This window comes from Lathamus discolor, chromosome Z (genome assembly GCF_037157495.1).
Source record: "Lathamus discolor isolate bLatDis1 chromosome Z, bLatDis1.hap1, whole genome shotgun sequence".
In the NCBI taxonomy this organism is placed as follows: domain Eukaryota; kingdom Metazoa; phylum Chordata; class Aves; order Psittaciformes; family Psittacidae; genus Lathamus; species Lathamus discolor.
The window spans coordinates 81,124,610-81,412,967 of record NC_088909.1 but is presented as its reverse complement, the minus strand read 5'-3'; the positions used below and the strand labels follow the sequence as shown (position 1 = coordinate 81,412,967).

The window sequence follows — 288,358 nt, the reverse complement described above, 5'->3', positions numbered from 1 at the left end:
TACGTACTTTCATGTACGTACATAGCTTGTAATAGGTAAGTATCCTTACATAATAAATGCTGTAGTAATTTTGTTTGTGAAGACACTTCATTGCATATACCCTCTATAATTACATGCATCCTACTCATTTCACACCTTTCAGTATTATTTCTTGTAATTGCAGTACTTCCAAAGACCATGGGAAACTCATCTTTCTTTGAAAAAGGTATTTAGAAGAGCAAAAGAGTTAATTAAAAGTCAAAGTAATGAACTAAATTAACTCATGGTTTGAAAAGATTGTCACTTCCATAAACTGGTGTCCTTGATTTGCAGTATAAGAGCTTGATCCATTCTGACAAAAATAATTCATTACAAATAATGAAAAACCTAATCTTTCACCTACTTTGCAGATCTATTAATTTTCATAGAGAAATTAATAAATGGGAGTCTATCAATTTGGTTTAAAAATTAGACTTACCACAGAGTTACTGTTACATTATTTCTTCATAGGAACTTCAAAAAAAAAAAAAAAAAAAAAAAGGCCAACAGAGAAGGATAAAAGAACTCAAAGTCCTGTTTTGTTTTAATATGTATTTACATTATATAGCAATGTATCAAGGATAAGGCATATGAAATAATAATAATAGCAATAACCACCAGCTATAAACCAGCAAAACTGTACTGTATTTGCCTAGCCAGGTGTAAGGTAATTTTCCTTATCTTCTCCTGCCTCTGCTTCATTTATAGGGATCAGAAGACCTTCTGCTGAAGATCATCTGAACCTCCAGTTCTTTGAGCATCTTTCCTGGCCTGGCTTAGTTTTTCTTGATATGTTCTTCTGGGAAACCTTCAGAGTCATTTGGCTCAAGTGAAGGATGACCAGTGAATTACTGATTTTTCTCATTTGGATCCTTTCAGTAGCAGTTCTGTGTCTTCTGTGGAAGGAGAGCACGTGCTTCTACTTTTGGGGTTTGCACCTGCAACAGGCCGATCAATTTACCACAGCAATGATTCTCCCCATCACACACATAGGCCTTCTCTTGGTACTGATGTGCATCTCCCATCACCTTTGTCTTTGCACTGTGATTATCATCCCTTTCCATTTTTTGCGAGTTTTCTGTGTATTGCACTTAATCCATTCAGACTGCGCACCATACCTATCTTCTCAATTTCCAGTTCATCGGCTAGCTTCTTTGTTCCTCCTGCTATCTCATGTTCAGTTTCTGACTGTTTCTTCTCCTGATTCTGTATTTTAAAGATTGCTCTTTGGTAGTATTTCTGCTCCAACTACAGATCTTTCTCTTGTCTTTAGGTTCTTTCATTGATCTCTCTTGTTACCCTGAGTCTATTTTTCCTTTGTTCATCATTTTGTTTCTCCAGCTGTATATGCTTTATCCTGTCTCATTCCTTTCACTGCATCTTACAGACCATGACTGAATTCCACTATGCTTTTTATATCTTTACCAAATCACCGTATTTTAGCTAGAAGTGCTGATGAGACACTTTTGGGGTTTGTATAACTTCTGCCAGCTACCTGTTATCAGACAATGTACGTCCTGCAGATTTTGCAGACGCTAATATCTCTCTGCCAAGTTTATTTCACTTGTCCTAGCTACCAAATTCTCTTCATTCTTAACACATGTGAATGTACAACAACCTGCCCCTACAAACGACTACAAAAACTCTCTTTCTGACCGCCTTTTCTTCATTGCCTTCGCACTTACTGAAGTTTATAAGCGTGGTCCTCTTTATCTGAATTTTATTTTACCCCCGAGCCCCAATTTCCATGATGTTAACGAATAGCAGGGAGCTGACTCTGCCCAGCGAAACCCTGCCGAGAGCTGGCGCTGTCGGGTGTCTCTTGGGAGCCCTCTAGTGGCCATAGAAAGCATCCCATACTTAGGGTTTGAAACTATCCGTGCGCAACCGAGAGCCTTTCGGTGATGGCCTTGGTTTTAATCCTGTTTCACTGATGGAAAATAGCCAGGCAGTACAACTGATCCTTAATTGTGCAAAAATATCCTTAACGTTTCAGGTGCTTCCAGACAGTGCCTAGGCACCCGTGCTTTGGAGCTGCTATACCAGGTCAGATCTGTTCCTGGTGCAACTTCGCCCTCATGTGTTGAGGCGTTCCTGCAGTCTGCTCAGAGAAACCACCACTGAAATAAAAATTCAAGAAACTAAATAGTAAAGGAAAAAAAAACCCTCTTTTCCTGTCCTTTATAAAACATTTGAAATTCTGTGAACAGATGATTTTTCAAAGCTCTAAAAGATAAAGTTTTCTCCAGAAAATTTCGTGCCGGCCATATCAATGATACTCTATCAATAATGATTTTGTTTTATAAATTAACTTGGAGATTCTTATGACGGGGTATCGCTTTCTGCTAAAACACTACACAAACTGCTGTCATGTTGTTAGTTGTGTTCTTACAAGAAATTCAGCAGAACCGTTCTGCAACAAAGACATTGAAATGCTCTTTCCCTTTAAAAACACACATATACTTTGAATGTATTTTAAAATCTCTGCCACAGGGACCTGTGCAGTCATTCCCCTGTCAGCAAGGATCCAATTTTAAAGTCTCGAATGACCACCCCTGTCCCCTGTCTCCTCCAGAAGCTTTATTGGATTTTTTCAGTCCTGTCGATCACCCTGATGTTCCTAACGTATTTGTCTTTCTCCTATTTTGCTGCTGATTCAGCCCCTGTTGCCAGCTCACTCTGTGCACGATATACCCATCGGGCAGTTGTGATCACTGGAGGACTCCTGGCTTTTTCAGGAATGACACTGGGATTTCTTGGACTCAACATGGTCTGGATGTATGCAACAACTGGCTTCCTACAGGGTATGACTTTACGGCTTCATGAATTTCTTTTACCAGCAGCTCAGAGATCTCATTTGAGGGTACTAATGGTAGGAGTTTTAAAATCTGATTTTTATTTTGATTTTATGAGTGACTAGAACCAATATCCCCCCTTAATTTCCCTCATGTCCCACTCTGTAAAGAAGAATTTGCCCTATAAACCTGTAATGACAAAAAAGGTGGATAATCAAATGCTAGTAATTTTCACCTGCATATTATATGCAACCAGAAAATTGAAAGTGTTTTATTTTTCACTTAGAGCCAAGAGTTCTGTGAAGTTTTAAAGAACATAAAGAGTGGTGAAGTACACGGAAACAGAAAGATTCCAAATTTTGTACTTTCTATCAAATAATCTATGTTTTGTACACACCCCCAAGCTTTCAGTTGATTCCAATCCTTTCTTTCCTATAGGCAAAAACGGGCCAGAAAGTTGTCTCAAGCAGCCAGCAGATTTTCCTGGAACAGGAAGCAAAGCTGGCAGGCAATAAAATAAACCATTCCCAGTTCCATGCTGGATGCCTGAGAAAATGTCTGGAATTTGAGCCCTTTGGCAGTTCTGGGCTGCCAAATAGTTTCTAGGGAGCCATTAAAATCACTGTAAGTTAGAGCAGGTTTGAAGCATGCTCAAAGCGGTCGGGCAAGAAAATGAAGTGCAAATAGAGGTAACACAGCAACTTCCTTCACACCCTCCCTCGCTTTCTACCCTGAACACAGCTCAGTTTAACCCAGTGATCTGATCCAGTACCAGCCTTAATTAGGATAGCACAGACACTCTGAGATCCACCTAGTTTCAATGACATAGCCATGTGATTTCTCACCCAGTGGGAAACCTGTCAAACCAATGTTGTTTGGGGTTTTTTCATAATAAGAATGTAGGAGTGTATACCTCATACTCCTGCTTTTTTGTTTGGATGTACAACGTATTCTTATAGAACACACGCCACAAATAGACTCTTACAAATAGTACAACTGAGCTCATGCTCTTGCTGAATGTAAAGTTGCTTTTCTTTTGCCAGTTTTCAACTTTGCTAATGTAGGAGCATTGCTGGATTTAATTTCCACCTTCACAAAATACCTCAACAGTGTCTGACTGCTGCTATTTGTGTTTGTGTTTTTCAGGACTTGGGATTTCCTTTTCATGGATACCAGCTACTAGCATTGTGAGCCATTATTTCTCCAAGAAAAGAGCTTTGGCCAGTGCTATTGCCAGTGCCGGAGAATGTGTCTTTGCATTCATGTTTGGGCCATTTTTCCAGTGGTTGATAAGTCAATATGGATGGAAAGGTGCCCTCTTGATCATAGGTGGCATCCAACTCAATATCTGTGTCTGTGGAGTACTGATGCGACCCCTGGCAAGCAGCTGCCTCCGCGAGGCTAGACGTCATGAAACTGAGAGACCACCTGGCAGTGGTGAATCTAGGACAGACAAAGAAGATAAGTCTCCCACCACGCACAAAACCTTCAACTGGATGCTTCTGAGACAACCGGAGTTTGTACTTTATGCCATTTTTGGCGTATTAGCTGCTATGAGTTTTTTTGTTCCTCCCTTATTTTTAGTTCCACTTAGTTACAGCCTGGGAATAGATGACTCGTGGACTGCATCACTGCTATCCATTTTAGCTGTGGTGGACTTTGCAGGAAGGCTGCTCTGTGGCTGGTATGCCAATCTCCATGTTACCAAAACAGTTCATTTGCTGACAGTGACCATTACCCTGATCAGCACTTCCCTGATGCTGTTGCCGCTGGCTAACAATTATCTGTCCTTGGCAATATTCACTGGCTTCTACGGATTCTTCTTTGGTACAACAGTCGCCATTCATATTACAGTGCTAGCAGACGTTGTAGGCATGCCAGATTTTGACAGTGCTCTAGGGCTTTTCATGCTCATTCGAAGCACTGGAGGTTTTGTGGGACCTCCTCTTGCTGGTAAGTTAAGATGATACTCTGCCAAATACAGTTCATAAGAAGAAAGGGGAATGGTGACCCAAACTGAAAAAATCTGTATCTGGACCCAAATTTCCCCCTTTTATACCTCAGGAGTATGTAGACCAAGAAGTGTATAAAACCAGTCAGTTTAACTCCTCTACAAAACATCTTTCTCCCTTCCTATCTATCTGTGATTTTAGAGATACCTGTTCAACATGGAAGCAGGGAAGAATGGCAGAGCTCACACAGTGGTGTTCCTCCTTTCTGAATCCCACGGAATCCCATTTGGTGGACTCCCATTGTCTTGTTATGAAAGTGTAACCTTGGGGCAAGCAGCAGATCCATACTTTCAGAGAAGAAACTGAGATTTTAAACTAATGATGTTGCATAAATGCTGGTATTGTTGGGAGGGTTTCTACAGAAGGTCAAGTGGAACAGCTTGAAACATGAGGCTATGTGTGCCTCAAGGAAAATATTACAAAGATGCCTGCTGTTTTCAGGCAGTATTTGAGCTAACCAATATAATAAATGGGGGAGGAAGCACACAAAAATAGTGGGAAGAGAAAGCAGACAATGAGACAGCACATGGATTTATGGGCTGGCAATGAGACAAAATCATCTTGGAAAAATGCAAGACAAACAAGCTGCAAGCTGCAGAGACTTTACAAAAGGATGTGGCAGGAAAATTACCAGTGTGATTTGTAAAATGTGGATCTAAGTTCTAATCCGAAGACCACTGTTCATGCACTACAGTGACTTTTGCGGTAATGACACCACTAGTAGGTTGAAAATGGGTTAGACTGAATGCTGGAATATTTTAAGTCACTTTTGAATAAAAACCAGGAAGATTTATAGAGAATTAGAGTCAGAACAATACCAGAAGTATGTTGGGAATATCCGAATAAAATACAAAAGTAACAAGACATTTATGTAATGCCTGGTCACTAGCTTGCGACCCCTTTGTGTATATATAGTAAGCTAAAAAGAAAGTGTGGAAGAGGAGGGAATCCTAAATGCTCCTTGAGCTCTCCTCCCCTTCATTAAAAGTAAAATTGAAAAGATTTGGATCTAGAGCTCCTTGGCCTAACAGGACTGATGTTAGATTGGAATGGGGACTAGGGAATACACTTAATGTGGACAAACTTCCCAATGGGAGACCAAGCAAGCGGCCCTCATGAGCCCACAAATGAACGTGCCATCATGGCCACAGAGCAGTCAATTCTACTACATATGCTGCTGCAGTTCTGCGTTCGGTATTTTGGTTGGCTTAAAGCTACCTAAAACCCAGACTCTTTTTATTAACGTCTGTGACTGTTTGTAAAAAGATGAACAGGAAAGCCCATAATGCTTCAGGCAGGCAACCTCTCCAACTGTGTCTCCCGCAGATGCTTCTTCATTCCTTCCTTAACCTCTCTCATGCTGTACTGTTATGATTCCAAATTACGGCAACTGATGGCAGCTACACCACAGAACACAGGGCTACTCAGATACAAAGCTGCATGATTAGTCTTTTTCTGCCTTTATTGTCTGCCATGGTTTAGGTTGGAAAGTACTTCAAACTGTATAGCGTTTTATTTCTGTGGCAGTTCACATATGCAAAGTAAATGAGATGTGAGTTGTGTTCAAATTTAAAAATGCTGCAATGGGGTGATGTTCCATGCACTCATGATGTAGAAAGCTGATGTAGTCAGCATGTTCTCTTTGTGAGAGGATGTGTTCACACTGCTGAGATAATTCCTGTTAGCCTGCTTTCTATCAACTATATTGCTCTCATTTGTTTCTTTCCAGGTCTAATCGTGGACATGACTGGGGATTACAGAGCAGGCTTCTACATGGCTGGAGCAACTCTTATCCTGTCAGCTATGTTTTTAGTTACTTTAGATCAGCTCCAACAGAGAAAAGAAAAAGAGACCCAGACCAATAATAAACAAGAAAACTCAACATTACCCTATTCTACTCTTCATCTCCTGAAACTTCAAACCAAAAGGTATCAATAACATGATGTAGTGGTGTGACTGTATTGGATATCTTACAGCATTTCAGCAGATACGGAAGTATTTTCTCTGAACTCAATATAAATAGGATTTATGAAATGATGGAAGTTTTGGATCAGAATGTTTGAAACTGAGGAAGAAAATCATTAGCTTACAAGCAAACCACACCAGTAACCATTACCACATTATTTTGATGTTGAAATTGCATTTTGACTACAAGTCTTCAACACAGTCCCCAGGGCTGTGATAAGCAAACTAGGGAAATTGTGGTCTAAAAGAATGCATGACACATATATGCAGCAGATAAAAACCCCAAACACAGACTGCAGCCATAACTATCAAACAGGAAGAGGCGTCATCATCACAGATGTTCAACGCAGGGAAAGAGTGGTCAGTACTTTCAGTAAACAAGTTGGATGTGAAAGCAAGAGTACATGAAAATACGTTTGAGCTAAAGGCAGGTACTCTACAGAGCAGAGTTGGAATCTGAAAAATAAGTAAACCTGATAAGAGGGGAAAGTTACATGAACAATAGAAGTATCAGAACTAAAAAACAATACACACAGACATAAAATGGAAAAGGACTGATGAAAAACAGAGGAAGACATAAGGCTACAGTGGACTTCAAACCAAGTAAGAATCCCAGATGCAACCCTATATTAATAACAGTAAATGTCTTCCTGTGCTATTGTAAGATAGAGAAGATAATGGTGCTTGCCAGGCTTCAACTTAAAGAGGTACATAAATTGCAAAGGATTAAGCAGAATAAGAATGAGAAGGCTTAAGAAAACAGCCTAAAGAAAAAGTGTGAGAAATGAAGTTTGTCTGATTTAGAAGACAAAGGTTTTACAGAGCATGAGAACAGCCTTTGAATCCATAATGGATTGAGATAAAGAAGACACAGTTAATTCCTTTCCTTGTTAAGGTAATTAGTAATTGATAGAATTTGCAGCAAAGCAGAGTTGTGTAATGGGGGAAAAAACTTCACTGTAGCCTGTTAAGCATAGAAACAGGCTATAGGGAGAATATGAAAACAGAGGTGTTAGGAAATAGATAAGATATGAGAGAGAATCTAAATATATTCAGTTGTGCTTCAGAACAGTGGGATGGCCTAGATGACTTCCTGAGATCCTCTTTAGTCCCACATTTCGTTATCCTGAGGCTCTTTGAGCAAATATTCGATTTATGAGATTCAAAAAAGTACTTATCCAAATCACAGTGTTTTGGTTCATTTTATTCCATCAGGGGGAAGAGAAAATGTAGAAGAAGAGAGAAAGGGCTGGGTCATATTGTAAAAAAAAACAAACACCAAAACAGTAAAAGGGAAAAAACATAGCACTTGAAAGCTTTGCAACTATTACAAATACCATAGCTGCCTTAGTTATGAACTTCAGAAAATTTTACCATTGAAACACTTAACATGTGAAGTCAAATTTAACATAACTTACTTATCTAAAATATTGTTTTCTTGTCTCATAAGAGCACCAATTATTTCAAAAATTTAATTTAACTTTCAGGAAAATCACTGAACCACTAATAAATCAACTAACTGTAAGTGTTTGATTGTGGAACACACGTTGGGAGGGACACAACTGGGTGGGCAAAATCTTGTTACAAGGCCCTGAAATTTCTGACAGAACATTTTTCAATCATGTCAATTAAAAACTTAGATTCTTCTAGAAAGTATTATTTTCCAGTCTTCGGCAGCGTTCTGAAATTTAAAATAACTCTTCATTTCCTAAAATGAAATGAAATGGGAATTGTTGGCGGGTGGAGAAATGGAGAGATGTTTGATAGATGCAGCTTCCACCCCTGAGTTTCTGTTAAAATTCTTTACACAAATTATTTACAAGCCCTGCCACCGGTTTCTGTATTTTGCTATGCCCTGACATCTGACACAGTCCACAAAGAAGGCTGGTGGCACCCTGGGCTGTGTGAACAGCGGCACATACAGCAGATTGAGGGAGGTGATATTCCTCTCTGCTCCACAGCTGTGCCTCTGTTTTGGGACCAAGTACAACTGATGGCTATGTATCTGTTTAATAGCACAGAAGTACCACCTAGTGTTAGTATTAAATTGCCAGGTCCCCACCAGTCTGAACAGGCTCCTGTGATGCTGTGAAAGGAGACATAAAAAGTCATTCTTTTATTACTTTTTACTAAATGGAACCGATCATGCGGACACTCCTGTCAGCTGATGTCTGTGTATCTGTTTAATGTCATAGAAAAAGTCTTAGCGTTCACATTAATTTTGGGACTGCTTCTATTTCATCTGTAGCAGCAATATTCCAGATTGAGTTTCACTGGACTATTGCTGTAGGAATTATTTGCAAAAGGCTGTTTTTTTCCAAACTGCTAATGGTGCAGCCAGTGTTGCCTATATTCACTTTCTTCAAAAAAAGAGCTTCTGAGATGGCCTTAGAGACCTAAATCAGCAGCTTACCTGCAAGGAGTTTCTGACCCTAGACCAGTTAGCTGCTCACTGGGCTAAACAGGACTGTGAGGCTTCAGAAAGAGCCATCATTCTCTTGAATCCAGGTATGGCCTCCTGAAATTACATGCAATAAAAGTCGTAGCTCTGCCTCACCGTGATAGTGCCCAACTGCATCCAAAAGGTTCTCACCCATGGTTGGTTATCTTTCGTCTCATGGAAATAGTCCCATAAATCTGAACAATCCTCTGGCCTCAGAACCTCCAGTCAACCATGGACAAACTAGCAGCAGAAAAATACTGCCAGAAAACTACCCAATCCTTTTTCTTTGGAAAAACAAGACGCAGGAACACAGGCATCATTGCATTCATTGCATCCTCTTGGCATAGCTACTAGAGGATTAAGACTACCACTCCTTCTTTACTGTACTTTGTTCAGAGATGGAGCAAAGGGAGATGGGTCTGACACTAAGGACCACAGTTTCACTTAGAAATTACTAGAGGGGGAACTTAGCTTTGTGACCCAGGCTTTCAGGGTGGTAACGCATTAATGGTGTCTGTACCATGCAGTCCACAGGACAACATGTTGCTTTCTGGAGGTGCCTCAGTTGAGGTAGCAGCAATTTGAGGAATAGCTTCTTCTCAAAAAGCTCCAAATCAGGAAGCCAGATAATACCTACTTCAAAGTAAACCACCAAACCATGGAGAAATGAGGACCTACAGCACCAACTGAAAGCATATAGTATTATTTGCTCTTACAGTACTCTGTTACTGTTAATGTAGATTTAGCACTGAAATACTTGAGCCTTTCCATTGAAATTCCCATAAAACTCAAAATTAAAGCACTGACAGAGCTAGCAGCACTGCCTTGAAGAAATAAGGTTTTATAAAAAAACCTGAGATCAGGACTAGGACATGGTATTTCATCTTCTCCATCCAATTCTTCAAAAGCATCATTGTGTATCTACATACCAGATGGCACCGCATATCCATGACAACGTTGTCCCTCTTTCTTCCTTCCTTGTTATACTATTAACAAAAGACTCATTCAGAACACAAAATACCCAGTCAAATATAAAATACTGACATTTTGCCCCATCCCTGCCAGTGCTGGAGGCAAGTATGGGGCAGACAATGATTCTGGTATCACATGGATTTTCTGTAGGTCTGAAGTTTGAGTCGGACAAGAGCAAAAGGTACCCATCATCCTCTCCCAGAAGTGAAGCTTTTTTACAGGAAAACAGTTGATTTATGATAAACACTATAAGATTTTCAGAGTGCTACAGAAGGTACAGTTGCTTGGGAACTTAATAGACTTGATGGCATACACTTACTGTTTTACGGACATGGGTATCTACAGAAACTTTCTCTGTATCTCTTTCACTTTTGAAACTCTATTGAGTTCTTCTGGAATAATATCAGAGCAACAATGAAACATTTGGTCAAATGAGCTAATTTATTCTCCTTACTAATGTTTATCATTCTTCCTCCTGTTATTTTTCCCTCTGCAAAAAAATGTGTTATTGCAAACTTTAATGGGTCTAGAAAAACCAATTAGATCCTTCTGGTGTTAATCACACAGTGACTGAGGTTGAAAGGGCTCTCTGCAGGCCATGCCATCCAAAGCCCTTGCTCCAGCATGATCAATTGAAGCCCATTGCTCAGCACCATGTCCAGACGGCTTTTGAGTATCTCAGAGGCAGGAGACTCTCCAGCTTCTCTGGGCAACCTCTGCCAGGGCTCAGTCACCCTCATGGTAAAAAAGTGTCTCCAGATGTTCATGGGCACCTCCTGTTTCTCAGTCTGCACCCACTGCCTCTGGTCCTGTCACTGTCACCCTGGGCACCACCATGAACAAATATCCAAAACCAGGTCAGATTTTTACTGTAATTAGGCAAAGCATAGAAGCACAAAAATGGTCTGGCTCTTCCTAGCCCTGCACTAGCTAAGAACATTGATGTTAAGACTTCTAATTTGATTTCCTAGGAAAATGGTTGTTGATCTCTCACACTCTCTGTTCTTTCCTGTAAACTTTTGAATCTGTCAGACATTTTCAGCCACATTTGGAGTCAGTTCACAGCTTCAAAGATAAATGAAAACTTCAAAGTTGTAAGTTTGAGTCCTTCAAACTTAAAAAACCCTAGAAAGTGGCCGGAAGTTAATGGTTAATTGGGAAAAAATGGCAAGCATAACGCGGCTCTCCTTTTTAGTTCTTTTAATTTGGCAGTAACTAACACAGTACCCAGACTCAGAATTAATCACAGACTGCCTTTTCTTGCCTGGTATTGTAAATGGAATTACTGCAGCATGAGCACAGACAATTCACAAAAGTGAAGCACAGGCTTCGTTAGTTCTGCAGCCCGTGGGACAGACCCTCTTTTTGTTGCAGCAGCTGCTTACTGGTACAGAATTAAACTGTACTTGCCTTAGTCTAAACACTTTTATCACAGACTAACAGCATCCATCTACAAGTTCTTTTCTAACTATACTGGTTTCCACAGTGTTAAATGGTGCAGAAAGTGTGCATAAACAGAGCTATAGTTAAACACATGTGAAATCACCAGCCCTCTGCCACGAAATAATCACCCCTAAATCAAAACAGATTTGAACTTAGAAGTAGTCAACCCACTGATTAGGGAGGTAAAATGGTGTTGAGCCATTTCTTAGAGGATATGTAATAAATGAAGAAATAACAAACTTTTTGAGCTGCTTATCAGGAGGGAAGGATGCAGACTGCAGGAAAAAAATTAAAAGTTGTCTCCTTGCCTCTTTCATGCTAATTAATGCATTCAGAAGCTGTACTGAGAGGAATTTAAACTCGTGATAGTCATAAGAGAACAGATCAAAGAAGAAAAAACAGAGCAAGTCAAGGAGAAGAAAGCTGCTCATGCCTTTCCGTTAACAGACAGAATACACATCTGAAAGAGGTAAGATTTGTACTTTTTTATTCTATGCAAAATTTTCTGTGTTGCTTCAAAACTGTGCTTCAGAAGAGATAGAACTGTCTCTAAGCAAACTCCGAAAATGTACTGTTTCCTTTATATTTTATATACTTTAACACACTTTTTGTACTTTACTTGTGTAAGGTAGGCAGATAAGCTGGATACTACCAAGTAGGATCTGTTCTGCTCTTTAAATGACAGAAAAAATATTTTTGTAATTCTTCTTCACTGTTTGATCAGTCAGATTTTTATTTGTTCAGACATTTAGCTGGATGATTATTACATTAAGTCTGGAAACTGACATTATAATACAAATTCCCTGCACATCTAACTGTAGATTGTCATCAGACACAAATTAGTATAACCATCCGAAAAACAACAGATCTCTGAGTGTTTATGCTGGTTGAAAATGTGGACCTTGAACATTTACAGGCAATAACAGAAATAAAGAAACAACTTCTTCAACTACTTGAAAGGCCAATTTAATTTCATTTCTTCTGAGTATTTTTTCTTGTCCAGGTAATTTGCCTTTCTTTCTAGATTTCAAATCTAGATCTCTGATCTAGAGAGATTTCACTTCAGAAGTCAGCCATCACTTAGTACCTAAGGAAACCATGCCAAATTCTTCTCAGTTGCATTCAGTTGCAAATGCCTTGATGTCAGTGTAGCTATTCAAACAGACTACAGTTGCAGTTTTGAGTTTGAAATTGAGACAGTTGCATATGTATACAGATCTGCTTGATTCTGAAGATACCCGATTGTCCTGCCTCCCTAGAATGATCCAGTTAAAACAAAAAAGTTGATAATATGCTTTATCATTGCACTGAGGCACTGTATTTCCATCTTGCAGGCTTGGGCAGGACCAAGCTCGCAACATGCCCAGAAGAAACCACCATACAGATGGAAACTTTTTCAGAGGGAAAGGACATGGCTATCTTGCAGCAGAAGAGTAAGCATAAAGCAAAACCTATGTGAGCATGTAAGCTGTTGAAAAACGTTTACATTGGAAGAAATGTACAAAAGAGTATCAGAAAATGTCACTGTTGAATATATATGGAGTACATTTTAGCTATCCTGTAACTTTTGTCATTGCAGAATCATTAAGATCCCTCAAAGATTAAGAAAAATTAGACTTCAGGAATTTAGAGTTTGATCATACGATGATAAGTCTTTATTCCCTACAATAAAATTACCAGGTTTATTGAGACTTATTTAGAACTTTCTTCTGAGGCTGTTGCAAGGTGATCTTTTTCACTGAGTTTTATCTCCAGATCCATATACCTCCCTTCAGGACCTCAAAGGGACATTGTCTCACCCTTAAGAATCATGTAAGTGAAAAGCCTAGAGAAATGGAAAAATATCCTCAAAGAGCAGATGGAGACATCAATGCCATACAAATGTGACCCTCAGGAAATTGCTTCTGGTGAGACTTCACTTAGCCAGAACTAATTCAGGCTAATATTTTGTTAGTTTTGGCTGACAATAAAACATGTTTGGTCTTGGATTATTAGACACACTGTGCCACTGGTGATATATTATTATCTTAGATAAGTATTTCCAATGTGGTTGGGATATGTCTATGTGAAATGTGCTTCTGCTAGTGGGTTAGCGGCCCCCGAACTTGGTGACTTGTGCCACACACATACAGCAAGATAATTGTTTCTCCATGTTCATCCCTGGGCAGAGAGAGAATAATCAAAGGGGAAGGTTCTCTCATGGTCCTTCAGAGTAGTTCAGCTCTCCAAAAGCACTTTCACCTGTAACTGCAATGAATTCCAGTGGCTGCAATTGTAAGCAGATTTTCTAGGTACGTGAGGGAAAAGTGACTCTCCTTCCAGTATCGAAAGGAGCATTCCAGATATAAGCACAGATTCCTAATAGCACAGCTGCAGCTTTAACTGGAATTGCAAGCAATTGCATACATGCTTTTCATACCAGCCCCTTAAGCAGGTGAGGAAGGAGTTAGATGGCATACACAGTTAGAATCACCAACTCCAGAAATGAGATATATCCTGGGGAGTGGATAAACTAAACCTAGAGAGCACATGAAAAGCAGAAAGCACTTTGTGAATGCAGAATGTAGGAAAGGCAGCAGCTGCTTGGAGAAGCAGTCCCTGTAAGTTTTAACTGTGCTGGGAACAGGAACAAAACCAGCGGAGCAGTCTTGTAAGTCAGAAGATCAGCTGCAACACGGCTGCACCAGGAAGCAAGTTGGTGACGTGAGCTATATTCTTGGGTTGAACAGATGAACACAAAGTCTTGAAGGGGCAGGGGCAACTTGCAAGAATCAGGTACTTGTGAAGAAGAAAATCCATGTGGCTCCATAGGGCTTCACGCTTCAAACAGCACTCAGGCAGTTCAGACAAAGAAACAGCCTGTTCCGCCATACATTTCGCTTGCGTCTCCTTTCAGGCGTCTTGGGTCACAAGGAATCACTCCTTCACGAGACTCTGAGTCAGTGAAAATGATAGCAAATAGATATAAAAGGTCTCTGATAAGCCACATACCCAACTCCTCAGTCCCAATGGAAAAGCCTGGCAAAAAAACACCCTGCAGGGCAACTGAACAGACAATATGTAAAAGTGTGTTAGGAAGGGTTTGTCCCCACTCACGTGGTCTTTTTTTTTTTACTGTCCTCTGTTCCCTTTAAGCATTTTGCAGACTCTTCTGTTCCTGAACAGGTGAAGAACAAAAAACGTGGGGAGTGAATTCCATATGTCTTACGAGGGAGGATATTACAGGAGGAGGGTTTTTTGTGACTAGGGAACTTGCAATTACTTTGTCAGCTTGTTTTCTGACAGATAGTGGAACTGTGCTGTGCTACTTCTCACATGTCCCTGGTAAGCAGTGGGAAGGGTGTCTTACAGCACAGTTTGCAAAGCCTAAGTTCCCTAAATGACCCAGTGACACTGGTACTGTGCCTAGTGTGTCATGGAATGAGAACTGAAGAATTATACAGATCTATGGATAATTCAAAGTTTCCTACTCTGGTTTTGAGGTTGTATAATGTTTCGTGTAGCCAAAAAGTCCTCCTGTCACCAGCAGTTGTTGCAATGTTCGGGTACATTTCTCAATACTTGCTGCCTAGAGAATTTAACAAATGAACATGAGCTGTGCCTCTGCAGGTGTGGCATTTATTAATTTCACATTCTCTTCCATTATTGCAATGCAGGGATTTTTCTAGAAGCAGTAGTCGCTGTTACATTATTATCTCCAAACCAAGGAATTCCTCATTTTTAAAATGTTTAAGAGCATAGCAGAGAATTAAGCTAACTGCTTAATGTAGAGACTGGCTGAAGTTCATGGTATTTCGTCCATTTTCTGAGGTGAATTATGCTCCATTCCTTTCCCTGATAAAAGGATACTGATACAAACTACAAACCTGCTCCCATCATTCTTGCTCCCAGATGAATGCACCTAGTTCTGGTGTTATTTTGTTTTGCTTTCCCAACAGAGCCCTGGGTATTGGACTCTTCTTTTTGGTGCTGGCAATTTTACTTATCTTTGGCTGCTGGTATTACAAAAGACGCAGTGGCTACAAAAGTCTACGGGTAAGCATGGCAGCTCGTGTTCTAGTTTGCTATTATTTTGACAACATACTATCGTTATTCGCATTATGTAAGTGCTGAGAACATTGAATCTGTAACAGGACATCATTGTCTCAGGCAATATATACACTGACATATACACAGGTAAAACAACACAATGTGAAACACAGCTTGCCCGGAAGAACTTGCCAGTCAGGCAAAGGGGTAAGAGGAAGCAGGAGCAGAGGGAGATGACACCAGTTGCCCAACTTTGCCCAACACACCACTGGATGCAGCTAATTATAATATTATATTTAACACCAAAACCAAGATGTTTTCTGTGTATTTTCATTTAAATCAAAATAACGTATTCACTACTCATAAGACTTACCGCTAAGTAAGGACAGACACATTTAGAGTAAATCTGGGAAGCAAAGCAGAAATATAACTGTTACAGGTAAGTAAGCCAATACTATGTTAGTGTATGGGCAATGCAATATTATTTGTATAAAAGTCGAAATGCAATTTTAACATGTACAAAAAAGCAGGGCAGGTTTGAGGTTTGCTTTCTAAACACTACTTAGTGTCTTCTTGAAATATATTAAAAAAGGTACAATCCGTCTTGCAACTTCTGTTATTAGAAGTCTCAAAGCTTTATCTTTGAAATTCTGCTCTCTCCACTATGAAAGAGGTCACTTTTAATCTAAGTTGAAAGCTGTATACGATTATATGTTTTACAGTAAATATATTTTAGTTATTCTAATATTTTGGAAAAGATGTGACTATGTGGAATTAAAAATCATACCTCTCATTTAAGTCAGCAAACCCATTTCCTCGCTGTTTCTGATAACTTTGTCTTGTTACCTTTCCAGTGACCTATCTTAAACGTGTATCAACTAGCAGAATACATAAAACGTAAATTTCCATAAAGAAATGTTGCAAAAATTAAGGTAAAAAAACAACCAACCAACCAACCAAAACCCTTCAAAAAGCAAACTGGAATTCTTTCATGCCTGTTTTGTACATCATGGGAAAAAAAACAATCTCTTTTTTAATTCCTTCTCTTTGCATATTGCTGCTTCCTGGTTTGTAAAATCAAATTTTTGTTAGGCTTTTTGGCTAAGGGAGAACTGGTGCAGAATGTACACAAAAGAAATGATGGAAAAATCGAACAGAATAAGGTTGGAAATTAAAGAAAGAAATGGTGGGATAAAAAGGAGATAGCATTCAGGTATGTGAGAAGGTCGGTTCCTACAGCAGCCCTGGACCTAAAACGTTTGAGCCTCATTTTTCTGGCAATGTAACTGAATAATACAGGAGAGACAGTATGTCTCAGCAGAGACAGGAAGAATAGATACTTAGATAACCCCTCTTACTTGGTGGCACTATGTCTATCCCTAACCCTAGATTCTAATTCGTAGTGTAAATGTGCTGTCAAGTATTAAACACTGCATAATTTGCTCCAACTTCACATTTTCTTCTTTCTTTCATCTTCCCCATATTTCCTTATTATTTGTCACAGAGCAAAAGTTCTGGTGTGGGCACAATACGAACCGCAGTAGGTGAAGGAACAACGCTGGACTGCAAAATGGCTCTGCAGGAGTACAGAAACTTTAATTCTGTGGTAAGTTTCATTTATTTACAACACAATAAAACATGGTGAGACAATGTTAGTAAACACTTCATGATTTATTTCTTGGGGTGTGCTCTCTATATTAGGTTTTCAGTGCCTCTACATTAACTTAAAAAGTACTATAATTCTGAACAATTTTTTTACTGGGAAAAGGGTTTTCTAAATCCACTACTGAAAATTCTGCTTTTAAAAAGTCTCTTCTTTCACCTACCTTTATTCTTAAGTTGTATGATCATTATGCAATCTATTAGAATGCTGTAACACCTCATTTCTGAAATGTACTGAGTAGACAAACACCTCGCTAGAGATGTTCCCCTTGCCATTCTGACAAACAACAAATGGATTGTGTCTGGTACACTATACCCTGACAAAGATTGTCAGGGAACATTATAAAGCTTCAAGGTTTTAGCTCCTCTAATCATTACAGAGAGAAGAAGAGTCAAACCCATAATTTTAAAGAAGTTAAAGTAACTTAATTTATAAAGATATACGTCAAGGGGGTATTTAATAGTTTTAGAATAGGGAAAAGGCTAACGTACAACCAATTTTAAATAAGCTGTCTGAATTGTTACCATTTGAAATAAGACAATGTACCTGTATCACAACTCTTAAAGAAAAGTTTCAATATTATTGAAATAATAATTTTCAATGATTATTTTCAATTAAAAATTGAATTTTTCAATTTTCAATTAAAGTTGAATTTTCAATTAAAAAAATTTCAATTAAAAAAATTGAAAAAAAATCCTTTAAGATTCCTGTCCTTTTAACAGGATTCTCTTTGGATGAATGATTCAAACAATATTAATTTAATCTGAATGAAAACCAAAGACCATACTATCAAAGACTAATGTCATAATTTCCTTGTACCTCAATTGTTTTTTCAGTCTTTCACACACATTTTCCTTACCACAGGTACCTGATGCTCCACCAGCTTACGACAAAATTGCTGCAGATCACTCACCTCCACCTTATTCACCATAGTAGGAGATCTTCAACTCTAAACGTACCAATTTGATTTCTTCATGCTCCCTCTTAATTTCCTGCACACGCTTAAGTTTCTTAAGGCTAAAATAATGTAAAAAAAAAATCACATGCTTTCACTAATAGTTGCTGGAATTTTTGCTTCTCAGTTTACAGAACTGGTTCCTGAAAAGCCTCAATAAATCTGAATGTGCTGCTGTTCTAAGTTTTTCATTTCCTGTCACCAGATAATACACTGTGCTCAAGTCTGGCAATCTTGCATCCTTCACAGATCTACCAATAAGTACATACCATGGAGTATCAACCGGAATAGAAAGTGTTGGCACCCTTGTTTTCATCTTTCCCACTTCTTCTCTAAACTATTTCCTACAAGAAATCTGCCATAAAATGCACAAAACCATTTGACTACATGCCCTGTGACAAAGAACAACCATTTTCCCTACCAGCAGTTCTTCCATTAACCAGCAAAAAGCAACTATGTTTGTGGCAGGCTTTTACCTCACATCACTTGTTTATGTACTTGATGAAATAATTCCTCACAAAACATGATCCAGACAATCCAGGAAGTTATGTTTAGAGTCCACGTTATTTTATACTGGTCACTGGGTATAGTGATGATGCTGTTTAGATTCCTTCTGGCAGTCTTGTAAGAAAGTAAAAGAACTTGTCAGATGCAGAGCTTTATGTGTCATTTGTTTCTAATGTGAAGAAACAACAAGAAAATGTGTGAAGCCCATGTTCCTTGAAGAATACAGGAGACAGCAGGCTCCAGGATATCAGTTCTTTCAGGTTGACAGAACACTAGCAGTAATAGTAAACAAAGAATTGTGATACAAACAAATTAGGCTACATACATTTGGAAGTTACTGTTTACTTAGCCTGTTTTGTTATTGTTTACTTGCCAGATTATATGCTGATCAACGCATTTATACCCAAGACCTGATGTCTCACAGCAGGAGGCAGCTAAAACTGAACATTTGTTAAAATGAAAAGTACTTACAGAAGAAAACTATTTTCGTGAACCATTTAACTGCTACTAGTAAAAAATCCAGTTCTTTGTTATCAAATAGGCAAACACAAACACTTTAAAACAAACAAACAAAAAATTAAATACAAGGGAGACTTACTTGCCTTACACAAACTCATGGTGATAAATATTATGGTGATAAACTATAAGACACAGGTTTTTGGAAATGTTTCTTTTATAATAAAAGTTTAAATAAGTTAGTAAAACTAGGTACTTGCTAGAGGTAATAAATATCTAATTTCTGTGAAAGATTATAATAAATATGTCTGGTTTTATAAATTTAGTAGCTATTTGTATTTAGAAATTTGTATTTAGAAATATGAGTCATTTCCAACATACACCTTTAAGGAAAAAATTCTGTGGAGTTCCTTAGTGACAAGAAGAAACATACACAGGAAAATATGCAAAATGCCAGCTTATAACTAGTCCATTCCAGAGACGTAGAACACAACAGCTGACTATTTTTTTGCAGATCTGGTACGCTAATGATCTTTAGCAACTGTGTACTCCGCAACTCTATCCTAGGGCAACATCCTTTCAGAAGACTGTGTGGTGCCACAGTTGAATTGAGCTGACATACACATTCATGGCTGAGAAAAAAAGTAATTTCTATAAAGATTAACTACTATAAAGACATGAAGTACTTAGAGTTCAAAGAGTTTTACTTGATCCCACACATTTTTCAGTCATATCAGCATTATGTTACCAGCCATTCCAGAAGCTCAAGAGAAAGGATAGGTAAGCTCTCTTGGAAACCATCTTTAGTTTTCAGTCTTCCCAGTTTTCCTCCCTATGAAAGCAGTATTCTGTATTTATAGACACGATTACACAGTAGTCTCAGATTTTAATTAGTGCATAGAATAACAGCAGAAATAGAGCTTCATAGAAGTCAGTATTATACAGGTGGAAGCATCATCAGTTACCATCCAATACTCACAGATTCCATTTTTCAAATCTGACTCTATACTGAATGAGGGTACTCTGGAGAGGCTGCCTGCTGATCCCACCAACAGAGGACAGGTCAGAACCTGAAAGCCAGAGACCTGTAGCTGCCAAAGTTGCATGTTGCAAGAACAGGCTACATTGCAATTACTTTTGGTATTACATTCAATTACACTGCAATTCACTAAAGACAAGCTAAAACTTTCTAGGATGGCTGTCCCCTTAAGGAGAAACTTTGCAACTACCACAGATGGAGAATGTAGTATAGAGTTCTCAAATTTCCAGGAAAGGCTGTCGTATTAGAGTCATATGCCCCCAGAGTAACAAATGGTCACCAAAATTTTGATTTATGATTTCTCTGGCATGGTCAGGTACGTACAGAAAGGGTGTAAAAGTCAAAGATCTGTTCCTCCTTTTTTACCAACTTTCCAATCAGGCTGCTATAAGATGCCTTGTATTACAACTATAATTCTCAATAGACATGGTACGTGTGCTTTATTTTCTTCCACCAAATGAGCAAACGAAGAACCCATGGGCAGTTTGAGTTCTCCCCTGGGATGCTGACGAAGTGAGGTGTCTGGTTGTAGCTGGAGAATGAAGCTCTGCTTGCTACTGGTCTGCATTAAGTGCCTTCCATCAGAGAAGTAATCATCAAAGTTTTTCTGTACAAGAGGAGCTTGCCAACATCTACAGCTATGTATGCAACCATCACATAGATACAAGGAACAACTTGAAAACAAGGCCTTTCACGGATACAGCGTGTTTTGGTCAAATTGGTATATTAGAGTGGCAGCAGCAGTTGCACTGTCTGTGTTTGGATTCCTCGAATGATCCTGCTGGATCATCTACTTCCTGATGAGGTTGCAAGCCTCAATTAAAAGACTCCAGAATATCGGTCAGCCATCCCAGCCACTGCACAAAGATAAAATGCAGCTGGTGCTGACAAGTGCAATATTCTGGCATTCTGAACCATGTAGCAAAACATTCAAGGGGCCAAGAGCCATACTGTATATATATACTGCATACATCAGACAGCTACGGTAAAAGAAAGTACCAAGGACTTTCTGCAGGAAGCACTTGTTAATTGGAGTCTCACTAGTCCAGTGTAACAGGATTGGCATATGCAGCTTGTTGACAAGCCAATCTGGTGACATCCATCTCAGCAATTTCTGTTGGTTTAATACCTGCTGCAGTTGGGAATGTAGAGAGACTATCTTGGACTCCAAAACTGTACTAGTATTAACCATATTGCTTGTAATTTTTCAGTTAAACAAAACATTATATTTTGATTCCTATTTATGTCTAATACTGGTAAAATATCCACTATTTTGCTGGTGTATGTCCATGTACTTATGTGACTTAAGAATACATTTTCTTGCCTTTATAAGAAAGTTTATTTTCACTTCTTATGTAAAGAAAGAAGTTAATGAAATCCTCTGTGCTTTGGAGAAGTAGCATTTACTCGTGTAGTTTTCTGCTGACTGCACATTATTGTGCAACAAAACTGAAAGGCTGTTGTACGTTCAACCCATTTCATTGAACATATTTTGTTGACCATTAAATCTGAAAAGTGCTTGAAAGTTTCCCGTGTTGTCTGAACTTTACAGCACTGAACTTTACATACACTAATAAAGTAGCAGCAGGGGAGATTTTAAAAAGGTGTCTACAGCTACTATTTACACAACAACACATCCATGCTGACAGCTAAAAACCAGCCTTTGTGCACCTTTTGGAATTGACCCTTTGTATTCTGCCTTCTCACACAATCCTCCCATTTCCAGTTTACTTCCTTTCCCCAGAAAATCCTTGGCTCAAGGGCTGGCTGGTTTCTAATGAACAGAAATAACTATTACTTCCTTTGCTGCAAAAAGCTAGCTCAAGACATTTTGACCACATAGGTTCTACTCTTGGGCAAATACAAAAGACCACACACTTTTGAGGGCAGCAATGTTCCTAAATGCCTTGTGCTCATGGGAATATGAATGACAGACCTTTGTCCATCTCATCCTCATCCTCCCTGAATGATCTCTCAAATTTACCCATCCAAAGAGAACCAGAGCCTACTGAGCCCTATTCTACCAGGAAAAAAAGGGGAGAATGTAGAATTCAATGTGTCAACACTATTGACACCGAAGTACGAGCCACTGTCACAGTCTTCTCTAGTTCCCCCAAAAACCTTTTGCCATGTGATAGCAGTAAATTCCACTCTTGCTGGAGTCACATGGGCCAGTCCTTTCAAGTAATTAAAAGGTATCATGTGCCTACCTTGTAATAAATTACTCCTTTTTTTGTATCTCCAGAAATCTTCTCCTGAACATTTCTGGTGTTGACAGAGTCTTACATTTGTAATCCCCAGGATATGCAGTCCACATCCTCTACACCTCGTTTTTTGGCCTCACCAACCGCAAGAACAAAAACAGTATTTCACAGCCAATTCCTCACTCAAAACTTACGCTTTCTAGCAGGGTTCATGCACCTCTCCTACCACCGCTTAAACTGCAGAAGCAATTCTATGCTTTTATGTCCTTTTTTTTTTTTTCTGTTCTACTCCTCTGAATTACTGCACACCTTTTTCCAATACCAAAATCCCTGGCTGCAGAATCTGTTCTTTCATGTCACAGACAAGTCCAGGCTGAGTTCACACAGTTCTGGGATTACTCTTGGAGGCTATGTATACATACTGGTAAGACTCATTCACACCTGATATACTTCATGCTCTTTTTGCTAAGCATTTTCGACTGGCCACCAGAGTGAGATGAAGTCAAAGGTGTGGCTTATACAAACACTGGACTGCTGTACCAGCTGTATCACTTGCATTCCACGCACCAAAATAAGAAACTCACTTGAAATATGAGCTATTTTTAAACAAAAGGTTATAGTTTCGCATCAATTTCTTGTGCCACGGAAAGAGGAAAGCAGTTTCAAACTGGTCTCCTGCAAAGTGTTTGCCTATTAATGGTCCTTCTAAGATCACCTTGCAGAATAGTATTTTGAAAGCATAACATGTAGCTGAACCACAGAATACTGGCCAGTTTGCCTCCAAGCAAACTATTGTAATTTTAGTATTGCCATACTGCTGATCTGAATTGATAAGTTTTTTATAAATAGATGTAAACAATTCCTTCTCCTCAGTTACAACTGAATGTAACGCTAAAAATACCTACCTTTTATATATCATTAGTTGATTCCACCATAATTCCACTATTTCCTTATGTGTTTAAAAGGACCATGCACCTAACATACAGACTTAAGCTTGCATTCTATGCACAAAAATAATGAGAAATAGAATCATGTTCAAAATCATTATAGCAGTTTGTCTCTCTACATTTCTCAGAGAGGTAAAGCAAACAGAAGTAGAAAATGTACAGAGGGAGGAGAGTGTCAGACTTGCACTGGTTTCAATAATCTCGCTTAAAGGTCAGGTCTGTAGAGCCATCACATTCTGGTATAGTCTTATACGATGGATTGAATTTACAAATCAAGTTGTATTCGGTTTACAAGTGTTATTTCTATGAAAAAGTTAGTACAGGACTAAATGACAGTCAAGAATTGAAATAATTACTGAGAGAAAAATCATCACAACACTGCCAAACAGATTCATAGTGCTCTTCGAACACGCATTATTTTGATCCCACATCTCATGAATATAGTAAAACTGAAAAAGGTACAAACAGCAATGAAAGTAACTGATTATTTCCATATAAGAAATAATTAATGATGTCTCTTTACTCCAGAAAAGACAACCAACATGGCAAAGGTCTACATAGGCCACATGGAAAAATGAATAAAGAGCAAAAGCTTAATGTCTCTTACAATACAAATATTATTTGCACCAAATGAAACTAGCAGGTGCCAGGTTCAGAAACAAACAGATTTATTTACACACTGTGAAAAGCTCTTTGTCGCAGGAGGCTGTGGATGTAATAGTTTATGTGTTCAAGAAGAATTCTAGACAGCATTGCTCAATTTAACAAAAAATACACACTGAGGGCAATTAAATTGAAAAAAAAAGAAAAAAAAAATCACAACTGTCTGAGGGAGACTGGCTCACACATTAGTGGATACTACAATATTCATGCCTGTTATTATGCTCCAGACTGCTACTGCTGACGGCTTCAAGAGACATAATGGGAGGATAGATGGACCATTAGTCTGATAATGGTGTTACTAATCTTGAGTCAGTAAACTCACTTTAGGTGCATTTTAGGGAACTGGATACATTAAGTTTCTGTGAGCACCTTCTGCTGTTCTTTTTAAAGGAAACAGCCTCATCATAACAAAAAATTCAAATTTAATAAAAATTGTAAGTTTACTTTAAAATCAATTTGGGCTACTAAAATTCTGCACTACTACAAAATATAAGGAAAACCAACTATGAAACAAACTGTAATGAGGCTATGGAGTCTCTTCAAATGCCAGCTTTTAGTAATTTTCTCACCTGCCTACATGAGTCACATAGTACGTTTCTCTTCTCTTGCTTATCAGGAGAATTTCTGATTAATTTTTCCTATTGTACTCTTTTTTTATGTCAGTAATATCAGAGTGGGTTTGAATGACTTGGCAGTAACACACTTGGTTTGAACAGGTACTTCTATGACTCCTACGACTTCACATAAGGAGCCTAATGAGAAGCCTAATTGTGTCTAGCATAGTGTAGAGGGAGAAGCCCGAGAAGAAATTGGCAGCACATGCATGAGTTTGAACACTGAGGCAAAATGAATGTCATTTTCTGCTCAAAGTGATACTATTGTGCAGAATATGTTCGTTCATTTAGGTAAATATCAGAAGATATTTTTTTATTCTGCAACTATAATCTACTTTTTTACAGTTCTTTCTGACCTATAGGTAGTACTATGTATTTGGTCCAGAGAAAAAAAAGATACATAACAAACTGTCAATGGCTATTCGCTTTCATTTGAAAGAAGTTCTTACTCTGACCAACATTTATATTATAGGAGAAGAATGATGGAAAAAAGGAATTTTATTCACAAAAATGACTTAAATTTGTTTTTACAAAATAATGAATCATGCAAACTCATTACATAGCAGTCTCAAGCCTTTCTCCAATAGTATTTGGAATCTGAACATGTGTCCAGTAGAGAATGAAAGTCCATGAAAATTCTAATAAAACTTAATCAAACTCTGCATGTTGCAAAGTTTATGAATCCCAAATTATAAAATATTTATAAACCAATTACAAAATATTATCATACTAATCCAAAAATTTTGTAAGAAATCATTCAGGCAAGTACCTCGAGTTCCAAGTTCCCCCACTGAGCTTTTCTAACTTTTCTCTTTATTAGAGTTAATTATAGCATAAAACTTTCTACTACATTAACACACAGAAAAGTGTCATGCAAGATTTTCTTCTCCAGGCCGCCTGCAACAGTAGAACCTAGTCTTAAGCTTTCCAAACAATATAGACATTCACCCAACAACAAAGAGAAATAAAAATTAAAAAGGAAAATCAGCCATTGCAAGAGAAGAGAAAAGTCCAAGAAAGTAAGTTCAAAAGTTCGACCAGTGAAATGGAAATAAAATGTGTTGCTGGTATATATGGTTTTAGAGTATGTAAAATGTCCATGAAGGAACTGCCATTCTCTACCATCTTCCTCTGCTGGAAAACTCACCTGCAATATTCAACTGCAAAATGCAGTCAAACTTAAAAAGCCTTAATACTGTAAGCTCCAGCAGGCAGGCAGTATTTACTGCCAGGCATCTTCAAAACTGATTACCTTTAATGAGAAATAGGCAGCCTTTTCTAAAATAAAACCAAACCTTCTGTCTCCCTAAAACTGACAGCTTCCATCTTTCCTAACCCTGAGATAAGATGGAGACTGCTGAGAGGCAACTTCCCAATTCAAAGCTTCTAGTTAGTGCAGACAGGAAAGGTACACACAAGCCTTTATTCCCCCCACTTCCACAAAACTCCAGTTAACTAGTTACCAGATGATTACTTTTCAGAGAAAAATGGAGGGAAGCCAACACAGAGGGAGTAAGCTGTGGTCTAATCCTACAACTCAAGATCCAAACTGCCAAACTGTATAGCAAATGGGGAAGGAAGGAGAAAACTCAACAGGATGAAAAGCAAAGCTGAAGCTTCATCTTGATAAAAATCAGTCTAAGAATGCTGCTATGTAAAGGTATGTATGCTTTTATCTCCCTTTAAAGCCATAGCTATTAAAAAGGCAACTAACATTCATGAGGAGTTCTGAAATCTTCCCTTCTAGTGTCTAAAAAAAGAAAAACCACAAAAAAATCCTATACATACAAAGATGTTCAGCCTGAGACTGGATCTCTCAAGCAACTAACAGAGACTATGACTTCAGATTTTAATACAGCACTTCTAAAATCATCACCATAAAAATCATCATAAAATAAGAGCTCCTATACAGGCAGCTAAGTCAGTACATGCTGTCTCAAAAGAAACCAAAAAACATTTCTATTTCCATGAACATTGCAGCAGACAGCTGTGAACTCAGGTGACCTGCAGAAAATAACCCAAAAGTTTTGTCAGATCAAAAGCTGAACCTAAGCCAACAAATACTGAATACAGTGAAAAAATGGGAAGATCTCTGTAATATGTGAATCATTCCCACTCAAAGCACTAATAAGGCCTCTTTTAATACTGTGTGATGTTTTAGCACTATCCTTCCAAAGAGAACAATTAAAAGCTAAACAAAAAAAAAATTACAAATCTAGAAAGCATGACTGGTGAAAAAACTGGACAGCTTGTTATGGCTACATGGAAGATTACAGAGCGTTTACAGTTACCAGACACCCGAAAATGCATACAAGGCTGTAAAAAAGAGAATAATGAACATATCTATGAGCTTTATGACAAGACATGGTAGTCTTAACCAGCAACCACTGTGACTTAGATTGGTGTCTGGGAAATGATTTCTAGCCTTACCACATCACTGGAGATTTTATGCAATATAACCAAACATTTGTTAAGAATGAATGAAGTGTGGGTTATATCCTGCCCTGTATTGGGAGAATCAAGATGGCCTTCCTTCCAGCTCCTACTGAATCATGTGAGATGTAAATAACAAAGAAGAGCAGAAGAAATTAAGTAACTTCTTTCTACCATATTCCAAAGGCTGAGATGCACCTGCTTTAAGCAGGACAATGAGTATATGTATTCTGCCATGGTGCAATAGATACACACATTTTTAAACTACTGCCAACACAAAGCAGTACAGCAACTTGATTTATTATATGCAGATTCTTCTGCATTGTTGCTAAACAGTACACTGGTCCAAAGTTACTAAAATACTTAAAAAACTATACATATGTAAACAAAACATAAATAAGACAGCAGAGTTCTTTGTACATATAGTTTAGTACAGATTGTTAGGAATATTAATGAATATGTACAATTCTATACCATAGACTGCATTTTTACAATGCATAAATATTTTTTTACAGGAACAAATAAAAAATAAATTTGACAAATAAAAAGGAGACATATGCTGTCATAAACACTGGCAAACAGTCCATACTGTATGATGGAACATGTGCAAAAGGCTAGATTTCTCCAAACTAAGACGTTTAATGAATTTGTTACTCATTTCTGACCTTTTTACTAAAGAACTCTGAAAATTCCCAACAAACTAAAACTTTTCTTCTTAATCCCCACAGGTAAACAGGAAAGAACTGTAATCTCAAGTACTTTTTAGTAAATCAACTGTTTCAAACAACATAAGAAATTATTCAATAGTTACAACTTTCAAAGTCAGAAGAATCCCCAAATTTTCAAAGTGGCTCATTTGCAATAAATTCAGGATGCAGCTTTGTCAGGTTTATCAAGGCAAGATGACTGAGATGCAGGGAAGACAGTGGTAGGATTTCTGCTTGTGGATACAGCAACAGGAAGCAGTGCTGAAGACATGGAAGAGACTTTTGATGCTGGAGTATTTATAGCATTCAAAATTGCTCCCTCTGGACTGACCAACAGTTTTTTGATAGAAGTGTCTAAGTGAAGCACCGAAGTATTGCTTGGTAAATGAGAGTTTGGCAAATGAATGGCAGAAACCACAGAAGATGCAGCTACTACATTGACAGGAGATTTTATCACGGAAGACACAGATGGTGTTGCTGCAGACAGTGGGGGACATGAGTTAGCTGGAGTACCAAGTATCTGGGGTGTTGCATGTACGATGGGTAATGCATCTGCAGACCCAAAGGAGTTCACAATTTTTGTGGAGCTTTTCAAATGATGTTTTGATATCTGCCAACTTAATGAATTACTTGGTGCTAGCATCATTTTCGAAGTTACTGGATTAACAACCGGTACATCTTGAGCCTCTTGACCGTGGTTAATAGCTAAAGGAGGAGTCTGTTTTGTATTACAAGATAGAAGAAGAACATGGCTGCCAGCTACAAGGCCTTGTGGTGGAACAACAAAACGAGTACCATTAATCATTATTTGAGTTCCAGGTGCCAAAGGCATACAGGTGTTAATGACTATTTTCTGTTGAATGCAAGGTTCATACAACTGACTTCCTGCTTTGCTTGTTACAGTTGGTGAAGCTGCAGGCATATGAATCATGGAAGCACAAGTGTAAGCATGACTTTGTTTCTCTGTACTGGGAGGCACCTGCTGGCACTGCAGGGAATTAAAACTGGGAAAACTAATGACTTTCCCTGTATTTTGTGATGGAGGGGGCAACACACTCTGAGGTTTGTGAATACCTGCATTACTTGGCATAGCAGCTGAAACTCCTGATGACTGAAACTGAAGCAGTGTGGGCAACTGGCTTTTTGGTACTGGAGGAGGAGCTGGAGCTGCTGCTAACTGAGGAACTGTGCATAACACTTTGTGGGGGGTGGTTATAGATCCAGGCAAGCTAATGACTGGAAATTGCAAAGCAGATGCTAAGTTTTGAGGAGATACTGCTGGCTGTGTTGCTGAAATCAGCACAGATGAAGCAAGATGTCCTGTTTTCACAGTCGATATACCCACAGTATTTCCAGTACTTGATGTACACAGCTGACTACCAATAACTGGCCTTATTCTCAAGGGATCATTTCCACCAACCAAGACAGTGGGTCGTGTCCCAGAAGAAGTCCCACTTGACGTTACTGAAACAGATTCTACACATGCATTTGCCATTGTTACTGTAAGAGCATTTTCAGCTTTTGTTGTAACACATAAAGATTCAGTAACTGACACAGCACTTCGACTCACAAAACTTGCAACAGGAGCCAAAGTATTACTACCTGTCAAAGACAGCACCAAGTCCATGCTCTTTTTGTCTTCTCCCTTAGAAATTGCAGAGTGCAATATATTCACTGGTGGAGCCTGTTGTCCATTGCCTTTGGTATTTACAATGGTTTGACCTATATTTAGTCCAATTTTCACATCTTTTACTTGAGCAATACTTGGTGATGAGTTTATTCTTATTGGTGCGCCTACTGTAGATGGGATCAGAACCAACTGTGGTTGCTCTGTGGCACTAACGAAGGTTTTGCTTACGGATGAAGGAAGGTTATGTTTCAATGACTCAGCAACTAGACTGGTGGTTGATGGGCCATTAGCAATTTGCGTGTTAATGAAAATAAACTTTGGAGCATTAACACCAGTGGATGCTAGAGAGGGTATAATACTGACTCCTGATGCCCCACAGGGTGAGAAGATAGGTGGATTTGTGAGTAATGTAAGTTTCTGGACTGGCACACCACTGAATAAATCTCCAGTTGTTGCTGAGTTAGACTCAGATTGTATAACAGTTTTAGTTTTAGTATCATCTTGTTGCAGCACAGAAGAATCTGGAGTTACAACAGTGTTATTCTGTCCAATGCTAGTCACACTAAGAGGACTGTTTGGAGTTGTTGACGTCAAATTGCTGGCTAATGAAATGGAGGACAGAGAAGGAGAGGACACACAGCTAGAGTTCCCTATTACTTGGCCCAAAGTGCCTCCAACAGCAGGCTGGTGTAACGTCAATTTGATATTCTTCTCCGTTGCCTGGGTAAAATCAGCTGGGAAAGCTGGAATGTTAACAGAAGAAGCTGTTGAGGGATCAAATCCAGAAAGAGATGATTGTCCAGTATGTGGGAGACCAGATGCGTCTGTTGCTACAGACGGAACAGCAGAACATGATAATGATGTCGTTTTTGGCACAAGAAAAGCCTGAAGTTGAGGTGCATAAGTGAAAATTGAATTAGAAGATAAACTAGGTGAAATCTGGTCTGGGTTTGTTCGCACTTTAACAATTCCTGTGTTTCCACCTCGTGTTGTGACCAGAATAGATTGTGATTCTCTTACACACACAGTCTTCAGCTCTTGCCTAGTTTCAAAGGAGTCAGTTGTCTTCTGAGGTGCAAGGTTGTGACAGGCAGAAGTAGTGTTTGCAGACCCACTTAATGCTGTTGCTGATATCAAAGATTGGCTAGCTGTTGAAGGAGTAGGCGAAGTCAAAGACACAGGGGATGTGGCAGCTGAAGCTGTAGCCTTGATTTTGTCAGTTTCAGTTTGACTCACCTTAAGTGTTGATGATAATAAGTTACCTGCTGAAGTTACAGCAGCCAGTGGTTGTGCAGTGTTTAGGGGACCAGTCGTTTGTGACAAGTGGGTAATATCCTTGTTAAAAATTGTACTAGGTGACCGAGTGCTACCATTTGCAGGGCCTGCCACCAGAACAGACGTTAAAGAAACACTGACATTTGGTATTTCTGATGAAGTTGTACAGTGAAGGTCAGATGATTTTTGATGTAATGACTGAATGTCCTTGGACACAATTTTTCCCTCCTTCTGCTGAATAAGAAAATTCTTAGGTAAAATAAGAACTTGTTGCATAACTTTTTCTCCAGTTTTAGGGTCCATCACAGGTTGCATTTGAATCTTCACAGAGCTGTTCTGGAGATCTACTGGTACGCACTGGACATTTGGCATTTTGTATACCATTTGTAAAGGAGTCTTTGAACTAGTTTGGCAGGGCAGTGCTGGTTTTATCAGTGATGGTTCCAGAGGTGGTGAAACTGTCTTTTCAGAAGTAGATACACTTACGCCTGCGGGAGGTGACAGCTGATTTGTTAAGGTCACTTTGTTCCCAGTATTCTTGGCAAGCAACGCCTGGATGGGTTTGGTCCCTTTCAGAAAGTTTGACACTGATGTTGTAGGATCTGTCAAGGAAAATGATTCTGGAGTTGACCCTTCCAATTGTTTCAGCTCAGTCAAACAACTATCTGGCTGCAGGCTACTTTCTGAAATCTGGACTGCAGCCTCATTAGTGCTCAGCTTAGCTTTCTTCCTTGGTGAAAGCTCATTAGTGCTTTGATCCAGACAACTGTTTTGCTTGGACTGTCGTTTAATACATTTTGGCAGTGTCTTCTGTATTTCTTTGGAAGTTGATTCTTTTTTCAGAATTCTGTTTTTTCCTGCAGGTGAATTCATCTCCAATAGTTTCATTTCATCTGCAAGGATATTAAAACAGAAACGATATTTTACATGTTTGTGACCAATTACCTCTATATAACAATTATATAGTGTCTAGTTAAGGCAAATACATAGTTTGCAAGTACAAGGATATGTGGGAAAAAGAATGCCTACTTCTTTGAGGGCATCTGGTCAAGAACCTTTTCAATTAAAAAAGATGGTAATAAAGAAAGCAGGAAATAATAAACAAGAACATGCAAGGACATAAACCTGACCAGCATGGGAGATCGTGAGGAAAACCAAACTTGGTCATTCGAAGTAACTGATGAAGTCATTTGAGAGTGTGAGAATGCTTATTCCAGCAAAGTTATCTTGAGGGGAAAAAGGGAAACACCAGAAAAACAATATACAGAGACACCGATCTAACAAAACATTCATGGAGATAATGACAATAACCAACCTCACCAATCACACCAATTGATAGGCTAACAAGAAACTGCAGGTGTCCCTTTCAGGAAGATTAACCTTGAGTTTGCAACAGATATGGCTCTCCAGGGTACATCTTGGACACTGGGCTGGAAGGGGTGAGGTAATCAGCAGGGCTATACAAACTCATGAAGGGATGTGCAGTGAAAAGGAGAGGTGCAAGGACAGAGCAAGAAGTGCAACCTATGTGCCTAGTGCCAGCTGCTGGGGGATGTCTGTGTCTTCCCCAAATCCAGTGTACATGAGGGCAGTGTCTATTATTGGTTGACAAACTTCAAGACAGATTAGACAGTTAACAGATGGGGCTGGGGCCTGCGCGTATCAGGTGGAGTTCTAAGTGTGTGGGGTCTGTGGGACAAGGGTGTGGGTGCCACATGTTTCATACCAAGCATCAACCATCACCAATCAGTGAGCAGCGGATACATGAAGTGCACAAGAGGGCCCAGGATGCAGGCAGGGGTGCTGGGTGGACAGAGGAGCTGTGCACTGAGGTGTAGCCAAGGTTTTGGCAGCGCAGGGTTGCATGAGGGTCCTCTGTGAGGACAGACCAGGAGCTGTCCTGTGCCAGACACAGCTGACTCCAACAGAGATCCACTGCAGGACATAAATGAGCCTGTCAGCCAAGCTGGTGATGCCTCATGGGAAAATGCTGTGCTGGAGAGTGTGACAAATTGATGTTAAGGAAAAATGAAGGAGAAACAAACCCTGCAGACACCAAGGTCAGTGGACAAGAGGGGAAAGATGTGTTCCAGGCACTGGAACTGACTCCCCTCCAACCTGTGAAGACCCTGGTGAAACAGGCTGATCACCTCCCATGGAGGACCATGCTGTAATAGATATCTACATTGCAGCCTGTTGAGGACCCTACTCCACAGCAGGTGAATGTACCCTGAAGGAAGTTGCAGCCCATTGAAAGCCCACAGCAGAGCAGGCTTCTGACTGGAACCCATGGCTTATGTGGCATCCAGACAGAAGCAGTCTTATCCTGAAGGACTCTAGCCTGTGGAAAGGACCCATACTGGAGTAGCTCATGAAGGACTGTATCCTACGTGTGGGAAGGACCGCACATTGAAGCAGGGCAGAAGTGTGAGGAAGGAGCAGCAGAGACACAGTATTATGAACTGACCTCAACCCCCAATCCCCAACCTGCTTGTGTCACTTGACAGAAGAGAAGGTAGAAGAACTGGGAATGAAGTTGAGCCTGGAAGAAGATGGAAACAGCGGTGTGGTGGGGTGGAAGAAGCTGTTTCAGTTTTTGTCTTTGTTTCTCACCATCCTACTACTCTATTTTCAATTAGCAATAAATCAAATTATTTTTCCCCAAGTGAGTCTGTTTTGCTTGTGATAGTACGTGGTGAGTAATCTCCCTGTATGTATCCTGACACAAGTGTTTTCCCATCTTACTTTCTCTCCCTGTCCTGTTAAGGGGGCTGACAGAATAGATTGGGTGGGCATCTGGCAGTCAGCAAAGTCAGCCCATCATAAACATTGTCCTGGGTTTAGCAGTTTTTCTCCTTCTTAGTAGCTGGTGCAGCGCTGTGGTTTTGACTTTCAGCCTGGGAACAGAGCTGATAACACCGATGTTTTTAGTTGTTGCTAAGTAATGTTTACTCTGACTAAGGACTTTGTGAGTCTCATGCTCTGCCAGGGACGAGGGGAGGCCGGGAGGAAGCAGAGACAGGACACCTGACCCAAGGCGAAGGAAAGAAAGAGGGAGAAAGGCTGGGGGAGTGAGTGAACGAGCTGTGCGACCATGTGTTTAAACCACAACAAACATAAATTTTGAGCAGGCCTACTATGTTATTACAGAAATAATTAAACACAAAAATGGCAACAACCTGCATTAATCAGAATTTTCATCTTGGTCATGTCTGGCCTCTTCTAGTCTACCTCTGTCAGACACACATAATGAGCAATTTTAATACTATCACAGCAGTAGGTAAGGTAGAAGTAACACATAAGCTCACATGGAAAAATGAAGCTCATGAATCAAGTTCAAGCTATAAAAATTCCAGTAAATGCTTACCATTGACAGGGTGATATTTTTTGGAAACTTCCACATGTTCTGCAGACTCTGAAGATTTACCACATACTACTGCAAATAAATCTTTGCCAGAATCAACTTCGCTTTCATCGTTACTCCACAATTCTCTGTTAAATTTATCATGGTCTGGATGTCTTTTAAAGTCATCATAGTCCTTCTTCAATCTAGATCTTGAAAACAAAAAAGAAACTAACAAATAAAGAACCACACCTTTTTTTTTCTGTTTTGTTTTTTTAATTTGTATTTGCTGCCACACAAAAAAAGTTACTGTAGAATTGCCTGCATCCTTCAAAAATTTCAGGGTAGCTCTATCTGCAAGTCTCCACAACCCAGAAAATGTGAAGTGACAATAAAATCCCTTCCATCTATGTCATGGGATCTTACAACAACAGGCCAAAAGATATTACTTGTACTGTCACAGGGGTTAGATCCAGACTAAATTCTATTCCACACAAGAATTCCACCTAAGAATAAAATCTTAAACAATAAGCCAAAAGACAAATATGACCATCACTGTTTTACTACATTCATCTTCTATTTTTTCCTGTAATAAGTATACTCCTTCCTCTCAATGTAACCCTAAACAGAGAATTAAGTAAGTTTTGCATTTCCTACATACATCATGCTTTTGGCCCAGCTATGGGACCATAAGGTTAACTTTCTCTTTTAAGAAAACTTTCCTATCTCTGGGCCATTTGTACAGCTGCTACGGTCATTCCCATAGGCTCACACTCAACTGAAAAATGTGTACATGACAAATACATAGCTGCTTTACTTAACACCATTCAGGAACACACCCATTTACCTTGCTTATCTTACCAGCTACATATTTCCATTATCCCTTCTTCTAAACTATTGTTTATGTGAGATCTAGGGAGTATTTTAATATACAGTGAACTACAGGATTCAGCTAGTGATGAATATAATATCTAGGAAGATTACTTAGTGAATGAATACATTATAGCAATTAGCACCTTGTGTGGAATATAATTTAGTCCGGATCTAACCTGTATGACAGTAAGAATAATATCTTAAATCTACCCATTCTTATGCATTAAAATAAAGTTGTTTGCACTGAGTGCAGCAACGGCCAGCTGCTATCTAAGGAATTAAGACGAAAGAGCCAAGCATGAACCCCATGGCAGCTGGGATGGCACTAGGTGACTCTAAGGTCCTTTCCAACCCTAACCATTCTATAATTCTATGAAGTCATAGCTGGCAGGGCATGCGCCTCACCAGACAGGATGCCATCCCACTACCTCTGAATGAAGGAGCAGAGCAGGCCTAGGGGTGGTAACTGTGCTCAGTCAAGAGCCCAGATCAGCAGGCAAGTTCCTGGTGCTGAGACAGGTCTGAAGTCAAGCTGGGAAGTCAATTTGCACCTTCAGATCAGGATCAAGTTCAGTGATAACCCTAAGGGTCAGGACTTGGTCAAGAAATTTCTGGGAAGGTCCACAGTGATGATACAGGCCCAAGGTCAGTCTGAGGGTCAATCCAGATCAGCAGGACCTGTGCCCAGGCAGGCAACTGTTGTAGCCGAGTGGGAAACTGGTATTCCTATGCCACAGATCGAAGGCTGCAGAATGACCTGAAATGGGGATCCTAGCCATGGGCATGTGACGTGATGTGGACGGAGGCCCAGGTGAAGCTGGTTAAAATCCATAAAGCCTGATAGTTTACTCACAGCTTTGACACTCTCAAAGAGAGAAGACAACCTTGAAGTCTGTATGATTCAGTCATTAGGATTTTGAGCATGAAGCTGAGACACAGAACTACAGAATGAAACTAGGCAACTACTAAAGCTTCTGGATGGGAATTTCCTTTTTCTTTTGAGGAACTTCTGCTGTGGGTCTAGTGAACAAATATCATCAGTGGACACAAGTAACCTTTTCTTTTAAACATTGCTGCTATTTAAATACCATTCAAAATTATACTCTGTCATAGTTTTGAAGACACGGACCTTTCAGAAGGGAAGTAAAAAAAAATTGATTTTGATCATAAAGACTGCTCATACTAATTGAAAACGGCAAAAACGTAAGGAAGGTAAACTCCAGTTTCTTATTCCATATGAGGCCTTCACAGAAGGAAGGAGCTCCGCCAAGCCTTTCACAACCTGGAAGGCCAACATTGTCATTTGGTTAGTAGATGTTAGTATCTGGTTGAGACCCCCTGCAGACACTGCAACTGCAGCCAGACTTTTGGTGGTGCTGTAATTCATACCAGCATAAGCAATCTTTACTCAATTGCTTTTTTCTTTTCACATGATACCTTTATGCACCACCGTAATTGGTGCTACACTGCTGTCTTCCCCCACCCAACTCTCTTTCCTCCCCACAATCTGTAGTGATTGTTATTCAGCTGGAGCTGTTCCCTGGTACACCGTGTGTCTGTCCAAACAGCTGTCATATGAAATGTCTGCCCAAATAGTTATGCTATGAAATACATCAGCTTGCACTGCTGAATAAATCTGCATAAATGATCACCCCGCATACTGGAAACAGTAATACTTTTAGAAAGGATTTCAATCTGCCACATTTCTAAAAGGAGTCTGAACTGCTACTAACAGGAAGAAATAAGTATCTAAGGAAAATGAACAGAATCTCAAATAGCAAGGAACAGAAAAAAGCAGAACTTGTACTTTAGTCCCTTATTTAAAGCAAAATGTTCAACAACATCCTAGTTTTCCAAACAAGGATTTTAATTCATGCACCCTATCGATGGAATGAGCTACTTAGGAACTAGTTCTTAGTAGTTCTATATTTACTGTCTTTGGTGCTTTGCCGGGTTTTTTAAACATAACATGTTTTACACTTTTCATACAAAGTTCTGCACCATGTAACTGTGTAAGTTGCTTCCTTCACACTCAAAATTCAAGCACTGCTTGGGGATGGGCTGGGTATTGGTCAGCAGGTGGTGAGCAGTTGTATTGCGTATCACTTGTGTTTTCTGACTTTTCATTTCCGTTGTTGTTGTTGTTCCCTATTATTGGTGTTGTTATTGTTGGTACTATTTTTACTGTTACTATATTCTACTTTAATTATTAAACTGCTCTTGTCTCAACCCTGGGGTTGTGTGTTTTACATTCTTTGGATTCTCCTCCCCATCCCACCTAGGGAGGGAAAGTTGAGGGTGAGAAGGAAGCTGGAAGGCACTTAGTGACTGGCTGGATTGAAACCATAACAGATGCTCTAGTCTAGTTTTCTAGATACAGGTTTTCTGCACCTCTTAACCAAATAAATAGCAATGTATATCCTAATTCAATTGCAATACAAGTATTGATTGGCACAATTAAGCATTTTAGGGGAAAAAATATTAGGGAGTTAAGCTCAACTTTATTAGTCAGCTATGGAGACTGTACGTATGGAACATAAAATAATTCTTCCAAATAACTGCCAGTGCCTCACTGCTCTCCTCAAAGTATTTTCATTTATTTGAGAAGCTAACTTATTGATTAGTTTTTAAAAGGAGAATTCTGCTGTTTCCTACTCCATACACTCTTGTTAAAAAAATAAAAAAAAAAAAAAAACCCAACAGCTGATTACCTGTTTCTTTGAAATGCTTTCATTAGCTTTGGTTCCCATGGTAACAGCTCATTAAGCAGTCGTATCAATGTACCATGCAATTCCTTTACTGCTTGCTTCCGGTGGTACCATCTTCCCTGCAAATATAAATGACGTTTATTTATCATTGCATTAGACCTGAACCTTCTTATGTTTTATTAGTACCACAATAATCCTGGTTTACTAATACAGCATATGAAGAAAACAGCTGCAAGAAAATACCAAGTTTCACAGTTTAGCCTTAACCTATGTAAGACTTTTCACTTTTTTATACTACAGACAATGTCCTAGTTAAAAAAGCAACACTGCAAGGATGTTCACTTTTTATAGGTGAAACTTAAGCATAATACTAAAAACATATGTTTAAAATTACTTAATTGGGTAATTAACACAGGTTAAGGAAACCATGTATGCATACTGCTAATATAGATAGAATTCCTACAGAAAAGTCTTACCATAATCTCATTTAACATAAGTGATGCAACTTACATTATTGTAATTGTTTGCAAAAACAATTTACTACAATTTTCAGGTAAAAAACCCCACAATTTTTGCATTACATTTTGCATGTTATTTGAAGTTCTCTATAAAGGTTTTTTTTTTTACAAAAAGTTTTGCAAATTGGTCATTTATGAAGCAACAGACTATGCAGAAGAAACCCGTTTTCCACCATTAAAGATTTCAGCTTTTAACTCAAATGTATAATCAAAAATTCCTTTCTTTTCCAAACTGATACATGTAATCTTACGATCTTCAATGAAGAATTCATGTTTTCATAAATCTGGAAAGGCTGAATGTGGATAAAAGACACTGTGAAGTGACAATTAGCATATATATACATACATACATCATAACCATGGTGGCTATAATACTGCAGAGTACATCTCTTTAACACTCCCAGATACTCTTATAAGTACTTTTTTTCCCATTAATTTTTAATCCAGTTTATTACATAGAAGACTGAACAATTCACATATATGTAACAGTCTGAAAAAGAGAAGTGGCATACTCTAGTACTTCTCCCACTTTACTAGTTCTGTGCATTTTAGATAAGTGAGGATTTTATCTTCTGACTTCTCAGAAAGGATATAAGACAATGAAAAGACCTCTTATCCAAGAAAAAGAAGCAAGACTTGGGAACTTAGATAGAGCACATATCTTTCACAGCTTCCTGTGGTCCACCACATAAAAAAATGCAGAGCAGGAAAAGCTGGATGAAGCTTGACACAGCTGCCTTTCAGCAGTCTGCAATAATGATTTTCTTTTGGAGTAATTCCTTTCTATACATTTCAGCAGATCTGTCCAATGTACAGCAAGACCAATCAGTCTGAATGCTTGCTTGAAGAATGGGTATATATATTTTACAGATAATAATTTAAATGTTACATAACAAAATTAATACCTACTCTTATCAATCTTTAATTAAAATTATAAAAGCAAAGATTTTAAGAAGGAAATTATGCCAAATTACCCCTTAATGGTTAGTGTTGAGCACATAAGACAAGCCAGCAAACTACTCTTATCTCCCTTATTTGCAGCCAGTCATATCTGCAGAGGTAAATGCACTGTCCCATAAAACCTGATACTGAGCACTGCAACAGGAAACATCATTTGTATATACTGTGGCCTACGAAAGCATTTGATACCACATCCTCATGTTATCAGTCAACAGAATTAATTGCCAACATATGAAAGAATTGTTAACATATGAAAGAATATTATGCATACAGATTTATCTTTCTTGTAAGACATACAAAACATTTCACAGTTTCAAAAGGATGAATTAATATACTACAAAGTATTAGCTGATTGTATCAAAACAAAAATCAAAATGGCAAAAATAAACAATGCCACCACTATCAGAATACAGAAATGCTGTACATACATTTGATATAGCAAAAAATGAGGTGAGTAAAAGCACAGTATTAAGATATTTATGTAATGACTACAGATTAAGAAAAAGAAATTATTGATTTATGAGATTCATCTTTAAATCAGGCTACTATCTTGGCTTAAGTAGAAAAAATGAGTACTTACAAATCAGGTATCAGACGATCACTAATAAACTTTGAAGTGATAACTGTATCATGCATTTAATGGCCAGATATAAGCAGAGGGTTTAGAGAAGGGCAGACTTCAAGAATTTACTGCCTATATTAACACTTCCCAGAAGAACAAATACAAGTCACTTGTCTTTTTGTTTACAAAAAATGAACAAAACCCCTAACAATTCCTCTGTCCCCCTGTTTAACAAAAACAGTGTCCTCCCTATATAACCTCTGGAAAGCTCAGTATCTACTTCAAAATAACTTTAATACAACTATTACAGCAACATAATTTCACGCAAATGTAAGTGAATTACTTCCCATTATCCCAGTTACTAATTTCTTCAGATAACAAACTTGCCTTTACAAATGTCTGTGTGGCAAACTCTACTCAGTAACACCAAACAGCTATAAACTGATGCTTAGGAGGTTCAGGCTGGACATTTTCATCAGAAACATACAGCACTGGAACAGGCTGCACAGATGAGCTGTTTAATCTCCTTTTTACTTTCCTGTTTTCAAAATTGGGCTAGTCAGGTCATTGACAACTTAATGCAGCACTGACAACAGTCCTGCTTCAAAGGCAGGGAGACCTCCAAATATCCCTTTCAACCACTGACTGCAGGGTACTATGTGATGATAGATAAAAAGCCTCTGACTGACTCAGGTGTGTACTGAGTTATGTTCTTATGCGGTCTGTAATACACCATACCAATACCACTGCTTGTATCTTGAAAAACAGTAATGAGTGCTGTTCCTCAGGGATCAGTGTTGGGACCAGTTTTGCTCAACATCTTTGTTGGTGACAGGGACCGTGGGATTGAGTGTGCCCACGTGTTTTGGTTGATAAGCTAGAGGGAAGGAATGCCATCCAGAGGGACCTTGACACGCTTGTGAGGTGGGCTGATACCAACCTTATGAAGCTTAGCCAACACAAGTGCAAGGTCCTGCACCTAGGTTGGGGCAGTCCCAGCCACAGCTACAGGTTGGGCAGAGAAGAGATTCAGAGCAGCCCTGCGGAGGAGGACTTGGGGGTGTTGGTTGATGAGAAAATGAACATGAGTCAGCAGTGCACACTCGCAGCCCAGAAAGCCAACCGTATCCTGGGCTGCATCAGAAGGAGCGTGACCAGCAGGTCGAAGGAGGTGACCCTGCCCCTCTACTCTGCTCTTGTGAGACCTCACTTGGAGTATTGTGTACAGTTCTGGTGTCCACAACATAAAAAGGACATGGAACTGTTGGAACAAGTCCAGAGGAGGGCCACGAGGATGATCAGGGGACTGGAGCACTTCCTGTATGAAGACAGGCTGAGAAAGTTGGGGCTGTTCAGCCTGGAGAAGAGAAGGCTGCATGGGGACCTCATAGCAGCCTTCCAGTATCTGAAGGGGGGCTATATGGATGATGGGGAGGGACTCTTCATGAGGGACTGTAGTGACAGGACACGGAGTAATGGGTTAAAACTTACACAGGGGAAGTTTAGATTGGATATAAGGAGGAAATTCTTCACTGTAAGGGTGGTGAGGCACTGGAATGGGCTGCCCAGGGAAGTTGTGAATGCTCCATCCCTGGCGGTGTTCAAGGCCAGGTTGGACAGATCTGTGGGTGACATGGTTTAGTGTGAGGTGTCCCTGCCTATGGCATCTGTCTTCATATGGGAGGTGCTCCAGTCCCCTGATCATCCTCGTGGCCCTCCTCTGGACTTGTTCCAACAGTTCCATGTCCTTTTTATGTTAAGGAAACCAGAACTGCACACAGTACTCCAAGTGAGGTCTCAAGAGAGCAGAGTAGAGGGGCAGGATCACCTCCTTCGACTTCCTGGTCACGCTCCTTTTGATACAGCCCAGGATACGGTTGGCTTTCTGGGCTGCGAGTGCACACTGAAGCCGGCTCATGTTCATTTTCTCAACGACCAGCACCCCCACGTCCTTCTCCGCAGGGCTGCTCTGAATCTCTTCTATGCCCAACCTGTAGCTGTGCCTCGGATTGCTCTGACCCAAGTGTAGGACCTTGCACTTGGCTTGGTTAAATTTCAGAAGGTTGGTATCAGCCCACCTCACAAGCATGTCAAGGTCCCTCTGGATGGCATCCCTTCCCTCCAGCATATCAACTGAACCACACGGCTTGGTGTCATTGGCAAACCTGCTGAGAGTGCACTCAATCCACTGTCCATATCAGCGACAAAGATGTTGAGCAAGACTGGACCCAACACCAATCCTGAAGGAAACAACTCGTTACTGATCTTCAGCTGGACAATGAGCGATTGACCACAAATCTTTGCGTGAGGCCATCTAGACACTTCTTTATCCACCAAGTGGTCCATCCATCAAATTGATGTGTCTGCAATTCAGAGACGTGGATGTTGTGTGGGACATTTCTAACTATTTGCACATGTCCAGGCAGATGACATCAACAGTCCATCAGTTCCATAACCCCATAATAGAAGGCCACCAAGTTGGTCAGGCAGGATTTCCCCTTAGTGAAGCCATGCTGGCTGTCACCAAACACTTTGCTGTTTTTCATGTGCCTTAGCATGCCTTTCAGGAGAATCTGCTCCAAGATTTTGCCAGGAACATAGGTGAGACTGACTGGTCTGTAATTCCCGGGGTCATCCATTTTCCCGTTCTTGAAAATGGGGGGTATATTACCCTTTTCCCAGTTGTCAGGAACTTCACCTGACTGCTTTGGTTTTTCAAATATGAGTGGACAGTGGCTTAGCAACTTCATTCGCCAGCTCCTTCAGGACCCACACATGGATTTCATCAGGTCCCATGGACTTGTGAAAGTTCAGGTTCTGAAGACTGTCTCAAACCAGATCCTCTACTACAAGGCCCAAGGTCTTCATTCTCACAGTCCCTGCGTCTGCCTTCCAAGACTTGGGTGGTGTGGTCAGAGCATTTGCCAGTGAAGACTGAGGCAAGGAAGTCATTAACAACCACAGCCGTCTGCAGATCCAGGGTAGCCCGTTTCTCCTGATAGCTTCCAGAGGGGACCTACGCTGTCCGTAGTCTGTCTTTTATTCCCTACATACCTATAGAATCCCTTCCTGTTATCCTTAACATCCCTAGCCAAGTTTAATTCTAACTGGGCCTTAGCTTTCTTAACCTGGTCCCTAGCTTCCCAGACAATGTCCCTGTATTCTTCACAGGCCGTCTGTCCTTGCTGCTGCCTTTTATAAGCCTCTTTTTTCCTTCAAAGTTTCCTTAACAGCTCTTTATCCATCCAAAGAGGTCTCCTGGCCCTCCTGCTGCACTTTCTTCTAGTCAGGACACAACACTCCTGGGCTTCTAGCAGGTAATCCTTAAATACCAACCAACAGTCTTGGGCACCCCTGCCCTCTAGGGCTATATCCCATGGAACCTTACTGAGCAGGTTCCTGAAGAGGCCAAAGTCTGCTCTCTTGAGGTCCATAGCAGTGAGCTTGCTGCACGCTCTTCTCAAGGTCTCAAAAATCTTGAACTCGACCATCTCATGACTGCTACAGCCAAGGCCACCCTGAAGCATCACATTTCCAACCAGCCCCTCCCTGTTGGTGAGCACAAGGTCAAGCATGGCACCTCTCCTTGTCACCTCCTCTATTACTTGCAGAAGGAAGTTGTCTTCCACAGTCGAGGAACCTCCTGGACTGCTTGTGCTGGGCCATACCTTTCCTCCAACAGATAATCAGGATGGTTGAAGTCCCCCATGAGGATAAGGGCCTGAGAGCATGAGGCTGTTCCCACCTGTCTACAGACCGCTTAATCCAGAGAGTCCTGGCAGCCTGTAATAGATCCCCACACTAATGTCCCCCATAGCTGTTCTCCCTTTGACCCTGATCCACAAACTCGCTATTAACTGATCACACCTGTCCCCACACAGAGTTCCATACTCTCCAGCACATCACTGACATAAATAGCAACTCCCCTTCCCCATCTGTAGGGCCTGTCTTCCCTAAAGAGCCTGTAACTTCCCATTCCAACATGCCAGTCATAGGAGCCATCCCACCATGTTTCTGTGATACCAGTTATATCATATCCCCGTAGACATGCACACATCTCTAATTCCTCTTGTTTATTCCACATACAACGGGTGTTTGTATAGAGGCATCACAGCAGTGCAGCCTCACAAGTGCCCAGTACAGGGGGATGATCACTGCCCTGGCGCTGCTGGCCACACTATTGCTGATACGGGCCAGGATGCTGTTCGCTTCCTGGCTGTCTAGGCACAAGCTGAATCATATTCAGCTGCATCAATCAGTACCCCCAGGTCTTTTTCCACTGAGCAGGTTTCCAGCCACTCTTCCCCAAGCCTGGAGCACTGCATGGGGCTGTTGTGGCCCAAGTGCAGGACCCAGCACTTTGCCTTTTCAAACCTCATACCACTGGCCACAGCCCATCAATCCAAACTGTCCAGATCTCTCTGCAGAGCCTTCCTATCCTCCAGCACATCAACACTCACACACAGGTTGGTGATGTCTGAAAACTTACTGATGGTACACTTGTCCACATCACTGATAAAGATGCTGAACAGAACTTAGTACCATCTTGTTCCAGGTAGCGACAAATAAAACACTATTTTCTTCTGTAAATACAATGTAAGGAATTAAGAACAGAACAAAAGAGAATAAAGGCTTGGAGAGCGGACAACTATAACATACGACTTTCAGCTGTGTTAAGTTACAACTAGATTTTAAAAATGCAAACACAATGAAAATACATTTTAGAGATGTGCGGAATGTTTCCATATAAACTCAGAGAGACATTCAACGCATTCTCGACTGAAAGCTTACCTTTTAAAATAAGGTTTCTGACATCCAGAGCAGCCAGGAAATGCTGACTCCACTCTCCGTGATGCCCCAGTATACACAATACTGGCATACTCATCATGGAACCCCAAAGCAGACTGGAGCCAGGATATGGATATATGGGGTAAGGACTGAATTTTGTAGGGGAGTTTTTTGTTTTTAAATGAGCACACACAACCACAATATTATGCAGTTTTATAAGATTTTCTTTAATCTTTACCTTATATCCCAGGGACATAAAATAAATTAGAAATCTTATAAAACCATGCAATATTGTTGAAAAAGGGCGGTGGTGGAGGGAGAATACTTACCTTACCCTTAATATGCCTGCTCCGTTCTGCAGTGGGTTTCTGTGGTATGTGTGACATCACCAGCCTAGCATTTTCTAGTGATGTCACACAGAGAGGGAGTTGATGATCTGCAGCTGCTTTGGACATCAGATACCTAAAGAAAAGAGATTGATAACTTGTTCAATTCAGATATGTTCTTACTAACTAATTTATCAGTCAAATACCGATTTCAGACACTTACTCCAATGGCAGTTTTGAGTGAATAACAGTCCTGACGAGGTCACATGTTCGTACTATACAAAACCATCTATAATTGAAAGTGTTTTCATTTTGAAAATGCTTAGACTTATCTTCTACAGTAAAAGTTCCCAAAACCCAGTATCTTCTGTTTTATCTTCAGCAATATCATCCTGCATACTTAAGTACCTATCAACAACTAACCTCTGATGTTGTCTGAAGACTAATACTGTATTCCTCCTGAATACAGTCAGGAGGAATGAGCTGCAGGAAATGATAAATCCACTTATGACATCTCTTAAGCAGTTTTATCTTTGAGCATTTACCAGCAACTAATGAAAAAAATAACTTTGAGCAGCCGTCAATCTTTTTTATTGTTTTTAAGACTTCAGCTTGTACTGATAATCTGCACCTAGATATCTGATCACATGAAGCTATATGCTAAAATGGCATCTCATACTCTTCTTAGTAAACATTACAAATGAAGTAAAAAAACCCAATCCAACTAAACAGTAAATTTCTCGCTACTGAGAGTATCTTTACCTCATGACTTCGCTCATTACTGTGAAATGACTTTTCATTCAGATATACAGCCAGGTGTTCTGATTTGTCTAGGCAAAATTACCACACAATCATCATTCCTCTGATTAATAGAACACATTAATTTTAAAGATATAAAACACAAAAATACAGGAGGAAGTTTATTGTCAGCATGATCTTACTACCTTTCTGGACTTCAGACCAGTGAAATTATCCAGCACTGAACTGTCACACTTTACTCTTTATTAGAAAAACTTCAAGATATTAACTTAGTTCTGTAACTTATGAAGAAACTGGATGTTACAAAAATGCTGTGTCTTTTAATCTGTTACGAATTTTACTTACATCCCTTTCATATTGTTGAATTTTCTTAACTCTGGATATACAAATATTTCTCTGTTCTTCAGCTAAACATCTTAAAATCAGCTGATTTTGTTATACCTGTCTGCTGACAGGAATGCTCTAAATATTATTTTCAAAGTAATATGCTGACATAGCACTGTGAAATGTTCTCAATACACAGTAGGTTATTGAGTTTATCTATGCCAAAAATGTCCCAGATTAAATGTATGAGTATGCATTAATATCTTTGATACAGAATCCACACTTCCACATTTGTAACTGTAGAAATGTGTACGATAAAATTTGCTTAAGGAAAGTTTCTTAGCAAATGTTTACTGGGGGGGCTAGCCACACAAGCAAAAGCATGAAAAATCATGGAAAGTTAAAATGTATTGTGAACAAAATGGAAAATACAGACAGAAAAAAAATGATACTGGAGGAGCTAAGAAAAATCGGAGACTGGGCCAAAAATGCTGTAAGCTAATGACACAGGTGAGAACTACCAGAGAAAAAAAAGTATTGTGGAGAATATTTCAAAATGTGAAGCATAAAACTGGCATTATCCATTCATATTATACAACGAAACAGCTGGTTGCATTTTCAAAAGCTCAATCTCTCCTCAGAAGTACAGGAAACTGTACGGATGTGAATGTGTAAAACTCAGATTCAAAATTCAACATCTGGGGCTCATATCAGTTTAAAAGATGCAGGCAACCCAGAGAAAAGCAGTGAGATTATTTAAGTACAAATCAAGTTTTTGTGACAAAGAATTGAAAAAGAGAATATTTTAGATATATTACAGATGAAGATGCACAGTAACACAGAACCTAAGCTGAAATTTAAAGAAAATGTTTCAGCTCCAAGACTTCAAGTAGGTCTACTAAAATTCTGTTCTCCTAAATATTTACTGGAATAAGGATCCCCTCATCTGCAGCTTAAACCTGCACACGTGTATGCAAACACAGATTTCTCAGACTATACTATTATTTTTTTGCATGTATATCTATGTAAATACAGTAATATAGATGAAAACAAGTACAACTGAAAACCCCTTACATGCAAAAACCTCAAGCATGGTACATATTCCACTGGATAAGGGGGGAAGAGGCTAGGAGGAGGGAGGAATGGGGAAAAGTAAGCTCACCTCCTGCTAAAAAGTGAATTAGATTTAACCCACATAAAGTTTCCACCAGGCCCAAATGAAAATACATAGGAAGTTTTTCCACTTCATTGTTTGTAAAGTTGAGGTCTGATAACTAAAATACCAGTAAGAGCCCTTACCTATTTTTATGGTTACGTGAATTTCTGCTGAGCATTCCTGAGAAGTCCCTGTACAATCTTGTTTAAACACAGTTTTCCCATCAAACATTTTCAAATATATAGCAATGTTTCCCCTTTCATTACTGTACACAGAGGAAATATTTTATAAACTTCTATTTAGCAAATTATGCCATTTTGCATTATTTTTGCCATATATTAAAATCTTTTAAAATAAAATGCAGCAAATCAATAAAAACCCAGAAAACAATCTCTTGTCTTCCCATGATGAACATAAACTTCCACTTCCTATGAACAAATGTAATAGCAGCAGTTGTTTCAAAAAAACAACCCCAACCAGACAGAAAATACTACGTTCCATTCTGCACCAATATATTCTTGTGGATAGTCTCAATATTCTACAGATGAAAATATGTCTCTGAATTTTCAGGTGCACTTCAAAATACATATTTCTGTAGGTGACATGGATTCAGAGGTACAGAAAATCTCTGTTTATTTTCAGCCCTTCTGACTCACCTCCCTGATATAGACAAAAACATTCATGTGTCTTGGGAAGTACAACTGTCGAATTAAGACCTTCAGGAACAACATTAGAAGATGACAGAACCCAAAACCTTTATAAAGGAGGCTTTCATCTCTTTTGATATGAAGTCAGGAACATCAATGTGTTACAGACAACTGAAAAACAATAGAATCTTCAATACATTTTCTCCAAACCCTAATTAGTTGTGAACCTGGCTGGTATCTTTTGACTAATTCTCCTTCCCTTCACTTTGTCTGACTTCTCTCCCCACAGGGAAGAGTCTAGTCTCCTTCGCAGGAGACTAGACCTTTGCCAGCTTAAGTGTGGGAATCTAGGGCACCAGTCTCCCTTCTCACTCCCCCAACAGTTATGCACTTACCAATCACATTTGCAGGGAGTAATTCAAATCCAATGGCTCTACCAATGTAAATACTTGCATTTCAGTAAACAAGGAATCTTTCAATGTTTATGTTCTCTCCAAGATACTCTATGCTTCAATATAATCAAGACAGGGTCTAGAATTAAGCATCCTTGTCAAAAACCAGTTCGTTTTTCAATAAGCATGCATACTACAAAGTCAGCTTGCAAAACGACATCTGCAAAAAAGCCCGAAGTTCACTATTTGATAGAAATATCCACAATTCCATCAGTTTCATAGTACATAATGGCAAGAAAGAATTTAAAAAACAGTAACAAAAAATTAAGTTCTGCTATGATATACAATAAAAATGTAAAATTGATCTACAGAATGGTTTAACAGTTTCATGCAAAAACCCAATGACTTCAGATCACACAAGACATTGATTATCTGAAAGGGAGGAAAGAGATTTCCATTTACTCTGCAACTCCCACTGACTTTATCTGACACAGGAGAGAAGGAAAAATGTGATCCAAAATGATAGAAACTGATAGCTGTTACCTTGCATACTAACCAGGATAGAAAGTGCTACTTTACTATCCCTTCTCACAAAAGAAATTTCATATAGTGCATAGAAGCCTTTAAGTACACTAAATAAATTGGCTAAATGATTCACTAGTATATATGTTTGTCAAAATTGTTTTTCATCAATACTGCTGCAAGTAGATTTTCAAGTGGAATTAGGCTACTTTGCATGTCTTGATCAATTTGCTAGATCTAGCAAATTTGTAAGAGCTCACATTCAGTTGAACTTCCACACTTACATATGCTAGACAATGCATAGAGCATTAGACTCAAGTCCCTTTTCTGCACCTCCCTCTTTCTGACTTGGAGTCAGGCACTCACTTAACTAGTTAAACAAAGTTATTCTCTCTTTCTCAATGGAGTAAGTGGCAAGGAGGGGAACTGTTTAGTAGCTGAAGGGACCGACTTTTTAGAGCACCCCTTCTTGCAGTATCACAGACAACTTCACTTCCCCAAAAATGGCACTTTTTGTGTCAAAAGCAGTCCCACTTTCTTTTGCCCCCAGATGCTCATTCCTGCTTTTATAAAGACCCCACAAACTGTGGCAGTACACAAGCAAAGGCATTTGTGCAACTGCATGATAAATTTCACTAGAAAACTGATCGGGGTTACAAATACCTCAGCAGCAGTAAAAGTGGTTAAGTTTATCACAGAGTAACCACGCAGTTGAAGAAAGAATTTTGCTATCTTCTCTCATGGGGTGCAACAGAAAATATAAGCTACCAGAGACACAGAGGGTAGGAATTATTTATTTGGCAGTATTTTGGCTTATGTCAGTTGAAAACATATAAGAAATTGCAGACCTGCTTCAGAACTATGGCTGGAGTTCAAAAGTGAAGCGTTCCAGGAAGAGGTAACACTAAGACTGAATTGAACTTCTGTTTAAATAACTGAGGTAAAATTTAATTTTCCTCTCTAAACACTTATGGCAAACTGGCACAAACCAGATCTCATCAATGTTGCAAATTCACCGGTCACCAAGCGAAAGCACAAGACTTTTTAAATAGAAAAATACTACTCATAGCTAATGCAAAAGACAACACAGGTGTTCAAAAGAGTATAGAACCAAACTGTTTCAACCAGTGAAAAACCTTTCCAACAGGTTTATTATTTCATTATTGTAGAAGAAACTGGTAGTAATGCCTGCACTTAAAATTACCTATGACTTTCAATTACATAACATTGTTCTAATTTGCTTTTAACTTGCCAAACAAAACTTTTCTGGGCTAAAAATCTCTCAGGTCATTTTTTGGCTCAAGCTGATGTTCTGAGAAGTGACGGATACAACCGGTCAAACTACCTGCAAAAAATGCAGGAGAACAGTATGTTTATTCATGTTAAAGTAGTCTTACAGCTCAGCTTTTTCATTACAGCCTCCAGTACTTCCAAGTTCTGGAGAAGGAATTCCTTTTACGTACTCTAGAATGGTCTCCTAGGAAACAAAGGGCAGTGAGGACTAAGAAAAAGGTTATACTTCAAAGTCTTCGTATAATTAGACAGCAGTATTTCTAATATGTGTTAGTATCATAAGCGTTAAAGCTTGCCTCAAGGGTTTCTCTCAGTAGCATGTGAAACTACTGAAAATGCAATTACCAAGCAGGTTAGTCACAAAGAGATTCCTATGAGTTCATGTACGTCACCACTGCAATCGAAGATCAATAAAGTTATCATGAAGTAGTAAGAACATCATCACCTTCAGGTCAAAACAAGAAAGGTGTCCATGAACAGCATCAAAATTAACACCATCAAGTTTTCATATTAGGTCAAACTTCCATCACCAAATTAAGAGCAATGTTCTACTTAGTAGACTAGGCACTTCAGACAAGCTGAAACAAACTGTTCTGGATGCCACTGTCATTTGTGTCCCAGCTGAAGAATGAAATTCTGATCTCCTCCTTTTTTTAAGGTATCTAACCTAGTTATACATGGTATTAAGATATCAAAATGAAACTGTAATGAATTCCCTTGCAAAATAAAACCTCATTTTTAAAAATCAAGTTTACTATTCATCTAATATAACATCTATTTGTGTTTTTAAAAGCAAATATGAAGTTTGCTTGATAATTAATTTTTAAAAATCAATACTTCACTTTACTGTTTCCTTACCATCACTTATCATCACAAATTATAGCCTTTTTAATTTACATAAAATTTCTAACCACACAAGTGTTTAGAGACCCAGAATCCTGATCTATAGAAACACACAGAATGATTGTCCTTACCTCACAGCTCTTGAATGCTGAATGAGTTTTATCTTAACTCTCCTGTACTTAAGAGGGTTTTTTTAAGACGGTGCAATTAGAACTAAACATAGTATTCCTGCTGAAGTCATGCAACTTATTTACATAATGACATTATCAGATTTCAGTCCAAAGAGCAATTATGACATATTTAGCATTTGTCTACCCTTGAAGAAGTCTTGTTGGTACGGTTTTACTAGCAGGCTAGAAGTCTCATCTATACTAACATTACTGATACGCTGATGTGTACTCTCATTTTTGGCATTTTCTTCTACTGTTGACATAGCCCTTCTGATAACCTCTTGACAATCTTACCATATAACCAATTTGCAATTTGGCAACTACAAAATAATTTCAGATTGTCTAATTTTATTCCTTTGGATATTTTAACAACTATTATGCTAAGTGTCTCACTGAACGGGGTTCTTAATCTATATTGCTTATCACCTACCATATCTCTGTTCCCCATTTAAATAATTAAACATTGGTTTTGCATGAGACTAAAGACACTCACAGAAATTAGCAGCCTAATTACTAAAGTATAGAAAAAGCAGTATTTTTAACTGCTACTGTTCATAGAAATGCCACAGAAATGCCTACCAAAGGTTTAATAAACAAAACTGCAACGAAAGAAAGTATAATTTGGATGTAGAGGACCATTTAAATGAGTACTATTCACGTATTTGAAACAATCCACCATCTTGATGAGAATCACTGCCTCCTACAAAATCCCAAACATGTTGGGTTCTCTTGTCTAACCGTAATTCATTTGAGGTTTTCAGCTGCATAGACTGAGTGATCCAGTGTACATTGGTAAAATTTGTATCTCAAACGAATATATTACTATCAAAAACCAGATAACATGCTTTCCTGGGTTTTATTCAACCCACTTGAATAAAAATTAAATAAAGCCAATTTGAATAACTTACTTGCAAACAAAAGGAGTTAGGAATCCTAATAAGCAACATAAGAGTCAGCTCACAAGATTTATCAGCACTGCATAAAGAGACATAAGAATTCTATCCTGTAATTGCTTTTTAGGTAAGAGATTGTCCTCAGGGAAGAATGATCACATGTTAATTAGAAATTAACTGCTCCTTCTAAGGTATAACCACTATCCACAGATTTTTTGGCAGTGAAAAGTGTTAACACAATTACAAACTTTACTTACATAAGAACATTTTGAACAGAGCACTATACACAGAAAAGATTAAGATTACAGTCTCCAGGTATGCACCTTATAAGGCTTCATGCAGTTACTGAACAGGCACAAAATGTTCAGTTGACAAGCCACAGCAAACAACTGGCACCGTTTTATACCCACACAAGAGAAAGCTTTTAACATCACATACCGATTTCTTTTTAATGTCCTCCAGATCTCTGAGTTCATTCTCAATCTTTGTGATTAATTCCCTGAGTTCATCAAGATTAGTGCAAATAAGCTAAAAAACAAATGAACACAAACACTTGGTAATGTGGGACTTGGAAAATGCACAATGAAGTTCAATCAAATCCAAAAGCACATGTTATTACTTAGTGCCACCATTTGGTTTTTATTTTTCTTATAGTATTTTCAAACATTAAGAAGAAAAAAAAAAAAAAAGGACTTTATGAAAGGAAGAAAATCTAGTAAGAAAATCATTCTTCAGAAATAAATTCTCAAGACATAAGTCATTCTTTAGACATGGCTCATGTCTGCCTGTAAGTTTACCCTTCAAAATGCAGGTATTTCTTAAAACTCCTGTGAATGACTACCACAAATTTGTCTCAAGTATAGTAATGAGCTGGAACAGGCTTCGGTACCAAACAACTCCCTGGTGAATTAAAGTAAGCTAGCTTTGGACTACAAATAATTACACTTGCTAAAATTTCTTCCTGAACGTATCTTTATGTGCTTACACAGAGTATAACCAAGCCATGTCTGTCAAATGTACCTACCTATGTTTTGAAAAGGTATATTCTTCTTATTCCTGTCTTGAAAAATTGCTTTTTACATTTTCCCTTTCAGAACATGGATATTACTTCCTTCAAGATTTGTCAAACAAAGGTATCTGTATGTTTGGCTTACCGTCATTTAGGGCAATTAAAGACTTAATCGGTTCTTTCAGGTTATTGTACGTTAAGACCTGCTTATTTTTGAACATCCTGAAGTGGAAATGTTTTCATTAATACCAAAACCATGCTGAAATAGTTTCAGAAAATTAAATCCAAGCAGAAAAAAAAGCAGCAAACCCACAAAAATTCTTTTATCATAAAACTACTATTTTTTTCTTCAAGTCAGTAATTCATAACAATGTATTTTTACTTTAATTACACATGCAGTTTTAGAATTGCAGTAAATTAAATATTTTAAAAACTTTATTTTACTATTAAAACACAGAACTGACGCTTTTAGCAAAACACATATATGTCAGAAATGTCTAACCCATACATGCCGGTTATTATTTTCATAATCCTTATGTATTACATAAGTATTTTCCACAGTTTATAGTGTTCCACATGGGTTAAGAGAGAAACCTTTCAAAAGCTAATATAGCATATATTGTCTCCAGCAAGACAGTGCCAATTTCCTTATTTATTTGCCATATATTATGTGTTCATATGTGTCAAGTTTAAAATGGCAAATGAATAAAGATTTTGGCACTGTCTTCCTGTAGGCAATGTATGTAACATTAACTTGCAAAAGGTTTCTCTCTTAACTCAAAAAATAATATTACTATGTGTAACTCTACTAGGTTGAACAGTGTGTCTGTCCAAATACATAAGATGTAAACTGGAAGCCAAATAACGGCTTTTATTTTCCCATCTGGCCTTCAAGAAATCTATGATACTGTATTAATACACAAAAAGGTGCAAGTTAGTCACATGAGGCCATTGACGAAAGTCAATAAAAGCGCAGATAAAGATTTTCCCTACGCAATTATAATCTACTCCTTTGACTATATAACTGATAATTCAGTTTTCACATTTTTTCAGTGTTTTTTATTTTGTCTTGTGAGACATGCTTAATTCAGTGTACCATAGATCAAAAATCAAGCAGAACTATGAACCAAAGAAGACACTGTCTTCATTTGCTAGACGTGGGTGAATTCCTCTCTCAGAACTCACTTGTAGAAAGGCAAGAGTTTGCAAGAAGGGTGATTTCACTATTGTTAGCTTAGTGCTGTTCTGGAACTACCAACTCTACCTTTGCCTCTACCATAAAAAAGCTCCTATACATCATCACACAATTAACGTGGCCAAACTTTTCACAAGTCCCAGTCCTACTTCTCATTTTTGGAACACTCACATGAAATGTAAGGATCAGATCTGCAAAACTGTTAAGTGTGTACCAATCGAAACTACATTAAGTGTGAAACACAATACAAACATACAAAGTTTAGCTGTCTTGGGGCTGGGGGTGACTATAAAAAGTAATGAAATCTTTAAGTCCCAGTTTTCATCAGAAGAGGTGTACGTTTGAAGCTAACATCTGCGTATCAGTTACATGCTGGTAGAACAAGGAAGGCAACAGCAGCTCAGCTTAGAGGATTTATTGTCAAATGAGTTTAGTATTTGAAATACTCCAATACTGTACTGCAAACCACTATAAAAATGTTCAAGGAGAAATACGTATTTCTTCATTCACAGCAGGATTTGAGATGAGGTACTAAAGCTGCACACTGATTGAGAGGAAGCTATTTCTGTAACTTCTCTCACTTGGTTAACATTTCCCATCTTACAGGATGAAGCCAGCATTTTGAAGGAAAAATGAGAAGAACAGTAATGAAAAAGTGTAGTGTATTTTGTATGATAATTTTCATATGGAATCTACCTGCTATTTCTCATAATGAGACTCAATGTTGTAGTGTTCTTTGTTCATGGTTGTTAACTGAATTTAGTAATTCAATTTTCTGCAAACACTGCCTTCCTAAATTGTTTCATATGTTTTAACAGGTAATTTAACATCAAAGCAAAAAGAAAGGTATTAATGTTACAAACTGATCATTCTGTCACATTCTGATAGCTCACTTGTAGTTTCACATACTGCTCTTGAAGTACATGCCTTCTTACCATTTATCATGAGAAAAAGAATAGAAGGAGGAGAATGTTTCCTTTATGACTTACCAAAGGCAGTGAAAAATAGTCCCTGTTCTCTAGAACACCACATGGTAGCTTAAAGATTCAGGTTGTAAATATTTCCATTAATGTACACATCACATAAATAGTTATGTATATACAAACTACAATAAGGATGATCATCAGGCACAGTATTTTCTACACATGGGCTTAATTTTCAGACAATAAACATCCTGTTTTTCAATGGAATACAATGGAAGCTTCAGGTATTCAGTATTCCAGATGACTTTCAAATTCAGTGTTCAGCCTTTCTGTTAGGATACAATTTCAAACCTCAGTAATCTTGAAGACCCTCACTGACTCCTAGAACTTCAAGGAGGAGACAGGAAGTCTCCTCAGACTTCTGTAAGAAAATACAGGGGGACGAAGCTCTATTCCAGCTTGTGACTCTCCCATGATCCATATTTCAGAATTTATAAATGAAATACTTACAAAACCAAATCTAATCTGTGGACCAAGTCATAAATACAAACCTAGCTTACTCTCCAGATCACTAATGCACCACACTTGCCCCCATTTACTTCAGTCAATCTTTTATAGCATAATTTTTCTCACATTTCAGTGAGGTCTCAAGCTAAACTTAGAATCAAAGAATAGTTTTGGTTGGAAAGGAACTAAAGATCATCTAGTTCCAACCCCCTTGCCATAGGCAGGGACACCTCACACTAAACCATGTCACCCACAGATCTGTCCAACCCGGCCTTGAACACTGCCAGGGATGGAGCATTCACAACTTCCCTGGGCAACCCATTCCAGTGCCTCACCACCCTAACAGGAAAGAATTTCCTCCTTCTATCCAATCTAAACTTCCCCTGTGTAAGTTTTAACCCATTACCCCTTGTCCTATTACTACAGTCCCTAGTGAAGAGTCCCTCTCCATCATCCTTGTAGGCCACCTTCAGATACTGGAAGGCTGCTATGAGGTCTCCACGCAGCCTTCTCTTCTCGAGGCTGAACAGCCCCAACCTTCTCAGCCTGTCTTCATACGTGAGGTGCTCCAGTCCCCTGATCATCCTCGTGGCCCTTCTCTGGACTTGTTCCAACAGTTCCATGTCCTTTTTATGTTGAGGACACCAGAACTGCACACAATACTCCAGGTGAGGTCTCACAAGAGCAGAGTAGAGGGACAGGATCATGTCCTTCGACTTCCTGGTCACGCTCCTTTTGATACAGCCCAGGATACAGTTGGCTTTCTGGGCTGCGAGCGCACACTGAAGCCGGCTCATGTTCATTTTCTCATCGATCTGCACCCCCACGTCCTTCTCCGCAGGGCTGCTCTGAATCTCTTCTCTGCCCAACCTGTAGCTGTGTCTGGGATTGCTCCAACCCAGGTGTAGGACCTTGCACTTGGCATGGTTAAACTTCATAAAGTTGGCATCAGCCCACCTCACAAGCGTGTTAAGGTCCCTCTGGATGGCATCTCTTCCCTCCAGCGTTATCAACCGAACCACACAGCTTGGTGTCATCGGCAAACTTGCTGAGGGCACACTCAATGTCAGCGATGAAGATATTGAACAAGACTGGACCCAACACCAACCCCTGAGGGACAACACTCATTACTGGTCTCCAGCTGGACATTGAGCCACTGACCACAGCTCTTTGTGTGCGAACATCCACCCAGTTCTTTATCTACCGAGTGGTCCACCTATCAAATTGATGTCTCTCCAATTTAGAGACAAGGATGTCACGTGACAATGTTGAACGCTTTGCTCAAGTCCAGGTAGATGACATCAACTGCTTTACCCTTGTCCATCAGTTCCATAGCCCCATCATAGAAGGCCACCAAATTGGTCAGGCAGGATTTCCCCTTAGTGAAGCCATGCTGGCTGTCACCAAGCACCTTGTTGTTTTTCATGTGCCTTAGCATGCCTTCCAGGAGAATGTGCTCCAAGATTTTGCCAGGCACAGAGGTGAGACTGACTGGTCTGTAATTCCCAGGGTCATCCATTTTCCCGTTCTTGAAAATGGCAGTTATATTTCCCTTTTTCTAGTTGTCAGGAAATTCACCTGACTGCCACGATTTCTCAAATATGATGGCCAGTGGCTTAGCAACTTCATTCGTCAGCTCCTTCAGGACCCACGCATGGATTTCATCAGGTCCCATGGACTTGTGAAAGTTCAGGTTCTGAAGATGGTCTCAAACCAGATCCTCTCCTACAGTGGGCCTAGGGTCTTCATTCTCACAGTCCCTGTGTCTGCCTTCCAAGACTTGGGTGGTGTGGTCAGAGCATTTGCCAGTGAAGACTGAGGCAAAGAAGTCATTAAGAACCTCAGCCTTCTGCAAATCCAGGGTAGACAGTTCTCACAATACCTTCCAGAGGGGACCTACATTGTCCGTAGTCTGTCTTTTATTCCCTACGTACCTATAGAATCCCTTCCTGTTATCTTTCACATCCCTAGCCAAGTTTAATTCTAACTGGGCCTTAGCTTTCCTAACCTGGTCCCTAGCTTCCCAGACAACGTCCCTGTATTCTTCCCAGGCTGCCTGTCCTTGCTTCTACCTTTTATAAGCCTCTTTTTTCCTTCAAATTTTCCTCAGCAGCTCCTTATCCATGCAAGGAGGTGTCCTGGCCCTCCTGCTGCACTTCCTTCTAGTTGTGATGCAACAACTTCAGGTTTCCTGTGTAATGATTCCAAGTTATACTTTATTTCCTGTGAACCTGCTCTATTATTGCTTCCAGCTCCAGGTGGTTAATGTCCAGATAGCCCCTTTTGAGATTTAATATAAACCATAGCTGACAAAACTGAGACTGTTAAGAACACAGTTAAACAGAAAACATTATGTTGGACCAGTTGCTTAAAATGTGCATGTTCTTTTTTTCCTTAATTATCATACAGGTACATTTATATAGGTACATGAGGGAAGACTGAGACAAAGAACTTTTTACCAATCCTAAACTTTGTAAGTGGAAAAGAAACCTAAAACCCCCCACACTGATGTCCCTTTTGTACAGCAATAAAGTAACTGTCATTTCTTTAAAACATTAATGAATAGTAGTAATGATAAGCTTGTAACTCACAGTGCCTTTTAACAGGAAATAGGCAACAGCCAACTAACTCCTGTTCTTTAAAGATGCAAACTCACTTCTCAAATAATTTCCAAGATATGAAAAAAAGGACTTTTTTTGTGTCTTTTTATTCAGTAGAGAATTTAATTGGCGTCTCCTTATTTTTCGTTTGGTTTGTTTGCTTTGTGGTGTTCAGGCTTTTTGTTTTCTTTTAGAGCAACCTTGAGCTAAGAAATCAGTATAAGGTCTGAAATTACATAAAAAAGGGTGATTTTTTTGGTTAATAATTAATTTTAACATTGAATCACTGCACATATTGGAAGATTTATCAATAATAATTTTATCAGTTTTAGTATCAAGTTATGATTTTCTGGTAAAGGATCTATACTGAATTACAGGATCTAGTCTTACAAAATAAAATGCTCTGTGGTTTTGGCCTTTTTTTTCAATAACATTTGTGGCTGCAAGAAGATAGAACATCTTGCATATTTTCATTTACTTACTTTCTTTCCAAAAGAATGGATGTTTAGATATGAACAGCAATATTCCTATGGTTATACTCTCCCTGGCATACTTCAAGGGGCCTGCATACACTCAAGCTCTCTTACCAAATATTTAAAAAATACACACTCACCTTCAAACAAGGTTATGTAATTTCATAAGGCTTAGCCATCCACATATGTGGAGCAGAGTATCTTGAAGCATACTTTACTAGGCTCTAAAAGTCTGAGTAGTATTTCGAATATATTTTAATATTGGCACATACTTCTAGCAATCATGCCTGTCCTCTTGAAAAAGGCAGGTTAAATTGTTAAAAATTTCCCAAAGAGGATTCAACTGCTCATACTAATAAATTTTAGCTCCACCTAAAACAGATATAACACCTAGCTTTGATCAAAAGAGACAGAATTATTTTGTTACATTTTATTTAACATTTTACACAGGTAACTATAATAACGTTACTTTTACAGTTGGATATACAGATTACCTTGGTTAGACAGAAAGCTGGGCTGAGTTTGAGCTAATGTTTTAGACAGACTAACTAAATACAGCAGTTCAATACTGTAAAAAAATATTTCTAATCTAACCATGTATATCTATGGCATGCAGGTAATATGCTGGGAAAATTTTTAGACACCATACCTGCTTACTGTAGCTGCCAGGAAGAATTTTATTTCCTACCATTAGAATATAGAAAAAAATCAGTGTATACTTAAATATTAGTCCTTTCTCAACATTGACTGTTACTAGCCAATTTTATCACTAGAAATTCTGCTAGCTCCACTTGAAACACTTAATTATCATCTGTGTGAGGTTATTACGGAACAGTCATGACTTAATGTGGGTCCACTGCTCAGAACAGCACAGACTGCTTTGTGAAAAAAAATTATAGCCAAAGGAGAACTTCAATCCAAGATAAATTGTGACTCTGAACTCAAGTACTGTAACATTTCCATCACAGTACCATAAAACCACACTATCATAGTTAGCACTCTTTTCTTAGTGCTCTCTGGTCTAAAAGTCATGTGCAGATAAGGCCTAAACGTAGCACACAAGATGAGCCCAGAAGCTACCAATGTTTTGCAAGTACTTTCAATTCAAGGCCCACAGTGTCACACTTCATACAAAACACAAGTAATTTTATCCCAGAAAATTACATCCACTGTAAAAATTCCATTACTAACTCCTAATTTTTACAGGTTTTGTGCTGTAACAGATGTATCTGGGATCCTAAACAGTACTGTGAAATGGTGTCTAAGCTGCACATAACGAAAACTGCTAAAACTTTCTCTACCAAGAAAAGGTGAAATGCACTTGAAATACACAATCAGATTAGAAAAACTGAACTAGAAGAAGGAAATTCATTAGGATTTCCAAGACCTCTATCAGAAACTAAAGGATTTACTTCACAGACATTCAGATTTTAAGTGCTTAAAATGAAAATCAGAATAATTTACCTGAAATTCTGGTATGGTAGACTTTGTGACACCTTTCCTCTTCTTTGTGATTGCTTTTTTAGATACCGATTTTTTCCCTTGTAAGATTAAAAGAGAAAAGCTTCATAATGCTGCTTGTTATTAATAAAATCAAATTACATATAGACCTGAAAGTTAAACTGTAACTAACAAAGGGTTAGGTCTTAGGCTTAGGACAAGTCATGTAAACATGATGAATCACAAATAAACCCAGTAAAACCAAACATAAAACAAGTATCTGTGTAGAAGAGTCTTTTAGGAAAAAAAAAAAAAAAAAAAAAAAAAGAACAAATCTGCTACAATGCTCATAATATACTAAAAATTCAAGTCAGAAAATAAAACATTTACACCACTGTTTCGAAAGCCGTGAAATTCAGATGTTATGCCACAAACTTAAGAAATATAGCATCTTACCTGCAAGATTTGTTCTCTGACACTGTAAAGTGAACCACACATCTGTATCTTATAGTAGAAAATACCCTCAAAATACTGGCAATATCTAGAAATCTCTCAATGAACAGACTTAAGTTACCAATGAAATCAGATTACTGATTTGTTTTCTCTGGCTGTAGCATAATCTAACATTTTAAAACGAAGCAAACTCCTCCCTAAAATGCCCTTCACAACCACTGTGCTATATAAGAATATGGAGGTAACTAAAAGCATCTTTGAAGGTAAGGCAAGTGCTTTACTGCCTGTAGTATCAGGGTTCACAAGTCACATACACTCAAATCAAGTAGCTATTTCACCAAGCCATATATGCAAGATAATGGAGTTTCTCATATGGTCATTCTATGTTAACATCGTGAATCGAAACAAGCCCATACTCTAAGATTACTGTCACTCAGGAGTCCTAAAACACAAAAAACCTTACAAACAAATCAAAACAAAACAAAACAAAGCCCCCCAAACCCACAAATATGTGGAATTTGTTGTCAAATACAATCATTACAGGTGCTTGCTAATAACACAAACATAGGCAAACCTGGTATTTATATTAATGAAAATATTGGCAGCAATTGCATTTAATTTTTTCCTAATACATACTTGCTTATGTGTGCAAATGCATATATATATATGTATACACACCCCCATTCATAGATGCCTAGCATCTAAATTTTCAGTTTATTACAGCATCCTATTTTCATTTTACTACACTGTAGACTTCCTGAACACCTTATCTAAATCTGAAATAAAATACACTTAAGAGGTAGAACACGGGACTCGATGGTATGGTCCTATAGAAGGGAAGGACCTGGGTTAGAAACTCTACATAAAATTAAAACATTAAAAACAAATAAACCAACCTAGATTTGAAACTCCACATACCGAACACATAATAAAGTTCTAAAAGCCCTCAACTAACAAACAAAAACACTCACAGGCTTCACATTACAGGACAAGTGACAAAACAGATAAGCACCTTTATTAGAATAATGACCCAAACATTTTAACAATGGAAAAAAAGTCAGCATTTCTGTTATGTATTTTATGAATCCAGCTGCATTAAAAACATAATTGCTACTCCTGCAAACAGGACTACCCTCTTAACAAACTAAACCAGACATCTAATATAAGCATTCTTGGCAAACTGATCCCAAAAGAAACCTGATCATATGGCAATTCCTCATTACAGCCCGCAAAAGAATGTTACCTGGCAAAAATGTGAAGGGATAAAAACATAATTGCTATTCCTGCAAACAGTACTACCCTCTAAACAAACTAAACCAGACATCTAATATAAGCATTCTTGGCAAACTGACCCCAAAAGAAACCTGGTCATATGGCAATTCCTCATTACAGCCTGCAAAAGAATGTTACCTGGCAAAAAGGTGAAGGGATAAAAACGTAGGGCAGCTAGACTGTCTTGTTTCTTTACAAAAAGAAAGATTTGAATATGATTAAAATGAACATTTACATTCTACTTGAATATTTCAACATAGAAACACAGAATCAAATAGGTTGGGAGAGACCTTTAAGATCATCAAGTCCAACCTTTATCCCAGGACTGCCAAGACCACCACTACCCTTTTGTGAAGAATTTTTTCCTAATATCTGCTCTAATCTTCCCCTGGAGCAGCTTCAGGCCGTTACTTCTTGTCCTATCACTCCTGCTTGGGAAGAGATCTCCTTTCTCCATCTTCCTTTCACGTAGTTGTAGATAGCAATATGGTCCCTCCTGAGCCTTCTCTTCTCCAGACTAAACAACCCTCAGCCATTCCTCATCAGATTTGTGCTCCAGACCCTTCACCAGCTTCACTGCCCTTCTCTGGACCCACTCCAGCACCTCAATGTCTCTCTTGTAGAGAGGAGCCCAGAACTGAACACAGGATTTGAGGTGCAGCCTCACCAGTGCCCAGTACAGGGGATGATCCCTGCCCTGGCCCTGCTGGCCACACTGTTGCTGATACAGGCCAGGATGCTGTTGCCCCTCTTGGCTGCCTGGGCACAAGCTGGCTCATGTTCAGCTCCATCAGTCAGCATCCCAGGTCCTTTTCCACTGATCAGCTTTCCAGCCACTCTTCCCCAAGCCTGGAGCATCGCACGGGGTTGTTGTGGCTCAAATGCAGGACCCGGCACTTTGCCTTGTTGAACTTCACACCATCGGCCACAGCCCATCGATCCAACCCGTCTGGATCCCTCTGCAGAGACTTCATTTCCTTAGCAGATCAACACTCCCACACAACTTGGTATGTTATTGTCTGCAAGTTTACCAAGGGTGCACTTGATTCCTGGATGCACATCATCAGTGAAGGTACTGAGTAACGCTGGCCCTAATACTGAGCCCTGCGGGACACCACTAGCGACCAGTTGCCAACTAGATGTGACACAATTTACCACTACTTTTCAGGCTCCGCCATGCAGCCAGTTTCCGACCCAGCAAAGAATCCACCTATCCAGGCCATGATCAGCCAGTTTCTCCAGCAGAATGCTGTGGGAGACAGCGTCAAATGCTTTACTAAGCTCCAAGCAGATAAATGTCCACAGCCTTTCCCTCATCAACCAGGCAGGTCACCTTACCATAGGAGATCAGGTTGTTCAAGCAGGACCTGCCCTTCATGAACCCATGCTGACTAGGCCTGATCCCTCCGTTTTCCCACACATGCTGTGTGATCACTCTCAGGATGATCGGCTTCCTGACCTTCCCTACCACTGAGGTCAGGCTGACAGGCCTGCTATAGAAAACCTGGTTGGAAGGAACATCTTGAGGTCACCTAGTCTGATTCCTTGTTTCAAAGCAGACCTGCCATGAATACCAGATCAGGTCAGATGTAACTTGAAGAACTGTAAAGGTGGAAATCTAGTTACTGAGCCACTGTTCCCCTTCTACCTCTGATAATTTTTGTACTGAAATTACTTTACTAGCATGTCTACATGTAGAACTCTTAACTGGTTTATAACTTACAGCAAGTAAAAACAAAGGATCAAGAGGGTAGCAAGCAAGGGTGTGCTAAATTTGAACAGGTGACCTGAAGAGATCATGCATATAAGCTTCCTTATCAGAAATATTTTTTCTTTATTATTTCTTAGGTGTGCTTTCCTAACTCTGATTGCTTTTAGTCAGCAAGTAAGTATATTTGTATATTCAATCTGCTCTGAAAGGTACCACATGCTGCAATTCAAAATTCATCTAGCTGCTGTCAGAAACATTTTCCTTCACTTCCTAAAGTAAATTAAGCCGATTTAAATAGTCTGTTTACCTAAGATTACATGTAAGGAAGCTCTTGCACACCTCAGTGAAGTGGTGTGAGAAGCTGTCATTCACAGCTGATGTCTGTCCAACCCCTTAGTGATTTCACCCTCAACACAAAATCTATGCCCACCTCAACCTGGAAGCTGAAGCTATATGACTACTCTGTAGCAGCATGGATGTAGTGTTTGTATGGTTATGCTACATGTATACATATATATGCTACAAGACCAGTAACTGGTAGAGGCAGACATCCATTACCATTTCTTTTGTTTCTGCTGAATGTGTCAGCTTTTGGTCTAAGAATTTAAACTAGCAAATCTCGATACATTTTTATTTCGGAAATCTGATCCTTGATTAATTTTATTCAAAGATTTTTCTGCTTAAAGGTAAGTGAACTGGAATAAAAACAAACCCAGACCTACAGATCTTTCAAATTTATCCCTTTTAAATAACCACCACTGGAACACTTCTGTTCTAAGACTCCTTGGAGATCAACATTTTATTAGCCAAGAGTCCCTTAACCAGCTTTGCGCAAACTCTTTGATGTTATTTAAGTTCAACAGGTCTAGAAGATGTCTGGCTGCCCTAGGTTTTCCTTTCAAGCCAAAACAAGTTCCACAGACGGGACCAATCCAAAAACACACTGGGGAGATCAGATGTAACCAAACAGAAGGCATCTCAAATTGGTCTTGCCATCTAAAGGTGAAGACAAAGGAATAAATAAATGACATTTCAGATCTCTTCTAGTCCTATTTTAGGCACATAGAAATGTAGACAAATAGAGCACTAAGCCACAGAAATGCTCTTGACACTTGTAAACTACCTCAGCAAAGACAATACAACCAACTTGTAAGTTCTCGTAACACACAATTTTGACTTGAAAACAGGAACATTTTTACAGACGTAGTAAAAGTTTATTATGAACTATGATATTTGAGTCCTTGTGGCTCCTCCTTGAAGAATTAATGTCAATTCATGTATTAAATTGCAAAGTGAAAACAAAACAATTTTTAATAAAAAAATATTTTAATTCTAAATAAAAATGAAATTTCTACTGCATATGCAGTAAAGCCTCATTCATCGATGGGAAACAGATGTTTCTGATAGAAAACACTAAATCAGCAGTATGTGCCATGATAAATTTAAGTTAGCCCCATCCAATTGCAAGAATTCCTATTTTCTTATTACATTCTACCAGCAACTCCACTCATATATTCTCGAATTGAAAAGTTCATATATATGAACATACAGCTTCCACCTCACGAATTTATAAGACACATTTCATGCTTTTCAAAGACTTGGCAACTACTGAGCATGTGCTGTTTTCTCTGTATTCTCCTAATCTTCTCTCCTGCTCCTAACAGTTCCTCTTTTAGAAAATGTAACATGCAAAGATCTGGAAAACGAAGCATCACTAATGACTTTTGAAGGTTCCGCACTGCCACAGAATACGCTTTCATACAGTCAAAACAGCAAAGCAGATCTGAACAAGAGCATTAGTAAAGCCGATTTACAGAACAATGTAAGTAAACCAAATAAAACCTCAGTGATAAATGTTTCTGAAGATACTGACATTGCAGCTTAATGCATTAAGTACATTGTTACAACTTGGTAGAATACCTCACTTAATGTTTTCAACAGGGTTACCAGGCTATTTGTTCTACACCTAGAAGCTAGGCAACACTACAGTGAAGTTTTTTGCAACTCTGAAGACAAAAGATTAAACTCCCAAGCACAGTACATCGGACACTACAAAACTGCTGCTAGGCTGTTAAATTGATTTCTTCACATTCAAGCAATCTTTATTTCACAAAATGTATAAAATATAGCGTGAAACAGAATTTGAGCACGTAGACTGCTATGAATCTTTCAGAGTGTAAGTACAGGGTATCAAATTTACACTAAGGCTCTTCTAAAGCTGTGCACTATATTAGTGTTTTCTACACCAACTGGAATAAAAGAGATTCAACTTAACTTACTTCAACCTCTGCTTCAGGACACAATAGATATTTCAAGCAGTCTCTGGCTGTTTGAAACAGTCCTCCTATTTTCTCAAACCTACAGCTGTTCTGAATTTCATCCAATCACTGTTTCACGCATGCAGCCACAGAATTCTCATGTTTTTGTACTACACCTTGCACTGCATTGCTGTACTCCATGATTTACTTCAGCATAGCTGTCATACTCCAGATCCAAAAAGCCCCTCACCACTGTCACGATCTAATTCAATGACTTATAGCCTAATTTATCTAACACTTAACATTAATGTGCAGCATGCAAATTGTTTACAGAATTACTCTTTCTAATTCTGTCTTTTCACTATACTCAGTACTCTTGTCAGTAGCTGCACAGTATGCTGCCACAGTAATAACCATGACCTTGTTCCAAAGTCACAGATTGAATACAGTGATTGCATTCTCCTTTTCATAACTTGTAAGAAATGCTCATTGATGTGGCTGTGTTCTCCAGTCAGTTTTGCTCAAAATAGTCACAGGAAGTTTTCAGCTAAAATCCCCACACAATCAGTCTATATCCGTGAACAGTATTTTTTGAATACCTCTGCTACAGCAATCAGGATTGTGCAAATTATCTCAACAGGAACATGAACTGTGACTAAAAGTTACACTTAGCTGCCTTAAGAAACCAACAGCCAAGCTTTGTAAAAAAAAACCAGGAAAGGTACCATTTTACATTCCTAATGCTCTCTTCTACTTCCTGTACTTTTAAACAACATTGTAAAGAGTGATTATGGCTATGTGATCACATTTAAATCAGATGCTTTTGTGAATTCAGAACAAATTTTACCAAATTGCTTTTTCTGTTCTACATTATAAGTGTATCTTTAAGCAGAAAATAAAACTGCAGAGCAGCTTTGAGAAACACTACTTAGCATTAAACATTATGAAACATCACAGAATAATAACGCATTGGTATGAATTCAAGCCAATCCTGTCCATTTCAGCCTAGCAGCTACAGGACTAACAGACTTAACAAGCACAGGAAGAAAAGCTTTCTTGTACTACTGCAAAGTCTTCCAAAAATTTTCTCCAGTGACATCAAAGTTTGTAATGAAACAGTAGTCAGAATAAGGGAAATGCCTGAACATATATTAAGAGATAAAGGAAAAGAAAGTACCAAAAGAAATAAGCCCCTTCGTATCATGCCCAGGACAATGTCTGCCACCTGCAGATGAAAAGGAATGTTTTATGCCCTCCACCTGAATGGAAAACACACCATCTGAGCATGACTAGCACATTTGATCCATCAGATCAAGTAAGTAGAGACCCAGGAGAAGTACAAGTAGAGAATCACAGGAACTTCCATGATTTCTCACAGAACAGACATATATGTCTCCATGTGCAGACAGGTTTGCAAAACTGTGCAAACACCAACAGAATAGCCAATAGAAAACTGTTACTCTTTTCTGGATTTCCACCTGCATTGACACATCTTCTTAGTGTCTAAAATCAACTGAATGGGAGTAATGCTGTATCTGCAGTGTTCTCTGATGAAAATATAAATAATTAAAACCAAGTTGAGATGATTAATGGCATCTGATACTGGTCCACAGCTACAGATACATACTCTTAACAAAACTATACGCTAATTATTTTCTATATTAAATTACATCTGGTAATGTTAAGCTTCTTATGACACAATATGGAACTTGAAAAACAGAGGTTCCTGGCATTCTGTTGAATTTACAATTCAGGCATGTAAAAACTCCAAATTAAAACTAAAGTAACTACTGTTTTAATTCTTACAGTTTTAGTGGTATGGAACACTAGCTTGTGTTCCATAAAATCTTTTGAAACATATTTGGTTCCTAAAATACATTCTAACAAAGCTCGGCATAAAGCACAAAGGACAACAATTGGATAAATAATCTCCACCAGTATGCTGTATCAGATCAGCACTACATGAGCCTTAGTATTAAAATACTATAAAATCCAAAGTTTTTTTAGCACTTCAGACAACAAAGCAAACTTATTGCAAGAAATGGAAATCACATAATAGTTATACAGGTCAATATATGCAAACTGAGATAATGAAAAGCCAGGGATTTGTTTTCACTTCAGTATCAATGCACCATCTGCAAGATACAAAAGGAAAACTGACTGAAGGAAATTTATTTCTTGATTAAGTTTTACTAATAAGCTTAATTTCCATTGTGTCAGTTAAAAGACAAGAATACCAAATCAGAGGAACTGTCTGCATTTAGGTATGGCAATTAAGCATATTACAAGTAAGCACTACAGTTTCCACTAACTGTGCAGGATTAGGTCAGGGACCTACTCAAGACCAAAAATTCTTAACTGCTACAGACTAAAAATTAGAAATTAAAAATATGAGCATTTTCACTGTGATTATAGGATATATTTTTATTATAAATACAATCATTCTGTGACAGGCGTTTATGATGCATTTCTGTAAGAATAAAGTTTAAACTCACACTGCCAGTATTTACAGTTCTTCTAAGAGCACTCAAAAATCTGTCTCTTCATCTCTAAAAACACAACATAGATTTTAGCTATAAGTATCTCCTAACATGCTATTAAGAATATCAAAATGGAGGCAAACAGGCAACTTCTTTTAACTTCTGGGTCTTTTTATGACACACGTAAGAAAAGCCATTATCACAGTGAACATCGTCTCTATTAACTTCAAAGGCTACTTTCAAATACTGTCTGTTTTGAGAACAGTGGTTCAAAACAAAAATCTATTAAAAAATTACACATGCTGTTCTATGAGCATTGCTTCATTTATACGAAGTACATTTTTAGGCATGTGCTATAAAATGAGGGTTACAACAAAGACTAAGGCCAACTTTAACTACTTTCACAGAAAAGAAGTCACTTGGTCCCCACTTTTTTTTTCCCTAATAGTTCTATAAATTAGAGAGCCCTTATTTTAAATTTAGGTTATTATTCATTCTGTGGTTGTCTGATTTTAAAAATGGAAAGTGATACATTTCCAGAGCTAACAGTCACAAAAGTGAATGTAAAATAAATTTCTTTTGCTGAATACTGCATCTATGAACTTCAACTGTAACTCTTAAAATTTATGTTTAGATGTGGGCATTGAAATTTTTTGGAGGGAGGAACTTGTGATTTATACGGTAAGACACTTGAGTATTCTGCATAAATATCTGGGATCTAAACATTACTTCTTAGCTTTAAACTTCCATTGAATTTCTAGGTAAAATGCATTGGCATCAATTCTCTGAATTCCCTTACCCTTTAGAAGACATTTTGTTACAGAGATGTTTGGTTTTGGCTCGCTGCTTTTAACTGAAATCCAGTACTTGTCAATCTACACTGTTCTGAAAATAAGCCTGTTGCTTTGAAAAATATGTTTGAAGCAGTCTGCTGAAATCTAGCACAGATAGCTTAGCCCTTGAATGAACAGGATAGCAGACCAAGCTTTATGGTGCTTTATACAACATTAAAATACTACCTGACAACTGGAAATGACTTAAGGACTTCTAACTTCACTCTTCTAAAAATATTTTAAAATTTTCCAGTGAGCTACCTGGAATTTGGATCATGTATCACCTACCTGAAACATTTAACTAGATGCTGCCTACATCTGTAATGCAAACGCCATCTGCATAAATTCCGTATCTCAGTTGTTGGACTATTCAAAAATTTGATCAGGCCTGCAGTCAAAGCAGTACTATTTGGTGACTGGTGACCTAAGACTCCACAGTTCCAGTAGAAATGATTTTAGATTCATGATGTTATGTAATTACTCTGTGTTTCTCTTGTAATTTATATAAACTAGCATTACCAGAAATGGGAGAAGTATTTCCACAATTGCTACAAGACAGCATAAAGCAACTTCAAGCTACACTCTCTGATGCTAACCACTCACTCAGATTAATTTTCCTAGATACTTCCGTAACAAACTCTTCCAATGACATATGTTCTCTAAAGATACATTCTGCAAATGAATCATGGTTTAATCAGATGATGAATCTATTTTACATGCTTGTGTTATTGCAATGGGAAACTTTCCAACTATCAGAAAAATCTAATCCACGAAGGCTGTCCTATTTCACAAAATAAAACACAGACTAATCAACTAACAAAACCCGTATCCTCCTAAATTTACTAAACACAAAAATGCTAACTTACCAGATTTGTGCTTCTTGTGTTTTGCTTTCTTTTTAATTATGAACAACTTGTTCTGGATCTCAGTTTTGTAAGATTTGAATGGATGAAGATGAATCTCACGTTTTTTTTGCAAGTCATCAAGTTTTCTCTGTAGATTTTCATTTAGAATATCCTTCAACTTCTTTTTTTTCTTTTTCTTCTTTTTTGCCCGCAACTTATTTAGTTTCTCATTATTTCGCAGTGACTTCTCTAGTATTGTTTCTTTAGTAGATTCCTGGTAATTTATGTCTTGGTTGTCATTATGAGTGCCATTGACATGCATTTGGCAAGCTTTCAGTGTGTTCTCCTTGAATGGACTGATCTCAGGTTTTATTCTAGCCATTTCGGAAAAACTATGGCCATTCTCCACAGCCTTTATTTCTCCTGAACTAAGGTGACAACCCATACCAACAGTCTCTCCTGAACTACTCAAACTCCCCAAGTTCTCTTTATAGCAACCAGTTTTTTTGATGTCACAGAATCTTGAGGGCTTGATTTCACAGTTAATCTCCTCTGTAGTGACTCTAAAGCTATCTAAATGTGGGGTTTTTTCTGGACAGCTAACAATGGAATCCATACTCTTCTCTCCTTCTGCCTTGGAATGATGTAGCAGCTCTTCTTTACCACCGGAACTAACTTCCCCATTGCTTTTCCTTACATATTCACGTTTTACTTTTTCCAGCTTAACACGTGACACTTTTCTAACTTTGATGGGAGGAGATGGGAATTCAGGAGCCTGAAAAGGCTTTTGTTTGTAAATCCGAACATCTGCACCACAGAACTGTGGAAAATGAACATATGCATTCTCCAAGTAGTCATAACCAAGAATTACTTCTCTGCATTCATGTATAGGCTGACTTAGCACTGCATCCTGAACATCCTTTTGTGTTTCATACACAAAATCACAGAGACCTTTTAGCAGCCACACTTTTTGGTAGAATGGTAGCTCATGAAATGGTTTTGATTCCAAGGGATTAACTTCTCCAAGGACTTTGAAAAACTGGGGACACAAACCAAGTTTTTCGGCAGAGCTATTAGGATTGTCAGTCTGCCCTACAACAGTATACCAGTGTCGTACTTTCTGTCTGAGTGCTGCTTCCCAAGTCCTGTAAGAAAGCGTAGGCCTGCGATGTAATGTAGATCTGCGATGAGGAGGACTTAACAAAGACGTCATTATTTTAGACAAAAAAGCATTACACTGAGGCATCAGAAGACAACGTTCCAATTCATAGAATACTATTTCCGGTAAATTTAAAATCTGTTGTGCTAAACAAAGAAAATGACCAATAGCTGGAATTTCCCACATTGTCTCCATCCTTGTAGGTGCTGCTTGAGCTAAAAGTGACTGTTCCCATTCTTCTATTTCTTTCTGACTAGTTTCTTCTGCTTCTTTCCTTTCTTGCTCTCTCAGCCTATTAAAAGAAAGTTTATGAAAATTGAGGAATCAGGAGAACAAAAAGAAATGGAAGAGAAAAAAATCAGAACCACAGCATGACAAACATACTTGTCCTGAAGTAATAAATAACAATACAGTTCAGTTTGTCTTACTTTGGATTACGCAATGCATCGCTGCAACAAAATGGGAAATCATTACAGTCTTTTATTTCTTCTACCACTAGTTTAAGAAAGGAAGAAGGTAAGAAAATATCTGGCAGATAACAACAGTTTGGGTGGTTTATATATATATTTTTTAAAAATGTACTCCTTTCGCCAATCCATTTTTGGCAGGATTTAGTATTTCCAACAAATATCCATATAAAAATATCCGAAAACAAATTCCAGGTAAGACTTGCTTTCAAATGGTTGTCCTGTGGCTTGTGTCACCTACCTTGTAACTAACTCCCTCAGCGCACAAGAGTACTGTCTACCTGTTAAGTACTTTATTCACATATAAAAGCCATTCTCCCTCCCACCCACAGGCGTGTTACTAGTTGATTTGCAATGGTGGTCAGAAAGGAAACAAATACCCGAATGCATGAAGAATGTGATGGAAAGTAACACCAGAAATAAAATGTCATTAATAAATGGTTTGCCCTCACCTGAAAAACTGTATTCAGTTCTGGTCCCCCTATCTAAAAAAAGGATAGAGCAGAAATAGTGGGTATTCAGAGAAAGAGGTCATCAGTAATCAGAGGCCTGTTAAAAACTTCTGAAAGATCTGGGAATTCATACATAACACTAGCAAGAAGAAACATGACATCAATATACAAAAGTAATATGACAGAGTGGGTACTTCTATTTACTTTTATTTGTAAATTCATAATGAAATTTAAAGGCAACAAGTTTAAGATGAAAAAAATGCTTCCACTTTAGATAATCATTTGTAGCTTACCATCTAAGTTAGTAGGACATAGGATATCTTAATTTAGTTCCAAAGTGAAAAATAGGACATCTGCAGCAATCACAAGAATATCAAGGTTTACCAGTAACAGGATGGGCTCTTCTTTAATGCCTCAATGGTAAACTAACAATTTAGCCTCAAGGCATAACCAGATTTCAAAAGGTAGGATTAGAATACAGCTGTACTTAGAGGAAATCTTTTCTAGAGCTCTTCCAAAGCTTCTCATGTATTTTTCTCACATTTTTTTCTCTGAAGTTTCTGTCACTGACCACTGTTAGAAACAAACACCTGTGTACATCACTTATGTGACCTGTTGCTGGAATTTACATTTCCCAATTTCTAACCTCCACTTGTGTTTCTTCACACACACAACTAGAAAATAAATGTCATGTATCCATTCAAAGCATCAATGCTTTCCAAATTCAGCCAAAGAATAATAGTATATTAAAATCTTTCTTTTGAATATGAAGCTAATAGTGGCTTCTAGCATTAAGAATGTATATTCGAAGCATTAACTATGTATCTCAGTGCAAAAAATGTGACAAACCTAGCTTGGCCAACATTTTAGCATGGATGTAGGAGAAATATGCCATGACCATGAACTTAAAATCTGCATCCTCTGTGTATGCAAAATGACATATAATACAGTAAGATTCCTATGAATGTTTTATCTTATATAATTTAAATAAATGTCAAGGTATTTATTGCCAAAATTTGAATAGAAATGTTTAATACCACATATATGCAACCTTGCTTTTAATGTACCTATCAAATGCAGAAAAGCGGATCCATGTAAAACATAAAATTAAAATGTAAAAGCAAACCGATCAGTAAATTCTCAACTTCACTCTCTCAGCGCACCATTAATTTTACTGTATAATGGATGAGATCTCAAGACGAAACCCCACTCTGCAGCACTGATTTAAAAACATACAATGAATGTGGTCTAATAACAAATGCCCATTTGCCATTCCAGGTGAATAAACCAGTATATTCAACAATACTGCTTGTATAAAGTGAGCATTTTTTAAATTTTGATTTTTGTTATATTTCCATGTGTTAATACTGCATTAATTTATAAATAAATGTAACTTTAAAAATCAAAATAAGTAGCTTCAGTGGGACAGAGGAAGAAATGATATGAAGTAAAAATGAACTTCAAAGCACTCCCAAATCCCATTCCCTCCTTCCTCCTAACCATAAAACATATTTTCAAGTAACCTGCTGCCTCCAAAAGGTGTGAATACTATTAAAGTAGCATGGAAATATACTTAAATATGAATAGACAGTTAGATAGAACATGTGTAGAACAACCACATCAGTATCATTTAATAAAAAGGTTGTAGATCTAAAAATACAGTCTTCACAAGCAGTTTCAACTTCCCATCAATTAGTAACATAAATAAATGTAAAATTATAAATGTGCTTCATAAAATGACAATCATTATACTATTTTAGAAATATTTTTTAAAAGAAAAACTTATCTTGTTCCACTTGCAAAAAGTTTGTGTTTTTTTTAAAAGCTGTCACTTTATCACAGTATCTGTAGTCATTCCATTCTCAGTAGACATTCAAGAGAAAACATAAGTAATTGCACACTTTCACATCTTCCTTATTGAAGTCTTCCTATCAGCTGCCTACCTTTTCAAGGGCATAGCTTTTTCTTGGGGCATTTTTTGTTGGTCTTCTTTTTTGAGAAGGAGGAGGGGGATAAAGTGGGGAGAGGAGGTGCAGCAAGGAAGAAAGCGCAGAGGACAGAGGGAGAGACAGAGAGAAACATTTGATATTTAGGAGGACAACCTTACACTGAGAAATTCTCTGGACAAACATACTTGGCTTTTATGCTGACAGCAACTGTAAAAACCCTTTGTTCATACTTTTATTTACATTTATCAGGAACATGTTTCCAGGCACACATTTTGTTTACAATAATAACACAAGACTGTTACAAGGTTTAAGGTCAAGCTGACACTTCCAGACTAACAGAGGACAAGCATACTCTTATAAGAACATCTGCAGCAGTGGATAAAACCTGACCTTAAAACTCAGCAGACATGCCCAAGTAGAGATATCCCCTAGAACAGAGTCCAGACAACTCCCCACTTGCAATTTTCTCTCTTTAGACAGCAGACACATCTAGCCAGTTACTTCTTTCTCACTTGCAACAAGCGATTTCACTGGGAGGGCAGAAAAGACAAACACTAGATAGTACTTTTCGCCCTGCCCCCAAATTATCACTTCTGAACTACTATAGTATTGAGTAATTTTTCACAGGTAAACAGTATGGTACTGAAAGTTTGATGACCAGGTATAGAGAACTGCTTTAATTCTACAATATTTGTTTCTACAAACTTTCTTTTTAAAATTATACTAGAAAGCTAAGTATAAAAATAGCACCATTATGCATTATTCTAAATTTGATCAAGATTCGATGGTCAGAAGAAACTGAATTTGGAGATGCCCATGTGACCTTAATTCTTTACCTGCAATGTCTCACATCGTATTACAACATACTTTTTTTACATACATTTTCCATAGGACAGACTTCATTCCATGCTCACATCCTCATAAAAGGCTAGACTGACTGTATACGCATACCTCATTCCACAATCTGGCAATTTAAATGACTTACAGCCAGAACTGAGTTCTTTAAATGTTTCAATGAACATGTCTGAAGCTAATCCCAGAGTCATGTTTTCAGAGATGGTAAAGACATAGTTTCGCCTAGCATAATTTTCAACAAATCAAAGTTGTACAGACAGTTATTCACATTGAAATCAACCAGTTAATTACCTGGCATTCACTGGTTGTTTAAAAAATTTCAGTAGGAAACTACCTCTATGTCTACAAATGTCTCTCAATAGGCAAGCATCTCCAATTATACAATAATTCCACCATTATTTATTGTTAACTAATATGGAAGTTGGTATGTCAGTATGCTACTTAATTAACACGTAATCAAACAGCTGAGTAGAACCTCATGGAAATGTAACTGATAACTGAAGCAAGATAGTAAATATTCTGATAATTAGAACAACTGAAGGAAAAGAAAACTAATAAGATTGACAAGAAAAGTAAATCAGATGTCCTTATATACATACACTGGGGGGTGGGGGGGAAAAAGGAGAAGTACTTCAGAAACTATCAGCTGCAAAACAGCGAAATTAACTTTGCAAAGACATCTTCCCAATTTTTACATGTTGAGTCTACCATGATAAATGTATTAGTTGGGGGAGGTTATAACTACTAAATAAGGAAAAAATTGAAATCAATTATGTTGAGGACACATAAAAAGGACATGGAACCGTTGGAACAAGTCCAGATGAGGCCCATGAGGATGATCGGGGACTGGAGCACTTCCTGTATGAAGACAGGCTGAGAAAGTTGGGGCTGTTCAGCCTGGACAAGAGAAGCCTGCGTGGAGACCTCATAGCAGCCTTCCAGTATCTGAAGGGGGGCTACAGGGATGCTGGGGATAGACTCTTCATTAGGGACTGTAGTGACAGGACAAGGGGTAATGGGTTAAAACTTAAACAGGGGAAGTTTAGACTGGATATAAGGAAGAAATTCTTTACTGTGAGGGTGGTGAGGCACTGGAATGGGTTGCCCAGGGAGGTTGTGAATGCTCCATCCCTGGTGGTGTTCAAGGCCGGGTTGGACAGAGCCTTGGGCGACACAGTTTAGTGTGAGGTGTCCCTGCCCATGGCAGGGGGGGTTGGAACCAGATGATCTTGAGGTCCTTTCCAACCCTAACTATTCTATGATTCTATGAAATAGATTATGCAAGACGTAGATAACCTATATCAAAGAAGAAGAGAACTTTCTACAAAGAATACCTAGATAAGAAAAAAAAAAGGGAAAAAAAAAAAAAAAGAAGGATATGGAATAAGATTTCCATTAAGTTGATTAAAGAAAATAAGATAAAAATCACACCTCAGAGTAGTCTTCAAAATACACAGCTGAATTAAAGCTTCTTAAATCAATTTCAACATTCTGGGGGGAGGGGGGGGAGGGAGGGAAATAATCACAAACTATTTTACAAATTTCATTTACTGCATTTCTTTCTATTCATCATAAAACGGCAGTCCTTTACAAGAGTACCTGCATTATTTAAAGCAAAGGATTAGATATTAACTTGGACTTCAACAGGCAATTTCTTTAGGTATCTGGCTAAATTTTATAGAAAGGCACTTATATTTGCAACCTTACTTACCCGGGGCTGAAAGCATGTAACTCCTACTCAGGTGACTAAGCAGTCTAAACTAAGATAATTACTAGCTAGAAAGTATATGTATGCTGAGTGGTCAGCTGGATGGCTAGGAAGTGAGCATTTTTGTATGTTCCTGATAACTCATTTGCAAGTTTTGTAAATAGCAGGTGCTGCCTATCCAAATGCAACTGATGAGCAAGCACACAGGCAAGTTACACAACAACAATGCACACAATTTTATGGGGAAAAACAGCAGCAGTGAAAGAGCAGAAGGAAGGCAAAGCTCAGTAGAGTAGAATTTAAAATCCTGAACAGTTTACAGACTTACTTGATGTGACCAACCCAGTCACTCATAACTATACCCTGAGGCAGGATAGATACCCTGTATTATCACAACAGATTTGGACACTCATTCTTTGACAACTCTGATGAAAGACCAACTAAAATAATATTAATAACCAATAAAATAATATATATCCACTAAAATAGTGCTTTAGTCCTATGAATACAGTTTATAGCATGAATTCTACTGGGATACATTAAAATATGAATTCTACATTAACATTTTCTGGCCTGAAAAAGATGGAGATAATTGCTCAGAATCACATACTTAATTTTCTTTACAGATTCAGCACAAGATTTAAACAGGTATAAATGCAATTTCAGTTCAGCAACTTCATTTTTGTTACAAAAAATGAAGAGCAAGTGAAAGCCATTTTTTAATAAAAATAGCATCCCATCTTAAGTGCTGTAAGTATATGCTTTCATATATAAAACACTCTAAAAAATGTGTATGTGCTGTATGATATGATCTTCACTAAGTAGGCCTCCAAATTTCCAAGCTTTTTTCATAAAATACCTCTACAATGTACTTCTGGAACATCTGCATTGTGGAGAATTGGCAAACAATTAGTATAAAAAGGTTCAAGTTACTTTCAAAAACATGGTGAATCCCACTAGGAAATAAGAAAAGAAGGTATCTGAAGCATGATTATCTGAGGAGATCAACAGAATCAAAGAAATAGTCAACCAGCTACTTGATGACACATTTTTATTGCTTCCTAATGAGTGCTATAGTTCAAAATTTCAGGGCATGAAGACACAAGCTACTTGTGATCTTCTGTTAATGTGTAGAATCAACTACCTGGGGATATCCTTTGCACTGGAACTTTTTGAGTATATCCAGATAAATGCATTTAACTGTTAATTACAAGAGTTTTGCAGGAACATGCATAAACAAGATGTACGACAGCAAAATTTTTATTTCATGAGGTAATTATGTTCTCCTGATTCTATAGGTGAATTAAAATGTCCTTTTTCGTAACTGTTATGAACTTCAGAGATCTAGAACACAGAACTGAACACAAATAAAGAGAATTTTACCAGAGAAATAACAACCCTAATGATTTCTGATATTTTGCAAAGTATGAGGTGGTAATATGAATGAAAATTCACTCATTTCTACAGAAAAATAACTGGTTAACACTCAAGTCAGCCAAAACTGCATCTCTCCAAATCTGCTGAAAATGAAGACTACCTGCAAAGTGACAGTGAACTGGTCACACACAGGAAAATTCTACAAAACTGTAAACTTTGAAAAAAGCTGATAAGATCTTGCTTCCTAGAACTAATACAGTCTTACCATTATGCTTCATGTTCAGACGCAGTCCCCCAAGGTACTGTTAAGAGTATACAAGCTTACAAGCTTTGCTTTCCTCAAAGTAAACCAGATCACAATCAACATTAAACACTGCCTAGAATTAATTACCTCCTAAATTTATGAAAACCTCAAAATCCCAGAGTTAATTACACACATTCTAAATTTATTACTGAGAGTTAAATGCCACATCAGTGAGATAGCAGGAGTGGCAGAGGCAGAGGTAATTTGCTTCTGGCTAACAGTGAGGAAAGCAGTGACAAGATCACAGAATTAGATGGTAATTAAGCATTCTGGTAGTTTTTAATCTAATTCTTGCATGGAGAACAGTCCAAGAAGAGGTGTGATACACCATGACTGAGGTAACAGGAAACTGCTGTATGTTCTTGCAGTTACTATTAGAAGTTTCATAATCCTAAAATAACAGCAGTCTATTTATTTTAAAGTTTACATGACTTTAGAGATTTTTCAAGAATGTGGTACATCAAAAATTAATCTCTTGCTTTGTGGATGCACTGTATTGAAGTCCTAGTCATGAATTTCAGACAAAGAGCACTACTAGATTTATTTACCTAGAAAAGCTTTAAGGAGCTAGTCCCTGTAGAGAACTAGGAAGACATAATTATTTAAAAGTGAAACAAAACAGTTCTTCCTATTACCTCTTTTCCTCTTTTGCTCTCAGGTGTTCTTCTTGTCTTAGAACCTGAACCATCACAGACTCAAACATGCCTGTTGACAAGCCTACTAAATTGCGAGGCATGGAACGACGTCTTGTTGAAATGCATGCTGCTCCTTTCTCATCTTCCAGCCCATAACATCCTCTAGATGTTACAGCTATTGAAGTTTTCTCTCTCAAATGCCTAGAAGAGCAAGCCAGTTCACAATTACAATTTCCCTTATCAACAGCACTTCAGTGCCTACACTACCAAACATATATCAAGCATGTTTACTCAGAAAAAAAAGCAGTTACTTTTCACCTGCCATTTTTTCCACTTTGAAAGTTCCTTCAGAAATTTAAAAAATTAAAACCAACATGCTTACATGAGCTGTATTTTCACATCTGTTAAAAACGGTGGATCTTTACCTAAGTAAATATTATTTGGAGATTTAACTTCCTATATTAATGTGTATAAAAAAAATCAGAAAGAAAATACTTGCACAAGACTTGCGATAAGAAACTATCATTTTTAGAAGACACCTAAAAATACTGAGTGGGGGAGGAAGTGCACTTGTTGATTTGGGTCAACGGGCTGTGTGTTTAATAGCAGTTTTGTTCTGTTGAAAGTTAAAAAAGATCAAAAAGCATAACACTACAAATTTGCCTGTAAAGTTCTATCTTACACTGTTTCAAAGTACTCCAGCAAAACTGGTATGATAAGTAACACTCGAGACACCTCTGAAAACATCTGAGGTGAGGGGACAAGAAAAAGTCCAACCTCCATTCTAAAGTGATTTTTCTATGGTCTGCAGTATCTGAGAGTCGTGCAACCAAACCTGAGTCACTTGATGGGGCTGAGGAAAATACTGCCCTAATGAAACAAGAATGATTATTCCAAGAAGTAGCTCTTGAATTCCATTTTACTATAAAATTATTTGTTAAACACTTCAAACAAATCTGTCTGAACAAAAAATTACAAAAGAATTTTGATGAGATTTCTAGATTCCTTAATCCTTTCTATATCTAATTCTTAGAAACTGTTACCAAGCGAGTGTATACAGACAAAAAGTATTTACAAATCTCTGAAGTTAATATCAAAAATTCAAGATTGCTCTTTGCCTGTTTAATATTTCTTAATATTTATCTGAATATTTATGACTGCATTTGTGAAAGAATGACAACTGAATTTAGTAAATGCATATACTGTGATATGATGACAGTACCTAAATTGACTTCACTGTCTCTAATAAAAAGGCATCAAGCATTCTTAGGTCTTACTGAATCCAAAGAGTAGGCATCTAATTCAACAAAGAGATCTCCACAAAATGTCTATCAATTCCATACAGTTGAGATGTTACAGTCAACAAAACATACAAAGGGAAATTGGCACAAATCTTCAGGCTGCATCTGGTTAGCTATCCAGCAGTAATTCTCTTAAGCCAGCAATTATGACTTTTTTTTTTTTAAATCAAGTTTTACTCAAGCAAACTAGCAATATTCATGCTCTGTTAGATTCAGCTTCTTCCCTTCTAGTCCCACACTGTCCCAGAACTGTTGTTGCACAAAAGCAGTTTCAAACAGCGTTGCTACACCAACCCAGAATACATTCACTCCGGGTTATTGAGTTCAGCACCACACTTCTCAAGTGCTCCTACCAGACAAAGCTAGGTCCTGTTTACCAGCTGGCGGCCAATGCTGTGTCACTAGCAAGTTCAAGGTTGATGGACATGAACAGCTTTATGTATTTCTCAGTACTGTTCCTTCTTCACCTTCACCCTTTGCCTATGTTAAACTCCTGAGAAAGTACATTTCAGTCATGATTTAAACGGGACTTTCTACAATATACTTTGACAGGTTTCCTTGCTTCAGCTGCTTTGGCTGATGAACAAGTTCCTGCCGGAGCTTATACTTACACATACCACAGTTTCCATCTTGCCATTTAAGACTATAGCATGCCAAACACGATCTTTCATTTTAGGATTATTAAAAAGAAAAAAAAAAAACACACCACAAAAAAACCTTGTTATTTCAAAGCAGACACTGTGGCTCAAGAATTATTCCTACTTGTTTTAAAGACATTAAAAATTTCAGACTGTCGAAATCATGATTTTAAAGAGCCACATGCTTAAGCAAAATTTGGTTAGTTTCACTTGCTTTTGACAGAGCAAAACAAAGAAAGGAGCATTTGACATCTTGTCTAAACAAGTCTGCCTTCAGTTCTTGAAAACGCTTCTTTCAGAAGGCTTTCTTACAGAAAATCTTAACCAAAAAATGCTCAACCCTTTTTTATATTTTGGTATTTTTGGGTTTGGAATCTTCAAAGCAGACTGAATTGTATTTGAATAGTTCCCAGCAGGAAACATTCCTCTTTGTGTAAGCATTGAGAGTTCAAGTATTTTTATTGTGGGGTTTGGGTTTTTTTTTTAACCCATGCAAATGGTATTTTTTGCATAAAGAAACACACCCTCCTTTCCTACTTTACGTAAACGGCACGTGGTTGGCCCCCTTTTAGGCTTTCCACACCTACCGGGACAGCAGCGCCAGCTTCTGCTCCAGCATCATCTCCAGCTTCTGGGCCTGTTTGGAGAGCCAGTGATCTACACCATTCAGTCGGTAACAAGTCTCCAGCATTAGCCGGAAGTCACCCACGAAGTCTGCTATCCCCGTGTACTGCCCACTGGAAAATTTTTCTTCCATCTTCAACAACCACATTCCAGCTGGCGACTGCTGAAAGGAGTGACTGCTCTTACGACCCGAGAGGGAGCCAGCTCCTTCTTCCCTGTTGGATGCCTGATCCACAAGGGGCTTCAAAAACGGTGCTGTCAGAGGCCGGTACTTCTCCAGGAGAAACTCACGCAAGATGCGGTATCCCTGCTGCAGCTCGGGATTCAGGCTCTGCTCCCAGGAGCAGCCGCCGCTCTTCCCTCCCTCCTCGTCTCCCTCCTCGTCCGGCTCCTCCTCCCCGCCAAGGCGGCTAACCGCGGGCCGATCCGCCGAGAGGTCTCCAGCCGCGGCGCCCGCGGGCTCTGCCGAGTCCATGTCTCCCACCCCGCTCACGCACGAGGCCTCGCCGGCTCCGGGGTGACTGCCGGCACGGGGTCGGCTCTTCAGCATCACTTAGGGACCGCCGCGCTCCCCGTCGCCCCGCCGGCGAATCGACATCGGGCTCACCTATGCACAGAGACACTATTCAGCCCCTCACCACGCTCCCCCGCGACGGCCTCAGCCCGGCCCCCAGCTACGGGGGGAGGGCGGGCGCCGGCTGCCGGGGCGGAGGCAGTGGCCGGCAGCCGTTTTGGCCCGCCTCTCCCTGGCGCCTGCCTCCCCAGGCCTCCGGCGGGCGCGCCCGGGCCTGTGTGCGGCCCCGCCCGCCCGGGGACCGCGCCCCCGCCTGCAGGGGCCGCCTCCCGCGGGGGACACCAGCGCATCCCGCTCCCGTCCCCTTCCCTGCCCGCGCCCCCCACCGCCATGACGGGGCTTCCCTCCGCCGCTCTCCCGCGGCCTCCTCCTGAAGGGAGGCGCAGAGGCCGCCTCTGGGATGGCCGCTCGCGTCTGTGCGGCGGATGCTCCGCTCCGCTCGCTTCCCGTCCCGGCCCGTCCCGTCCCGGCCTCGCCTGGCAGCCCAGCCCAGCAGTGCCTACTGGGCTGGCGGCGGGGCCGCGTAACGGCCGGCGGGCGGGGGACAGGGAGAGCAGGTCGAGAGAAAAGAACGCAGCGCCTCACCTAACGCGCGTGCGCCCGGCCGGCGGCGCTCGGCGGGGCTTGGGCGCCAGGTGAGTTGGCGTCATCAGAGCGCGCCTGGAGAGGCGCGGGGCGGGGCGGGTCGCGGGTTTATGAGGGAGCGTGGGGCGGGACTGTGACGGTGAGGTATCGTAATGGTCGGGGTTGTTAGTTCGCATGGTGGTGGTGCTGCTGCATGGCGCGGCCATCGGCTTCGCCAGGGCACGAACGGCCCACGAACAGCCCACCGCTCCTATGCGGTGGGTGAAAGAGTCTCTGTAGGAGCACCCACGTAACGGTGTTCCCGAAAGTTGAAGGCGTTGCGTTCAGGACGGTCAGCGGTTAATGTGAGCAAGTTTGCGAGCGCGCTCCGTTCTACCCCCTGAAGCGCTTACCCAAGGCGTTAGGGGGTTGTGAGGAAAGATACTGAAAACTGCGGTGAGCCGTCCTGGGGGTGCACCTGCAGTCCGTTCAGATTTGCTCTTCAGCACCCTCCAGTCCTGATCACCCCCTACAACGACATACTGAGGAGCGTTGCGGGGCTCCAGGGGACGCCACAGTAGTAGTAAGCACCCGGGGGACGGTAATTAGTGGGCCGAGTTTTGAGTTCATCCCCTTAACATGTATGAGTTAAAAGTTTAGGGCACCTGGCTGGGGGGAGGGCTGGGCGGGGGGGGGGGGGGGGGAACACGGGAGAGGGAAACACAGATCAGTTTTCTTTGCTTAAGCCTTTACTTCTGTAGGGCCATTTGCATCCATTCTGCGAGGTAACTTTGTGCAGAGATCACTCCAGAGACCCTGCGCATGACAACACCTTGACAGGAACAGATCAGATTTTTCAAGATAAATGCAGAACCACTCCCCTGTTCTTGCTGCAATTCCTCATTCTAGGGACACTGGGAAATTTCCATCTCCTTCATTCCCATTTGATCACAGTCGGCTTTCATAATTGGTTCTGTCAAGCTGCTTTTGTGGAAGGAGCCTGAGCAGAGGCCGTGGGGATGGTACCACTCAGGTGCTATGCTTCCCTTGCAGGCTGTGCCTACGCAACAGAAGTTTGGGACCCACAAGGTTAGCAAAAGCCCCCTCTAGCCCCATTTTCCAACCCTAGTCTACAAAGTACAGCCTATGTAAGAAGACTGATCCCTGAGGTTCTGCCATCTCTCCTGATCACTTATTGATGTTACAGCTACCTGTTTTTATCCTCCAGAATCACTTGAATTCCAGACTCCAAACACGTGAGGTCAGACACCTCGGTATGCCAGGTGTGGTATTGCAATAGGAGGCTGCAGCGTGCTTCCACACTGGAGGGAGGTGATCCTGCCTGGAGGGCCATTGTGCATTTGAGACCTCAGTGATCTATGCAACAGTTAAGTGAGTGTAGCCACAAACGGGGTGACCTGCAGGCCTGTGTTGTGCTGTAGGTATCCCATGGCCACAGGATAAACTCAACCAGCTCACTGTTAAAGAAGTGGCAGACAGCTCCCATGTTGTACTGGCAATTACACCACTCCATGGTGATGACCATGCCTCTATCTAAAAGAGCAGTGAAAAGTTATTGTGTGAATATTGTTTCTGTTTGACAGGAGAAATGATGAATAGAGTTGTGGGTTTTTGTAAGAAGATCCTCCGATAATTTTAATGGCCATAATGAGGGAGCCTTTTCACAGACAGGGTCTTCATGGTGTGCTCTGATCAGAGGCCTTTTGATGCTGCACTGCTTATGGTTCACAGCATCTGAAATGCTGTAAGGTAGCAGTTCTCTGTTTCTTCATGGCATTAACTCTAATAAGTGGCATTTTAAATGATATTTGCAGAGTCTGAATGCCTTTCTTACTGAGACCACAGTGGACCAGCATATCCTGCTGTAGAAGAGCTGTCTTGTGTTTCCACTGATAGCTTGCCTCAGAAAGAGTGTTCAGCTTATCTAATTCACACTCCAAGCTGAAGGTGGAGGGTTGTCCTCAGGGGAACAGAAGTTGTGGAGATCTTCCTGCAACATTTTTGGAGATGAAATCATAGAATCATAGAATAGTTAGGGTTGGAAAGGATCTTAAGATCATCAAGTTCCAATCCCCCTGCCATGGACAGGGCCACCTCACTAAACCATGTCACACAAGGCTCTGTCCAGCCTGGCCTTGAACATGAGATCTCCATGCAGCCTTCTCTTCTCCAGCCTGAACAGTGATTCAGAGAAATATCCAGGAACTTGCCAACAAAGTTTAAGCTGACAAGCAGGTATTCTTTATTACGGCGCCAGGAGACAAGGGGTAGCTTCTCTTAGCATGTCTCCCCAAATTGCTAAACAAGTTGTCCTTACATAGCTGCTAAGCATACATATTCATTATGTACATACATGCATGGGGCTACTTATGCATTACATCGTTCTTCTAGAAAGTTTCCTCTCATACGTACAAAAATGTGGTGGTGGTCTTTGGAGGTCGTTTACTTCTTCCAACAATCTTCATCACTTCTGACAGTCTTTGAAGCATGCACAGTAGATAATGCTTACACCAGCTTAACTGGTTTGGTAACACTGCAGACAGAACCATCCTGGCCTTCTCCTTATCAGTTAGCTTAGCTGCAGCCCATCCTGGACATCTGCTAGTTTCAGATACTCTTTATCTACACATCCTGTTTTTCTTACACTTATTTTTGTACTAAGGTCATAAGTATGCGATGACATAAGAATGCGATGGAGCATTCACAACCTCCCTGGGCAACCCATTCCAGTGCCTCACCACCCTAACAGGAAAGAATTTCCTCCTTATATCCAGTCTAAACTTCCCCTGTTTAAGTTTTAACCCGTTACCGCTTGTCCTATCACTACAGTACCTGACGAAGAGCCCCTCCCCAGCATCCCTATAGGCCCCCTTCAGATACTGGAAGGCTGCTATGAGGTCCCCACGCAGCCTTCTCTTCTCCAGGATGAACAGCCCCAACTTCCTCAGCCTGTCCTCATAGGGGAGGTGCTCCAGTCCCCTGATCATCCTCATGGCCCTCCTCTGTACTTGTTCCAGCAGTTCCATGTCCTTTTTATGTTGAGGACACCAGAACTGCACACAATGCTCCAGGTGAGGTCTCACAAGAGCAGAGTAGAGGGGCAGGATCACCTCCTTCGACCTGCTGGTCACACTCCTTTTGATGCAGCCCAGGATACGGTTGGCTACATGACTGGTGCCAAAGGCAGGGGTTTGGGTTTTTCAGTCACGGGCTGCTGTATGTGACACCTGGTTTGCTGGTGACAGGCGGGATACACCAGTCCCAGAGAAGAAAAAGGGTTTTGGGGCAGGAGTTAGCAGGGCTTATTGACAGGGCTTTAAACTAGTTATGAAGGGGGGAGGAGATTTAACTGGGCCTGTTGGGGACAAGCCCAAGAGGAACATGCTAGGGATTGAAGGATGGCGGGCTAAGGAGGACTATCAATCTCTTGTTTCACTTGTGGGAAAGGATAGCTTTTTAGACCCTGTCCCGCAGGGGAAAAAGGGTACTATGACTGGCTCCCTGAAATGCCTGTACACCAATGCACGCAGCATGGGGAATAAACAGGAGGAGTTAGAAGTCTGTGTGCAGGCTAAAGGTTATGACCTAGTGGCAATTACAGAGACATGGTGGGACAGTTCACATGACTGGAATGTGGTCATGGATGGCTATGTCCTTTTTAGGAAAGATAGGTCAGCAAAGCGAGGTGGTGGAGTTGCTCTTTACGTGAGAGAGCAACTAGAATGTATTGAGTTCTGTCCGGGGTCGGATGAGGACCAAGTGGAATGTCTGTGGGTACGAATTAAGGGACAGACTGGCACGGGTGATACAGTTGTGGGGGTCTATTACAGACCTCCTGATCAGGACGAAGGAGTTGATGAGGCTTTCTACAGGCAACTGGAAGTAGCCTCGCGACTACATGCCTTAGTCGTCGTGGGGGACTTTAACTACCCCGATATTTGCTGGAAGACTCACACAGCCAGTCATTCACAGTCTAGGAGGTTCCTCGAGTGCATTGATGATAATTTCTTAATGCAAATGGTGGACGTACCAACTAGGAGAGCAGCGCTGCTAGGTTTAGTACTCGCCAACACGGAGGGTTTGGTCGAAGTGGTGACGGTCAATGGCAGCCTTGGCTGCAGTGACCATGAGATGGTGGAGTTTAGGATCCTGTGTGGGAGGAATAGAATACCTAGCAAAGCCACAGTTCTGGATTTCCGAAGGGCCAACTTTGGCCTCTTCAGTCAACTGCTAAGGGAAGTCTCATGGGAAAGGGTACTAGGCGGTAAAGGGGCTCAAGATAGTTGGTTAGCATTCAAGGACCGCTTCTTCCAAGCTCAGGATCGGAGCGTCCCAATGAGTAGGAAATCAAGTAAGGGATCTAGGAGACCGGCGTGGTTGAACAAGGAGCTGCTGGGCAAACTCAAGTGGAAAAGGAGAATCTATGGATTATGTAAGGAGGGGCTGGCCGCTTGGGAGGAATGTAGGACAGTTGTTAGAGGATGTAGGGAGGCAATTAGGACAGCTAAGGCCTCCTTGGAACTCAGTCTTGCTAGTCGGGTTAAAGACAATAGAAAGGGCTTCTTCAAATACATAGCAAATAAAACTAACACAAGAGGCAATATAGGCCCACTGCTGAACGAAGTGGGTGCCCTGGAGACAGAGGATATAAAGAAGGCAGAGGTGCTGAATGCCTTCTTTGCCTCTGTCTTTACTCCTGCAGACTCTCCCTGAGGGCCCCGGATTTCTATAGCCCCAGAAGGAGTCAGGACAAAGGAGGAGTTTGCTTTGGTAGATGAGGATTGGGTTAGGGATCAGCTATGCAATCTGGACATCTGTAAATCGATGGGTCCGGATGGAATGCACCCACAGGTGCTGAGGGAGCTGGCAGAGGTCATTGCTAGGCCACTCTCCATCATCTTTGGTAAGTCGTGGGAAACGGGCGAGGTGCCTGAGGATTGGCAGATGGCAAAGGTCACACCAATCTATAAGAAGGGCAAGAAGGAGGACCCGGGTAATTATAGACCGGTCAGCCTTACCTCCATCCCTGGAAAGATGATGGAACAACTTATTCTTGACTCCATCACTAGGCATATCAAGGATGAGGGGGTCATTAAGAACAGCCAACATGGTTTTATGAGGGGGAAGTCATGTATGACCAACCTTATAGCCTTCTATGAGGAAGTGACTAGGTGGAGGGATGATGGTAGAGCGGTAGATGTAGTTTTTCTTGATTTCAGTAAGGCATTTGATACTGTCTCCCACAGCATCCTCATAGATAAGCTAAGGAAGTGTCGGCTTGACGATCAAGTAGTGAGGTGGATCGAGAACTGGTTGAAAGGAAGAAGGCAGAGAGTTGTGGTCAATGGCGCAGAATCTAGCTGGAGGTCTGTGACTAGTGGAGTTCCTCAGGGGTCGGTGCTGGGACCGGTGCTGTTTAATATTTTCATCAATGACCTGGATGAGGGAACTGAGTGCACCATCAGCAAGTTCGCTGATGACACAAAACTGGGAGGAGTGGCTGACACACCAGAAGGCTGTGCTGCCATTCAGCGAGACCTGGACAGGCTGGAGAGTTGGGCGGGGAGAAACTTGATGAAATTTAACAAGGGCAAGTGTAGAGTCTTGCATCTGGGGAAGAACAACCCCATGTACCAGTACAGGTTGGGGGTTGACCTGCTGGAATGTAGCGAAGGGGAAAGGGACCTGGGGGTCCTGGTGGATAGGAGGATGACCATGAGCCAGCAGTGTGCTCTTGCGGCCAAGAAGGCAAATGGCATCTTAGGGTGCATTAGAAAGGGAGTGGTTAGTAGGTCAAGAGAGGTTCTCCTCCCCCTCTACTCAGCCTTGGTGAGGCCGCATCTGGAATATTGCGTCCAGTTCTGGGCCCCTCTGTTCAAGAAGGACAGGGAATTGCTTGAAGGAGTGCAGCGCAGAGCCACAAAGATGATTAAGGGAGTGGAACATCTCCCTTATGAGGAGAGGCTGAGGGAGCTGGGTCTCTTTAGCTTGGAGAAGAGGAGACTGAGGGGTGACCTCATCAATGTTTACAAATATGTAAAGGGTGGGTGTCAGGATGATGGAGCTAGGCTTTTTTCAGTGATATCCAGTGATAGGACAAGGGGCAATGGGTGTAAACTGGAGCATAGGAAGTTCCACGTTAACATCAGGAAGAACTTCTTTACTGTAAGAGTGACAGAACACTGGAACAGGTTGCCCAGGGGGGTTGTGGAGTCTCCTACACTGGAGATATTCAAGGCCCGCCTGGACAAGTTCCTGTGTGATGTACTGTAGGTTACCCTGCTCTTGCAGGGGGGTTGGACTAGATGATCTTTTGAGGTCCCTTCCAACCCTTGGGATTCTGTGATTCTGCGAGCGCACACTGCCAGCTCATGTTCATTTTCTCATCGACCAGCACCCCCAAGTCCTTCTCTGCAGGGCCGCTCTGAATCTCTTCTTTGCCCAGTCTGTAGCTGTGCCTGGGATTGCTCCGACCCAGGTGTAGGACCTTGCACTTGTCGTGGTTGAACTTCGTAAGTATGCACACTGATCCGGTCCCATAGGAGAATTCACTGTTTCACCTCTGCCTGACATTCCTCCTCCACCTCTGCCTCATCATCTCACATTAGTCCCTCCACCGGTTTCTACTTGTCCCAGAGCAGCCACCATAGCCGTGGCTATAGCACGACTCAGCTTTTTCTTCTTTACCTGTTCCTGGTTCCTATACGCTATCCATGCTTCCTCCTTCACTCCCATCCACATTTATCGAACAAACCCTCAGTCCTGTCTGTGAACACGTCTGTTCCTACCTGTCCACCTGCCCCAGCACTCATCCCACGCTCAAACACAGGAGCTGCGAGCTCCCGTCCTTTCCCCTTGGGTTTTGTTTTAACCCTTTCTGAACTCTGAATGTGAATCTGCTGCTTGTTGCCAGTGACATTCCTCCTTATCAGTATCAGATAGGACAGATGCAGAGGTCTTCCTGATTACTCTGGGGTTTATTTTTGTTTGTTTTGGTTTTGGGTTTTTTTAACTTTAAATATCTTTCCCCAATATCACAGGCTGAACAACATCTCTCCAGCTTAGCTTTCTGTTTTATCCTGTTGTCATGCTTTAAACCCAAACCACAAAGCTTGTTCACTCCTTCCCCCCCCCCCCTTCTTGCCCTCCCCCTGCTCCTGGAGGGACGTAGAGGAGAATCAAAAAGAATGCAACTCCCACGGGTTGAGATAAGAACAGTTTAGTAACTAAGGTATAGCACATATCACTACTGCTACCACCAATAATAATAATGATAAAGGGAAAAACAAGAGGAAAGAATACAACACCTCAACACCAGCCGACCAGTAACTTGCCCCACTCCCCCCAGCCGAGCACCGACCAATACCTCGTCCAACCCTGCAGTCCCCCAGCCCTTCTGGGGTAACTCTTGGTTACATCCTGGGCATAACGTGCTGTGGTATGGAATACCTCTTTGGTCAGTTTAGGTCAGGTGTCCTGTCTCTGCTTCCTCCTGGCCTCTCCTCCTCCCTGGCAGAGCATGAGGCTCGGAAAGTCCTTGGGCAGACCAAACACTCGAGCAGCAACTGAAAACATGGGCGTTATCAGCACTGTTCCCAGGCCAAAAAAATGAAAACATAGCACTGCACTAGGTACTAAGAAGGAGAAAAATGACTGCTGCTGCTCAACCCAGGACACCTGTCCTTTTCCAAAGCCAAAATTGAAGGATCTGGCAGAGCTATATGAATTTCGCATTCTGACTGTCATTCCGGGTGGTTTCTTAAAGTAAAAAACATACCTGCATACATCACTTCATCTCATTTTCTTTGTTGCCTTAAGGACAACATCAATTGTAACAATGTATTATAGTTCAGAGTTCCATTTTTAGGCCTTTTTTCCTGATCTTCCAAAGTATACAAAGGCCACCACTGGTTTAAGTATTTTATCAACATTTTCTTGTTTACCGAGCCCCCAGGAAACCCTCCCAGTTCTTTCCAATGTGCCAAAATACTCTCTTAAGGACTCTTTTTCAAGATTTCTTCACTCTGTTGATTTCCCATTATTAATTTTGCATACACACGCACTAGGGATCCCACAGACACACTCCACACAGTTACAATACTTGAGACAGAGGCTAAATTCAGTCCAACTTCCTCAGCCTGTCTTCATACAGGAGGTGCTCATCCTCGTGGCCCTTCTCTGGACTTGCTCCAACAGTTCCATGTCCTGTTTATGCTGAAGGCACCAGAGCTGTACACAATACTCCCAAGTAAATCAACTGTAGAAAAAGCATGATTGAAGATGATAGAAAGCAGCCAGCCAAGTTACAGTGGCAATTTCTAGTAGAAATTAATTATAACCAGATTAGACTGGCAGCAGGTTTAGCGGCTTTGTGGCTTCTGGGTATTCAGCCAATAACACTCGCTTCCCAGTACCACTGGGTCAATCAAATGGGAAAATTCATCCAAGCAGGATTCTTAGGCCTCTTCCTACAGGACACTCAAGCAGTGGCTTCCCCTTTCCCTTCAGTCTTTGGCCTAACAATATGTAAGGCCAGAAGTCCTCACAAGTTTTGAGATCAGGCCTGCCCTGGTTTAACAAGGGTCAGCTCTTCAGTAATCTTCAAAATAAGGCTCTTTCTTCAGGACTATGATTGTCCTCCTGTATTCCAGCCCCACTGGGACATGGCTTGCTTGCAACCTGCCAGCTGTGTGACCCTGACTTTGCAAGAAATCTGTTAGCCATAGGAAATATGAGAGTTGAAGAAAGCTTAGCAAGGCTATAGAAAATTAAACTATTTCAGCTGGACCAAGCACATAATACTGTAGGAAAGAGGGATTTGCAAGTCCTGTTCTCCTTGCTTGGGTACTGTGGCACTGCAACCCTTGTTAGAAGAACTCTGCCCAGAGTGCCTTCTGTTTCTCTTTGCTCCTGTCCAGACTTCTCCCTGACACTTACATTATACCCATGTACACCTGCTTATGATTGTCCAAAGTGTGGGAGGCATCCTCCAAAGTGCTTCTTTCTCCCTGAAATACAACTTCTCAACAACTAGAAATGGCAACAGTAAAGTTGATTTGGGTTGTCTCAGCTAACCAGATACCAACTCTCCAGCTGCCGAAAACCTCTTGGCATACAGGTGCCTATTATGAATTCCTTGAGGTGGTTGTCTTCTTAAAGAAAGAATAATAATTTTTAGTCTCTGGAATATGCAGTTCTGTGATGAGGAGGGAGACTATAAAGAACTAAAAGCCAGTATCTGTTTTCCAGTATCTGTTTTCCATGGGGTTTTTTGTATTCGAAAAAGTCAGAGTTTTAGTTAAGTGTCAGGACTGAGAAAACATGGATGGCTATCTCATATGCTGCATAGTTAAGTAAATAAGGTCAGTTATTTTCAATGTGTGTAGGTCAGTTGTTTTCAATGTATGTGTAGCTTTCAATTCCACTTACCCTTTGTTGTTGTTATTGTTTGTTTGGTTCGTTGGTTGGTTTTTAGAAGAAGGGCTTGTTTGCCTGGAAGCTCATTTATACTTTTTTTCACCAATACCAGGTAACTCAGTAAAACTTATTGCCATACATCTGGCTTTGCCTTAAGGGAGAGCTTGTAGTCAGAATTCTGCATACAGTTCAAAGACTAGTACCTGGGAAGCCATAAGATGTGATGCCCATTGGTTTTGGTGTGATAACATCTCAGCTATATTCAGGTCTGCCTCAGAAAACAAATCTTTTAGTCTGTGGTGATGAAAGAAATATGGATATCAAGATCATACTCTGAGATTAAATTTACAGTCAAGAATAGGGCCACACATGACAAAACAAGATCATATAATTTATTGGGACCTGTGACTTATTATCACCAGAATATTTGAAAAAGGATATTTTGTCTAAGTATGTGATTGAAGCAGGATAAATGAATAAAAATAAAAGTACCTGAAATGAATTGTAATGGACGACAGAGCATTGTATTCCTCTACAGCAACTTTTATGTGTTATTTGTCTTCTGTTACGAAAAAATACATTTCACATAACCAACCCAGTAATACACTAGGTTCTTTCTAAGTTTTGCCACATGAGTGCACTGTTGAATAAAAACCCTACTGCATCCGTGCTTTAAGTTACAAGGTGGGACTCCATTTCGAAGTAAGCAGGATATGATTGCTGGAGCAAAAGCAAACAAACTTTAGAAAATATGTAACAGTGATAAAATGGACTTGTGTTGTAATCACATTATGTATTAGTAACAGGAGCTGTGACCCACATATCAGAAAAAATAGAGCTGATGCCTTTAATACTTCATTGAGGCTTATTCTGCTTTCTCTCCATACCTCTGAATTTGGAATACAATTTTTGTGAAATGTCATCATATAGAATTATATCTTTTTTAACATAAAAATAGTTGCAAATGTAGATCTGCAAAAGACAGAACATTACACTAAATGAGCCCCTCTGCCTTCATGCTATCGCAAAGATGACAAGAAATTTCACAATTAGATTGTTATCCACAATGTCTGAGGTGGTTAGGGAAAAGGGCAAATGCCTTGTGGATAAAGGTATACCATGAGGTAGAAATTGGAGATATATTTGGGGAAGAATAATCTTCTATATGTAGTTCACAAAGGACTGTACAATCTTGTAAAGGAATAGAGAGACCTGTCAGACCTGACCAGTATCCTTTACCTCTGAAATGAAAGTTGGATGAGGAAACCTTAGCACATCACGGAGATAAAAATCAGGGATCTAAAGTTAAGTGTTCTAAGTTTCAGTTTTAGTTCAGTTTTACACCAACCATGAAAGCATCTGCAATTTCTACAGACACCCACTGCCAATGTAAATATTTAATCTCTTTCTGAAACTTGATACGGGTTTTATAGTGTGCCCTAACCTATACTTTGCCTTTACATTTGGTCTCAAACTGAAATCAGTGTTCTTAGACCATAAGGGAACAGCCAGTGGCTACAAATACTATACAGAGTAAGATGAACTACTGGGCAAAATCCAAAAGGTTTAACTCCTTGCATTACCTGCGGCCATTGCCTATATTTTAGAAGAGATTATATGTTCATTCTCGGAGATTTATATGTATTTCTCAGAAGACATGTAAAATAATTAACAAAAAAATTACTCTAGCCCTCTTAAATACAAAGGCCCTCTGGCTCAAATTGTTGTCTCTCCCAACTTTTTCTAGCAGACTATAGTATTGTAAAAAATTATATCATCATTCCACCGCCCTCAAAGAGTCATTTAGTTGCAGTGTTCCATTCAGCGGAGTATGTCAGCCTGTCTGCTATTCAGCTGCTGATGTTCACAAACCTTGAAAGGATGTTTCAGCTGAGCTTCCTCCTTCAGTTCTCTCAGCGAACTTGATCATTTTCCAGCAGGTTTAAAAGTTATTGGAGAGGAGAAACAGCAGACAGCTGTTTATAAGCTGTATAAGCCTCAGTTCCTTAGAAAATCAGGGTAGCAGGGACTTAGTAATCTCAAGCACTGTACATTTTTACTCCTCCCTCTGTAATTGTGCAACACAAGAAAGACAACCACAGAAGTGCTTCATACGGAGTTAATATTTAATTTTTGCGGAAGATTTTGCAGTCATACTTTAGTATGTCTAATTGCAGAGCTGAAACTTGTTTTTCATTATTCTGGTAGTATAGAAATGGCAGTTATTTCCCTTTCCCATTGCTGAAGAGTGAAGGAAAAAAAAAAGTAGCAGAGAGCTTTTAAGAGAGACTGAATATGGACATTGAAGAGTATAGAGAGGCAGTGTTTAAGTGACTGTAGCATTTTCTCCATCCTGTGCCCTTTCTGTTCTTTTATAATCATTAACTGTAAAGGCCATGTTCTACAGTATCTGAGAAGACGTATCATAGACCAGGGCTAAAACTGAAGTCACCTAGATATGAATGTCTGCTTCTGACAGGCAAAAAGCAAGCTCCTCAGAATATGTTCACATTATCAGCAGTTTTACAGTATGCATTGTGTGTCACTATGCCTGGTGGCTGGTGTAACAAAGGAAGGTCAAACAAAAGAAGCTATGGCAGGGCTTAATCACCTTGCACGTTGAACACACATACAAGACAACACTTGTATCTTACTATACCAGTCCATCAACAAAGAGTGGAAAGACTGGGCAATACTTGAAAAGTATAAATTAAAAAGATGATCTCTATTTCTGGATAACTGCAAATACTGGTGCTTATTCTGGAGGGTTTTCATAAAAGTTGTAGGAATCCATCAGCGAAATTTGATTAAAATTTAACAGTCTTCAGTCTCATCCAACCACATCTGTTCTGTACATCTATTTTGACTCTACATTCAAAGAAAAAACATTATTTCCAAATAGGAGATTTAGAAAAGTCAGAGTAAACAAATCAATCTATATATTCTTCTTAACATTAATTTCATAGTATCACAGGATAGTTTTTGAAACAGACCTCTGGAGGTCTTTTGCCTCCATGCTCAAAGCAGGGGCAACTAGAACAGCTTGCCCAGGGCCTTTTTCAGTTTGGTTTTGAGTATCTTCAAGTATGGAGGCTCCACAACGTCTCCAGACTCTCATTGAAAGTCCCCATTGAAATCATGACAGCTAAAGAGAAAGTTATCTGTTGTGTAACTTTTAATATTAAAACATAAACAGCTGGAATGTCCCTTTACGTTGTGTCACTCCCACTCTTCTGAAGTTAACCATACTCTGCTGTGGATTATAAGACCTAAAGCCAAAGTTAATGTGACTCAATTTTGTATGTAAGAAAGAGAAGCTACTGTAGTCCAAGGACATATCCTGACAGGCTACATGTTCTTCTCTATGTGCAGTGAAGGCACATGACTTAGAACACTGCTGGTGTTGCAGCGTATTGCTGTGCCATGGACCACTTTTCTTGAACCCCTTCTGTGGACATGTGCATCCCCTAGCAAGTGAAGAGAGCACATCTTTTGTGATCTCGGGTTCAAAAGACATCCGTCTATTATTCCTAGAAGCACCAAACATTACGTAAGTGATAATGAGCAGAGAATAACTGCAGTAACATTTAGTGTAAGAACTCTAGACTTTGAGGAATGTTAATAAGTAGTAAAATGTCGGTGGAGCAGACATAGCTTCTGTTTATACAGCACCATTTTTTACTATAGCGTGTGTGCTTTTAAAAGCAGAGGTTTCTTAAAAAAATGGTAAACTTCAGGAGTGGTCAGCATAGACGTTACCAAGTTATTAGTCTTCTGTTGTATATAGAGACACGTGGAGGTTTAAATAAGTGCCTGCTGTTTTGAGTAGTAGACAGCTTCACTGCACAGTAGAACAGAACTATTTAGTGACAGTTTGGAAGTACTGGGAGCAGTAGATAGGCTACAGCAGACCCAGTCCTATAAATGTCTTTGGCATGCCATGTAAACAGGATGTGAAGTATGATACAGTAGACTGTTACATGCTCATGTTAAAATATTCTGAGAATATTAAAAATGCCTACAGTTTCCAAGAAGAAAAAAATGTATCAGGAGATTGCCATGTCAGTTTGTCTCAGTAACCTGCTAAATGTAATCAGTTTGGTATCCTAATGCATTTGAGGGAGGAAGACCCGAACGTAAAGAAAAGGAGGAACTTCTCATCAAAATTTTGACACAATGAAAATATAATCTGTATTCCTGAATAGGAAGTCACTGGATTTTAGACCATAAACTCTGTATTCAAATCTATAGCAAGTATTTTTGACATGACATCTCCAAAATATGAAAATGATATATTTCACATCAGTCTTAATGTTTTCAATCACTTTCATTGAAAATATTTTGTATAGCCTTTCTTTAGAATGTTGCTACTTGTGATCAAACTTTTCCCCAGTGTAAATCTGGCAATACAATGTAGTCAAAATTAGAAATAAGCTTTTATTTCTGATCTTTTTTCTGCTACTGTCCATTGACTATGTTTCAGTTTTGTTCCAGGTTTAGAGACTCTGAGTTAGGTCTCCTGCAAATCGTTTGCAAATCAGCTGGCTGATAAAATGTAGCTGCTGGTATTTAGTGAATGCTCAATGTTATTCATGCAGTAGCATGTGGTACCAGGAAACCATTCCTTCCTCTCAATGCTGCAAATATTGACTTTTTGCAGATGAATACCCTTTTACTTAAAAAAAAAAAAAAAAAATCCAAACAAACCAGTTTAGGCAGTTTTTTTCCTTATTACTTTCCATGCCAATAATCGTACTAAAACTAATTTTATAATTATTTTGCTGACATTTTTCTTAATATGACTGTTTTCTAAAGGCTATTGCTTTTCAAGATAATTTAGTATGAGACACTAATTTGAATTAAAAGAAAAATTTGAAGATATATCCAATGATGGACTGGACCTAGCATTGTAACTTTTAGGGATACAGTTATGAGGGGGGTCCACAACTGGTGAAATACATCCAATTTAATGGTGACGCTAGGAAAGTTTAAAGCAATACAAAACTAAACACACAAGGAAGAAGAGTGAGAGACAGAGTGACAGAGAAAGGAGAACGGAAATGTAGGAGCCAAGAAAGAAATGGGGTGTGGAGGCTGAGAGAGGCAGAGAATGGAAAAAGTTTCCTAGTGGTCAGACAAGAAAAGCTGTGTGCAGGGCTCACCAGATTGGTGTCCTCCCTTGGTTCCATCTCCAGTGGAGCAGATGGTCCTCCCGGTAGTATATTGAGTATAAGTCAATCCCTTTCTTTAGGGCCTGACGTTGGTTGTTCCTACTTTTGATGCTGTTTTTGAATGGGAGTGCACAGTGGTCGGGAAAGGTGCTGCACAGCTGGTTCATTGCTGAGCTTTCTGCCAACAATAAACTTTGGAATACAATAAATTAAAACCACTATTCATTGTTGAAGACCACTAGCATTCTGGATTTAGAAAGACTCTTCAGGTCCAGAAATGCTAGATGACATAGTCAATTAAAATTTAAACAACAACGAAGTTTAAATCAAACTGTAAAGGCTAAGACGGAAGGTCAGCTGCAATGTGGATGCATCCTCAGTATTTACATGGCTTAATCCACCCAGATTATATCAATTATTTTAAGGCTATTTGTGGCTGCTGATTGCATATGCTATTTTTCAGCTATTTTACAGTAGTGTTGATGTAGTACATTATAATGTTCATGTGGTTTGTCATTCAAAACAAAAAAAGATGTTCTGTGGTGTTGTGCTTGTAAGGACCACAAACACTTCACTTAAACCTGGGATGTCACCTCATGGGCCAGGGTGATACAGCCTGTAAGGACAATTCATGTGACAAGCAGTCTACATCTTGCAACCTGGATCCATCTGCTCCTTACCAAAACATGCAGCTGCTGCACTGTCGTCAGATCTTGGCCTAGTGTAGCCCCTGAACAGCTGCATTAAAAACAAATAAAGCACTTTTTCTGCATCAAGCATATTTCATTGCATTTGTCGTTGTTGTGGTTTAACTTGGTGGGTAACTAAACATCAAACAGCTTCTTGCTCACTTCCCTGCTCCCTCAGTGGAACTGAGGAGAAGATGGTAAAAATATTAAAGTAAAATTTGCGGGTTGAGATAAAGGCAGCTTAATAGACAGAAATGGAGGGGAGCTCGTCATCCTTGTCATGAGTTAAAATACACAAAACAAGTGATGCAATTATTTACCACCCACTCACTGAGGCCCAGCCAGTTCATGAGCAGTGGTCCCAGGCCAGCTTTCCCCTAGCTTATACAGCAAGAGTGATGCCATATGGCCTGTAACATCCTTTTGGTCAGTTACTGTCAGCTGTCTTGGCTGTGTCACCTCCCATCTCCTTGTGCACCCCCAGCCTACTCAATGGTGGGGTGGGGTGGCAGGCAGAAAAGGCCTTGACGCTGTGTCAACACTGCTTAGCAACAACTAAAACTCTCTGTGTTCTTACCATTATTCTCCTGCTAAATCCAAACACAGCCCTGTACCAGGTACTAGGAAGAAAGTTAACTCTGTCGCAGCTGAAACCAGGACAATACCCACCCCTTACCCCATACCATTTACATCATGTACAGGTCCCACATTTTCCAGTACATCCTCTCCTGTCTTTTGATATATACACACAGGTATCATTCCCTCAGTCTGTGGGCCATCCGTCTAAAATGTGTGTTGGGTTCATTTAATCCATGACTTTGGGCTCCATCTGTCATAGTGATTATTCAGAACAGAGAGATGGAGTGGCAGTAGATTGTTGCATGCTGAAGCCAGTTCAGTAGTGCTTCTCTGGTTCTATCATTGCTGCACTTTGCGCAGTTTCATCAAAATGTGTTCCTCATTAATCTGGGAAATCTTTACAGTAATACCATTGATATGGCCTATAGCAACTATAGTAGGGGTTACATGCAGTATTTTATTATATTTGACACTGACCCACCTCACAGCCTTGTCTCTAAATTGGAGATATATGGAACTGGTGGATGGAACAGTCAATGGATGAGGAATTGGCTGGATTGTTGCACTCAAAGAGCTCAATACCAAAATGGAGAATGGTGACGTGTGGTGTTCCTCAGGGGTCAGTGTTGGGACCGATCTTGTTCAGCATTTTTGTTGGTGACATGGAGAGTGTATTGATGCACCCTCAGCAAGTTTTTTGATGACACCAAGCTGTGTGGTGTGGCTGACACACAGGAGGGAAGGGATGTCATCCAGAGGGACCTGGACAGGCTGGAGAGGTGGGACAGTGCAAACCTCATGACGTTCAACAAAGTGAAGTGCAAGGTCCTGCACCAGGGTCAGGGCAATCCCAGGCACAACATGGGCTGGGCAGAGACTGGATTGAGAACAGCCCTGAGGAGAAGGACTTGGGGGTGTTGGTGGGTGGGAAGCTCAATGTGACCCCGCAGTGTGCACTTCAGCCCAGGAACCAACCGTGTGCTGGGCTGCATCAGGAGGAGCGTGACCAGGAGGTCGAGGGAGGTGATCCTGCCCCTCTGCTCTGCTCTCACGAGACCCCACCTGCAGTGCTGCATCCAGCTCTGGGGCCCCCAACACAAGGGGGATGTGGACCTGCTTGAGTGAGTCCAGAGGAGGCCACAAAGGTGCTTCAAGGGCTGGGGCACATCTGCTGTGGAGACAGGCTGGGAGAATTGCGGTTGTTCAGCCTGGAGAAGGCTCTGTGGAGACCTTATAGTGGTCTTATACCTAAGGGGGACCTCGGAGAAATGTGGAGTGTGACTCTGAAAGCAAGTAGTGACAGGACAAGGGGCAATGATTTTTAACTGAAAGAGGGTAGATTTAGACTAGATATATTAGGAAGAAGTTGTTCCCTGTTGCACAGGTTGCCCTGAGAATCTGTGGCTGCCCCATCCCTGAGAATGTTCAAGGCCAGGCTGGACAGGGCTTGGAGAAACCTGGTCTAGTGGAAGGTGTCCTTGCCCATGGCAGCGTGGTTGAAACCAGATGATCTTTGAAGTCCCATCCAACCCAAACCATTCTGTGATTCTATATAGCAATTAACATGATGCAAATTCAAATCATTGGCTATTCTTACCCAGAATCAAATCCCCTTGAGGTACACACTGGACTTCCCCATCCTCCTGTATTGCCCACCAAGTGCATCCAGGTCCTTGAGCAAAAGCACTCCTACAAATGGATTTGCCTTTGCCTGAAGCAGGAATAACACAGACTGGTTTCCCCAGCTGATTCTTTACGTGTGCTACAGGAGCTTTATCTCCTTCTATAGAATGTAATAGTTTTGATTGGGCAGGGCTAGTTTGATAGGCAGATCCCCTAGTATTGACTAATAAGGTGGCTTTTGCTGGATGTATTCCAGTGTTTGAAAGCTCCACCACTCTTTCTGAATGATCTGACTTCTGCTTCCAGTATTTCTTTTTCTGCATAGTGGCAACTTACACTGGCACAAGTTGGTTCTCTTGTTCAGCTGCAGTGCCTGTCACTGGGGTTAGAATAGCTGCAGTGCCTGTTATTTTGTCATCAGATCCAGAGACCTTTTCCTCCTGAGGGTGCTGAATAGTGTTGAACAAAGCTTGGTAGATGTTGGCCAGGCCCCAGCACATTGCAGTGATTTGTGTCTCTCAGTGGGAAGCATACTTCTTCCAAATAGTTTGCTAGTTTCCTCTGGATGCTGCACTTCCTCAGGGTGAAATTCCAAAATGTTGGAAGTGACTGCTGTCCTAGGCACTTGCTCATACTATCCCACATTTAACATGCTCAGATCAGATCTGTCATTATTTCAATCTTTTGTGCCCCACACAGTGTGCTACCCAGCAGGCAGCTAAACACCACAGGACTGCTTGATCACTCCTCCACCCCCCAGTGGAATAGAGGAGAGAATTGCAAAGAAAAACCCAAACCCAAACCTATGGGTTGAGATAAAGACAGTTTAATAGGACAGAAATGGAAGGGAAAATAATAATAGTAATGGTGATGCAACAATTACAGCATGGAAAATAAGCGGTGCACAATGCAGTTGCTTACTACCCACCGACTAGGGCAGTTAATGAGCAGCCGCTACTGGACAGCTTTTACCTTAGTTTATACACTAAGCATGATGCCATATGGTATGGAATATCTCTTTGACCAGTTGGGCTCGGCTGTCCTGGCTGTGTCTCCTCTCAGCTTCCTGCGCCCACAGCCTCCTTACTGGTGGGGTGTCATGAGAAGCTTAAAAATCCTTGACTCAGTGTAAATGCTGCTTAGCAATAGCTTTAACATTGGTGTGTTATCAACATTATTCTCTTGCTAAATCCAAACCACAGCACTGTACCAGGTACTAGGAAGAAAATCAGCTCCATCTGAGACAAAACCAGGAAGGTCCTGTACTGAAATGACAGTCTCATGTCGTGACATTTTGAATTCTTCCCACACTTTTCAGGCTGCTTGAGTAACAGCCAAAACCTTGAGATTTCAGAGTTTTGAATTGCTTTGCTATTAAATGTATCTATGGACAAAATATTTCCACAGACCTGATATACAATGAATGTCCAGTGAGTGTGTCCTGGGTTAAACCACGACAGAGTGCTTAACGAAATAAGAGAGAATTTTCCCAAAATTCATGAATGAAACACAGGTTAAATATAGAACTTTATTGACATAGTATACGAATTCTAGATACAAGCAGTAGCTGCTTGATCTAAAGAAAAGTCTGGAAGAAAAAAAAAAGGTCTTTTTTTTTGAAGGAATTGCATTGTTTCAGTGACGTATATAAAAATATGATTCACTCCTTTGAAAATGCAAGGCTTGTATAATAAAACAACTCTAGTGCGTATGAATGAAGAGGACCACTAGGTGAGTCAAGGGTCAGGAATGCACGTAGGTAGATAAATAAAGCCAACTCAACATGCCAAATATGATAATGAAATAGCTAAGTTTTGTATGATAAAAAGCATTGTCTGGGCTTTACGGGCAAAAAAATACAGCACATCCACTTTAAACAAGTTCACTTAAGTCGGAAGCAGTCCAACTATTGCTGTTGTTGCAATGCCTGCGAAGCCCGCTTGATAGCTGGATAAATGTTTAAGCAGTTAACTTGTTTCAAACTCCCTGCAACTGAAGTTACACTTCTAACTTAAATATGTCTATACTACCATAAGCCAAGCATCTGCTCTGGAATCAGCCTTGGCAGAAATGACAGTTACCAAGAACAATATCAAGAACATAAAATATCAGAATGGTATTTATGACTGTATTCAGGCATATTCAGAACTAATGGCTAAAATTTGCATGCAGTTCCAGGAAAAGACAGCTTCTGTGGCATCTTAGAGAAACAGATGGTTAAAAGTTTGTTCTTACCATTTCCAGCACTCCTGAAATGCTAGCAGCAGCTAGAGCCAGGAGAATGTTGGTGTAGTAAGTGAATGTAGAAAACTAAAAAATTGGGTCCACGTCAGATGTTTATTTTACTTGGAGGTCTGGCTTCCTGCCATGCGTTCAGGCAATAAATTGGCTGTAACAGAGCTGCTTCTAGCATTCTGCTGAGTAGAAGTATCCCAGCAGAAACAATAAGAGGCAAAATAAGGTAAGCAAGAGCAGACTACAGCAGGTTTTTAAATAGGCTTCAATTTAATGTTATTTTATCAGACTGCTTGTTAAGATTCTAACAAAAAGTGATTTTTTTTCTCAGTTGACTTTAGAGTTTTCTTCTAAAATCTCTTAATTAGACTAGTTCATTACTATTTTTATATATTCCTGTGTCTAGTTTATAGATTTAATAATGTCAGTCTGATTTGAATGGGATGATAGCCTTATTATTTGTTAGCTAAAGGATGAGAAGTTCATTTTAATCCACTGTTAGATTTTAACAAACTTGGAGGAGTTACTTATGTTCTTTGGAAGAAGAACTGTCAGCTGCAACCCAATACTTTTGACAGAAATTAGACAGAAAAGAGTTCTGATCCTTTAGCAGTCTTAGAGATACCTTGTTATCAATGTACCAAGACAGTATGAGATAATATTTGGATCATATCACCATGGGAATGAACTCCAAAATTTTAAATCCTGTTTCAATGTTCTGAATTTGATCTAATTTTTTGATCAGATGTATCTGTAGCTAAGTGAAAGAGAGAATGATGGTTAAGAACAAATTAGATCGCTAAGAGGGCAAGAGAAGCTATGCAACAGACTTTCTCTGCTGCCTTCATATAAATAAATTGATACAGTCTGTGTATCAGGAAAAAATTTCAAACTCCCTCTGCTTTTACAGTGATCTTGTTGCCATTGGCCACAAATGTGCTCAAGTATATCTGATTTCAGCAGCTGCAAGAGCTATAGCTTCAGTTTTCCTCTTCCCTTGTGCTTAGCTTAGATGTGAGACAAAAGAACAGACCCAAGTTTCCAAAACAAACAACGGTGGAGTAGGTCTGCAGCCAAGAGCAGTATCCAGCTCCTCCTAGCCATCTTCAAGCAGCACACACATTAAAGAAGAGGGAAATGAACTGAAGAATTGGGTATGAGAGAGATTAAAATAGCAGAAAACAAAACAAAACAAACAAAAAAACCACATAGGGAGAGACACGCAATATTTAAAACTGGGTAAGAATGCAAAAAGTGGGAGTAGTGACATGAGAGAAAAGGCTTATTGAAATGGGACTCAGTCTTAAGGGACATGTGAGGAAATTCAAGCTATGGAAGCTTTTGTTATTTCTTGTAGAGAGCCTTCTTTGTTCTGGAGAGCTAACAGAGGTGAAATTCTACCACAGACTTTTCCATTTTCTATTTGTTCAAACAAGCAGAAATACTTATGTACATTCCTTCAGTATCAAGATTTCCTGTATAACTTTCTCCATAGAAAACTTCCTAAGAATTTATCCACTTCCTAAATAAGGTTCTGAAAATTTCTTTGAACTGGCCTTCCCTCTTCAGGAATTCTTCAGGGTCTTGGCTTGTAATCATCCTCCTTTTCTTTCAGTGGTGGGTGTAAATAGCATGGATGCAAGACTCTGGATCTAGGCTGGCATGGTACCACATTGGTTCTCAAAAGCCCCCAAAACCATTTCATTAAGTGCTTAGCACTAACTCAGCATACATTGGCATTAGTAGCTGCAGTATATGTAGGGCAAATCTAGCAGAAGACAATTCCCTGATAGCTTCACTGGGTACAGAAATCGGGAACTGGGACCTTCTGAAATTCTGACCAAGTGCAGCCAAACTCGAGTTGCACTTATTTTCAGTAGGAATGTTCAGTAATGTTTTCCACTTGCATTCAGTAGGAATGTTCTGTAAGGGATTAAATGTCTTGTTTTGAGCATCCTAATTCTGACAAGGCCTTGATGCTTTGTGAATGCTGAGCGCCTAACGCCTCTCAAGATTCACAAGCTGATATTACTGCCGCATACTCTGCGGTGCCTGATTCTGTTACATGTTTGCAGAAGGAAGGTCACAGTTAGGACTTTGTGGAAAACTACAGAGGGTGCTCTCTTTTGCTTAAGGTGCACGGTGTTGAAACAATTTCAGCGAGATGAAGAAGACCCAGCCTTTACTTTCTACCTCTGACTACAAGTTCTCAGACATTTGAAAAATGAGACATCTTTACTAGAAAGTTAATGCTTTCTATTAAATATTTCACTTTTCAGTAGCCTAATTGAATGTTTAGTTACAACTAAAGAGCCAAAAAGAGTGAAAAAATGCCTTAGATAGATAGCCTTTGTCGTCCAGTAACAGGAAAGTTGCCAGGGACAGAATTCTTTCATTTCTACCTTTTCACATAAATATTTAAAGTGGAATTCTGCCATCAGTGACATGAACTCAACCAGAAGACAGAACCTCCCTCCCCCACATGAACACAGTGTCAGAACTATGATGTCTCTGGCATAACTGATATTTAGTTATACTGTGCAAAGCTGCATGGGGCTAAAATTGTACACGTCTTTGCTTGATTCATTCCCCAGGGAACCAAACAAAATGAAGCTCCTTGGGTTTTTCTGTCTGCATTTGACATAAACTGTTGTCACAAACAGGAGAGTGTCACACTCAGGAGAGTGTGCAGATGTGAGAATTCCAGTTTCCTTTTCTTCAAACCAAATTAAGATCCTTAGCTTTTCTGAAATGGAGTGATTTAAGCTGTGTTTTCAGGATATCTTATTAGCTGCCTATGTGGTTCCTCAATTAACATAGTTTCCATTCCTAGACACCAGCACCTCTTTAGGGTACTAGACTAGGTAATACTTTATTCCCCTTTGTTCATCTAGCCTTTGAAAACTGAAAAACATTCTTTTTTTTTTTTTTTTGTGAAAATATAGTCACGAATACAACATTATTTTATGAGATGCAAAGCACACTGAAGTTGAATTATTGAATTGAAAGTAAAGATTAATAATTTGAAAATATGAATTGTTGCTAATGGCAGGAGATTGATTTTTTCCTCTGGTAACTTACGATATTCATTAATAATTTTAAGATACTCCTCAGATTTCCAGTCTCCAGTCCTCATTCTAATGGTAACATTTCCTGAACTTTGGTTTAAGATTGCAGTATGGCTACATGTCTCCACCGAAAGTCAGATTATGCTGTGTTGAAGTTATCGTAATATTCAATCACTTATGTATGCTTTGATAATTATCTTTAACTGCATTCTGAAGAACAAAAAGAATATGATTTTCAATCCAGCTTGCAAAGTGTAGCTTTATTCCTTTGGTTGAGAAGCATAAATAAATGAACTTGAAGTCAAATGAAGTGCCTGTTTTATCTAAGGGGAAGTATTTAAAAATACATTCCTTCAACACAACCATGTCCATGATGACCTGCATCTTTGTGGAAGTACAGGTAGGTAACTGATTTACTTTAGCTAGAAATGCACTGGTTTTGCCTTGGAAGACATAGGCTTTGGTCATGTAAACAGTCAAACATCTGTTGAGCTTATCCTGCTTCTTTTAACTGTTATGTATCAAAATATGTTTATATATGTAAATATACTCTTTGTGAACCTGTTTTGCAATCAAAACATTAAGTATTTTGACAAGTTCTAACTCCTGTTTTAGGACTGAAAAGTGAAGCAGCTCGAGTTACCAGAATTTCTCAAGTGCTCTTGCCATGCTGCTCCGCTCAGGCCGCAGAAAGCCGTATGAAGTGTTGTTCCATGAAAGGAAGTCTGTTAAGACGAAGTCTCTGCTGGGAACTGTGAAAACAGCTTCCAGAAAACCAGGTAACTTTCCTGAGGGAAAGCTGTGTTTGTAATTGGAAAGACAGTTCCAACCCAAGGCAGAATGCAACCACATTAAGTATCTGGAACAGCTTATCTCTAATAAGGTAAAAAATAAAAATATCTAGAATTATTTAGATTTTTCACACATCAAATTCAGGCAAGTAAATCCTAAAGTACATCTCTACCTTGCTGGACAAGAGTGAATGACATAGCAGGCCTGCCTACTGTTTTATTTTGGGCACTGTACTAATTTTTGTGATTCTAGCTGGAAGTAGAATTCTTACACTATAACTGTTATAACAATTTTTAGAAGGTTTGCTGTATTGATTAGTGTAGCTGGCCTGTTGCTTTTTAGAACAATCCACCTTTTTTTTCTGGAAGCCTGGTAGCCTTTGTTATCAAGTTATTCAAAGGCCTTTGAAGACCTTTGCCCACATGTAGATGAGTTATGCATGTGTTGAAGGTCCAACATAGGATGTATCAGACCTGCCACTCCAGAGGGTGTGACTTGGGCTGTCAGGGCGTGCATCATCCATCTCTTTTGTTGACTTTATGTGCAGAATTTCTGCTCAGCCTGAACAGGGTGGAAAGAAAGCTTCCGGGAAACAACTTTGTTTCTTTCAAAATGTCTGCTTAAATACAGATGTTTCAGAGGAGTTACACCAATATAAAAAGAGTAACAAGGTTTTTGGTGAAGTCAAGCATTCCCAGAATGTTATGTCTCTGCTGATACATTTTGAGTATCCTGCTGTTTTATTTGGCTAATTGGTCTGGTGAAGAAAGGACTGTTTATCTCACAGCATATCCAGTTTGGTCTGTGTAGTCTGATGTATGTCTTAACTGAATATGAAAGTACAAAACCTATTCCAGGAAAACAATATTTGGCCTAACATAATCAACATTGTGCCTTATAGTTATTCTGTAGGTGTCAGACACCCAAGAATCTGGACTTAGATCCTTCTGACATCCAGAACAGCACAGTTGTGTTCAGTAGTGATAGGGAAGCATTTCTTTGTAGACAGTCTTTAGCTATGAAGACCTGTGGGTTGGTTTTTTTTTCAGCAAGAGGTATCAGGTCCCCAAAATAAATGCTACTATTTTAAGTAGCCATAAGCACTCTAGCCTAAAACTGTTGTCTGTATGCAGATCCAGTTTTCAAACTGCAAAACTGGGAGAGAGGTGACTACCTGTGACATGATAGAAACTAGACTAGAAACAGTATGCTGCAGAGATACTTCCCGTTTCACCTCTTCTCTTCCTCAGAATGAAATCTTGTCACTTAACTCTGTGTTTTTCATATTTCTCTGTGCACAGGCTCCTGTGCACAGCCTTGTTCTGGCTCTGGTTTCTCACAGGGATCTTTCCCCCACTGTAAGATAACTCATTTGTCAGCCAGCTCCTAGTTTTGACACCCTCTCTTATGTTCAAATTATTCACATCCCCATAATCTCTTTCACTGCAGCCATCTGGACATTGTCCACATTCCCTCACCCCCGCACCCCCACATTCTTACACTATCCCTCAAGCTCTTGGATTGGAAGCCATTTTGTCAAACTGAAGTTTTCGCACATGTGAACTTCCCAAAAGGTTCAGCATACATCTCCTCTTCTCACTGACATTACCTTCCAAGAAAAGAAATCTATACTTTCCTTCTTTGTACCACCAGCAAGCCCCTCAAACAGCTGCTTAAGCCCAGTGTATAATTTCTACTATATGTTAGCTATACTGTTCATAGTTCAAGTATACATAGATAGCCAAGAAAGATTGCTGTGAAAATACACTTGATCATTTTATATGGAATTTTACCATTTTCCTGTTGCCAGTAAAATTAATTACATCTCATTTTTTATTAGCATTGTGTTTGCGAGAAACACTGAAATGCTATATACTGACGGAAGATTCAAAAACAGTGCATTTTGACATAGATGAAGATGGTCACCACGAAATATCAACCAAGGATTCACAATCCCATGAAGGTAGTGTGCTTTTTACACCAAAACTTGCCAAATGTATGTGTAGTACTATAGGATATTTTTTAATGTACTGTTATGTGGGCCCCTCACTACAAGAAAGACATTGAGGTGCTGGAGTATGTCCAGAGAAGGGCAGAAAAGCTGATGAAAGGTCTAGAGATCACAAGTCTTATGAGAAGCAGCTGAGGGAACTGGGGTTGTTTAGCCTGGAGAAAAGGATGCTCAGGGGGGACCTTATTGCTCTTCACAGCTACCTGAAAGGAGGTGGTAGTGAGGTGAGATCAGTCTCTTCTCACAAGTAACAAGTGATAGAACAAGAGGAAATTACCTCAAGTTGCACCAGGGGAGGTTTAAACTGGATATTAGGAAAAATGTCGTTACCAAAAGGGCTGTCAAGCGCTGGAACAGGCTGCCCAGGGAAGGGTTCAGTCACCATCCCTGCAGATATTTGAAAGACGTATAGATGCTGTGGTAGTGACATAGTCCAGTGGTAAACTTGGCAGTGCTGTGTTAACGGTTGGCCTAGATGATCCTAAGGCCTCTTCCAACCTAAACGATTCTGTGATTGTATGTTTTCTGTAAACATAACATTATACTGCATCTTCATGGATATCAGTAGTGATATAAGAAAACTTTTATTCCAGTTTATGGTATGTACAGTATTATCATTAATATACTTAGATGGTAAGAAGATTATTTTGTTCTCTCCCATTTTAGTCAATGGGAGGTCTAGATACTTACTATGAAGAGAGTGAAAGCAAAGATAATCCTGAGAGACAGGGTCAAAATGGAAAAAACAAAAATAGAGCAGATTTTTGAATTTTGGGGATAATTGTATGTTTCATGGAACTCTTCTCTCAAGTGGGGCTTCTCTGACACTAAAAACAATTATCATAAGTAACATCACAGCATTAGTTGTTAGAGGGTATCCTTTTAGTAGATAAGAGGCAAATAACAACAAATGCAATTATTCTAGAATTATACATTTTCCAGAGATGTGAAAGTAGGGAGAACAAAAACCAATAAACCATATTTCTACCCAAAATGCAGGGAAAAGATGAAGTCTTTAAGATAGCTATTAAATTACTGAAACTTTATTTCTTACAAAACCCCAGCTTTCACAGGAATGAGAAGTCCATTATATATGTTTCAGATAAAGACAGATTAAGGCTTGTTTGATATATTTATAAGCTAACGTTATTTTTATTCTATTAAATTGTGAATAATGGCAGCTGCACTGATAATATATTGAAGTGTGCTTTGTATCTTTTGAAGTATCTTTTACTTGATAACTTCATAGAATTTTGAAGTAAACTGTACAATTCATATTGCTAATTTATGAACAGAACCACAATCTGTATAGGTATACAATAGAAGCAGTTTGTGAATAGATTCATAGTATGACAATCCTGATGTAGAAGATACTGATATTCCTAGACAAAAGGGGGAAAAAAGAAAATGCTATGTGATATTCTCGTATATGTAAACACAATCACAGCAAACATATATTCATGACAATACAGTTCAGACAACATCATATTAGGAACCATCTGTAACCTGGATGATTGTGGCTTTGACCTGGAGTGAGTGATGTTTTCACAGATAGTGATTCAGGCTGATGTTGGAAAAGCCAGAAACTACCTGCTATTGCTATGTGTTATTTTCCAGTCTTTTACATTTCTTATTAGGGTCCCCACATCTGCTGCCAAAGACTTTCAGGCTTCTCTTTGATAGCATTTTAGGCCTTACATCTCATTACTGACTTCTGTTTTCTGAGGTGCATTCTCTTTTGCAAAAGATAATTCTTCAATCAGTACATTTATTAGCCTCAAAGTTAAGACTTCGGGGTACCTGTTCACAAGTCTAACTGCACAGTCTTCTGCGGTTATATGATTTCAGAAACCTGCAAGAAATGAAGTCTGATGCCAATTGCTGTTACACAGTCTCTTTCAGACTATATTTTAAAATAATTCTTTAAATTGCTTACAGTGTTTTTAAATTTAAACAATTCCACATATTTATTAAATATCTTTTCTTTTAGATATTGCGTGGTTAAGTGTGTTTACAAGGAATGAACCAACGGTTACTGGTAAGACTTTTGTTAGAATAAAAGGTATCATTCTCTTTGTTAGCGTGTGGGATTGAAGAGGCGTTTGAGAGTTGGAAAAGTAATTTTTTACATGTAGACTTTATATTAGAAGTAACATATTATACCAGATGTTTAGGTCAGGTTGCTGGACAGCTCTAAAAATTAAAGAGCCTTCTGTGTTCCATAAAAAATGTTTGAAGTCACAAAATTTGCCTTAGCGAGTAATGGCTTGGACTGAAGACACTTGTATATGACGAAATAGAATGTATACAAGCTAGAAAATCCAAATTTTTTTTTTATTTTTTATTTTTCAAGAAAAGTGTGTGTGCTGTACTGCTGACATATGGGTCTTGGCTAGCAAAGACCTGTTGTAACAGGAAAGGAAAACCAGAATGAAATGGATGTGAAAGAAGAGGGAATACATTCTTGGAACATTATGGAAGAGTAAGAAATTATTGGGAAAATCTAAAATATATTAGTTCCAGGTATTCTCCAATAGAGGACAAATGTATTCCAGTTTCAGCCATAAAGGGCTGCTGTCATAGATGTGAGCAAATACCTATCTGGTCCAGTACTGTACCTTGAACAATGACCAAATGGGGATTTCTAGGTTACAGTATAAGATACTGATATCCTCCCAAATCCCAATGCTTCACATTTCAGGGACATCCACAAGCAAGAATTTTTTTTTTGTTTGTTTGTTTTGTATTAGTTAATTTCAAAGCATTTCCTTTGCATGAATCTGTAAAATCAGCACTTAGACTCTGGTAGGTAATCACATAGGTGAAGTAATTCATCCAAAGGCAGTCAGAGAGTGAAAGCATCACGTATGAAATCGTGGGAAGATTCCTTACTTTCTTTGCCATTTGGTGTCTGCCTGATAGACCACTTGTCATGTTTTGTAGAGGCGACAGGGAAAGTTGGACTTCTTTGGATTTACTCAAGCTAAACAAAGAATAAGCAAGTCACAGTAAATTTTATAGACAAAGAAAGCCAAGGATAGTTAGGACATAACTCATATTGACGTGTATCCCAGGTGAATTGGCTGGACTCATTGCATCTCTTCTGTTGCCACTCTTACATCTAAGTCAGAACACTCTCAACTTGGATATGAAATCTCTCTTGCCTGATGATGTGCCTCTTACATGCTACAGCTGAAGCTGGACAGTTGTGGCTGAGGCAATCTAGGGATGTCAGAAAACATAATAACAATGGCAGAATCTTAGACAGTCTACATTCCACTACATTTATCTGAATACATATGTAAACTGCGTAAAATACACTAGGCTGGAGTGTGTATTGATTTTTAATAAGGAATTTTATGCTATTTTCATGCTGTGGCTGGCTCAGAAGAAACTCTTTCAGAAGACTTCCACAAAAACATTACAGTTGGGTAAATTAGGATTAGATCAGCTAAGATTAGCCAGGTGGGATGAATATGTTCTCCTGATTCTGAATGTCCTTCTAAGGCTAAAAAATACCTTAGGTAATAGGAAAAAAAAAATCTCCTTAGCTGCATCTGTTTGTTTATAATTACCCAACCTCTGTAAAGTTTGCATTCAGTTGCTGAAGTGATGGACATATAGATAACTGCTACTTTCTTTTACATTTTTTGTATTAAACAGTGCACCTAAGATACTTTCAAAAGCAGAAGATGTATTATTTGAAGTAAATCTGCAAGACAGTCAGGCAGTTATAGCATCATTGCATAATATTTATTGTCATGAGCTTTGCTACGTAATGCTTTTGCATACCCTGTCAATTGACAAAGGGTCCCTTGGACCTGTCTACCTTTTGCTGAAGCCTTTGTATGGTAATGACTACTGTCAGTTTATCAGGCTGAGGAGTATCCTGTAATATTCATATGCTCTTATTTCCCGCAGCTGAAAATACAGTGTTATATGAAAAGGAAGTAAACCCAATGCACCCACATTTATGATAGTGGAAAGATTTTGTCCTAGAAAGCATGAAGAGAATAAAAGGAAAAAAAATCCTACATTTTCCGTAGTATGCATAACCAGGCATATTATAAGCATGTATATTACATATATGCATTCAGTACTAATATATATGCTTTTGTAGTTCTTATTATATACTAATATATGACTGATATTCTATAACTATAAATATAGAAAAGTAAAGTGTGTATATGGCAGATTTAAAGCATCATAAATCCATAACCTTTACATGCTCCACAGAAGAGAATGGTACCAGCAGTTACTGTATTTGTTACCAGTCCTATATGCATCAATGTAAATTGAACCTGAATATTGTCTCTTTACAAAATACTTTCAGCTCTGCTTCATTTTATAAAGTGATAGGTATTTTATTACAATATTCTTCTCTGTGTAAAACAGATTCTAAAAATGTGGTGATCCTCACTCAGAGATCAAAGCTTAATGAATTTGTCCTATTGTGCAAGGGTAAGAAGCATCTTTCTCTGAAGGTAAGTTTATTTCCTTTGTAACTTATGTTTGCCCTTTCTTACTATAGGACAATTTCCCCCACAGACCTTTTCAAATTAATTTTCCTTTACTTGCCATCTTCCACATTTCACAACTTCTGACTAACTCCCTCTATACTTCCTGGTGAAAAAAAAATCCTATTTTTTCAATAACCTATTTTATTGGGTTAAGTAGCTGACTACTATCACTAGATGACAGGTAGGGATATTGGTTCCAGTGTCTGTGGAGGGACAGGAGGCTTCTCAACCAGAAAACATGTAAGAAATAAAAGTGGAGGAAGGAGGATGAATGCTGTCTTTGAAAGAGGTAAGTTTAAGAGGGGAAATATATCTCTCTCAATCAACCTGAATTACAAGATAAGGAATGTGATTAAAAGAAAATACAGCTGAATGTAGTATCCTGTTCTAAACGTTTACCATATGTTGTCAGAGCATTCTCATTTTCTCCAGTTTTGCGAAAGTTTGCGCATGGTAGGAAGAGCAGGCAAGGGTAGCTTTCCATATTGGAGGGTTATAGCCTTTATTAAAATCTGTCTGAGCAAGGACATTATGTCGGAATTTACCCTCTAAACCAGGGCAAAAGTCTAAGAAGCTCTGTTTACACAGGTTATGTTGAGATAAAGAATGACCTTTCATCTAATATTGGCCATGTATGGTGGTATAAATCATCAAATGTTTCCTCAAATTAAGTCTTCGATGTTTTTAATTTGAATTCATAGATGAATTTCCCTAAAATGTATTTCCTGAAATTATCCTGGGCAAATGTATGTTGCAAGATACATTAATTATATTTATAGCCTATTATCCCATTGGGATTTTCCTTTTTGTCCTAGAAAAAGCAATCCTTTTAAAAGAATTTTTGTAGTTCAGAGATTACATTTTCATAAATTAATTGTTTGAAAGGTGTTTTGCCAGAACAAGGAAAGAACTAAGAGCTGAGCCCTAATGGATTTTACATTTTGAAGTACTGTCTTTGGTATTTGCTTTCATCCCACCCATTTTGCATTGCAAATGGTAAAAGAGGGATATACTCATGGATGAGTTTTGAAAACTTGACAGTTTATTAATCTTGGCTAATTTGAATTTAATCATTAATAGACTTTATTTTTTTCTTTAAAAAGAGTGTTCTTTAGAATTAATAAGATATTCAGTGGATTAAAAGAGCTAAATATGAAGACAAAATTACCAATCTGGGTGGTTGTAAACACAGGTCTTAAAAGCATGCTGTTCAGAGCCAGATTATCCTTCAGTGGAAAAATGCAACATGAAAACATGCAACCATGAAGATCCTGATGTCAAACAGGTATCTGATTACGATCAAGCATGTAAAAATGTGTGTCTGAGAGAGTGTGTATGCAAATACAGGTTTGTAAGAAGTGCAGCTAAATGCATCCTGCTGTTACTCACTAAGTGACAAATAGTTTGCTTTCTAACTTCAGCTGATCTCAAGTATTTTCCTCGAAAAAAAAAGAGAATAAGAATTTTACTGCACTTTTGACTTGGCTTGAATGTATGAGTGCGTCCTTTAATGTACAGGAAAAATATCTGACTTTCAATCAAAACATGAAAGGCAGAGATGTTTCCTGTAGTATTACGCTCATATAAAATACAGGAAAATACAAAATAGTTTTCACCTGGTATAAATTCTTAGATGAGATGTAGAAAATCTGAATGAGTGTATTAGCAGGTCTAGAAGTGTCAGATTACAAAAACAATGATATTTTAAAGAAATAGTGAACCCTTTGTCAAAAACTACTGAGAAGTAATAAAACCATTAAAATATATGTATAATTTAATATAAACAGGATATTAAAAGTAAGCAGCTCCTGAAATACTATCAAACTGAATTCTTCATCAGTAGATGATTATAAACCAGGACTAATGCACTCAGTATAGAAATACAGGTAGCCAGGTGGTTTCTTGATATGTTTTTGTGACCAAAGCTTGATTTTGTTGGCTCTTTTCTAGAGCCAGTGCTAAAATATTGTGAACACAGTAAGTACTTTATAGAACAAGTAAGTACTTTACTTGTTCTGTAAGATACCTTAGGCAGACATTATAACCTGGAGAAAATGAAAACCTAAGGAAATGTAACTAATAATAGTAGTCCAGGGAACTTGCTACTCAATGGATTGAAAAGACAGTCTTTCCAATTTCACTGAGCAAAAGTAAAGCTATCTAGGATCAGATACATTTCAGAACTTCATAACAGCAAATGTGAAACACTGAAAACCTAAAAGGCCCAGCCTAGCATTTCTAACATGTCTAAAATTTTTCCTAAATCAGAAAGGAACTCTGGTAATTTGAAACTACAAGAAATTTCTTGTTTGAAGTCATTCTGAAATGGTCTTTCAAGGAATGAGCTACAGCACTGTATATTTTTTCAATAATTAACGAAAAAATCTTCTCCGTACTGGGCCTGAAAAATCCATGTCAGTCCTTCAGTCTAAGCTCCTGCTGAGGTACTGAACGTTCCTTGGCTCTACATGCAAGGAGAAAGCAGCGCAGCTTAGGAAATTTATAAGGCAACTTCTAGTTCTAGTCCTTGTGTGATATAAACTATCACAGTCATATTGCATTCTTTTAAAATGTACTTCATACTCTTTTACGAAGAAGAAGATGTGTCATTTTTCTGTGGAGCTGTTCATAGGGAAAGAATTAGTGTTTGATGGCTGCAAGTTTGGGGGAGAGCTGGAAAGAAGATCTGTAACAGTTGCCTGTAGAGACCCATTCACCACTCTGGGTTTCTAAATAGACAATTAAAATGAAAAACTGATTCTGAGAACCTGTTCATTACCTAAGAAGACAGACAGTGACCTACTTGTTATGGTCTCTTGCTGATACCTTCAAGTATAATTAAAACAAATATTACTCATTTGTGGGAGGAGAAACCAGCAGCTTGCACTTGAACCATATCCAGTGGTTCAAGCCAAGAGGCAAAATCATAATCAAGTCTGAATCATGAGATTCTTAATAAACCTTCTGGAGTGAGTGCACTGGATAGGAAATAATATCTGGTGTGATAAATTAAGCTTCCACTGTCCTTAGGATGAAAAATTGTGGGAATAATCAGCTGAGATGGAGAAATACTTCTCATGGCCAATGACAAAACTATGAGGTGCTGCAATGTGATATTGAGTCTGCTAGCTTTTCACAGTAAGTCTTAAAGAGAGGCATTTTCTTATTACTGGAAGGCTGCCAGTGGAATTACCAGAAACACGAGAATCTGTGGAGCCTGCTGTTACACCAGCAGGAAGAGTTGCATAGAGTGCTGTAAATTTCTATTCCTGTAAGCGAGGCTTATGGAGGCAGAGTTCACAATCAATATTTATTGAAAGTTCTTTTAGCAATTAGGCTGTTACTAGCACAATAAAATAATAACAGCTTGTAACAGCAAATAATATTTTATAATAACATCTTATTCTGATAAGGGATCAAACATTAAGGAAGGTAACACAGACCACAACCAATATCTATTGCAACACTATGGTGGTAAGTCGAAAACTCTTTGCATCGTACATGGAGTTACTGCCTCAGGCAGTGCACATGCTTGTGGTCACTTCTCTGCAGTGGCCAAGACCAGTGGTTCACTCAGGAGCAGGCTCACATTGACTTGTAATGGTAATTATTTTAACTCCATGATGGACCATGGATATCATAATTAATGATATCATACAAGCAAATGCAGCTAACCGCACAACAGGATGAATGAAGAGATACTGAACAGTATTTTCCTGTAGCGACACAACAGAAAAAGTTTTCACAACTATCTCCCTACAACATGTTGTCAATGATGGGATGTTTCCCACCCCTTATACATAATTCTCCCACTAGCCAATACAGTCTCTTTAAGCACAAGTAAGATTACATTTATAAACATTGTCACTTGATGTAGGCCGCACATGATGCTGAAGTGAGTTTAACTTAGCATTCGCTGTTGACATTAATGACTTGATTTGACCTGGAGTTCTCAACTAGACTGGTACTTTTCCCAGCTCTTCTTTCTTCTTTTAGGCTGTCTCACAAATTAGCAGTTTCCTTAGAAGTCTGGACCAAAATTGTGCAGCCATGTAGTAGCAGTGGTGGGCCTGTATCCCTGGGACACAGCCAGCTAAAGAGGTTGTCGGAGGAGGGAGTACAGGGGGCAAAATAGTAGAGGAGGGAATTACTAAGGAAAGTTGATCACATTCTGTGTTGCTATATGTAGGAATAGGTTTTAATGTTCTTATTTTGCCATTTTCATTAATTACATTCCAGAAGTGGAGGGTTTAGCCACTGTGTACTGGTTATCAGAGAAATATACATCTGCATCAGTATATACATGTACTATCTCCCTTCAGTGTTATTTCTGTTCTGGTTCAACCATAATATTTTACTGTTCATGATACCTTATCACACTCAGACCTTTGTATCTGTATACTTAACCCTCTCAGCTCTTATTAAGTAGTAGTAGCACTCAGTTTTCTCTCAGTTTCAAACCTTCTTTCCTCTTTCCTTCCTCAGCTGATTCCTCCTAAATCCCTTCTCAATTTGGAACATTTTCTGAAAAAATTCTGAAAAAAAAAGTCAATAATTCTATCACTAGATCTGGCTGGTTTTCTCCATGTTTTTCCTTGGTGGGTAACGCAGTGTTATTAGGTTATGATAGGTGGATGCAATTTTCCCAGAACTTTGACTGGAATTCCGCAGCCTGGGTAGACTGAAGTCTGAAAGGCTGCAACTCTCAAACCTCCATTCAGAGCTCTAACGGCTTTTATTCTGGGGTCCTCTCTAGTTTGCGGAATAGTTAGATGAAGCTAAACAAGACAAAGTCAAAGGTTAGCTATATAGTCATGAAAGATCCTTATACAACAGAGTGACAGCATTGGTGGGTAAGGGAAGAGCGATTGAAGTCATCTACCTGGACTTGTGCAAAGCATTTGACACTGTCCCACATGACATCCTGTCTCTAAACTAGAGGGACATAGATGTGACACATGGACCACTTGGTGGATAAGTAATTGACTGGATGGTCACACTCAAAGAATTGCAGCCAATGGCTCAGTGTCCTAGTGGAGAAAGGTGACGAGTGGTGTCCCTTAGGGGTGTTGGGACTGATCCTATTTAACATCTTTGTCAGTGACATAGGCAGTGGTATTGATGTACCCTCAGCAAGTCTGATGATGACACCAAGCTGTGTGATGTGGTTGACATGCTGGAGGGAAGGGTTGTCATCCAGAGGGATAGCACAAACCTCAAGGAGTTCAACAAGACGAAGTGCAAGGTCCTGCATCAGGGTCAAGGCAATCCCAGGCACAACATAGGCTGGGCAGAGACTGGATTGGGAGCAGCCCTGAGGAGAAGGACTTGGGGGTGCTGGTTGATGGGAAGCTCAATGTGACCCCGCAGTGTGCACTTCAGCCCAGGAACCAACCGTGTGCTGGGCTGCATCAGGAGGAGCGTGACCAGCAGGTCGAGGGAGGTGATCCTGCCCCTCTGCTCTGCTCTCACGAGACCCCACCTGCAGTGCTGCATCCAGCTCTGGGGCCCCCAACACAAGAGGGACATGGGCCTGCTTGAGTGAGTCCAGAGGCGGCCACAAATATAATCAGGGGGCAGGAGCACCTCTGCTATGCAGAAAGGCCAAGGGAGCTGGGCTTGTTCAGCCTGGAGAAGGCTCTGTGGAGACCTTATAGTGGTCTTATACCTAAAGGGGACCTCAGAGAAATGTGGAGTGTGACTCTGTATGAAAGCAAGTAGTGACAGGACAAGGGGCAATGATTTTTAACTGAAAGAGGGTAGATTTAGACTAGATATATTAGGAAGAAGTTGTTCACTGTTGAACAGGTTGCCTGGAGAAGCTGTGGCTGCCCCATCCCTGGAAGTGTTCCAGGCCAGGTTGAATGGAGCTTTGAGCAATGTGGTTTAGTGTGAGGTGTCGCTGCCCATGGAAGGGGATTGGAACTAGATGATCCTAAAGGTCCCTTCCAACACAAACCGTTCTATGATTCTAGTATCTGACTGTGGGACTTACTCTTTACTCCAGTTAAATAGGTCATAATAAAGAAAATGAAATTCCAAACAGGCAAAATCTGGCAGGTGAGGTCCACAGAATTACCTTGGTTCAGAACTTTTGCTCTTGTCAGAAATGCCAGTGCTATTTTTACAGTGCTCTGCTGCTGGCTGGGATCAATCCAGCATGCAGCTTGAGCGTTCAGGGTTTTTTTGGCTCAAAAAATTTTGATTAATCTATTGGAAAATGAAGGAGTGATCAGCATAGTTCACTCACCCTTCAGTAGTCCCACATTGCCAGTGTCAAAATCTAGTGGAGTGAGAAAGTTAACTATTCTGGTCTGAGCAAAGTCACAGCAGCACCGAGTGCTGCTATATCAGGTATGCTGAGCTCCAGTATGAATGGAAGTCAAATGTGGCAGTGCATGCTATAGCTAACATTGCCAAAGCATTTTTCTTGATCCCTTTGGCAGCAGAGTGCTGGCCATAGTTTGTTTTCATGTGGAGGGATATCCAGTATGCCTGGAACCGACTGCCCCAGGGCTGGAACCACAGCCCTGCCACTTGTCAGGACAGGACCATCTGTGGAAAGAAAAGCACTGAGGTGTGTTGGTCGCATCCAGCAGCCAAGCCCCCACACAGCCACTCACTCAATCCCACTCCCCTCCAGTGGTACAGGGGAGAGAATAGCAAGAGTGAAAGTGAAACTTGTGAGTCAAGAGAAAGACAGTGTAACATGCGAAGGTAAAAAACCCTCAAGTGACGCCAAAGTACTTACTTCATCCCATAAGCAGATCATTGCCCAGCCAGTCTCTGAGCAAAAGCCACTTCAGAGGCAAAAAATATCCGCACCTTCTTCTTTCTCTGCACTAGTCTTTACAGCTCCCGATGACATACGGCATGGAGTATCCCTTTCGCCAGTCCAGGATTGCTGTCCCAGCTGTATTCTCTCGCAGCCTTTTTGCCCACCCCTAGCCTACTCGCTGGGGCAGAGTGGGAAATAAAGAAGGTCTTGACGCTGTGCATGGACTGCTCAGCAATAGCTAAAACACGGGTGTGTCTTCAACCCCATTTTAATCACAAATTCAAAGTGTCTTACAATTCATTTGTAATATTTCCAAGGTCTGTAGCTTCACTGGTGCAATTGAGATTGCAGCTCAGTTTTGCTTGTTCACTTTTCATCATTTTATGCCTAAATGCAGTTTTTGATCATGCGCCTTTTTTCATCTGAGGCAAAAGGCAGCTTGTAGTGTGCCCTGCACTCCTTTGTGCCTGGCTTGATCAGGACAGAATGTCTTAGCTCTTCCTTATTATATCCTTGCTAATAAAGGAGGTGTATCCTCAAGTTAGAATCATAGAATAGCTAGGGTCGGAAAGGACCTCAAGATCATCTAGTTACAACCCCCCTGCCATGGGCAGGGACACCTCACACTAAACCATCCCACACAAAGCTTCATCCAACCTGGCCTTGAACACTGCCAGGGACAGAGCACTCACAACTTCCCTGGGCAACCCATTCCAGTGCCTCACCACCCTAACAGGAAACAATTTCCTCCTTATATCCAATCTAAACTTCCCCTGTTTAAGCTTTAACCCGTTACCCCTTGTCCTGTCACTACAGTCCCTGACGAAGAGTCCCTCCCCAGCATCCCTATAGGCCCCCTTCAGATACTGGAAGGCTGCTATGAGGTCTCCACGCAGCCTTCTCTTCTCCAGGCTGAACAGCCCCAATTTCCTCAGCCTGTCTTCATACGGGAGGTGCTCCAGTCCCCTGATCATCCTCGTTGCCTTCCTCTGGACTTGTTCCAGCAGTTCCATGTCCTTTTTATGTTGAGGACACCAGAACTGCACACAATACTGCAGGTGAGGTCTCACAAGAGCAGAGTAGAGGGGCAGGATCACCTCCTTCGACCTGCTGGTCACGCTCCTTTTGATGCAGCCCAGGATACAGTTGGCTTTCTGGGCTGTGAGCGCACACTGCAGCCGGCTCATGTTCATTTTCTCATCAACCAGCACCCTCAAGTCCTTCTCCGCAGGGCTGCTCTGAATCTCTTCTCTGCCCAACCTGCAGCTGTGCCTGGGATTGCGCTGACCCAGGTGTAGGACCTTGCACTTGGCTTGGTTAAGTTGCTTTCATGTACTTTATAATAAGTGCAGGACATTTTCTTTATGTCCCCTTTTGTCTTAATGTCTGAAAGGACACATTCCTCCTTCTATGGAAGGGTGATTATTGCCAATGCTGTAAACTACAGCACAGCTGCAAGCCTTTTCCCCAAGCATTCATTTTCACTTCAGAGGTCCCCTTAAGCATTGTGCACAATGGTAATATGCCAGACTGGTCAGATTTATAGAACTGTCCTGTGGGTAGTATGAGGGTGTTCAAACAGGTCGCTCAAAAGGGAAGATGAAATAATTTGATTATGATGTATTCATTTATCACCCCAGCCTTCTGCAAAAGATGGTATAGATTCCATGCCCCCGACAAGAGGTTGAGTTGTGGGAAACATAAATCTCAACCTTTTATTAATTGAGCTCTTACTATTAGCAGCATGTAACCATTCACACAGTCTTCTGAGCTACTCCCTCACTCAGTGCACACACTTGGGAGCTGGAGCTTCTACCCACACCAGGGAGCTGTAGGCAAGGTCACACACACGCACAGTGCCTTGGGTCAGCAGCTGTGCTTGCAAACACTGCCCTGTAGTCTGCACTCCTGCGGCAACCGCTGCTTTCTTGGGTGTGGTGTGGGTTACATGGTCCGTTGTGGGTACCCGTCTGCACTGGATGCCTTGGGCTGGTTCAGCACCTCCTTGATAGCCTGAGCTTGCCTGTTCTTGTAGATTTAACAGAGCTCGTAGACCCCAGGTCTTATGTTTTCACAGGCTATCTCTCAGCACATACTCTTCCACTCTCTGGCATGGTGTTTTCTGGTACCTGTTTTTCCATCCTCACGTGGAGGTGCCTAGAGAGCCCAGACACATTCCCACACACAGAAGGGATGTTTTGACGAAAGCCATTCCTCCAAAGATATATCTGAAAAAAGTGTGTTGGAAATTGGAGAGAAAAATCATAGGTAAAAGAAAAATTGCTTAAGAGTAATTGAGACTGAAACATTCCAATTTCACTCCAAAAGACGCAAGAAAAACTGTGGATTGACATTTTGTTGCTAGTGACAACTGACACGGTAGGTTTGTGGTAAGAAAATAACCAGCTGAAAATCCTAAATGATCCAAATAACAGGTATACTGCGGAGGAAAACTGCTGGTCTTCTTATGAAGCAAAAGAATGCAGCTATGGGTCTGGAAATACTCAGTCCTTTGAGGAAGGCAGGTATTATTTTACTCATAGTTACGACAGAATATCTCCCAAAATGATCAGGTATTGCCAAAGATTTATCTAGAAATTAGTAAATATGTGTTACTGGAGAAAAGCATTCAAAATAAAACAAGCCAGCAACATATGTTCATTTTTGTCACATGGAAACCTCTTAAAAGGATATTGAAATATAACTTATGTTCTTTACTTTGTGTATTTTCATAGCTGAGTGAAGATAATCACTTTTTCATCATGCATTACCAAGGCGATTCAGTGCAGTTCCAGTGCTACGAAGACACAAGTTACTACCTGTATGTGAATGATGACTTGCTTGACATTCGCAAGCTGGAAAACAAAGAACCCAACGAGGACAAAAATTTTTACTTCAGGGTGTCATATTTACAGGAAAAGTAACTTGTCTAACTTGCAGTGGCCAACGTGCCCAAACAACTTGTATAATAACAGAAGCTAGCAGAAAAGAAGGAAAATTGAGATCAGATGACTTCCATCCTGGCTTAACTTTCACTTCTTTGTAGTTTCTTTGCATGAGTACCATCCTTTATTTCTTTACTTTCAATAGGAAAAGAGAAGGGCTAGATTTGAAAAACATAGTGGTCAGTCTTTTTTTGTCTTACCTGCACAGTTATGCTTTTAGGGAGCTGAATTCTTCTGGAAGGAAAAAAATACACAGGGGATATTTCGAAGACAGGAAAAAGAAGGAAGCATACATGGATATGAAACACAAAGCACAGTTAGTTCTCTCTGTGGTAAACATTTTACTTTTAAAAATGTCTCTTACAAGCTCACCTGAACTTCAGAAAAAAAACTTTTAGAAGCTATTAAATGCATATGTGTATGTCCTGTCTGACTGTCTGACTGACTTTGGGAAAGGAGCGGAAAAGGTGTCTCAGGTCTGAGAACAAAGGAAGAGGATGAAGGACAGGCAGATCTCTCTGCCCCTGTAGCTCCAAGTCAGCCAATATACTCCATTATGCAATTTCAGCATCCATCCTGCATGGCAGCTCTCTAAGAAAACGTACACTAAGCATCAGACTCATGTGCAGGCAGAGAGAAGGAGGCACATTGAACTGATGAGGCACAGCACATGCCTGTGAACACCAACAGAAAATTGCTCTGACATATTGGCTTCCATTTCTGAATCATAGAAGGAAACACAGGCATGTTCAGCTGCAAAGCAGAGTGCAGAGGACCACCTGAAAAAGAATTAAGTACTCAAAAAGACTGAATAAAGTAAAAACTGGGCACTTGCATGTGGTACACTGGAGGAGCACCTGCCTTTTAGCAACAGGGTGTGCCAGTGTGAAAAAGAAGATGCTGACACACAAACGTCAACAGGCCATACCCTGCAAGGAACAAAACATTTGTATACAAAACAAGACAAATCAAAAGTGATCAGGATCACTACCTGTTAAAGATCTGATTTTCCACTGCTGTGCATGTAGTACCACTGTGATTTTGTGGCAATTTTCTTAGGTGCAAGTCATTTGGTGCAAGTAGGCGACATTTGATGCAAATATGTGTATAAATGACAAACATTATGCACCCATGCCAAGAGGTTGTTGCTTAGTTGGAGTGGAACAACCTACAAACTACACAGCAGTTGCAGTAATTGTTCTGTGTAAATATAATCAACAATTCATACCTGAAATAGGAATCCTAGTGTCAGTCAATCGCACCAATGCCCATTACAATAAGGTAGTTATCTACAGTGGACCAAACTCCAAAGGTCTGTGAGATCTTGAAAGATTTCCTCCCCACCCCCTGCTACTAGCAGTGTGGAGTTTCACTGCTGGGCTTGTGTTCTTCAAACAGTGAAAATCAATCCGTTGCTTCCAATGCTGCCTGAACAGAAGACAGTTTTTGAATATTCCCTAAATAACACAACTTCTGGATATGTTAAGAGTTCAGTGAAGTCAATAGGAAGAAAAAGCCCCAAGCTCTAGATACCGATTTCAGCATACATTACACTAGAATTAAATTATTGTAGCACTATCTATTATGTTGCACAATAAATTCAGTTATATATCAGGTATAATAATTTATAGAATCATAGAACATTATGGGTTGGAAGGGACCTTTAAAAGTCATCTAGTCCACCCCCATTTCACTATCTGATACACTACCACTTCATAGTCCACATATATTATTGGCAATGTGATCAGCTTACTAAATTGCAGAACATGCTCTCTAGATGGTAAGTTGATGAAATGATGACAATTCACCATAAAGCACATACAAAGCATACTAACAAAATCACCATTGCTGATGTCAGCAAAAAAGTATCCTTAAGAGCAGTGAATTTTTGAATCTGTTTTATAGATAGAACTGAAATTATGGTTCTATGGCATCTTAGGGTGCATTAGAAAGGGAGTGGTTAGTAGGTCAAGAGAGGTTCTCCTCCCCCTCTACTCAGCCTTGGTGAGGCCGCATCTGGAATATTGCGTCCAGTTCTGGGCCCCTCTGTTCAAGAAGGACAGGGAATTGCTTGAAGGAGTCCAGCGCAGAGCCACAAAGATGATTAAGGGAGTGGAACATCTCCCTTATGAGGAGAGGCTGAGGGAGCTGGGTCTCTTTAGCTTGGAGAAGAGGAGACTGAGGGGTGACCTCATCAATGTTTACAAATATGTAAAGGGTGGGTGTCAGGATGATGGAGCTAGGCTTTTTTCAGTGATATCCAGTGATAGGACAAGGGGCAATGGGTGTAAACTGGAACATAGGAAGTTCCACGTTAACATCAGGAAGAACTTCTTTACTGTAAGAGTGACAGAGCACTGGAACAGGTTGCCCAGGGGGGTTGTGGAGTCTCCTACACTGGAGATATTCAAGGCCCGCCTGGACAAGTTCCTGTGTGATGTACTGTAGGTTACCCTGCTCTTGCAGGGGGGTTGGACTAGATGATCTTTTGAGGTCCCTTCCAACCCTTGGGATTCTGTGATTCTATGCAGAATTTTGTACCTTTACCACCTACCTTAATAATAAGATTTTTTTTTTTACCATTTAAGGGACAAAAGCCCTTATGGAAAGCAGCGGTGGTAATGTGGCAAAGTTTCAGATGTGAGTTGTAATATAGTAATGTCATTTTACAATTTTTCTGCGGAAGCACAATAAATTCAGGCAGCTTGTAACTATAGATGTACACAGAAAAATAAGTTGTCAGTTCCTGGATCCTAATTCTTCCTGGATTCTTGTTTTGCTCATACCAACTCTTCAAACTGACATTCTTGTATTCCCACCAACCTCAGTGGCAGGTAAGTTTTTCTTTTGTGAGGAAGAAAGCATGTAGAAATTTTATTTAAAAAATAGAGAATGAAAACCAGTGAGTCTTTTAGAAAAATGCAGCCTCTAACACTTTAGAATGTAAACCCATTTGTCAAATGCATTTAACAGTTGCATTTGAAACATAATTACTATATTGCAGTTTATTTTTGAAACAGTACTGATATTCAACTTTTACTTAGCAGATGTGACAATTATTACAATATTAATAGAAATATTTTGTCCTTTTTTCTCCTCTTTAAAAGCTATGCTTTGAAGAAAATACCAACTTTTGTTTGCTGCAGAAAAAATTAATGCAAGTATTCTTCATATATAACTTCTAGAACTTTGTGACTTCTTAGAATAAAATTTGTGAGAATAGCATCAATAACTATAAATAACATGATTCTTGTGCTAGTTAATCTGAAAAAACTAGCCAAACCGATGTATTTAATAGAGGGGACTATATTGTCTTAGAATCTATGTGCTAATTTTTTTAGGAAACCAGAATTCTTTCAATCATGGAGAGGGAATGATCATTTACAGTAAAAAAAAACCACAAACAAACCAAAAACCAAAAAAAAAAAAAAAACCACTTACAGTGAAAATCACTGAAAACTGGTAAAAGAATGACTGCATTTAAGTGTGAGTTTAAGAACAATCATCCTGTGTTAAAGCAGGAGACTGACAGCCAGCCCTGGTAGCCCTGAAATATGTTCCTAGTATATGCACTGTGTTAAATACCACCTTCAGGTGAAAGAACTAGAAATTAGAATTAGAAATTGCTAAGTCTAATGAATGCTTTTATAGTATAAACAAACAATTACAATCTAGCATTAGTGTAATTGCAACAGTACTAAAACCTGTCAGTAATCCAAATCGCGCAGTTTCTATTGAGAATCTTTAGTAACACAGCACATCAATAGACAAAGACTCGGTTATGCCGCTTCCCTGGTATTAAGTTCTCACCCCTGCACTTAGTCTGAAGTCAAGGGTCTTTTTTCTCTTAGCTAGGATGATGTGATGATGTTGACATTGTAATAAACATAATAATAGATATATGTATCTTGTAGTTTCCCACTGATTTAGACAGAAGAGTATTCTGTTTGACTGTTGCTGCTTTTAGATATACGTGGCATGAATTTTGAAGTAGAGGGTGTGTATAAACAGAGATTTTAAAAATGTCATCTTGGTTTTGTTTCTATCTGCCCAAAATTTGTCTAATCAAGGAAGTCATAGGCAGGCTAAATTTCTCTGACGTTTGTGTACTTTAAATGCAATTCCTCATGTTCCTTGTATATGTGAGTAGCTCCAGAGAAGCAGATTCTCTACCAGCTGCTCTCTTTATCGACTCTGGCAGACTACCGAGGACGGTAGGGAGCTGCTAGCCGACCTACAGCTCCTACTAACACACAGCTCACTGAAGCTGTCCTTCTCTAGCACCACCTCGTGGAAATCAGGTGAACGGCGCTAATAACCTTGGATCCAAAATTTACATCCGCAAGTTGCAAGCAGACTGAAAATAAAAATAAAGATTTCTTTTTCCAGAGCTTGATGTTTATTTCCAACCAGTATAGGGCCTAGATCTCCAGTGCTGGGAATGACTGAAGGGGACAGCCAAGCAGGTCAAGGAATGAAAACTCCCCTCTATTTGGCATTAGCAAGGCCATATCTGCAGTACTGTGTAAAGTTTTGGGCTTTCTAGCACATATTGGAGCAAAGCTGAGCAGGGGACAGTTAGGATGACTGAGCATGTGAGGAGGAGAGCGTAGAGCAGCAGGGTTGGGGAGACTGCAGAGAAGATGGAGCCAAGCTTTCCTAAAAGGTGAACAGCGGAGGACAATAGGCAGCGGTCACAAGTTGTAGCAAGTGAAATTTTGATTGCCTGTAAAGACAGGGTAAAAAAAAAAAGATACGTAGGAATTGGAACAGGTTTTGTGATGGTAGTGTCCATCTTCAGAGATTTTTTAAATGAACTAGGGCTCATCTAACACTGAAGGCATGGAATCACAGAATCATAGAATAGTTAGGGTTGGAAAGGACCTCAAGATCATCTAGTTCCAGCCCCCCTCCCATGGGCAGGGACACCTCACACTAAACCATCCCACACAAGGCTTCATCCAACCTGGCCTTGATCACTGCCAGCGGTGGAGCATTCACAACTTCCTTGGGCAACCCATTCCAGTGCCTCACCACCCTAACAGGAAAGAATTTCCTCCTTATATCCAATCTAAACTTCCCCTGTTTAAGATTTAACCTGTTACCCCTTCTCCTGTCACTACAGTCCCTGATGAAGAGTCCCTCCCCAGCATCCCTATAGGCCCCCTTCAGGTACTGGAAGGCTGCTATGAGGTCTCCACGCAGCCTTCTCTTCTCCAGGCTGAACAGCCCCAACTTCCTCAGCCTGTCTTCATACGGGAGGTGCTCCAGTCCCCTGATCATCCTCGTGGCCCTCCTCTGGACTTGTTCCAACAGTTCCATGTCCTTTTTATGTTGAGGACACCAGAACTGCACACAGTACTCCAGGTGAGGTCTCACAAGAGCAGAGCAGAGGGGCAGGATCACCTCTTTCGACTTCCTGGTCACGCTCCTTTTGATGCAGCCCAGGATACGGTTGGCTTTCTGGGCTGTGAGTGCACACTGAAGCCAGCTCATGCTCATTTTCTCATCGACCGACACCCCAAGTCCTTCTCCTCAGGGCTGCTCTGAATCTCCTCTCTGCCCAACCTGTAGCTGTGCCTGGAATTGCTCCGACCCAGGTGTAGGACCTTGCACTTGGCATGGTTGAACTTCATAAGGTTGGCATCAGCCCACCTCACAAGCGTGTCAAGGTCCCTCTGGATGGCATCCCTTCCCTCTAGCATGTCAACCAGACCACACAGCTTGGTGTCATCGGTAAACTTGCTGAGGGCGCACTCAATCCCACTGTCCATGTCAGCGATGAAGACGTTAAACAAGACCAGTCCCAACACCAATCCCTGAGGAACACCACTCGTTACTAGTCTCCAGCCGGACATTGAGCCATTGACCACAACTCTTTGCATGCAGCCATCCAGCCAGTTCTTTATCCACCGAGTGGTCCATCCATCAAATTGATGTCTCTCCAATTTAGAGACGAGGATGTCATGCCTGCTTAGAGAAGGTAGTTTGAGGAAATGACCTCCCAAGTTTCTTCCAATGTAAATTATATTTTGATACTATGACTCAGAGGCAGCTGCAGCATCTTAGAACTTACCGAATGTATAATCCAAGGAGCAAAAGTATTCAATACAGCCTACACAAACATACAGAAGAGACACATAAAAGCAAGCAAAAGAAATCCTATTGATTTCACCCCAAAGCACAATGTTTTCATGACCACATGCAGGCTTGAGCCCAAGGGAAAACACATTCAGTATCAGAAAAAAATGCCATAACAAGTGAAAGGTTCCCTCTTGATCTTCAGAAAACTCAGATTGAAACACACAGGCTATTTCAAAGCAGAAAACCATATAAGGAAAACAAAGGTTTGCTCGAAAAACAAAAACTAATTACATGATTATCAGATGAATTTAGAAGCACTTGTTGTTTTACCTGATTATTTCTGGTGTAGTTCATCTTGCAATAATGATCTTCTCAATATTTGAACAATCTCAGGAAATGCAGTAAGCATTGTAGTATTGAAATCTGGTCAGTTCTGTGGGGATCCTTTCCTTTTCCCCCCAGCTGTTAAAGATAACGAATAAACTACAGTTTTATTAGAGAAATCACATTAGGTATTCTAATAATGTTAGAAACTGGAAAATCTAATGCACCCAGCTACAAGTGTTATCTAAATTCCACAAGTTATGAAAATTACTACCAGAATAATTGATTCCTGTAGTAAGTAGATTTTTTTCTCATAGACATTTAAGTTGTGTCTGACAGACATGGTATCTTCTGTAACACTAAGACTGTCCTGTTAGGCACTACCAGCAAAACTGACATTTGCACTGCTTTCCTGTAAAATTATTTACAAAGACAAAGCAGCTAGATTTTCAGTGTTCTACTCAAGTTGGAGTAGGGGGGTTCAAGCCTAACTGTTGTCAGTGCAAGTAACCGAAGTGATTAGCAGACACTGATAAGAAAAATTAATATTGTTTAATGCATCCTTGCTGCCACTTTGTCAGTTAAGTGATTCTACAGTGTTTCAGAGACTGAATGTGAGAAGTATCTGAAAAAGGGGGTGCGACAGTCTAGCAAAAGGGGTTGAAATTTAAAAGATAAATATGGAGAAAGAGAACAGATCAGAGCACAAGGACATAGTATGGAGAGCAGAAAGATACACGAAAAAATAGCTAAAAGGTAGAAAATGGAGAGGGATAAGAAAAAAATTAGAAAATTATGCACAAAAAGAAAAGTGTGATTCTATGTCCATTCCTTCCTTCCTGCAGGAAACCAACAAATAGAAGAGTTAAGTACACTAACCCCAGGTAAAAATCTGTAGTTCTCACATAGCTAAGCAGAGGATGATATCTTGAAATCTCTATATGGGTCCCAAGCCTTTTTTATCATAGCACCAATAGTTTCCCAAATGAGTGCAAATCACATTTCAGAAAAGTCATAATGGTATGTTTAAACAAATTCTGTTATGCCTATGCTCCACTCTGGCCCCAGGTTATTCTACAATTGTACAAAGAACTGAAAATAAGACAGGCAAAGTGAAATGGTGCCCGGGGGTTTATGATTACCTGTAAGATAACAGGTACGTGGTCATACACAAGAGAAATTAAATCTATTACTGGTTGGTTGAAGCTTTAGCTCCTCAATAGACATCATGTTAACTGTCTAGGTGGCACAGTGAATTTTTTATTATTTCTTTTCGTGTTTAAAAATGCTGAGAGGGGGAAAAAATAGTAATAAAAAAAGAAAAAAAAAGAATATAGCTATCCATGCATGTGGCATACTTGCATTTTGGCTATTTAGAAAGTCATATGTTCTTCATTATTCACTGCATCTTTACTACGGAATTTGCAGTACTTCTCAGTCTGGTTTCAACTTCATTACTTTGACAACTTAGAAAGATCAAAAGTAGTTAATTAGTAATAAATTATGAGTTTGTTTTGTCTTCAGTCTAAGCTACTTCTAAAGCTGTTACCTAGAAACAAGTGATATGTAATTCAAAGTACACTTTTAGAAGACCCATACATTCTGACCTTTGCTGGCAGCTCCACATTTTCTGTCTGAAAGGCTTTCAATATTTTCTTAGCAATTATGCAATTATCTTGAATAAGGTTATACAAAAACTAGACTGTGAGTCATACTAACACATTAGTATTAAAACTAGTATTAACCACTATCATATGTTGATTAACATTATAAAGAATAAAGTCTTTTTAAAGTTAGGTAATTTTTGCTGACAATTAAGACTTATTCTTAAGATATGCACTGAAAATTTCTTATGGGCTTGACTCAAGACTAGAGAAATTAATATTTCACCTTGTCATACTGAGGTGCCTTTGCCAATATTTTTTCCCCAAAACCATGTAATTGAGATATTAACAACTTACTACACTTTTAAAGACCATCTGTCAAATTTCTAGAGGCATTTCAATATCTGGGCAGTACTCATTCTTCTCAATTGCCTATCATTTAAATTAGTCTAATAATTAACAGGGATAATTGCTCAATGTTTTTTGAAACTGGAGTTTACTGTAATCTGAATGCAGCAAAAAACCCAGTTCTTGCAGTAGATAAAAACAAGAACTTTAAATAAGACTTTTTTCTGATGATGAGATGGATCTCAAGCTCAGTCATGAATTAGATAAAAAGTGATGAAGATGAGTAACATGTTCGAGTTCACCCTGCTTTGAGCAACAGAGCTGACTACATTATTTCTGGAGATCTCCTCCAGCCTCAATTACTCTATGATAACTGCTGGTGAAGAGGAATTTATGCTTGGAAAAATTGCTTCTGGGAAGAGCATCATGAACATGGAAATGGGATAAAAATCCTTCGGGTGAGAATAAAACATTTATTTATATGAAATTTTCCGTTCAGAAGGACATGGAGCTAAATCCTCAAGTACGAATCCCAGGTAGTCTCTTTGTTGGTAGATTATATTACTGTAAGAGTTCTACAACATCTTCTTAATTATGGTCCAATGTTTTAAGTGTTGTATTATCTACTGTTTTTACAAACAACTGAAAAATTCAGCAGCTTTCCTCTTGATTCCTTAGAACATGTTTAAGGTTTTGCTAGCTTTAAAATGACAATTTAGAAATACAGACACAACATAGCCTCATTATAAGCCATCTGCAAGCCTAATTGGCAGTATATTTAGCTTCATATTGAAGTGAGTGTATCTTGGGCTTCATTCCTGCAGCCTTTATGGCAGGATAGGGTCCAGTATTTTTATGGGCAAAGAGGCAATCTGACAATATTCTCTTTTGCTTTTTAGCTACCTGTTCAGCATCCAAAAGCACTACTTTAATTCATGATGATGAGCTAATCTTTTTATTTATAATCTAAAATTAATCTCAATATACTTGTTATTTTTCAGTTTCCATCAGCTAACACCCTAAATCTAGTAATATGACTTGAAGTTGACTTTCAATTTGAATTTCAAAGGGACAGGAATTTACCATGCATTGCTGAAAATGAAGAACTACCTGTGTAAATACAGAACAACCATGTAAATGGACGGGATCTGCTCAGTCAGAAAGTCTGGTTGTGAAATCAGAAGCATAATAGACATTTAGTTTCTAGTCATTTAGCCTAGAAAAACTTTTACTCCCTATGCTTCCCCTTAAATCACAAAATGCATTAAAATCCACAGGTTAGACACAGAAATACACTACAACCCTTATCCATTCTTACCTGCAAGCCTATTCCCTTCATCATTTGCTATAGTCTGTCATCATATCTTACTTTAAATAGAAAACTAAACAAACTGTTCGAGTAACATCTCACTCAGAACTGATGTCCTAGTTCCGACTACGAAACTTTGATCAAATGAATCAAATACAACGAACATATTTACTCTTCTTAATAATTATAGTAATAACTTTTTTTTGACCCTAAGTTTGAAGTAGGCTGTTGACTAGCAATTCTCCCACTCAAACATGGAGCTACTCTGTGGGCAATTCTGTAGTATTAGTGCTAATGAGCAGCTATCATTTTTCTAAAATTTGCTGATAAGAGAATCCAGAGACATACTAGTGTAATTCCATTGTTAAAGACAATTATACACTTTATCACAGTGGGATATGCATTTCTCAAACAAAGAGACTATTGCCTGTACACTGAGATGCTAATTTATAAATACTTAATATTAAAATAATTTTATTACATATATCTGTGTGTTACTTAATTGTCAATGAAGGCAGAAGGCTTTCTAATGAGGGCATTTTGAGGGGCGAAGAAAAGATATTGCAATGTGAGCTATAATCTGAGATAAAACAGTGGCACTTGTGATGCTTTTTAGCTAGTCCCCTCCTCTCTGGGCTACGGCACCATGCTTTTCTGTGGCTATGATGCCTACCTTGCTGCTGTCATTTGGACATTGTCTGTGTTCAGCACAAAGGAAATAAAGATACTACCAAGGTGATTCATGTGTGATTCATGGTACAGTTGTTGTGGAAATGAAGTCTATTGTCCTTAATGGCAGAGCTGCCCTTGAGTCCTCTACATTCCACAGTAAAGGTCAGCTACATTTAAAGATGCTAAGAACAAGTTTACTGCTGAATGCAGTGATACTGCCACTATCAGTTTCCTTAGTTTTACAAGTTGTGCTTCAGCTTGTGTCAGAATACTAATGTTTTTCTAAAATAGGCCAAATCACCAGTTCACACTCGTGGTGCACACTGGTAATGCACAAGTGCCCAAGAATTAAAAAAGAAGTATATTAATTCCTGGGCCAGATTAACCAGGGTGGGGTGGTAGAGCTGAGAAGTCGGTATTAGAAAACAGTGGCTCTGAGGTTTTTTGTTTGGAACCTGCTTGTGTTGGCAGACTCTAGAAAGGCTTTAGGGCTACTGTGAATTATGGTTTCCCAGATCTCCTAGTAACTGTTCTGCTTCTTGAACACTTGCCGGTTCAGCTGCACAATGAAGACTCTGTTTCAGTCCTTTTCTGTTTGAATATGTCTTTAGCATAACAAGAGTAACTTTACTTAAAATATGAAAATACAATCCTAAGACCTCATATCTGGCAGAAGAAAGTCAGAGGCAGATGTAAAACCTGAAAGTAAATTAAACTAATGTTCTGAAATCAATTTATTTTGAAAATAGGTCCCTAACTGCAGTGTGATTTCATGAGCTCAAAATTTAACCTCAGAAATAAAGTGCCCTTTTCTCAGGGTGCACTGTGAAAATGCTTTCTATTCTCCAATTCTAACAGATGAATCAAACATAGCTTGATGCTGCTCCATAATGAAAATCTAGGAAAAGATCAGCTATGCTACCTCATTGTTAACAACTGCATGGGAAGATGATAAAAACACCTGGATGGAAAGATATGCCCTTTTTTACTTTAGATGCTGAAAGAGATTATAACACAGACTGTTTTACATTCTCATCTAGCAGTTTAGTTTCTGTACAGGAGTTGCTATGACTATGAATCCTGTAACATACTGGTGTATTTTGAACAGTAAAAATAAGCCAGTGAAGTATATTCTATAACAAAACAGTCATTTTAGTTTGAGTATTTTATTTACCAGTTCCACCATAGAAAATTGATTACACATTCTTAAATTACCATTTTTTAAAACCTGTTCTTACATTCTGAAGTCAGACCTCTTCAGCAGCTCCAGACCTTTAAAACAGATGAAAGAAGGACATGTTTTGGACTATTTCCTCTCAGTTCTGCTGGAAATCAATACAGAAGGTCTATTTGTTGATCTTTCCTCCCTCAATATACAAAAAAGCCCAGTGTTGGCAAGAAACTGTATCCTTCTAGCCAATACTACCAAAAAAAAACCCAACAAAAAAACCCAAAACAAAGTAGAGAGATAGAAAGAATAGGGAAAATGGGAAAATATGAAAATATAGACTAGAGAGAATAGGGAAAAAAAACAACCAAAAAAAAAAAAAACAAACAAAAAAAAACCCAACCCAAAACCTGAAACCCAAGAAGCAAGAATGCCAAAGAGTAAAATTACCATGAGGAAAGAGAAAACACTATTTTCTATCTGGTTTGAGTTAGCAGGACATGTGGTATGCAGTGTATACTGTATCAGGTCTCAGGCCTTAATGCCCTGTATCTCATAGCAGCACGATTGTTTTGCCAGCATTAATAAAATCATCAGATTGTACCTTTTAACTAAATGTATTCTATTTACAATTCCTTAATGTTTGCTTTGAGAAGAAGCTATTTTGCAGGAAATGTGTTTTAAACCAGCCTAAACTGGATTTCCTTGAACTGATACAAAGAAAGGACAAAATAAAATGGCATTGTTTTATTCAAAATACGAAACTGGACTTCCAATGAGATTAATATGTAAACTGTGGTCACTTTGCAGCCCATTTCAAAACATTCTGGACTTCCAGTATAGTCAGACAACTATGGTAGGCTGTGCCTGGTGCAGAGGATCCTGACGCATGGCTTTCTTCCTAAGTTTGTTTAAATGAGAGCATTCAACAAAGGGTTGCATTGTGCATCTTTGAATCAACACACGCATAACAACTTTCAAAGAGTCCATACTTATCGTAACAACTGTAACAAAGCTATTGCTCTTCCTGATTAAAGGCATCAGCTGACATACTGCGGTTTTCTTACACAGAGGCAGTTTCCAGTTTGCATTTGTGGAATACCAGCAAACCACCTGAGCTGGATATATAATTCATTTGGTAGTCATGTAAAAGTATAGGGACCAAGCTTCATTTAAGAACAGCATCTGCTCACTTCTCCCCTATTGGTCAACCACCCCCAAACTAAAAATTAGTAAAGAGCTGAAAAAGCAGTATTTCTCCTGGAATACATGATTTTCAAGTGCTTTAATTTAGCAATTATTTATCAATATAATTTATCAATTATTATATAAACAAATTATTAATATTAGTGTGACTATAAAAAGAATTATCCAATCATTTCTGAAATACAAAATAACTGTACTTCGAATGTAACAGCAGCAAACGCATTTTCATCAATAGAAGGAGTGCTCTCAAAATAGTTCAGGAATCCAGTGGTACAGCCGAAAATCATGATTGTAACAATTTAAGACAATTCAGAGCACAGCTTTCAGCCAACACAGAAGAAGATAAATTGTAGCCAGGCTTTTATTTGTTTAACAGACAAATTTGCATAGGCATGTAGGACAAAATTCACAGCTGGAAATTGCTGACCTGCCGGATGTAAGGCTTTGCAATGGTATGTTAGCCAGAACTACAGTCCATATACTACAGCATTAAGAAATGATACCCTGAACTACTGCATACATAGTTTTCAACTTTGTATGTGAATTCATTTTAGACCTGTATGAGACCTATGGGCTTCCAAATTCTGTAGTAAAATAAATAAACAAGTTTAAAAGAGTTATTCAAATGCCCCTAAAGCTCTAATATTTTTATATCAAAAAGACAATGAAATAACAAATAATATTAGACACGTTACCTATTGTATTCATAATACAAGATAATTAATTTTCATGAGCATAATCTTTATTCATGCTTTTGTTCATTGTGGAACTGCATCAATTATTTGATATTCTAACCTGGCTAAATTCAGAATGTTTTCACATACTTACCTAGACTACTCACGAAGATTATCCAAAACTTGTTTTGCTTCAGTTTCACTAAAAGGTGAATAAAAAAAGACAAAGTACTTGAAGTTGCTCAAGACACAAAAGTTAAGGAGAGGCATACTTCAAAACCTACACTTACTGTTATGTCTGTTATGACTGTTATTATAGAATCATAGAATAGTTAGGGTTGGAAAGGACCTCAAGATCATCTAGTTCCAACCCCCCTGTCATGGGCAGAGACACCTCACACTAAACCATCTCACTCAAGGCTTTGTGTCAGGTTATCTTCAGCAAAAGATACAAAAGATTCAGAAAAGCTGCACTCAGGACATTGCTTTATACTGATAAGATTTTACTTGGTGAAAAAATCAAAGGAGATGCCCTGGAGGAGCATACCATAAAGAAAGGAACAAAAATTTGAAGGCCATCTCTGGTTTTGTGCTGAAATTTTCTTACCTTTTCTATTAACAGTTGCTCAGTTGCAGGTTTTGCTCATGCTGTGACTATATCTAATGCTATAACTATTTAAGTATTCTTTGCCAAGAAACAAAGTCAAATTATTTTACTGAAGATCTAACCCTGATTGGGTTCAGATCAGTAAGAGTGATAGGAAAAATCTACTATGTACTGTGTTATTTGGCGTAAATATAAATTTTAATTTTCTTTTAATTAACATTTTCTCCAGGCTTAGGAAAGACTGCCAATTTCTTCTTACTCATTGAGCTAGTCTCTAATATTTTCTATTTTGAAAATCTTCTGCATTGAAAGTAATATTTTTCCATTGCTTTTCAATTTACTCTGGTAAGTGAAAAAAAAAAATAAAAATCACCTGTAAGAATCTTTGAAAATAATCCAAACAAATCTCTAATGAGAATTTGGGAACTCTTTAAATTCAGTTAAAATATCCCACACTTAAAACTGAAAACATTAGGATTAAACTGTATTTCAGAATAGAAATCAAAGGGATGAATGAATATCTTCCAACCTCATTAATTTTTATATGGTACAGTTCGTTTTCCATTACATAGTTCCATAAATTGGAACTTGATGTTCACAGTTTAGTTGAAACTAAACTAGAATATTCTAGAAAATACAGCTCTACATCCTGATCTTGAAAACCTTTCATGTTTCTGGGAAAACTAGTTGCTTACAATGAACACAAAAGATAAAGGAATTTCATTTTTAGTAATACAAGCAGGTTTTGGACAAAAGCAGAACACCCAACATCTTGCAAACGAAAAGGTGGGAAAAAATCAGATTATTTAATTTTGGTTTATCTTGGCTGTGTGTCTCACAACAGTCCACTGGATGGCTCCCTTACTACTCTCTGGTTTTGCATTTCCTTAAGCGCTGTATTTTAATTGCATGAAGTGAGGCCCACTGCCTCAGGAAACTTTGCTCAAACAGATGAAAAAACATTTCCATTTGTGGTCTGCATGTTTGCAAGTGCAAGGTGTCCTCCCAAAACAATGACCTTCAGTTTCCTGTACAAAAGAATGGCTGATAATGTGCAAGTGCAAGATGGTGGATATAACAACCATAACAACAAAAAAACCCACAAACCCACAGAGTATACTGGGGGGGGGGGAAAGATAATTAAGTCAGATTCTGGTACAATTCAACCTTTTTTTTTTTTTTTGGTCTTGTTTTAATACTTTATACTTACTACCTATCTAATGTGTTGAATGGGTCATTCTGTATATGTTGAATGTAATGAACATGCAAGTATGTGCACCATGGTGATACGAAAAATTTACTTTTTTTTTTTTTGTTTTAAATGAAGGATGTCAGCCACAGTATATAGAAGGCTGATAGTTTACTACCATCCTGGATATACAAATCCTCAGAATGCCATCACTGCAAACCCAAATCACCATCACTTATACCAGGTCGATTAACCATCTGGAAGAAGTGTCTTACATTGTCTTTAGAAAGTTATACCTTATTGTACTTAGACACGGATTTTAATCAAGGAAAATTTATAACTATTCATTATAAACTGACAGATCTTTCTACTTCCATAAGAAATTAGAAGAGCTCCCTGAATAGCCAGCTCAGCTACAGAGTTAAGCTAAGCCTAGCTTATAGCTCTGTCTTTAACAGAGCAGATTGGTTACAGAACTAAGTAAGATAATTGAGGATGGAAATAGAAAACCTATGTTATTCTAACATAAACAGAGTCAAAATCATGTCTACTTGCCTAGAGTTGTGCCAATGCATATTGAACACAAATTCAGGCAATGTTTTTACAGTGTCTGCACATATACAGAACAGCTGGTGCAACAGTCACAAAAATTGATTTTTACATGAAATAAAATCTTTTACTTTACAATATGTGAAATAGTCAGCCTGCAGAATAAAGCAGGACTAAGTTCCAAATACTCACAGGCAGAACAAAAGCAGAAGAGGTCCAAAACCAGGATGCAAGAGGTCCAAAACCAGGACCAAGAATGCAGGTATGTAGTGTCCCCTCTGTCTGGAATAATGCGCTTGTTCTACTAAGAGGCTTCAATACCTGTCTTAATATAGGAGGATGATACAATGCTTCTGCTTGTAACTTAGCTTGTAGCTGAGACATTTTTAAGTAGTGTAAGGTCAGTTGAACTATACAACACCTATTCATCTATGTTTCTGTAGTGCCGGGCCTGTTGTGGTTCTAGCTAAAAATACCAATTATGTAAATAACATCACATACATCTGCGAAGGTTTCATGTATTTGTTTATAATCAACAGTGGATCCAAGTACAGAGACCTTGTGTGAAAGCACTCATCAGAATAACTATTAGTCAGGGTGCTTTATTTTCTCTCATAGATTTTTTTTCTTTCTTTCTTTTTTTAATTAGTCTGTCATGATGTGCATAGTAATATGCTGGGAAGGGAATGGAATGGGATAGGATAGGACAGGACAGGACAGAATAGAACAGAATACAATAGAACAGAACAGACAGAATGGAACAGAATGGAATGGAACAGAACAGAGTGGGATGGAACACAGCAGAGCAAAGCAGAGCACAGCACAGCAGAACAGAGCAGAGCACAGCACAACAGAATGGAACGGAATGGAGCAAATGGAATGGAATGGAATGGAGTAGCATAGGATTGCACAGGACAGGATACGATAGGATCCACTAGACTAGACTAGACTAGACCAGACTAGCACAGCTGGAAGGGACCTGCAACAGTTGTCTAGTCCAACTGCCCAACCACTTCAGGGCTGACCAAAAGTTGAAGCACATTATTAAGGGAGTTGTCCAAATGCCTTCTAAACACTGATAGGCTTGGGGCATTGATTGTCTATCTAGGAAGCCTGTTACAGTGTTTGACCAGCCTGTTGGTAAAGTGTTTCCTAATACCTCATCTGAACCTCCCCTAATTCAGCTTTGAGCCAATACTGTTGTTATGTTGTGTCACTGTTAGTATGCAGGCAGTTAAATATTTAAGACATACAGTACAATTATATTTCTATTTCAGACAAGTACAATCCCCACTTTAATTTACATGGCCACTGGAATCCTAATATACCAGCAGAGGAACCTCTCTCCTCCCAGCTCTCAGTTGAAAACCTGTATACCTCAAACACAAGGTCTGCAAGCTCAACTAATACTGATAGTAGTTTCAGTAACTGCAAACATTAATTCATGCAGTATTTCCTGTGCTTTTCTTAGCCTGTAGTTACATTAAACTTGTGGCCTTACAGCGCACTAAATGTGGTAGGCAAATGCTTATAATAGGACACAGGCTTTGTGTTACACCAACACCACAAGCCTTAGAACTTGGCTGGATTTATTCTGGCCTACCTGGAGTTCTGCTTTTGTTCACTTTCTTCTATGAGCAAATATCTAACTCTTTTGGTAATTAACTAGTATTAGGCAATAGGTGATTATTACCAATTATTGTATTATATTTTACCTAGGTGACTACTACCTGTTATTGCATTGCACTTTACCTTCTGCTTTGCATTGCAGTGCCATGGGTTGCAATGGCTGCTGTTGAACTCAAGTGTAGTCAGCCTATGTAACAAATTGTTGCCTTTTGGAACTAACAGATTGTAACAGGAAGTAATTATTTTCTTTAGAATGAAATATCTATGACCCCATAACGAAACACAGCACTGAGGGCCAGAGAAATCAGATGACTGTAGACACCTAGGTACAGAATGATAGTGGGGTCCTCAGGCTACAATAAACTCACTGATCTATTATTCGGTCATTAAGGTAGTGCAATCTTGGGAGCTGGGTTAAACCAGTCATAGTGGTAACAAAATAAAGAACAGGTATACAACATATGTAAACCACATCTTATAGTAAGTTTTGATCTACCCTGCAATTGAAGTCTGATGAAGAGCAATGTATAGAAAGTGAACAAACCTATAGAAATTATTCATAGAATCATAGAATAGTTAGGGTTGGAAAGGACCTCAAGATCATCCAGTTCCAACCCCCCTCCCATGGGCAGGGACACCTCACACTAAACCATCCCACACAAGGCTTCATCCAGCCTGGCCTTGAACACTGCCAGGGACGGAGCACTCTCAGCCTCCATGGGCAACTCATTCCAGTGCCTCACCACCCTAACAGGAAAGAATTTCCTCCTTATATCCAATTTAAACTTCCCCTGTTTAAGTTTTAACCCGTTACCCCTTGTCCTGTCACTACAGTCCCTGATGAACAGACCCTCCCCAGCATCCCTATAGGCCCCCTTCAGGTACTGGAAGGCTGCTATGAGGTCTCCACACAGCCTTCTCTTCTCCAGGCGGAACGGCCCCAACTTCCTCAGCCTGTCTTCATACGGGAGGTGCTCCAGTCCCCTGATCATCCTCGTGGCCCTCCTCTGGACTTGTTCCAGCAGTTCCATGTCCTTTTTATGTTGAGGACACCAGAACTGCACACAATACTCCAGGTGAGGTCTCACAAGAGCAGAGTAGAGGGGCAGGATCACCTCCTTCCACCTGCTGGTCACGCTCCTTTTGATGTAGGCCAGGATATGGTTGGCTTTCTGGGCTGCGAGCACACACTGAAGCCAGCTCATGTTCATTTTCTCATTGACCAGGACCCCCAAGAATCTCCTCTCTGCCCAACCTGTAGCTGTGCTTGGGATTGCTCCAACCCAGGTGTAGGACCTTGCACTTGGCATGGTTGAACTTCATAAGGTTGGCATCAGCCCACCTCACAAGCGTGTCAAGGTCCCTCTGGATGGCATCCCTTCCTTCCAGCGTATCAACCGAACCACACAGCTTGGTGTCATCGGCAAACTTGCTGAGGGCGCACTCAATCCCACTGTCCATGTCAGTGACAAAGGTGTTGAACAAGACCGGTCCCAACACCAATCCCTGAGGGACACCACTCGTTACCAGTCTCCAGCCGGACATTGAGCCATTGACCACAACTCTTTGCATGCAGCCATCCAGCCAGTTCTTTATCCACCGAGTGGTCCATCCATCAAATTGATATCTCTCCAATTTAGAGACAAGGATGTTGTGTGGGACAGTGTCAAACACTTTGCACAAGTCCAGGTAGATGACATCAACTGCTTTACCCTTGTCTATCAGTTCTGCAACCCCATCATAGAAGGCCACCAATTTGGTCAGGCAGGATTTCCCCTTAGTGAAGCCATGCTGGCTGTCACCAAGCACCTTGTTTTTCATGTGCCTTAGCATGCTGTCCAGAAGCTGCTCCAAGATTTTGCCAGGCACAGAGGTGAGACTGACTGGTCTGTAATTCCCTGGGTCTTCCATTTTCACCTTCTTGAAAATGGGGGTTATATTTCCCTTTTTCCAGTCGTCAGGAACTTCACCTGACTGCCATGATGTTTCAAATATGATGGCCAATGGCTTAGCAACTTCATTCGCTCCTTCAGGACCCACGGATGGATTTCATCAGGTCCCACGGACTTGTGTGCATTCAGATTTTTAGGATGGTCTCGAACCAGATCCTCTCCTACAGTGGGCCCAAGGTCTTCATTCTCACAGTCCCTGTGTCTACATTCTAAGAACTGGGTGGAGCAGTCAGAGCCTTTGCCAGTGAAGACCGAGGCAAAGAAGTCATTCAGAACCTCAGCCTTCTCCAAATCCTGCGTAGCCAGCTCTCCTGAAAGATTCCTCAGGGGGCCTATGTTGTCCCTAATCTGCTTTTTGTTTGCTACGCACCTGTAGAATCCCTTCCTGTTATCCTTAACATCCCTGGCTAGGTTTAATTCTAACTGGGCCTTAGCCTTCCTAACATGGTCCCTAGCTTCCCGGACAACATCCCTGTACTCTTCCCAGGCCACCTGTTCTTGCTTCCATTTTTTATAAACCTGTTTTTTCCTTTGAATTTTCCTCAGCAGCTCCTTATCCATCCAAGGAGGTCTCCTGGCCCTCCTGCTGCACTTCCTTCTAGTTGGGATGCAGCACTCCTGAGCTTGTAGCAGGTGATCCTCAACGAAGAATCTTGGGCCCCCCTGCCCTCCAGGGCTATATCCCATGGAACCTTACTAAGCAGGTTCCTGAAGAGGCCAAAGTCTGCTCTCTTGAGGTCCATAGCAGTGAGCTTGCTACACGCTCTTCTCACTGTCCTGAGGATCTCAAATTCGACCATCTCGTGATTGCTGCATCCAAGGCTGCCCTGGGGTACCACATTCTCAACGAGCCCTTCCCTGTTGGTGAGCACGAGGTCAAGCATGGCACCTCTCCTTGTCGGCTCCTCTATTACTTGCAGAAGGAAGTTGTCTTCCACACAATCGAGGAACCTCCTGGATTGCTTGTGCCGTGCAGTGCCTTCATTCCAACAGGTGTCAGGGTGGTTGAAGTCACCCATGAGAACAAGGGCCTGAGAGCGTGAGGCTTTTCCTATCTGTCTGTAGAGTGCTTCATCCACAGGTTCTCCTTGATCAGGCGGCCTGTAACAGATCCCCACAGTAATGTCTCCCATGGCTGTTTTCCCTTTAGCCCTGATCCACAAACTCTCTGTAAACTGCTTACCTGTCCCCATACAGAGTTCCATACTCTCCAGCCTATCCCTAACATAAAGGGCAACTCCCCCTCCCCGCCTGCTGGGCCTGTCTTTTCTAAAGAGCCTGTAACCCTCCATTCCAACACTCCAGTCATAGGAGCCATCCCACCATGTTTCTGTGACGCCTATTCCAAACAGATCCTTAAGTCAGGAGAAAGAAATCATCCTCAGCAATATTTTACTTCGAGCAAGGAGGAGGAAGAAACCCCACCATCACTATCATGATCCTCTCAATGATGGACGCAAGATGCAGCCCCTGAACTGAAGCCATTGACGTTTCATACTCAGATGGTCAGTGGAAACTTTAGCATCCAAGCAAAGAAAGGGGTAGATACTAGAAAGATTGCTTGTATCAGTTTTAATTGTAGGTAGCCTGAACTATAAGTGATGATAGACATTTAGACGGACAACATGAATTTTTATTAATAATTTCTTGACCTATTAATATTTTACTTAGACTAGCAATAGATTCTTGGCTTTGCATATAAGGTATGTTCTTTGCCACACAAAAGCATAATTTGTGCAACTACATGAGGGAGATTCAAACTGGTCTATAGCTTGGGTACAACAAATCGATGAAAAAAGTACCCATACATGTATACAGACGTAGTTTCATCTTGCAAGAGATACCTTAAAAGAATGGAATTGCAACAACAGTATCCCCTGCCATTCTAATATATACCTGATATTTTTGTTAAAAAAGTGAACGTTGACTATATCTTTGAACCAAATTAAATAAATTCTTGTTTATAAAAGTCAGCTCCAGTAATTAGGTGGGAGTCCAGAATTAGCTGTTTGAGCTCTTTGTATTATCTGCAAAACAGAATTTAAGACTTCCCGTATTGTTTCTGTCCTAAATCTAGACAAACTGTCCATATTGAATTTAAATAGCTCCCTACTCATCATGTTGCCTGTTTTAGATGTCCTTCTTGGGCATCTAATTTTAGCACATGATGTTGTTAGCTTAAATGCTTCAGAGGTCTACATTGAACTCCAGAAGTGCTAGGTATTGCCTTGCTGTGAGGTTTAACCAGAAAGTTTTGTTCTGTTCAGTGACTGCAGTAAACTACTGGCGTGAGAAAGTCTTCCAGCTTTCTCATAGTCCCCTGGGATAGCCACAAAGGACAAGAATGTTCTGCATTTTCTGTGTAATGAGGACCAAATGTGAATCATTCAGAAATGCGCAGCACTGGTTTGGTTTGTACATAGTTTATGAATCACTTCTCTGACGGATAGTCAGGAATAGAAATACTTCTAAAAACACAAACTCTATGGCCACTAAAAGCTACTTGATGAAATTACAAAGACAGGCTGAAAGAGTTGGGCTTGCTCAGCCTGGAGAAGGTTACAGGAGACCTTATTGTGGACTTTCAATACCTGAAGGGGGGCCAATGCGAAAGATAGGGACAGATTTTTTAGAAAGGCCTACAGTGATAGCACAAGGGGGAAAAGTTTTAAACTAAAAAGAAGGTAGATCTACACTAGATATAAGGAAGAAAATTTTCACAATGAGGGTGGTGAAACTCTGTAATGGATTGCCCAGGGAAGCTGTGGCTGCCCCATCCCTGGAAGTGTTCAAGGCCAGATTGGATATGGCTTTGAGGGACCTGATCTAGTCCCTGCTCACTGCAGTGGGGTTGGACTAAATGATCTTTAAAGTTCCCTTCCAGTCCAAACCATTCTATGATTCTATGATTCTGCAAAAACCATGAAATAATAGGCATAGTGTAATTCAACTGACGTTATGTTACTTACATAAGTAAGGAACTGCAGCACTTAGTCTTTTTTAGTACACATCTTCTTCATTTCAATTGTGGTTTCCTTATACTGAAGCAATATACAGTAGTGACAAATTGATTATGAAAGCCATCAAGGCCCGCCTGGACAAGTTCCTGTGTGATGTACTGTAGGTTACCCTGCTCTTGCAGGGGGGTTGGACTAGATGATCTTTTTAGGTCCCTTCCAACCCTTGGGATTCTGTGATTCTGTGATACTGCAGAAAAATAAATAAATAAATCTGGCATTGGAACACACAGTTACAGCTCTGACGTACTTTTATCTCTGATGGTCAATTAATAATCTGACCACTATATAAGGACAAATACACTCCTATAAATGAATACATTTCAGATCATATTTAACATATTTTACTATGCAACTAAAAACCAGATGTACTTAAAAAAATAATAATTTGGCAAGCATGTGCTCCCTAATGAGGACTAATTGCTTCAGCTTTCATGAGTATATATTTTTATAATTAAGATATAATTACCTGAAATGTTTTTCCTTTTTGCACTTACCACTTTTTTAAGCTGCTAGACAAATATAGGATTAAAAGTGCTTGAGTTTTCAAGTATCTGTATGCTTGTCTCCAAGTAAACTGGTAAACTGTTGAAAGCACTTTTTGAGAGGTACCAACTTTATCCTTGGTTTTTGATGGGGCCAAGTAGGTCCAGCATTTTTTTTTCAGAACAGCACCGCTTTTCAGAGGTGAAGATGTGCACTAATACAGTTGCAAAAACAATCTGCAGTGCTAGGTTAACAAACACCTAAGAAGCAATTAAAGGCAGAAAAATGAGGTTAGCATGTGATTTTGGAAATAGTGTAGCAAAGGGTGTTAAAGGATTCCACAGTGAAGGCCAGGCCTGCTGTGGGTGAAAGGCTAGGTCAGGCTGGAAGCTGAGTGTGCTGGACTAGGGTTTCAGGAAGGATTAGCAGCCATTGTTTTGCTAATGAAAAGACCTAGAACTAGACGGATGTGATCCATACTAACACTGTCTCTTTAAATATTTATAAATTATGGAGACATTATTGATAGGCTTAGGTTTAGATCTGGAAGTATTTTCCTGACATGTGCTACTGATAGTGTTCGCACTTGCAGAGTTTGATGTACTAAGATTATAGCTATATTAATCTAGAATGAAGGTATACACTGATGAGCTAGTGTTAGTGCTGTCTTACTGGGAGCTGTTAGAAGACTTAGGGTTAATATGGTTGTCTTGGCTGATCAAACCCAGCTGACTTACAGTCATACCTGACTTGGGTTATACATGGTGCCACCATGTCAAGTTTGGAAAAGGACTGCAATTTGAAGTGCTCTAAACTGATGTGGTAGGGGTATGGTGAGATCGTGGTAAGCTTCAGTCCTACACTGATAACCTCATAGAGAAGTGGTGGTATATCAGGTAGTAATATTCAGGTAGAAGATTTTTGAAGGAAAAGTGGCATTTCAGATTCAAACTGGAAACGAAATAGAAGAAAATAAGAATAGATTTTCTAGTGGGAAGTGTTTTGCTGCAAATAAATGATGGCATTCTGGGTCAAGCTTAATTTTCTGGGTTGAGCTACAATTACCTGATCCAGTTTGATGTAGCAAAGACATCAATCATACGACTACTTTCCATATAAAATTATCTCACATGTCTTCGCAAGTCACCCACTGGTTTTATCATACACATAAAATATTTCTCTACATTATAATTATAAAATATAGAATTATTAGATGCAACACTATAGTTTTTCTCTTGAGCTACGCATCTTCTTAGAAGGACGCATGTAGAGAATGCGATACGATTAGATTGGACATAATACCCACAGAATATATAAAGAAAAACTTGGAAGAAAATGTAATGTCTCATTAATAATTTCAGTAATGTAGGATTTGAAACACAATGCAATAATTGTTGATTATTGTATTGTCACTACAATACAAATAATCACTACATTTCCATTAAAAAATCAACGGCTCTTATGTGTTTTATTATATCATGTTGATACCTAAACTGATATGAATGATATAAAATGCTGTTTATAGTTTAAGAAAAAATCTCACTATATAAAGAAATCTTATTAATTATGACTTTTCACAGTAAAAATTACTGACATCTGAAATAACTAAGGATGGAATCTTAGTAACATGAATCAGCTAGCTTTTAAAAATCTAAAGCATATGCTGAGATAAATCAATTCTTAAAGTAACTTTTCTAGAATCAGCAAAATTACATGAGGAAGCAACATGGACTCTTGACTTAGCTCTGGTTGGGGATTATTAGAATTAATAAGTAGCCTTATATTTACTTCTTTTTACCCTTTTAACAGTAGAAATTGTATAAAATTACCTAAATATATATTACATAAAGTATCATTTAAGGCTCAGTTCACTGAATGTTAAGTGTATCACTCCAGGTATAGGTACAATGTATTAAAGAGACAGGCAGCATCTGTCCCAAGCTGTATGGTCCTCAGGACAGGGACTTTTCTCACTGTAAACAAAACCAGACTCTTGTTAGGGCAAAACACTCACTGCTGTCTTGCCCTGAACTCTGCTGCACAGAACCCACACTTTCTAATGCCTTAAACCCTCTGGTAGAGAAATATTGCTACATGTATATTTAATAAGGCAGAGTTGTGAGCAGTTCTGTTCCTATCACAATCAAATAAAAATTTGTTGCGACCTCCTACTGTCACAACTTTGTTGTCTTGTGTAACTCCCCCTACACGATGTGAAGAACAGCCAGCTCTATGCATAGGATATCATTTTTATGCATGCTTGCTGCATTATCTGCAACTACACTGCATTTGCTTTTGCTCATCAAGTTTAAATAAGGTTAATTAAGTCAGACAGCTGGTTTCCTCTCCTAACATGTTTACGCTGGAATAGTCACATTGACTTCATGGGAGTCAAGTGACACATTTCTACCAAGTTCCGTTCATGGACAATTTCAATTTCCTTCTTCTCTTCCTCTTCCCTGAAAGGCACATCAGCACATCTGAGCACAACAGTAATAGAACGTCCACACAGGTTATTACATTGCCTACAAGTCATTAAAAGACTCTTGGGTGTAAAGCTCACTAGAAAAATAAGCCTTTAAAAAGACTTCCTCTTTTCCTTGGCTTGCTGCTTCTCTTGCACAGCTCCTCCTTGAAATTCAGTGACACACATTTCTCGCTTCTGTTAGCTTCTTCCTTGTTTCCTTCACTTTGTATTACTCTTCCATTATTCCACCCCCTCTTCACCTGTCCTGCACATTTGTCTCTTCGTCAAGCTCATCTCTGGCTTCTTCTCTTTGTCCCCATGACTTTATCCTCATTATGCCACTCATTCAAGAGGTCTCCTACTGACAAAGCATAAAATACATAAGACAATCTCCAGAACTCTTAACAATTAACACAGAATTTCAAGTACCAGACAAAATATAATCTCAACCAAGTAATTATCTTTATTTACATGCAAAAGCAACCTACAAATGCAAAATTATGAAAATGCCTGCACATGCAAAATGTGCCATTCAACTAGCTCTCATACTTCATCCCACAATTTTAAACCTTCGACTATTTTATCTCACAAAAAACCCAATTTGTGTCATGGTTTCCTTTAGACCATCTCTTCATTAAAAAAAAAAAACAACCCTCAACTTCAAAGCAAACTTACGGTTATTCTTATGTCATTCTCAGTTTATTTCATTTTCATTTAATTTCTCATTCTTGTCCTGTAGCTTTCGTCTAAGAAAACTACCATTGCCTTACCTCCTAAAATCTTATCTCAAATTTTCCTTTTCTAGGCACCTTTATGCTTTTTTGGCACTAATTTCTGGGTTTGTCTCCAATTAGATCTTTGTACTTTCCTCACTACTCCCACATTTTACTTTTGTATTCTCGGCTCCTCTCCTCCCTGTCCTGCTCATTCTAGTAATTCTTCTGCTAGCCTCACCACAGCATACTATGCTGTCCAGTCAGTTTCTCCTTTAGTATTACCTAATTACCTCATAGAATCATAGAATAGTTAGGGTTGGAAAGGACCTCAAGATCATCCAGTTCCAACCCCCCCTGCCATGGACAGGGACACCTCACACTAAACCATCCCACACAAGACTTCATCCAACCTGGCCTTGAACACTGCCAGGGATGGAGCACTCACAACCTCCCTGGCCAACCCATTCCAGGGCCTCACCACCCTAACAGGAAAGAATTTCCTCCTTATATCCAATTTAAACTTACCCTGTTTAAAGTTTTAACCCGTTACCCCTTGTCCTGTCACTACAGTCCCTGACGAAGGGTCCCTCCCCAGCATCCCTATAGGCCCCCTTCAGGTACTGGAAGGCTGCTATGAGGTCCCCACGCAGCCTTCTCTTCTCCAGGCTGAATAGCCCCAACTTCCTCAGCCTGTCTTCACAGGGGAGGTGCTCCAGTCCCATGATCATCCTCGTGGCCCTCCTCTGCACTTGTTCCAGCAGTTCCATGTCCTTTTTATGTTGAGGATGCCAGAACTGCACACAATACTCCAGGTGAGGTCTCACAAGAGCAGAGTAGAGGGGCAGGATCACCTCCTTCGACCTGTTGGTCACACCATGATCAGTAGAGGACATTATTGCTTTCTAAATAAATAGCTTTCTTTTCCTCTAACCTCCGTAACTGCCCCTTTTCACATCCCCTTTCAGACTCCTAGTTGAGCATTTTTACACACTTTTTTGTGCACTTTTTTTTTCTCTTTATATTCTAGTCTCTGGTCCATACCGCACATTATGAAAGAGGCCACCTATGATCACTCCGTGGCAAAGTCCTCTTTGTAAGTACTAGCTCCTGTGTCAGCAACGTGATCTGCTTTTCTGTACAATCCCAACTAGACAGTCTGTTTCCAGATCTAGTATTATAACAAACTGATCCTCTTTCATTTTTTTTTCTTCATATCAAGAAGTGTTTTCTGTTCTAGGAAGTCCATCCTTCACCTTCCATCAAGTCTCCCTAGCACAAACTTACGCTACTCTCCCAAATGAGATAAAAAATATCCCATTTCAGAATTCTTTCAGATTTTTTTTTCCCCATTGTGAAAGACAGACACATTTTACTCTTGATTCAACAGAAAGACTGATTCTGCAAATGGGATTATAATGAGACTGTTCCTTTTACTGTAACGGCTGGAGTGTAACTATGATAAAACTACAGGCAGATTTACCTTTTTTTAGTTTAATTTTTTTTTCCCCACCTGGAACTATTAATCCACTGTATTTTTACTGTACTCCTCTGTGCTAAGTAATTGTTGAATGTTTTAGTGAACCCAAGAAGGCTGGAGCCAAAAGATGGCAAAATGTCATGTGTAATACAGCCTTTGAGTCTGAGACTGTGTTACCACCAACAAACAAACTGAAAAACAGAACTCTGAATGCGCATAAATAGCAATTTGGTGACATGCTGTGGCAGCAGCAGTAAAGGCAGTTATCACAAAAGTAGAGAGAACTAGCTTAGCAAGGGTGAAGAGGAAATAAACAGATCTGTAGAATAACGAAGAACCTTTTTGTTCAGCTGCCTTTGACATGCTTAGTACCTTAAAATCAAGCCTTAAGTAATTCTCTCAAAACAGCAGTGGGAATTCTCAGAACTGAAAGTAAAATACAGGAATCTTTGCTACCATACTGTGTCATAAAAGCTTGTGTTTTTGCAAGCGGGCTCTGTAGGCACCTGTGTGTGGATGGAGAAACAGTTACCAGACAACAGCAGAACAAAGAGAGGAAAAATAGGTTCCGGAGACAGCATCTGAAAGCCTTCCAAGAACTCACTGTGATCTTGGGTCAAAACTAGGCGAGCTCAGGATACCAAGGAGGTGCTGAACCAGCCCAAGGCCTCCAGCGCAGATGGGTACCCACAACGGACCATGTAACCCACACCACACCCAAGAAAGCAGCGGTTGCCGCAGGAGTGCAGACTACAGGGCAGTGTTTGTAAGCACAGCTGCTGACCCAAGGCACTGTGCGTGTGTGTGACCTTGCCTACAGCTCCCTGGTGTGGGTACCAGCCCCTGCTCCTGGGCGAACTGCTGGGGTTGGCCTCTCTGCCGCTGGTCCCATTAGGTGACTGTGTGTGCACTATGTGAGGCAGTAACTGCACGTACGATGCAAACAGTTACCTGCAGTTAATAATAACTGTCTCATTAATATGCAGTATTCTAATAACTGTTGGTTGTGATCTCTTTCTTCCCCTGACTCAACACTCTACTGGTGATATTTACATCTGGTACAGAAAAGGCACAAAACTGCGCTGATGTTATCTGGATCTTGTAAATACGTATTTTAATCCAGCTGCCACAGTTTTAGATGATAAAGCTGCTCAGAATTCCTCCTGAAGGCACCCACCATTGCATCTCCTGGTTTCCAGAGAGTCCTGTACCAGATATATTTTTACAGGATTCAGGTCACCAGTGTTCAGGTTTACTGGTTTAGGCAGGGATGAATTTTCTTCGTAGTAGCTGGTATGGTGTTCTTTTGGATTTGCGATCAAAACAGCATTGGTAACACAGGGATGTTTCAGCTGCTGCCAACAAGGCTCGAGGACGTTCCAAACTGCCCTCCCAGAGCGCGGGCTGGGGGTGTGCATGCAGGAGGCTGTGAAAGGACCCAGCTGGGACGAGCTGACCCCAGAGCGGATCACACCGTACTCGGCAATGCAAGCTGGGCAACAAGGAGGAAGGGCGGGGTGTTAGTGTTGGTGCTCTAACCTCTACATGTGATGAAGCTCCGGTTTCCTGGAAATGGCTAAACATTTGCTGGCTGATGTGAAGCACAGAACTAGCTTCTGACTTAGCTTTGCTTGTGTGCACAGCCTTTGCTTTACCTATTAAACCGTTCGTATCTTGAGCCACATTTCCTCAGATTGGGCCTTGATTTCTTCCCAATCGTTCTGCGAGGGAGCGTGCAAGCGGCAGTGCGGTGCTTGCCCGCGACAGCATGACAAACCCGTATTTTTCTGCTGTTAGCTCGCAGGATTACTCGGTTTTGGAACACGCAGAAAGTGAAGCCAGCAGCGAGATGTGCAGGACACACGAGGCTCGCCCCTTCCTCCCTTGCCCCGCGTTCCCAGCAGCGGAATGTACCAGGCAGGGCTAAAGCCGGCCGGCTCCGGAAGCGCTGGGGCCGCTCCGCCGGCGGGCCCGGCCCCGTCCCGCCGGCCGCCATGGAGACCTCAACGGCCGCTTCCCCGCGCGCGCCAAGCCCGCCCCGCCGGGGGGGAGGGGAGCAGGGGCGGGGCCGCGCACGGTGCCGAGCGCAGCGGGAGGGGACGTGGCACCGCCCGCGCGCCTCGCTCCCGCTGCCCCGCCCCCGCCCGGTGGTGTGGTGTCTTTGCGGCCGCGGCCGGGCGCTCTCGCGAGATCAGCGTTGGCGCCGTGACCTCCATGTGAGAGCGGCGGCGCCTGGTAAACACTCCCCGGGGTCGGGAGATGGCTCCCGGCGGCTCCCGTTAGACCTGCCCGCGGCCGCTCCCGCTTGGCTCCGCCTCGCCTTGTGCTGCCTCCGGGGGCTCGCGGTGCGGGCGACAGGGGAGCGGCGGGAGGGGGTTCGGCCCGGGTCTCCTTCCCTCTTGCGCGTCCCTGCGACCGGGGACAGCGGCCCGACGGGCGGGGGGGCAGGGGGGAGGCTTGCGTCTGTTCCGCGGGATTTGAAAATCCTGCCCCACTGAGCCGAACAAAGAGCGGGGGAAGTGCCCGGCCCCCTCCCTTTCTCTGCCGCACGCCGCAGACGCGCTCCCGGAGAGCGGACCCCTTCTCCGGCTCCTACCCTAGCTCTTCCTCCCTATTCCCCGCGGCGGGCTGAGCGAGTGGGAGGGCACGCACCATGTGGATCCAGGTCCGCACGATAGACGGCACCCAGACCCAAACCATCGACGACCTGAGTCGCCTTACTAAGATCGAGTGCCTGCGGGAGAAGATCCAGGAGACCTTCCGCGTGAGCCCCAACCGCCAGCGCCTTTTCTACCGGGGCAAGCAGGTGAGGCGGAAACGCCCCTACCTGGGTGTCGGGGTGGGGACGGGCGGGGGCTCCCCCCGTCTCCCGCCCGGCGCGTCAGCTCTCGGGCTCGGCTCTTTGTGTGGCCGGCGCGGAGGTCCCCATCCCCACCCATGTGTTGTCCTGCGGCTTTTGTTTACCCCTGTCCCGTAGGGTGCGGGGCAGGAGGCAGCCGGGGCTTCTAGCCTCACGCGGGTCCGGCTCCCGGCGCGGGTTTGCCCGCGCCCTCCCGCATGCCTTTTTGCCCGAGGGCGAGCGGGTGTCGGAGAGGCCCCTTTGTGTGTTTGTTTTCCCACCTGAACCGCGGCAGGCTCCTCCCCCAGCCCCTGCTTTTATCCTGCCGAAGTGACAGGGCGGGCCCTGAGGGGGTGAGGGACCCTCTGCCCTCCTAGCCGCCCCCGGGCAGCGGAGCGCTTCGCCGCTTCGCCTTCGCCCGCCCTGCCGCTGCCTCGGCCGGTACCGCGGCCGGGTTCCACGGCGGAACTTGTCCCCGCACCCCCGGGGCCACACGTGGCGGGGCGGGGAGGGGCGGTGCGAGCTCTGTGTCCCCTCAGTGCCGCGGCCGTGTAACGGTTTTCGGGCCCGCCGGCTGCGAGCCCCTCCCACCTCCTTGCGGGGCGGGCGCACAGCGGCCCGTTTGCGCGGGCAGGGCCGCGCGTCCCGGCGGCGGCTGCCGCGGGGCACTAAGGTGCGGGGCTGGGACACACACACACGCACACTTCCGCCCACCCCTTCCCCGCCGCCCCCCGGGACAGGCGAGCTCTGATCCCAACGGGTTGCCTTGGGCTGTGTTTCTGTTGCCGAAGGGTGTGACCTTTCCAGCTGCGTTATGTAAACTATGGGGTGTACTCGGTGTGTGAGGCACAGCTGCTACTCGACACTAGTGGTACCTGTGCGTGGCAGCGTAGCTTCTAGGGTGCACCGTCTCGCAGCATATGAGTGTTGCAGTGCTCGCCTAAACTGGTAAACGCCAGGCAGGGAGATTACTGCCTGAGAAGTGATGAAGTGTGTATCTTACAATAAGTGGAGAAAAGTGAGAGGTATTTAACTGTGACTAGCAGATAAGCGGCAGTAGCTAGATGCTAAGGCTAGATTGTGAACCTTACAGCAAATTAGTAGATTCCTGCGTTCTACAGATTGCAGAGCATTCACGGGGATAATTATTTCAAGGCCATTTTGGCTGATCTTGTGTTTCTCTGAAGGGACCAAATCAAGGAATATGGGTCTTGAAACTGTGTAACTTGTTCAGGTTCATGCTGTGCCAGCACACCCCTTCTTCCGTTTCAGAGCTTTATGTGGCACACGGGGCTTACCCACCAGAGAAGCAGGGAAAATTATCCTGTCATGAGTTGAGCTTTTCTATGTACTCTTGTCAGTGGCTACAACAAATAGCTTGGACATTTTAGTTAAGAGATCTCTTGCTTAAGAAAGCAGAATAGTGAAATATTACAGCTAATGTCACTGACATTAGCAGCATTTGTGCATTTAGTATTTAGTTTATTCAGTTTAGGATACAGTTGGAATCACTTTCAGCGAAGAGTTAAGGAGTTCCTTTTTTTTTTTTTTTATAGCTTCACTCACCATTTCTGTCTGTTTTCTTGCAATTAGCATAACTAATCCTGAAATGGATTGTTTTTCTGATTCCATGGTGCTAGTAAGTAGAAAAAAGGTCAGAAGGATTGCTGTTGCACAAGTAAAATTGGATGTTGACATGTAAGCAAAGGAAACTGATAAACAGCTTCAGCTCTCTCAGGGCTGTGATCAAATAAAAAAGAATAAAAAAGGGCATCTCAGTTAAATGTGAGGTCAGTAGAAAGCATATGCTGCTTTAAAACATGGAAGACCTGAAGTTTCCTGCATGCGTTGGAAAAAAATATTAATCCAAACTCCTTTCCTGTTTTATCTGGTTAGCGCTCAGTATGGTAATTTGTGCAGTTTGCTAGTAGAGCTGTGTAACTGAGTACTGGTTACTGCAGTCTGGGAACTTCTAGAAATACTTGGAACTTTCAAGTGATGGGTACCAGGAAACCAGCTAAATCATCTTTCTTCTAAAAATGGGAGGTTTATGAGGTTATAGCTATACAGAAACCTAAGTGAGTCACCGCTTATGGGCAGAATTTCAAGTTAATTTTCTTAGCTTGCAGTACAGAACAGCTTGAACCAACACTTTAAGCTAGAGCCATTATTTTGCAATTCTTTAGGAGTGTCCATGTCCAGTTAATTTAGTTTGTGTTGCCGTCCAGTTTGGTGTTGTCTGAGTGTCAACACAAATACAGGACTCTAAGTGGGCAGCACTTCTTGTTCTGCTCTTAAGGGTTAAAATGTCCTAGAACTGCTGATTAAAAACCTGGTGCTGTGACTATTTGGGTTTTGTTTTTTTTTTTTTTTCATTTTCACTCTTCCCTTTGCAAAACCAGGAAAACCTCTACTTGATTGAACAGACTGGTTTCTGTTTTTTAACTCTTCCTGTCAGGAGAACCTGCCATTCATACATGGTACTGACAAGTAAGAGGGTAGCATTGCTCTGTAATTTGGTCTGGTCCATGAGGACATCCTGGGCAGTGCTGAGTAACTGTCTATCAGCCAGGGAAGTCAAGTCATTCTGTAGATTGAGGTAGAACTTTTTGGGGAAAGGGAATAGTATTGTATGCATAGTTCTTTACTGTCGTGCAGTAGCCTAATCTATGCTTAGCCAGAGAAGTTTACTGAATGTAGAAGCCTGCAGTGGTTTCTCTTGCTTTCTTTGTTGAAGAAGTTGGATGATTGGCTAGGGGGAGTTTCTTGGAGGGACACAAGTATTTCCTTATGCTGGAATAAGTCATATCTTAACCTTGCTCCACCACAGACTATTCCCAGCTAATGCTTTATCTGTGGTGTTGTATGTTAACTGTGAGTAACCTTGTAAATTACAATGCACTGTGTGGAGCTCCTCTAAAATTCAGAAAGGCAAGACAATCTGTTTTCTGTCAGCATACTGTCTATCCTAACTGGAAAACCTATGTAGCATTTCTTGATGAGGATAGAAGTTCCTCTTTCCATTCATGAAAGTGAAGGAGGTTATTATAGTAGACAAATTCCTGGCATCTTGACCTGCCAGAGCAGATTTTCAGTAGGACCAAGCTGTAGTCACTGCGAAATTTCTAGCTTTTAGTTATAACACTAGAGAAGTTGAACAGTAAAAATATGTTGAAACTCATTTAAGTTTGTAAACTTGCCAGAAAACTTAAGGCTGTCTGGAAGACTGTAGGGGTATTAATTGCATTTTGCATAGAACCAGGTGTGCATAGTGTGCACAGTTTCCATCATCCTCTCTGCCTTGTTGAAATTTGAATTCAATGAAAACTTGTAAATGGCTGTTATTGTTAAAGAAACCATCATCTTAAGTGGCTTTTTCACAGTGCTTCCCAGAGTCAGGAAAGAAGGATGTGGGAGCTCAGATGTTTCTGCCCACAACATTTAAGAGGCAGTGACTTGAAACTGCTTTTGCAGTTGTTAATCTTGGTGGTGTGAAAGTCGTTGCAAATCAGGTTTACTTTACAAGAAGAAATCCAACTCTGCTTTTATGCACAATTAAGTATGGTAGTGTGCATTGTGTTACTTAGCTGTGCAAGGTGACTGTTACATGTGGTTTGTCAGGACCGAGGGTTTAGTTTTTTTTTTTTTCTGTAAATGTAACTCAAACAGTAGAGTGGTAGGAAAAGTGGAGGAGCTTTACTTTTGTGTGAGAGCATCCTTGTGATAAAAGCAGTCTCTGTGAAATACAGTTACAAATTTGACAATAGGACGTGCCTTGGTTTTCCTAACAGCCTTCCTTATACAAGACCTCTTTAACTTCTGCTGACCTGGGCTGGCACGTGAGCAGTAGATAGAAACTCGTGTGAGTTCAGTCTTCTAAGCTTCACGTTTGAAAACTCTGTGTTTAAGGGCATCTTAGAGCTTGGGTGAATTTCCAGAAGGATAGAAAAGCATTATTTGTGGAGTCATTCCTCAAAGAACGGGAGTGCTAAAACTCTTCATAAAACAATTGAGTTTCTTAACACAATCTCTTCCCAGCTTTATTTTGTTTGGAAAATTGTAAACATTTTCAGCTGAAGCTGTCCAAACCCCATCTGCTTCAGGCAGCATCTGGGTGTGAGAAATCTTCAACTGGAGCAGTTAAGTTTTGGAGGAGTAGTTTGAAGAAGTCTTAGAAAGGAAGTGGTTGCCATTCTTCGCGTTTGGTAGCAAGTAGCTATGTAGCTTGATGAGTCTCATCGGAAGTCTTCAGGGCAGGTATGATAAGACTGCATTCCAAAATATGCAGACATTCATGAAGTATACTTCGAATTTCTCTGGCCATTTGGTAGACTTATTAGCAAGTTTTTTTATATGCTTGCGGAAGTTGTTTGCTGGAATCAGCTTCTTGTTAGATTTTTACTATAAAGTTTCTAATGGAACTTACCATTCCTGTGTACCATTATCTTCGTTATTCAAAGCACCTAAACAAATTGAAGGAAAAGCTGAAGCATATATGAAACTGGAACACTATACTTTATATGTATGACTTCAGTATTGGGAAGCTGGAAAAAAGTATAATATAACCTGTAAGAAATAGCAGCCAGCTTTAAGGCTATATTTTGTGGCATGCGTATTTATTCATGTAGTTGAGTTAGGATAGTTTAGTACTAGTAGCTTTGTAATTAATGTGGAAGCTCTTGGAAACTGAATATTTCTTCTTATATTTAAAAAAAAACCCTCACAAACCCTTAGATGCAGAACACACCTGATGTGTATCCTGCACTGATAACTAGATGATGAGGATTTCCAGTGATGAAATGTGATCAAATGTTGATATAATTTACATTGATAGAAGTTAGGTGATTCTCTTCTATAAAAGCCATTAACCAGGTCTCTTTTCCTAATATTTTAACTATTAAATTATGTTAAAATAAGTGCCCTGATATGCTTGGGAATTGTTTTGTTTTTTTTTTTTTCTGTTGTTGATTATAGAAGGTTGAGATAATAGCCAGTTCTTCATTACAGGTATCCTTACAAGCTGCAGATAGTAATTTGCTCTCCTTGGCACCACTGTTGCTGAACTTCAGTTGCCGGTGCTGTAGAAGACTATACCATCATACAGGCTGATACTTGACCACTCTCATCTAATCAGCAGATAGATGGATCAATCTTTTCATGCTTCTAAGGATTTCAGTGCATCTTTATATGTTGACATTCTTATATATATATATTTCACACACCCCCCTCCCCTGCCCCCCAGTATCAGGTAATCCTAAGTATCAGCCAGAAGATGCCATGAACTTTTATTTACCTAATTAGAAGACTCCTGAGAACTACAAAAGAAGAGGAACTTTGCTGCTCTAACTTCATCCTTCAGTTAGAAGTTAATGAGCAGATTAACTTTATACCCTTCTAACCCTTTAATAGGGTTTAGAGTTGCATCCAAGAAGAAAATGTCATACGTAAATTAGCTTTTTTTTTTTTTTTAAGTCTCATGCAGTGATAAAGGGGAAAAATATTCTTCAAAACCTTAACTTCTTATTAGAAAGTAGAGCTTGGAAGAGGTGCAGACTTGAGTCATGTAGGAGTTATTGCTTGAGACTGAGTATGGCTACCTTCATCTTCTGTTTAAGTCTTTTCTTACAGTTCTTGACTTTCAGCTGTTTTGTGTTTGCTCTGGTCTTGTATGCTGAATTTTTTCTGGATTATATTAAGTCCAGTTTCAAAGGCAAAATGTGTTGGTACCACCTGGACATTCTACAAGTAGGTTTGAAGTAATGGTGTAAAAACTACTGTTTTGCTGGAGAATATGGCCTCGAAAATGTAGCTTCTGTACTTAATTTTAGTTACATCACTTAAGGAAAAGTATGCACTTCTTATTAGAGAAAGCTAGTCTTGTTGATTAAGTACAAAGATGACTAATGTACATTCATCATGGTGTTTGTTCTGGAATTGATTGTTGTGTCAACAGCAAGATTCTGTAATTTCTTCCGAGGTTGTGTGGTTTGTGTAGGTTTCCAGACTTTAGCTTTGTGTGAAGAGTTGTAGCACAGCATATTCACACTGTGCTATGATCGAACTCACTGGTTGTCACTAGAATTGTAGAAAAGCCTTCCTCAGATACTGTAAGCTTCTATATTCTTCCTTCTCTAGGTATTCTTCTTCCTGTACGCTTTCTGCTGAGTACTGTGGGAGTCTCTGCAAGACTGTTGATACTTACCTAATTATGATTTATTAAGACATTTAATACCATCCAGTGTTAAGACTACCCTTTTGCCTTGAGTCCGGAGCAGATCATTAGCAGTTGTACCAGCACACGTAAGCAGCCAAAACGAAGCATGCTCTGTTACAAGGACTAATTACCTTGTAGGTGGGATTTTTTGTGTCATAAGTCATGTTTTTGAATATTCTAGTATGCTGCTTTGAAATGTGACTCTTGTGGCAAAAAATGATGGAATTGAGTAATTTTGGACCATGTTCTCCAGACACTAATAACTTGTTTGTTTACTGTTTTTTAAAATGTTGTGATCCACTTGCATTCTGTTCTGGAGGCATATGGATCTAGAATCTGTCAGAACTTTCTTGTCCAGAAGTTTCACCTACTTACATATTCAGTTATGATTTCATCGAAAAACATTAAGAGTGAATGGGTAAGACAGAATAAAGATTTTAATAGGTTTTTTGTTTTTTTTCTTTAGTGAGTAGATTCTTGTTCTTGAAATTAAAGAATGATCTGCCATTTGTATCTGTTAATTTTTAACAGCAAGCTATGCAAGTCCAAACTATTAAGAATAAAAAATTAACATAAATCTTGGTGAACAGATTGTCAGTGCTAGGACTTTTAATGAAACTGTGCAAATTAAGGTGCTTCTGGTGGCAAGCAAGAAACGTGTTTGTCTCAATCTGTTTCTGTTTGAGCTTTGCTTTCATTGAGAAGCTTGCTTACAAAGTGAAGAATGAATAGAATTGGTAAGGGTGGCCTGGGGTTTCTTTGCTATTTCTGTCCAAGCAAGATTAAAGTTATTTCCCATTTAAGAAAGTAAACCTTTATTGTAATTAGTTTTTGTATGAGACTGATAGGTGTTGCTGTTTGGTTTCTTTTAGCATCTTTGCTAAAAATGTCAGCAGCAATAAGGAATGGAGTGTTGGGGAAGAACATTTGGGATTGCCAAGGTGAAAACAGTATGGATAGGGTGTCTTTATATCTGAATAGTGTGTATACAAAAACTTAGAATGTGGGGGTAGTATAGTCAAGATTCAGAATGTCTTCTGTAGACATATGAGAAGGAGCCACTAAACCTTGTGGGTGTGCAATCTTTACTTAAAAGATGTTTGGGTGTGGTTACTTGCCTTCTTTTACTATTATGGCTTCTCTGAGTGGAGTTTCATTGTGCAGGGTCAGAAGTATCTTTTTGGACCCTAAGCAGTTACTGATACATCAGTCAAAAATAGTGACTGATGCACATGGGACTATTCTGCTGCCAAGGAGATGGGATGTTTTAGTAGAAGGATATCCAGACAGAATGTTTTTTGACAGAACAGCCTCTGTTGGAGCTGTGACAAATATTATTGAAACTAGAGTTGCTTGAGGAGAGAGTCAATCTCCTTTAAGACTGCACACATTAAACATTCCAATTCATGTAGACCATAATTTTCTTTATGTAGTTGCCTTCTAAATTCCCTTTTATTTAGCTTTTGTCTCAGTTGCAGTTGAGACAACTGTTCTTCCTTGGGAAACAGTTCCCGTACACAGTTACTGCAAAAAGTTGACCATGTGCCTACTAGTCTGAGTGTAGGTAATACACGAGTTTAAAGATCGTCCAGTTTTGAAGCAATCACTTTATAAACCACATAGTCCAGGTGTAGGCTACAGTTTTCCATGTGGAATAAAAAATATCTTTCAGGTTCTCTTTTGGCTTTGTAAGAAAACTGAGCACACTAAGTGAACGTCAGGAGTCCATGATCTAAGTGTCTCATGTCTGTAGCAAAGATTATTGATGTTTTCTTGACCTGAGTTGGTCCCGTTGGCCAAAAAGTCATTGTTACATACTTCAGAAGCTGACTTGAATTTTCAGTTAGGCTTTTCATTATTAGATGCTGTTTGGAGATGTGCTTAAATGCTTCTGTAGAAATATTAAGTGGAGCTCACAATTCCAGCTTCCTTCTGGCAGGCAGAAAAAAGTTAGTTTGCACATCAGTGTTGAGGTGGAGAATACTAGAAATTCTGGAAGTCCATGTTGCTTGCTTTCAGTGAGTACCCAGCTGGAAGTTACAGGTTCTTTATTTCATCAGACTAACTTTTACCCTCTGGGCAATTTTTTCTGCTGGACTTTTGGGTGAAGCTCTCTTTACCCTTATGTGTTTCCTGTTAAAGAAATTTCTAGGGTGTATGTAATAACCGTGTGTAATAAAAGAATAGAATCATAAAATTGTCTAGGTTGGAGAAGATCTTTTAAGTCCAACCATTGCTCCAGACTGCCAAAACTGCTACTAAACTGTACCACTGAGGGCCTAATCTACGTGGTTTTTGAACGCTTCCAGGGACGGTGGTTCCACTACTTCAGTAGACAGCTTGTTCCAATGCCTTATCACGCTCTCTGTGAATAATTTTTTGCTAATATCCAATCTAAGCCTCCCCTGGCGCATCTTGAGGCTGTTACCCCTTGCCCTGTCAGCTGTAACTTGGGAGAAGAGACTGACCACCACCTCATTACAACCTCCTTTCAGGTAGCTGTAGGGTGATAAGGTTCCCCCCATGTCTTTTCCAGGCTAAACAACCCCAGTTCACTCAGTGGTTTCTCATCACACTTGTACTCCAGACCCTTCACGAGCTTTGTTGCCCTTCTTTGGACTTGCTCCGGCACCTCAATGCCCCTCTTGTAGTGAGAGGCCCAGAACTGAACAGAGTATTCAGGGTGCTGCCTCAGTGCTGAGTACAGAGGGATGATCACTGCCCTGGCCCTGGTAGCCACACTGTTGCTGATGCAGAATCATAGAATAGTTAGGGTTGGAAAAGGACCTTAAGATCATCTAGTTACAACCCCCCTGCCATGGGCAGGGAGACCTCACCCTAAACTATGCCACCCAAGGCTCTGTCCAGTATTGCCTTGAACACTGCCAGGGATGGAGCATTCACAACTTCTCTGGGCAACCGATTCCAGTGCCTCACCACCCTAACAGGAAAGAATTTCCTCCTTATATCCAATCTAAACTTCCCCTGTGTAAGTTTTAACCCGTTACCCCTTGTCCTGTCGCTACAGTCCCTAATGAAGAGTCTCTCCCCAGCAGCCTTGTAGGCTCCCTTCAGATACTGGAAGGCTGCTGTGAGGTCTCCACACAGCTTTTGCTTCTCCAGGCTGAACAGCCTCAACTTTCTCAGCCTGTCTTCACATGGGAGGTGCTCCAGTCCCCTGATCATCCTCATGGCCCTCCTCTGGACTTGTTCCAGCAGTTCCATGTCCTTTTTATGTTGAGGACACCAGAACTGCACACAATACTCCAGGTGAGGTCTCACAAGAGCATAGTAGAGGGGCACGATCATCTCCTTCAGCCTGCTGGTCACACTTCTTTTGATGCAGCGCAGGATATGGTTGGCCTTCTGGGCTGCGAGCACACACTGAAGCCGGCTCATGTTCATTTTCTCATCGGCAAACACCCCCAAGAATCTCTTCTTTGCCCAGTCTGTAGCTGTGCCTGGGATTGCTCCGACCCAGGTGTAGGACCTTGCACTTGGCATGGTTAAATGTCATAAGGTTGGCATCAGCCCACCTCACGAGCATGTCGAGGTCCCTCTGGATGCCATTTCTTCCCTCCAGCATACCAACCGAACCACACAGCTTTGTCATCAGCAAACTTGCTGAGGGCGCACTCAATCCCACTGCCCATGTCAGTGACAAAGATGTTAAACAAGACCGGTCCCAACACAGATCCCTGAGGGACACCACTTGTTACTGGTCTCCAGCTGGACATTGAGCCATTGACCACAACTCTTTGTGTGCGGCCATCCAGCCAGTTCTTTATCCACTGAGTGGTCCATCCATCAAATTGATGTCTCTCCAATTTAGAGACAGTGATGTCATATGTGACAGTGTCTAACACTTTGCACAAGTCCAGGTAGATGACATCAGCTGCTTTACCCTTGTCTATCAGTTCTGTAGCCTCATCATAGAAGGCCACCAGATTGGTCAGGCAGGATTTCCCCTTAGTGAAGCCATGCTGGCTGTCATCAAGCACCTTGTTGTTTTTCATGTGCCTTAGCATGCCTTCCAGGAGAATCTGCTCCGAGATTTTGCCAGGCACAGAGGTGAGACTTGACAGGATTGTAGTTCCCTGTGTCATCTGTTTTCCCCTTCTTGAAAATGGGGGTTATATTACCCTTTTTCCAGTCGTCAGGAACTTCACCTGACTGCTGTGGTTTTTCAAATATGAATGGCCAGTGGCTTAGCAACTTCATTCGCCAGCTCCTTCAGGACCCGCGGATGGATTTCATCAGGTCCCATGGACTTGTGCACGTTTAGGTTCTTAAGATGGTCTCAAACCAGATCCTCTCCTACGGTGGACCTAGGGTCTTCATTGTCACAATCCCTGCATCTGCCTTCCAAGTCTTGGGTGGTGTGCTCAGGAGCATTTGTCAGTGAAGACTGAGGCAAAGAAGTCATTAAGACCCTCCAGAGTAGCCAGTTCTCCTGATAGGTTCTGGAGAGGGCCCGCATTGTCACTAGTTTGTCTTTTATTTGCTACATGCCTGTAGAATCCCTTCTTGTTTTCTTTCACATCCCTTGCTGGATTTAATACTAACTGGGCCTTAGCTTTTCTACCCTGGTCCCTAGCTTCCTGGACAACATTCCTGTATTCTTCCCAGCATGTCTGTCTTTGCTGCTGCCCTTTAGAAGCCTCTTTTTAACCTCAAAGTTTCCTCAGCAGCTCCTTATCCATCCAAGGAGGTCTCCTGGCCATGCTGCCGCACTTCCTTCTAGTCGGGACATAACACTCCTGAGCTTGTAGCAGGTGATCCTTGAATATCAACCAACAGTCTTGGGCCCCCCTGCCCTCCAGGGCTATATCCCATGGAACCTTACTGAGCAGGCTCCTGAAGAGGCCAAAGTCTGCTCTCTTGAGGTCCATAGCAGTGAGCTTGCTACACGCTCTTCTCATTCTCCTGAGGATCTCGAACTCGAGCATCTCATGATCACTACAGCCAAGGCTGCCCTGGAGTGTCACATTTCCAGCCAGCCCTTCCCTGGTGAGCACAAGGTCAAGCATGGCACCTCTCCTTGTTGGCTTCTCTATTACTTGCAGCTGTAAGCTGTCTTCCACACAATCCAAGGAACCTCCTGGATTGCTTGTGCTGGGCCATACCATTCCTTTAACAGATATCAGGATTACTGAAGTCCTCCATGAGGATGAAGAACTGTCCAGATGGCTGCACAGAAAGAGTTGCGGTCAATGGCTCAATGTCCGGCTGGAGACCAGTAACGAGTGGTGTCCCTCAGGGATCGGTGTTGGGACCGGTCTTGTTTAACATCTTCGTCGCTGACATGGGCAGTGGGATTGAGTGCGCCCTCAGCAAGTTTGCCGATGACACCAAGCTGTGTGATCCGGTTGATACGCTGGAGGGAAGGGATGCCATCCAGAGGGACCTTGACACACTTATGAGGTGGGCTGATGCCAACCTTATGAAGTTCAACCATGCCAAGTGCAAGGTCCTACTCTTGGGTCAGAGCAATCCCAGGCATGGCTACAGCGGCCCTGCAGAGAAGGACTTGGGGGTGCTGGTCGATGAGAAAATGGACATGGGCCAGCAGTGTGTGTTCACAGCCCAGAAAGCCAGCTGTATCCTGGGCTGCATCAAAAGGAGCATGACCAGCAGGTCGAAGGAGGTGATCCTGCCCCTCTCCTCTGCTCTTGTGAGACCTCACCTGGAGTATTGTGTGCAGTTCTGGTGTCCTCAACATAAAAAGGACATGGAACTGTTGGAACAAGTCCAGAGGAGGGCCACGAGGATGGTCAGGGGACTGGAGCACCTCCCGTATGAAGATAGGTTGAGGAAGTTGGGGCTGTTGAGCCTGGAGAAGAGAAGGCTGCATGGAGACCTCATAGCAGCCTTCCAGTACCTGAAGGGGCCCTATAGGGATGCTGGGGAGGGACTCTTCGTCAGGGACTGTAGTGACAAGACAAGGGGTAACGGGCTAAAACTTACACAGGGGAAGTTTAGATTGGATATAAGGAGGAAATTCTTTCCTGTTAGGGTGGTGAGACTCTGAAATCGGTTGCCCATGGAGGTTGTGAGTGTTCCATCCCTGGCAGTGTTCAAGGCCAGGTTGGATGAAGCCTTGTGTGGCATGGTTTATTGTGAGGTGTCCCTGCCCATGGCAGGGGGGTTGTAACTAGATGATCTTGAGGTCCTTTCCAACCCTAGCTATTCTATGATTTTATGATTCTATAAGGGCCTGAGAGCATGAGGCTGTTCCTATCTGTCTGTAGAGCACTTCATCCACAGAGTCCTCTTGATCAGGCAGTCTGTAACAGATCCCCACAATAATGTCCCCCATAGCTGTTCTCTCTTTGACCCTGATCCACAAACTCGCTATTAACTGATCACACCTGTCCCCACACAGAGTTCCATACTCTCCACCATATCACTGACATAAATATCAACTCCCCTTCCCCATCTGTAGGGCCTGTCTTTCCTAAAGAGCCTGTAACTTCCCATTCCAAGATGCCAGTCATAGGAGCCATTCCACCATGTTTCTGTGATACCAGTTATATCATATCCCCGTAGACGTGCACACATCTCTAATTCCTCTTGTTTATTCCACATACAATAGGTGTTTGTATAGAGGCATCACAGTATTCAAGGTGTAGCCTCAGAAGTGCCCAGTACAGGGGGATGATTACTGCTGTGGACCTGCTGGTCGCACTGTTTCTTATACAGGCCAGGATGCTGCTTGCTTCTTGGCTGCCTGGGCACAAGCTGGCCCATATTCAGTGGCTGTCAGTCAGCTCCCCCAGGTTCTTTTCCTCTTGAGCAGCTTTCCAGCCATTCTTCCCTAAGCCTGGAGAGTTTCACGGGGTTGTTGTGGCCCAAATGGAAGACCCAGCACTTTGACTTGTTGAACCTCATACTATTGGCTATAGCCCATTGATCCAGCCTGTCCAGATCCCTCTGCTGTGCCTTCCTATCTTTCAGGTGACCAACACTCCCACCCAGCTTGGTGTCATCTGCAAGTTTCCTGAGTGTGCACTCAATCCCCTCATCCACATCATTAATGAAGATACTAACACTGGCTGTAACACTGAGCCCTGAAGGGACACCACTGCTTGACTGGTCACCAATTAGATATGATACCATTTACCACTGCTCTTTGTGCTCTGCCATCCAGCCACTTTCTGACTAAGAAAGAATACACCTATCCAGGGTATGAGCAGCCAGTTTTTCCAGGAGAATGCTGTGGGAGACAGTGTAAGTGCTTTACTTAAATCCAAATACACAATGTCCACAGCTTTTTCTTCATCAACCAGGTGAGTCACCTTATCGCAGAAGGAGATCAGGTTGTTCAAGCAGGACCTGCGCTTTATGAACCCATGCTGACCGGGCCTTATCCCTCCCTTTTCCCGCATGTGCTTTATGATCTCACTCAGGATCATCTGCTCCGTGATCTTCCTTGGCACTGAGGTCAGGCTGAAAGCATGTAGTTCCCAGGGTCTTCCTTCCTGCCCTTTTTGTAGAGAGGTGTCATGCTGTCCAACCTCCCATCCTCTGGGACCTGCCCACTATACCAGGACTGCTGATGGATGATGGGTTGTGGCTTATCAAGCACCTCTGCCAGCTTCTTCAGCATTCTTGGGTGGAACCCATCTGACCCCATAGACTTGTGTACATCTGAGTGGAGCAGGAGATCTCTAACCATTTCTTTCTGAATTATAGGAACTTCAGTCAGCTCCCCATCTGCCATCCAACTTAGGGAACTGAGTACCCTGAGGATGGCTGGTGTGACTATTAAAGACTGAGGCAAAGGCAGCATTAAGTACCTCAGCCTTTTCCTCATCCTCTGTCACTAGGTTTCCCCTAGTATCCAGGTTCTCCTTGGCCCTCCTTTTATTGCTAATATATTTGTACAGGTACTTTTTATTTTAGGGCAGTGGCTGTATTTAGTTCATCTGTGCCTTCACCTCTCTAACTTTCTCTCTACATAACCTAACAACATCCTTGTATTTCTCGTGGGGTGACAGTCCCTTCTTCCACAGGTGATAAATTCTCTTGTTTCTCCTGAGTTCCTGCAGTATCTCCATGTTCAGCCAGGCTGGTTTGACTGTTGGCCCATAGGGACTGCCTACTCCTGTGCCTTAAGGATTTCATCCTTGAAGAGTGTCCAGCCTTCCTGGACCCTTTGTCCTTTGGTAATGTTTCCCAAGGAATTCTTCCAGTCAGCATCCTGAACAGGCCATAGTCAACCCTCCGGAAGTCTAAGGTGGAGGTGTTGCTGACCTTCTTCCTGATTTCTCCAAGGATTGAAAATTCAGTCATTTAGTGATGGGTTTGCCCAAGGTGGCCTCCAACCATCTATCACATCACCCACCAGTCCTTCTCTGCAAACAGCAAATCTAGCCAGGCATCTCCCCTAGTTGGCTCACTAACCAGCTGTGTTAGGAAGTTATCTTCCACACCTCCAAGAACCTCCTGGATTGTTTCTCCTCTGCTGTATTGTGCTTCCAGCAGACATCTGGTAGATTGAAGTCCCCCTTGAGAACAAGGGCAAGCGATCCTGAAACTTGTCCCAGTTGTTTGCAGAGCACTTCATCTGTAGCTTCATCCTGATCAAGTGGTTTATAACAGACAGCTACCAGGACATCAGCTTGTTTGGCCTTCCCCCTGATCTTCACCTGCAAACATTCAGCCTTTTCACTCATAACATTGAGTTCCATGCAGTTGGTGCACTCCCTGACATACAACATAACCCCACCACCTCTTTTTCCTTGCTCATCCCTCCTGAATAGCCTGTCACCATCCATTGCAGCACTCCAGTCATGTGAATCACTCCACCACATTTCTGTGATGGTGATTATATCATCATTTCCCTGCTGCACAATGGCTTCCAATCTTCCTGTTTGCTGCCCATGCTGCGGGCATTGGCATAAATACGTCTAAGTTGCCCTGTGAATCTGGACTCCCAAGAGTGGCATGCTACCCTATGGCTCATGTCGGGCGAGCCTGGTGTTATCTGTTTAAAACCTAGCTTAAACCCCTCTCTGTGAGCCCTGCTAGCTCCTGGGCTAAAATCCTTTTCCTCCTTTGGGACAGGAGTACCTCATCTGCCACGAGCAGGCCTGGTGCTGTATGGACTGACCCATGGTCAAAACCCCGAACTTTTGATGCTGACACCAGCCACAGAGCAAGAAATTAGTGAGATTTTTCTGATGTAAGCATTGTCATTGATTGCGACTGGAAGGAGATAAGAGAAAACTGTTTGGGCTTCTGAATCCTGAGCCAGGAGGCTCTGAAGTCCTTCTTGAGTCTGCTCAGGCTTCTTGAAGAGATTTCCTTGTTGCCCACCTGGAAGACTAATGAAGGATAGTAGTTGCCAAGCCGTACCAGATGAGTGAGTTTTCTGGACAAGTCCCTTACTTTGGCCCCAGGGAGGCAGCAGACTTCCCTGTGAAAGATTGATGTCATGTAATTCTTCATCATACTACATTAATTAAAGAGCTCTTCTGCATTGTTATAGGCTTTTTCATCTTTGTTGCTGTAAGTGGGTACTGCTCTGGGTCTTGGAAAAGAAAACCTCAGAAGATGCTCAAAGGCACACTTCTGTAAGTGATTAGAGATCTTGATTGTCAAGCAGAAAGGCTGGATTAAGGTGATCCAGGAAATTACCTTCTTAGATCACACTTTCAAATAAAACCAGTAAGTAATGTGTTCTTACAAGAATGATTATGTGCTTTTTTTTTTTTTTTTTGTGAGGTCTCTGCACACACGCTATAACCCATAATGAGCTGTACTTCTGCTGAGACTTGTAGACAATGTGATAGTAATTGCTGAATTACTTGTCAGGCATATTTTTTTCCAAACCAATGTAGTATCATACTGCACTCTACGTGATCATTCATGCTCATGTAAGTGTGGTTACTACATTCTTTTAAAGTCATTTGTATCTTGATGTAACGAGGCCGGTCTTCTAACCAGTAATAGTAGGTAGGTATCAATTCCAGTGTTGCATTGCTACAGCTGCTGTTGTATAGTAGTGTAAGTGTTGTGTTGTCTTAACCTTTAAGTATTTAAACAGCCTTCTCTAGAAGTATTTTGAAGTTAAGACCATCTCTATAGCATGTGATCTGTGAAAATACAGTTGAAAGCTGTACTCTGTTTGTCTACTTACGGGCATTAGTATAGTGAAAGAGTGCTAGATACAGTAAATCTAGCTGCTCTTCAGTGTCACTTCATTCAGAATATGTTAATGAAGTCTTAAAGGTTTTTGAAGCATGCCACTCAGAAGAAAAACTGAAAGTGAAATCTACTGCCAAGGAAACAAATACTTTTTTTTTTTTTTTTTTTAAATGACAGTAGGATGAGAAGGCTGACAAAATTTCACAAATGAAATTGCCTATTCAGTTATTTTTGCTTTAGTACATGTTCTAATCACCCATTTAAGAAATCATAACTGACTTGGATGAGATACAGCTTGATGATCTAGTACTTGCCTGATTACTTTTTTCTGGTTTGCATGCGTAAATTGTGAATGAGAAGTGTCCTTAAATGCTTAGTGAACGATTAAGTAAGCATGTAATATTTCATTCTTTCCTTTAAATACATTGTCCAGGCAAATGTATTCTCAGGGAATCTTACTAGTATCTCTGTGTAGCAGAATGGTATAAAATTGTATACATACTGAAATTGATAACTATTGTTAGGAACAAGCATACCATAAAGCTGTCTGGGGAAATGGTCTGAACGTATTTTCACAGGTTGGCAGACTCTTTTTGATGAAATATTCTACTTCTCTGGGTTGAGTATTTACCTTCTCTTTGGTGTTTGGATTTTTTTTTTTTTTTTGTGTTGTATTTTTGGGTAAGAAATACTGTGTTCCAGAATGGATTTAAAATGCTAGTTGTCTGTAGAAAGGAGGGTATTAAACTTTGTATCCTACTGCTTGTTAATATCCAGGCATAATGGTAGGTCCTGAATTTTCTGCATCTGATGCTGCTTTAATAATAATACTTTCGAAAGTCATGTTCCAGTCCCTGGCTAACTTGGAACTGATTGGGAGATACTACTGTGTTTGGAGGGACAGGTATGCTATGAAGTGTTGTGGTGCGTTATTGTTTAGGTACTCTAGTATGTGAGTTATAGACTTACTGGTGAAGATCCCATTGTTACATTAACATTGGAATAGTGTCAGCAATTCAAGAAACAACATTTTACAGTTTTCTTCTTCTCTTGTGGAATGTAGTTCTTCAAGCACTCATTGCTTTACAACTTTGTAATTCCAAGAATTTCACTTGTCGATGGGGTAATGCTGGGCCCAGGTATCCTTGTAGGTACGTGTATTAGTTCTTGTAAGTCAAATAGCATATGAACTTGATTTTATTAGTTGAGTTTTTGTGTTTCTCTGCTTTGTTCCTGGAATCAGGCAGTGTTACAAAGTCATTGACTTGGTCTGAATTGATATGGTATAAACAGGTGTTCTTTCCTGTCACACTGCCAAGCACTACATCCTGCCTTGTTTGAAGTGTGCTTAAGATAATTATCTTTCCTCTGTAACTGTGCTTTCTGACTTAAGTGTGACATCACTAGTTACAGAATAGTCTGTGAAGAATTCTGATTATTAGAACAAAGGAAAAAAAATTATGACCATTTGGACAGAGAAGAGAATGCTAGTTCTTTATAAATTAATACTGTAAAGTAGACAACTTTGTGGTGACCAGTTTATTCTGCTGACTGTTTAGTTCATATTTATCAAAGCTGACTTTTTGGTTCCTATGCAGGAATAGGTAGTCTGTGCATGGTGGAGGATCTATGCATGGTATGTGCGTTATTTGAGACGGCCTCTTCTCACACAAAGCTTAACCTAGCTATTTCTTGCTTTCTGAATGTGTTAAATGTAACTATTGGTGGACAGATTACTTTCAAGTGTGGGGTTTTTTAATTAATTTTTTTTAATAGCCTCTTTTTCATGTGAACAGGGAAGATTCAGTTGTGGACCAAATATATAACTTATGCTGTCATAACTGACGTAGATCGCAAGAACTAGACATAGGACATGTTTTAGTTGTTAAGATTGGTTACCTTGTGGTGGTAGATCATTCAGACTGTTCAGATGTAGGTTATCACTGAATTCGGTTTTAATTTTAAGCAGCAGTACTTCAAAGTATTTTTCTATCAGCCTGGACATAACATGTCCTTAGAGAGGAGGAACAATGACAGCATTTCTTTGCTCTCAACTGTCTGTTGCCTACACACCTTCAGTCTACCAGGAGAAGAGCTATCCTTTCTCTCCGCTGCATTATCTCGCAGAAGATTCCCTCGTACTATACTAATTTCCTCATACCAGTCCTCTAGAAGATTCTAGAAACAGTGCACGGGAACCTCTGCTAGAAGTTGTCCAGTTAGAACATGGAACAGAAGTTGTCTCCAATAATACCCAATTTGTTCATTGTTTCAGAAGTGGTGTGTTTTGCAGATGTAATGCTGATTGACTGATTGATTGATTGACTGATGTATTTAAAAAGCCAGCACGTTTTGTAGCAGAGAAATCACTTGATGGGGAATTGAATTCCTCAAAGTGGGTCTGAAGCAGAGCTCGGAAGCAGGAGCAGGTTCAGAAATGTGGATCTTCCCTCTAGCCTACCCCTCCCGCCCATGTATTCTTGTAAGGTGATTATTTGTCTTTGTACTTTATTTGTAGTTTGAATCTAAGAATAGCTGTTTTAAAACTTCTTTAATAAACTTAACACCAAAAATATGAGGAGATTGTGATGGGAAAAGCCCCCAGATCTGGATTGTCGCAAGGCTGCAAAAACACTTCTGCCCCTTTGTTAGAGTTCTCAAAAGCATAGGAATGTACCATACAGCAGATGTGAAAGGAAACTTAAACTTGATTAAGTAGCTTTATACTCAATATGAAGCCCTAGCCTAAATCTATGAGGCAGTGTATGTAGTCACCTGTAGAACAGCAGTTGGTGGAGACTTCCATTTTAAGACTTGTGTTCATTTAATTGTTAATAGCATCAAAATCTTCAGTATAGTTTTATCTGCTGTGTGTTGAACTGGTTTGAAAACAGCTGAGCAAAGTAATTTCTGCAGCTGTAGACCAGACAGCTGGGTCAGCTTCAACTGTACTGACACAAACTATGTGTACTCCTGCTTTATACATCCCTGCTGTGTGTGTATTTGTGGGTATATTGTTGTATAGAGCAAATGTATTTTTTTTTTTTTTTAACACAGGTCTTAAATTCATGAAAGAGGAGCTGATTCATTTTTTGAGTTGTCAGTTTATGTCCATATCCATCCTCTGCCTTTTAGAGTTGAGTAAGCAGAGGGGATGAAGGAAGAAATGTACATTCTGCTTCTGTCTAACTTGAAGCTATTTGCATGTTCCAGAAAAGTATAGTAGTGGGAAGCTGGAGAATTCCTTCTTTATTTCTTCTGTTCCTTCCTGCGCCCTACTTTTTATTGTTGTATTGATACTGCCCATAAGCTTATGAAAACAGATCTGTTTGAAAAGGTTCCTGGAACAGTGATGTTGAAAACAGCACCTATTCTGGAAAAAGATAGGTAATTTTTGGGTGTAAAAGTAGTTTGGAAATGGGTGGGAGTTTTTTAGTCATGCAGGTTTTTCTCCTACTGCAATGTGAAATAAAATGTAACTAAACAAATTGTAGTTTTGATATCCCCAAACCATTTATTATACTTCTAAGTAAATGAAATCTCTGCTTCAGTGATGCTGTAGGTCTGTAAGAGTGTTTAACTGAGCAAAGCAGCAGTGGTCACTACTCCCTGTGTTTCTTCTTTCCTAGCAACATAGCATGTTGTTGTATTTGGTGTGAGTTTCTCAGCTTAATTGTAGGTAAGTGAGATTGTTAGGTAAAATAAAGATAGTAACAGGTATCTTAAAGCTGTGCAGACTGATACCCAAAATAATGTTTAGGAGCTGTGTGCTATATATGATTAAAAAGTCTGCTTCTATTTATATTCTTGGGTTCTGCAGGATCCGATTGCATCTGGAAAATAGCAGAGCCTGATGTACGAAGTGTTTTGAGGGAGTGCTACACAGTGCATGGTGCCTCAGTTTTAAGATAGCTTTTAAATTGTTTAGCTAAAAGATTTACTTTCAGAGAATAATCTTGTTTTGATCTTGGGGTAAACAGCTGAGGAATGAGGAACCTGGCTAAATCTGGAATAAAAAATGTCACTGGGTGCTTTCAATTTAGATTTCCTTTCATATACTTGAAGGCCCAGTACATATTCTTGGTGTTGGTGCCTCTAGTACTTCACACAGTACTTTCAGGTCTTACAGTTTTTAAAGTAAATGGAATTTTAGGTGCATGATGTGTCGTTTTTTTTTTTTTTTTTTTCGTTTTTTTGTTTGTTTGGTTGTTGTTTTTTGGGGGGGAGGGGTTGTTTTTGTTTTGTTTTTGGTTTTGTTGGTTTTTTTGGTTTTTTTTTTATTTATATGTAGATGTTTTATTTAATAAGCAGTTTGCAAAAATCAAGGAAGTACAAGGCCTTCATACAAAAAAAAAAAAAAAAGCCTTGCTTTCTAGAAAAGATTGAGAGAGCAAATTGTGAAATTATGTAACCGAAATGTGCACAATGCAGTGGTTGTTAACTTAAAAATTCTTGCATCTGTTTATAGTTACTGAGTATGTCATGTAAGCGGCAACATAGATCCTACCTGTTTTTTTATTAGAAAAATACTGTGTGCATTACCTTTCATTACCTTGGATGTTGATTTATGATTAAGAGGTCCAAAGTCTATAAAGATACCTGTTTCTAATTTGAAGCCTTTGAGTGATTTTCAGTGGATGAAGTCATGGCTGCAGGAAACTGATGAGAGTTTGGTTTTGCATATATTCAAGGCATGAGTTTTCATTTTCCTGAAATGGATGGCTTTCCTCTTCTCGTCTGTACAATTAATGTTTATAAAAGGGAGATTTGGAAACTTTTTCTGTCCCTCAGGGAAGGATTTTACAAGTATAACTTTCTTTTGGCAGCTAGAAGATGGACACACTTTGTTTGACTACAATGTTGGACTAAATGACATAGTTCAGCTTTTGATACGTTCTGAATCTGAAGCTCCTACCACGGCTTCTGTGACAGATCAGGATGGAGATGTCAACCCCTGTGCCGCTTCCAACTGCAAGAATAAAGTCAAAAAAACAAATAGTGGGTCACCCAGTCAGCCTTCTACATCATCTCGTTCATTTCTCATTGATCCTGGCATTGGATTATACAAGGTATGTACAAACTTTAAGATCTGGAAAGTTGCCTCACACTTGTGGGTTTAGTTTTATTGCTAAAAATGTTTATTTTTATTATATAAAAGTATGCATTCTCATTGCTTGCTTTCATGATTCGACATAATTCCCAGTTTAACATAAGTCAGGTTGACTTCATTTAAGCTGACTCTTGCAGTGTCATGAAAATGTTTCTCTGCCAGGCTCACTGGTGTTGCAGGTTTCAGGAGCATTCATAAACTCTGGTACACATTGTGTTCTCCAAAACATGTTCTCTGAGACATTTGAGTTGCCTGTGTAACAGAAACACTGTTTGTGGACAGAAGCAGCTGCTAATACAAAGTCTGTGGAAAAGTATAGCTTTTCCCCTTCTCACTTTTTTCAAGCTTACCAAATACTTGTTTAGATACTAATGTTTCAGTGCTGTATTAGAGCTAGATAAACTGGAAATACACAATTTCTTGAAATTGTATGTGATGTAATGATTTCTGTTCGGTGTAGTTTTTAGGAATCGTGTATGTAATTGATTCTTAGGTTTGTAGGGATTGAAGTTCTCGATATTCACAAAATAGTTTGGGTTGGAAAGGACCTTAAAGATCACTTAATTCCAAGACACTTTCCCTGGGCATGGATATTGTCATGTAGGATTACATCAGAGTAATAGGAATTAAATTTAAACAGAAGATGAACAGTTTCCAGATTGCTAGCTCATTAGATATTTAGTAGGATGTATATGTATATATATTTATATATATAGAGAGAGAATGGTAGCATTTCACTTCGTGTTTGGGTGCTGCTTTTAGTTAAGAAATACCCATAACAGTAATTCTTTTGCTGGAAAATGTTAAAAATTGCAGAGAGGGAAAAGGAGCTTGAGGATAAAGTACATAAACGAGTTAATTTCACTTAGGATGACAGATCTGAACAGTATTGTTCTGATTGGAAGCTGTCTGGGTTTCATATAGACTGTTACTGTTTCAGGTATTGAGGACAAGCGGTAAGTTACTTCAGGTTCCTGTAGTATTCTGTGCAGTTTTACTCATTTTGTGAGGGATCAGGGAGTCAAAATACCAGTATCTTGAATATGTAGATACAGTCTTGTGTGTTTCCTTTTTCTGCATCTCAGTTTATTAGTGGGGAAAAATTCCCCAGTTTTTAATTTCTGATGCTTTAAAATTAATCAATGAATGTAAAAGGTAATACAAGAAGGATGGGGGCATACTGGGGAGATGGAAGGCCGCAAAAGATCAGTTGATCTAAGGAAAAGAGTATTAAAATGTTGGTTTTCAAGAATGCTAAAAATTATGTCGGGTAGTTTCTTAGCTGTTTCAGGGTTAAAACAGAAAATAAGGTAGGGAATGGTGGCATTGGTAAACATACTCAAGAAAGCCTATTCTGTTGAGTCAGCTGGAATTTTTGCGATCTGTGACAGTAGGGACCTGGCAATTTCTCCTTCATTACCTGTGAGTTGTTTACTTTTTCAGCCAATCATATGTTTTTAATTTATATATATAGAGAGAGGAAAACAAGTGTGCAGTCATAGCATTTTCTGCCACTTGTAGATGACAGTAGGAATATATACAGAATGTCTACTTAGAGAATCGGGAAGCTTTTAATAATATATTTGTAACCAATAACGTAATTGAAAAGTAGTAAATTTGTTCATTAAGTCAATTAAAAAGGCCATAAACTGACTTATATTAGGTAGCTAAATAGATGGATGTATTTAATTATTTTGCATTTGCCTGTCAAACAGTAAGGAATTGTGTAGTTATAGGAAGGTATAGTTCGTTACAATTGTTTTCTGTCTAGCAAAGTCCTGTGCCTCACTGGATCTGCATCTGGAGCTTGACTCTACAAGATACATGCTGCTCCGTGTTAGGAATAGTGTAGGCCCATGTGCCCTCCTTTCTGTTTCTGATTTTAGCTACTAAAAGGAAAGGTAGTAAGCATAGAACCTGTAGTTAAAAAAAAAAAAAAAGGTGGTAGAGTTGATACTGGGAATAATAGTTAATTAAATTATTGTTAGATGGTTAAAACAGTGATTTAAACAGAGTTCCTTTGTGTAGTCATTTTATATTATGTAAATCAGAATGCTTTAGTTTGTTTTATATTCTGTTTGTACCTAACACCTGATACTTACATGGGCTCTGAAGGACTGGTAGTGGGTGGAATGATGTTCAACTCCTGTTCCTTGTTAGTGGTGTCTGGTTTAAGTACTTCAGTCTGTTCCAAGATGAACTCAGCATATGTGAAGAACACTGTCTTGCTTAAGCAGGGCAGATTGTCAATGCCAAAAGGAGAAATAAAAAACAGGTTGCAAGAGAGGAGTTGCATTTACAGTGGTTGGGCGTGCAGTAGTGATGTTAGAAAAACAAAAGCTCATCCAGAAGCACGTGCATGTTTCCCCTTCTGATGCTCACACAGTCTTTATACCTTCTCATCCAAAAATCTCTGGCTATGGTAAAGACACTTTGAGAACTCTAATTAGCTTGGAATAAAAACCACACAAACTGAATCTGTAATTAAAGCTAGTATTTGTTTAATACTGTTCACATAGAACTACTAATAATCCAGTTTTTAAACCAGATACCACTAACATCAGATAGTTGTATGATGTTCCTCAGTGGTCTGTGGTAATAATTATTTGCCCTTACTCTTTGTAGGGGTGGTTCTCGTGTAAGTGTGCACATCAAATTATGGAAGGATACATTGGAGATCAGTGATTAAGGGAGTTCGTGCTGATGTTATTTAATTTTAATTTTTTTAACTTTTTTTTCTGAATCTGATGATAATTTTTGACTTGGCTAGCACTGCTTCTCTGGCACTTTCATAACTGGTAGCAAGAATTAGCAGCAGATGGAGAAATCCTTAGTTGTGTGTCTTGCTCAATTCTGTTTTTTGATAAGACGAAGTAAAGAAGCACTTAGAGCTGCAACCAGTTCAGTTAAAGCTGTGAAGGGATGCCTTCGTGAGGGCTCCTTTTAGAAGTGCTAGAGTCCACTGCTTATGTTTGAAACAGATTGATAGAGTTAATATGAGGCTGTCCTTCTCAGATTTGTTTTACTATATGGCTGTAGCTTTCATCTTGGTAAAAAGCTGTACTTTGAACACTGCAGGTTTGTAAGAATAAAAATAAAAAATACATATGTTTGTATTTTACATGGGAGGAAAAATAAAGGATTCCGTTTTGGAGGATACTTTAAGAAGGTGAAGAATAAAATACTGTTTGTTGGGATAAACTTGTTAGCTCACACTGCTGTCGGTTGCACTTTCAGATACCTACCTACTACTTTAATACTAAAAGTTATTGAGCATGCTTTTTTGGCTTGCTCCTGTGAAAATACAGTAAGATTGTTCAGTGATAGGAACTAGCCTTTGAGGTTAGTAAGTATCTGCCACTATGCTGATACTTGACAAAGGCTGTAGCTTAAACCATGTACATAGATAAATATATGTATTTTGTACTGCTTATGATAGATGTTTTCTATGGTATGGCTGTGGAGTAGTTCTGTTGTAATAATATTTTTATACTTGGTGTACTGTTGATGAAGTGTTCTTTAAAACTTACTTTTTTTTCTCTATTATTACAGGAACATCTGCTTAATTAGCTGAAGACTTGAGAAAAGGAAACATGATTTAGAATAGTAAAGTGGTTGGTTGCTTAATACCATTATTGTTAGTAGACAAGGAAGAAATTCTGGGAGGTAGTTCCAGTTCTTAAGATTTCTCAAATCTTAAGCTTTTGGCTGACTGTGATAGCAACCCTTTTAGAATTATTTCCTCACCTTCTCTGCAAGTCTTGAATGGTTAAAATCTTGCAGGCCAGAAAGATAGAAGGTTAAATAGTAATTCAAAGTTGGAGGTTCAGGAAAGGCTTTAAACTCTTCGACTGTGAGCTAGTATTTTAACACTGTGTATGTTTATTTTGGCCATAAATAATAATTGGTGAATCAAAAGGAAAGGATAATGAGAGAGATGAGGCAAACTTTGAGGCTTGGAGGAAAAGTAAAAAAAAAAAAAGGAAGAAACCTAGCCTTGCTTTTTGAAATTACATGCAGATTGTATCCATACTAGATTTTAATAAGAAATAATAAAACTGTGAAAGTGCAGCATATTCATGACTGCATGTTACTTGAACTTGATCAAGCTCAGCTAGTTACTAGGCTTGATTGTTTTACTGATAACAAAGTTAAACAGTAGCATAAGTTGTCTTATGTAGTCCTGATGAAGAAAAAAATAAAATAAGCTTATATTCATTATTGAATTTTCCTTTTTAGATAAATGAATTGGTGGATGCCCGTGATGTCAGCATTGGAGCCTGGTTTGAAGCTCATATAGAAAATGTTACCAGAGCAACGAAGGGACATAAGAATGCTAAAGCTCAAGGAAAGAGTGGTAACACTTACAAAAGGACTAATGGAAACTTAAGTCAAGATCATTCTAGAGAAAATACAAATAATTTGGACAGTACACCATCCACATCTTATTCAGACTGTATGGATGCTGGTGAAGAAGCTATTTATCATATCAAGTATGATGAGTAAGTGCTTCTGGTAGTATTTTGAGAACATTGTTGAATTCATTGGGAGTGATGGTATTTTTCATGCCAAGTTTTAATTTCTTTGCCTTTATGAAACTTACAATCCATCCCTCTTATGTAAGGAAAAGAAACTATAGAACCGAATTTTTACTGTGGATTTGTTTTATTATAATTTTTTTTAACTGTTCCCTGTGTAAATTCAATTTCTTTCACTGGAGCTGGAGGACAACTCTCATGAGAGCAAATTTTCTTAATGTATTTGGATCTATTTTATTCAAAGTAAAACAGTTGTGCAGGAAATTATAGGTTTGCATGTGTAGTAAAGGTTTGTTATAGGTAACTTTGTGACTGAGGACATGAAATTACTTCTAGAGAGGGAGCATTAAGGGCGGGCTGTGGGTTTTTTCTGTTTGTTTGTTTCTATAGCAAAAACAAATTCCAGGGCCTGGGATATGTGGGTAGGGTTTTTTTTTAAATAACATCTGTTCAGGCACTAACTTAAGCTTCAAAATGAATAAAACTTTAAGTTGAGGATTCTTAATTTTGGTACTGAGATAAGTAAAAATATTTTAGTTTGTGCAGTGTAAGATTAAGATAGAAGGATATAAAGTATATTCAGTATTAACTAAATGCAGATTTCAAAAATACATTTTTAAACCAGCTATTTCAACTTCAGTTATTTTATTAGGTAAATGTGAATCTGACTTGCGTAGAGCACTTTTTTGTTGCTCTCACAAACAGCAGATGCAACTTTATGCACTCGTGAGTTCAGATTCTGTATCTGCAACTGCAAATTTTGGTAATTCGAAATGGATGAAAATGACTTGGACAACTGGTATAGTCAAATGAGAATATCCTGAAATTACATGTCTGATATAGTGTGATTTCCAAATGCTGGCTTTAGGATTACTTATTTTTACAACAGTGCAGATATATGTAAGTTAGTCAAGGGAAAACGATTATGAGAAAAAGCGTTTGTAACTTCGAAATGAAATTATGTTCCTTTTTTTTTCGGTGGGGGGGTGGGGATTTTTTTTTTTGTTTGTTTTTGTTCTTTTTTTTTTTTTGTTCTTTGTTTTGGGTTTTTTTTTTGGTGGATGTCGTTGGTTTTGGTAAGTTACAAGTACAGAAGTGGAGTTCCACAACAGGTCAGTTTTCTTTGCCATATTCATGCTAAAGAAAAAAGAAGATTGACCTCTTTATGTGTATTTCAGGACCTAGTGGTTCCCCTTCAGCAGGTGGAGATAGTCATTTATATAGAAGTTTATATGTAAGATATAGCAGCTGTATATTCTATAACAAACAAAATTAGGTACAGAATTGCAGTCATGTGAGGTAGTCATTGAAGTCACAGTTACTTACCTGATCAGTTAAAGGTATTGGAAGTTGGAGGTTTTGGAAAGAAAAGCTATTGGAAGGCTTTCTGGAAAGTGAGATTTGTACATTTATCAGTGGTTGGATTTTTGATGAGTGTTACAAATCTTTGAAGGTCTCACTTTTTTCTTGTACATTTATCAGTGATTGGATTTTTGATGAATGATACAAACCTTTGAAGGTCTCACTTTTTTTCTTGTAATGTTGCTGACATGCATGCAGGTATGTGTGCATATACCCATAGTGACTGGAAACAGAAATGCTGATGGCAATGTTTATATAGGAGATGCTGGAACTCTGTGCAACCCCATTGCAGGACTAGGTCTTCCATGATCATAGGCTTGGTTCTTGCACTAGAGTCCTGTAGGGCAGGCCTGTCTCACCCCCCTGTCTCCAGAACATACCAGCTCCACATCTTGACTCAGATGAAGACCTGAAACTGTTGTTTTCTTAGCTCCCATGGCTATTGACACTGTATTCATAGATCCAGGACTGAGTTATGAGTTATGTGACACCATCCATTTTGGAACTGTGCAGCTGGGAATTCTATCTGAAAGTTCTATCTGAAGCTTCACCTAAGTAGTTTTCTCTTAGACTGTGCTTGTCAGAAAGTTTACCTTTAGCCTTAATTGCCTTACTAATATATACTGGAGGCACTTCTCTACTTCGAAGTTTTTAGGGGGTGGTAAAATTCTGTCTAAGCAAGAAGAACTAATTAAGTTTTCATCAAAAATGTGTCCAGAAGTTGTGTGTTTATTCTCTGTCCATCAGTTTGAGTAAGGAATAATACTGCTGTAGCCAGTGGTTCTGTGGTCCTGTGGCTGTGCTTTGAGGAGTCTCACTCTGTACTGGCTTGCTTGTATGTTCCACATCTGATTCTTTGAAAGTAGTTAGAACAGTATCAACAAATCTGATGTTCATCTGGCTTTAGTTTTCTAGCTGGAAACATTTGACAGTCCCATCAAGTGAAGAACCCCATCAGTCATTAATTCTGTCTCAACAAGGTCACTGTGTTCTCTTAAGAACAGCTCTTCTTAAAGGTTGAAGCAGGACTTGTCCTTCCCTTAAGTGAGACAGCTGGTTTTGGGAGTAGGACTGCTAGATTTACATATTACAAGTCCTGTGTGCGACTTAAACACATTGTTTTGCGGGTTTGGGTTTAGTAAAACCTGCTTTCCTCTAATCTTGTGAGTTCTGATTCTATATCTGCAACTGCAAGTTTTTTACTTAAAATGTTAGAGAGTTACAAACGTGGACATAGAAATGTAAGTATTTTATTAAATATTGCAGGAAATAAATGAAAATAGCTTAGACCCTAGTTTGAGTCAGGTGTCCTGGCTCTGCTCCCTCCTGTCTTATTGTGCCCCTCTTCACTGGCAGAGCAAAAGTCCTCGATCAGGGCTACTTAGCCTTGATCAAGTGCTACTTAGCAACAAGTAAAAGCATCAGTGTGTTGCATTGTTCTCAGACTAAAGCCAAAACAGAGCACTGCACCAGCTACTCCGAAGAAAATTAAATCTGTCCCTGCTGAAACCAGGACGCAGGGCAAGAGCTTTGTTACAGTAATTTCAAAGAGGTAACTACCTTGTAGCTAAGCAGAACTTTACTATTAGCTGTGGCTGCTACAGATAGAAGGTACTGCATATTCCTTCTTGATTTTGTGGAGAACAGGGTAGAGTTGTTTCTGTTGTGGTTTCCCTCTCGCTCCCCACTCACTGAGCCTGTGTGCCTAGCATTTAACTAAACTGGGGACTGTAGCGATAGGACAAGGGGTAGTGGGTTTAAACTTTAACAGGGGAGCTTCAGGTTAGATATGAGGAAGTTCTTTATTGTGAGCATGGTGAGGCACTGGAACAGGTTGCCCAAAGAAGTGGTAAATGCTCCATCCTTGGCAGTGTCCAAGGCCAGGTTGGACAGAGTCTGGGGTGACATGGTCTAGTGTGAGGCAGCCCTGCCTATGGCAGGGGGGTTGGAACTAGATGATGTTAAGGTCCTTTCCAGCCCTAACTATTCTACGATTGCTGCAATAGTTTTGAGACACACATATTTCTGCAGAAAACCTGTTGCCATTCACAGGAACAGAACTTGTCAGTTCAAGATTAAACTGGATTAAACAAAGATTTAAAAACCTTGTGGTGCTTGTTTAAGGGCTCTATCTTCATCACTGAGAAAGAGACCATGTATCAGTTTTATCAGTGCTGACCTTCAGTCACTACCAACTCTTGGCATCCAGTCACAGCTCTACAGCTTTTGCCTGATAGTCCCTCCTCTGCATTCAGAAACTGAATGCAGCCTTTTCCTTGAAGGCAGCATAGCTTACAGTTGTGTTCTTATTTCTGTCACTGTCATCTTCTCCCACTTCTGACACTTTATTCACTTGCTTCCATTTCACATTTGCATTTGTTGGTATCACAAATAGCCATTGAAGTCAAGAGTGTGTTATACACTCTTGTACAACAAGAGTGCTATTGTACATTTATTTCTTCTGCTCTGAGCAACTGACTTTTAGTACAGAAGTGATCCTGCAGAAGAAATCTGAGTCCTTATTTGAAAGAACTCATGAGGAATCCCAACACATGCTTAGATTCTGAAGTTAACGGAGATAATTGTATGTAGAGTCTCTACCACAGTATGCTTCATAACTTCTAAATCAGTAGCAGGACATTTCAGTAGCTTAGTATAGCACCATAAGGACATGTCTTACAGTGCTGTGTTATGTGAAAGGTTGGTCTTTGACTTACTGTATTTCATATTTGTTTCTTGTACAGCACTGGATACAGGCAAGTTATTTTCAGGGAGACAGTTCTCTCACTCTGTCTTGATGGTTAGCTCCTTCCTGAAGTAGTGGAAAGACATAGACTTAAAAACAAATGCTGCCTTTTCCTTCCTTTTCCTGCTTAAGTAATTCATAATGAAGGCCTTCCACCTAAGAAGTCTTTCAGTGGTAGTCATAGGATGGCTGGATGCTTCTGCAGCCTGAGAAGTGTCAGTATGCCTGCCTATATGCAAGTATAGATTTAGTATACTCAAGTAAGGGTAACGTTTTTTTCAAGGGCCGTTCTCTTTGGCTTATGATACCCCTTTCAGGATTTAAATCGGTCAACAGAAAAGTTCAGATTAAACCTTGAGATAGTATCTGTGTGATGGATCTCAAAGTACACTCTTTGTGGTTATTTATTCTAAGGGACCAGACACTTTAGCAAGAGGGGTCATCAGAAGCGTCATTTAACTATTAGATAAGTTAAATAAGATTTCATAAGATTTCTTTGGGGAACTAGTTTATGTTTTGAATTCAGTTTCAACCTCCTGATTTTGGTTGTAACATTGGTTTTCTTATAGCTTTTCATAAGTTGAATAGAATAGGCGTCATTCAGCTTGCTTCAGATGGCTCTTATATTTCTTTGTGCTACTAGATGGAAGATCAAAGGATACAGCAATAATGGAGGTGGTCTCAGTGGATGCTGGTAATCTGAAGATCTGTTGCAAGGCTGCTAAGGCAAATGTATTAAATTGCAATATACTTTTAACTGTGACATTATGAAAGAATGCCAACATTCTGAATATCTGTAAAATATTACTGCCTGTTATTTTTGTTTAGAAAATATGCTGTGCTTGGATGCAGTTCTACAAAAATTACTGTGTAATGAAGAAATTGTAAACCTAGTCTGTCTAAATTGTGGGTGAGGGAAGCTACTGACTGTGCCTGTAAACTGATGTGTAGGTAGTTAGGAGGGGTATTTAAAAGCAACTAGTTTCTCTGAGTTACTGTTTCCATGTGCATATTCATCATTTATCTATCCTAAAGCCTGTGTGATGTTGGGGTTTTGAAGGTGAGTAGAATCAACGGTTGTTTTGTGCAAACAAAGCATTCAACTTTGAATGGGTGAATGTGGTTGCATGTGTGCTGGCAGGACAGGCATGATCTCAAATACAGCATTCACACTTGTGAGTGTGCTGACCCTTGTTTCTTGTAGAAAGCTCTGTTATGTAGTTGGTCCTAGTCATGCATTTGTGTGCACTCCCTGTGCCAAAAATACATGGTGGGAGGAATGGCTAGAAGAGAATGTTTACAGATCTGTGCCTGTTACAGAGGCAGTTTTGTGTATAGAATAAACCTGAGTAATGTGTTTCTCAGAAGTAAAATTGCTGATGGTTAGTCCATTTCATTCTTCAGCATGTAGAATTAAGAACAACATTAGGTTTCCTCAGTATCTAGTAAGATGTCCATTCTTACTGGTTCTGTTCCTGAAGTTGCTGATGCTGTTATATGTTGTAGTGTTGTTGATGTACTGTATATACTTTTATTAAATATTAACTGTAGTCCTCAAGAAAAAAATCACTGTTGTGCTAAACTTTGTAGAACCATTCAAGACATTCCTTACCCCAAACTGCTTTGAAGGTAGAAGCATGTAAGAATATGCCATTACCATAACTGTAAGCCTCAGTCAGTATGTGTCTCATTAACCAGTTAGTCTTCCATAAGCTGTGTATAATGCTCTAAAAAAAAAATATGGCAGAAAAAGCCACAATGATTTTAGACCCTTGCATTGTAGGTGGAGTCCAGAATAAGATGAGTGCGTATGGTAGCTTGCCATTACAGGGGACTGATCTCAGCCATCTGGGACACCTGTTGGCTCCTGTGTTCTTGAGTGTAAATTGAATCAATTCAGTTGTACCTTTCTGTTAGTGGTAGCTTTTGAGATGGAAGGCTGACTGTTGAGCACTGTTAAAATGCATTGGCCCGTCAAGTCGAGACTCCTGCATTCTCATTTCAGTTCTTGCTTCTGCCTGAAAAGCGTTTGTAAGATTTGCTGCCTTTTTTACCATTTTAAGCTTACTTGCTTCTGCTTCTGAAATGTTTGAGTCATGTAAGGGACATAGGTGGCTCCTGCTAACTGAAAGAGACAAAAATAAGAACTTGGGCAACTTGTAGGAGCAATGCAAGATTAAAAAAACAGTTTAGGAGGAAAAAAGTTGGGAGGGATAGTACCTTGAAAACTTTTTTTTGTGTTCATTCCTCAGATCTCATCCTGCTTAAACAGAAAACATTTATTCCTGTCTTATTTCACATTGTAGGAACTTTGAGAAGTCTTTCAGGACAGGAGGAGAAGTACCTTTAAGTACAAGGGTAGTTCTTTTCGTCAAGATTACTTTTTTTTTTTTTTTATTTTTTTTTTATTTAGCCTTTTTCTTACACATCTGTTATTTGGGACTAATCAGAGTTACAGACAGTAAGAGATGTTCACCTGTTCAGTGCTGTGAGAAGAAACAGCTCCCAATGAAGGCTAAAGATGTTATTGATCCCTTAATAAAGGGAGGAGACAAAAAATTAAGCTCTAAGGCATTTTGTTCGATACAGCCTAGCACTCTGCAGTGCTCTGTCCTGCTGTAGCCATTATCCTTACCAGGTTGGGATTTAATAGAATGTATCTGAGAGTTTATACAAGTGGCACTGTTGATAAATTGATTTTGGACACCAAAAGACATTGTGCACCATTTTCAGGAGAGGTGGCCACTGCTGCTGCTTCTTCTTACCTTGCTTCCCAACTGCGCACATGTAATAGTGAAGTTGCACTGAATTCAGTGGTTGTGTGGCTGTATAGTGAAGTGTTCTTTGCTTCCTTGTGTATTTAATACTTAATGTTCACTCAGTGAATATTACAGGGGTTTATGTCACTGATGCAGTCAAACTAATTTGGCCAATGGCTGCATGGTGAGGGCAGAACAAAGTTAAAAATCACTGCTTCTTTGAGAGGTAGCTGCTTTGAGCAGTATTAGAGAAAGTGTGTGATGCGAACAGTTCTGTTTTGTCTTCTGCAAAGAAATGCCAAAACACTCCCTTGCACACAATGTATTTCTCAAATACTGCTTGCAAACATATTTAACTGAAATATTTGACTTTTTTCTTTACTTTTTTTTTTAAAAAGAGCATTTAAAATTGTGCGTATGGGGAGGGTGTATGCTGTCAAATTCCTGGGAGTAGTCTCAGCAGATGAAGTGAGGAGACTGGGGAGTGATTTGTTTTGGAGGATGGTAAGTTAGTAGCTAGAAATATGAAGAAATGTTAGGAGCCACAGACCATAGCTTCATTATGGCACCTGTTCTGTTCATGTTGACCACATTCGAAGAGGAATAAGAAGGGTGTTGTTTGCCCAGTAGAATCTTCTCTTAGGACAATCTTTACCTAAGGAAAACAGATCTTTTTTTTTTGTTTTTTTTTTCTCTCTCTTAACTTTCTGTCCATAGTATACTATTTTGATAAATGGTCTGAATGACAACTTGGAGCACCTTGCCTATCTGCAAAATGCTGTTTGCTAGTTTCTGTTATCAGTGATGAGTTTCTTTAGTTGTTCAGAACTTTCTCTCATAGGGATTAATAGACAATGCTAGAACAATAGCAGACCTGCTAGACCTAGTATGTGGCTTCATTCTTTGTCTCCATTAGAAACGTTGCCACTACAATATGACTCTACAGGCATATTCAAAATCGGAAGTATCTTGGGGGAGCAGGCTGCACACTACTGCTCTTAATTTCAAGAAGTTGATTGCTTGTTCCATTTGCAGCAGATTTTGTGACTGTGTTTTATGGTCTCAAAGTGTTTGCATGTATTAATCTTCAGGGTTTTGACAGCTGGCACTAACTCTGGCTTTGATTTCTAAAGATGGTAGAAACTTTTTGCAAACTGTAGAGGAAGCAGTTTGAAAAAATCCAGGTGTTTCTTGTACATCTTCAGAAAGCATATGAAATGAAGAGAGGTAAGCACTGCTGTTCTAGTAGTTGTTTTAGAGAACAACTGAAATTTCAACTCTTTTTCCTTTGAAACTGATACCTGGCTGAAAAAAATGGAGTGTTTACTGAGAATGTGATAGAACACTCTACGTCTTACTTGAATTCAAGTAGCTGTAAGTGTTCTTGCAGTTACAGGATTGAACACCTGTTCTTAAAAAAAATAAGACATTCAGTGATTGCAGTGCCTCTTGTCATCCTGCATGCTAGCTAGTGAGGTAAACCTGGTTTTGTTACATTTGTAGTATTTGGACTCAGTGTGCAACAGGTTTGTATTAAAAATTCGAACTTACATATATTTCTTAGAGCTTCTGAACTCCTGTTTTGATACTGTTACTAGTTTGTCTTTCTTTCAGAGTATCCCTGTTGTCCACACAGTGCAGTGTTGTAGGTCTAGAAGTTAATTTTTCTTAATCCTTAATGCTAAAATCACTAGGGAAGCCAGATTTTTCCAACAGCCTATGAATGCTATTTGTCAGTGTTTATGCTGCTTAATTCTGTAAGTATTAGTTGTCAGTTAAGGTTTTCAAGATCCAGTTTGTGTTCCATGTAGCTGATTTTTATCTTTGTAGATATTCATTATTCTTTCCAGTCTGTTTTTTAAAATGCAGCACTTTTTTTTTTCTTGTAATAACAAATTAACAGCCCTACTGGTCTTTTGAAAGTGTGACCAAACAGCTTTATCATCCCAGTGACTTTTTTTTTTTTTGTCATTCATAATTGTGGCTTAGATGCCCTTCAAGTATAGTTTCATTTTCTTTCTCAAAATACTACAGCAAAATCATTATTTACTCAGGTAGCAAATTGTGAGGGAGGTGAGGTAGTTTTTATTCAGGTTTACTTTCATAGATTTGCCTCCTTTGTGAGTTCATCCCTTACTCTTTCTCCTTTTATTTGTGCCCTTCTGTTCTTCAGTTCTGGGTGTATATTGTGTGACTCTTTCCAAGTTGGTTGTTTAGTAAAATAAATTATACTGTCATTTTATTTATACTGGAAAAATAACAGTATGAAAAATCACACATCTGCACTCACATTCCTTACAATAGTTGTATGGAGAGGGGGTGGGGAACTCTTGACTTGTGTTTCAAGAATTTTGTCTTTCTAGTTCCAGTTGTTCTGGTAACATCTGGGAAAAGTGTTAGAGAGTATGTTGCAAGTTCTCAGTAAATTGTTGCAAGTTCTCAGTAAATTGAGCAGATTCATGTATATTCTGACAGAGCTAATATGGTTTTTATTATTTGAGCATTTTAGAATGAGCAGATACTGATCATAGCCAAGAAACACTGGAATTTTTACTTCATGGCTAATCCTTTGCTATGGAAACTGTCTGCACAGATAGGAAATCTTCAGAAACCTTTGGTATGCTAGTGTTAGTATTTACAGTTTGAAATACTACAGGGGAAAATTAGATTACTGGAAAATGCAGCTTAATGATAAACGTGAGACTTATGGGTAGTATTCATTAAACTTTTATGACTATGTTTACTGTTAGGGTATCTGTTTTCTTTAATGTTAGGTGCCACTTGTCATGAGAAACATGGAAAACCAAGAAAATGTGTGCAATTGTTTTAAGGTTGAATTGTGTCATATAATCTTCATTTCAACTATACCAAACTTTACGCTAGTCTAATTAGACCACTGCTGTGAAAATGTTTCTGTTTTCTCTTGAGGGTCATCTTAGGGTTTTAAACGCAACTTGATAAATAAGAAAAAACTTCCAGCAAACATTCATGTCTAACAGTAGTCCTTTATTATAGCATGCTAGAATGGGTTTTTAGCTTCATTCTTGAGGCTTGTTAGAAGATCATATGTGTTCTCTTTGTTTTGGTTTATGTACCTGAGTCCATGTATTCCCATTTTGTGATACTGTATTTACTTTTACATATTTAAGAAACTAGGTTTTAAAGTTAATGTGGCATTTTTACAAATAGTGTGTTAAGCTTTAGGAAACAAACTTGGAGGTAGTGTTTTCTAATGTGAGTGTGTTTTTTCCATACTTATGTAAATTGTGGCATTCTATACATTTGAGGACACAAGTGGAAATCCCGATTGTTTATTACTTAGTATACTGAGGAATAGTGGTACTGTACTTAACACATATAATGTGACTGTGCAATTTTGAGCTGAACTCAAAAGTTTGTGACAAATGCTGTTTCTGCTGTTTTGACTGGGGTGCCAGTTACAGACAAATGTGAATGGTTAAATATCTTTTAGCGTTCACAAAAGTCCATAAAAGAATATTTTGATGTGTGAAGGCACAGCAGCAACACATTCAGTGTCTGGGTCGTGATGCAAAAGGAAGCTGAATTTGGATATGGGAAATCTTACCTGTTTGTAAGCTCTCTTTTTTCTTCCAAACCTTCCTAGCTAAAGTTTCTGGCCAGCCAGTAGGAGGAAAAACTCAGTGAAGAATCTGCCTTTTCTTTTTTTGAAAAGCAGCTAGTTTCTGTCTGTTTCTAAATGGGGATTTTGTGTATGTCTTCCTGTAAGTCATCTTGTTCTTGTTCTAGTCATGCTGATAAGCAGTTGTCTTTCTTTGGGTTCTTTCAGTAGGTATTTCCAGGGACAGAGGTAGCGTCATTGTAAGCAATGACAGTCTCTGAAGTTCCTCAGCAGTACAGTAGGAAAGATTCTGTTCTGAGTGGTAAATGGGTGGGAAAGAGGACAGAAATCTGAATTTGAAAAAACAAATATTTTTTAATAAGTCAGTAAAAAATATATTTTTCCAAAGTTCTCACAGGAAAAAAAGAACCTGAAGGCATTTTAGTCATAGAAGAGAATAGATTTTTGAGGTCAGAGTTAAGTTTCTGTGAATATGAACTGCTGAGTCACACTGGAACTTCTTAAATATGTATTGGTTATTTTTAAAATCCTGCTGATCCCATATATACTTTTGACTTGATTGTATATATAAATTGTCTTTTCTGTCTATAAATTCCTGATGTTTAAGCCTATTTTTGTTTCAAAGTTGAGGTAAACAATGTTTTCATTTACTGTGTGCTAGTTGCTGTCTTCTCCAAACTGTAGGAAGGGTGTGTTGTAAGATGATTGGAACTGACTGACTAGTAGCTCAAACATAGCTGCCAGAAGATTTCAGTATCATGTTGTAGTATAGCACAGTGTGGTTATTCGGGCACTCAATAAAATAGACAGTATCTCTGTAGTTGCTTTTTGCATTGTCTTGTTACCTGTAGGTACATCTGTTATATGGGTTTTGTGGATTTTACAGTTACAAGCATTAATAATTATAGTAGAATTATATAATAGTTCTTTTAACGGAAAGCTGCACCGTATAAAGGTAAAAACATAAATGTTTACTTTGAGTGTGCTGCAAAGCTGAAACAAAACCAAGTAAAATTTAGGAACTGTAGGGAGTTATATCATATGAGACTGCCATTTGGATAATGGCTCAATCTCAAGTACCTGTCTTTGTATGATGTATTTCCTGTCATGCAGATTTTTATAATTATGGTCTGAAAATGTTGGGGAAAAACACTCTTTGGACATAACTTCTGTAACTAGTTAAGGATATGGTTTTTTTGCTTGGCCACTGGTTTATGTAAAAGTGCAGCCACTTACGAACTGTGGTCACTCATGTTTCTTTCAACAAACAAACAAAAATCTTGGTAAAAATTTAAGGCACTCTCTAGATATCTGCATGCTTAATGACAAAGAAATGCCTGGAGATAGAATGTCAGGTCTAGCCTGACCTGCCTTATCTATATTAGCAAATTGGTATGTTAGATTTAATAGAAGGCATAAAGCAAAACAAAAATAACTTGTTTAAAATGTCTGCAGTTGCATCAGTGGGCTTTCAGTCACTGTTTAGGAGTAGACTTCCTGGTTTCAGGTTATAGACTCAGAGCCTCATGCTGTTAATAGCAGTGGGTTTAGTATTTGTTTGGGTAAACCACATATTTAAACTTACTACCTAAGACCTCAAAATGATCTCCTTGGTTGCAGGGAGGCCTGCTGGAAAGAGACAGAGCCATACTTGTCCTAGTAAGAGTACAATTTTGCCATTACGATTGAACAGAGCTGTTCATTACGATTGAACGTGCTCTAGCTAAAGTACCAGTAATTACATGATGGAGATGTAATTTAAGATGTATAATCCTCAGCAATGTTTAAGAAGGAAAAATACTGTTAATAGCACTTGGTTTTGGGCGGTAGACTTATTTTCATTTTCTCTGTTGTGTTTTTACTGTGACCTCATCCAGTACTAGCTGAAAGATTCTGTATTTGCTTATACACAGTATCAGAAAGGAACTTCCCTGTTTTACTCTATCATCTTTCTTTTTACTTCTTGCTACAGGCCAACCTTCCCCCCACCCCGTAAGTAGTATTTTCATCATACCATGCTGTTTCTCCAGCACATGCAAACTATACAGGCTCTGCTATCATTGAAGAATTGCATTATACAGAAGATTGAAGAAGGCAGTGGTGTTAAACTGAAAAGTTAACATTTCAAATCTTAAAAGCTGTCTTTCTTACACTGGGATTTTAGTTGTGTTGTTGAATACCCCTATCTTAATTCTGCTAAATTAGTCTCAACTTGGAAAGGAATTGGAGCTTTTCAGAAGTTATTAATTACTCTTTAAAATATGCCTGATTGAAAAGCCTAGTTTTAATCTTTGTTACTCTGTCGTTCTAATTGTAATACTGACTTTACATGGAGCAAACTAGGGTAGTGTGTGTGCCAAAACCTTGAGCTGTATCACATTGTAATAAAAAAGTTATCCAGTGCTTGTAAATTTACAAATTTATATATGTATTTCTTTGAGAATGTGAGAAAACTCATGCAGGCTTTTTTTCCATCAGAGATTAGTCAAATTCCTGGTCTGTGTTTAGATGGTAACTATGTTGACAAAAGGCTGCACGGTCAGATATTTAAGCCATGTTATTTATATGCCCAAAGCACATTTAAAATTTTATGCGTTTGAAAAATACTACCTGTGAATTGCTTCTTACTGTTACAGAAGTCCTAATCATTATTGTTGTTGGGTTTACTTTTTAAGGTACCCAGAGAATGGCATAGTAGAAATGGACACCAGTAATCTTCGACCCCGAGCAAGAACCATTCTGAAGTGGAGTGAACTGAAAGTGGGTGATGTGGTGATGGTTAACTACAATGTTGAGACTCCAGAAGAAAGAGGATTTTGGTTTGATGCAGAAATTACCTCTTTGAGAGAAATCTCAAGGACTAACAAAGAGGTTCATGCTAAAATTCTGCTGGGGTAAGATTTGTTTGGCCAACTCATAAAATCTCTGCATATCATATAAAGTATGTTTGTTATTGTTGTTTTTTATCTACTAGTCACTAGATTAAAATTAATGTCATACTTTGATTTCACAGCTTTCTGAGACATAGAATTGCAGTGCTTATTTTTTTACAGTGTTCAGACTTAGCTGTGAGTCAGTTTTTGCATTTTGTGAGATTCCTAGAGGCAATGGTAAGGTTTCATGTATTATCTGTGATTCAAATTGATCAGAGTATGTTTTTATTTATATTCCTTTATATGCTATATATTAACACATTTTTATTCATAAATTTATGTTCAATTCTGTTGAAAGCTGAAAAGTCTGGTTTTAGTAATTTTTGAGATAATTTGGAACCTTTAGGTCTCACTGAGTATTAGTCATCTCTGACAATTTGGGTCAGTCTCTGAACTGGCTAATTGAACTTTTAAATAATAAAATATTTCTGTGGGTATTACAGCTTCTGATAAGTAAAATGTGGGATGTGGAAATTGTGAGTTTTCATGTGGCTGAACTCACTTGAGTATCTTTGCTTTGTTTTCCTATTTAATTTTAAAACTTCTGTACAGTTCTGTATTGTTTTCTGCAGAAATCATGTGATAGCTTACTGTCAGTAAGCTGTGTGATTGCCTTCGTGGGTATGAACAGGTGACCAAACTCCATTGGCAGTCTTCTTGAGTGAGACTGTAACCTTCCTCCTCCTTCTCACTAATTTTCTCATTTCTTTTAACATTATCCTTTTCTGACACGAAAGAACTAAAAGCAAATGGATCCTGTGTGCCACTTCCATCCTTGCAGAAGAGTGGGGTTTGTGGGTGCTTAGGAGTGAAACTGATTTGAAAATTAAACTGGGACTAAAGTGAAAGTTCTTTACTTCAGAAATGATTGGTTTAATGTTGGCATGTCCCACATTTATTCGATGACTAGTATCATTGTTCTTCAAGTGTATTCCTCAAAATGAATTGGATTATTTGTGTATTAGTGTAGGTTTCTTTATCAGAAAGGCAAATTGGTTTATCTGTAGGAAGACTTACAGTGCAGAATGTGGTTAGTCGGCAGAGACACATAGATGACTCTGTCTCTATGATCAGGTGCAATTCGGTATTTTGTATTTAAAAAAAAAAGGGAATCATGGGAAATAAGACATTAACTTGGCAAATCATGCAGGTAAATGAAAATCTGTTCTGTGGATGGTTTTTAAATATAGAGTAACAGAGTATTCTATGTAGAGTTGAATTTTATTAGATAACCTCTGTGCATTATGGTAGCGTTGTATTGTAGAGCAGTCATATAAACTTGTTTTGTGGGTAAAGCAAGAAAAGCCCCCAAAATCAAACCCCACCAAACTCCAAACCGGCCAAACTTCAAATGTAAAGTAAGAATAAATTAAGTAGGTAGCTTGAATTACTAACTTGGTAGGCAGAAGAGATTAAGAAATGGAAACCAGTCTAGAGAGATGAAGATTTTAATTGTAACACATTCAGTATTTGTCTGGCATTCAGTGAATCAGAGATGGTCTTCATTTCCTTCTACAAGCAAAACTGTCCAGATCTCAGTTAACATGAAGTTCAAATGTCTATTGGTAATGTTATTTAAAACTGTTGTCTGCATGGATTCTTTCAAGAGTTTTTCCCATTTATTACAGTATTAAAATATACTTTATATTGTCAAAAGCAAGCACCTGGTAACAAATAAAAAATCATCTTCTTTGGTAATCTATAGGATATTCCTTTCTTAATCCAAATAAACTGTTAGTTATGTTTCAAATCTGAATGAAGATGGTAACTTCAGATCTTGTGGGTACTGTAACATGTACCATGAGGTTCCCCATAGTATCAAGACAAGTATCTTGTTCTAAAGTGGTGAATTTAAGTCTGTTTTTCAAGTGGAATCTTACTTCATTGAATTTTCTTTGTGCCTAAGAATTCAGGCTTTATTTACATGTTGATAGATTGTGTATGTAGTAACAAACTAGTTTGCAGAAAGCAAGGTTAACTGAGCCCTGCTATATCTGAAATTTATCAAGGAATAATTCTGTATCACCTGTGTTACCCTAAGTTATCTCTCTCAATTAGCAGTAAAAGTACAAGATATATCTGCCAGTATTCGTAAACTCGTGTAAGGAACATGCTGCAACAAGAATCACTTTGCATTTTAGATATGTTGGTTTGCAAAATAAAAACCAATGTCTTACTGCTTGAATGTTTATTAATATATATTAATAAACTAATATAGTCTAAATGTATAATACATACTATATTAATATAAATTATATGTGTTGTTACTTTATCACTACTTTATAATGGTACAATATATGGATATTCTGCAGTATTTTATTGATACATTGTCATGTGTTCTTGCCATAATGTTAGTATTAGTTAATTGTTCTAAATAAAGGTGAAATCTTTTTTGAACACTTTGAGTTATATAGGTGATTAATTGGTTGTATCTTAATGACTAATTATTTGTGTACTTCTTCAGAGCAACCTTAGCAGGTAGTAAAGGGAGGCAGATTTCTAAGGGTTGCTTCAGATATATATAGCTTGGACTTTTTTCCCTTTCTGCTATTACGCCAGAGAGGCTTTGTATAAGTTTGTATGCAATAGTTGAATGTCTTGATTTACCAATCTTGATTGCTTTTGACAAAGATTTTGTGAAGCTCTTAGCACATTGACAGGAAATAACATGAACTGGAGCTTGTGGAACATGAGGATTTCTCTTTTAGTGCATCTGTATTATGTATTTTCCTTATGCCTCAGTCATGACCAAAATGAAATGTCCTGTATAGTCTGTCATCATTAGTTCATCTTTTGGGAAGCAGATACAGATTAGAGAATATTATCAAAGACAGCAGTGAGACTGAGCAGGGAAGAAAGACATCATTATACAGAAGAATTGTCCACCTGTTAATAATTCTGATTTGTATTGTATTTGCATTGCAACTGAAAACTGTAATTGCAGGATGTCTAAAACCTATCTGGCCAGGACTTAATGTGCCTCAAATATGAATACTAAGCATAGAGCAGTGCTTTGGCCTTTGAATATACATGAGCCTAGGGCTATGGTCTCTTGTGACTGTATGCATTTTTACAGTTGAGAGTGGTCTTTGTGTGTTATCTGTAAACTGATTTTACCTAAAGTTTTAGGATGTACCTCTGTTCCTTGGGGAGGAAGTATCTTCTATTTCATGATGAAAGCAGTTGTCCAGAGTAATCTTTGCAATTTAAAGGGCACAAATAAAATGCCTGTTAATGGTAGATAGTTGCGAGGGAAGCTGTTTACAGCTTATTTCAACATTTGACATGGCTGACATGCTTGAAATCACCACACCAAATCAAACCAAAATAGTTCAAATCGTGCTTTGAATTTTCTCCTTTTCTCCTTAGACTTCAAGATAGAGACAAAATCAGCTTTTACTTTGTCAGTCAGACTTTGAAAGTTGTGAGTTTAGCAAGGACTCTTTCAATACCAAGGCTTGTATTTTAAGTCTTCGGAGTTTTACAAGAATATTAGAATAATCTGTAAATTCTTAAGTTTTTTTCCATGAGTAAGTGAATATATAATGAATTTGAGGCCTTTAGCCAAGGAGTGGTAATGGAAAGTAATAGAATGAGCCTGAAATCTTCAGTTTTGTATTTGTCATCTTCTAGTTCTGCAGGCATTTGTGTGAGGCTTCCTGCTTGTAAAAAAATTTTATTTTCAGATCAATCTCTCTAATTTTTAGATAGGCTTATGGTATTTTTTTCTGTGGAACCTGCCAGATCTGGGGCTTACCTTCAGCATTTAAGTACAATTCCTGGGACTACCCCCCTCCCTTTTTTTTTCTTTTGTATGATACATTCATTTTTATCTTTTTAGACTCCTTTTACTCATGTCTGGCATGTTGTTATTCTCAGAAGGCTGTATGATAGTTTTACACCGCCTTTAGGCTACCTGTAGAGATATTTTACATTTAGCTGTTCCTTCTTTTGAACAAGTTTTTCCCTTTATATTTTATTTCTGATTTTTGAAGTCACACATAGTATTAAAGCTTTGCAGAGGTACAGATTTTAAACACATAGCAGAATAGTAAGCTGACAGTGAAGCAAGTCTTGCATGGTGTTCTGGACCATTTCAAGAAGTTTTATGTTTCTGTAGATTCCTGTCTGGGCAGTCCAAAAAAAAAATTATTGGCAGTTATATCTTGTTTGGACAATTAAACAAGTAACAGTACCATGCTTCTATCCCTCTCAGTATGCATTGTGATAAATCAACATGTCACAGGTGTCATGCTTCGTAGGTGCCCAATAGTGTAGTCCTCATACAGTGTTTCTTCCTTAGGCCTGGAATTTCTGTCTGTGGTTTATCCTTTACTGATGCTTGTATACTTTTGTGGTATAATTTTCTACCTAAAATAACTCTACAGTTTATTTAATTTAATGTAGTATCTTTGTTTCTGGTTGACCTGAGAAGACATTGTTTTGCTGATATGTGGAATATTGCTAAGATTTACTTGGACCGATTTTTTTTTTTTAAATAGCTTTCATGAGGAAAGAATTGAAATCGTTGAAGAACTTGCCTGCAGCTTTCTTACACAGACATAAAGATGGCAGATTTCTTCTAGGCAACATAACTTCTGAAAGGGTGAATTTGTGTCTCCTTTTTTCCTCTTCTGCATACCACTTCAGTGGAACTGGTCATCTCCTTTGAAGAAGAGGCCTCCATTTGAATCAAAGCAACTGTTTCAAATCAAATGTCCAGGAAGCCTGCTGGGGTTTTTCATGGGAATTCTGTAGAGGTGATGCCTAGAACTTCTTAAACACTTCTGTGAACTGTTTTCCTCTAGTCTTTACAGCTAGAGACAGCTCTTTTGTGATACAGAGCCTTAGGTGATAAATCTTGCAATTCTTAACAGGAATGACCCTAACAACAGAAAGAGTACTTAGGGTCCCAGTTAATTATCCTGTTAGATAAAATAACTTGCACTGGGAGGGAGAGAGGTGTGCGTATGAAAAGAATGATCTGTTTGAACATAAGTAGTGAAGCTTACTGGAAATCAAATTGTTTGGTTTTTACTTCCAGATTAAGTTTTTGATGTCACTTCAGTAACATTCTTCAGAAAAAGGTCAAGAATCAAAAGATACAATGGACATGAAGACAGAGTATTATTAAAAGAGACTTTTTAGTAGCATACAGTGCCTCTGTTATGGGTGCAAAAGGAGTCTGGGGTGCAGGACAAACTGCCCAAGAGGTATTGGAACACACTGTAAACTACTGGGACTGGAGCAGGGTGGGTGTCCATGGCACCATGGGGTGTTGGAACTGTCTAATCTTAAGGTCCTTTCCAACCCTAACTATTCTATGATTCTATGTGTTGTTTCTGTTAAAATGTGAGAGACAAAAGAACAATATCTGACTGAGAATAGTTCATTACGAGAGCATGAACAGAGTGAACCCCTTAACCAACAGCTGTGGTAATTGTCCTCTCCATGGCCATGTCCAAGGTCAGACATGAGATGTAGTACCTTGGTTCAGCGCCTGTGAAATCAACACCAGTGAGTTTAGAAAGAACTGAAAGTACATTTTGAAGGGTAGCTGACTTGTTATTACAGATACTGTTTTCATGTTTTCTCTTTCTCCTTTGCCTTCTTCAAAGATTTCCATTTTACACACCTTTGTAATGGCCAGATTCTACACAGATGATAGCTGTTCTTGCAGACATTATGTTTTCCTGCATGCTTTGTTTTCCTGCTTTAAAGAGGGAGGTTCCTTTGTGCAGGCAGGAGTGGCACACTTACAGTTTTAAGACTGCTTAGCTGCAATTATTTCTCTTACATGGAAGAAATATTTTTGTCTCTCGATATTTCCCTCTGTCTGATTCTTCAAGAGAGCATAAATAGTAATTTTAGTTGCCCTTTGTGCCATTTCCCTGCACATTACCTGTTCTTAACTGGCAATATGGAGAAACTGATACTTGATTGGGTGTTCCAGTTTGCTTTCCCAAAATGAAGGGAATGCTAGATGCTTTTAATTCATGTTGAGTCTTCCGGACTGTGAATTTACTGTTCTTTTGTCTTGACATTTTAGAATTTGAGTTGCAAACCAAGGGTACCTTACTAGAGAGAGTTACCCCTCAAGCTAAGTATGCCAGTTACGTAAGAGCTGCTGAGTCCTGCTGGTGAAAAGGTAAGACATTGGAGGACAGATCCTCCCAAAGGACAGGAGCAGGAAGATCCTGTGGATCAAAGTCTGGCTAATTGCACAGCTTGTGTCAACAGGCATTTGGCTTCTAATACCATGGGGTCCATAATTTGGTTCCCATTTGTCTCTGAAAGTCCTTGATCCTCGAGGGGTACAAGAGTATTATCTGTGCCAATAGGCTGGCCAACCTGGTGAGTAAAGGTTTGGGTGATGAAAAGACGTCATGACCCATAGTTAAGTGGGGTATTGGTATGTGCATGGAAAGCAAAAAGGATATAGGGTGGTGAGAACAGTAAGGGTCTTGGGATTAGTAAAAGAGGGATACCCGTCTCAAGTGCATGTAGGCAAATACATGCAGCCTGGAAAAGAAGCGGGAGGAATTAGGTTCACATACAGTCACAGAGCAATGACAGTATAGAGGAGACATGATGGGACAGCTCATGTGACTGGAGTGAGGGATGGATACAAACTTCTCAGGCACAAGTAGAGGCAGGGCTTTCAGAACATGAAGAACTTTGGGTGTAGGGAGCTCTCCAGCAGGATGACAACAGTCTGGTTGAGAGTTTGCAGGTGAGGATAGGAGAGGCTAAAAAGGATGACGTCAAGATGGTAGTTCATACTGTCGTTGTACAGAAGATGACAAAGCCTTTTTTAAAAGTCTCTGAATCACAGGTCTTCATGGAAGACTCATTCCCTTTCACCTGCTGGCAGGATGACTGGCACACAAGCAGTCAAGAAGCTCTTTGAAGGATGTTCTTAAGGGGATAACGTAACATGGGTGCTGGATATGCAACAAAATGATCTACTGTTTATTACCAGCAACTGCTTGGGGATCAGATGGTCGGTGGTAGGCCTTAGATACATACTGACTGTGAAACAGCAGATACCAAGATCCTTATGGAACTGAGGAAGGAGAGTATCAGAGCATAGACTCTGGAATTTAATAGAGTAGACTTCAGTTCCATTCTACAGACTGGTAGATGGCATCCCAAAGGAGGCCACTGTGAAGGGTAAAGGAGCTCAGCAGAGCTGACAGATGCTTAAGGACAGCCTCTTACAGCTGCAAAGTTTGTTCATCCTGTTAAGAAACTAAAATGTATTGGGATACTGATGAGGCTGAACAGGAAACTTGTATGACTTTGCTCCATGCAATAAGTTAGTATATAGGAGTTGAAGACAGGGGCGGTGTAAAAATGAGGCATTTTGAACATATAAGGATGGTGTTAGGAGAACCAAAGCTCATCTGGAGTTGACGGTTGTAAGAGACCTCCAGGGTAACACAGCTTTAACTGCTGCATGGGCAGTAAAAAGGTGAGCAAAGAAAATACCAGTCTATTGATGAAACTATCAATAGTCTTCATTGCCTCACCTTTCACTGACAAACTCTCTCTGGGAGTTGTGCATAGTGCTTGAAAGCATTCAAGGGGAGTCCTCAGAGATGAATGAGGACTGAGTCGAGGAGTGCTTGCTCCTCTGTACTGTATTTGAAAAGTCTTGGAGGCTGGGAGGTCCCTGGCAGTTGGAGAGGGGCAGATGTTGGCTCCATCGAAGAAGGCCAGTCTGTTATTTCAGAAAGCCATGAGGTAGTCCTCTTGGAAGTGCTGGCCCTGTAAAGATGATTTGGAATGGCCAGAGTGGATGTTTTTGTGTGTGTTTTTTTGTTTTTTTTTTGTTTTTTCAAAAAGCAAATCGTGCATTGCAAGCCAGTCTGACTTCTATGATAAAGTTACTAGCTGTGTGGCCAAGGGGAGAGCAACAGGTATAGTTTACTTCAGCTTGTAACAGCTCTTTTGTCTGTATCCCGTAATATCCTCTCCTAGTCAGGATGTTGTGATGCAAGCAGATGGGTAGCCGGATGGTTTAAAAAGAAGGTAAGATTGAATGGTCAAGCTCAGACGATAGTTGTTAATAAGCTGTACACTACTTGGAAAGTAATAATAAGCAGGGAGCTGCAGGGGTACGTGCCGGGATCTGTACTGTTCAGTATCTTAAGCAACAGCGTTGCAGTGGCAATGCAAGTGCACTTTAACCAAGTTTGCAAAGAAGCTTGATGGTAGTACTGCCAAGCAGAGGGAGCTGAACAGTCAGGAGAAGTGCAGTGGTAGGAGCTTCATGGAAGTCAGCAAGGATGAATGCAGGAGGTTTTTTGCACCTGGGCCAAGAAAGGCCAAGCGCCTTTCAGCAATACCCTGCTCCCCTCCCTCCCTCCCCAAAACATGCTTCTACCACCTCAGTGCAAGAGAGATACATAACCTAGAGAGAATTCAGGACAGGGCTGCTGAGGTGGTTTGGGGAGCAGAGTGGTATATGGCAGGCAGGCTAAAGATGATTGACATAAATTGTGACAAGCTAGGAAGAAAATTGGCTCTTTAAGCTACCAAATGCAGTTAATTTTTCAATTAATTGTTGTTAATGCATTAATTGCCTTAACAACAATAAAAATGCATGACTACCAAGTGTTAAAATTGGGACTATATTTTGTTTCATAACCATTTCATAACTGCCATAAAAGTATCTTTTGAAGAATGGGTTGACTTGGATCTTGAGGTTTTTGTCTATGAACATAAACTGAGCTTCCAAACACTTCTAAAAAACCACCCCCTAGCTAGAAAGCAAGCCAAAAGATACTGTGGTTCCAAGTCTGCGTGTTTACTGGAGGAAAGGGTAGTGTTACAAGTACTGAAGATACAGTTTATTTGCATTGAGAAAAGTAATTCCAAACAGAACAGGAAGAACAGAAGAAAGAAGATTATGAAAAGGCAAAGACTCGGGGTGGGGATGGTGAGCACAATATTGGGAAACACATTAATGAAAATAAAAAATTAGTGATGTTGAAATATAGATACACATTTAAGAGAATCATTGTGGATGGAAAGGAGCTCTTGAGATTGTTCAAGAAGGGGCAGGTAGAGCACCTTGCCTGGGACTATGTCCAGGTGTTTTTAGTATCTTTATGGCTACAGACTCAACATTCTCTCTGGACAATCACTGTAGAAAGATATTTTGTGTAGTAAGAGGGAATTTCACGTATTTCTGTGTGTGCCTATTACCTCTTGTTCTGGCAGAGCCCTCCATACACAAGCTTTCTCTTTTCCAGACTAAACAGTACCATATCAAAGATGTTCCAGTCCCTTAATCATGGCCTTTATTTAGAACCACTTCTGTAACCCCATGTCTGGGGGAGCCCAGACCTGGCGTCATAAGTGCTGAGTAATAAGGAACATTCACCTTCCCTCTGCTTGCTCGCAGTGCTTCTCCTAGTGCAGTCCATGAGGCTTTTGACCTTCTTTGCTTACAGGGGTGTATTGCTGGTTTATGGTCAGTTTGTTTATGAGTTCCTCAAGGTCTTTCTCTACAAAGCTGCTTTCCGGCAACTTGGTAGTCGGCATGTACTGCTGCATGGGGTGCGCCCTGTGTGCAGGACCTCTCATTTCTCTTTGTTAAACAATAAAATTCCTCTATGTCCAGCTCTCCAGGTCACTCTGAAGGGTAGCACACACATCTGATACTGGGTGGCTACTTCTGGTTTTGTATCGCCTGTGAACCAGCTGAAGGTCCACTTTGTTTCTATCATTCAGGCCATTAATTAGGATGTTTAAAAAGTACTAGCCACAGGGTCAACACTTGGGGTGCTACTGACTTATTTCCAACTGGACTTTGTGAAACTGGTCACAAGCTTCTGTATTCAGCCGGTTTACAGTCCTTACTAACACATGCTTGGTCAATTTATATGTGAGGATTTTATGTGAGACAGTATCAAAAGCCCTTCTAAAGTGGATATGAACACCTCCTGTCCTCCTGTTATCTTCCAAGGAAGTAACCTCACTGTAGAAGACTCTCAGGGTGGTTAAGCATGATTTTCCCATTATAAATCCATGCCTGCAATTCCCAATCACCCTCCTGTCCTTTTACCTGGAAATTATTTCCAGGATTATTTGCTGCATTACATTCCTAGAGAATCAGTTGAGGCTGGGCAGTCTATACGCAGGCAGAAGGAAGGTAAGAGCGACAATTGCTCTCTTCCAGTTCTCAAAAAGGTGTCCCAGTTGTCATGACCTTTCAAAGATGACTAAGAGTAACCTTGTCCAGAAGTCAGGCAGCTCCCAAAGTCTTCATGGGTACAAGTGCTTAGGCATCATAGACTTATCTATGTCCAGTTTATGTGATCCATAACCTTCTCCACGGAGGCTAAGTCTCTCTTGCCCCAGATATTCCCCGGTTTTAGGGGCCTGCAATTCCTGAACGCTGTTCTTGGCAGTAAACACTTGAGGCAAAGAAGGACCTGAGTACCCTGGCCTTTTCTGTGTTTGTTGTCATCAGAGGCCCTACTGTATTTAGTCATAGGGCCATTCTGTACTTTTCCTGTCTTTTTTATAGAATCCTTCCTTATTGTTCTTCAGATCAACATACATGTTGTTTTTCCCAACTCTATGTGTACGCAGTTTGACTGGAGCTCCATGTACCCCCTTGGTCATCTGCCCCTGCTTCCACCTCTTTTTAAGTCTCATGATAGTCTTGGAGCTCCTTGCTCATCCATGCAGGCTTCCTGTGGCTCTTTTAATTTCCTGCACATGATGATAGACTTTTTGGAGAAAGTGATTCTTGGATATCAAACAGCTCTGCTGGATCTTCCTTCTCTCCAGGGTTGTGTCCCCTAGTATTTTTCCAAGCAGATACCTGAAGAGATTACAGTATCTTGTCCTGAAATCTAGGGTTGTCTTCTTTTACCTACTCCCTCCTCTAAGGATCCTGAGCTCCATCACTGCAACCAAATTGCCTTGACTTTAATGTCCCCTGACTTGTTCTTCCTAGTTTGTTAGTACTGGGTCTAGCAGTGTACCTCTCCTTGATCATCTGTGTCAGGAAGTTATCACTGCACTCCAGAAATTTCCTAGAATGTTTGTGTTCTACTGTGTTGTCATTCCTGCAGATACCGGTGTGCTTGAAGTTCCCTGTGAGAACCAGGGCCTGTATACATAAAACTTCTGGTTGTCTGAAGAAATCCCTGCTGAGGAACTCTGCAGCAGGTGCCTGCCCATGTTCTGCCTGCTAATCTTGACCTGTTCTTACTGTGAGAAGCAACTTGCATAAAACTCTACATAAAAATAAGTAAGAATTCATTCCAAACTTACACATAAGACCTAGAAAGGCTGTATTACCATTATGCAATAGCCACTGGGCACCTAAATGAAGCATTTAATATCATGCGCTAATGGAATTTGACATCATGGCACAGGTATTTTATGTGATTTGTTTAAAGATAATTGGTCAGTGTAAGGAATGAAGACATTCCAAGAGGAGCAACTGCCCTTCAAATGCCAAATTAATTAGGTGTTTTTCTGTAGGTCACCATGTACGTTCTGACTTTATGGAATTCTTGGTGAGATGAGATTCATTCTGTTCTGAGCAGGAGCATCCGTAGATGCCAAGCTTTTTCATTACAGTAAAGTTGGCATGTGCATTCAAGCTGTGATAACCCATTCATTACTAACATTCTAGGCTAAAAATGTGGGTTTGGCTATGTTTGCAAGCAATTCTCATTATTTTTTGGTTCTATATGAAGCATTCTATGGAAAGTGTCTTTGTGTCTTTGCATTTACTATTTTATAGTGCAAACCTTCAGATTTTTTTTTTTTTGTGTTTTTTTGCTGGTTTTCAAGCACCTTAAATTTATTTAATTATTCATTTAGTATTGTTTTAGTCTACAGAGTACTTACCATGTTTTTGAGTTTTGTTTTCTGGAAGGCCTTTCCATCCTGACATTAGCACTCTTGAGTTTTTGTTACGAAAGGGCATGTTTCTTCTCATGTCTTCGGGTTGATATTGTCAGTCTAGCTGGGTGTGCAGACTGGTGTCATGTAATTTCATGATGGGTATGTGTGCTGCATCTACTCTCAGAATTGTAACGTAATGTGAAATGTGGATAGAAGCTTTTAACCTCTTCCTGTGAGAATCACTGATTTGAAGCTCTACTGCTTCCTAGCACAAAAGATTATTGACTAGTCCAGACCACTGGAATGATGTCTTGAGCTGACTCTGTGTTGTTCTGAGTCTTGCAATTCAGTCCACAAACACATAGAAAAGTGGTCTGAGCTTAGACTCTGCCCTGTGATGCCAAGCATAGCTCCTTTCATATATGAGAAACAAGTTTTGGTTTTTTACCACCTCTCTTTACCTAGTAGTTTTTTATGGCAGTTCTGCCAAGTAGGAGTTAACATGATTTAACATATTAACATGTTTAAACCTGGATTTGGAAACTCTGGATGCCTGTTCAGCATTGAGATAGTGCCAGCCAGAGTCGAGTTCAAGAAGGGAGTAGTTTTAGTTGTAGGTCATGACACCTCCCCTGCCCAAATCATAGAGTGCAGATTGCTTTGGGATGGAAGGGGCCTTCTAGATCCAGCCCCCTGCCAGTAGAGCCAGGGTCTTCCCGTCACCACCATGGACAGATCTGGCTGTGCCGCCCTACTGCACATGGGCAGCTCTCCTCTGAGCAGGCTGGTCAGCCTTCACTTGCGGCCTCATCCCCTCTCGCTTCGGTGGATTTCATGGCATAGGGCACAGTCGTGCTTCTGAGTTGCTATGGTGAAGAGATTATTTGGATCTGACAATGTGACTTAAGATTTGCCCAGGCCAGTGCTTTCCTCACTTCCCAGGTACTAAGTTGATGCTTGCTGTTCCAGTATTCATCTTTACAGATCTTGGGCTGAGGAAAAAAAGGATGGGCCCCACATCCCAATCTCTGCTTCCAGAGTCTGTACTGTGAGCTACAATACATTGTTCTGTAAATGCCCGAACATTATGCCTACTAGTGAGATTCAGAAAAATGAGTATTTTGGCTGGCTTGTGTGTGTATCCACGATGTGAATTTATAGGTTGGGAGTTGAGTGTGTGTGCATTTGGTTTGGTTTCCTTTGCTTTTAAAGGGCTTAACAATTCATATTATATTATGATATTTTTCATAGTAAGGTCTTCAGTATACGCTGGAAAAGAGGGTCTTTTAAAATTGTTATTTTTTTTAAATCTTGGCACTATAGTGTAATAAAATCTTTTCAGAGCTGAAAAGTGTCTTTGACATAGTGGCTTGTGAAAAAAAAATAAAATTGAATTAAAAGCATAGGTAGTGCAGTCCCATTTTGTAACCGTGCATTTTGTATATTCAGCATAAACCAATTATGTGTAGAATAGTCTGAAAAAAATCTTGAAAGTTACCTTTAAAACAAGTCTGTTTAAATTCAAATCTCCAGTTATGTTTGGTGAGGATTGTAGTTGTTTTATGGGTATGTTTTAGTCTTTGTTTCATTCTGTGTAGACAACGTGCATTTGCAGATTGTTGAAACTACAATTTAGCCTAAGTTATAGTTAACGTTTAAATGTAAACAAACCAGTTGTGATTGTCACATTGCAATATTTTATATCAGATTGAGATATTTTCCATTTAACGTCTTTGGAATACACATGCTGTTACATGTATTTGCTGTAATTTCAAAACATTCTTTAGGTTGATAGTGACAGTTAATGTATTGACATGAACGTCACAACATAGTTCTGTTTTTTGAGAGTAGATTTCTGTAGATACTGTTTGTTACAATAGCACATATTCTCTAGCCTAATGATTTTAACATACTTGTAATTTAATATTTTTGTAAAGTTAATAAGCAATTGTTCATTAGCTCAGTTCAGGAATACAGTTTCTCTTGCTTCTGAGACAAAGAAAAGTGCTCTTAAATAGTCCTCACTATAAAAGTATATATTGATTCAGGATGCAATTTCATGCAGCTGTTAAATGTGAAAGTGCAAAGTGTAAAGGCGCAATTGAATGCTGTTGCACAGCTATTGCAACTGCTTCTAAGGGAATGATCGTTAAAAGTTTTAACAAGCGTTTTGAATGGTAATACTGAAAGATTGAATATTTCTGAAGAAGTTGTCCAACTCTGTGATGTGTGAGCAAATAGAGTTGCTGGCTGAAAGCTTTGCAAAAGCAGGATAGAAGCTGATTAATCATAAATGTGATGTAAACAAAGTAGTGCATGTGAAAAGATAGATACTGAAAGTGGTAGTTTGGTGCTGTTTTGATTTTTATATTGTTTGTTAACTGAATTCATACATTTGGAGAGTGTAGTGAACATTATATTGTTAGGCATAATTCTGATTGTGGCTGTTTCTCTGCTTACCTGGACAGTATCCTTTAACAGTAGCCATAGAAGCTGACATATTGACTGTGCTGTGTGGTAGACATGACTTAATGCAAGTAAGGTTTTGCTCTTAGGTGGCTAAACGTTTAAATTGTCGTTAGGCACTTTTAATTGCTTTTGTGAGTATAACCTTTGTGTGTATTTTTTGGGTGCTAAATTTTCCTCCATTTTTATTCAGCATTATATTTTGACTCTTGGTGTGTGTTGAAGTATTTTTCTTCTAATTTCAATATGGTAAATTGAGAAAACCAGAAAATTCCAGACAAAGATCTGGCAGTTGTAACTGAATCTCTCAGACTGTAAGAACTGATAGAGTTTTCACAGTGTGCTAATTGTCATCTAGGAATTTTTATTTTACTTAATGTTGACCTTTGAAATACCCAGGATAATGTGTACTTGTCATACTTTTAGTCAACTGTGATTACGTATGTCTAGAGTGTTTTTCAGCCTGAAGGTTATAAAAAGTGTGTGTGTGTGGTGGAGGAAGTACAGCTGTTAAGAAAGTTCAGCTGCAGGCTTCTATCTGGCTATGGCTAGCCTATCTAAAAGGAAGTCTTGTATTAGGAATTCTGCTGTGTATTGAAGGGTCTGACTGTGTTTGGGGATTTAATTTCTTTATTTAGTGTACTTACATGAAGTACAAATGCAGTCTCATTTACTAACCACAATGTATAACTCAAGATTTTATTTGGGTTTTTTTTAATCTTATTTTTGGTATGGTAAGGTGAAGAAGGGTGGTGGTACTTGTGCATATTTGACAGAATGATAAACCCACAGTTTTATTAGATAGCCATATTTAAAAAAAAAAAACAGATGATGTTTAGCCTGATCATTATTAAAGCTATTGTATATGTAATGTGGCAGAAGAATCTTTTAAAAGCAATTAGCTGAACAGAAATTTTTAGCACAGGTAAGGTTTAACCATTTGTTACTAGCAGTCATTTGTCACAATGGTAGTTGATCTTTCTCTGTAGTTCTGGATGTGCAGCTGTGCATTTCTTAGAAAGTAAGAGCTTTGTAAAGTTGTTAGTATTTGCTTGTTACTTATGTAACACAGAGCAGAAAATGAAGTGTTTTCTGTTGTTCAAATACTGGATATTTTTTAAGAAAAACTTGGGCTAAAAGTTGCTTTCTGAGTTGCCTTTATCACAAAGGGAAAAATACAGGAGACCCCCCCAAAAAAAGAAATGTCTACCATGGCCTAATATGTAATACAGAAATGATGAATTCCATCTATTCTATCAGTTCCATCTAGATATGGGAATACTATTGCTTATGTCAGTAGGATTGCAGTGCTGTAAGAGAAAAACATGCTTTTGCCAATTGTTATCTCTGTGCCTCTGAATTTATCTTTATTTGAGAGTTCTGTGTTTTCTGCTATTAATTAGAGGAGTTGTTTTATGCCAGTAGTTATATTAAGAAAGTATGTTGCACTTCAGCACTTTGAGGTTGAGATAATACAGAGAATTTTTTTAATAATAAAGTTGATAAAAATGCATGCTTTTGCACCAAAACTTTTGGCAGTGGTGCGTTTTGGAATACTGACATCTTTGAATCAACTTACAAAGCTTTCCATAGTATCTTTCAAGAAAATAATAGGATAATCAAAGAGTTAAAAGTAATTTTAGTAGTTTAAATTGGCATTGGTGCAATTTGTTTCTCATAGATATTCCACTGAGCTCAGTTTTGGCTTGTTTTCCAGAGATATGGATAGCACCAGCACTTTTCTGTAAATTTCTGAGTACAGCTTTATGATGTTTTGCCACCTTACTTGTTGTCTAAAGACTGTATATAGAGAATAGCTTGTGATGAAAACGGGGTGTGTGTTCGTGTTTGTTTTTTTTTTGTGTGTGTGTGTGTGTGCTTTTTTGTTTTAATGTACTTTCTAAATGAGGTAAAAAAAAGGGGTAAATTACAGTAAAAGAGCTCCAAACGATAATGCAATGTAGTGAGAGGGGAGGAAATGTAAGTTTTTCCTAGATTCAGTTCTGTTCATAATAAGGGTAGTGTACTTAGACTACACAGACACTGAAAATTTGCAAGATGCAAAAACTGAGGAAAAATATGCTGAAATTTGTCTGAAATGTACTGGAATTTGCAAATATCTCTGTACCCCATAACATAAAATCATGTTTGTAGCTGCCATACTGAGCCTGTCAGCGTTGTTTCTTGACAAGATTTTTGCTTATTTAATAAATTGTGCTTGAGATTATCTGTAAATGCACATGTAGTTGTATGCTTCCTAATATCCAATATGTTCGACTTCTGTGACTGTTTTGACTTTTCCATACAGATCTGGTTGAAGTTTAATGTATACTTGCTTATTTTTGTCTTTCGCTTTGTAAGCAGAGTTATGTGAACTAATATATGAATTTTTATCTGAATATAAAATTTTGTGTTACTTAGGTGGAAAAAGGCATAATGCTATATTTTTATTTTAAAATGGATCCACTATGTTGGATTATGTTAGAAGTAAGTCCTAGAGGAATCAAGCTGAATAGGCATGTAGGCAGTGATAGTGCTAAGGAAGGTCCTAATATAAGTAGATTTATAACATTAAAGTGTGTCAGGAGATTTGTTTTTAACTTTAAATAATCTATGACTACGAAGTATAGGGCAGCTAAGGAAAGATGCTCCAAGGTACAGAAATAAGCAGGAAAATCTTGAAGCTAGCTCAGTCTGTATTTGTTCATTCGGTTTTCCTGCCAGAGGTTATGTTTACAATTTGTTCTTTTGTATTTGAATGTATGTTTTTATGACTGTGAATTAATGGCTGTGTTTTGTAGCCATTCAGAGTGTCTTTGCATGCTAATGCAGAAGAGAGACATTTCCACTCACCTCTCCTGCAAAGGTGTACTGGTAGCCACAGTCCTTTTAGAATAGTCGTTCTTGGGAGTGCTCTTCTATCTGTTTCAGAGACAGTTTTCTAGTAAAATACTTAACTATAAATCAAACCTGGAAATTGTGCCTTAAATAGGGCTTCAGATTTGCTAACCGGTGGAGGAATTTAAGTGCTGTAGCCGTTCAAAACCTGAAAGTATCTCCATAACCTTAGGCATATTTTGTGGTAACGCAATCTGGCATCGAGTGTTCTAGGGGGAGTGGCTGGACCACGTGGAGGTGCAGAAAATCAAACTTCCTGTGTTTGCTGCACTGTGTGGAAACTTAAGTAAATCTGAGGGGTGCTAACCACAGTGGCCAGAACTGCTTTAAGGTTAATGCCCCCTAGGGTACAAATGAAGCTTATCTTGAATACATGATTTTTCATGGTCAAGAAAACAAAGTATTCTCTGTATGGTGGATGTATTTGTATTGTGTAGCATTTGTATGTTCTGTTGAAATATCTAAATCTTTGAAATTGCCTAGCTTTTATTGTTTGTGCGTATGACCAACAATGAGGAAAGTTTTCCTTCCAAAAACTGCAAGGAAGAAAATGGGGCAAAATAAAAACAGATGCCAGAGTAAGCAGCTGTTAGTATATTAAAAGACAGTTACAGTGAATCAGGACACTGTTAGAGTTCTCTCCACCATTTCCATGGAGACCTAAACACTGCAGTTCTCAGTGCCTCCAAAAAGTGGTCTGTTGCCTGTGGGTTATTTCTTGGCTTGATTTTTTCCTGCCTTAGTTAGTTATACTAAGCATGTGGCAGAGTCCAAGAACTGGAGTCAGCAAAAGGGAAGTGGTGGCAGCAAGCAGAGGTAGAATGGAGAACAACAGATCCCAGACTGAAGCCTGGTGTTCCAGGAGATGTTCTGTTACTGTAGTTATCTGTATTTTATCTGTATTTGATGTGGCCCTTATATCATGTTTTCCTCCCTGTCTAGAGTTTGGTTTATTTTTGCAACCTAAACCTTTTTATAAGGATGTGCTACCTGGCTCACTTTTTTCAAAAGAATTTTCAAGTCGCCTCTGTGACTGTTTCTTACAGATACTATACAAATAGGGCTTAGAAAACTTGTTCACCTGATTCAGACAAATTTGAGGCCTTTCTGCGCTCTAAATATTTGAAAGAAACACACCATTTTAACTTGCCGTTGGTTTTCACCTGGAAAATAGTCTCCAGTGTGCCAATATCTAATAATTATCTCTATAGTTACTCATTTTCATTGTGTCCCTTCTTCTGAAGAGACACTTGTAATGGTGAAGTGCACTTCAGCTTTGCTTAGCAGAATCTTCCACATCCTCCTTCAAATACTGAACAGTAACAAATCCAATAGTTTGAGGTTTTATTCATAATAAAGCCTTCAAAAACCTGTAAAATCTTCACTCGTTTCCTAATTTGGAATTAGGTTGTGAGCTTCTGTATTATGTGCAGCACACCTGATGTCTATATAGGAAAGAAGAAAAGTACATATTTCTTATGTCACAGGGTGCTCACTGAACTTTTTAACTACATGCATTATAGTCTTGGTACAATGTTAAACTTCATAATCTTAATGATACGAGCTGTGATATTTGTGGTGTACATTGATTTAGTTGCTTGTATAGTTTCAGATTTTGAAGTGTTTTTCTAGAACCAAAAGAGACTGCAGCAGTGCAAAAGAATTAGATTAAATTTTGAAGAGGAAGGAAGTTCAACCCCAAATATCTTTCAAATTTTCATTTTTTAATGGCTGGGTCTCACCCTGTGAGAAATAAAGCTCTCCAGCTAGCAAATTCCTTTCTCTTGTGTCAAACTGCTCAATTCTGAAATCATTAGTGACACATGTGATTAACTGAAATCAGCAAGACTGTGTTCAGTAATTAATACTTACAATGTAGGTTATATTGAAAATTCCTGCTTAGCTGTAGATTAGGTAGTAAATTAAAAATGGTGGGAGAACAGGCAGTGGAAGGCACAATATCCTGAGAAAGGAAGAAAAGGGAGTGTTTCAAAATTGCTGGTGCTTTTACAGCATTTTCTTCCTAGGTATTTTTACATTTGAATTAGAATTTTAGTAAGTACAAAGAGGAGAAGGTGAAAAGATTTACTTCTTTTTTAGTATTTCCTAATCCTTCTATAGTAGTCTTTCGGCATTAGTGTTGTGGAGACATGGGGAATTGGTTACTCGTCACTGAGGTGTGGTGAACAGCTTTTGCACTGAAACATGACATTAACAGGACTACTCACAGTAGATAATTCAATATTGCACATCTAGGACTGGTTTCTAGGTTTCCAAAACATTTAGAAGTAAGAGCAGGGCTTTTGAAGCTTCCTATTGCATTTCTTACTCTGTGGGTTCCAAGTAGCATCTACTATTGTGTTTTATAAATCATTTTCCTGGTTCATTTCTGACATGCCACCTTTATAATAATGTTTGTTATACTGTACTCGAGAGGGTATGTTTTTGTCTGGTCTGCTGCTTTAAGCCAAAAAAACATTTTGGGATTTTAGAAGTAGAATTACAGATTTGTGGATGGCTATCAGTAGGGACATTTTCAGCTGCCACGTAGGCCAAGGGTAATGGTGTAGTCTTTTCTTTTTGCAGGCTTTAAGTATGTCGTTTGGTTTCTTTGAAGTTACAAGACTGAATTTTATGTGTGAGTTGAAATGAAGTATCAGCGATGAGAAAAAGATGCTAGTTAGCTTTATCTCATTGCTTAGGATTCATAAAGTACAGAATCTAGGTCTGAGGAACTAAGTTGAATGTACTTTTTATCCTTTTTTGTTTTACAGAGGCCCAGAAGACACAATAAATGATTGTAAAATCCTTTTTATAGAGGAAATGTACAAGATTGAAAAGCCAGGAGCCTATCCATTGACATTTGGGGATGGAGATTTCAAAAGTATGCTTTTTAAAATTATTTGAATATAAGTACAAATCAAATTATGTTTCTCTTAAAAAACTAAAGGATCAGCTTATAGAGGTAGTAATAATAATTGGTATGTGTGTTCAGGAAAATAACAATCCTTTTTTAGATTTTTGTTCTTGAAGTATATTTACTGTGAAGTGGCTCTATTATGTGACATATTCAGAAACTGTTAACATCTTAGTGCTATCAGTCTTAAGCAGAGAAAAAGGAGAACAGCTGATAACATTCCAAATGACTACTTGCAGAATGAATCTGTAGTCTGTTAAGTTCCTAGACAGCTGCCCATGTCACCAAAACTGCTGTTGCAATTGAAATATCAATTGCACTTCTAATAAATTAATAAATGCCAAAGATAGATAGAACCAGTCTGTAATCATGCACTTTAACCCTGTTGCTATCTCAGAATTAAAGAAAAAAATAAGGAACTTAATACCAGAGCCGCTTGTACTATGAAAAAAAGGGGCAATTAACATCTGAATTATTATTTGGCCCAGCGTGACATTCTAAAAAAATAACTGTGTCCTACTCAACCTCACAACCATAGGAATGAGTTAGTGGCAGCTTATCTAAAAAGAAGTGTGACATTTTATCCTAGGTTGAAAAATATATGGAAGTTAAAAGTGGTGTTTGTTATAGTAACACAGTTCTACTAATAGGTATTAGATATTATTATATATTAGACTACTTACTCCAAGGCAGTTTTTAATAACGTTTCTATATAGCTCTCAGTGTACAAGAATTCTTCTGCTTACTGGTTTATTTGCCATCATCTGAAAAATCAGTGTTTGACAGAGGAGCAAATGCCATTTGCTGTGGTAGTCTTGAAAGTAAAAATGTGAATTTCTGTAAATTAACTTCTCACAATTCGTTTTTCTTTCTTTTTGATTTACTTTCCTCAGATTACTCAGAAGAAAATAACCATCCATTCTGTTTATTTTTTGTTTGTTATGTTAAAGGGGGTTTGAAATACCTTAAAATCATATTTTTATTTACAAAAATTGTAGTATGAAAAATTGTAAAATCTGCTTTACGTTTAAATACCTACTTATTTTGCAAGTCTAATAGTTTGTGAAGCTTTTTAAAGGGCGTATAAAATTATTACAGTTAATTTAGCTCCTCCCTGCAGCTACTGTGCAGTGAATTAATTTGTTAAATTACATGTGTGTTAAGGAAATGAATGATTTATGTGTTGCTGACCATATAAAATTGTCTACAGTGGCATCATTTGATCTGACATGAGTATTTATTTATCATGGAATCGTAAAATCGTTCAGATTGAAGACGACCTTTAAGACAATCAAGTCCAACTGTTAACCTAACACTGCCTTACTTAATGTTTTCAGTCCACCACTATATAAGCAACCACATCTACACGTCTTTTGAAAACTCCAGGGACTGTGACTCTACCACTTCCCTGGGCAGTCTATTCCAATGCCTGACAACCCTTTTGGTGAACACGTATTTCCTAATATCCAATCTTCTGCAAGTGGTGCAACTTGAGGTCATTTCCTCTGGTTCTATGCTTATTATCTGAGAGAAGAGACTGACCCCCACCTCACTACAACCTACTTTAAGGTAGCTGTAGAGAGTGATATGGTCCCTCCTGAGCCTCCTTTTGTCCAAACTAAACAACCCCAGTTCCCTCAGCCATTCCTTGTAAGAATTATGTTCTCTAGAGCCTTCACCAGCTTTGTTGCACTTCTTTGGACACACTCCAGCACCACAGTGTCTTGCAGTGAGGGGGCCAAAACTGAATGCAGTAGGCAAGGTGTGGCCTCACCTGTCTGTACTTCCTAAACTAATTACCACTTTTATTGTTTCAAAGTCAGTTTCTTTATTTCACTTACAGCTCTTACAGCGATTTCCTTGTTTGTAACCTTTTTGTTTAAATTACTCTGGTATTGCCATCTGTATAGAAATTTACAGCTCTCTGTATGTTTGTTCCGTTCTTTTCCTGGTCCCATCTTTATTCATTTCAGGATATGGTTTACAAACCTTCATAAATAAATATAGTACAGAAATACAGTCTTTAAAGATATAACACTGAAAACATAATGTTTGTGGCTGGTTAGCCTTATTTGTTGTTTTGAGCTGCTCTTTTTTTCCTGAGGCCAACTTTCTCACCGCACTGCTCTTTTCAGTTCTCCATGTGATTCTGATTTTTTCGTCTTGCCTTTGTTCACTTATGCACAGTGCACATCAGTTGACTTGTACGTCATAAGCAGCACACCCTTTTACTTCTGAACTGTACTTACATGCCGATTTATACTTTGTACTTCAAACTTTAAAATACATATGCATATATCTGTAAACACACATGGCTACCATAGCTTATAAACTGTGAAAACCTGCAGATTTTCATTATAATAATGACAGATTAAATTCAGAGAATTAATTGGCCTTAAATACTGTAAGAGATTGTTGTGAGGACAATCAGAAAATGCCTTTATTGTATTTTTGTCTATATTAAGCTACTACCTATGCCCTTTTCAAAAGATAGAATGCTTGCTTTGGAAAAAATCTTCATCAGATAAACAATGTAGGCAGCCTCTACAGAAAAATTGTAATTCCTTGAGCATGCTATATATTAGTTAGGTTTTGTATATGTAAATTAGATAAAAATGTGTCTGACATGTCAGTGTATATTTAGCAGTTACTGTTAAAATAAAATTGCCATTTTCAAATTACTGAATGAAAAGCCCAGGAGTAAGGTTAAAGCTATTAGAAAGTTACATTAGAAAATTGGAAAGCTAAGAGGCAACATACTTGTAAATGCATTTCAGCTATTTATATGCAAAATGGAAATAAGAACTAGATGCCAACGTGTATTACTTCCATCAGAATCAAAATCTGTGCTATGAACATAAGATAGTTTATGCAAAAGAAGAGAATATTAAATGATTCATGTAACTGAACTCTACAGTGTTGGTAGGGATGGACAAACCTGTCTTTGTGGGACCAGTAGTGCAGATAGATATAATCAGTGCGTTTGACTTATAACAAAGTTAAAGCAGAAATGTGAAAAATTAGAGTGACATCATAGAAATGACAGTTTGTAGTTTGTATATTGAAGAAGGTTGAAAACTCCAGGTATTGCTCAACTGAAACATGTGGATCTTTTTGCTTTTTTCCTCTTTAAAAAAACCCATTATTACTAACCTTTGACCTAAGAAACTGGTTTTGTAACCGAAGCCAGTAAATTACATAGGTCTTAACAACCTGCCGTTGTACAAAATACAGAAAAATATGCAGTTTCTTTTTTGCCTGTTATTTATTGGGTCAGTCAGGCACGATTTGCCGTTAGTGAAGGCATGTTGGCTGTTTTGAATCACCTCCCTGTCTTCCATCTGCTTCAGGTTGTCCAGGAGTCTCTATCCTATGATCTCACTGGGCACTGAGGTGAGACTGATAAGTCAGTAATTCCTAAGGTCCTTCTTTTTACCCTTTTGTTAAAAGGGTGCAATATTCCTTTTCCTCCAGTTACTGGGGACTTTCCCTGACTGCCATGACTTTTCAGATATGATGGAGAGTGGATTGGCAGCTACACCATGCAGTTCCCTCAGCACCCTGGGATGCATCTCATTGGGTCCCATGGACTTTTGTATGTTCAGGTTCCTCCAGATGGTCTTCAGTCTGATCTTCCGTTACAGTAAGAGGAACTTCATTTCCCCAATCCCTGCCTTGAAGTTTAGGAACTTGAGAGATGTGAAGAGTGATTACCAGTGAAAGTGAGGCAAAAAACCCCTGTGGAGTACCTCAGCCTTCTTCATGTCAGCTGTCACTACTTCTCCTGTTCTGTTTATGGGAGCAGAGAGGAGGGTGGGGAGAGTGGTAGATTTTCTTCAGTATTTTTCTGACCAACGTACATGCAGGAGCCATTCTTACTATTCTTTCTGTTCATTGCTAAATTCAGATCCAGCTGTGCCTTAGCTTTCCCAATCCTATCCCTACACATCCAGCCAGTGTCCCTGTATTCTTCCCAGGAAACATGTCCCTGGTTCCACTGCCTGTGCATATCTTCCTTATGTTTTGATTTGACCAGTTGTGCTCGTGTCCTGCACCCTTGCCTGATTGCTTACACATGGGAATTGAGAGCTCTTGTGCTCCAAGAAAAATGTGCTTAAAGAGCTGCCGGCTCTGTTCTGCTCCTTTATCCCTAAGGGCAGTTTCTCTGGAAGTCCCATCCTGTAATTCCCTAAACAACTGGAAGTTTGCTCTCCTAAAATTCAAGGTCTTGGCCTTACTCTTCACCTGGCCCATACCCCTCGAGACTGTGAATTCCACCAGGGCGTGATGACTCCAGCCCAGGCTGCCTCCAGTCTTGACCTCTCCAATTAGTTCATCTGGTTTGGTGAGCAGTGGGCCCAGTAATGCGCCTCTTCTTGTTGGGTCATGTCTCACCTGGATTAAGTAGTTATCCTTGATGCTCCAGGGCTTCTGGGCTGCTTAGAGCTTGCTGTGCTGCTTTCCCAGCAGACATCAGGGTGACTGAAGTCCTGCAGCTGGATCAAAGCCTGTGAGTGTGGTGCTCCCTGCAGTGAAAGTAAGAATGCTTCAGTTACAGGCACACCTCCATTGGGTGGCCACAATGAACCCTAGCTGTTAGGTTTCATTTCTTGGCTTGGCCTCTAATTTTCACCCACAAGCTTTCAACCTGTTCGTCATTGTTTTTCAAGAGCAGCTCTGTCCAGTCAGTCCCTAGAGGGCATATCACTGGCCCCTCGTTCCTACACTGTCCCTCTGAACAGTTTATAGCCATCGATTGCAGCAGTCCAGTCGGGGAGGGAGGTTTTCCTCAGCAGGAAGGGGCTGGGACTTCTGCAAACTCTTGGTCATTCCTTTCCTTCTTGGTACACCTAGGAAATAAATGTATCTAGAACTCCTCTGGACATCAGTGACTCACCTCATCTCTCTTTTCAAGAATCTGCTCCTAAAAGAAATATTTACTTCGACTGCTTATGTTATATAATCAAATTAAAACTGACTTGCAAAGAGCTGCGGAGCTATACAGCTTCTAGATGAAGCAACTTAGTAACTCGTGAAGAAAAGTAAAAATAAAGCTAAGAGAAGATGGAAGCTTGTCCTTGAATGTTGTTCTTTTATGCTAGTCAGAGAAACCTGGTGTAGATCTCCATGTTAGGGGTTTGACAAATTCTGTTCTTGCATAAAAATGTGTCAGAAAGACAGCAGTCCTTTAGTATGAAAAAAAAAAAAAAAGAAATAAAAATCTGTGTTTTCCTAAGAGTGAAATGTTTCATGGGAAAGTGTTCTCTTAGATACAGTTTGTGCCCTTCTCCCATTGTCTAATATTGTGTCTGCTTAGCACCCACGGAAGAACCCGATATTCATGCAGCCTCTGAAGGGCTATAGTGGGTTTTGGGTTTGGGGAGGTTATTTATTGTCATTTTTGTAGTGGGGCTGCCTTTCAAGTTTCTTATTAATGAATTTTCTTGTGACATCTTGTGACTATAGTCAGTAAGGGTTTTGTCCCAGAAAACCTAAGAGTTATTTTTTTGTACTAATGACTTTTGAGTATTTTTGGCAAAGATTATGATAGGAATAAATTTGTCCTTACCACACTATCCATCTAGGCCAACTGTCTTTTGAGTAGAAATTATCAAACAGTTCAGATGTTTCTCAGTTTGCCTATGAATTTAGAAGAAAATTTGGTATTGGCTGGTATTGCTGGTATTCCAGTTGTTTCCATTCTAAACTTCTACAGCCTGTGGTTCAGGGAAATTTGGAAGTACTCTTAGTTGTTTTATTGTACTAGTTTAAGCTCAAATTCACTTCTGTGGCATTTCTAGATGACTTCTGCACAGAACATACAAATTATTTTTTTTCTTTTAATCTTGTCATTCTTTGAGCTGTGATAAAATTATTTTCTACATCTTCAGTAATTTCTCTGGACATTTTACTTATTTCAAACATTTTTCCTGTAAGTGTTAGTTTTACTACAGGTAGTCTGTGTTCCTTCCCTCTTCTCTTTCATATACAGCTTAAGATACCAAATGTTTTTTTCTTATATAAAAACATTTTTCCCTGATTGAGGAATCAATGCCAATGATTTTGCTTCATAGTTGGGGTTCATGGGTCCAAATTTCCTGCTGAGCTGAAACATAAATTAGTGTTTCTTTGTGTGTAAAGTGAACTGCTGCTGTGAAACAATTGGTGATTTTGGATTGTCTGTGGTCTCAGACTGCTAATTCTTCTCTCCAACTGTAAGTTTAATTTAAGGGGAAGAGAGCTGTTCCAAATTGTAGCTTCATCATCATTTGACTGTTACCAGTTACCTAGCTGGAATTTCCTCGTGGCTGTATTTAAGAAGGCTCCAACTAGAGATTTGCAAGGCTCCATCTATAGGGAGAACATGCAGAATGGTATGTTGGAAACTGGAAGGGAGAAAGTAAGAAAAGCTGCTGATTAGTAATTTTCTTTACTCTTTGTTTATACAGCAGAAGAAATCCCATTAGCCTAGATAGTCAAATACCTCATTGTAAGAAGAAAGCATTTTCAAGAGGGCACTGTTCATGTGCAGAAATATTTTCCTGTAGATACAGTAATGCACTTTTCTAAGATGCATGGTATTTGACTTTTTCTTTGTTTTTGACAGGAAAAAGTGGCCCTGAATGCAAGCACTGTAGGGCTGATCCAGATAAGGAGTGCCGTTTTTGTTCATGTTATTTGTGTGGTGGAAAACAGGATGCTCACATGCAACTCCTGTGTGATGAATGTAATATGGCTTATCATATTTACTGCCTGAACCCTCCCTTAAGCAAGATACCAGAAGATGAGGACTGGTAAATATATAAGGATGATTTACTTATCTGTATTGCCATTCTGTACATGGTACCTTTTTATTATTTGCACCTCTAGAAAGACAAGATGGAAGATTTTTTTTGAAATATCCTCTGTGGTTTTAATCCATCTACTTAATATAAGCCTTATGTTTTCTGTCAAGATAATTCTTTTAAACCATTCAAAAAGGATTAGTAACAAGTTTTAATGACCATTATGGAGTTTCAAAACTGGTATGTTTATTTTATTCTTTGTGATCAGTATGATCTTCTCTGACAGTATCATGACCTGATTGTATCAATAGTGATTGTTCCCCAGACTTTTAATTTTGTTAAAGCTTTACTGCTTGAACAGGTCTTACGCTCGCTCTTCGCTTTCCCTTCATCCTCTGTCCCTGCTGCTGCCCCTGTGCCCTTCTGTGTCTTCTCATTGCCTCTGCTCTGTTCATTTCTCCTGCTGTGGGAGGACCACCACCTTGCTGCTGTCCATTTCTGCTGTCTCTGGTTCTGTCAGCAGGAAAATCAAGTTAACTGGCATTGTTAAATCAGGGTAATTATATTTTGAAGTGAATCTGCATCAACCCATCAGCAGCCCATTATGTTATCTCTGTGTGGGATCTCTGTAGTTTATTTGCTTTTATTAGCTATCTGCAATTTACACTGTTCATTTTTACCACTTCCCTGTTACTCCCATGAGATGCTAATCCTTTATATATGAATAATAAATAGAACTTTATTCTAATAAAGCCATTACACAGACATCGGTAAGTGTCTAAGATATCTATGGATACATTTTATGGAATCTCTTTGGAACTTGTGATTAAATTTTATGTAAAAATCTATGCTTCGGAAGTATTAACATTCTCTGGAAATAAATAACTCAAATCTTCTATACCATAGTGGATGCCATAGTAGGTTTGTTTATTGGTCAGTGTCTAATGGTCTGCATGGTTTCTGGGGCACTGTATTTTTTTTCTGAATTCCTGTGTTGATGCTAATGTGTGATTTAGCAGATGAGACCATTAGCATTGATAGGTGTTTCTCGGTGTGTACATTTGGCCACAAGGATACTGTTGTTGGAAGCTGATGTGAAATTTCTGCACTGGGTAAAGGTGTGTTCACTGTTTTTCAAGCCAGCGGAACTGCTGGCTTGAAACACTATCTAAAAAATATTTTCAGTACTTCCTAGAAATATGTATCAGTCATTGGAACTGAAAATGGCATTTATTTGAGTATTGTGTGTGCCTTCCACTTCTTGCATGTGCAAAATGACTGTTTATTTAGCAGTATTTATTACACAGTGTGTTAGTCCGAACTACTCAAAGTTTTCTACCATCAAGACAGACTGGTCTTCCATGCATGACATCTTGTTCGCTACTACTTGCCAACGTGAGATGATGCCACATCTTGGAAACAATTCTCAGCACACAAGTGGTTTATTATTGACTGCAGTCATAAGTGGTATTCTTTCCAGATTACTCCTGACCATTAGATGCAACAGCTGGGAAGTTCTTTTGAGTTCCTTCAGAATATTCAATGAGACCATATGTCTGAAAGTATATATCTGCTTAGTCCCTCCGTTCTTAAGTTGCCTCTTACTCCTGTTCTAATCTAGTATTCCAGCAACAGTAAATCTATTTTCCAGTAGTAGTCACAGGAAGGTTTCTGATAAAGAAAGTATATGTCAGTGCCCCCATTCCCAAATCCTTTGTTCTACACCAAACAAAGTGTTCACTCCCACACCCCCCCCCCCCCCCCCCCCCAAATCCTTTGTTCTACACTGAAAACCATTTATTCTCCCTAGTTTCTTTTACATTCTCAAATACACAGAAGGTTTGATGGGCATGTCAGGATACTGATACTGAAATCTTGCAAGGCATCGTTCATTGTCTCTGGTTTAGCTGGAGTACCAACATTATCTTGGCCTGCTGCATGCATAAAATGATCTTTTAGATGAGGTATTGGTGTTCTAGTCTTCACTAGCATCCATTCTTCTTCAAAAGCTTCTTATGAAAGATCTTATGAGTTACCCTACTTCTATTTCAGAGGGCTCCAGAGAAACTCTGGTGAATAGAAATTTTTCTGAGTGTAGCCATTACTGCTCAGGTCTCCCTATCCTCTTCCATTAATTTCACTATAAATGCACTGCATAGGTCCCCAGGACTGTTTACCTCCATACAGAAGATTTAGTGCTCTGTAGGCAACCATTCAAGATTTGACTGATCTGTAGAGTCCCTAAATGTTAAATTCACTTCTGGACCCTTCTGCTTACATTTCTGGCCAAAAAATACGCATTTACACAAGTCACCAGTAAAACTGGAAAGGCAGAGGTTCTCAGCACTTTCTTCACCTCTGTCTCCAGCACTGCTGAGCCCCAGTCTTTGGGAACAAAAATCCAGGGTGATGCAAACACAGACACGCCATCAGTGAAGGAAGAGTTGGTCTGTGAACTATTACAGCAGCTTGACCCCTGCAAGTTTATGGGCCCTGACAATATCCACTGAGGATGTTAAGAGAGGTGGCTGACATTGTTGTGAGGCTGCTTTCCATAATCTTTGAGAAGTCGTGGGGATCAGGGGATGTCCCAGCAGACTGGAAGAAGGCAAATGCCGCCGCCATCTACAAGAAGGGCTTAAGTGGATGTGCAGCATGTATCAAGTGAGCCTTGATAAAGTTTGCTGATGATACCAAACTGAGTGGGAAAGTGCATACTTTGAAAAGGAGAATCATCCTGTAGGATTATCTGGATAGGCTGGAAGAGTGGGCTAACAAGAACCACGTCAAGTTCAGCAAGGACAAGAGTAAGCTCTTGCACCTGGATGAGCACAATCCAAGAGTGCAGCACAGGCTGAGATCTGCACAGCAATGTGGAAAAGGGACCCGGGCATCCTGGTGGACAACAAGCTCAATATGAATGTATAGCGTGTTGCTGCATCAAATCAAGCCAACAGTATGCTGGGTTGCATCAACAAGGGCATCACCAGAGTGACAAAGATGTCATTATCCCACTCTGCTCAGTACTTGTCAGACTACACATGGAATACTGTGTTCAGTTTTGGTCCCCACTATACAAAAAAAATGTGAAGAGGCTGGAGAAGGTCCAGAGAAGGTCCTCAAAGATGAACAATGGACTGGGAAGCCTAGCATGTGAGGAAGGGCTGAGAAAACTGTGTTTGTTCAGCCTTGGGAAAGGAAAGTTCGGGGAGACCTTACCACCATGTTCCAGTATCTAAAGGGTAACTATAAAGAAGATGGAGGCTCCCTTTCACAAGAAGTCCCATGGAAAAGACGAGGGGTGATGGGTTATTCCGTGCAGATTCCAGTTGGACACAAGAGGAAAATTTTTCATAATGCAAATATTCAGCCATTGGAATAATCTTCCCAGGGAAGTGGAGGATTCTCCAACATTGGACGCTTTAAAGATTCAGCTGGACAGGGTGCTGGGCCATCTTGTCTAGGCTGTGCTTTTGCCAGGAAAGGTTGGAGCAGCTGATCCTTGAGGTCCCTTCTAGCTGGTATTCTATGAAGTAATAGAAGCTTAATTCGTATTACTAAAATGTCTTTCAAAATGGCTGTCAAGCTTTTTAACTTTTTTTTTTCTGGGTTTTTCTGTGTAATGATATGAGTCTTAAGATTTATTCCTGCAAGTAGATAGCTGCATCTGTGTATGTAGTCACTGGGTGGGGGAGATGCTGTTATGGCACTGTCTTGTGACAGTTAATTTTGGCGTACTTAGTTATGCCAGCCATGTGCACTCTTAAATGCTTGGTTGTATGTAGGAGGAGTTGCAGTGGCCAGACTGGTGTCTCCTGCCAAAGAGGTCTGTATTTTCTCTTCTCCTTGCGTACTAGGAAAGTGGCGTGGCTGTCTGATCCTTCTTGACAGATTTTGTTTGTTTCGTAAGTGGAAAAATTCCACTTAAGTATTTTTATAGTTTAAAATTTGGCAAACTCTCTGCATGGCTAAGCCTGCAGTTTGGGAAAAGATGATAAGTTTCTGTTGCTGAGATTAAGCCACTCTATATGCAAACCAATATTTAATATTGCATGGAAACTCAGTATAAAAAATACTTCAGTATCGTGGTTACCCTGTGAAGAAGCAGGAGGGAATGCCATAGTTAATTCACGTTGTGAATTTGAATTATGTCATGTTCCTTCTTTTAGTTGGTGATTGCAATCTCTTTAAAAAAAAACAAACAACATGAAATCGTTCTTAGTAAGTCTTAGTGTTACACAATTTCAGCATCTTATGTAATTTTTAAGTTCTTTTATCTACATTGCTTCATTGTCTTAATTATCCATAATGGATAATTATCCAGTTATCCATTGTCTTTATTGACATACTGAAATCTGTTCATATGGACATTATTCATTAATTCTTCTATTCATATCCACATACAAAAGTTAATTAATAAATCCAAAACAGTAGCAGTTGTAGTACTAGTGGTAGTTACCTAAACTATAGGTTATCAGTGTTAGTGTAGATCAGGCTTTCTCCATTAGTGGCGTACGGGCCAAACCTATCCCCTAGAGGCCAGAAACACGGACAGTTGCCTTTGCATTGGCATTCCTACAGTGGGATAAAAATGTTACTATAAGCAGCAAAAGGACCAGTGTCCTCTCTTTCTCTCTCTTCTGTAGTCACTACATACTAGTATCTCCTATTTCCCTAGAAGTGTGGCTTTGTGTTACCAGGAATGAGTCTCAGTGCTATAATCCAAGTGGCTTCAGTGTTGTGGAGTGAGTGTGTGTAAGCATGTGTGTGTATATGTGTGTGTTTGCACACATTACACAATACCTTGGCTCTATTTGACATTCAGCTGTCTGCAGTGAATTTTATTGTACTAGCAGCAAAAAATAAGCATAGAGAGGGCAAGACATAGAAACAAATCATGAATGCTGGTTAACAGCATGCTCTCATCTCAGCTGTCTTCTCCTTTACATAATCTAAATGAAAGGGGACAGAATGAAGAGAATAAAGGCGACATGGGGACCTCTCACATACCATGTGAAAAAGAATAAATATTTTGCCTCCAGCAGTCGACTTTCACAGATACTGAAATGCCCTTTTTTACAAGTTGGCAGTATTTGTTCATGTTGGGTTTATTTTTTAAGCCACATATGTCAGCTGTTTAAGACTGGTATGTACTTGCTAGCTTGAAATGTTTAGTCAAGATGAAGAAATTGACACTGCTTTGGCTACAGGAACTCTACTGCCATTACGATGAAGTAATTGAGAATTTACTAAAACCTTTTTTTAGGTATTGTCCTTCCTGCAAAAATGATTCTAATGAAGTTGTAAAGGCTGGAGAAAAACTCAAACAGAGTAAAAAGAAAGCAAAGATGCCGTCTGCCAGTACTGAAAGCCAGAGAGACTGGGGCAAGGTAGAGTGTATTTTAGAAATAGTTGTTACTTGAATTGGTCATGTATGTGCTACAATTCTACTTACATATGCAATACGCGAAATTCAGTACTGGGGTGCGCAGACAATAAGACAGTATTTAAACCTGCCCACTATATACTGGCAGTTAAAGCAGTAGAATAATTATGAAGGTGAATAGAGGGAGAAACAAAAAAACAACCCACCATCCCTCCCCCAAATCCATAAACACTTATTACTTAGTTAACTTTCCTTCTAAAAATTATTAATCTAGTTTAAAGTATGTGCTTGTTATAATGATAGATTTCTTTACATATACATTGAATTTGCAAATAATCTTCAATATTGTAGTACTAATAAATTTTTGAATGTCTGATATATTTTTAGGGTATGGCCTGTGTTGGTCGCACCAAGGAATGCACTATTGTTCCATCAAATCATTATGGACCTATACCTGGTGTTCCTGTTGGGACAACCTGGAAATTCAGAGTTCAGGTATGTTATTTCAGTATTGGCTGTAGCTGAAGTAATTAGGAATAATAATGAATGGGTTGTGCCCTAAGATAAATTTAGATTAACAATTGCCATTCCCACCATGACTCGATAAAACAAATACATTATGATTCTATGGAAGTGATGCTGATAGTGGTGAAGGTTGAAATACACTGATTATACAATCTAGCTTAATAAGTCTGTTGTCATTAGGACAGAAAAATTTCACATGTTGAAGTTCTGAGTGGGATACTTAGTGAATAGTCAAGTGTTTTCTGAAGTGTACTTCACATGGACTGATTATCCCACTTAGGAGATGTAGACTGTAGATTTCTAAAACATTAGATAGTATGACTGTAAATTGACTCCCTGAGTTGGGTTTTTTTTTTTTGGTCATACATAATGGATGTCTGAATCTTCTTTTAGGCTGATGAACAGCTTAAACCAGTGTAAGCCTGTAGTGCTACTGAAATTAGCTGTCCACTTCAGCCTTTGCTTTTTCTTGCACTGCCTCATTTTCTGTTGCATATATTTCCTAGGCTCTGTGGTAAACTAGACTGGAAGAAAAACAATACCATCTGGGGTAGGAGGGAAGCTAATTTTCCCAGTCCATATCTCATTTTGATTATATAAGCACAGAGCCAGTACTCAAGGGGCAGGAGAAAACAAAGCAGGGAGGATGGGACAGCTTCATTTTGTCCCAGTACTGATATTTTTGTGGTTTCAAAGTGTCCACGAAATGCAAAATACTTCCTTTTCCCCAGCTTTATCCGATAGCACTGATTTTTTGGTTTATGTTTGATATTTTTAATTACTGTTTTTAGTCAGAGAAATACGTACTTTATTTTCAGAATCAGTTCTTCATCTTTTGTATGTGTAAAGGATTGTAATTGACTATTTTACATCATATTTGGAAGAACAGAAACTTTGGTTTTTTTACTTTCTTGAGGAGGTGCAAGCCAAGAATTAAAAACCTCTTCTGATTTGTTTTCTGAACTTTTCACCTGCCTTCTCCTGAGGAAAAAAAAAAACATATTTTATTATTCAGTTTGTAGAAGAGAACACCTAGGAGTCAGTTTTCCTCTGATGGTGGTGTCTTCCAGTACTGTGTGAAGAATTCTGGATTTGGAAGGCCATGCAAGTTTTAAGTCTGATAATGGTTAGCAGCAGATGCTTTCACCTTAGCAAGAGAAATCTTGGTAGAAATCGGTGAAGCAGTTGAAATCTATTTTGATCTAGTTGAAATCATTCTTTTGATTTCTTTTTACATTGATGTCCATTGTCAACACTACCGTCAACACAAGCATGAGATGAAACATATTAAATTTGTAATATAAAATTATGAGGTTCTTGAGATCATCCATTTTATAGAAAATGTCATGCTTTAGAGGAAAATTAAGGGCTATTTTGTTGACCTCTCCTGTCAGTTGAGTTTGAAGAACTTTTTAGTGAATAGTTACTTTTTTTGTTGGCTTCCAGATTAAGTAACGGAGGTTTCTAAAATCACTTACTCAGGCTCAACATCTCAAAATCAAGTTGTTTTTTTTTTTACTGCTTTAGCAAGAATTGAAATTATTAGTTCAAATTTTGTTAGGAATTTCATTGGAACACAAAAAATAATAGTTTTCAGATCTTTCTAGTGCTGGAAGGAAAAAGGAACAGAATTAGAGTTTTGCTTTTGTCTGAAAATTATGCAGAGAATGCTAATTCTTAGATATATATATATATATGGGGGCTAGACATAAAAAGGCAATTAGTATTTCTACATAATAATTTTGGCTACAAATGAAATACTTAATTTTAATTTTAATTTTTTTAAAGAAATGTTTTTACACAGAATATTAAATTATCCTTTCATTTCTCATATGACTGGTATTTGTATGAGAAATGAGTTTGCCACAGCAAATCTGTAAGAATTTTGACAGTGTAGTTTTGTGTAGTTTCTTATGACTTAAGCTTTCCTTTCCCTAAAAGGAAATTGACTAAGTATTGCTTCTGGAGAGAGCATCTAATGAGCGTATTTGGCATGAATTACTTACCAGAATTCATCTTAGGGATGCATCACCTACCAGAAACCTAGACTTAGTTAATAAAAACCTGGACATGAAAGAACGGAGGGAGGAATGAATGAGAGGATGTTTTATACAGCAGGAAAGATGAGCACAATAGTGGGACCTTTTTATTCAGCATACTCACATAATGGTCTGGAAATGCTGGCATAGTTGATTCTGCCTCTTGGAGAGGCAGAATAAGAAAAAACACGCAACTTGAAAGTCTGAAGGAAAATACAAAGATAGAAAGAAGTATCCTAATTGGTTTTCTGCTGGTAACCTTCGTTCTGTCAGTAGTATTTTTGGCATCACGTACTGAGAAAATACATGGTTTAATACTTAGCCTCTTTTTTTATTCATAAAAGGTTTGGGGTTTTTTTGAATGGAATTTGTAGTTTGAAACAATTATAGTACAAATTTTGTGGGGGAAGTGTTCCAGCAGACTTTAATGATGTTGGCAGTTCATGGTATAGCTGCAGCTCTCAGGTGGTCTGGTTGCAGCTTAGATGCACGTTTGTCATCAGAGTTACCCTGGTTGGAGAACTAACATGCAATCTGTACATTGTTGTAATGGCTTCTTCTGTTTCCATAGGCAATGTGGAGTATTTCTGTGCATTGGTCACATTTTCAGTGTGTTACCTTAATATTACCTGACAAAATGATCTTTACACAGGTAACTGAGGTTTACCTTAGTTAAAGACTGTAAAAGCTTACCAAACTGGCAGATCTGTCTCCTTTGGATTGTTCTAAATGACTGTCCAAGTGGTGTATAGCGCTGAGTATATCTTAAATACTGCTTATGGAAAGAAACATGGAGATTTTTCCCGAAGAAGAAAGTGTACCTTTTCATCTTGCAGAATCAACTCTTAACGTTGTCCTTACAGTTTTTTTGTGTGTCCTTTTGGCTTTTCTACCTTAAAAACTAGTGGAATGCTCACCTTTACTGACAGTCTTAAATTAACTATTTACACAGGAATCCTGTACGGTATTTTAAACAGAAAGTTGATTGCTAAAAGTGGTTGTAGATTGCTGGTTGTGTGAAAAAAAAGTGCTAGAAACTGGCTTTTTTGTGTTGCTAGGTGAGCGAAGCGGGTGTTCACAGACCCCATGTGGGTGGAATCCATGGACGCAGTAATGATGGAGCTTATTCACTTGTATTAGCTGGAGGATTTGAAGATGAAGTGGTAAGTCATTTATAGAAGCAACGGTTTTGCTGTTCTGATGTATCAGTGTTTGTGAAGAGGTTTATGGTTGTTGTTGATCCTAAAACTAACGCTTATGGACATACAACCATGGAAAAAATAACTACTACTGATAACAAACTGAGTAATTTCTAGTATTCAGGGGAGAAATATGTAAGCAAATATTTTTAAAGAACCATAGAACATAGAATGGTTTGGGTTGGAAAGGACCTTGTGATCATCTAGTTTCAATCCCCCTGCCATGGGCAAGGAGACCTCCCACTAGATCATGTTGCTCAAGACACTGTTATATTCAAGCCAAATACATTAGTTACAAGTGGATTTTATGTTGTTCAACATAGTTAAATTTCAGTATATTTTCTGATACATAAATACTTTTATACATAAGTAATTTAGTATTACTTAAAGTCTGATACTGTAATTACGTGCAAATAATACATTTTATGTTCTGCTTTGGTCTTGATTTTTATTGCTTTCAAGAAACTTAGATGCCTCTTCCTTTGGGTTTGTTGTGTTTCTAAGTACGTGATACATGTATTTTAATGGAGCAAGAATGAAACATGCATGTTACTTGGTTTTGTGAATATCTGAAGGTCCTTGACTCCGACTGATAAGCACTTTCAGAACTCCTTAGGAAAGTGTCAATATCTTGTATTATGATCCCCAAAGATGCTGGAAAAAAATTAGACTTTGATGTTAAAATTGAAGTAGAGCAATGAAAGCAATTAAGCAATTATGCCACTAAACAAAACTGTAATTGCATCCAGCTTTCATCTCATGTTGTTGACCTACATTTATTTATGAGTAGATTACTATTTTCTGCAACTAAATAATGTTTACACAGGGTGTATCCCTTCCTGCAATTCTGCTTCATCAGGTGGAATTTTGAATCATGCATCAGGTGAAGGATAAAGCAATATAAAAATAGATAAACAAACAATCTGTTCTTTTAATAACATGCATAGCTGTGAATCACAGGGAAAAAAGCACTGGAGAAAGAAACAAGCATCTGAAATACCATCAGAATGTAATGTATTCTTTGCTAACAGCACCTACCAGCTGCTGTAGAGTATTGCCTCTGAAAGAGTCTGTGTCTTTTTTTGAACCTGCAACGTGAGGAGTTACTTGGTGTTGGGATACATTACTACACCCTTAGTGTCAGCACCAACCCAAGCTCTAGGACCTTTAGCCAGTGGATCCCCTGAACACTGAAGCTCAAAAATTGTACGTGCTCTGCTGGGATGCTGCAGACTCCTTATTTTATTTTTGGTGGTGATACAGATGTCCCCTTATTTTTGCTGGTGTAATTATTCACTTCAAAGTATTTAATAAACTTAATTGGATCCTTTGCATGTCTTTTCTAGTTCACCTAAGTGATCATGTGGTTTTGTGGATGCTGAAGTACTATCATAGTCCAGATGACATACATAATTTTGAAGAATAGTCGGGATGAAAATTGCAGAAGATACCCCAAAAATTTGTATGACTGTTAGCTTTTTTGCAGTCCTCTAAACTAGGATACAAGAGGGGTATTTATTTTTTTTTTCCCAGGTGCATTTTTGGAATTAGTTTTTCTTCTTTCTTTTTTTTTTTTTTTTTCATATACCAGATTTTATTTCCCAGTTTACTTCCATTTTCTCTGGGTAGTTTTTTGTTTTGTTTTTTTTTTTTTTTTTTAGGAAGAGTTTGAAATTAATCTCTTCTAAGGATATCCGCAGAAAAATCAAATTCTATACTTACAAATATCCTAAGTGCAGCATCTCATTCCACAAACAAAACTTCTAAATAAAAGTTCAGATAAAATCCTCTGCTTATATCTAGTCACTTTATTGTGTGAGAAAAGAAAAGAGAGGTGACTCTTACTTGAATTTCAGTAGCATGACATCGGTAGTTGTATGTAAGGTTTTGCAAAATTGAGAAATATGTTTGGAAGACTACTACTCTATGTTCCTAAACTTTATGCACTATTTATGCACACTGCTGCCATCTTAATGTGCTTCCTGTGGCTTTAAATTAACAGTTCACTATTGGGGTAAAATAATTGTAAAAATACATTGCTTTTGGATCATGCCATTTTTATTCTGTGTCTTTGGAAACTTAAAGTCCTGCAGACCCAGATTTGTCCAGAAGTTGCCCAAGTTGGGTATTTGAGTGCTCAGTAATGATGAGTTCTGTCAGTATAGGATTGAAAGGGTACAGTCATAGTTTACAAAAAGAGTAACGGGTGAAATTGTTTTGCACATGAAGCTTAACCTTATTCTTAATTACATGCATATAAATGTTTACACATTAATCTTATCTCTTGTAAACCTTTAACCTTGAATTATAGTGACACATGGCTTACCTATTTAAGATAGAGTATTACAATAATTAACTTTAGAGTCTCAAATATGCTAATATTGCTGATCTCCTGGTCTTGTTCTTTATAGTAACCATAATAGAAACATTAGCTGAAGAAACTGATAAGTCTTTAAGGAACTGAAAATCAAAGCATTATTTCAGAATAGACTAACATTTAAAAACCAGATATTGGGTATTAACAGTATCACTGTTCAAACAAACTGATTAATAGATCACTGATCAAAGTGATGAGTGATAAAAGTATTCATGGTAAAAGTATTTTAATTTGTCTGTTCATCTAATCAAGTGCACTTTTGTGTTGAAAAATTACCCTCCTCTTTTGTGTCATTAGGTTTATGTATCAGGGTTTAAACTGCTGTTCAAAAGTTTGATCCATGTTTCTGCCAGATTGAGGTAGTGCTGTAAAGATGGTAAACTTGTGTGGTGTGCTTAGTTTAATGTGAACAAAGATTGTTTCTTCTTTAAGTGCTTTTGTGTATAGGATCATACAGGAAATCTCTGAAGTAAGATTCAGAGTCTCATGGAGAACAGTACCTGCTGTGATCGTTCACATCCTCTTTTAAAAGATTCAGAGAGTGTAAAAGAGAGTAGCACCTGTAGTGACTCAAAAGGGACTCCAGGCGCATAAACTCATTGCTTAGATTCATTGATACTCTATACCAAACCCTTCAGTGCCTGGAACGTAGCATTCACCTACCACTTCATGAAACGGGTTGCCTTCCATTTTAAATACTTTTTGGTTTTGCCTTAATCTTGTGTGTGGGTAATCAGTTTGAAGGTGTCAATGTTATTCCACTTGTTTGAAATAGTCTAATTGCAAATAAACACTGTTTAGCACACTAGATTTGTCCAAGCGAATGTTGTGGTCAGGTTAGAATGTTTCAGAACCTCTGCTTAGTGTGCATTGCACAGTGGAAGCACTTGATCAGTTCCACCACTGCCAAAGGTGCAGTGGCAGTGTTGTAGCAAATCGTATACTTAAATGGCTTTAAATCCAAATCAAGCAGGAATGGGAGCTTCATGTCTGAGTTTAAGTGGTTTATATCCAAAGACCATTGTGACTAACAGTTTGCCTGGTATGTGTATGACCTGCAGCTTTATTAACCAGTTTGCTAGGCTTACCTGGATCATCTGAATCCAGTGTGAGCCCTCCTCATACAAAAGAGATGTAGTGCTATAAAAGTTTTCTGAATTATTGTGCCCTGCTGCCTATGTTACCAAGGGAACAGTTTTTCCAGTTTCTTTACCTCTCTTTTATAGTACTGAGAATCCAACATAACAAGTTAATTACAGCCATTACACTGAGAGTGTCTGTTGTGAGTCACTTGGATCAACTATGTAGCTGAAAACCTGATCTTGAAGCCATGAAACTTGCTGTTTGCAAAAGCCATCATGTTTCCAAGGTCTCAGCACCCTACTGTTTTGAGACTTCCTTGGAGCTCCAGCGTAATGTGAAAAAACTCGAATATCTCACTACTCAATATCTACCAAATATCTTCCATTTCTCTTGGATGTGTTATTTGTTTACCCTTGTTACTTCCAGTACTAAGGACATAGTTGTCGCAATTTGTAGGGCAGTAGCTTTAATACTTGTGTTTCAGATTTGCGGGACATCTTTTATGATGCAACAGTCTCCTCTCCATCTTTTCTGTTACTCTATGCTGTTAGCTATCAGTCTGTACAAAATGTTAATTCATACTAAAAGTTATCTTTCCTGTATTATTTTCTGAATTCCATTGTCTCCTCTGTGCCTGCATTATATTCAGAATCACTTTCGCACTCTGAAACACCTTATTTTGTTACAGAGAGGCTTTTTGTAATTTTTTTACTGCTAGTACTACATCTGTCAAAGTAGTCTCATCTGCCTATTCATTTGCATATTTCATTTGCAGCACTTTGCATATCCAGTTGTTTCTAAAGCATTGAGAACCCATTTGACACAATGATAAAGCAGATTAGAAAGTAGAAATTAATACTACCAATGCTCAGGAAAGCACTGTTCAGCTCATTTTCTGTTTCATATTTCCAAGAAACATTCTGTCTGGAGTAGTGTCATAGGTCGAGGACATAGGCCTTGGCTTCTGGTTGTGAATGCCTAACATACTGAAATACTTTCTTTCTGAATTTAATGCATTTTCAAGAGACTGGTCATATTGGTGCAGTAAATCATCAGTCTGTTCCCTTCATAAAATTCTGAACAGTCAGCATAATTATTCTAATCTTTGTTGTATCATACATGAGTTTCTTCTGCACTTCATAGACTTTTCACATGAACACCTTTAAAAATTGATTCCTATGATATTAAGCAGTTGTTTAGATGCAGGAAATAAAAGAAGGATGAAAGTAACAAGTTCTAATTACATGTATAGAGATAAACGAATGTAAGTACATGTCAACGAATGACAGACGAGATTTTCCTTGCCTTGCTATAACTAGGATTATAGTTGGCTTGTTAAATTACTCATACAGATTGCAGGTTTTTTTTCTTTATATCAGAAAAGCAATCAAGCAGTAATCTCCAATAGGTTGTCAGAGATAATTGTAAGTAAAAAATGGTGTCTCAAAATACTGCTTTATTTCCTAAGTAATCTCCCAGTACAGGCAGGTGTCTTTGACCTGAAAAGACTTTCTGTCTGTTATATCTTTAGTGAACCTGGTTTGAAGTCAGAACTGATTTTGAAAGGAGCAAAAGATAATGAATCCAGGGTAGCCTGAATTGCTTACATATTAATGTTTAGTTGAAAGGTCTGGTAGTCCACCATTTTCGCACTGAACCTGGAAATGAATGAGAAAAACCTCAAGAAATGGTTGCATGTGCAGTAGTTGTCTAGTAATTTCATTTGGAATTTATATTTCAAAATGTTGACCTAATTCCATCACCAGTTAGCCACTTTCAGCTATTTCCTGCTTTGAAGCTGTCTTTCTTACTGTTCAGAGATTCAGATTGTCTTACGCTAAAATGGTTAAATGTTTTCATTGTGGTGGAATATGCCACAATACTGTCACGTGTTTGCTGTCAAGGGCGGTTGCAGGGAAGGCTCAGAAGCACAGATCATGATATATTCAACCTTTGCACTTAATGCAAGAGGTATTTTATTGATTTATAAATTAAATATGCAATTTAGCCCTTTTTAATTGGCACCTTTTACTGTAGCACTAAACTATGAAATTATCAAAAATAAATCAGACAATTGGGCAGACAGACCAATGTTGACAGCGCTGACATGCATGCAAACACATGAGGTTTTAATGGAGATGAATGATGGCATGATTCAGTTTCAGGTATCCCTACTACAAGGGAGAGAAGATAATTTCAAATGTAATTGTCTCATGCTTAGTATTTGTCTTGGATTTAAAAATTTCATGTAAAAAGGCTTAGTGTGTTTTTCTTACTTTGCTTTGTCATTTTAATCAAAATCTTAACCTTTATTCATCACATTTTACAAAGGTGAAACTGGTGAATTGAGAAGTTGATGAATTGATGAAATTTTGGGGTTTCTTGTATCAAAAAAGCCAGTAAGGTTATTTTTTTTCAAACTGAAGGTTGAAGCTTATCTGGAAAATCTGTGTTTGTAACAGCTTATTTTAATAAATGATAAATGCAAATTTTTGTGTATATGTTGGGACCAAATTTTGCATATAATACTAGAGGTGTTAATGTAAAGAAAACAATAGCTACCTTGAGATAGCTGATACGCCAGTAACTTGAAGTAGCTGATGCCCCTGTCAGCTGCTGCATAAAAACAACCCATAGAAATCATGTGGTCAGAATTATGTGGAATTTGGAATCATACTTTCGTTATTCTTCAGTGGGTGAAGTTCATTTGCTCTGTAATGTGATCAAACTTTACAAACAGGGCAGTTAAGAGATAACTTTATGGAGACAACGTAAAAAGAGACATACAGAAGGCATTAAGAGAAGACAGAATAATGAAGGTCTTACTAGCTGTTGAAGGAAAGTTTTGATGCAGGAAAGTTGAATTAAGCTGTAGAAAGCAGAAGAGAAAAGACAATTACTCGTTTTAAGGTAAGAAAATGGGGGAAAGAAGAAGAAACAGAAGAGAAAATATTTAATAGCTTTTTTGACAGTTATTTTGTTTCTTAAAACAGACATCAATAATTCATTTTGCCAAATGAATGCAGACTGAATGCAGAATTTACAGCAGTATCCATATCTTAAGTTCTGCATTTTGATCCCATAAAGGAAAAAATAGCTTTCCCCCTTTACCTGTCACACACAGGCTATCAGTTGGACATTGGCTTGGGTGGTAGGAAGATCCTGCATTGTCTATAGATACGACACAGAACTCAAAGCTTTTAAAAAATTGTTTTTATAAGTCATTATTCATTAGAAGATCCCAAATAACAAGCTGGTGAATATTCTTGGCATACTCCGCTTTCAAAGTAAAACACCATAACCCTGATGGAAGTAGGTTCTGTAGGTCTCCCATCAGGTCTCCAGACTAATGTATCCCCATTTCAGTTCTGCTTGTCATCAACTATATTCATATCCACATATACTCCACTTTTAAGGATTCTCTGTTCATCATTTACTCTAGTCATTCTAAATGTTCTCTCTCTGCTAGAGCTTACATACTCTCCTGAGCTTTCTTCCTCTTATTGTTTAGGAGTTGCTCTCATATCAGAGGTTCAAATGTCCTCACCATTTCTCTTCATCCAGTCCAGGTCAGTGCCCTGTATGACAAGATCTCTTGTGATTTTTCTCAGATTTTAAGAACTGTGTGTCTTTTCTCCCTGCAATCTTCTTTTTTTTTTTTTTTTTAAGCTTATCTGATGTGAAATGAGTGTAGTTCTTCTGGGAAGTTATGGAAGAAATGAGTCTTTCTTATGCAGGGAGGTTTTAAAAGATGCCATCATCTTCTTATTTGACCTGTAATATAATTGTTATAATCAGAGTTGTTCTGTTTGCCCTCCATTTTCTTTCCCTTGGATTTCCAGTTTCCTCCAAATCCATATAGTTTTGCTTATTTATGCATAGAACAGTTGCACAATAAAAAAAAAAAAATCAAGTGTGGAATCTGTTCAAGAGGTGAAAGTTTATGCATAGGCTTTATGCTCTCTCTTCAAGCACAATGTCTTGTGGTTGCCTGTGGTTAAGGACTGCTACCCAGAGAATCAGTCGTACTCTGAAGACATTGGAAGATTGATGCTTTTAGGCCTGTTACATTTAACCCATTTTCTAAAGAAGTGTGTTCCAGTAGGTAATTGTGAAACTGTTGCATTTATGCCTTCTTGCTGGAGTTTTTTCTGGCCTAAGTCTATAGCAATTTGTCCTTGGTTCATGTTTGTCTGTTATACAAAAAAAAGTCTATTCAGTACTTTCTTCTCATGAAGATCATTCTACCTAGCAAAACAGTTTATCATGAATCTTTTTTGTTTTGTAAATAATTTTGTTCAACTTGCTCACATATGTAGTGTTTCTGTCTTTCCTCTGTTGTTTTACATACTTATATATATGTTATTTCAATATTTGCCTGAACATTATCTTCTATAAAGAGGGAAAAGTCACCTTCCAGTTTCAGTTTATTTCTGCTTGTACATCAAAAAACTGCCTTAGCAGTTTTCCCTAGTCTGCCACGCCATGAACATGTGTTCAGTTTCTTCTTTGTTATGAAACACAAATCATTCTGGATTCATGACTTCCAGGAGACGTCTTTCTGGTTTTCTGAACTTGGCACAAGCTTCCTGTGTGCTGTTAAAATGCAGAAATGCAGTTTGTTTGGGTGAGCCTGATTTGTCAAGCAGATCCATCCCTGTTCATTTTATTAGCGCAAACATCTCTGTGGGATTTGCGTTTTTTGTTTGACAATCACTAAAAAATTAAACATAGTTCAATCCTGTGATACCTTATTTTATACAATTTATTTTACATTCTTTCTTAGTAAATAATTCCTGTCTCATTGTCTTTCATTCCTTTGAAGTTTTTTCATATATTGTCCTCATACAGTATTTCTGTTATTTTTTAGAAATTAACTGAGCAGAGTAAGTAGACTATTTTAAGAGAGGGTATACCAGAGTTTATGCATGTCTTTGTTAGGTTTGAATATTTCATTTAATATTTAATATTTCATAGAACATGCTTGTTATTATGTCTAGATAAATTTTTCAGGATAAATAGTGCAGCTGAATTTCTGTAGGTTTTCCCTACACAGAGTAAAATAAACATCTTTCCTATTATTATTATATGGCCTTGTTCAAACAGCATTTCTCTTTCTAACTTTCTCTTTTTTCTGCTGTTGTCGTTCATGAAGTATCTGTAACAGTCTTGCACTGGATTCTAGTGTCAGACTTTTAATAGTGGTAAGGAATTGGCTGAAGTTTACTACCGTGTACACGTACAGATTTTTGCTATAAAAATTCTTATAAACATTATTTTCCTATCAAGTATTTGTTTTCTACTGTTGCTTCATGATAACAGACAAAATTTGTTTCTCCAAAGAGATATCATATTAAATCTATTTTTAGAGTGTGCATATATATATATTTCTAGAAATACTTGAATTTGCCAGGAGTAATATGAATTTCTGTGACATATTTCCTAAAGAAAATAGTAATACTGACCTAAGTTTATGTAAATTTTGACTGGTTTTACAGTTCATGGTAAAAGTTCTTATCAACCTTCCTTCAATTTAAAGAAACTCCTACATAAGAAATATACTAGAGAATTATATCAATTTACAAAATGCTGATCTAAATGAGTTTAAGCTTTTACTTCAGAAGAGCTGGGATTATTATTGCATTAAACCACCTGCCTTGCATGTAAGGTATAGCTATTTGTACTTACTAGCACTTAGTCCCTTGCACAGGCTGCTGAAGTGATCCCTCCAAGGTATTTCTGTATTTTACAAACATGATAATACATGTAAACTAAATGAAAGCTCTGGAGCAAGTAACCACTCAGTAGAATGTGTTCCCTTCCTCAGATTTTTTTTTTCTTTTTTTCCCCCCAAAAAAACAGCTTTTTAAAAGATTCGAAAGTTCCACTTTTTTAAGGCAGACAATTTTTTACTCAGAACTTTCTGGTGAATATGTTACATCCAGACCAGTAGCTTTGTGCTGGCACAACTGCTGTAGAAGGACAGTGATGCTGAAATTGGAAGCACGTATTTCCATGTCTTGGAGTATAGTTTTTCTCTGTCTGAGTAAATAGAACAAATTAAGTCACATTTCCTTTTTGATTGAGTTGCTCCCAGTGTTAAAATGAAGGATAATCTTCTTGCACAGGATCGAGGAGATGAATTCACTTACACTGGGAGTGGAGGTAGAGATCTTTCTGGCAATAAAAGGATTGGAGAACATTCATTTGATCAGACATTAACACACATGAATAGGTAAGTTTTGAAGATATAATTTAAAAGTTCCAGAACAAAAGATCTGGGTTGTAGTGCTTTGATTAAAAACTAATATTTCACTATATTCATTCACTCCTGTACATGCTGGTTTTGTAAACAGTGGTGCCTCTTGCTGCTCAGTCATTTTATCAAGCATTATGTTTTGTTGATGTAAAGAAACATGCACCTCAATGAAATATTGCTGTATTGATGGTGCAGCTAGTAGTCATGTCTCTGGTTAAAATTGTCCAACTTTCTTCAGAGGACTCTGGTTTTAATGTAATGAGATATTTGACAAAACTCTTGGGTGAAAGTTTTCTATTCTGGGTGTTTCTTTTTAAATTTCTTCTTCAATGTTTAAATCAATTAGGAAATTTAAGTAGGAAGAAAGCATGTTTATTTTCCCATATTAGAAGAAATCTTCACTATTTTGCTAGCCCTTGTTTCCATCGTAGTTTTCTATGAAGAGCAAGGAATTAGGGTGTTGCTATATCAAAAAGAGATGCTTGAGAATGAAAATATATGTCAAAAAAAAAAAATCAGACATCTATTTGAAGTGTTTTCTCATCCTCTAAAAGTCTGCCTCAACAAAGAATTCTCTATCCTTTTCTATTTCTGAGAGCATACTCTTTCATATGCAACTGGCCACTTAACACCAGTAGGGTACTGACATTGACTGAGACCTTTACTTTGCCAGGTCTGCTTTTAGATACAATCTGCTGCTGTTAAGCAGAGTGTAGAGGGATTCTTTGCTTTTTGGTGGTGCTTCCAAGAGAAAGGAAAGCCTGACTTGGCTGCTGAGAGGGGGGAGGGAAGGGGGAGGACATGATGTGAACAAGAACAAGGATGGAAGAAAGATGGAAGTAGATTTAAGCAAAACGTTTACAAGCTTAATTAGTGAGTAGAGCAAATTTGCATTGGGAAACAGAATTAAAAGCTGGACTCCATAGTCTCAGCATTCCTCTGCTGTTGGCAAATGAGAAATCCACTGTCAAAACTCTCCTTGTATTTTTGCAGGTATTAGTGTGCATGGCGTACAATAAGGTTCTACTCTCAGTTACTGATTTTGATTCAGGTTTTCATGCATTTTGATACTAAAGATCATGATAACTCCATGTAGTTGAGTCAGTATTTGTTAATTCACTTTTCCAAATATTTTAACTTCTCCTTTTTTAAGTTTTGTTTTTATGTAAGAAACATTTTTAGAGTTGGTATTGTATTCCTGTCTCTTACTGTCCTGTGTAATGTGGATTTTATGCTCGTACCATGGCTGTTTTTAAACTATACTATTTCGTCTGTTCTGAGATCCATGGTTTAATTTGAGTCTGATTCTGAAGGGTTTTCAATCCCTGATCAAATCAGGCTATGGAAGTAGAAATACTTTTCATTATGGCAGTTTGGTCTAGTAGGTATTCATAGTGTCTTGCTCCAGATTTCTAGAAGAGGGTCTTTATGTAGTTAGTGGATTAAAGGGTGTATTGTCCTTGAGTTAACTACTATTATATAACTCCTACTCTGAGGCAAAGTATGTATTATGTGAGAGATTTCAGTTACTTAAGAGTTTTTTTTGATGGTTACTATGTACTTTTTTCTGCATAGTGTTTTTCGTCATGTTCATTACTTTTTGTACGCACATAAAGAGCCATAAAATCCGCAGCTAAATGGGATAGTGATAGGGAAAGTTTGCCTTTTGTTGCAGTTTTTCTTTCAATTCCCTCAATGCTATTTAGGAAGGAATTAGTTTTAAAAATGAAGAATCCTGGATCTAAAAGGATTGGCTTGTTTTATTTAGCCCTTTCAGCTGAGTTTTCATCTGAAATCTTGACAACAAAATGCTTTGTTTTCCTGGGTTTTTTTCTTACCATACATGGTAGGATGGATCTTACTGCTTTCACTACTGCAGCTGTTAAGGAATGTACTGAAAAGTTCTATGCTGCATGATTAAGCATATTAGAAAAGGGAAATAAATACGACTTAATTACATTAATTCTCAAGAATCTGTTGTGTGAAGCAGTCTAGTGTATGAAAGTTTTGAATCTCTTTCTAGGGCATTGGCCCTTAACTGTGATGCCCCACTGGATGACAAAAATGGAGCAGAGTCTAAGAATTGGAGAGCTGGTAAGCCAGTCAGAGTAGTGCGCAGTTCAAAAGGACGGCGAATCAGCAAATATGCCCCAGAGGAAGGCAACAGATATGATGGCATTTACAAGGTATTCGTCTTTCTACTGAGTGCAGCGTAACAGTTTTAATCATCTGTTTTAAAAAGTCTCATGTTTCATTGCAAATTATTCATGATTACTTAAAAGAAGTAAGTCTTTGTTCTCCATGATAGCTTTTAGCCTTAGCTTATTCTGCAGAGAACTAAAATGAAATTATGCAGAGCAGTGGTGATGGAACATAATCCATAGTAGGATGTACAAAGTTGAATATGTAAGCTGCTTTATTTGTGCCTACTGAGTCGTATTCATTGCTGGAATTAAAGTATTTCTTCGTGCCATCCAACTATATCCTAGTTCTTTGTGCATTTAATGACTTCTCAGCATCTGAAATAAAGGTGTTTACCTTTTAAGAGCACTGTATTTATCAAAAATACAAAAATTTTGCACCGAGGGAAGAGTTGTTGTATAATAGTAATGTATAACTTAGTCTTCTCATTTCTTCTTGAACAATGAAACTACGAAAACATGACTGTATGCATGTGTTTGGCTTGTGATAAAATAATGTCAGTAATTTCATTTTCTTCTTTAGGTGGTAAAATACTGGCCAGAAATTGGAAAATGTGGATTTTTAGTTTGGCGTTACCTTTTGAGGAGAGATGATGTTGAGCCTGCACCTTGGACTTCAGAAGGAATGGAGCGCTCAAAGAAACTGGGTCTAAGTGTACAGGTTTGAATCAGGACTTACGGAGCTGTTTTTATTCTGAGTTCCATTAAAGAAATTCTAGAAATAAGTTAAATTAAAGCCCCCTTTTTTTTTTTTTTTTTAATTTTTTTTTTTGTACTTCACTTTGGCAGAATTTAATGTCAAAAACTGCTGTAGATTATCTGACTGAAAGATCCTGTATTAGTGACACAGCAGAAGGAACAGTGGATGGAGCGTTCTGTGTTAGCAGTGAACTGCTTTGCATATATGGATTGGAAAATTAAGAGTTTGAATACAGTTTTGTGATCCTTATGATGGAAAAGATTTTTAGAAGAATTTTAGAATTTGTAGCTGATTCTGTCTGAGAAATTGAAAAACTTGTGAATTTTACGTACTTTTCTCTCCATGTGACTGAGTGGTTTGTGTACTGCATTCCAGGCACAGGAATCAACTGACCCATTGCAGGATACACAAAAGATAGAAAGAACTAACATACTGTTTTTTCTCAGCAAGGCAGTGGTACATCTTGCAGCATGCCATCATCTTCAGCTTTGCCTAACTGATTTGCATAGTTGTAAGGGCACAGATATGGATATTGTTAGATTAGATTCTTTGACTTGACTACACTTTCTTAGTAATAAATACTAATTTAAGCATTTTCTCCATCAATTATTTTGTAGTTACTTTAATGTGTAGTCACAGGGTTTTGAAGTCTTTTAGATGCTAGTCTTGTTGGTATTCGGGAATTCTTGTGTGCCCGTGGGTTTTGGTTTATACCTGTGCTTTTTTATTTTAGTATCCAGAAGGTTATTTGGAAGCCATGGCTAGTAAGGAGAAGAAAGATAAGGTTAAAAAGCAAACTGTGAAACAGGAGCCAACCAGGCAAAGCAATGGAAACCAGAAAAGGACAATTGATGGTATTTTTTGTTCTTACTTTTTTAGGATTCATCAGCAAAGTCTGTTGTGTTATGTTCATTAAGCTGGTAGCATGAAAAATTTGTGAAGTGTGAGGTTATTTGGAATACTAATGTAAACTGATAAGCACATGCTCTGTTATTAAGTATTAATGCAGGGATCTTATTTATGACTCTTACAGTTCTTTCTCTTAAGCTCTGCAGAAAAATGAGCAGTCTTCTGTGTGTTTGTGTGCTGCAGCCCAAAACAATGCTGTGCAGTATGAGGTGGAGCATGGATTCGATGGCCAAATTTCAGGAGTGTAATCCATGTTTTAGTCTTCAAAAAACATGAACTACCTTTTATTAGTTCAGACTAATGTTCTGTTCTTACTGTGTCTGATGGTCATAATCTTAAGCAGGTATAGAGGAACCTATGAGTACACCCAAAAAAGCCATGAGGATGGGAGACGGAGGGAAAGGAGAGGCTTTCCAGCTGACCCAAGAGCAGCAATGGCTGATTAGAGAAGACACAATGAATCAGAAACTGTGGGATGAAGTACTTGCTTCTCTTAAGGAAGGACCAGTATGTTTGCTGCATGCGTGATTTTTAATATTTACCTTTTCTTTAGACTTCTAGGAGGAATCTTGAGTCCTTAAAACCTAATTTGTTTGTTGAACTTCTGCTGAATACTGACTGTATCTAGCATTCTTTTTGGTTTTAAGACTTTGATTTCAAGGAAATAATCCTCACTTGTGCAATTTGCTATTGATGGCTCATTTTACACCTGCAAAATAGACATCTTTTCTTGCTCAAAAAACATTTTGAAGTTAGAAGTGGCTTTTTTTTTTTTTTTCAGTTTTGCAAGGAGTGTGTTTTCACTGAAGTTATTTTTGTACTATGCTGATGTGAGAAACCAGACATGAAGAAAGATGGTTCTAGTCACTACTTTTCAATTACAGAGAAAATAATTTTATGACAGAAAATGCAGCTTGCTTGCTTTGTTTAAGAAGATAGAAGTATTGTCATCTTCAGATTTAAACAGGAAATGTTTAATCCATATCTAGATTATTCCACACTGTAGAAAGGAAAACATAAGTAAGAGAGAAAATATTTTCCTCCCTCTAAATGTCAAGAAAATAGCATGAATCATAGAATCATAGAATGGTTTGGGTTGGAAAGGACATTAAAGATCGTCTAGTTCCAACCCCATTGCCGTGGGCAGGGATGCCTCGCACTACAGTAGCTCATGATTAAGAGACTATAGACACTAGCATTCAAAAAGTCAACAAAAATAGTATTTGCTGAAATACTATGTCTTTCAGTGATGATTAGTCTTACCAATCTCAAGTTCTTAGTTATTTTAGCTATTTTGCAGAGGAGATCAAGGCACTAAGAAGTTAAAATAACTTGATAAAACTCAATTCACTGAAAATCAAACCATTGGTTGGTAAGTGGACATAAATAGTTTATTTGAGAATTACCAGTGGCTATTTATGGTGCTTCTGTAACAGAAAAATCATCTATGACTCCCTGTTCTTCCATGTCCAGTGTTCTATAATGGCTAGAAGGAATGTCAGCTCTTAAAATTGTGCATGATGACAGGCAGTAGTGATCCATGTCTATAAAAAACAGAGAGCAGCAATTTCAAAATGGTTGATTCATATTTTCTGTAGATTTCTATCCATGATTTTGGTAAGAATTCCATTTGGTTGCCACTAAAGACAGTGGGAGTGACTGGTAGCTTTGGGTCGCTACTGTGAAAATGTAAATATTTCTGTTTGAAACACCTGCTTTTAACTAAATAAAATGTGGTTTAAGATAAGTCTGGTATTTTAAAAATTATTACAAGGAACCATACTGTGACTGCTTTGTTTGTTACATGCCCAAGCTTCTGTTCTTGAGATATTTGGAGATCACTGACATACTGAATATAAGCATGTTTGTGTGTATAAAACACCTGATTACAAATGTATCTTGGTATTTCTCAGAGGTGCCCTGAGAAGATTTGAAAACCAGGGAGGTTTTCTGCAGAGAATTTGGCCTGAGGAGAGAAGAAACCATTAACCAGCCGTTAATCCATAAGCACAGGAGGAGGTGCAGCAGTGGCTTTCTTAGCAGAAGTTGTTCCCTTGGCAGAGAAGCAGAGATCTTTCAGGCACATGCAAATTTCTAGCTGCAGTTACTAAACATAATTACTGAATTTTATGAGCTTTGCTAGGAATTGGGCATGAAGGACCCTATGGGCTGTTTCATTTTGTTTATAACAATACTGATACAAACAAGTAAATAATCTTTAAAATATTAGTTTCCTGATTTGTGGAAGAGCAGGGAAATTAAGCAGTTATGGACCTGCTTCCTGATTACTTTTAGAAAGCTAGAGTTAAGGATATGGAGGGCTTTAAAACTTGTGGAAGTTCATCATCGTTATGTAGTAAGTGGCATTGTAACAACTGTAATAGAGCTTGTCTTTTTTTATTCCTTTGCCCTACACTAGAATTTTCTGAAGAAACTGGAACAATCCTTTATGTGTGTCTGCTGCCAGGAGCTGGTTTACCAGCCAGTGACAACAGAGTGCCTCCACAATGTCTGTAAAGTAAGAATAAACTCAGTCTTGCTCTGGGCTGTTTTCTTAGTTCTGAGACACCAGTCACCAAAGTCATATGTATTCTAGGAAGACAGTAATTATTGCCTAACATTCTGAGCAGAAACATGCAACAAGTTTGCATTCAGTTATTGTTATGTAAGCTTAATTTTATGTAATAAAGTCTGGAAGTATGTTTAGTGTAGAATAATAATAGATATAATGAGGGCCACATAAGTCAATTTATAACTCGTGTATCATAAAATCTTGATCATTTGCTGAATTGTGATACTAGAGGTCTGCCTGCTGTACCCAGTATTTCTTCTGCCTAGGAGCCTTAAAAGGACTCAGACTATTATCATCCTAGTACAGTATCTGATAATGCAAGTTCACTGTCAAGAAGATACATATTGTTTCGTAAAAATTGCTTGTTGTTATGGATGGGCTGCACACATGGAATGATTATGGCTCCTTTAAACATTAAAAGTGTTAAGATGGGGTAAATATTTAGAATTATGGATACTGGAAAACTGGAGAAGAGAAAGCTGAATGTCAGCAAACTCAGAAAGCACAGAATTTGAAGATGTCACTAAATATTTGCAAATGCAAAATAACATCCAGTTGAAGTTGTAAGGAATAGTTTGATAGCAAGCTGCTATTGCTGTTTGAGCACAGATCTGCCGTGATACATTTCTGCTTGGGCTGTGAGCAGCTTGTGATAACATAGTCAGGAGGACACCACTGATGCTGGTGTGTTAAGAAATTATATTATTCTACATATGTCTTTAAGGCATAATTGAATCTTATCTGGTGAGGTAGATGGAGATTGTTACGTAAGACTATAGCTGATGTGCTCACCTTCTTGAAGAACTTTCCCAGTTTGACTGTGAAGATAGAAGCTGCAGACATGGCTGTGATTCACAGGAAGGCAGTAGTGGAAATGAAGGGGAAATCGCAGCAGTGATTTGTTTTAATTCCTCCCCAGCTCAGTGTTTCATATCTCAGCCAAGAGCAGAGTTCCTTTGATAGGGCATTTTGGTCATAGAGGCAGAGGTAGGCACCAGAGGGCTTTGTAATGATTTCCTTTTTCTGGTAATACAGCAGGTTGCATTTTTGGTTACTGTGATTCCTTTGTTTTTTGCTGGTTAAGCCGTCAGTTCTAAACAAAATTCTCATCATTTATTTCCCTGTCTTTGTATGTCCTAGAGTTGTTTACAGCGCTCTTTCAGAGCTGAAGTTTTCACCTGCCCTGCCTGCCGCTACGACCTGGGAAAAGGCTACACCATGGTTCCCAACAAGATACTGCAGACACTACTGGACCAGTTCTTCCCTGGTTACAGTAAAGGACGATGATGTGCTCAGATTCTTCTGTACTTCGCTCAATGACTTTATAGAGAGTAAAGGGGAATAAACATGAGAAATTCAACAGTGGACCAGCCACCTTGATGGGACTCAATATATTGTCACATTTTGAAGCAGCTAACCCTCTTCCCATCATGGCCATCTTTCTGGTGTAGTGAGAACTCTAATTCTTAGCTGTCTTTTAACATCAAGGGTAGTTTTGGCCAGTTAAAAAAATGTTTTTAAAGAAGAAGAAGAAGAAGAAGAAAAGCCTCAGCTCTTACTGGCCTAGCTGATGCTTAATTTATGATTTGTTTTTTCGTAACTACCTCAGGACAGAGGAAAATACATTGTGGGGATAACAAAACTTAGTGGAGTTTTAGCTACACACTGCCTCCTCAATATTAGTTGTGCCTGGTCCATGTGGTTTGATTTACAAAAAAGAAAAAAACCAACCAACCAACCAACCAACCCAAAACAAAACAAAACAAAAACCCACAAAAAAAAAAAAAAAGGCAAAAACTCCCATGAACAGCACTTAAGCCAGCTGGATTAAAGAACAGCAAATTCTGTGGTGTGCATAATCCTTTTTTGTCTTTTTCTTCTATTATGCTGTATTTTTTTGCAAGAACAGGCTGATTTTTAGTCTATTTTTGTGAGCTTCATTGTGCTTTTCTTGTATCTTACGCAAGTTGACTACTAATGACTAATGAGAACAATATGAATGCATTGTTGCTGCATTAGTGTAAAGTGATCTGTGTTTTTTGCACTTAAAGAGGGTATTCAAGACACTCTAGTTGTGTAAAAACTAGTTCATACAAAAAGGCCACTTCTGTATTAGTTACAATGTATGCTTTTAGTAGGTCTTGTATCAGTGGCAATACATCTACATGGCATTGAAGGCAGTGCTAGCTTTGGAGAGGGTTCAAATCGCTTCATATTGTGATCTGAAATTTTATATACAATATATCCCCCACCCCAAATATACCTTATTAAATATTTTATGATTCAGAAAAGTTGCTAATTTTGTTTTAAATATTATCCACTTACTTAAAATGTAACAGTTTATAGATTTTTTTATTTTTATTTTTTTTTTCAGATTAGTGGGCTGCTTATTTTGCAGATGTGAGGCTTTATATTCCTTAACTCATTTCTCAATGGAAAAAGTATTGTTAATTAAGAAAAAACCCCAGCCTGACATCGATACCTGTGGGCTCACACGTACTGTGTACCAGCCTTGACTGCTGAACCCAGGACAAAGGAAAAACTGATGTAACATAGAAAAACATTGTTTGTTACTGCTCAGTAAAAGTGATCATTCTAGCTCATTAAGAAAAAAAAAATCCTTATTAATCTCTGCCAGCATTTCGCTTTGTGTAGAAGAGGTTACTGCTGTGGCAGTTCTGACAAACCAGAAATAAAGCTTCATCATTTCATACTCTCTGTTGGGTAAACCCAGGTGAAAATGTAAAATCCAGAAGATGACAACAGTTAAAATTCTGACCAATTTTATTAGAGTACTAACATTGGTAGGTAAAAAAAAACAGCATGAAATATTGGTACTAGCAATGCTAGTGATAATATGTGAAGTATATTAAACAATCTACTTCATCTTTTTTTACAAAATATAAACAATTACTCCCACAGTTAATGTTCGGTATTATTGCCTATGCATCTGTGTACTTTCTACTTTTTTAACCATACCTTCTATGCCAATTTGGAATTTGGGTGTTAATTGTTAAAACTTTAGCACAAAACAGACAAAATGCTGAATAGAGGCAACTTCATATTCAACTGCTGTGGAACAATCAAATTCTGTTTACACCTAGCATATTGACTGTATTTACATTTTAACTGAGCAGTGATTCAATTAACAAACATGGTGATTATCCAAAATATACACAGTATATAAATCCCCTGTCAGGTCTGGGAGGTAAAGGCCGTCCTGATGGACTCAGAAATCCAGGCAGCTGAAAGCAGTCTTAAGAAGATGCTCTCTTCTGTTCAGAAAAGGGAGATTCGTAGGCTTCCATTGGTGGGCAGGTACAAACAAGATGTTGATCTCCGTATATGTCATCAATGCGAGCAATTGTAGGCCAAAACTTGCTTTCAGGCTTCACAAATGGCTAAGTACAGAAGAAAAAAACAACCATTTGAATTTTTCTACCAAGGCAGTGTATGTAATTGTAGTAGATATTAGAAGTTTTAAAAATTACACTTGCTGGGAAAGCGCACTTTTTAAGTGAAGTTGTACTTCAGATCTGTTTGCAGTCCCTGAAAGTTAACAAGCATGTATAATAGGAGTTGGCAGTCAAAAGAATATTTAGATTTTTTTTAAAAGGTGTAACCATGTCCTCTAACAAATGCTTGCAAAGAAACAACTGTTATGGGATTAAAAAAATAAAAATGACCCTTTGAATAACTGGCTTACAGATAGGTACCAAGGAAAAGTGGAGGAGGCTGTGCTGTTCAATATAGTTACAATATAGTATAGAAATCCAGGTGGCAAACTTCACAGGTGCAGTTAAAGTCTTCCTCTTTGTGCTCTGAAGAAGTCCCATGGATCCAGTTCCAATTTGATCCTTATTTGCAGCAGATTCAGACTGGCGTGGCATGTTCCATGGTGACTGTGTATCTCGTCAAACCCTCATCAAAGTTCTTCAGGGCACAGCTTTACATCTCAGAAGATGGGACTCGGTTTTGGGAGCCCCTGGTGCAATATGTCAGATCTGAATGGGATGTTTCCAATAGAAATATCCAGTATTCAAGTGCTGGGATTTAGAAATCAAAGTTTGCATTTCATATGTAGAGACCATGTTTTAAGATCTTTTTTCCTTGTCTTGAAAAACAGAACCAGTGGAACTGCTGTAGAACTCACACACATAAAAAATAGGGCAACAGTAAAAACTACTCTGAAGTTTTGTTCTTACCAGATTATTTCATCTCCAACTGACAAAACCACAGAGCAGAAAGGACATTTATGTATTACTGCACCACTAGGATCCCCTTACTTACTCACCAGTGGGAATGCTGCCACTTCTCTGGAATAAGGACGATCCCACTTGGAAGAAGTGACACAATTCAGAGTATGTGGTGACATCTACAAGCAAAAGGACATGTTAGTACATGAAATTACTGAATTCAGTTCAGTGTATCAGGATGAACCCTCCTTCAAGATCACATTACTACATATAAATAATTACTGTCTAGATAGTCTCTTGAGAATACAATTCTTCTGGTGGAAAAAAAGGCAGATTTCAAACAGGAGCAAGTCAGTATCTGGATTTTGTTTTGCCTGAAGATACTACCCAAGGTTTGAGTATGTTTCTAGGATTTCAGTAAATCCCCTCAGTATTTAAAGAGCATTATGACGGGAGCATCATGAGAGTTGAACAGAAGTTGAGCCTATAACAATTTTGTGCTGCAGTTGCTAAAATAAGTCATTAAATCTGTATTTAACTGTTAAATTTTAAGGTCATTCAATTTCCCCTTTAAAGCAGATAAAAAAGCCCATTTCTCCTTTATTACTTTGATATTGCCTCAAAAATTACAGATCATGTGTTTCTGTAAATAACTTTCTCTGCTCTGTCAGCAAAGGCCAGATTTCTGACTTGAAAAAGTAAAAAATCAGATTTTGGAAAAAGTTTTAAGGCTTCAGAAAAAGTCAAATTTCAAGAAGCTCAAAGCAGGCTTATGTAGTCCCATGATAAGTCTCAAGGTTTAAGCTGATGCTGGTAAGTTGCTCTACCTGCCGTCTTACCTTTAGTGGGTTAATTTGGGGGTCCATCCTGCCCTCCTCTATTTCAGCAATTTCCTGACGAATACTGATCATTGCATCACAAAATCTGTCCAGCTCTGCCTTGTCTTCAGACTCTGTTGGTTCAATCATAAGCGTCCCTGCCACTGGCCAGGACATGGTTGGAGCATGAAAACCTTATGAAGAAGAAACAGTCACTGACAATAGGTTATGAGTTAATATATACATTACCTATCAACTGATTTGCAAATTCAACCCTTTATAACCTTTACAGGATTGAACTCATTGGTGGTGTTGGCAGTGTATACTGTAAAGGTACAGCAGACTTTTTGAGTATCTTAGTTTTTAACACTGAAGGGTATTGCCATTGTATTATTTACAATGGAGCTACCACTGATTTAATGAAACTCGCTTAAAACCTGTTCTTTTTGCTTTTTAGTTTTAATCCCAAAGTATATTTTTCTCTCCTGTGCTGTTTCCTGTGCTTGCTGCTCACTTCAGTAGAAGTAATTTGTCACTTTGCCATTCAGCCTGTCATAAGAAGGTAAAGTGAGACAGGGATAGATTTCTGCACTGGTGAACAAGGTAAAAAGATTCGGTGGTCTCTCATGATTCCCATCGTGCACTACTGCTAATGACAGCCTCATGACACTTCTCTTCTAGCTGCAGAGGATGGACTTCATGAAACTTATCCATGTAACTCACCTCCATACCTACTGAAAAGTCCATTTGAAGTGGTGTGTGCTATTTAAGGCCATAGCAGCCCGGTTAACAAGAGCGGGAAGGGTGTCACAAGTGGACTTTATTATTTCACTGAAGGGGTATTACTGGTCAGGGTTTTAACAGCTTTTATGAATATTCATTAGAGGCACAGTTGCATAGGATCAAGCAGTTCAATGGGACCTCTTGAATGGCAGCCAAAGAGTAGCCACAGTCAGATTCTGCGGAATGTGTGTACAAAACTGCCTAAACTATATCAGGAAGCATTTAAATCCTGTCATCCTACTTCAGACAGAAGTATTTCTTTTTGTTGTTGGAATCTTATTAAGCCTCTGGCTCCAACCCGCTTGCACCAGTGGTTAAGTCATGCAATTGCAAATCTGAAGGGGCAGTTTGTAAAACTGAGGAGGTAACAGCAGACTTCTAAGTAGCTACTACAACTCAATTGATTCAAATATCTCCAAGATGTTAACAAACATGAGCAGACCTGAACTGATCGTTGACAGATTCACCATCCATAAGCACGACTTGAATGTTTCTTTAAGCTTACCATAATCCTGAAGTCTCTTCGCAAGATCTACAGCTTCAATGTTCGCTGTTTTTTTGAAAGGTCTTGTATCCAAAATGAATTCATGGGCTACATAACCTGTAAATGAAAAAGTGTACACTGTTTTTACTCACTACGGGCATAATGCAGTCTTCCTGGCAGTCTTTTCTGATTGGTTTGGTGGAGAACACGGCAAACAGACAAATTAAAAAATACCCACTTGGGCAAGAACTCCAACCTGAGAAGTTGCCAGGTAAGAGACAAACAACTTGGTAATTGAAGACTGGCCCTCTGAATCCATGTCACATTAAGAAAAGGCCTCATTTCCAAGATCAGAACTAGGAAAGGGTGGTCAAAGTAGCTCCTCTAGTTTACAAGTACTCTGAAAATAAATGGATTTGTCAGTGGCCCAACACCATCTGGGTCTTAGGCTATCCTGAATTAGCCACGTACAAGATAGTCACTATCATGATATGGAAGAGAAAAGCTCAAATCTCATGTTCTAGAGAGACTAAAGGCAGAATTTATCTAAATTTATATCCATGATCCTGGAACACCTTGTTTACTTCATTGCTGAATCTTTCAGAATTTGCAACTTTCATTCACTTCTGTGAGGAAATAGTATTTTCTCTTAAAATTCAACCTGCAAGTTTAGCCAAGGTGTACTCCAATAAATGTAAGACACATATTTTGAGGAGCATACATACTGTACTCCAATGTCCTTCGGTGAAGAACAAGCAAAATAGCATCCTCTGACAGTTATACTATAACAGATGATTCTTTCACCTCTTATTCATTACTTCTGTCCTTCTGCCAGACCACAGAGCCATAGCAGGGAACTAGAATGTAGCTAATGTATTTTGCATTGCCAAGGGGAGTCTCCCCTGTCTCACAAGGGAGAGTAATTAGGAGAAATGAGAGAAATTTGGGTGGCTTTTTGTTGTGTTTTTTTTTCCAGAGAAAGCTTGCAAGGGAAAGTGCAAGTCCAAAACCTGCTTCCAGTTCTTAAATTGCTGTGCCATTGGTTGTAGGAAATTTGGAGGTCTCAATTTAGTCACTTGTCTTTTTTCTGCTGTACATTAATCTGCCACTGAACTTCAAGGAGAACAGTTTGATACCAAAGTTTACTCCATCTATTGTCATCATTTCATCTAATTACAAACAAGCATTTATTCTTCTATTTACAAGTGTCTCAGTTTCATTGCAATACCTTCACAGATCACTGTGGTAGGTTATTTTTCTTCTTGTAAACAACATCAAGAGAAGTCTGAGATGCAGCTGTCATGTAGCATTAAGTAAGAACCATACTGCAAGCCAACTTCTACTCTAGGGAAAAAAAGTCGGCTTTGTAGAAGAAAACAAATACTTGCCTCTTGCTCCTCTGAAAAGGATTTTGTAGTGCTTCTCTAGTCTCTTTGCCATGTAATTTGCATTCAGTATAGCAATCTCAGAAGCATGTTTTAGACCCTTCGCACCCATTGTCTGAAAGAGGAATAACATGAAGAAACAGGTAAGAAAAAGATGCCCAAGCAGTCTAATTGTGTTCTTGTGCTGGCAAGCATGACAAACAACAGCACCTTAATGCATCTGCCTAGTTTTACAGCAGTCGTGCTGCTATTACAGTATGCTATTACATTTTCAACACTACACTCACAGAAAAGCACTAGGTATTACTTGAGAGCAACTTTGGTATACATAGCTTATGAGACTGCTCACTGTGTAAGAGGTTTTACCTAAAGTCAACAAGTGAACAACACAAACCTTTCCTCAAACTGAGAAGCTTTGAACTGAGTAGAGTGAGCAGGACTCAAGAATGTAATCAGCACACTTGTAAGAACCGCACATGCTGCCTGTCACCATCCCAGGGAAACAGCGTCCATAGAGCTGCCCAAAAAGCTGTGTGTGCTGCTATGGTTACCCCAGCAACACAAACTGCTGGCTGATGTCATGTTATGGGTGATATTGTGCATTAACAAAGACCAGAGCTAAATGAACACAGATGTGCTTACTTCTGTGTTAAAACACATAAAAGAGCAGTGCTGTAATTGAGCTGTGGTTGCATTTCTTAACGTTGCGCATAGAAGTCAAGTTGGCAAAGGAGAAAGCCAAAACAGCCTTAAAGGTAGTCACTTTAGATGGGACAGTGTAAACAGGTGGCACTTTGCACTGTAAAGAAACAGCTTCCCTTAAAGATTTCCTACCGTTTAAACACTCTATAATAGGAACCAGATTATAGTCAGAAGTGATTTTTACCCACAGCTGAAACGCTACCATGGAAGCTGAACCAGCACATATTTTTGCTCATTTAAAATTCCAGAAGAGCTGGTTTCCGTGGGAGCAGAAGTTTCCATGGTAAGAGTATCAAACTAGCTGCAGGGTACTCTGAATGACACTGCCCTTAGCATTCCATTCCATGGTTTACCATTCCAAATCTTTCTCTCGCTAAAAGCTTTAAATGTTGTTCAGAGTTCTAGCACACCCTCTGCTCAAACAGAATTTGAATCTACATTAATCTCAGTTGGCTAAATAATGCTATATTTGCAACTAAATATTTGCAGGCTTATCAGTAAATTGCAAGGCGTTAAAAAATTACATAGATCATGATCAAGTTGCTGCACATCTAAAACCAAAACTAAGTTCAGTTTTCAAATACAGTAAAATCCCCTGGAATTCAAGTTCTTATTAAACAGATTTTGGAAAATTAAATGTTACATACAAGTGAAGTATAACAACACTGCAGTGTACAACCAGAAACACTCCTGGAAGAGCAGTAATTACCAAGCAGCTTTTAAACAAAAAGACTTCAAAGTCAGAGATGATGGAGAGGCAAGCCTGATTGTAGCTTTGTGCTTTGTGTCCACTTGTCTCAAAAACTATTACAGACAAGAGACAGAAGAATTAAGCAGTCTGCACAGATATAGTAGTTGTCCTTCATCCTTTCCTATTGTTTCCTAATGGAACAGATTGTTCCATTGTCTCACAGGAAAACAAAGGGCTTCAAAGGATGTAAATGACTTATGACTGTACCACAGTCATATACATTTCAGTCTGTGCAAACATCTTATGACAGCTTACTCTTAAACCTGTTCCTGTGGCTCCAGTGGTTCTCAAGAGTTGCTGAAACAGAAACAGACCCTCAGATGATAATCCCTACAAAAGTCTACACACCTTGATATACACCCAGGAAATTGGCAGTATAGCACTGGAACCCCAAGGTGCCGCACTGACAGTTCCCAAAGGACATGCATCCTTATCCAGCTGTATATTGATGACAGGGTGGGTAGGCAAGTAGGGAGCCAAATGTTTCTTCCTAAAACAAAAACATTGATTTTAGAACTTAAATGTGTATTCCTGTGGTACAATTTCTGGCCAGTTTCAGCAACAGCTTCTCTTCACCTTCCTTCCAAGCACAGTCTTCCAGGAAGTCTGGTCTGTCTTCTTCAACAGTTTCTTATCATAACTGGTGACAATGGAGGATGACAGTTTTCAACTTATCACAACATATTAATGCAAGTATTTAATTCTTTTTTTTTTAAGAGTAAGATCATTTTCATTTAAAGGATTATGATTATTCTGTATGACAGATTCACAGCACCGATGTACCACTTCTGCAGTTTGGCCTATGTGCAATATCAGAGCTCAAAGCCCACATATCCCCTCTGCATTTACTCAGAAAACAGACTACTCAGGGAGGTCTACCATATACACTAAAGAGCCAACATGGAAGTCAGGGTCTGCAAATATACGTGAAAGCCACCATTCATGAGATCAGCACATGACTATCCTTGAGAAGGACCAAAGTTTACAAACAGTACACCTCTCTCATTCATAGCTCGTCACGTAAGTGAACTGCCAACCAAGATACATTAAGGGATTTTAAAGGCTAATAAAGAGATACCCACACTCCAATTGGCCCCATTCCAGGTCCTCCTCCTCCATGGGGAATGCAAAATGTTTTGTGAAGGTTTAAGTGAGAGACATCAGAGCCATAATCTCCAGGACGACAGAGCCCCACCTGTGAAGGGAATACTCTATTTCAAAATATTCTTCTGCCATTTTAAGACCCATTACTTCAAAAAAAAAAAAAAAAAGTTTAGTATGTATATTTCCGTTTAACAAGATACATCATAACAAGAATTGATGTAAACAATTTTTTGCTTTAGAAATTCTTATTCATGACTGTAAAAAAGGTCTTCAACAAATATTAGGCAGACTAAGCCAAATTCAGCGAACAACTCGTACATCATACAGCTAATTTCAGGGCAAAATCAGATGAGAGAGAATTGTTTTCACTATCTAATTTTTATTACTGTTCTTGGAAACCTCACTTCCTCCTCCACTTATGGTCTGAACTGTGCACTGCTGTGCTATTTTTTTCCAAGGATATGTACACTCCCAGTTGCAATAAATCTACCTAGGAGATTTTGTACCTGAGCGTTCATATTTGCTCCGTCTAAGTAAACCTGGCCTCCATGCTTGTGAATCAGGTCACACACATCTCCGATCTGCTCTTCAAACACACCATTGGTGGAAGGGTATGTGATCATGATGGCTGCCAAGTTCTCTTTGTGCTTGTCCACCTGGTTGCAGGGAGGAAGAGAGGAAAAAAGGTCATCGAGGCTCCTAAACCTTAAGATTTCCACAAAAAACATCAAGTTAAGGTGATCAAGTGTTTGACAGGTGAGAAGCAAGTCTATCGGCAGGTAGTCGAAGTTATTTATATTCAGCAAAAGATACTGGGCCATTTCCTTCAGCAATACCTATGGTAGAAAAATGTTTACTTAATAAATCAGAACTTTAAATGGTATTAAAACATGTATGTGTAATAAGTCACTTCTGTAACATTAAGACAAGCCAGGTGAAACATCTGGCCTTCAAGGTAATATGATTGAATGACCATTCCCCTAGTTTCAGCAATACAGTTTTATGACTACCATAAACCCCTGCTCAAATGTGTATTTTTGGAAATGTGTCCTGCTAACCCCTTGGATTCCCAAGATTCACCTGCATCCAATCTGCTCCAAAAAATGAAAAAAGTTGCCTAGCAACACCTTCCCCAGCAGAGGTGGGCTAGAACTTCACCATGCGAAGGATAAAGCACTGTTTCAAATGCTCCACTCATGAATATGCTTCATTCATTTCAAATACTAGATGGAGACCAAAAAGGTTTTGCTATAAAAGAGCCTATTATGTAGAAAGCCTCTCTGAGCCACTCCAGCACCAGAGATCCTCAAATTAACGGAAATCAAACGAATGTCACATGGCTAATGTCTGAGCAAAAAAAAAAGGAAAGAAACATGCATTCACTATTACTGCCCTATTTTCTCTCAAAGGAAACTGATTCAGCTGCCAGTGCTATTACCTGTAGAGGAGAAGGAGTGTTCCTGCCTTGACAATTAAAGATAATGAAATACTCACCATTGCTTTTAAGTGGGAGATATCAATGCTCCCATTTTTATCCACTTCAATTGGCTGAATCTTCATCCCTGCCATTTGTGCACTTGCTGGATTTGTGCCATGAGCAGATTTAGGAATAAGGCAAACCTCAGAAGGGAAAAAGAAGCAAAAAAAGAAGCAGAGGGATACAGTGCAACTAGTTAAAAAATGGTAAAGCATTGTGGTCTATGCACAGCTACAGCTCATTATCAATGTTTTCAAAAAAGGATCCTGAGGGAATGTTTCCTGACAAATTGCCACTTATCCTGAAGGCTGCATCTCAGTTTTCTTTGAAGAAAATCCATTCAGGTATCAGAATCTAAAGACTCATAAGGAAAGTCGATTTTTAATACACTGCATAAATCAGATTCAGGGCTGCAGTTCCACAGCATTACTCAGATACTCACATTTAGAAACCTTTTCTCTCACACCTTTTTTTTCTTTTCTTAATAGTCTCTTCTTAACAAAAAGAAGACAAGAAAAAGAAGATTCTTTTTTTTATTTTCTGTAATCAGTCTCCAGATGTACAATGACTTGAAAGGAAAAACTGTCTAATTCCAACTTCCCACTACATCTTCAGCTGGTTTCCAAAGCATTTTCTTCTGTATTCTATCGAAACAAAAATTTGCGCTGAAGTATTTTGGCTATCGCTAAGAAGTTTCTAACAGCTGCTTACAGACTTGTTTTCCACGAGAGGGCACCAAATCCCAATGAGGTCGACTGCAAGAGTCTTGGTCTGATGCTTTGCTGGTTTGCTTTTGGTCTGGGCTAATCTGTCTGTTCTTACATTGCAATCATCTCACCAAAATTAAACTTCCTACCACCAACATTTCACATCTACATGTTTCAACCTGTTTCACTTCCAATTAAACTTATGCCTGCATGGGCATGTGGGCCAAGATCCATCTCACTGAAGATACGAATCAGTGTTTCACATTTACAAGTAGCCTATGTGATCCACCCCTTTATCACAAGCCCATCTATACATTTTAGGTTTCTCCCGAAATGTTCTGATGTTTCATAGGCCCACTGAGCTATGAGTAACTCATCCTTAAGATGCCAGCCCATGCCTACCTGAGTCACTCCAATTGTGGCAGCCTGGTCTACCTGCCAGTCATTTTTGGGTTCTTCAGTGGGCTTGTGAGCGTCTTTAAGACATACACCTTCACAGTAGTGCTTTCTACCTGAGCAGCAATTTCTCGCTACAATGGAGCAGTCCAGATGAGAGTACTTCTGTGCTGCCAGACAGTCTGTTTCCAACGATGCAGCCACGCTCACAGGGCATTTGTCACCATCCATGAGTCAGTACAGACACAGACTACTGGCTGTTTTCCTTGTTCAGCTGTCTCTTGGTCCAGCTTCTGCAAACCGGCTCAACTTGCCTTCTCCTTTGACGGCTTTGACAGCTTGTTGTGTAGAACTCTACACAGCAACCTTCCACTTCACAACAGGATCCATTGGGAAACTCATCACACCCTTTTCACCTACTGATAACTCATTATGTGGCAGCACTTCTTGTGCATGAGTCACCTCCTTGAGTGATGCCCTGAAATGAATGCCTTATGATGAGTCCGTGACCTCCTCCAGAATTCCCAGGCTGCTGGGGCTCCCTATCCAAGCCTGCTGAATGACTGCCGGTACCCACTTACTCTGTTCAGCGTCCTTTGAATATCTGCTGCAGAAAAGACAATTGTGCCACGGGGAGCTGTGCTTCTGCACCAGCAAGATTCTGAAGCAGCTTAGGCCCCCTCGTACACTGCTAGTATCACTTTTTCAGTCAGAGTGTAGTGGGACTTGGATCCCAAATAACCCCATAAGGCTGGCCTTGTATTTCTCCAGGTGTTTTCTGTCGGAGGCTCCACCTGAGGCCATGCTCTCCAGCTGCAGTGTACAGTACATGTCTCATGGCTAGTCCCATCCAGATGGGCCCATGAATTATCGTCTCTTCAATTTGTCCAAAGGCCTGTTGGTCAGAGCCCTGCTCAGAACAGTTATTCTTCAGGGACGCTAAACAGAGAGGGCCCACAAGCTGGTTGTTGCCTGGGGCACACATGCATTCTCCAGTAATCCACAATGCCTGGAAAAGCCTATGTTCCTTTCTTGTTATCTGGTGAGGACACAGTTATTATCTTACTGATTTCAACCCCAAGGTTGTGGCAACATCCATCTTGCTGTTTTAATCCCAAGAACTAGATCCCTTGTGCAGGTCCTTTGGCCTTGCTTTGGTTTTATGGTAAAGCCAGCTTTGGAATGAACTGAATTATTATTCTTCCCTTCTCAAACACTTCCTCTGCTGTGTTGCCCCATACAGTGTTGTCATCCATGTATTGCAGGTATTCAGAGGCTTCACTCTGTTCCAGTGCAGTCTTTATCAGTCAAAGACTGATAGGTAGAATACCTATTCTGGTGATAGCACTGACTGATGGGTGCTTCCAGCCCTGGGTCAGTCAGTTCCAGATGTACTGGACCCCAAGACACATGAAAGCAAACTGTGGCCTGCACTCTGCTGCCAAAGGGGTAAAGAAAACTGCTTTGGCAATATCAATGGTGGTGTGACTTCATTCAGGCCATGGTAGTCCATTGTTAATCTCCACCCTCTGTCAGACTTTTGCACTGGCCTTATGGGACTATGTAAGTGTTTGTAAGACTTGCTTATCGCTCCAAGGCTTACAATGAACTATGGTGACTAAATAGATGAACAGATGGTAACTAGGGAGTCCTGGCTGATGCAACACTGCCACTGCTGTACCATCATGGTAACAGCTGGCACATGCTGCTCCTTGTCATGCAGCAGCTCTTCAATGGAGAAGGCAAGAAAGTCAGACACTTGTTTAATCTTCTTTGTGTCTGTTGTGGCTACACCAAAGATCCACCAGTACTTCCTGATCCTTGAAACACCCTCCTCTGAGCTTGTCTATGCCAAAGATACATGGAGGCTCTGACCAATACAATAGGATGCTTCTGCTATTTGTCCCCTGTAAGGCTCACCTCAGCCTCCAACACAGACAACTGTTGACATCCCTCTGTCACTGCATAAATGCAGACAGGTCCTCTCCTACCCTCATAGCATTATGGTACAGTGTGTACCAAAGCCTTATACACCTGTGGATCTGATGAGCCAGGCCATCAAATCCGTACATTCCATGAAACTTTGTTATCTCCATCTTCTGCCCAGACAGAGGCAAGGACCCTTGTCTCACAGCGTCAGACCAGAAGTGCCTTCACCAAACTTCAGCCTTTATTCTGTGTCTGGGGGACTGCTGGTTGCTTTCTACTGTCTTGGCAGCAACTGGTGTGGAAGACTTCTTGTTTGGTCCCTTCTTGGCATCTGTCTTCCCCTGCAGTTCAGGTACATTGACTCCAGCTTCAAAGTGAGTGCACTGCCCCTCTTCCTTGTGTCTGACCCATCCATTCAGGAAGAGCCAGAGGATGCCAGGGAGTGTGCATCTGGTGCTGTTGATTCCCTAGTCCCTAGCGAGGAATTCCTGCTGCTGAGCTTCCCTGCCCTCAATTCCTGACTATCCCCTCCAGCATCCCATTTGAGCACTAAGCAGCGGCATGCTTGCCTGTCTGCGTATCTTGGAGCTCGCTTGGATTAGGCATGTTGTGGTTTCTGCCACTTGTATAACTTCTATCACTTCCTCCTTACGTTTCCTTGCCAAAGGACTGACTTCCTGGTCAGATGCTTTCTCCTCCTGCTCCCTCGATAACTCATGGTACAGTCCTGCTGACTTCCACTGCTTCTTTACTATTGGTTGAGGTTTGGGTCCCTGTATCAACCATTAGAGGCAGAGGCCCACTGCAGCTGTGACAGTGCTACACAGAGGCCCAGCAGGGACAGGACAGGCCACAAAACAGTGCTAGGAGTTGCTGTGTCTCACGGGGGTACGCAAGGCCCGTTTCAATCAAGTGGTGTGCCAAGTCAACGGGATTACATGCCTGTGAAGGTGTAAAATCCCAGGATATAGGAGGTGATAACAGCCCTATCAGCACAGCAAACTGTTACTTTTATGATCGGGCCAAACCAGGTTCCGGACACGCAACAAGAAGCCAACAATGCTAGATAATAGGATCAATCTTCTTACATAAGGATGCCCTCGCAACAGAGCCCTGCTCTGGAGCCCATGCAACAGAGCTGGACACATCAACCCCACTGGGGAGAAGAGAAGTGTAATCCCTTGTCGCCCTGCAAGGTAGCTCATGCAGCACAGGAACAGCCTCACAACAAGGTCTCTATGCCAGTCCAGCAATGCAGTCACTGCTTTTGTCAACATCTTTCCAAGCACAGCAAAACACACTTATAGACAGCACCGTAAACATCAAGAGCTGAAAGCAGCCATTAAAAGCCCTACACTCTAATGCACAGTAAAGCAAGCAAGCTCTGTGACTCGCACGGGAGCCTGCTGTTTAACAATTTTACATGCTCAGATCAAAACCGTCATTACCTCAACCCCAATGCTTAAAAGTACTGTAATGTGTTGACCCAGCCAATGGCCAAACACCCACACAGCTTTCACTCATTCCCATCTCTCATGGGACAAGGGCAAAATAGAAGTAAGGTGAGGAGACTCACGGATTGAGAGAATGACAGTCTAATAGGGAAAACAAAAGCCACATGTGCAAACAAAGCAAGAAGAGGAATTAATTCATTGCTTCCTACGGCCAGGCAGGTGTCCAACCACTTACTGGAAAGCAGTGCCACAGCACATGTATATGGTTGCTTGGGAAGAAGAGCACCATAACCATGACCTTCCCCGCTTTGTCCTCCTTTCTCTGTGCTCCAGTTGCTGAGCATGCCATTATACACCATAAAACAACCCTTTGGTCAGTTTGGATCAGCTGTCCTAGCTGTGTCTCGCCCAACCTCTTGCCTACTCCCAGCCTTACTCCCTGGGGCGGGGAAAGGGTGAAAAAGGGCAGAGTGGGAAAGAGAAAACCTTGACACTGTAAAGCAGTAGCCAAGACATCCCTTTGTTAACAACACTGCCTTAGCCACAAATCCAAAGCACAGTACCATATGGGTTGCTATAGAGAAAGTTAATTGACTCCATTCTAGCCAGACTCACCCTTTGAGGGAGTGTCCTTCCCTCATTCCCACTGTCTGTAAAGTAAAGGAAGACTTTCAAGATTTTACCCATGATCCATGAGGGAAACAGGGGATACTGAATGTCATGAATACTGTCACAGATGAGGATACACAACCTAGTTTTTCTCTAAGTGAGTCCCAGCTGCTAAATCAACTCTCCTTTCTCCACTTCCCACCCAACGCTTTTCCCCACTTGAGTGTTAACACTTACAGTTCTATGACGTTCTCCTTTTGCATTTAGATAAGCTTTGATTGCAGCCAAACCTGTGTACTCTCCTTGGGCTCCACTGCAAGAGGAACACAAACCATGTTACACAAGCATATAAAACAGAAAGTGCCAGCTCTCTACTGAAACTTCAAAACTCTCCAGACCTAATCCTTCTCAATGGCTTTATTAGGTAAGTGTCAGCAAATTAAGAGAAGCACATCCCATGGATTAAATTACAACTGGACAAGCATTAATTAACAGCTCTTGTCTCCTTTGCAAACAGTAGATGAAAAAAGTTATTTAATTATATGTGCTTACGCTATGTTAAAACCTTTTGATGACTGAGTTGATCACCATTTCTGCACCTAACAAGGGACTACATGCTCGACTATGGGGAGGCAAACTAATACTGAAATGCATAGTAAACTGCATACAGTGAAACGTAAGAACTCTTTCAGTGACATCCTAAGTGCAGAGTAAGTCCTTGCTGCTCATTTTGTATCAAAACTACAAGCAGACATAAACAGGCTGTAGCTCTGCTTTATTTATTTCAGTGAGCATGTAGATCCTAGGCATTCTTCGGTCAAACCTAGTATTTCCTAGTGTATCAAATATTAGTTTCAACAATTATGTAGTTGTCAGCTTATATAGGTTATTCTTATTTCAAAGATTTAATTTTAGCTTACAGGAGGATATCAGTAACATGACTCTTTTAAGCAAGCAGTGGTAGAGAAACCAGCCTTCAAAGAGAGGAAAACATGGAGGAAAAGGATTAAACAACAGAAAAGACTAAATCATTAAACTTTGAGATGAGATGAAATAAGATTATGCAGTTTTGAATAAATGAGCTTTGTTCTCATTACCTTTCATTAAAGGCTTCTCTTTGTCAAATTTCATTCTAGAAACTTCTTCCATTTTTGCCTGGCACGTTTTCTTTAGAGGCAAATTTTTTTAATCATCTTAAGGAGCAAACGTTCTGAACAAAATTCCTACCTGTTTGGTTGGAAGGAGATCTTGTCATAGCCAGTAATCTCACATAGATCCTTCTCTAAATCCTTGAAAAGCTGCTGATACCCTTGAGCTTGCTCCAAAGGCACAAAAGGGTGGATGTTGGCAAATTCCTTCCACGAAATAGGCTATGAAAGGGGACAGAAAAAAAAAAAAAAGAAACAAAGAGAAAACAACCACGTGCTATAACAGAGAATCCTGCAGACAACTCTGGTTTGTTGTTAAACTTCATGCAGGAAGGAAGCTGCCCTGTGCTCTATTAAAAATCAAACATTTCTTGCGCGGTAAGACAAGTTCCCAACCTTACTGTGGGACGTGCCCTGGTTCAGCAGAGAGCTTTGGCTGGAACTCAGGGGGAAAAAGCAGAGTTTGTGACCTTTGGAAGAAGGGACAAGGATGTCGTGAAGTTATGCAGAACGAAATTAGAAGGGCCAAAGCCAAACTAGAACTTAATCTGGCTACCACCATTGAAGACAATGAAAACATTTATGTAAGTAAATTAGCAACAAAGGAGGGCTAATGACAGTCTCTATCCTTTTTTTTTGGATGTCAGGGAAACATAGTGCCTTCTTTGCCTCAGTCTTTAATACTAAGTTAATAGTAAGACCACTTCTCCTCCAGGAACCCAGACCCCTGAGCTGTAAGACAGTGATGGGAAGCAGACTGAAACCTCCATAATCCAAGGGGAAGTGGACAGTGACCTGCTATGCCCCTCAGACACACACAGGTCTACAGGGCTGGATGGGATCCACCCGAGAGTACAGAGGGAGCTGGCAGAAGTGTTCACCAAGCCACTTTCTATCATTTATCAGCAGTCCTGGCCAATAGGGAGGTCCCAGTTGACTGGAAGTGAGCAAATGTGATACCCATCTGCAAGAAGGGCCAGAAGGAGGATCCGGGAAACTACAGGCATGTCAGCCTGCCCATGGTGCCAGGGAAGGTTATGGAGCAGATCAGCTTGCGTGCCATCATGCAGCACATATGGAACAACCAGGTGACAGGCTCAGTCAGCATGGGTTTATGAAAGGCAGATCCTGCATGGGTAACCCAATCTCCTTCTATGAAAAAGTTACTTTGGGGTGTCAGTCGAGAGATGGCTGAATATGATCCAGCTTGTGCCCAGGCAGCCAAGAAGGCCAGCAGCATCCTGGCCTGTATCAGCAACAGTGTGGCCAGCAGGGCCAGGGCAGGGATCATCCCCTGTACTGGGCACTTCTGAGGCTGCACCTCAAATTCTATGTTCAGTTCTGGGCCTCTCACTGCAAGAGAGACATTGAGGTGCTTGAGCAGGTCCAGAGAAGGGCAGTGAAGGTGGTGAAGGGTCTGGAGCACAAATCTGATGAGGAGCGGCTGAGGGAAATGGGGTTGTTTAGTCTGGAGAAGAGAAGGAGGGGCCTTAATGCTCTCTACAAGTGCCTGAAAGGAAGTTGTAGTGAGGTGGGTGTTGGTCTCTTCTCCTAAAGAACAAGAAAAAGGACAAAAGGAAATGGCCTCAAGTTGCATCAGGGGAGGTTTATATTGGATATTAGGAAAAATGACTTCACTGAAAGGGTTGTCAGGCACTGGAACAGGCTGCCCAGGGAACTGTTTGAGTCGCCATCCACGGAGGTATTTAAAAGACGTTTGGGTGTGGCTCTTGGGGACCTTGTTTAGAGTTGGACTTGGCAATGCTAAGTTAATGGTTGGACTCAAAGATCTCAAAGGTCCTTTCTAACCTAAACAGTTCTATGATTCTGTGATTTCTAGTAACATTTTTTAACATTCAGAAGATGCTTAAAAATCCTGTTTCTACTTCTAGGTCACCTATCCTTATGCAGAGGGGAATGTACAAGACTGAAAACAGGGAGCAGAGAGAAAACATAGAGAACGGAGTGAGAGAAAGGAGGCGAAGGAAACTTAGTGAAAGATAAAAACTGAGAAGCTAATCAAAACACAGCAGAGGAAGCTCATTCAGAGTCAGAAAGTCACTTACTACCCAGACAGCCTGGTTAAGGCTCTGCTTCGTTTGCTATCAGCAAGAAAAATGAAGATACTCAGGGACTCCAGCTCCTCACCTGGAGAAAAGGAGTACTATCCTAAGAAACAGCACACTGGCAAAGAAGCATGAAGTGCCAGTTCCAGCTGACCCCCGTTTCTTCTTCTGAGGAGTTTACAGATCTTGCTTTGACTGCAAGGTTTGTAAAGCAGATAGAAGTTAGGTACTGCAGCACTGCATGTGGGAACAGGACTATGTTACCTAATTCCAAAAATTGTATTTTTTTCAGAATGGAGACTTCAAAGCTACATTCACTTTCCTCCTGTACTTGCACTCCTACTGTGCTTTTCAGGGTTTTCTCCTAGCAGAAAAAGGACCTGATGACTTTAGCTACTCCTGAAACTGCCTCCTCAGCTAGAGTACTAGACCAAAACCTGCTTTTACTTCTGTACAGTGACACTGGCTAGACAGTTTGCTCATGTGGGTCTCAAGTAAGAGTATCGTTGCAACTTACTGTAAGTTCAGCTGAACTATTGAGCTTCATTGTGCAGGATCCCTAGAAATACAAAAAAATTTTTCAGTATTTATCAAAATACATAAATATGTAAGTAACTAATTTTTAATCTTTTTGGTAAATACCTACCAAAGGAATCATGCTGTGAACAAGGGAAATATCTTTGTTTTCTAATCTTTTCATGTATCGCACAATATTTGTCTCAGAGTGATAGCTGGAGAACACAAAATGTGGTGTTAAGCAAGCAGATTAGCTATACCAGATAGTTGATCTGTGCTCTAGCATAGGAATTCCATAAAAAAGAAATTAAGACTGAGGATAACTTTTAATGTATATGAGGCACTTCTTCCCAAATTGGTACTTTATGCTTGCTACTAGAAATGTGGATGAAAAATGCCCATTATCATTTGCTCAAAAAGCTATCATCAGTAAATATGGACTGTAAGGGCTCTAGTAAGCCTGATGATACTATGTCCTAAAATAATAGCTTGTACAATGTAGCAAATTAAGAAAAAAATACATCCCTCTTGTGACCACGAGTACTGCTTTGCTCATTTAAAACAAATTGCTACTAAATGGATTATTTTAGAGTAATGAGTGACTGTATGAATACAGCCACAGAATTGTCCTCTATTGACTCCAGTTGAAAAGTCTGACTCACTTTTGTACAGAGGTACTTTCAGATTCCATTAAAATATCAGATATGCAGCAATTTCACAAACCTGTTGAAAACCTGATGTGTCAAGAACTTAGAAGTTCTCTTAAACGGGGTGCTAAGGATGCCTTTGGTTTCCTCACCCATACCCTCAGCAATCAGCTCCTTTGACACAAAGAAACATGGAGTCAAGTACTTCAATGGAAATTTCTTGTTTCTCAGTCAAATTCCATCAGAACCAGCTTATACTACCACCTTACACCCACATTTAATCAGCTGCTTAGGTAAAAACCCCTCACTTTATTAGTATACACACCTGTATATACCTAGCATGATAACAGCATTATATTAAGACTGGGTACAGATGTCTTAGTAGTCCTCACTTTGGTAGTATTGCTGTTAATTACTAATGACATGCAACAAAAATTCCACTAGGAGAGAAATAACTGACCACCATGTCCTAACCCCCACAAGAAAAGTAACAGCTTAAATGCAAGGTGTCCAAGCTGACTGAAAGGACTGCATCACAATAAGAAAATGACATTACTCCATTACATAAATCATGATTTCATGCTGTCGCTGTCTTTAGACGTCTGAAATTCTCTGTATTTAACAAATGGCCACATATAGACACCCACCGTGCCAAGAGCAGTTTTGCTTTCCACTAAACTTCTGAAGCATTCAGACAATTAGGTCTGTGTGATTTATTTATTTACTTACAGCTGAAGACTCACAACCAAAAATCCATAATATGTCATCCAGGTCTTTCTCATTTACAGTTTCATCCAGTGATACTCCAAGCTATGGATAAAAGCAACAACAATTACTGAGAACTTTCAAATCCAGACACAGTATATTTGTTCTGGTTGAGAGAAATTACTCCAGAAACACAGGGGAAAAAAAGAAAAAAAATGGAAAAAAGAATAAAATCTACCTACCCAACAATATGTAAATGTCACTTTGTTTTATGCGACAGATACATAAACTAATTTTATTTACGTAAAATTTTCCAGTTCCTACCTTTCCCCTGCTAAACCATCCCAGCCAGATAGCTCATAAGCTTCAAGACTTGTGACCTCACTTCTAACATTTCTAAGTGTTTACATTTAATAGTAAAATTGCCCATTTTGTTAAGACTATCCCCCAGCATTTTTCAGAACATGTTAGATCTTGCCAAAAGTCCTGAGTGCCACCAAAATGTGGTTTACATTTCAATCTGTCTTTGAACTCTGACACAGGACTTGAATTCTGGAGGTCATCTTCATTTCACCCCCAAGTTTTACAGTCCCTCCGCTCTAGCCCTTAGTGGCATATTTAACATGAAACAACTACAGAACCTTTTAAATAGGCATGAAATGAAATAAAAATACAATGATTATTGCTGGAAATTCAGTACATCACCGAACTTCTTCATTCTCTAAATGATCTTTATAACTGACTGACATATCTGAGCAAATTACAAGAAGTTTTAAATAACTGCTCTGTTTAGCACATGTAATCACCAGAGACTTAATGCAGAAAAAGTAACACTACAGAATTTCTGAAAGATTCAGGGAGTTGCTTACTCTGCCATCACTATAAATCCGAAAATTTATGTTTCTAAGAGCTGCCCTGTCCAAAACCTCTTTGACTGGGCATCCACACGTGATCGTCAAGGTATCGAAGAACAGATCATGATGCAGTTTATGACCAGCTCGCCTGAGACCTATAAGAAACAGTAAGTTAATTCTATTAGCTGCATACTGTATTGATTACACAGGACTTGCATATCAACACTATCAATCTCATAAGTAAATGCTTTTACATAATAAACCAAAAAATTCTCTTTGTGCACAGAGCAGCAAAATTGGCAGACTTTTAGTGAAATATCACTGTGTGTGCAATGCATCTAAATCAGATTCAGACCTAATTAATAATGCAGATTGAATCCAGTGAAGATCCTTCTTATACATCACATGGCAGGGGGGTTGGAACTAGATGATCTTGAGGTCCTTTCCAACCCTAACCATTCTATGATTCTATGATTCTATATATAGTAGCAGAATAAGCATATAAATACAACAAGGACAAAATCACAAATCTGTAAAAAAAAAATAATAAATATATATATAAATGGATATTAACCATCATGGAGCTTGCATAATAAAGTTTAGAGTCCAAGTGTTTTTCACAGCAGCAAAAGTTCTTCCAGTTAAGCTGGCAAACAAAGCATGGATAATTGTGGCAATCATTTCTCAACTCCAGTATTCTGGTTCTGTGTAATTCCTTCTGACAGCAATGATAGTCATGCCAGCAAGAAAAACTACCAGACCACATAGTCCAGTTGCAATCATGATTTTCTGCTGCAGGTTCTGTGTTTTTGTCAGCAATCAAACTTTGGAATTTCAGTGTTCGTAGCAGGTATGATACTCCACCCAACTTAATGAAATGTTCCTATTTCTTTAATCTAATTTATTGCTTATTTTTGTTATGTTATCAATACTCTGTGCAGATTTCTGTTTGTAAACTAGGATGCCCCAGTAGGGGAAGTACAGAGCTTGCAGCTGGAAAACTGCACTGAAGCTTATCACCTAAAGACTGCCTTCATCTGTTAGTTTCTCAAGGAAATGGAAGTAATGCTTGCAAGCTTTTATCACATAGATACCTAATTCTTTGACATCATTATCAGAAGTACACAAAAACTGTAGCTGTGAATTTTGTTTTAAAAAGTTCTCTCTAGTGTTGAGAGAATACACATTAGCTGGCAAAAAGAAACTTGTAAGAGGTACTATTTAAGAATATATGAGGATTTAAGAAGAGTTTCTGCTAACATTACTCACCTTCAGCCAAGATTAGAGTAGCATTGTGTACCCGTATTGCAATATGCCTTAAGCCATCAGACCCGTGGTATACACCAAACATGGCTGCCATGTTAGCCAGAAGAGCCTACCATCCAAATACAGTTTAGAACATTGTTGTTATTATTATTATTGTTACTGTTATGATTATAAAAGATTACTTCATGTTAGTTTTTACTGGAAATTTTCTTTAGCACCCAGGGATAACCACATATTCTTAGTTGATGTTATACTTGATTAAGTGTGGCCAAGTTAAAAGGCAGGAAAGGTAAAATACTTTCATGAAACTAAGCACTGATTCTAAATTCAATGCCATTTGAAATGCAACTGTGTCAGCAATTAACATGAATTTAAATTCAACCACTGCAACAAAAACGTTTGAAGACTCTCAAGTAAAGCCAGTCTCATAGGAAACTCATTGTTTAGGATTAGTATGAAATACTTATGGAATAGCTCGTGAATACTAAATGACTACACTCATTTTAATATTAATAATCCCTCCTCAAAATCTGGCACAACAGTAAACTCATGAGCAAAGCATTGATAGAAAAAATTATTAACTTGTCTGGCTGAAGGTCTGTAGAGGCGTGCTGAAGATAACTGTTTTGGATAATTACTTAACCATGGTATTTTCCTGCGAAGATAGCTTTCTGGAAATGTTATATTTTTGCATCAAATCTCATAGATATAAATATCAGTTGTGACAAGCTGGAGAAGTAGGCTTAGAATGTAAGAATGAATTTTTAATTTTTTTTTTCTTGAGTGAGCAATTTCAGATCATTATAATTCTCCATTTTACTAAGAAATCTGTCTGATTCATAACAAACACAGCACTACTCAGTGGTGTTCAACCTGTGAGACAGATAGACTCAGGACACTGCACAAATTCAGGGCTAAAGTCTTTATTAAAGGAAACAGATGTTAATACCCTATTTTTCAGACAGGGTTCCATTTTTTAAAGGACTCAAATGCACAAAGAGCAGAATATTTCAGTGTTCTTGATTTTTCTAGGAAAACCTTCCAAAAGTAAAGCTAACGCAAATTACAGTGATGTTAGGACTATAATCTTATGGTTTAACTTGACACTTTCTACCACTGAAAATAAAGCATGACACATTACCTGTGCTGTGCAGATGTTGCTGGTAGCTTTATCCCTCCTGATATGCTGCTCTCGTGTTTGCAAAGCAAGTCGGTACACTTCTTTTCCATTTGCATCTCTAAATCACAAGTGAAAATATTGCTTCTGTTACTTTAAAATTACGGTAATTTAAGACACTGGACTCTATACATGCTAACCTGAAACTAGTTGTCTGTCCTTAGAGACTGGAGAGAACAAAGCCCAAGTCAGGACAGCTGTGATATCAGAGAGTGAGACTAAAGCCTCTAGACTTGAATTTATACCATGGCTGGCAAATGTGTCTGGTCCAGTAGAGCACACAGTGAGTTTTCTAAGCATACAACACCAAAACTTGGTATTTGCCTTAAAATGCCACAGATTATTGCAACTGTTTTAACTGAATAGTTATCCAGAACTTAATTTGGACAAACACTGAAATGGCAGCATCTTTTCTACTGGTATCAGGTAAGAGCATGGTGAATTTGTACACAAAAATAACCCATCCAGCAAGGTTGTACAAGATAACTGAAAGGGCCCTGGCCAATCCATGCGTCAAAACAGGTCCTTTTGTAGGGTTTCTAGCATGTCAAAATATGCACAGTATGTCATATTGCGCTTCATTTCAATTTCCCCCAAAGACAATAAAGGTGAAGGGAGTCCTTACCTTGTAACACCCACCATTCTGCCCGGCATCATTCTCACTAGATTTTCCTTGACAGCAAAGAATGCCGCATGAGGTCCCCCGTAGCAAAGCGGCACACCAAACCTCTGAGAGTTACCCAGGACAACATCTACTCCAAACTCCCCAGGAGGCTTCAGAATACAGAGAGCTAGAAGATCTGTAGCACAGCAGGTGAGAGCCTGGCAACAGAAGTACACAAAGCAGTTAGCCTCTTTTCTGAAGGTATGGTGTTTGCATAGCAGCTAATTTTGAACAGGATATGGCTTCAAACAGTTCCACATCATAAGCACAGAGCTGAAGTGCTGTGGTTGTAATGGTTATCAACTGTATGGAATGGAACAGTAATACTTCAGATGTTATCTCATGTAACTGTTTCTATAAATATGGCTGTTTAATACATCAGATTGAAATCTGTGAGACCAATAAAAGCTACTTTACCCCATTCTGATGAGCTCTTTCAACAAGTTCAGAGAAGTCTTCCACCTTCCCTTCAGTGTCTGGATACTGAAACAATACTCCACTAACATCCTTTCTACTGAAATCCATTTCATGGGGTAATTTGAGCTCAGTAATAACACCCGTGTAACTGGAAAACAAAAACATGTGGAAGGCAATGTGTTCAAACCACTTCCTGCCTTTGGGTGATACTTAATATGACTTTTTTGTGGACTTACATACAACCTTTTCTTTAACATCCAAAGAGCTGAACCTGCTTTGCAGCACTAAGCACTGAGAAATTTTCATGTCATAGTATATAGCACTAAAGAAAACTGCATTTGGTATCATCAGAAATACAGAGCAAAGCACAGGAGGGGATGCATAAGCTACTGGCTATCAACATTTTGGTGCTCTAGCATGTTTAGCTTTGAAAATCAAGTAATATTTTTAGAAGACGGTTACTTTAAACTGTAAACTTAAATTGGATTAAGCTTTCATTAAAAAAGAAGTTTTGCTATCTAGGGTAAATAATTTCCTAGTTAAAAAAATGACAAGACTGAATTCAATAACCAAATGCATATATTTGTGCAAACAACTTAAGGGGAAAATTAAATATTTTCTTTTGATCAGATGTTCAGTCTCTTTTTAAATATCTTTAATTACTTTGCAGTTGCATTTGAATGTAAAGTAGAACAAACACCAAATGTTGACAGATTTTTCACTTCTATTTTGGAAAGAAAACATAACTCTATATTCTAAAAATATTAGGTATATAGTAAAGAGGCACAGATGACAAATGATTTCATGTAAGTGAAGATATACAGTGCAAAATGGAGGAAACATTACTTTGCTCTAGTTTGGACCACTGCTATGGTTTGAGGGTGGCATCGGGTATCTACATAGAACTTCCTTCTTTTGTTGTGCCTGTTAAAAAGAGGAAAAAATAAAGTGTTACATACTAAAAATGTATTGTTTTGCATGGAAATAAAATTAATTAATTTTCTAAAAGTGAGTTTTCCTAAGTTAAGAGGTAGTTGTTAATATTAGCTATCATAACCAAATTACATGTAAGATTGAATGAAGTTTCTGGTCCATTTAAAATAGTAAGTTTCATTTCAGACACTGAAATGAGATTGTTAAATGACAAAAATGAAGAACAACTATGAAACAGAACAAGGAGCCAGCTTATGAAGCCTGCAGGAATGCCTCCACATACACACACTTTCAAAGAAATACAACTGTGGTCTTGACTGCAGATTTTCAATGTTGCCCTGGATAACGAAACATGAGACATCAAAGTATCAAGATGTCTCCAGACTAAGACAATTGCCTAGTTTTGTCTGGTAAACATGATTTTACCTCAGACTGATGCTTTGGACAACTGAGTAGTTACAACATAGTCTCTGCTGAGTAAACTCCTTCCTGATATACAGTCCTAAAGTGACCTTCGATCATCTCTCAGGTTTCATTTGATTTTCAGATCTCCTTCACATGCTGCTACAATACAGATCCCTGATAATAAATTTGGATATAACAGGAACAGCTTCTAGGCTGAGTTGCTTTTAGCAACTGACAACTGACATACTTCATTGGTTTTTAAAGATACTTTTAACCACTACTGGAAAAAACAATTCACATCTTCAGTGCTTATGGACACAAAAGATTCATGCCACAAACCATTAGGTTACGCTCCTCTGCACCCCTACAGAGAGGCAATGGCAGCTGGGGACCCAAATAACCCCCTGTTCCTGCAGTTACCCAGCCTATCACAGGAGACATCAACCCATCAAAGACCCATCTCCACAAGCACAGAGAACAGAGGCCCCAAGGCAGGTTTGAACTCTAATTAATTAATCCAAGCAGACACACTTTCTAGGCATGTCCCTGGGGGAAAGACATTATAGGATGCAGGAGAAATGTGTTTTGGGAGTACATCTCTTATTATGAGATGTTCAGGGGAATAGGGATACAGTGAGGAACAAGTGTAGGAAAACAGAGGGGAAAGGGGGTAAACAGGCACAGTCATATATAAATAGTTGCTGCACTTGCACCCAATTGGTGCAGTCTGTCCTCTCTTCTTGCTAAATTCCTTTCTGATTTTTGTCATGGGTGAGGGGACTCTGCATTCTGGGAATGAGTGTGGGTGCATATGGCTGTCTGGGTGCCAGCAACTGGAGTCAGACCACAGAGGATCTGGGGTAACTGGAGTGACTAGCTGTTGGTGCCAGCAACTGGAGCAGCACCTCCACCATAGGGGCCCATGTGTCTGTGATGGTGGCAGCTGACGCAGGTGTGTGTCTGGGTATCAGCAGCTGGGCTGGTCCCACAGGCAGAACAACTACACTCTCTCCAGTAGGTCCATGTCTCTCTTGTACAGGGAAGCCCAGAACTGGACACAGTACTCCAGATGTGGCCTCACCAGTGCTGAGGAGAGGGCAAGGATCACCTCCCTTGACCTGTTGGCAACACTCCTAACGCAGCCCAGGGTAACATTCACCACCTTTTCCACCAGAGCGCATTGCTGGCTTGTGTTTGACTCGGTGTTCCTGAAGACCCCCAAAGGCCTTTTCTGCAAAGCTGCTTTGCAGCCTGCCAGCCCTCAGCATGTACCCCATATACATGAGGTTACTCCTCCCCAGATGCAGGACTTTTCACTTGGAGCTTCATGAGGCTCCTGTCCCTCCATTTCACCAGCCTGTCAAGGCCCCTCTGGATGTCAGCACAACCCTCTGGTGTATCAGCTGCTTCTCCCAGTCTTGCATTATCAGCAAGCCTACTGTGGATACTCTTCCCCATTATCAAGATCATTACTTGGACCCAGTGCTGCCCCTCGGGTACACCATCGATAACTGGCCTCCAGCTACACTTCATGTCACTGAGCACCACCCTCTACGCCCAGCCATTCAGTTTTCAACCCACTCCACTCTCGCCTCATCCAGCCCATACTTCAGCTGCTCTGCAAGGATTTAAGGGATACCAACAGGGTAGATATCCACTGCTCTCCCACCATCTACCAAGCCAGCTGTTTAATTGTATGAAGTTAGTAGGATGGTCAAGCATAGCATAACTTCCCCTTGTGTGAATCCATGCTGCTGACTCCCGATCCCCTTCTTGTCCTTCACATGTGCCTGGAAATGGTTTCCAGGACCAGCAGTTTTTCTACTAACTCAGAGGGATCGAGGTGAGGCTGTGTGGCTGATAGTTCCCCGCATATTCACTCCTGCTCTCTTGAAGACAGAATTGATGTTTGCTTTCCTCCAGCACTGAGGCACACCTCCCAGTCTACATGACCATTCAGAGACAACACTGGCCTCTCAATGACATCAGGCAGCTCCCTCAGCACACATGGGTGCATCATGTCAGCACCCTTGGCCTTGTGTATGTCCAGTTTGCTGAAATATTCTCTAACTTGACTTTCCTCTACCAGGAGTAAGTCTTCCTTGCTCTAGAGTTACCCCTGATATCTAGGTCCCTAGGTTTCTTAAAGCCTTAGATGTCTGAGTTAAACATTCACATCAGCACTGGGAACTTCTTCAGGCTTAACAACATGGGCTATAGTTCTTCAGTGATCTGCTCACGTTGAAAAGGCTACACTTCACTTCAATCCACTCACCTACCTACGCCTGCACTGAAGGCTGAAATTCCTCCCTGCTGTGATTTAACCATACATTTAAACAGTACCTGTGACATAATTGCATGGCTTCTGCAGCAGCTGTCCCCTCATCCAGCAAAGATGCGTTAGCTACATTCATTCCTGTGATGTCGCACACCATAGTCTGGTAATTTAGCAGACTCTCCAGCCTGCCCTGGGAGACCTCAGGTTGGTAAGGAGTATACTGGGTAACCCTGTAAGAAAAGAAGTCTGAGTTTGGTCCAGGAAGATAATGTGTAACAGAATTATGGTGATATGTAAGTGAACTGTGTCATAAGAAAAACAGATTATAAAACATAATTCAGTAACATGGACGTTTGTTATAAAATGGTTATTTTTAGATGGGTGTAATTTTTTACTGGCCTGGAAGCCTGAGAGTATTTTTTCTTCTGGTATTGACTTGGCTTTTTTCAGGGGAAATCCATTTCTCCATTTTCAGAAAATAAATCACTTTTTAAACAAGGCATGAGTGCATCTTGGGGAGGGGAGAGGGCAAGTGGGTGCTTAGTGCGGCAGAACGGAGTCATGTTGCATGAGAATACTTAGTACAATCATATCTAGGTATTGTCATTATTTTTCAATACCACTTCTGAAGTCTTTTACTTGCTAAGTTTTCTCCACTGTTATGGGAGGAAAGGCACTTGGCATTTCACAGGATCAAGCTCAGAAATATACAGGTTCTTGTGAAATGAGAGTTCCCTCATGTGTTAGTGAAGGGAAGTGAAGCTGGTGTGAGTCTTATCTCTTGTCATTTGCAGAACAAAACACTAAAGGCAATACAAGCAATTCCTTAAAAAAAAAAAAAAAAACATTCTAGGGGAAACAATTAATTGTGACAGTCCAGAAGTACAAACCAGCAGGGGTGCAGGGATGAAAGGCAAGAACAGAGATCAGAGTCTCCTCTCCCTGCTGGAAATTTGTGTACTGGATTTAATGGTGGCTCAGGACCGAGTTTACACAGGTTTCATTTCAGAGTAGCAGCCGGAAACAAGTGGCAAGTGGGAACACTCATGGCCTTTGCTTTCTAGCAATAGAAGAAGATAAGAGTTTGTTTCCTGAAAGGGCAATAGCAAGCTCTAGACTTTTGAAAAATGCTTATGGGTGAATGTATAGTCTTTAAAGAGAGACTCAAGTATTTGGAAGCTTAACACATGTTAAGTCAACAGACAAGCAACAAAGATTTTTTAAGAACAAGTTGCAGAACCTGTGGTATAAAGTGAGATAAGAGGAACAATAAAATAGTAATGCAAAAGAGAAAGTAGGATTAAAGTCTTGGAGAATGGAAGAGCTAGAAAGAAGAACATAAGAAGTGAACTCAATGTGTAATGTGATGCTAATGAATTTACTGTCAATTCAACTGATACGCTGCTCAAACTTCTCAGGTTTACTAGTACAGAGACAGAAGGCAATAACTTTATATCAAATAAGGTAAATATTGATGATTTTCCCAAATATTGAAGGTTTTTCCTGCTTCTTAGCCAAGTCTAACACTAAACTACTTATCCTCATATACTTGACTGCATAGCTCACAAATAAGACCATGTCCTGGGCTGCACACAGTGTTGCTCCCCTCAAAATTAACCTTTTTTTTTTTTTGTCTAGGAAGAAAATTATCCCAGCCAAAACCAGGACACATGAGGAGATTCCGGAAACTCCATTATCAAGCAATATTCAATGAACTAGTTCTTGATTAGTATTTGTAGGCATCAGTACAGTCAATAACACCTATGACTAAGCCTAATTTCTTTCTTAATACAAAGCAGGTGGGTTTTTTTCAGAAGTAAAACTGAAGTTTTAGCAAACAAAATCTGTCTTCCTCAGCGATTTCTGCTATACTTTGACTGAAGCTCTGGAATGTTAATGTATTCATAATCAACACAATATTTTTATCTTGTAAATTACATTTTGCAGTTTTAGACATCTGCAAGACTCATCTCCTGCAATGGCACAGCTAGAATTAATTTGGATTTCCAGTTATACAGAGTGTTCTTTTTGAGACCTGACAATTAATAAGATGAACTTAAAGTAGGACAGACTGCAAGCAAAAACCTAAAATGAGTGTATACGAGCCAGAAAAAAAAATCATACATCTGACAACACTGGAAATCTAAGACTATTAAGGCCAAAATGGAAACAAAACATAAGAAAAAAGGTGTACTTAATTTAAATATGCACATATATAAATAGTGCAGTGTAGAAAGATAGTAAAGTTATGCAACTAGGGCCATCCAACTGCAAGCAGCTCCATCTAGCCTGTAAAATTCCCAAATGACATACTGTATGTAGAGTTCCAGATGCATCGCTTGGCACTTTATGCACCTCTGAAGAGCAGTTATAAGGGTGTTCCTAAAACAGGAGCTTACCCATGGATTCGAGAAAGCTGAGTAGACTTATGACAGAGCATGGAGACATGCCAGTTTCAACTCAAAGCATAAACACTGAATTTACTGCCAATTTGGCATGCTTTACATCTGCTAGTACAGCTTTCTGTATCCATTCTGTATCCACGTAGAAACCAGCTGCGTAATGTTTATATCAGCTTTTTGCATGCTGTGCATAATTTTCAGAACACAGCAGATAAGTGCTGGTTGCTAAGTTTAACAAGTTACAATACCAGTGTAAAGATTGCAGGTGTCCTTGGCACAAGCACTTTATTCTTACATATTTAATGTCTGGGGCAAAGGAATCAAGTGAGCTGTACTTTGGAGACCTCCACATCATGACCTCTTGTATGGTATTAGTGTGACTTCAAAAGGCTGCCTTGATTTTTAAGGCCTGATAGGTATTTTTATCCATTTAAGCTCCCAAACTAAATACTACACTGTTTTGACATACATGTTAATAAGAAGACTATATGTAAGCTGATTTTTGAAACCACAGCTCTTCACATCTTCATTTATATTCATGTCAGGGCACAAAATTAATCTGGTGTGCTAGAAGGGAAAGAGCTCAGCACACTGGAAGTGAAAATAAATTAATGACTATGTTAATATGGGGCACAACAGAACAAGGACTATGCCTCCGTTCCAGCAGACAGATGGCAGGTATTCAGACACTTCAGGACTCTCTGCTGAAGGTCACATAATTGGTGGTGTGCCCCAAAATAAATCCTTCTGCAGCATCTTAGAGTTGATATGTTCTAATGACAAAGCAAGTTACACACTGGCCCGCTATTTATTTCTTTGGAAAAAACAGGCTGGTATTTTTTCTAATATTAACTAAGTAGTGTATGAAAAATACTTGTAAGACTTCCACCCCATGTCAGCATGGAATTATTAGTCACACATTGCTAGGAACAAGAAATTGTTAGCAGCCAGTGACCAAGACCAAAAGGAAATCAAGTATCAAAAGTAAAGGATACTTATCCTCTATCTTCTGTAACTAAGTCAAATCCCCTGGAATTTTAACTGCAGCATTTCAGGTCCACAACAGAAATTTCTCTGCTTGTTCTCTAAATTTCATTCAAGGTATTCTTTGAAAAAAGCTATCTGAAAAATTCTAGCAAGTGTTTTGAAATAGCTTCTTTCATGAATACAGAAGTAATTACCTTGGGATTCAGACTTGAAAGAAAAGTATGCCTATTCTTTTCTATAGCTACCAGTACAAGAAATTCCTGAATGCTGACTTCCCAGGCACTTACTAGTGGCATTTTGGTCACAGTTTTATCACATAGTAATTAAGCTATTCAGCTTTTACTGTGAACAGAGATATTACAGATCATTGTCCAAATGTTTTAGGAGTTTTGAAACACCATCAGTGTTGAGCCTTTTTTTTTTTTTTTCCTTTTTCTGAATCTGAGATTTGGGAAGACTTCTGTGGTAATCTTCTAAAGAAAGCAGTGTGGGTCAGTAGTCTCATTTTCAGCTGAAAATAAATTTTATTCTAAACAGTTTCCTCCTGAAATCCACCCCTTTGCTGTTTAACTCCTCCTAATGAAGTCCAAGTGTCCTAAATACTATGAAGTCTTTCACTTCCATTTTCACAGACTTCCACAATCAATCTTTTGTAAAGTTACATTGTACACCAATAGAAGCCTTGCTCTAAGGAATGCCATGCAACCAGAAACTAAGAGCCATGTGAGAGAGACAGATCAGAAACAGTAAGCCCTTGGAGCTCCCTTGGAGCTGCAATGTGAAATGTGCTAGCATGAAAAGTGTCACACACTCAGTATAGGTTGGATTTCCTAAACAAAGAGCTTCCTTGAAGTCTGTAAAATTGCTTTTGCACACATGCGCACACACACCGTCTTCAAGCTAACAGTTTAGCCTTCACTTTAGCCATCCAGAATTTTAGCGTTTGGCCATCTAGTTTGGCTTTACTGGACACTGCAAGAACAGATTTACGGACAGACTCTCCAACTTGTTTCATTAAAACTATGTAATGTTTTAGGATTTAAAAATACACAGTTAATTTTGGTCTGCTTACTTTTTAGCTGTTCTTATTTTTGCCTCTTGCAAAAGATCATTTGGGGGTTTTTGTGGCGTTGTTGTGAAATACTTTGATTCCATATGTTGCAAAAAGTGGGTGGGGATAAGGCCGAATAAAACTTTGCATAGATGTACTGCATATGTTCCTTCAGTCCAAACAGTGCATCTTTTTCAAGGGTTCAAAATTTTGAGATGCAAATACAGCAGACAAGTCTAAAAATACATAGACTTGAAGGTCTACAGATACATAGACCTACTTAGGGCAACCCAAATCACAAAAAACGTAACATCTAAGTAACGATGGCTTTTTGCACTGACTAATATGACTCATTGGTTGTTTGGTGGTTTTTATACATATATATATATATATATATATATAAATCTTGTTTTTATTAAAATAACTCAGTAATACAGATGACATTATTTTAATATGGTACATAGAAAAGGCTGTTACAGGCTAGAGATAACGGAACTTCCAAACCAAATGAGACAATGCAGGGTATCAGGAGGCCCTCAGTCTGTTGGAAAGCAAGACTCCACATTAAATTTAGTTCTTCTGTTCTATCATTTCTGAATTACTGTTCTTTGGGGAAATGACAATGTTAAATGAGTATTTATAATCAAGCCTTAGTGACTTTGTCTGGAAAAGTCCATGAAGAGACAAAACCCCATTATTGCTTAGATTAATGCTGTTCATAAATTATGAATTGATGCATAAATTATGAATCAATGCATAAAAATATTTTCCTTTTTAAGTAGTAAACCCAAACCAAACAAAACCAAACAAAAAAGAACCCCACTGTCAAACCAATAACATTCAAATTCAGTTCCGTCAGAAATGCCATTCCTTTGCTTGTCCCAAGAACCTGCAATGTTAGGTGGGTGAAAATAATATCCTCAGCTTTCTCACAAATGAATTATCAAGTACTGCTATACATATATTTTCAAGCACCAGCAAATTATTTGTTCAAAGGAGAATATTCTTTCTAGACACACATTTGAGCTCCCAAAGGCCTCTGATTAAAAAAAAAAAAAAAAAAAAAAATTAAATTAAATCGACAAAGATATACCAAGAGAAAAGCCTTTAAGAATTTTCAAGGCTTCTTACTTCTTCCGAAAAAAACCATAATCAAAGTACTGCAAAGTATTTAACTACTTCCACCCAAAACTGCAGAGACCAACAGAGGAGTGAGGCAGTTTAAATTTTGTCAGCAGTTAGGAAAGAATTTGGTTTAGGATCTAGATCTGTATACTTCCTTAAAGCAAACAAATACTCTGTTTCTAGTTTATAATAAATAGGAGCTGTGAATAGAAATCACAAAAAGTAATTAAATATTTTACAGAAAATACATCTTTTGAAGACAAAAGTCTTCTTTATCCTCTTTAGCTTGAACATGAACACCACAGTTCCTGCATAGTAGCATACACACCAGTATCAAATACATGAAAGTCCTAGTAAAAAAAAAGATTTGGGGTTATTTTTTTTTCTATGGTTATTCACAAGACAAACTTCAAATGTATATTTATGCAAATACATTTAAATGTATATTTATACAAATACATTTAAACAGAAAATATGGTACATTACCATCCTGCATTCTCCAACAAATTCCGTGCAATGGGCTGAGGCACTGAGCAGTTGTAATAACCCATGCCTATATAGGACCTCCATATCTTGTTCTTGCTTGCAATATTGTATAGAGTTTCAAGGACTTCATTTTCACCTAATTGAAAAGAAATTGTTTCAGAAAACTACAGTATTTAACTAAACGCCATGCACCCCTGTGTAAAAAAAAAAAAAAAAAAAGCAACATCAGTGAGGCAAGTACAAACAGTAGCAGAATAAAGCACACACCAAGAAAAGTAAAGATCAAATAACAAGCTGGTAAAATAGTCCAGAAAAGTTAAATTCTTCCAAAATTCTGGAAAATGCAACAACTGAATAATAACAGGCTTTCAGCCAACGTGGAAATAAAAGTGAGAGAAACAGCGTAGGCAAATGGCTTATGGAGCCCTTTTTTGTGCTAATGCCATATACAATTTGGTCTTTTGCACATGCACTAAAATATATCTCAGAAGGCACTCTTTTATTAGCTAAACCTTGCAGAATCATCACTGGATGAAGCCACAGAAATCCACAACTATGATTCAGTGTTTCTAACAAAGCCATATTTGCACAAAATGGGCTCAACCCAAGCATGCAGGAGTAATTTCTTAGAATAGAATCACAGAATAGAATCATACGTTAGGGTTAGAAAGGACCTCAAGATCATCTAGTTACAACCCCCCAGCCACGGGCAGGGACACCTCACACTAAACCATCTCACCCAAGGCTTTGTCCAACCTGGCCTTGAACACTGCCAGGGATGGAGCATTCACAACCTCCCTGGGCAACCCATTCCAGTGCCTCACCACCCTCACAGGAAAGAATTTCCTCCTTATATCCAATCTAAACTTCCCCTGTTTAAGTTTTAACACGTTACCCCTTGTCCTGTCACTACAGTCCCTGACGAAGAGTCCCTCCTCAGCATCCCTATAGGCCCCCTTCAGATACTGGAAGGCTGCTATGAGGTCTCCACGCAGCCTTCTCTTCTCCAGGCTGAACAGCCCCAACTTCCTCAGCCTGTCTTCATACGGGAGGTGCTCCAGTCCCCTGATCATCCTCGTGGCCCTCCTCTGGACTTGTTCCAACAGTTCCATGTCCTTTTTATGTTGAGGACACCAGAACTGCACACAATACTGCAGGTGAGGTCTCACAAGAGCAGAGTAGAGGGGCAGGATCACCTCCTTCGACCTGCTGGTCACGCTCCTTTTGATGCAGCCCAGGATATGGTTGGCTTTCTGGGCTGCAAGCACACACTGCCGGCTCATGTTCATTTTTCAAATGTACTAAAGAACTTCATTTTCTCGCATCTTCCCTAAGGAGCTGATAAAACAGAGTTCTTTTAGTTCGATTTCACTATGCCTCACCTGCTAAAAATAATACAGTATTTCTAGCTTAAGAAATTCCACGTAAGATTAATTTTTAAATGAGTCTCCCAGTTTATTTTGGAAAGATTACAACACAATGCTTTTGAAGTGTTCAGACAGAAAACATTTGCACTCCCTCCCCAGTTATCATTTTGTCATTGGTCATACTTCCACATACTTCTCAGTGTATTGAAGGTTGCACAAAAATCACATTCAGTCAACCTGTTCCTAGTAGTCAATGGATAAAGTTACCCAATATTTGCCAAAGGGAAAGATCTACCAAGTATTTCAGTATTTGCAGATACAGAAAGTCAGTCAGTAAGCTGCCTAAGATTACACAGGGAGATACATCTGCCCAACTCAACAGATGTGGGTGGCACTGAACACCAAAGCACCTAGGTGAGGGAAGTATGTCTTTCTTCATTCTCCCTCACCAAAGTCTGACCTGGGAAACTGCTGCACTGGGGCAGCTGCACCAAGTTCTGTTCATTCTGCACTGCAGCTGGAAAAGCAGACTTTGGAATTAATGTAAGGCTAGAGATCACCAGTGCAGAATAGCTTGGGTCTCAACACTTAATTCTCTCCAGAAGTTACTCCAACAAGATAGATCAAGTCAAAACAGTTAATGCTGTGGAATCTGGTAGCAAATAATTCTCTAGGTAGAGAATTTTGATTCTCTGGAATTTGAATTTCTTCTGCAGCCATAAACAAGGATATTGTAACTTCAGCTCTGATTTCAAAACTTATCTCTCCTCTTCTTTTTACTTGAAGTGCTATTATTGTGTTCCACGTATAGATTAATTAAAAAGAAAAATCTGGTTTTCAATTGATGTCTTCCATAGTTATATTATACCTTCCACAAAGTTATTTTTCTACTGATCTTCAGTTCTCACGTCAAAGTTCATTTCTCCTCTGCCTTTTACTCAGTGTTACTGTTAGATCTAATGTATAAAGATTAATTTCTTGTTTTCAGTAAATGGCAACTTTTTCTGGAGACTCAAGAGTCATGTGTTTATTATATTTCAACTCAGCACTGTCCAGGACAAAGTTTCTTAAACTGGTGGGCAGCTCTGGTTTCCAGTATTCCTCCCACACAGTTTATTCCAGGTGCACCTGTTTCTTTATTTTAAGTAAGAGTTTTAACACTGAGGAGATCTTCCTCTACCCCTTGCAATCCAAAGGTTTCATGAAGGACAGTGTGGGTGCAGTCTAAGAAAGGGAGGGCTGTATTCTTCCAGAATTCAAACATCAGTGCTTTTTGAAAATGGTAATGAATTTGCTTGTTTAACTCCAAATCCAGTTGAAGGCACATTAGCCCAATGTCACACACAAAAATGCATTAGAAATGTGATTTCTGAAGTAAACACATACCACAAATACTGTACTATGTGCCAGATAGCATTTCCTTTGTTTGCTTGAGTGGATGGTTCTTCCACAGGGCCATTTCTCAGCTAACATAGCTAATAAACTACCACAAGAACTTGTGCTGCTATTTTCAATGAAATAAACCAGTTTCTAAACTGATTAAAGGCACAAAGCAAAAAGGCTAGGGAGACTGTAGGCAGCTTAGGTAGCAATTAAGCTTAAGAGCTGAACCACATCCCACCTGGAAGAACTGTGCTGTTAGATCCCAACACTGAATATATTAGTATTACTACATATAATATAGGTAGCTACCTGTGAAGACAGTTACAGTACTAGTTTTAATGAGGATGGTGAAATGCTGGAGGGCACACTACTTACTTACACTCCTGCTTCTCCTCACTTACCCTCCTTTGGTCACTATGAAGGCAACAGCAGCAGTATAGCTCAAATACATACCTCTGCATTTGGCATGTCTCTTTGAAGAGACCTGGGATGAAGGCTCCTTTCCTAATATTTTATACTGCCTAGTAGTTCATCACAGCTTGCCTTTAGGAAGACACCCTATAAAGAGCTGCATTCCTGAGTAATGGAAATCAATAGCCCCTCATTTGCTCTACAGCCTGGCTTACTTGAGACCAAGCAGAAGTTCTTACACAGATTTTATAAACTAATGATTATAAATTCTAAAATTTGAGAATGTAACTGGGAATATTGGGGGGGAGGAGGGGGAGGGGTGTGTAGAAATGGCAGCGCTTGTAGACTCACTTTTAAATTTAAATCCTGAATTTAAAAAATTGTTTCTGCTTCCTGGGAAAAAAAAAGAAAAAAAGAAAAAAAAGAAAAAAAAAAAAAAGCAAAGCATAAGTATGTACAAAGCCTACCTATTAAATAGGTATTAAAAGGTAGACATACAGTAGCAGTATTGAAGGGACAACTGCGACTGAGGTAGACAGTAACTTTGCAGGGATAAAAGAAAGAGGATTACTCTTATATAAGATGATCTTACTTCAAGTGGGTCAATCTCTACAAACATGCTAAAGCACCTTCAATACCTAAAGAAAAGCTGATTGTTCGGGTTTACTTACTGGGACAGCGGAAAGAAGCTCTGTAGTAGCAGCTGATCACAATTAAGTACCAAACAGATGCCTAGCCTTGTTGTAAATAGTAACTGAGCAGAAATTACATGCCAAAACAACATTTCCTCTTACCTGTATCTGCAGAAAAAGCTGAATGTAAAAGAGGTCCCCTTTCAAAAATCAGTGAGGTACAGGACTGCAACCTACTGTTAGGGAAAATTGGACATTTTGCTGTTTCACCCCTATTGGCTTTCAGTGGCATGTTCAGGTGGCTTTACAACACTGTCAGTGGCCTCATGACAGCAGGCATTTTTCATGTCTTTTTTTAGATCAGGAAAGGAACACAGATTCTTCTGTCATATTACATACCGAAAGAAGCAACTCAATTCAGAAACTTCTTAGCACAAACTACACTCCTCTCCTCTGTCATTGACTATGTCTGTACAAGAAGAGACCTACCGATACAGGAACACTAATAACTACTGAAAAAGCATTTCTAGTGCAGATGCACTTGTACCAGCAAAACTTAGCATTTACCAGAATGGCTTTTTCATTCATACCTAAGCAAAACAAAAGTCCAGTTAAGGCTAGAGGCTTTCTCTTTCCACATATTATTATTATTGCATTATTCCCCTTCAGGGAAGTAATAAAGCTCAATTCTTCCATTGAAGAGTAGGGCTATGCTAAAACATCTAGGAAAAACAAAACACATACAAAAAGCTTGTGCTTCTACTGTAATGAGAGGTTTTATTTATGAGTAATAGAATATGCAATACAGTTTAAAACAGCTCTTAAATATAAGCTGCATCCACAGAGAGTTTTTTAGTGGGTTTTTTTTTTTTTTACAGCTGTTCAGCTATTGCATACACACATCCACCAATTTTCTGCCTTTTAGACAACTTGTCCATTACAGGGGAAAGATTTGTATTGCAAAACAAGCTTTCCTACTGCCACACCAAAATTTGAAGATATACACCAAATGTACACACCAGAGATGAGGCCTAAAACTAAAAAGTTTAAAATAACCCACAAATATAGTTGCAGAGACCTATGACAGTCACCCAGGTGTACGGTGTGTGCAGTTTTGGGGTATGCATATCTAATTCTAATTGTAATAATTGACTTCAATGAGAGGACAGTACAAACTCAACTGTGTTTCCCAATACAAAGGAGTAGCTTGAGCACAGCTGATTCATTCAGCTGCTCTCTGGAGTCACTGCGATTACGTTTTTTAACTGAAGTTATGCAGAAAAGTGGAAGTGTGTATTTAAGCAACTAGGAATTACCATATTAGAAATTTTGTGAATGCATAGGCTGAACAACACATTTTGAATTGCCTTGCCCTATTCTCTCATTGCATGTATGAGTTTGGGGGATAGTGGGAGCAAAATCGTCTTCATACAAATAAAAATAACTTGTTTAGAGTATAGTTCTTATGAAACTTCCCTAGTTTTGCTATTTCTCTTTAATAGAAGTGGTATGACATAGAATAATATATCATACTCACATAAGAAATGCCACACTGGTGATCAGAAGAAAGACAGTGTTCTCTCCAACGATACATTAGCAAGGAAGCAAGTTTTACTCAGACAACAGTGTCCTAGGTACACGATGTTGAAAGTGAAGTTGAATAGCTTTAAGCTGAGGCATTTAACTTTTATAAGCTGTGGAATTTTCTGCTATCAATGCAGTGGAGAACTACTGGCAAAAATCTACACGTTAAATTACAAAAGCCAGTTCACCATATTGGCTGCAGAAGAAAATGCAGCATTGTGCAGAAAAGGGTTTTCTGTACCTCATGCAAGCATCTCCTTTGAAAACTCCCTGTTGCATGCCATGCAATGTGAGACTGCATCACAGTCACATTCTTTCACAGTTTACTCTAGGGGAACAAGAACAGCATAGCAAGTGGAGCAAAATGCCAGTGAGCTAAATACACTGTTAGCTAATGAGGTCCTGTTGCACCGTGAGAACCTCCACACAACAGAACATCAACTGATGCACAGCAATGTAGGAGACACCCACTTTGCTATGCAAATCAGCAGGAGCACACAAACTGCAGCAGGATTTTGACTTAGGTTGACATCACCAGTTTAGTTTTCAATAATGTGCAAGTATTTCAATGCCCAACTGTACTATAGCACTTTCATGTTTTATTAATGTAAAACTTCACAAAACTATCATCTACTTTAAAAACCAAGGGAAAAAAGAACAACAAGAAAAAAGAACAACAACAACAAAAAAGAACAAAACAACAACAAAAAATAGAAATGTTTTTTAAAAGTAATTAGTGAAAATCTACATTTAACTACTCTTACACACCTAAAAATACAATAATCTCAAAAGCTTTTTTCTCTGAGGATGAGTGAAAATCATTCATCAGTCTGAGAGTACCTTGATTAAAATACATTAATTGTAGGAAAACATGCCAAGCAATACTTTCATCAGTTATACAGGCAGAAAGCAGTGATTAAATTCCACTTCACCACCCCCATCCCCATTTTAATAGGATGGGGATTTACCAAGAAATAAAATACCACTGTACCAATAAAACATGTTGGAAGTAGAAACTTCCAGTCAACACTGCATCCCCCCTGGCTACAATCTGTCTTTCCAGGCTCTAGTTTTCCTGGCTGTTCACTGTGGCGCTGCCTCTCACCCGTGATGTCATCTCGGAGTAACCAGATTGAACTGGCCAGGAGCCTCACCGGAGCTGTGGGCCTGGAGCTCACGCTCACGTTACAGCGCATGGATGAGCAATGAAAAGCAAGCCAGCAAGAGGGGTCAACCTTCCTGCAAATCGAGCACAGACTCCTGATGCAAATATGAAATTAATACCGATGCAACTGACTGCACCACCTGAACGGCCCCAGGGCTTTGTTAGTTTCAGTGGAACTGTTTAGCTACATTGCATGTTAAGCATTTCTTTCACTCACGGGATTTTCAGCATCATGTTCACAGATACCTACCAACATCGCAGTTATGCAGACAGAAGCTTTGTGCTGTGATTGCTGACTTTTAAAGATGCTAGTATCTGAAACCTCATCAAAGCATTTCAAGTTTTCCACAGTGTTCTGCTGAAGTACTGTACTGCCACAATCGCTGGCTCAGAAGTTTTGTGCTCCTGCAGGTTTATGCATCTCCCTCAATCAGACAGATTCTAAACGCTAGCCATTACTCTACTGTGTATCCATTACACAGAGACACAGGTTTTGAATGTTATTAAAATGTGCACATTTGGGAGTGGGCAGGAGGAGGATGACACTACACGAACTCAACAACAGAAAACAAAGAAATCCTGCAAAAAAAGCCCCCAAAAGACAGTGGCCCATTTGAGGCTACAGTCCACACTAAGCGGACGATTTTTAGCCACACTTTCTCCTTCCATTATCAAACTCCTGAGACAAAGTGAAAGCCCTGAGGCAGTTGAGCTCAAAAGCAGATTTTGGGCAGCCCCGCTCTGCCACACGCGTTTTCTTACAGATTTCCGACACGAACGCAAGAAGCGCAGCAGCTGAACTACCACCCAAGTTACTCTGTGAAGACTTAAGTGTCGGTGGTGGTACTGCTATGCTTACTCAAGACTTACCCTGCACTTCACTTGTGCGGGGAGGTCTGTCCACTACACGCCTCAGCGGGGGCACCCCAGGGGGTGCACACCAAGTGCCTCCAGCGGGAGCGGGCGGCCGGAAGGTGCCGCGGGAGGCAGCGGGGGAAGGGGGTCCGGGAGTACTCGGAATCATGCGGTTACTTACAGACGTGATCGTCCATCCTCAGCGGCCTCCGGAGTCGGATGCTGGCCGGGATGGTTTTACCCATCAGCTCCTCGACGCTCTGCAAAGAGCAGACCGTACGCTGCAGTTACTCCCCGCGCCGGGAGCACCCCCCGCACGGTGCGGTGCGGTGCGGGCACCTACCTGCACCCCGACGGCTCGCAGCATCTCCTGCTTTTCCCGCTCGCGCGGCCCGATGTGCCGCACGGAGAAGTCATCGTGCCGCGGCAGGAGCTGCTCGATGCACCGCGCCGCCTCGCCGCCGCCCCAGCGCAGGGGAGCCCTGCCCGCCGCCGGCCGCAGGTGTCGCGGCGCCCCTCGGGCCGCCAGCCGCCCCAGCCAGCGTCCGCAGCTCTGCATGGCTCCGCCGACACCGCCGCCGCCGGGCAGCCCCGCTTTGTGCGCGGGGGGCGGCGCGGAGCTGCCCCCCACCGCCGGCGCCAATGGGGACTGGGGGCGGCGCCGTGCGCGCCCCGCCTCGACGCCACCTGCCCGCCCGCCCCCCCGGGCTGCCCCGCGCGGCCCTGACCCCATTCATCCGTCCGTCCCTCCGTCCCTCCATCCACGCACCCACACATCGCGTATGCATCCATCCCTCCATCCGGTGCGGCGC

General features: G+C 39.5%; 6 protein-coding genes across 16 annotated transcripts in view; 4 read left to right on the top strand and 2 right to left on the bottom strand.

The window, feature by feature from the left end:
- LOC136006085 (monocarboxylate transporter 13-like) overlaps positions 1-6,763 on the top strand; it is a 7,842-nt gene extending 1,079 nt beyond the window's left edge. Inside the window, exons 2-4 of the mRNA XM_065664107.1 lie at positions 2,679-2,822; positions 3,960-4,766; positions 6,555-6,763. Of these exons, the coding sequence (XP_065520179.1) occupies positions 2,679-2,822; positions 3,960-4,766; positions 6,555-6,763 (1,160 nt within the window). The remainder of the gene's footprint in view (positions 1-2,678; positions 2,823-3,959; positions 4,767-6,554) is intronic.
- Positions 6,764-7,325: 562 nt separating this feature from the next.
- On the top strand, positions 7,326-18,770 carry MLANA (melan-A). Its single transcript, XM_065664108.1, has 6 exons — positions 7,326-7,685; positions 11,984-12,117; positions 12,983-13,081; positions 15,587-15,683; positions 17,182-17,283; positions 18,205-18,770. Exons 3-6 carry the CDS (start codon positions 13,008-13,010, stop codon positions 18,271-18,273), a joined length of 342 nt encoding a protein of 113 aa, XP_065520180.1. The 5' UTR covers positions 7,326-7,685; positions 11,984-12,117; positions 12,983-13,007; the 3' UTR covers positions 18,274-18,770.
- Positions 18,771-25,205: 6,435 nt separating this feature from the next.
- Positions 25,206-82,519, bottom strand: BRD10 (bromodomain containing 10). Of its 3 annotated transcripts, none has more exons than XM_065661443.1 (9): positions 82,475-82,519; positions 81,279-81,922; positions 78,753-78,953; positions 69,868-71,297; positions 60,019-60,095; positions 52,286-52,375; positions 37,698-37,813; positions 34,138-34,325; positions 25,206-31,663 (listed from the first exon to the last, which is right to left on the bottom strand). In XM_065661443.1, the coding sequence occupies exons 2-9, from the start codon at positions 81,863-81,865 to the stop codon at positions 28,026-28,028; spliced, it is 6,327 nt and encodes a 2,108-aa protein (XP_065517515.1). In that variant the 5' UTR covers positions 81,866-81,922; positions 82,475-82,519; the 3' UTR covers positions 25,206-28,025. The 3 variants fall into 3 exon arrangements, with proteins under 3 accessions (XP_065517515.1, XP_065517516.1, XP_065517514.1); XM_065661444.1 differs by lacking the exon at positions 82,475-82,519 and adding an exon at positions 82,393-82,433; XM_065661442.1 differs by lacking the exon at positions 82,475-82,519 and having other exon boundaries at positions 81,279-82,166.
- LOC136004694 (uncharacterized) lies at positions 81,948-124,273 on the top strand. Of its 4 annotated transcripts, none has more exons than XM_065661446.1 (7): positions 81,948-82,524; positions 105,872-106,035; positions 107,889-108,011; positions 110,050-110,097; positions 112,455-112,543; positions 113,772-113,864; positions 122,093-124,273. In XM_065661446.1, the coding sequence occupies exons 2-7, from the start codon at positions 105,924-105,926 to the stop codon at positions 122,279-122,281; spliced, it is 654 nt and encodes a 217-aa protein (XP_065517518.1). In that variant the 5' UTR covers positions 81,948-82,524; positions 105,872-105,923; the 3' UTR covers positions 122,282-124,273. The 4 variants fall into 4 exon arrangements, with proteins under 4 accessions (XP_065517518.1, XP_065517519.1, XP_065517517.1 ...); XM_065661447.1 differs by lacking the exon at positions 81,948-82,524 and adding an exon at positions 82,645-83,036; XM_065661445.1 differs by lacking the exon at positions 81,948-82,524 and adding an exon at positions 102,332-102,414.
- Positions 124,274-152,031: 27,758 nt separating this feature from the next.
- Positions 152,032-245,967, top strand: UHRF2 (ubiquitin like with PHD and ring finger domains 2). 6 transcript variants are annotated; one of them, XR_010608948.1, is made up of 16 exons: positions 152,034-152,586; positions 173,812-174,054; positions 178,335-178,597; positions 191,777-191,995; positions 212,050-212,159; positions 218,800-218,986; positions 224,244-224,367; positions 224,751-224,858; positions 227,986-228,090; positions 237,715-237,821; positions 239,869-240,031; positions 240,570-240,707; positions 241,480-241,600; positions 241,996-242,162; positions 243,569-243,735; positions 244,075-244,162. XR_010608948.1 is itself a non-coding variant. In XM_065663983.1 (16 exons), the coding sequence occupies exons 1-16, from the start codon at positions 152,434-152,436 to the stop codon at positions 245,512-245,514; spliced, it is 2,451 nt and encodes an 816-aa protein (XP_065520055.1). In that variant the 5' UTR covers positions 152,037-152,433; the 3' UTR covers positions 245,515-245,967. The 6 variants fall into 6 exon arrangements, 4 of the variants coding, with proteins under 4 accessions (XP_065520058.1, XP_065520057.1, XP_065520055.1 ...); XR_010608949.1 differs by having other exon boundaries at positions 243,569-243,674; positions 244,075-244,158; XM_065663983.1 differs by lacking the exon at positions 243,569-243,735 and adding an exon at positions 245,368-245,967 and having other exon boundaries at positions 152,037-152,586; positions 241,999-242,162; positions 244,075-244,173.
- Positions 245,968-246,993: 1,026 nt separating this feature from the next.
- On the bottom strand, positions 246,994-288,131 carry GLDC (glycine decarboxylase). Its single transcript, XM_065663981.1, has 25 exons — positions 287,890-288,131; positions 287,728-287,806; positions 280,150-280,285; positions 274,164-274,328; positions 271,329-271,406; positions 270,483-270,630; positions 270,027-270,223; positions 269,366-269,462; positions 268,228-268,333; positions 266,974-267,113; positions 266,129-266,209; positions 265,476-265,573; positions 264,883-264,967; positions 264,754-264,795; positions 262,250-262,392; positions 261,260-261,335; positions 255,945-256,070; positions 254,957-255,106; positions 254,429-254,541; positions 253,695-253,836; positions 251,897-252,008; positions 250,530-250,625; positions 249,263-249,435; positions 248,522-248,602; positions 246,994-247,628 (listed from the first exon to the last, which is right to left on the bottom strand). The coding sequence occupies exons 1-25, from the start codon at positions 288,103-288,105 to the stop codon at positions 247,485-247,487; spliced, it is 3,024 nt and encodes a 1,007-aa protein (XP_065520053.1). The 5' UTR covers positions 288,106-288,131; the 3' UTR covers positions 246,994-247,484.
- Positions 288,132-288,358: the final 227 nt, after the last annotated feature.

Bases quoted from the DNA above. Each gene is read 5' to 3' on its own strand.
- MLANA (XM_065664108.1), top strand. From the start codon at position 13,008: ATGCCCAGAAGAAACCACCATACAGATGGAAACTTTTTCAGAGGGAAA. The intron at 13,082-15,586 runs GTAAGCATAAAG...CTTTCCCAACAG, and splicing joins GGCTATCTTGCAGCAGAAGA to AGCCCTGGGTATTGGACTCT. The intron at 15,684-17,181 runs GTAAGCATGGCA...TATTTGTCACAG, and splicing joins GTGGCTACAAAAGTCTACGG to AGCAAAAGTTCTGGTGTGGG.
- BRD10 (XM_065661443.1), bottom strand. From the start codon at position 81,865: ATGCTGAAGAGCCGACCCCGTGCCGGCAGTCACCCCGGAGCCGGCGAG. The intron at 60,096-69,867 runs GTAAGTTAGCAT...TAATCTTACAAG, and splicing joins ACACAAGAAGCACAAATCTG to GGAAAAAATCGGTATCTAAA. The intron at 37,814-52,285 runs GTATGTGATGTT...TTATATTTGCAG, and splicing joins AGGACATTAAAAAGAAATCG to GGAAGATGGTACCACCGGAA.
- LOC136004694 (XM_065661446.1), top strand. From the start codon at position 105,924: ATGCTGCTCCGCTCAGGCCGCAGAAAGCCGTATGAAGTGTTGTTCCAT. The intron at 106,036-107,888 runs GTAACTTTCCTG...ATTTTTTATTAG, and splicing joins AACAGCTTCCAGAAAACCAG to CATTGTGTTTGCGAGAAACA. The intron at 108,012-110,049 runs GTAGTGTGCTTT...CTTTTCTTTTAG, and splicing joins GGATTCACAATCCCATGAAG to ATATTGCGTGGTTAAGTGTG.
- UHRF2 (XM_065663982.1), top strand. From the start codon at position 152,434: ATGTGGATCCAGGTCCGCACGATAGACGGCACCCAGACCCAAACCATC. The intron at 218,987-224,243 runs GTAAATATATAA...ACCTTTTTTTAG, and splicing joins ATACCAGAAGATGAGGACTG to GTATTGTCCTTCCTGCAAAA. The intron at 224,859-227,985 runs GTATGTTATTTC...TTGTGTTGCTAG, and splicing joins CCTGGAAATTCAGAGTTCAG to GTGAGCGAAGCGGGTGTTCA.
- GLDC (XM_065663981.1), bottom strand. From the start codon at position 288,105: ATGCAGAGCTGCGGACGCTGGCTGGGGCGGCTGGCGGCCCGAGGGGCG. The intron at 269,463-270,026 runs GTAAGGACTCCC...CTTGTGATTTAG, and splicing joins AGAATGGTGGGTGTTACAAG to AGATGCAAATGGAAAAGAAG. The intron at 264,796-264,882 runs GTAGGTATTTAC...TTGTATTTCTAG, and splicing joins TTCACAGCATGATTCCTTTG to GGATCCTGCACAATGAAGCT.